The 288,358-nt window shown below is 43.8% G+C and overlaps 3 protein-coding genes and 1 long non-coding RNA gene across 11 annotated transcripts in view; 3 read left to right on the forward strand and 1 right to left on the reverse strand.

The window, feature by feature from the left end:
- The first annotated feature begins 33,903 nt into the window (after positions 1 to 33,903).
- Positions 33,904 to 125,184, forward strand: GCC2 (GRIP and coiled-coil domain containing 2). The gene is made up of 23 exons (XM_073664813.1): positions 33,904 to 34,005; positions 38,223 to 38,279; positions 39,476 to 39,560; positions 46,684 to 46,751; positions 52,762 to 52,866; positions 63,291 to 65,957; positions 75,023 to 75,089; positions 84,210 to 84,310; positions 85,748 to 85,846; positions 86,078 to 86,197; positions 89,343 to 89,507; positions 90,089 to 90,193; positions 91,796 to 91,958; positions 93,372 to 93,472; positions 93,565 to 93,642; positions 94,068 to 94,205; positions 106,133 to 106,254; positions 107,043 to 107,219; positions 110,238 to 110,455; positions 112,093 to 112,287; positions 114,224 to 114,369; positions 114,811 to 115,012; positions 120,787 to 125,184. Exons 1-23 carry the CDS (start codon positions 34,000 to 34,002, stop codon positions 120,855 to 120,857), a joined length of 5,256 nt encoding a protein of 1,751 aa, XP_073520914.1. The 5' UTR covers positions 33,904 to 33,999; the 3' UTR covers positions 120,858 to 125,184.
- Positions 105,485 to 194,463, reverse strand: LOC141211432 (uncharacterized). Its single transcript, XR_012281412.1, has 5 exons — positions 194,342 to 194,463; positions 177,974 to 178,042; positions 114,627 to 114,701; positions 110,892 to 110,951; positions 105,485 to 105,572 (listed from the first exon to the last, which is right to left on the reverse strand). It is a non-coding gene; the product is annotated as an uncharacterized lncRNA (long non-coding RNA).
- On the forward strand, positions 154,183 to 231,861 carry LIMS1 (LIM zinc finger domain containing 1). Of its 7 annotated transcripts, none has more exons than XM_073664820.1 (11): positions 154,183 to 154,369; positions 189,963 to 190,054; positions 205,690 to 205,849; positions 220,867 to 220,933; positions 221,882 to 222,002; positions 223,125 to 223,274; positions 225,440 to 225,590; positions 226,408 to 226,500; positions 226,750 to 226,798; positions 227,682 to 227,757; positions 228,128 to 228,284. In XM_073664820.1, the coding sequence occupies exons 3-11, from the start codon at positions 205,694 to 205,696 to the stop codon at positions 228,267 to 228,269; spliced, it is 1,005 nt and encodes a 334-aa protein (XP_073520921.1). In that variant the 5' UTR covers positions 154,183 to 154,369; positions 189,963 to 190,054; positions 205,690 to 205,693; the 3' UTR covers positions 228,270 to 228,284. The 7 variants fall into 7 exon arrangements, with proteins under 7 accessions (XP_073520921.1, XP_073520919.1, XP_073520918.1 ...); XM_073664818.1 differs by lacking the exon at positions 189,963 to 190,054 and adding an exon at positions 163,140 to 163,257 and having other exon boundaries at positions 154,237 to 154,369; XM_073664817.1 differs by lacking the exon at positions 189,963 to 190,054 and having other exon boundaries at positions 154,239 to 154,369.
- A 21,400-nt stretch (positions 231,862 to 253,261) lies between these two features.
- LOC141211443 (E3 SUMO-protein ligase RanBP2-like) overlaps positions 253,262 to 288,358 on the forward strand; it is an 82,935-nt gene continuing 47,838 nt past the window's right edge. For both annotated transcript variants that reach the window (XM_073664822.1, XM_073664823.1), the window contains exons 1-20: positions 253,262 to 253,461; positions 259,140 to 259,207; positions 261,192 to 261,303; positions 261,430 to 261,582; positions 263,981 to 264,208; positions 264,521 to 264,660; positions 265,438 to 265,630; positions 265,716 to 265,797; positions 266,949 to 267,158; positions 267,328 to 267,509; positions 267,805 to 267,980; positions 268,072 to 268,195; positions 270,151 to 270,312; positions 270,398 to 270,535; positions 271,522 to 271,668; positions 272,826 to 273,008; positions 273,149 to 273,232; positions 274,789 to 274,924; positions 275,932 to 276,026; positions 285,816 to 288,358. The exon at positions 285,816 to 288,358 is cut by the window's right edge and continues 1,967 nt beyond it. In XM_073664822.1, coding sequence (XP_073520923.1) covers positions 253,390 to 253,461; positions 259,140 to 259,207; positions 261,192 to 261,303; positions 261,430 to 261,582; positions 263,981 to 264,208; positions 264,521 to 264,660; positions 265,438 to 265,630; positions 265,716 to 265,797; positions 266,949 to 267,158; positions 267,328 to 267,509; positions 267,805 to 267,980; positions 268,072 to 268,195; positions 270,151 to 270,312; positions 270,398 to 270,535; positions 271,522 to 271,668; positions 272,826 to 273,008; positions 273,149 to 273,232; positions 274,789 to 274,924; positions 275,932 to 276,026; positions 285,816 to 288,358 — 5,228 coding nt within the window. In that variant the 5' untranslated portion in view covers positions 253,262 to 253,389. The remainder of the gene's footprint in view (positions 253,462 to 259,139; positions 259,208 to 261,191; positions 261,304 to 261,429; positions 261,583 to 263,980; positions 264,209 to 264,520; positions 264,661 to 265,437; positions 265,631 to 265,715; positions 265,798 to 266,948; positions 267,159 to 267,327; positions 267,510 to 267,804; positions 267,981 to 268,071; positions 268,196 to 270,150; positions 270,313 to 270,397; positions 270,536 to 271,521; positions 271,669 to 272,825; positions 273,009 to 273,148; positions 273,233 to 274,788; positions 274,925 to 275,931; positions 276,027 to 285,815) is intronic.

A 288,358-nucleotide genomic window follows, 5' to 3' on the forward strand; every position in this document is an offset into this window, starting at 1 on the left:
TTTTCTCAGATGTGGAGAGGGAAAAAAAAGGTTTCTCCACCTTCTCTCCATTCTGTCAGCCTGTGAATTTCAGACCGCACTCGGATGTCATCTGAGTGCGGTCCAATTTTTTCACAGACCTATAGACTTGAATTGCCGATTTTGATCCAAACACTGGGATCAAAATCGGACTTGTCTCCGTTTTTTTTCCGCGGACCACTAGAACCGAGGAAAAAATCTGACATTTGCACAGCTCCATAGAATATCATAGGTACGAGTGCTATCCGTCAAAACCACGGATAGCATTCAGATGAGAAAATTGGTCGTGTGCACGAGCCCTTATGTGGAGTGGATCTGTGGGGGACTGGGTCCTGAGAAATCCACTGATTGGAGAAACTTTTTTTCTTCCCTCTCTACCGCCGAGAAAAACTGATGCCACTCTGATTAAACTTTGATCAAAGTCTGACCAGAGTATGCAACTCTATTATATACATATATATATATATATATATATATATATATATATATGTCATGTTTTGCGGACTATAAGATGCACCGGACCATAAGACGCACCCCAAATTTTGGGGTGGAAAATAGGAGAAAAAAAAAAGAAAATAAAATGGTGGTGCACCTTATAGTCTATTTTAACGATAGCTTACCGACAGGGCGGCGGCGGTGGAGAGGGGTCACAGGTGACAGGGTTGCTGATTCAGGAAGCCCATGGCAGCGGCAGTAGTGGGGCTGCGGGCCATGGGGTCTCATAAGATGTCAGCACCAGTGGGCGGAGTCCCCTTTCCCATGGATTTCCCTTAAGTGGGCTTTGGGAAAATGGCTGCCGGAGGCGGTGCATGCGCAGATTAAAATTTCAGAAGACGAGAAATCGTCTCCTGAGATCTCAATCTGTGCATGTGCCACCTCTGGCAGCCATTTTGCCAAAGCCCACTGCAGGGAAATCCATGGGAAAGGGGACTCCGCTCACCAGCCCCGACATCTTATGAGAGCCCATGAGCCATCGTCTCACTCATGCCGCAGCCATGTGCTTCCTGAAGCAGCGACCCTGCCTCCTGTGACCGCGCTCCACCACCGCCACCCCCCCCAGTAAGCTACCTTCGGATTATAAGAAGCACCACCATTTTCCTCCCAAACTTGGAGGAAAAAAAGTGCATCTTATAATCCAAAAAATACGGTATGCCGGGCAGCAGCAGGGGGCAGCTTTGTGTATGGGCAAGTGTCAAGTTTGTGCCCTTAACTCCGGCCTTGCATAGATGTTTAGAATGTGTATTGTATATTAGATTGTAAGCTCCTAGGACAGGGTGTACATTATTCTGCATGCCCTCAGGAGCAGTCTGTATATTGTATATTAGATTGTAAGCTTCTAGGACAGGGTGTGAATTATTCTGTATGCCCTCAGGAGCAGTCTGTATATTATATATTAGATTGTAAGCTCCTAGGACAGGGTGTACATTATTCTGCATGCCCTCAGGAGCAGTCTGTATATTGTATATATTAGATTGTAAGCTCCTAGGACAGGGTGTACATTATTCTGCATGCCTTCAGGAGCAGTCTGTATATTGTATATATTAGATTGTAAGCTCCTAGGACAGGGTGTACATTATTCTGCATGCCCTCAGGAGCAGCCTATATATTTTATATTAGATTGTAAGCTCCTAGGACAGGGTGTACATTATTCTGCATGCCCTCAGGAGCAGTCTGTATATTTTATATTAGATTGTAAGCTCCTAGGACAGGGTGTACATTATTCTGCATGCCCTCAGGAGCAGTCTGTATATTTTATATTAGATTGTAAGCTCCTAGGACAGGGTGTGCATTATTCTGCATGCCCTCAGGAGCAGCCTGTATACTGTATATTAGATTGTAAGCTCCTAGGACAGGGTGTACATTATTCTACATGCCCTCAGGAGCAGTCAGCATATTGTATATTAGATTGTAAGCTCCTAGGACAGGGTGCACATTATTCTGCACGCCCTCAGGAGCAGTCTGTATACTGTATATTAGATTGTAAGCTCCTAGGACAGGGTGTACATTATTCTGCATGCCCTCAGGAGCAGTCTGTGTATTATATATTAGATTGTAAACTCCTAGGACAGGGTGTACATTATTCTGCATGCCCTCAGGGGCAGTCTGTATATTATATATTAGATTGTAAGCTCATAGGACAGGGTGTGCATTATTCTGTATGCCCTCAGGAGCAGTCTGTATATTGTATATATTAGATTGTAAGCTCCTAGGACAGGGTGTACATTATTCTGCATGCCCTCAGGAGCAGTCTGTATATTATATATTAGATTGTAAACTCCTAGGACAGGGTGTACATTATTCTGCATGCCCTCAGGAGCAGTCTGTATATTGTATATATTAGATTGTAAGCTCCTAGGACAGGGTGTACATTATTCTGCATGCCCTCAGAAGCAGTCTGTATATTTTATATTAGATTGTAAGCTCCTAGGACAGGGTGTACATTATTCTGCATGCCCTCAGGAGCAGCCTGTATATTATATATTAGATTGTAAGCTCCTAGGACAGGGTGTACATTATTCTGCATGCCTTCAGGAGCAGTCTGTGTATTATATATTAGATTGTAAACTCCTAGGACAGGGTGTACATTATTCTGCATGCCCTCAGGAGCAGCCTGTATATTGTATATTAGATTGTAAGCTCCTAGGACAGGGTGTACATTATTCTGCATGCCCTCAGGAGCAGCCTGTATATTGTATATTAGATTGTAAGCTCCTAGGGCAGGGTGTGCATTATTCTGCATGCCCTCAGGAGCAGCCTGTATATTGTATATTAGATTGTAAGCTCCTAGGACAGGGTGTGTATTATTCTGCATGCCCTCAGGAGCAATCAGTATATTGTATATTAGACTGTAAGCTCCTAGGACAGGGTGTACATTATTCTGCATGCCCTCAGGAGCAGTCAGCATATTGTATATTAGACTGTAAGCTCCTAGGACAGGGTGTACATTATTCTGCATGCCCTCAGGAGCAGTCTGTATATTATATATTAGATTGTAAGCTCCTAGGACAGGGTGTACATTATTCTGCATGCCCTCAGGAGCAGTCTGTATATTATATATTAGATTGTAAGCTCCTACGACAGGGTGTGTATTATTCTGCATGCCCTCAGGAGCAGTCTGTATATTGTATATTAGATTGTAAGCTCCTAGGACAGGATGTACATTATTCTGCATGCCCTCAGGAGCAGTCTGTATATTATATATTAGATTGTAAGCTCCTAGGACAGGGTGTACATTATTCTGCATGCCCTCAGGAGCAGTCTGTATATTTTATATTAGATTGTAAGCTCCTAGGACAGGGTGTACATTATTCTACATGCCCTCAGGAGCAGTCAGCATATTGTATATTAAATTGTAAGCTCCTAGGACAGGGTGCACATTATTCTGCACGCCCTCAGGAGCAGTCTTTATACTGTATATTAGATTGTAAGCTCCTAGGACAGGGTGTACATTATTCTGCATGCCCTCAGGAGCAGTCTGTGTATTATATATTAGATTGTAAACTCCTAGGACAGGGTGTACATTATTCTGCATGCCCTCAGGGGCAGTCTGTATATTATATATTAGATTGTAAGCTCCTAGGACAGGGTGTGCATTATTCTGTATGCCCTCAGGAGCAGTCTGTATTTTGTATATATTAGATTGTAAGCTCCTAGGACAGGGTGTACATTATTCTGCATGCCCTCAGGAGCAGTCTGTATATTATATATTAGATTGTAAACTCCTAGGACAGGGTGTACATTATTCTGCATGCCCTCAGGAGCAGTCTGTATATTGTATATATTAGATTGTAAGCTCCTAGGACAGGGTGTACATTATTCTGCATGCCCTCAGGAGCAGTCTGTATATTTTATATTAGATTGTAAGCTCCTAGGACAGGGTGTACATTATTCTGCATGCCCTCAGGAGCAGCCTGTATATTATATATTAGATTGTAAGCTCCTAGGACAGGGCGTACATTATTCTGCATGCCCTCAGGAGCAGCCTGTATATTGTATATTAGATTGTAAGCTCCTAGGGCAGGGTGTGCATTATTCTGCATGCCCTCAGGAGCAGCCTGTATATTGTATATTAGATTGTAAGCTCCTAGGACAGGGTGTGTATTATTCTGCATGCCCTCAGGAGCAGTTAGTATATTGTATATTAGACTGTAAGCTCCTAGGACAGGGTGTACATTATTCTGCATGCCCTCAGGAGCAGTCAGCATATTGTATATTAGACTGTAAGCTCCTAGGACAGGGTGTACATTATTCTGCATGCCCTCAGGAGCAGTCTGTATATTATATATTAGATTCTAAGCTCCTAGGACAGGGTGTACATTATTCTGCATGCCCTCAGGAGCAGTCTGTATATTATATATTAGATTGTAAGCTCCTACGACAGGGTGTGTATTATTCTGCATGCCCTCAGGAGCAGTCTGTATATTGTGTATTAGATTGTAAGCTCCTAGGACAGGGTGTACATTATTCTGCATGCCCTCAGGAGCAGTCTGTATATTATATATTAGCTTGTAAGCTCCTAGGACAGGGTGTACATTATTCTGCATGCCCTCAGGAGCAGTCTGTATATTTTATATTAGATTGTAAGCTCCTAGGACAGGGTGTACATTATTCTGCATGCCCTCAGGAGCAGTCTGTATATTATATATTAGATTGTAAACTCCTAGGACAGGGTGTACATTATTCTGCATGCCCTCAGGAGCAGCCTGTATATTATATATTAGATTGTAAACTCCTAGGACAGGGTGTACATTATTCTGCATGCCCTCAGGAGCAGTCTGTATATTATATATTAGATTGTAAACTCCTAGGACAGGGTGTACATTATTCTGCATGCCCTCAGGAGCAGTCTGTATATTATATATTAGATTGTAAACTCCTAGGACAGGGTGTACATTATTCTGCATGCCTTCAGGAGCAGTCTGTATATTGTATATTAGATTGTAAGCTCCTAGGACAGGGTGTACATTATTCTGCATGCCTTCAGGAGCAGTCTGTATATTGTATATTAGATTGTAAACTCCTAGGACAGGGTGTACATTATTCTGCATGCCCTCAGGAGCAGCCTGTATACTGTATATTAGATTGTAAGCTCCTAGGACAGGGTGTACATTATTCTGTATGCCCTCAGGAGCAGTCTGTATATTGTATATTAGATTGTAAGCTCCTGGGAGCAGGGTGTGTATTATTCTGCATGCCCTCAGGAGCAGTCTGTATATTGTATATTAGATTGTAAGCTCCTAGGACAGGGTGTGCATTATTCTGTATGCCCTCAGGAGCAGTCTGTATATTATATATTAGATTGTAAGCTCCTAGGACAGGGTGTACATTTTTCTGCATGCCCTCAGGAGCAGCCTGTATATTATATATTAGATTGTAAGCTCCTAGGACAGGGTGTACATTATTCTGCATGCCCTCAGGAGCAGCCTGTATATTATATATTAGATTGTAATCTCCTCTTCAGCAGGGTGTATTTGTCTTTTCCTTCCCAGGGTCGGCTCTCCTGAGCTTATAATACATGTAGACATACAGCAATATGCAGCAGGACAGACGTGATCCACGGAAATATCCGATCGCCACCACTGGGGTCAGGAAGGAATTTTTTCCCCCCTGAGGCAGAACTCTCCGGGGGGTTTCTTCGCCTTCCTCTGGATCTTTGGGTCCAGTGGCTCTCAGCCGGTCCTCAATGACCACAGCTAGTTCTGTGGTCTCTATGGGGCCTGACCTGAGAGTCATTGTGATCATGGTTTAATTTCTTAAAGGGCCAGTAATATTTTTATTACAATGTTGCTTATTGCTATTCCAATAAACTGTAAAAAAAGAAAATAAAAGTGTCATGTGAGTTTTTTTGTCTTGACTTTTTTTTGCACAGTTACAATGATTGATGAGAGTGATCATTACTACCCTCAATATACTCCACAAGTTGAACCAGTGATTATGGGGGGTAACATATACAGAAAGCAAACCACATATAACTCCACTAGTGATGAGCGAGTGTGCTGGTTTAAAGGGTTAAACAAACACGCTCGCTCATCACTAATTTCCACCCATTGTGGTATCATAATATCAACTCCTGTCCCAAGTTACATTACAAGTGTTATGGGGACTATCTGTGATGGGAGAAGGGCACTAAAATAATGTATGTCATGCATAACAAACTACCTGATAGAAGACTGAAGACCGGGACAGAGAGCTGCCGAATACAAGAGACACAAGCAGTGTCTGACTGTGGTGCCAGGGGCCCCCCACTATCCAACTCTAGAGCCCCACTTCTCAACTACATGCAAATGTGACATTATCCACAATCACAAATTTATATAACAATGAACTGGGTAGATTGGTAAATGAATAAGATGCTGCCTTTGTCTGTACATAGTGATTCAAGTCTATTGTGCCAAGTATTGCTCATATAATAGGGTGGAGGGCCACCGGAAGATTCTCATGTTCTCCTGTGGGCCAGTCCAAGCCTGGCTTTATCATTACATCTCACACACTGAAAAACCTGATCTAAGATATGGTGGGGACGTATTAGTCTTTCCTTTGAGTGCCTGCTTATGATTGGTCAGTGTCATACAGGGAGAAGAAGTACACGCCCCCAGTGAAAACTATCTGATAATATCCACTTGATAATATCCACCCAAACTGAAGTCGTCACCTTATCTAAAAGGTGTAAGTCATCTGTGCTCTACTCCCAGCATTTTCTAATCAAGCAGGAGGTTAGACCAGGATATCAAAGTTGTCTGACATTATACATGTCACACACACACTGAGTATCCCAGTTTAAGCTATGGTGGTAGCATGTTCTTTTTCTGTTGTGTGTTGCTGTCTGCTGTCATTTGGTAATGTCACATAGGGAAAATATGTGCCCCCAGTGAAAATTATCTGATAACACCATAGACTTTACAAAAATTAACTCATTAAGGGGCAAATACTTTGATAATATCTCTACAATAGAGAGGCTGAATTAAAATAGAAAAAAACTTTTATTCCGCTCTGCAGACACAATTACATTGTGTGTCCAGATCAACGTGAAAAATTTGGTGAAAGGTCCTCTTTAAATAGCCCTTCTAATAGCATTTATGGCAGAGCCAAGAGCTGAAAATGGAGGTGTCAAAACTATGTCTGACCAATCCAACGAAAGTGCTGAAACAAGAAATGCTGGACCTGGGATCTGACCCTTTGAACGGCTGTCTGTTCCTGGAAAGATACTGGTGAAGAAAAAAAAGGTAGCCCAGTATCCTAGGACCGGACTTACAGCATTGGACAGATGAATGGTAACAACGTCCAGAAAAATTATTTGATAGTTTATATAATTTAGACATGTTGTCTCTCTGATGGGTTATCACGGTAAAAGGTGATTTTTCCGGAGCTCTAGTGATTGGACAAATCATGTTTGTAAAGGGGGCTGGCTGATCGTTCATATGAATATCTAGGGTTGGCAACTTGTCTTTCTATGCATTCTATGCTAGTATTCCAACTCTGGTAGTATAAAAGCTGTAGGGCACACATGTCAAACGCTGACCAGTGGGCCACAAGGAGGATTTATTTGGCCCTTGAGACCAGAATCACGACCTCAATGTTGGGCCATTATTCTGTATGGAGTACTATGTTGGGTCCATTATTCTGTATGGAGGACTATGTGGGGTCCATTATTCTGTATGGAGGACTATGTGGGGCACATTATACTGTATGGAGGACTATGTGGGGCCCATTATTCTGTATGGAGGACTATGTGGGGCCCATTATACTGTATGGAGGACTATGTGGGGCCCATTATACTGTATGGAGGACTATGTGGGGCCCATTATTCTGTATGGAGGACTATGTGGTGCCCATTATACTGTATGGAGGACTATGTGGGGCCCATTATACTGTATGGAGGACATTGTGGGGCCCATTTTACTATATACTGGTTGGTCCGCCACTTTGTCCAAGTTTTTAATTTTGGTCCTCTGTGTGTTTGAGTTTGACATCCCTGCTGTAGGGACAAAAGCGCACAAGACCATCAGGTGATACCCTTTTAGCTACATAGGAAAGTAAAAGGAAGGTGCTCACCTGAGCAGGTTGTGTGCAGGCACAACTCCTATGAGCACCTGAAAATATCGGCTGCTGCAGCCTCGTGGCTGGGAAATGATCTCCTCCGGGATAGTTGACAAATTTGGACGATAACACGTTATCAGGCTGCGCTGCTGTAATAAAGGATCCTCATGACCAAGATGAGTTGAACGTTTTTTATTTCCGCAACGCGTTTCAAAGCTGGATTGCAAGGCAATTGTTTTTTTCACTTGAAAAAGATGCTAGTCTAGTGTTGAAACGCGTTCTACTCATCTTGGTCCTAAGGAGCCTTTATTACAGCAGCGCAGCATGATGTCGTGTTATTTACCAAATTGGTCCAGTATTCTAGCTCTAGCACTCCCACGAACAGCTGATTAAAACCCCTTTCCGACCTGGTCAGTAATAGTACGCACCAGGTAGGGAAGGCCGGTTCAGCGGGGGCTCCGGCGGTGAGCCCGCACTGAACCGAGCACATGTCAGCTGATTCTTACAGCTGACATGTGCCCGCAACAGCCGCGGGTGGAATCGCGATCCACCCACAGCGGCATTTAACTCGTGCTTCCGGGAAACGCGTCCTAAGCCCCGCCCATCGGTTACCCCGTCACGTGATCGCGGGTCACCAATGGGTGGGCATGACAACCCATGGTCTGCAGCAGACGCCTGTGGTTGTTGTCATGTCTCAATTGCTATGAGCGCCACCTAGTGGTCAGCGCTCATAGCAAGTGAGCATTTCTCCTGCATACAAGCGATCTGCTCATCGCTTGTATGCAGTAGAAGCAATCAGATAACTGCTGCTTCTAGTCTCCTATGGAGACTATAGAAGCAAGCAGAAAGTGGAAAAAATTCTATGAGCGCCACCTAGTGGTCAGCGCTCATAGCAAGTGAGCATTTCTCCTGCATACAAGCGATCTGCTCATCGCTTGTATGCAGTAGAAGCAATCAGATAACTGCTGCTTCTAGTCTCCTACGGAGACTATAGAAGCAAGCAGAAAGTGTAAAAAAATTGTTTTAAATATATAAAAAAAAATAAAAAAATATATAAAAGTTTAAATCACCCCCCTTTCGCCCCATTCAAAATAAAATATATATATAAAAAAAACAACACATACACATATTTGGTATCGTCACGTTCAGAATCGCCTGATCTATCAATATAAAAAAAGAGTTAATCCGATCAGTAAACGACGTAACAATTAAAAAATTACGTTTTTTTGGTCGCTGCAACATTGCAATAAAATGCAATAACGGGCGATCAAAACATCGGATCTACCCCAAAATGGTATTAATAAAAACGTCAGCCCGGCACGCAAAAAATAAGCCCTCACCCGGCCCCAGATCCAGAAAAATGGAGACGCTACAGGTCTCGGAAAATGGCGTCTTTTTTTTTTTTTTTTTAGCAAACTTTGGATTTTTTTTCACCACTTAAATACAAAAGAACCTATACATGTTGGGTGTCTAAGAACTCGTAATGACCTGGAGAATAATGATGGCAGGTCAGTTGTAGCAATCAGTGAATGTGGTAAAAAAAGGACCCAAAAAACAACACTGGAATTGCATTTTTTTAGCAGTTTCACCGCACTTGGAATTTTTTTCCTGTTTTCCAGCACACGATATGGTAAAACCAGTGATGGCGTTTAAAAGTACAACTCGTCCCGCAAAAAATAAGCCCTCACACGGCCATATTGAACGAAAATTAAAAAAGTTCTGGCTCTGGGAAGAAGGGGAGCAAAAAATGAAAACACAAAAACAGAAAGACCCAAGGTCGTTAAGGGGTTAAAGAGACCGTGGCACAGCAGAAGTGCCAGACCTCTGTACAATGTGTAAATTGTACTCCAAGCTTTCTCTCATACAACCAGATGATCAGTAGGGGGGACAAGAATCACAATGGGCTTCCCTATTGTTATACAAGGTGCAACAGAGTAAAAAAAAAATTATATGTGAGTATACCCCATGTAATTGTATTGGTAATAATAACATTAATGTTCATGCACACAGCATTTCCATTTGCATAAATCCCTTACAGTGACACATAGAACAAATAATTGAGTGTGTATTATGGATCACCATGGTGGCCCCTTCTTTGTGTGGGTTTCCTCCTACTCTCCAAAAAACATACTGAAAATGAACTTATATTGTGAGCCCTAATGGGGACGGTGATGTTGATGTCTGAATAGGCACGTTTGAGGCACCATTTTCTCCCTTTAAAAGCAATGAATAAGCTTCTAAATAAAATTGGAAGCACACAGAAGTACAACAGGAGTCCATAAATTACTAAAGGCACCGTGTTATTGATCTGCATCCTACAGACAGATATGTAATATATCTATGTGCATGTGGGCTCATGTTTTCTTAGAATTGTCATAACGTATTGCTACAAGATCTAACCTTCAATCTATTGCAACCATGAAAGTCCAATCTCATTTGTTTGCAAGCATTTTACTGACAGCCAACAGAATGTATTACTCACACTGCCACCTACTGTTCCTAAGAAGTAAATCACTAGAGCACGTGCACACAATGCATGCTTAGCTATTCCATTAATACTAGCAATAACGCAAGATTTATTATATTATTGAGAACCATGCAACTTGTTTCCTGGCTTTGTAGTAATGCGGCATTTCTAGAAGCATAATACTATATAAAAATGTTTGCTCAGCAACACCCACCATGAGATTTATGTGGTTGATTTAAGACCATATGCACATGGTCATTATTTGGTCAGTATTTTACCTCAGTATTTGTCAAAATCAGGAGTGGAACAATCAGAGGAAAAGTATAATAGAAACACGTCACCACTTCTGTATTTATCACCCACTCCTGGTTACAAATACTGAGGTAAAATACTGACCAAATACTGAGCGTGTGAACATGGTCTAATGCAGGTGAGAAATCTGCAAATAGTGCATACGCTCAAAGGATGAAAGGATAATGTGCTTTGTAAGTCTTCCCTCGTCAGACTGCAAATTCAAAGTGAATTTTTCTACAAAACTGTGGCAGAAATCCAAAATCCGGCAATATTTCAGGATCGGGATTAAAGTCATGATAATTCAATTGGGCTCATTCTCTGCTTTACTACGTGGAATAAGTGACAAGAATAAAAATGCTGTGGGTTCTAAAATCTGATGTGTGTTCATTATTTAGCATTATTTTTTTTCCCAGCAGCTACGTTCCCATGATGAGTATTTGATAAATCAGATTTTTGCAGCGTTTCTGCACCCATTAGGTAAATTAGGTTACTTCCATCTTTACATTACAATTTTTAGTGCGTTTTTTTTCCCCTTTCATGTCATGTTTTAAATAAAGCTGGTTTGTTTTTGATACTTCCTGTAATTTAGCTTTGATAAAACTTTATTGATAAAGTCATGCGCAGATTACATGCATTTTTAATGCATATATATATACACTAAAAAGCTTATGTGTTTTTTATCTGCAGATTTTTCTCACATTCAAGTGTATGGGGAAAATTCCCACAGAAAAAATATATTTAGTGCAAGAGAAATTGACATGTTGCGGATTTCAAACACGCACAGAAGGTCAGTTTTTGGTGTGGTTTTTTTCTATAAATCCCACCCACTTTCTGGAATTATAATACACTACGGTTTTTGCACAGCGTAAATGCGCAGCATCATAAATGCACCAAATATGCATCGTGGGAACTTAGCCTAAAGATGCCCACACACAACTATTCTTCCCAAGCCCCCATATTTATTTTCCTCAACATCTGATGGATGAACTTTGACTGAACACAGATGGTCGACAGCTCCCAATAAAATCTGTGAGCTCAGCTGATGTTAGCCTAATGGTATATGGAGGTGACATTAAAAAAAATCATAGTGTGCTCCCATCCGGTGCCACATACAGACATACAAAAATAATTAAAGGGTTATTCAGGACTCTATTCATTTTTACTACGGGCCTAAGAACTAACAGGCAAGTGGTTGCTATCTACCCGCCTGTTCTGCCCGGCGCAGATCTCTGCTGGCTTCTGCTGCTGTCACATCGACAGAGCAGCAACTTCTCTTCCGCTCTGGTCTGTTGACGGGGTGTGACTGCTGATGTCATGCTGATTGACAGCCGGCTCCCTGCAGCTAACAGCAGTAAGCAAATCAGCATCACGTTGGCAGTCACGCCCCATCGACAGAGCAACCCAGAAGAGGAAGAGTTGCCCTGTTGATGTGGAGGAGCTAAATCTCCGGCAGCAGCGATCACTGAGCTCCGAGCAGTCGCCGGGAAGAACAGGTAGGTAGTTAGTAGCTACCTGACTGTTAGTGTTTGTCTCATAGTTAAAAAAATGATATAGTCATGAATAACACCTTTAATAAATACATTACATAAGGATACTCACATATTATTTAAGATACAAATGTATAATTTAAGATAATATATTATTATTGCGAATTGCTATTTTATGCTAATCACGGTCTGTTTTATCTTCATTTTTTCCATATAAAGCTGTTTAACAGATGCTAAGGATCCACATTGCCCACTGGAGCATCATCTGGCTGCAATTTCACGTCTAATGAATGTATACATGTGCAACCACCATCTGGTGCTACTGAATCTAAGAAGTTACAAAGCTCAAAGCAATACATATTTAGATGACTGCTACATTTGTGATGGTTTTGCTAAGAAACTTGATTACCAGTCCTACCAGTCCTATAAAACCATGAACTATGTACAACACTTAGGGCTCAATTTATCCAGCAGTTTACGCCAGTTTGTATGCCAGCTCTGCCAACTTTATAAGCTTTATATAAGCGGATTTCATCAGATCTTTGTGGAAAGGAGGGCATGATCTTACAAAGCCCATCAGATTCATCAAACTCTACACCAAAAAGACGGGAGTAGATTTCTTATGTTCAGTCACTCCAGCAGAAAGACCTGCCAAACTCATTAGAAGGCACAGGCATCTTTATGAATTTGGTGCATGTTACAGGGCACCCGGTCAAAACTGGCGTTCAAAACGTCTAGGGGGAAATTTCTGTGGAGATAAGTTGTGGACAGGAGAAACTTATATGGTGGTCTTTGTAGGGTGGATTGAAAAGGGAAAGTGAAAAAAACATAATCATAGTTGTCACTGGATTCAAAGCATGATTATACTGTGCAGAGTGTAAGAGTAGCACTGGTATGTGACCACTATGGTCCCCAAATGGTGATATGCTTAACACTGTATATTGGTCTTTGTTGGAATTATATATGGCCTTGGTGTGGCGGTTTTATTTGGCCCTTGCATAGTGTTATTTTTTCTTAAATGTATGACTGAATTATTGTCAGTTATACTAACAAATATTCATTATATTTTATCTAGGGCAAATTACTTAAAGGGAACCTGTCACCTAAAAAAAACTGCAGCTATTGGGCTAATCTGCAGTTTAAGGCTATGTGCCCACGTTGCATAAATGAAGCAGAAAATTTCTGCTTCATTTCTGCAAGTCCTCTCCCGGAAAAACGCATGCGGAATTCCGCACGTGTTTATCGCGCATTTTTCGCGCGTTTATCACGCGTTTTCCACATGCGGAATTGCCTTGCGTTTTTTATGCATTGGACAAAGGCAATTCTGCTTGCGGAAACGCAAAATTAATTGACATGCTGCGGATTTTTGAACGCAGCATAAACGCTGCGGAAAAATCCGCAGCATGTGCATAGAACTTGCGGAATCCCATTGGGGACCATGGGGTGCGGGTTACCAAGCGTTTTACAAGCGTTTCCGCTGCGGAAATTCCGCATCAAAAACGCTTGAAAAACGCTACGTGGGCACACAGCCTAAAGGGGTTGTCCACTACTGGAACAACCCCTTCTAATACCCCCTGCTTGGCCCTGATATAAAAAAAGAAGCTTATACTGATCTCCAATGCCGGCACCGTTCCCGCGGTGTAGGCACTCACCCTCCCCGGGACTCTCGTGGTGTTGTGACACATAATGCCGGCGCCCAATCAGCACTGGCATCACTGTCCCCGACTCCTGTTGAATTGAACATGAAGAGGAAGTCAGAGATCAGCTGCAGCCCAGGCTTCTTCATGTTCAATTTAACAGGAGACAAGGACAGTGACACCAGCGCTGATTGGGCGCCAGTGTCACATGTCACAGCACGAGAGTCCCGGGGAGAGTGAGTGTTGACACCGCTGGGACGGCGCCGGCACGGGAGGTAAGTATAAGTTTTTTTATTTTGTCGGGGCCAAACAGGAGCTATGAGAAGGGGTTGTCCTAGTAGTGGACAACACCTTTAATAGCGTTCTGAACCTGCAAGGTGCCCGCACTTAGAGCTCCGCTGCAAGGAGACAATTTTATTCACCCCAGCAGCGTTCGGCATTCAGTTATGTGGATGGCGCCGACGCGGTTTCAGTCACCGCTTTGTGTATAGAGAGTGGCTGCTATAGCCACGCCCACCCAGCACTGACTGACAGCCGGCTCAGCATTAGTCGTTTTCATTTTCATTTTATAAATCAATAGAACACGTGAAAATAAAAAACTTTGTAACCTATCTTGTCAGCTTTTTTTTTTTTCTCCTCCAAGACTTATTCTCAAAATTCTCAATTCCCAGGTAAAATATGTATTCAATGAAGGCAGATTTTTACATTACTGAGTAAGCAGATATTTTTTTATAAGATTTTATGTAGCAGAGGAGGAGGGACGAGCTCTGCCTCTAGCTCCTACCTTCTCATCTCTCCCTTGCAAATAGAATCTTACCAGCAGTAACTGCCATCTCCTATCTCAGTGATGTAACAATCTGTCTTCACTGAATACAGATTTTACCCAGGAATTGAGAATGTTGAGAATGAATGATCAGAAAGAAGCCGATCTCTCTGAAAAGATATATTGCAAAGTTTCTTAATTTCATGTGTTCTATTGATTTATACAATAAAAATAAGAACGGTTATTGAGGGTGCAGCTGAAACATCCATGTCTTCAGTTTCCAGGCCCCACAGTACAGATTTTCTTTATGAAGTAATATCCAGGAACAGTTTACTACGGATTTAGTTTATCTAAGGAAGTTGTACATAGTCCATGTTCACAGACCATGCTCAGATTGGGAGACTTGTCCTGAGTTTCAGGTCTCTTGAAAAGAGATAATGTCTCATAGGCATACATGAAGCAGGTAGCTCAGGTCGGAAAACCCGTCAGTCAGTACAGGTCTTCTGATATGACAATTTTTTAGCAAAAAGGTTATGTGATGCACATTAGCACGTTACGGACCGGGTGATTTTTCATTTTTGCGCTTTCGTTTTTTACATCTCCTTTCTCCAAGAGACATAACTTTTTATACTTCACCCACATAGCCATATGGGGCTTTTTTTTGCGGTATGAGTTGTACTTTTGAATGGCACGATTCAACCATTCATATTAACATATAATATCCTGGAAAAGGGTAAAACAAATTCCAAGTAAGGTGAAAATGCAAAAAAAACGCAATTCCGCATTTATTTTTTGGGTTTTGGGCATTCATTGTGCAGTAAAAATGACCTGGAAATATGATTCTCGCTGTCAGTATGATTACATCAATACCAGACTTGCACAGTTTTTTTTTATTTAAGTGGTAATAAAAATCTGAAATTCATTAAAAAAAAATTATCTTTTGTCACCATTTTCCGTTTTCATTTTGTGGTTGACAGAGCTGTGTGAGGGTTTGTTTTCTGCATGGCAACCTCATGTTTTTATTGATATTATTTTGGGGTGGATATGACGTTTAGGTCACTACTCAGCTCCATTCATTCTCTGCCCATGGACTTACATGTCGTTAAGGGGTCTCTGATCTAACTGCAAAAAAAAGGATAGCACATGTACCAAAAAAACCTAATGTGTTCAAGAGCCATTATGTACACATTACAGTATTCTGTCATCAGCAAATCTTTTGAGAGTGGTTGGAGGGGGGAGAAAACATGCTTTTGTAAATGTGATCCTGATTTTTCAACTACGTAGCAATGTTCATGACATTTCTGTACTAAAGAGCCGTGCTAGTGCCAATGAGCCTATAGTCTTCCTTGAAAGAAACTCTGTGTATATCATACAACCCCTTTAACTATCTGCATGTAAAGGCCATGTCCACCACTCCAAAGGCCATGTCCTCCACTCCAAAGGCCATGTCCACCTTTTACAACCATTTGTTTAAATTACATTAAAAAAATGGAGGGTGCAGTTATCATATATAGTTAAAATGTGCTATGGTAAATGGACACTTAATCTAACCCTTCTAGAGATCCTCAAACAGGTTTTTTTATTTTATTTTTTACAAATTTATTTTACTCCCTTATATAGCACCACCATACACTTGTATTGAGCCGAGGTCACGCCCCGACCAGTGACGTGGACGGCCAATGGGCGTGTCCGATCAGAGTGCGCGGCCTCGTCTTCATACAAGTGTATGGAGTGAGGCTGAGCCCACTGGCCGGGGATATGTACAACTCATACATACCCTCCGTTCCCGGGTCTGAAACCGGCAAATCACCACAGCGCACAGTGTATGGAGAGCGAAGCCGTGCCCACAGGCCGGGGGTATATATTTAATTAAAGGGGTTGTTCACTATTCTTTCAACTCGTTCTGAATCTCCGTGTTTCCAGTTAGTAAAATAATAACACTTATACTCACCTCAGGTGCCGGCGACAATGGTGTTGGCATTGGCTCTCATGGGGATCATGCGGCATTGTTATGGCATGCCATCCGTACAGCCAATCAGCACTAACCTTTGGACAAATCAAGTCATCTGGAGGAAGTGAGAGAGCAGCCGCATTTCTCCCTTCCTCTGGATGTCAATTACGTCCGTAGGAGGTAAGAGTAAAGCCAGGGCTCGTGTGACATAACAATGTCATGCGATCACTGTGAGAGCCAGTGCCAACACTGCTGGAATGCAGTCGACATCGGAGGTGAGTTTGAGTGTTATTATTTTACAGGGGGAGAGCATAGGGATTCTGAAGGGGTTGTCAGAATAGTTGGCAACCCTTTAGTTTATGCCAGATTTTGGTTTAAACTGTGCTGCTAAACTAATAAAAGTGTTGGCATGTAGCAGTCTCCTGGTAAAATTTGGTGAGCAAAGGTAAAAGTGAGGGTGTCTCTAAAGTTGGAAGTATGTTAGGCTAGATTTATTATGTGGAATATGAATTAAAAGCACATCCAGGGACTATGCATCTTGGATGACTAGTCGTACGCAGGTCCCCAAAAGGTTTTCCCCTCCATGCTACAGTTGACTGACAGGTCTCTCTCTACGTGTGTGTCTGGGGAGAAACCTGTTAGTGTAGGGAGGATTAGTGAGAAAAAGCTGCCGGGGACCTCCCTCGGACTAGTCATTCGAGATGCATAGTTCAGGGACTGCTTTTCAAAATATGTATTCTCTGAAATGTAGCTGACAGGTCTCCTTTAGACTGGTACAAAGTTGCCAGTTTTAGTAAATGTGGACCAATATGTCTACCACATGGCACAATTAACGGACAGTGCCTTTTTTCAACAGGAAAATTTGTGATACCTGTGAAAGGAAAAAATTTAATTAATTAAAACATGTAAAAAGTATTATAGTTATTATAATTTGTCACTTCTAGAAAGGATATATTATGTGTTCACACTACCTATGTGATGGGCAAGTACAGATGAATAATACACCAACAACACCATCTGGAAAAGCAAGAAAAAAAATGTACTTTGTAAAGTCATTTTTTAAGCCCCAGTAATATCAGCATTCACACTAGATGGACATGAAAGGTAATTCATGTCGGAGCAATATTGTGCCTGTTTTCATTATGATTTATGGATCTGTCCCCGCATTTATTCCAGCGCTCTCATACTCAATGCTGCCATTTATAACCAGTTTCCGTAGGCTTTACAAAAACACATGTAAGCACTTAATCTTAGTATCTGTCTTGTTTTCTGCTACATAAACTAGAATAAAACTGTCTAGACGGAAGTTCACAAGATCCCACATTTACAATGCTATTTTTTATTATTTAAGAACAGTGTAAATGTCTTACAGTTGCATTTATGGGGTTTTGGAGATGGTGTAACACACAATAGGGCAGATTAATCAATGTGTCGCGGCTATAGAACATTTACATGGCTTGGGCAGACAGGTATGCCCTCCACTATATCACCAATTTATATATCATATATAAAGATATGTTACATTGCAATTATTTTTACTCTCATTTACTTGTATCATCTATTCCAGTCTATAGCAACCAATACTACATTACAGAGTGTAATCTCAGAGCTCGGCAATTATAGAATGAACTGTAAATTGTACTTGTTTGGCTCATTCACTGTGTTAATTTAGACCCATGCAGTATTTTCCATCTGATTATCTGCTTCTGGCACTATGTAATTATCTTATTACGAGAAGCCCAGATGGAAACCAGGCCAGTAAACCAACTATCTTCTAACAATTTGTATGCATCAGATGAGAAAATGGAATCACTACATCATGTCAGGCGACATTCCTGAGATACATCATCGGCTGTCAGCTTTCTTTCGCAATCAGGTATATGAAGCAGTTGATATGTTTTATGATACTCCTCCAAGATCTCTGGCCACGTTCTTTTAACCCCTTCACCTCCAGCCTGTTTTCACCTTCCTGACCAAGCCAAATTTTTTTAATTCTGACCAGTGTCACTTTATGTGGTAATAACTCTGGAACGCTTAAACAGATCCCAGAGATTTTGAGTCTGTTTTCTTCATGACATCTTGTACTTTATGTTAGTGGTAAATCTAGGTCGATTTTTTTTGCATTTATTTGTGAAAATATTGGAATTTTGGGTGAAAATTTTGAAAGTTACAGAATTTTCAAACTTGTAATTTTTATGCCCTTAAACCAGGGAGTTATATCACACAATATAGTTAATAAAGAACATTTTTCACATGTCTATGTAACATCACCATCATTTCTGAAACATAATTTGTTTTGTTAGAAAGTTAGATAGGTTAAAAGTTGATCAGCAATTTCTTGCTTTTCCAACAAAATGTTTTAGGGACCACATCACATTTGAAGTGGCTTTGAGGGCCTATATTAAAGAAAATACCCAAAACTGACACCATTCTAAAAACTGCACCCCTCAAAGTGCTTGAAACCACATTCAATAAGTTTATTAACACTTCAGGTGTTTCACAGGAATAAATTCAATTTGGAAGGAAAAATTAAAATGTTACTATTTGCCGTAAAAATGTTGGCTTTGGCCCAAATTTTTCATTTTCACAAGGGTACTAGGAAAAAATGAACTGTACAATTTGTTGTGCAATTTCTCCTGAGTACGTTGAAACCCCATATGTGGTGGAAAACTACTGTTTGGGCGCATGGCAGGGTTCGGAAGGGAAGGAGCAACGTTTGACTTTTGGAGTGCAAAATTGGCTGGAACAGATTGCGGATGCCATGTCACGTTTGCAGAGCCCCTGATGTGCCTAATCATTGGAAAACACCCACAAGTAACCCCATTTTGAAAACTACACCCGTCAAGGAACTTTTCTAAAGGTGTGGTGAGCACCATGAACCCACTTGTGCTTCACAGAATTTAATAAAGTTGAGCTGTGAAAATGAAAAAAAAAAAAATTTCCCTCAAAAATGTTTATTAACACTTCAGGTGTTTGAAAGGAATTAATGCAATTTGGAAGGAAAAATTAAAATGTTACTATTTTTGGTGGTTTTGCCACAAATCTTTCAGTTTACAAGGGTACCAGGAGAAAATGGACCATACAATTTGTTGTGCAATTTCTCTATGGTACGCCGATACCCCATATGTGGTGGAAAACTACTGTTTAGGTGCACGGCAGGGCTCTCAACTGAATTCTGGAGCTCAATTTTGCCTGGAATAGTTTGCAGATGCCATGTCACATTTGAAGAGCCCCTGACATGCCAAAACAACAGAAACTTCCACAAGTGACCCCATTTGGAAAACTATACCTCTTGAGTAACTCATCTAGGGATGTAGTGAGCATTTTTTACCTTCAGGTGATTCACACAATTGTACAACATTAGGCTGAGTAAATTGAAAATTACCATTTTTTCCACTAAAATGTTGTTTTGGCCCCAAGTTTTTAATTTTCAAAAGGGATAATAGTAAAAAATAAACCATACAATTTTTTATGTAATTTCTACTGAGTACCCCATATGTGGTTGAAAAATACTTTTGAGACACAGTGCTGAGCTCAGAAGGGAAGAAGCGCCATATTGGAGTTCAGATTTTGCTGAAGTAGTTTGAGGGTGCCATGTCACATTGGCAGAGCCCCTGAGGTGCCAGAACAGCAGAACTCCTTCATAAGTTACCCCATTTTACAAACTACACCCCTCAATGAACTCATCTAGGGATGCAGTGATCATATTGACACCACGAGTGTATCACAGAATTTTAGACCATTCGGCAGTGAAGAAAAAATAATTTTTTTACCACAAAAATTTTGTCTTAGCCCCAGATTTTACATTTGCACAAGGGAAAATGGATAAAGATATCACGAAAATTTGTCACACAATTTCTGATAAACATGGAAATACCCTATATGTGGCTGTAATGTACTGCTTAGCCACACGGCGAGACTCGGGAGGGACGGAACGATATTTGCCTCCTGGAGCGCAGATTTTCCTAGAATAGTTTGCAGACTCCATATACAAAGCCCCTAAGTGCTAGAAGAGCAGAATACCTCCAGTTTTAAACTATAATTATACCCCTTTTTTTATCTACAGGTGTAGTGATGATTTGACTCCATGTGTGTTTTCCAGAAACAAGCAGCGTAAAAATTGCAAATCTGCTATTGTAGTGCCCCTATATTGCAGTGTCCAGTACGTTGCAGTGTCCAGTACGTTGTAGTGCCCAGTACTTTGCGGTGCCCAGTACATTGTAGTTTATGCCCAGATCGTGTTTCTGGAGACACATGCCTGTAAATTAAGCAGGCTCTCAACGCTACAGAAATGTCAAATATGTGGACGGCTACATGTGGTTTAGGCACAGTGTGAGGCTCAGGAGAGAGGGGCATTTGGATTTGAGAGTGCAGAATTTGCTTAATTTCATTTGGGCGGAGTAATATTGCTTTTCCAGAGCCTTTGTACTACCAGTAACGTAGAAGCCTCCTATATTTCCGTTAACAGATGAAGGACCTGAGTGGGGACTTGCTTTTTTTGTGGATTGAGTTGAAGCTTTTATTGGGAACATTTTACATAACATTTTGGAATACGTTTATCCTGTGCTCTACGCTGAGCACTTACATTGGGGTTTCGATCTAAATCTCTGAATGACCTGATTCAGATGAAAACCCTGAGGGATCCATTCACTATAATGTGGCAGCAGAGTTACTCTGGACTCTGTCTGGCCTCTATTTAGCGTTGTCCTTCTTTTTAGAAGTGCACAAAACTGTGGTTGACTGCACTTTTATGCATCCTTAAAATGACAGTAATATGAATAAAGAGAAAATTATTTGTTAGTACATTTAAGTCCAGTTCAGAATATTTTTTTTTTCATAGCCAGTGTTCAAGAGTTTTTCACTCGAAACGCGTATGGTATATTTTATACACACCACCCCATAATATATGCTTTGTCGTCTGAGATGTCCATTTTTTGTCTTTTCTACAAGTTTTTAAAAGGATTTGCCAATAAAGATCGTTGAATTTTAATTAATTGCCCGGTGTGTTGAGCTGGATCCATCTTCACTTCCTCATCCTTAAAAAGATGCCTCCATCTGCCTCATTATAGGGAATCTTCCGCTGGGGTTCCTTCTTAATCACATATTTCAGAGATTGACACATGAACCCCGGTGTAAGCGCTCAGCGTAGAGTGCAGGATAAATGTGAGCCGAGCCTTACTGCGATCTTTGGGAGGCAGAAAGAACAAATAAATAATAGTTCAGGAATTGATTTTAGTTATTTTCTACACTGTTCCTTGTGTGGTATAAATGATAAGACGACTTTATTCTTCGGGTTGGTGAGATTACAGCGATACCAGATTTATATTATTTTTTTATGTTTAGCTGCTATCACACACTAAAAGATGCTTTTTATTTGCAAATTTTGAGAGCTATAATTTTTCTATATTTCTGCCCACAGAGTCATGTGAGAGCTTGTTTTCTGTGACGCGAGTTGACGATTTTATTGGTACCATTTTTGGGCACACAACATTTTTTGATTACTTTCTATTCTGATTTTTGGAAGGCAGAATGAACAAAAATCAGCAATTCAGGCATTGTTTTTTTTTTTTATGTCGTTCCGCGTGTGGTAAAAATTGATAAGGCGACTTTATTCTTACCACATTAATGTAATTTTTTATGTTTTGGCGCTTTTTAAAACTATTTTATAAAAAAAATAATTATTTTTGCATTGCTGTATTCTGAGAGCTTTAACTTTTTTATTCCTCCGCTGATGTTGCTCTATGATGGCTTGTTTTTTTGAGGCACAAGATGAAGTTTTCAGCTATACCATCTTCTCCACCATTACGGAAGATCAACTTTCCTCTTTACTCTCCAAATCACACCTCACCACCTGTGAACTTGACCCAATCCCGTCCCTCCTCATCCTAAACCTTACCACTATCTTCATCCCAACCCTAGCCCACCTCTTTAACCTGTCACTAACAACTGGTGTCTTCCCCTCATGCTTCAAACATGCCTCAATCACACCCATCCTCAAAAAGCCCGGCCTTTACCCATCCTCTCTGACTAGCTATCGCCCCATATCACTTCTCCCCTATGCCTCAAAACTACTGGAACAACACATCCATTCTGAACTGTCCTCCCACCTCTCCTCCTGCTCCCTCTTCGACCTCCTACAATCTGGTTTCCGACCGCACCATTCTACTGAAACTGCACTGACTAAAGTCTCCAACGACCTACTAACCGCCAAATCTAAGCGACACTACTCCGTCCTCCTCCTCCTAGACCTGTCATCTGCCTTCGACACAGTGGACCATTCCCTCTTACTACAAACTCTCTCATCTCTCGGCATCACAGACTTAGCCCTATCCTGGATCTCCTCATACCTAACAGACAGGACATTCAGTGTCTCCCACTCACGCACCACCTCCTCATCTCGCCCCCTATCTGTCGGTGTCCCCCAAGGTTCAGTCCTAGGACCTCTGCTCTTCTCCATCTACACCTTAGGCCTGGGACAGCTCATAGAGTCTCATGGCTTTCATTATCACCTCTATGCTGATGACACACAGATCTACCTCTCTGGACCCGATATCTCCTCCCTACTAACCAAAATCCCACAATGTCTGTCCGCTATTTCATCCTTCTTCTCTGCTAGATTTCTAAAACTTAACATGGACAAAACAGAATTCATCATCTTTCCGCCATCTCATTCAACCCCCCCAACTGACCTATCTATCAATGTCAATGGCTGTCCACTCTCCCCAGTCCCTCAAGCTCGCTGCCTTGGAGTAACCCTGGACTGTGATCTCTCCTTCAAACCACATATCCAAGCCCTTTCCACTTCCTGCCGACTCCAACTCAAAATATCTCCCGGATCCGCACATTCCTCAACCATGAATCTGCAAAAACACTAGTGCACGCCCTCATCATCTCCCGCCTCGACTACTGCAACCTCCTGCTCTGTGGCCTCCCTTCTACCACTCTTGCACCCCTCCAATCTATCCTAAACTCTGCTGCTCGACTAATCCACCTGTCCCCCTGCCTCTCCTCTCTGTCAATCTCTTCACTGGCTCCCCATTCCTCAGAGAATCCAGTTCAAAACCCTAACCATGGCATACAAAGCCATTCACAACCTGTCTCCTCCATATATCTCTGACCTAGTCTCCCGTTACATACCCGCACGCAACCTCAGATCCTCACAAGATCTCCTTCTCTACTCCCCTCTTATCTCCTCCTCCCACAATTGTATACAAGATTTCTCCCGTGCTTCCCCCCTACTCTGGAACGCTCTACCCCAACACATCAGACTCTCGTCGACCGTGGAAACCTTCAAAAGGAGCCTGAAGACCCACCTCTTCCGACAAGCCTACAACCTGCAGTAACCACCGCTGCATGACCAGCTCTACCCTCACCTAATGTATCCTCACCCATCCCTTGTAGATTGCGAGCCTTCGCGGGCAGGGTCCTCGCTCCTCCTGTACCAGTCGCTGTCACATTGTGTTCAAGATTATTGTACTTGTTTTTGCTATGTATACCCCTTTTCACATGTAAAGTGCCATGGAATAAATGGCGCTATAATAATAAATAATAATAATAATACCATTTTTATTTACATTCGACTTTTTGAACGCGTTTTATTCCACTTTTTGTTTCGAAGTAGCATGAAAAAGTATAGTTTTTTGCCTCGTTTTTTATTAATTTTTTTACACTGTTCACTGAAAGAGTTAACTAGTGGGATAGATTTATAGGTAGGGTCATTCTGGACACAGTGATACCAAATATGTGTACTTTCATTGTTCATATTTTTTTTACATAAAAATACGTATTTATGGGTATACTTTTTTACTTAGTACCTCTATGGGACCTTAACTTTTATCACTCTGATTGCTGGTATAATTCATTGCAATGCATCAGCATTTCAATGCTTTATACCTGTCAGTGCTGCACTGATAGAAGTCTCTTAGACCATGCTCTGAGCATGGTATAACAGACTTTTCCGAAGTTGGGTGACCCGGGGGTCATCCTGACGGGTCTTGGCAATCATGTAATCCAAGTTCCCGGCGGCGATCACGCGGGCACCGCTCCTGGCTGTGAGTGGCGGGTCTCGGCAATCATGTAATCCAAGTTCCCGGTGGCGATCACGCGGGCACCGCTCCTGGCTGTGAGGGGCGGGTCTCGGCAATCATGTAATCCAAGTTCCTGGCGGCGATCACAAGGTCACCGCTCCTGGCTGTGAGGGGCGGGTCTCGGCAATCATGTAATCCAAGTTCCCGGTGGCGATCACGCGGGCACCGCTACTGGCTGTAAGAGGCGGGTATCGGCAATCATGTAATCCAAGTTCCCGGTGGCGATCACGCGGGCACCGCTACTGGCTGTAAGAGGCGGGTATCGGCAATCATGTAATCCAAGTTCCCGGCGACGATCACGCAGGTACCGCTCCTGTACCCGCACGCTGTCCATGCCGTACCCATACGTCAAGGATCGGGAACCCCTTCCCTTCTATGATGTATGGGTACGTCAAATGTAGTGAACGGGTTAAAGGAATCTGTCACCAGGTTTTTGCCCTCTAATTTGAGAGCAGCATACTGTAGAGACAGAGACCCTGATCCAACTATGTATCATTTACTGGGCTGCATAGTGTAGTTTTCATAATATTACTATTTTATCAGCAAGAGATCATCACTAGATGACTACTTGGCCGGCTGTCAGGTAATCCAACCACAGCCCAATCAATGATTGGCAGCTTTCCGCTTATGCACAGAGTACACAGAAAGCTGCCAATCAGTGGTGTGGACGGGGTTATACAGAGCTCAGCATTCAGAGAACTGGTGGATCTGCAGCATGTGAAACAGTTTTTAATAAAAGCATCCAATAAAGTCTTTCATTGTAGAATCAGGGTCTCTGTCCCTACTTCAGGCTGCTCTCAGATGAGGTAGAAAAACCTGGTGACAAATTCCCATTATTCATTTGAGCCTTAGGATGCAGTTAATAGTGTAGAAGTAAAAATGAAAAAAATAAAAATAGACAGGCTCCTAGTCTTTACGAAGTCCCTAGCCTGCAACCTAGTCAATCTTATAAATAATACAACTGTCATGTAGACTCTGTGTGAAGTAGCCAGGCAGATCTGAATCGGGCTCCTACGGACAGGCTTATGGCTGAAGCAGTCTGAATAAGGATGGTTGTAAGGAGTATTGGACTGGGGTGGCAATGACCCACCAGTAACATTTACTCTGAGAGCCCACTGTTCAGCTACATGCATATATTACATTACCCTCTTTCACACATATACCTATGCTTCTATAAAATAATAAACTAGGTAGCTTGTTGAATGAATGATGAGATGCTGCTTTTGTCTGTACATAGTGTAAATGTATTGGGCCAAGTACTGCTCATGTTGGGGAGTAAGCGGTTTACTACTGCACCGGGGCCCACCAGGGAATTCTCCTGTTTTCCTGTGGGCCAGTCTGACCCTGGTCGGAAGTTTGAATCAATACTGGGAAGACACAAACAGAAGCCGAATCGTCAGGCAGTAAGGCTGTGTGCCCACAATGCGGATTTAATGCATTTCCGCTGCGGAAACGCATTAAAATCGCTTGTTAATAGGTCTCCCATATTTCCCAATGATAATCTACATCTGCTGTGCACATGTTGCGGAAATTTCCGCTGTGGATTATCATTGCGGAAAAATCCGCAGCACTACCATTAATTGTGCAGAATCGCAGCGAAATCGCCGCCATTGACTTGCATTGGACCGCATAATATCTGCAAGACTACATGTGCACATGCGGATATTATGCGATTCAATGCGCGTATGGTACCCGAGTCTGGAGAAGAGGAGACTCTACTCCAGATCCAGGTACCATAGTACCTGTAAGCAAAAAAAGAATTAAAATAAAAAATAACCTTATACTCACCTTCTGATGGCCCCTGCTCTGCTCCCGGCGTCGTTGCTGGCGCCGTAGTGGGTACCAGTAATGTAAAAGGACCTTCCATGATGTCAGCGGTCATGTGACAGGTCATGCGACCGCTGCCGTCACCCGCCACGGAACCAGCAGTGATGCCAGGAGCAGACCGAGGCCGCCGGAAAGGTGAGTATAGGGTTATATTTTTTTTTATGTTCTAATTCTTTTTTTTTTTAACATTATGTTGGTCACACAATATAAATCCATGCCGGTTGCATGGATTTATATTGTGTGACCAACTTTCAAGCACTTTTCCAAGTGATGCGAAAATCGCGTGCTAAAAACGCTTCACATCCGCTTGTCCCTGGCAGAAAAAACGCATGTACAATCCGCATGCATTTTTTCTGCCAGGGAGATGCAGAAATGCTTAGGAAAAATTTGGAGCATTTCTGCATCGTGGGCACATAGCCTAAAGGAGTCTATATACGGCCCTGGTCAAGGAATCACATAAAATGGACTGAGGTAATCATGCTAGAAAACAAAGGAAATCAGGAAACAAAGCTTATAACTGGCAACCAGTGGTGAAAATCAGATTAAATAGTGTAAGCCCCACCCAGACTCATATAAAGGAGCAACTAGGTAACAAGTTAGAAGTAACCCTCAAGCTCCCAGTCTGGCAGGCACCACTAGTACTAGAAAAACCCGATCTACTGCACTTTTGCTCAGCGGCTCCCACAACACAGGCATAGCACAGAGTCAGAAGCAGGAACAGAGGTTGTGGACGCAAAAAGAGCACGGGAGACCTTATCCTGATGATCCATACATGATTCATTACATGATTCATGTCCAAATGCTTCTAATTGCATTGAAATTGAAATATCAAGAACAACAGTCCATAAGGCTGTGGGAGGACAAGATGGATCACCAGTGTAAAATTGAGGAGCTGAGAAGACAACACAATAAAATTGAAGATAAGACTTGTCTTGGGGAAGTGAGCATTAACAAACAGGAAAATGTATTATTTGTTATATTTGGTGAATAAAAAGGTATTCTGTGTCAAAACTGAAATGGTGGTTCTCCTTTATGGGACTTGTATTGCTAAGAAAAAATATTTTTAAAACAGCTCAGAATTAAAAAAATAAAAACAAATAAAACCGTATACTCGTGTCACTGTTTTCCGCTGCTTCGCCCCGTCAGTTCCTACTTCCTGCTGCAGTGATGACTTCCAGGCACAGGGGCACATGGCCACTGTTGTAGTCACGCTTTACATCGAGTGATTGGCTACAGCAGTCAGATGATGAATATGTTTTTTATTTTTGCACACTATGGTGAGATGTTGTAAAATAATTTTTGTTGGCTGGTCATCCCAAGTACTTAGATGAATACACTGGTGTGATAATTGTAGCACATGCTAAAAATTAAATTTCTTAGTGCATGATACATTTAATTATAAGACAAAGGTTAAATGACTGCTGGTAAGGAACAGATTATGTATGCAGCACAGGAGGCACTGCAAAATTAATTTGAGGTTGGCTTTAAATTAGCAAGAAATTATAAGAATGAAATATGTGCTCTTAGCAATAACACTGTAAAATCTATTTTCTTAAAGCCTGGTCTGCTTGATTCACTGTGGCTTTACTGCTGAGTGTACATTGCTTTATTTCCGCACTATTAGATGCCTACCAGGCTTTATACACGAACGGCAGGGATTGTGCACCAGTCTTATTTATTAGAATAGTAAATATGCACTATACCTGCGGGCCAGCATGTTCAAGACCTGGTAGCCACCTGTCAACACAACGTCATCAGCGCTTCTCAGGGGCACCAACCTTGTAATTTGCCTAACATAGAACAGTGCAAGCCATAGCCACCAAGTAGAGGCGTTTCCATGGTTTATTGCTAGGATATAATCAGTGGGGGTATTGTCTTTGAGACTCCCACCAATCCAGAGAATGAGGGGGAAGCAGCAGTGGTATAATGCTGTGTTCTATTTACTATTCTTCTGCACAGACTCGGGTGAACTATAACACAGCACCATTGAAGCAAATGGGACCAGCTACAAATCTCTGCACAGCTGGGAGTGTTACTGTGCAGGAAAAAAATGTCGAAGGGGTCACAGGTGCTAAATTAGAGCCGTGGTTCCTTAATTCGCAGGATGGATGGGATAAGAGGTCAGATGCCCACATATAATATAATGGTATATTCCTTGACATCTGCCATGTCTTCATAAAATGAAGAAAACAGGAACAAACAAAATATCCAGATCGGATACGTTACATAATGATGCAAACAGGAGATAAAAGACCCATTGATTATTATGGGATACATTTAGGGAAAGGCCAATCTGCTAAACACCTCTTTCTCTACAGTAATTATACAAGAAAATCCCATGACAGATTACATGATCATGGATACATTCTCAAGTAAATGTCAACTGCTTAACCCAGCAGGAAGTACGGCACTGCCTTAAAATCACTAAACAAATTCCTGGGCCCCGATGGCATGCACCCCTGAGTACTGCAGGAACTGAGTATCATAATCATCATTAGGTCTAATATTCAAGGATTCCATAATAACAGGGTCTGAACCCCGGTACTATTCAAGGAGACAAAATCTGAGCCTGCAAATTATAGGCCGGTAAGTTTAACCTCCATTGTGCGTAAAATCCTTGGCAGTTTTCTAAGAAATGCTATTCTGGAGAATCAATAAGAATAACCTCATGACCCAAATTAATCTGTTCGGCTTCGGTGAGGAGCTAAGTTCCAAACTGGACCAGAATAATGCGATGGATGCTGTCTATATGGACTTTTCAAAGGCGTTTGATACAGTGCCACATAAAAGGTTCGTACATAAAATTAGAGAACTGGGACTAGGGAAAATATGTGTAATTGGGTTATCAACTGGCTCAGCGATAGGAAACAGAGGGTGGCTATTAATGGGAAACACACAGATTGGGTCATAGTTAACAGTGGGGTACTACAGGGGTCAGTATTGAGCCCTCTTCTTTTTAACATTTATTAATGACCTTAGGAGGGCATAAAGAAAAGAATTTTGATATTTACAGTTGATACTAAACTCTGCAAGGTAATCAATACAGAGAAGGATAATAATAATATTATTGAGTGATTTAAATAATCAAGAGGACTGGGATGAGAAATGAAAACTGAAGTTTAACCTCATTACAATCATGGATGTATGAGTACGTCAAAGGTGGTATCCTTGATCTGATCAGCTGACATGTGCCCCTAACAGCCGCGGGTGGAATCACTATCCACTCACGGCGTTTAACATGTTAAATGCTGCTGTCAATTTCTGACAGCGGCATTTAACATCGCCACGCCGGAAGCCCGTGTCACATGACCAAGGGTCACCAATGGGTTGGCATGACAACCCGGGGTCAGCAGGAGGCCCATGTGGTTGTCATTGCCGGGATGCTATGAGCACTGAACAGCAGTCAGCGCTCATAGCAAGTGAGCATTTTAAAGCCCTGCTGTGTGTAGCACAGACGATCAAATAAACACAGCTTCTAGTCTCTCATGGAGACTATTGAAACAGGAAAAGAGTAAAAAAAAAAAATGTTTTCAAAAACATTTAAAATATATAAAAGTTCAAATCCCCCCCCCCCTTTCACCCCATCCAAAATAAAATAAAAATTAAATATACACAAATTTTGTATCGCCGCGTTCAGAATCGGCTGATCTATCAATATATAAAAAGAATTAATCAGATCGGTAAACGGCATAACAAGAAAAAAAATCAAAATGCCAGAATTATGGGTCTTTTTGGTTGCCGTAACATTGCAATAAAATGCAATAACAGGCGATTAAAACATTGTACCTATCCCAAAATGGTATCAATAAAAAAGTTAGCTCGGCGTACAAAAAATAAGCCCTCATCCTGCCCCAGATCCCGCTACGGGTCTCGGAAAATGGTGCCATTTTTTATTTTATTTTGCACACTCTGGATTTTTTTTTCACACTTTGGATTTTTTTTTCACCACTTGAAAAACAACCTATACATGTTTGGTGTCTTCAAACTCGTAATGACCTGGATAATCATAGTGGCAGGTCAGTTTTAGCATTTAGTGAACATGGTACAAAAAAAAAAAAAAAAATTGTGGAATTGCACTTTTTTTTGCAATTTCACTGCACTTTGATTTCTTTCCCGTTTTCCAGTACATGATATGGTAAAGCCAATGGTGGTGTTCCAACGTACAACTCGTCCCGCAAAAAACAAGCCCTCACATGGCCATATTGACAGAAAAATAAAAAAGTTATGGCTCTGGGAAAAAGGGGAGCAAAAAACAAAAACGCAAAACAGGAAAAACCCAAGGTCGCGAAGAGGTTAATGTAGATAAATGTAAGGTCATGCTCTTGGACAGAGGAAATTAAACGTCTAATTATATGCCAAATGGTGAAACATTGGGTAAAACTGTCACTGAAAAAGACTTGGGCGTATGGGTAAATGGCAAACTAAACTATAGTAACCAGAGCCAGGCAGCTGCTGCCAAGGCAAATAAAATAATAGGATGCAATAAAAGAGGCATAGATGCTCATGACAAGCACATAGTTTTGCCTCTGTACAAGTTACTAGTGCGACCACACTTAGAATACTGTGTACAATTTTGGGCTCCAGTGCGTAAGAAAGACAAAGTTGAACTAGAGCGGGTGCAGAGAAGAGCGACCAAGGTTTTTAACCCCTTCCCGATATGGCCATTTCCTTTTTTTCCTCCCCTTCTACCAAGAGCCATAACTTTTTCATTTTTCTGTCCACTTAGACATATGAGGGATTTTTTTTTGCGGGACGAGTTGTTAGCACAAAGAGCAAAAAATTCCAAGTGTGGTGAAATTGCGAAAGAAAATTCTTACATTGATTTTTTGTGAAAAAAAAAAATTGGCGTTCATTGTGTGTTAAAAATGACCTGGCATTATGATTCTCCTCATTAATATGATTATGGAGATACCACACTTGTCCAGTTTTTTTTATTATTTTGCAGTGAAAAAAAATGTGAAATTTGAAAAAAAAAAGTCTATGATTTTTTTGTTGTAACTTTCAGAGACCAGGACCGCTTTCATTTTTCGGTCAATAGAGATGTGTGAGGGCTTATTTTTTGCAGAGGCAAGAGAATGCTTTTGATTCCGTTTTGGGATAGATGTGACATTTTGATAGCGTCCTACAATATTTTTTTACAGAATGCAACTAATAAAACACAATTTTGGCATTTTTTTATTTTTTTTCTGTTTACGGTGTTTACTGATCAGGTTAGTTATTTTTATATTTTGATAGAACTGACTTTTCTGGGCATGGTGATAAGACATACAGTGGCTTGCAAAAGTATTCACCCCCTTGGCATTTTTCGTGTTTTGTTGCCTCACAACCTGGATTTTCACTTTTTTTTTTGAGGATTTGCATCAGTTCATGTAAAGAACATGCCTACAGCTGTGAACATTTGGTCTTCTTTTTAACGTGAAGCAAACAGCAAATAGGACAAAATAACTGAAAACTTCAGTGTGCAGAACTATTCACCCCCTAAAGTAAGTACTTTACTACTATGGAACTCTGTGCCACATGACGTTGTAATGGTTGATTCCCTATAAAGGTACAAGGAGGGCCTGGATAACTTTCTTGAAAAATTCTATATTACAGGCTATGGGCACTAGATTCAGTAATGGGATTCAAGGAACTAGTCTGTATGTGGAGGCGAGAAGGAATTTTTCACCTAATATGGGGCGATTATCTGCCACAAGTGAATTTTGCCATCTTCTGTAGTAACATATTGGGTTGATCACGATGGACTTATGTCTACTTTCAAGCTTAAAAACTACAAAACCTTAGTTTATAACTCTGGCAGATTGAAACACGCATAGGCCGAAAAGTCAACCCTGTTTAGAGTTGTGAGTCCCAGTGGATAAGAGAATGATGAACTGGAATAACAGCAAGATGTGCACAGAGGAGAATATCTGCACAGATGGGTTGCCAGGTTCGAAAGATAGCGCGTAGTGATCCATTCTGTACTGCAAGTGTAATTGGATGTCACATACAAAGTATAAGGTGTCAAAGTGACTACACAATTCGAAAGTGTATGACATTGGGCTACAAGCCAGATGCCCAGTTGTAGGTTCTATTGACCTCATTTCACCACTCTCAAAAGCGATCATGGTGCTGAGCACTACGGTAAAGGAGGCTGGAATAGAGGTCTATCCTCTTGAGCGACGAGATAGCCGGAGATTGGTCTGCAGATCATGTGACAACACCATGTATAGGCCTTTATGAGGGATTGTCATACCAGTCCTTCTCCCAGGATTACGGTGTGACATGGCATAGAGTACAGTAGCCAGACTAGTCTTCATTTGAGGTACACTAACAGCTCAGTATTACATTTGATCCTAGCAGCAGTAGTAGGACCATTTCTCCAAAGCGTCTCAGGAGACGTTATTCAGCATAACACCAGGTCACGTTATTTGTGCTACTGTGAGCAGTTTGTGTGGCCTAAACGTGCTACTGTGGCCTGCAGGGTCTCCGGATGTGTCACCCATTGAACATATCTGGGACGTCATTGTTCAGCAATTTCAATGGCAGCTGGCAGCAGTAGATTTTGAGGATTCATGTGCCAAACTGCATTCAGAGTAGAACATTCTCATCTCAATTCTAGCATGCCAAGCGTGTAAGTGGCGGTACATCTGCACATGGCGCTCTGACTTGCTGCACTATCAATCAAGGTGTTTTGACAATGTTGTTTCCATTTTCCTCATCTGCACCTCACTGATATGTCTGTCCATCATTTCCAGAACTCCATGACTTTTCCTTCTTGGTGCTGCAATTTCAATGTTGAGGACTATACACAGCTACACATAGCAGAACCCAGGCGGACCCTGTAATAATCCGGGGGACCCTCCACTTACTGTAACATCACTTACAGAAATGATGTGTTTTGGCCATAAATTCTGTTTGTTCCTAAAATCCAACATCAAACAGATGTGAATGGAGCCTTGTTCCTTTACGATGTTTTGGGGGCATCTGGTACAGGTGATAAATGTAGGATCGCTCGGGGTCCGCCGCTCATATGACCTACCCCATATGGATGACCTACCCCATGTATGAAAGGGGTAGGTCACCCACAAGCTCCTATAAGCCCTAGGTTGGTAGAGGCAATGTGGGCACAAGGTCCCTGTCAGCTTTTAGTACATGAAGGCGGCCATGTGAGTAGGTTTCATTGAAGTGCTTGGAGATTTTACCGCACTGCAGGGCTCACAGCAATGTGAACACACACAGCGCCACATCACCCTGCACACAATCACCCAGTCATCCCTGGGTCCGAGCTGGGAAAGAACCTGCTCTGCCTAGTCACGTGCTGCCACACCGCACAATCCAGCACAGCACAGCCCCCGACTCCTCCCCGTCATGTGACTGATCACATGACCCTGACGTCGGCAAAGGTCCTTCTACCAGCTAGGATCTGGCGTCGGAACTACAGTTGCGGAAATGGAGGTGAGAATGTCGGGGGGCTGAGCTGTTACCTCAGACGGAGGAGCCGTGTGGTGGGCCCGTACCGAGCAGAATTATCCCAGGACACCACCGCTGTATATGTGATCGTGTCTCAGGGGTACACAGCACTCATCCCCCTGCCCTGCTGTATCTAAGCTCATCATGTGTGATACAGCCTCATGGATCCATCACTGTCATAGACAGTATGATGGCAACACGGTACAATTCCCCACAGACAGTAGGATGTCCCCACGGTACAATCCCCCACATACAGTATGATGTCCCCACGGTACAATCCCCCACATACAGTATGATGGCCCCACGGTACAATCCCCCACATACAGTATGATGGCCCCACGGTACAATCCCCCACAGACAGTAGGCTGTTCCCACGGTACCATCCCCCACAGACAGTAGGCTGTTCCCACGGTACAATCCCCCACAGACAGTAGGCTGTTCCCACGGTACCATCCCCCACAGACAGTAGGCTGTCCCCACGGTACCATCCCCCACAGACAGTAGGCTGTCCCCACGGTACCATCCCCCACAGACAGTAGGCTGTTCCCACGGTACAATCCCCCACAGACAGTAGGCTGTTCCCACGGTACAATCCCCCACAGACAGTAGGCTGTTCCCACGGTACCATCCCCCACAGACAGTAGGCTGTCCCCACGGTACCATCCCCCACAGACAGTAGGCTGTCCCCACGGTACCATCCCCCACAGACAGTAGGCTGTCCCCACGGTACCATCCCCCACAGACAGTAGGCTGTCCCCACGGTACAATCCCCCACAGACAGTAGGCTGTCCCCACGGTACAATCCCCCACAGACAGTAGGCTGTCCCCACGGTACAATCCCCCACAGACAGTAGGCTGTCCCCACGGTACAATCCCCCACAGACAGTAGGCTGTCCCCACGGTACAATCCCCCACAGACAGTAGGCTGTCCCCACGGTACCATCCCCCACAGACAGTAGGCTGTCCCCACGATACCATCCCCCACAGACAGTAGGCTGTCCCCACGATACCATCCCCCACAGACAGTAGGCTGTCCCCACGATACCATCCCCCACAGACAGTAGGATGTCCCCACGGTACCATCCCCCACGGTACCATCCCCCACAGACAGTACGATGTCCCCACGGTACCATCCCCCACAGACAGTACGATGTCCCCACGGTACCATCCCCCACAGACAGTAGGATGTCCCCACTGTACCATCCCCCACAGACAGTAGGATGTCCCCACGGTACCATCCCCCACAGACAGTAGGATGTCCCCACTGTACCATCCCCCACAGACAGTAGGATGTCCCCACGGTACCATCCCCCACAGACAGTAGGATGTCCCCACGGTACCATCCCCCACAGACAGTAGGATGTCCCCACGGTACCATCCCCCACAGACAGTAGGATGTCCCCACGGTACCATCCCCCACAGACAGTAGGATGTCCCCACGGTACCATCCCCCACAGACAGTAGGATGGCCCCACGGTACCATCCCCCACAGACAGTAGGATGGCCCCACGGTACCATCCCCCACAGACAGTAGGATGGCCCCACGGTACCATCCCCCACAGACAGTAGGATGGCCCCACGGTACCATCCCCCACAGACAGTAGGATGGCCCCACGGTACCATCCCCCACAGACAGTAGGATGGCCCCACGGTACCATCCCCCACAGACAGTAGGATGGCCCCACGGTACCATCCCCCACAGACAGTAGGATGGCCCCACGGTACCATCCCCCACAGACAGTAGGATGGCCCCACGGTACCATCCCCCACAGACAGTAGGATGGCCCCACGGTACCATCCCCCACAGACAGTAGGATGGCCCCACGGTACCATCCCCCACAGACAGTAGGATGGCCCCACGGTACCATCCCCCACAGACAGTAGGATGGCCCCACGGTACCATCCCCCACAGACAGTAGGATGGCCCCACGGTACCATCCCCCACAGACAGTAGGATGGCCCCACGGTACCATCCCCCACAGACAGTAGGATGGCCCCACGGTACCATCCCCCACAGACAGTAGGATGGCCCCACGGTACCATCCCCCACAGACAGTAGGATGGCCCCACGGTACCATCCCCCACAGACAGTAGGATGGCCCCACGGTACCATCCCCCACAGACAGTAGGATGGCCCCACGGTACCATCCCCCACAGACAGTAGGATGGCCCCACGGTACCATCCCCCACAGACAGTAGGATGGCCCCACGGTACCATCCCCCACAGACAGTAGGATGGCCCCACGGTACCATCCCCCACAGACAGTAGGATGGCCCCACGGTACAATCCCCCACAGACAGTAGGATGGCCCAACGGTACAACCCCCAACATACAGTAGGTTGCCGCCATGGTAGAGTTCCCTCACTCAGTATGATGTCCCAAATGGTACAAAGTACGTCTTGAGTGTGTCATTAATTGTATACGAGTCCCCATACTATATGGTGGCCATGTGTGATCTGCACTATGAATTGGGCATCCTCTGAGTCTAACTGACTGGAGGCATGGATCTGTTTTTTAACACAGATGTGTGTATAGATCAATGAAATTCTATGGGTCAATATCCAAGAAAAAGGACAGCACTAGTACAGGACATGTCACACTGATGAGTGAATGCAGCTTAATGATCAAGTTCTTGAGAAACCAATACAAGATCTACTGCCTTGTAATGATAGTGACATTTATTTAGAGGTTGTCCAATTTAAGTAAAAAGTAGCAATACTGCTATGTAAGTAAATAATGGAGCACCATTCCATTCTTATGGCGCCATTCTGCTTTTCCACGTCTTCTCCTTCTTGACAATACATAGTGAGGTTTGGTAACTAGACAAGGGAGTTTACAGTTGAAACCAAGCAAAAGCAGCGCTGTGGGCAAAGAGTACTTGTAGTAGTAGTATTATTAGAGAGCTTGTATTAAAGGGAGTCTGTAATCACAGAATGACTGTTCAAACCAAGTATAGACATTCTTGGTTTAAGATAGGATGCTGAATAAGATGCTATGTCCTACATGCCCATATACTGTAGATGGATTAAGAGGGTTGATCCTACTGACAGATTTCCTTTAAAGGGACTGTCAGCACAGAATGACTGTTCAAGAATGGTGGAGATAGATGGGAAAACAAGCATGTAGGAAGGTGTATATAAATGATTTTCTCCGCCATGATGGACTAAGTGCCTGGACTTGGTTTGAACAGCCATTCTGTGCTGACAGTCCCCTTTAAAGTGTTTTGTTTGTAAAGCACGACTCCAGTGTTTTTTTTTTTTTTTGTTTGTTTTTTTCATTTTTGGAGAGGTACTACTAATGTATGTTTCCTGTCCCTAGTCCAATACTTACCTGCCGCCATCTTCATCTTTTTATCAGTGCTACTCCATTCGGACTTCAGCAGTTTGTGACCTGCCAGATTGCTATAGTGTTTGCAGGAGCGATCCTGAGGTCACTGTAAATGGAAGTCTAGGACAGCCTCGTTCTTGCTCTCATAGACTCACATTGAAAGCTTGTGATCACTATCTCTGACTTCCGTTCAGTCAGAAGTTGAGATCAAAAGATGGTGGCACGGAACTGGAGCAGCACTGGGAAGAGCTGAAGATGGAGGGTGGTGAGAATACTATTAGGCGCAGGGATCTTACATTAGTAGCATCACTCCAGCACTGAAATAAAAAATCCGCTGGAGTGGTGCTTTAAAGAGAAACTACCTTTAACCTTTTTTCCTGTCATTATATTTGTTTGCGGCTTCTTTCCCACTGTGCCTGACAGATTGTACATACTATGATGGGACACCCCCTGTACTGCCCTAAGGGCTGCCCCCGCCTGTATTCTATCCTAGGAATGCACCTGTGATTTCACTGATAGTCATCCTGAACAGGTTGTCCCAGCTCCTATAATGCAGGGAGGCACGTCAGATTACTGTACAGTGTCTGGTGCAAGATGACACTTCCCATAATGGAGATCACCAGAACAAGTCATGTAGATCCGTTGAACCAGTAAGGATTGCTGGTAGATTGCCCGCAGAACTGTGAATGCTGCTCCGAGTTATTATACAGGCTACATTTGAATAGTAAGCAGATATTATTAGACGAATGTAGATATGTGTAGAGCACGATGGGAACTGTCATAATCATCAATGACAACAATGTCAGGCAGGAAGGCGATTTTATAATGTCGTGTTATATCCTTAGTGATCTGTACTGTGGTTACTTTCCTGTAGGACACTGGTCAGGATGGCTTCTCATCACCAGCCACCCCTGGAGCAGGGAAGTCCAAGGTGAATACGTTTATATGAGTTTTCAATGTGTACAGACGGGGTGACTGACTGCTCCTGGAATGTGTGACCTTCATATTGTGCTAAAATTGACTCTGACTCGCGTTCTTACTTCCTGTAAGAAGATGTTTGGACTAGATGTTACACCCAGTTCATTACCTCGCAGTTGATAACTTTTACTGAGAATGCCAAGGTTCTTCTCTAGGAATTAAAAGCTGAGCAGGCAAATACTGTTCTAAGGAATGGGTTTGGGAAGAGGGAGGCATGGGGCTATTAGAGAGATGGGAACCATGCAGGCCTGGTGGATGAGGAAGAGATAGTTTACAACTTGGTTTAAGAGTAATTGTTTCCTAACCACTTAAATGGGCTCTCCAGGATTGCAAAGCTGTTGCCCTATCCTTAGGATAGACTAGCAATATTAGATGGCTGGGGATCATCTCCATTGATGGATAGACTGTCAGGGTTGTAGTCACAATAAGCCATTTTAGGGTCCATTTAGATGTGCTAACTTCATCCACTATAGTCTTAATAGACTATATATGATGATCAGCTCTCGGTTGCTTGCCTGGTTTCACAGGCTGATGAATACTGATGGGACCAGAGCCATTGTTCTGTCCCATGCAGCATCGTGTCAATAGCAGCACATTCCCTCTTTACGCCAATAATAATGATTTTTATTTGGGATAAATGATCCAGTCACCCGATGAATATGCATTTTTCTCATTCATCAGTGACCGCCGATAATTGAGAACAAGCCTTCTTAGATAAGATTGTCGAGTTATTTAAACTAAACGTTTGCTTGTCTAAAAAGTGCCAAAATTAAAAGATGCAAGAAGAGAAAGGAGTGGTCACATAATGGAGACACAGATTCATTGCTGTCCAATGTATCTGTTTTGTAGTGAGCTATGCATCAAGGAAGAAATAAAGTTCCCAGTAAATAACTGAAAGCGCATCTTACAAAACAATAGGAATTGATACAGAAGTATATTGGAAAGCCATAAGACCTATTAGTACACAGAGAATACAATAAGCTTTGTTTGCAGAAGCCGTAAAAACAGATAAATCATGTTTGCTCAGGTCACTATACAATGCGGAAACCTTTTCAGATGGCAGTAAGTATGTCATCATGTTTTCTTATTTGCACTTTCCATTGTCAGAGATATCTTTTACATCTTCACTGCCTACATAATGTTTTATAGCTGGACACTCTGCCTAAAGAAGACCTCATCAAATTTGCTAAGAAGCAGATGATGCTTATTCAGAAAGTAAAATCAAGATGTGCAGGTATGGATTTGACATGTTATGCAATATTACATTCTAAGGCTATGTGCCCACGTTGCATTTATGAAGCAGAAAATTTCTGCTGCATAAATGCAAGTCCTCTCCCGGAAAAACGCATGCGGAATTCCGCACGCGTTTATCGCGCGTTTTTCACATGCGGAATTGCCTTGCGTTTTTTATGCATTGAACAAAGGCAATTCTGCTTGCGGAAACGCAAAATTAAATGACATGCTGCGGATTTTTGAACGCAGCATAAACGCTGCGGAAAAATCCGCAGCATGTGCATAGAACTTGCGGAATCCCATTGGGGACCATGGGGTGCGTGTTACCAAGCGTTTTTCAAGCGTTTACGCTGCGGAAATTCCGCATCAAAAACGCTTGAAAAATGCTACGTGGGCACACAGCCTTAGTTGTGTGCGCCCTGGTCCTGATAGTCAGTTAATGGATGCGCAACTCCTTTTGGACCATTAGACAAATAAAAGGCCTGGGAAGTGGACAGAAACAGAAGGGTAAACGTAGCTTTATTAAAAGTGTAATAGGTCAGAAATCAGACTTTTAAGTTGTATTTAAATGATGTCGCAACTGCCAAGTGTTCATCCCAAGTAGGTAAGTGATGTCCTTAGAAGACCATACATAAATACGCCTGCTTGTTCTTGAGTAACCGCTCAGTGGTCTTCTAGTTTTTTAGTGCTATGATGACCTAGAATGCTGGTTTGTGTATGCATGATTCTGTGCACTGTGCATAGTAAAATAGTCCCAGATCCCTGAAGTCAGCCTTTTAGGACCAGCCAGTTTTGAACCTTTAGAATAAGGTATTGCTGTATATAGCACAGACGATTCCAGGTTCAAGCCCCCCTTAGGGCCGGGATGTCAAACTCAAACACACAAAGGGCCAAAATGAAAAACTTTGACAAAGTCGTGGGCCAACCAGTATACAGTTTATGGGTCCCACATAGTCCTCCATACAGAATAATGGGCCCCACATAGTCCTCCGCATAGAATAATGGGCCCCACATAGTCCTCCGCATAGAATAATGGGCCCCACATAGTCCTCCGCATAGAATAATGGGCCCCACATAGTCCTCCGCATAGAATAATGGGCCCCACATAGTCCTCCGCATAGAATAATGGGCCCCACATAGTCCTCCGCATAGAATAATGGGCCCCACATAGTCCTCCGCATAGAATAATGGGCCCCACATAATCCTCCAAACAGAATAATGGGCCCCACATAGACCTCCAAACAGAATAATGGGCCCCACATAGTCCTCCATACAGTATAATGGGCCCCACATAGTCCTCCACACAGAATAATGGGCCCCACATAGTCCTCCACACAGAACAATGGGCCTCACATAGTCCTCCACACAGAATAATGGACCCCACCTAGTCCTCCACACAGAATAATGGACCCAACCTAGTCCTCCACACAGAATAATGAGCCCTACCTAGTCCTCCACACAGAATAATGGGCCCCACCTAGTCCTCCACACAGAATAATGGGCCCCACCTAGTCCTCCACACAGAATAATGGGCCCCACATAGTCCTCCACACAGAATAATGGGCCCACCAAGGGGTGGTGGCTCTGGTGTCGGGGGCCAAATAAAACCACCCTGTGGGCCAGATTTAGCCCATGGGTCAGAGTTCGACACATATGCTTTAGGGAATGCAGTAGGAAGTGAAAAAAATGCTTAAAAAATTATATATTAAGTTCAAATCACCCACCATTAAAAAATGAAGAAATATAAAAAATATACATCTGGTCATGTTACATTTGTAAGAATATGATCTGTCAAAATACAAAATTAATTAACTCGATCAGTAAATCACATAATGAGAAGGAAAAAAATGTAAATTCCACAATTACATTTTTTGGTCACTGCAGAAGTGATCGAAACATAATTTCTACTCTAAAATGATATCAATAAAAATGTCGTTGCAGGGTGCAATAAACTTGCTCTCATACATAATTTTGGAAATTAGACCCCTCAGGGAACTTATCTAGATGTGTGGTGAGCACGTTTAACCCCCAGGTTCTTCACAGAAGTTTATAACATGGAGCCGTGAAAATAAAAAAAACTAACCTTTTCCACAAAAATGATGTTTTAGCCCCAAATTTTTTATTTTCACAAGGGTAAGAGGAGAAAATGGACCCCAAAAACTTTTGTGCAATTTCTCCTGAGTACGCCGATACCCCATATGTGGGAAAATTACAGTGTTTGGGCGCACGGCAGAGTTTAGAAGGGAAGGAGCACTGTGTGACTTTTTGAACGAAAAATTGGCTGGAATCAAGAGCGGACGCCATGTCGCGTTTAGAGAGCCCCTGATGCGCCTAAATAGTGGAAACCCCCCCCCCCACAAGTGACCCCATTTTGGAAACTAGACCCCTCAAGGATTTTATCAAGGGGTATAAGTGAACATTTTGAACCCAGAGGTACGACACAGAAATTGATAACATTAAGTCATCATATTGAATAAGGTGTCATTAGTCTTGAGCGCAAGTGCTCGCTACTTGAGTTTGCATTGGATACTCGGGTATGCACCATGTGACGTGCTCGAGTCCCCACCCCGCATGTTTCATGGTTGTTAGACACCCAAAAAAAACATGCAGGGATCGCTCGTGCATGGCAGGCAATCCCCGCAAGTTTTTTTTTGGCCGCAAAGCATATGGGGCGGAAACTCGAGCATGTCACTTGAGCACCCGCAATACTCAGTGCATACCCGAGCACCCGATGCAAACTCAAGTAGCGAACACTTGCGCTCAACACTAGTCGTCATATCGTCATCATTTTTTTTTCTTTACTTTTGAAAAAATCCCAACCCTAGAGTTTATTTTTTACGCCTTTTCTCGTGCAGTATAAGTGATTAGACGACTTTATTCTCAGAGCTGTGGAGTCGGAGCCCATTTTGGTGGAGTCGGTATAAAATGGACCGACTCCAACCCCTAAAATATATAATAAATTGGGTACAGTAGTTCAATGCAGTTTGTGGGGAATATTTTTTCATAAGAATTTGGGAAAGTTATGAAATGTCCTATTCCTGATCTAAGGGTCTAGACTATTAGCTGAGATGAATCTGTGCTACAGTAAATTTATCACTTAAACATGAGCCATGTATGAGGGAGTCGGAGTTGGAGTCCGTGACATGGAAATTGAGGAGTCGGAGGTTTGGCTTACCGACTCCACAGCCCTGTTTATTCTTCGGGTCAGTGCGATTACAGTGATGACAGATTCATATCGGGTTTTTATGATTGACAGCTGTCACACACTAAAAGACACCTTTGTTTTGCAAAGACTAGTTTTTGCATCGCCATATTTTAAGAGCCATAACTTTTCCATATTTCGGCCAACAGTCATATGACTGCTTGTTTTTTTGCGGGACAAGTTGACGTTTTTATTGGTACCATTTTCGTGCACGTGACATTTTTTGATCGCTTTCTATTTAGATTTTTGGGACGCAGAATAAACAAAAACCAACAATTCAGGAATTTTTTTATTTTTATTTTTTTTATGCTGTTCCACGTGTGGTAAAATTGATAAGGCAACTTTATTCTTCGGGTCAGTACGTTTACAGCGGTACCACATTTATATTGGTTTTTTTTATGTTTTGGCGCTTTTACACAATAAAAACTATTTTGTAGAAAAAAATTATTTTTTGCATCGCTTTATTCTGAGAGCTATAACTTTTTTATTTTTCAGAATAATATTTATTCATGGGTACAATATATTTTTATTTTGGGGGGGATTATTTTTTTCAGATTTTTGGGACTTTCACTTTTTGCAGTCTGATCGGCTGTGTAGCATAGAGATGCAGGAACATCTCTATGCTATCCTGGCTGTCAGAGCTGCACAGGTAGAAGATACTTTGATCGCGCACTGCTCATGACCAAAGTAACTTCCTGCTGTCTGGGGACCTGGTTGTTGTCGTGACGACATCGGGTCACCATGACAACCACCGGGACCTGGCAGAGACAGCGCGGGACGCCGGAGAGGAGGTAAGTAGCGGCGACTACTTTTCCTTGCTCCAGGAATGCTGCGATCGACTTCGATCACAGTCTTTCGGGGGTTAATGTGCTGGGAGTGGTGCAGTACCGCTCCTAGCACATAGCACCAGGTGTCAGCTGTGACAATCAGCTGACACCCGGTGGCGATCGCGCCCGCACAACCTGTGTGCGGGCGCAATCGCCAGGGCGTATTAATACATATCTGGTCCAATAGACCCAAGGCACAGATACGTATTAATACGCCCCATGTCAGAAAGGGGTTAAATAAAAAAAACAACTATGTATGTTTGGTATGTCCATAGCCATATTGACCTTGAGAGTCATATTGCCACTTCATTTTTGTCATATAGTGAACATGGTAAATAAAAAACCCTGAAAAAACTATTGTGGAAATGTGTTTATTTCACTGCACTAGAAATGTTTTCCCCGCATTACAGTACATCATGTCATAAGATGAATGGTGTCATTCAAAAGTACAACTCGTCTTGCAAAAAATAAGCCCTCACATGGCTATGTGTACTGAAAAATAAAAAAGTTATGGCTCTTGGAAGAAGAAGAGGAATAAATGAAAATGCAAAGACATATAATAGCCATGTTGGGAAGGGGTGTAAAGAAAACAGCTCTTTTTGTGTTGCTATATTCTAAACGTCATAACGTTTTTTATTTTGCCATCAACAAGGCAGTGTGGGGGCTTTTCCTTTGCCGGATGAGCTGTTATTTTAACTTAATATGGCATTTGCCATTTTTTGGGGGAGGGAGAATGAACAAAACAGCAGCAATTACATTGTTTATACAGTTGGGAAAAAAACAAATATGAAAGGAAAAAGGGGGTTATATGTATAATCCAGTTCTCTCCAGGAGAGCTAATCTTTTCCTCCTGATCCCAGTTGTCGATCCACTAAACCAAACTTTCAGAAAAGAACTTTACATATTTACATAAATATTTGTTATTTTCTTCTAAAAAATAGTTTAAAAAAAGGCTTAGATTCTATCAGCAGTTCCCATTGTGACCAGCTCCTGAGGTCGATTTTATTCACGGCTTATTAATCCTTATGGTAAAGAAGCCTTGTCTTCTCTGGAGTTTGACCTTTTCTTTCTCCAGTCAGAGGGAATACCCCCTTATTTTCTAGGGTGGTTTTACATGAAACAGATTTTGACCATATTTTTGTATTGTACATCATTTCTATTTATTCAATTTTGTTTGTTTTTTTATTTTAGCTTCTTTGTTCCGTATAATGACATTTGAAAGTTTAGACTTCCCTAAATTACAGAATGCTTGCCCTTCTCGATCACCCACAAGTCCTGTTTCTGCACTCACCTAGTCATCAGTGGTCTCGGGTTCCTGGTCCTGTGCTTGAGCACGGGAAGCCGAGACCAGGTGAGGGCTGGAGCGGGACTTGTGGGTGATCAAAAAAGGTGAGCATCACTACTCATTTTAGAACAGTCTAAGACATTTAACAAAAATGACTGATTCCCTGAAATACCCCATCTAGCCTTATTCTTGCAGGGTAAGGCTTCCATACATGGCTGACCTGTCAGTCTGTGAGGCCTCCAGCTGATATAGTAACTAATAAAGGTGAGCAAACTGTAAAGTCCGGGGCTCACCTAATGCCCAGTGCTTAACTCCAAGCACGGACTTTTCCCCGGAAGTCCATTTTAGTTTTCAGAGTTTGGATGTGGAGAGAGAGACTAGTTGGGGTGCTCAGCTTCCGCTGGCTGCCACCTAGCCCTTACTACGACCATTTTACAGCACCCAAGTTCTGGTCCCCATTGACTTTTATGGACTCTGGTAGGGTTCTGGTACCCAAACCGAACTTTAGACTAAAGTTTGATTGAACGTGAACATCCATAGGTCATCCCTAGTAACTAATTTAGTGCTCAACTAATTGTCAGTGTATCCTTCTAACAGCTAGAGATTGTCCAATGCAAACAAGTTAGGTCATAATAATTTTAAAAATCTACTATATAATGGGATTATCCCGTCTGTCTGTCCGCCCAGGAAATCCCGCGTCGCTGATTGGTCCGGCCATGGCCAGTTAGCGACGCGGGATTTCAGAACAAGATGGCGGCCGTTAGCGGCTCATCTGCCGCACGGAGGTCAGCGGCGATGCAGCCGGGAGATGACCGGCGCAAACCGGTCATCTCCCGGATGCTCGCAGCAGAAGTACCCCGACCGGCGGCCTAGGCGGCGCCGCTCCCCGGTCCTCCCTTCACACTTGCCGTCGGGAGATCAGCGGCCCTAGCCGCTGATCTCCCGATGGTAGCCGCATGGAGGTCAGCGGTGATGCACCCGGGAGATGACCGGCGCTAGCCGGTCATCTCCCGGCTGCTCGCAGCGGAAGTACCCCCACAGACAGCGTCGCTCCCTGATCCTCACTAACACGGTTCGCTGATTAGTCGCGGCCGCCGGCCGCGACCAATCAGCGATATTGGAGCGAAATTTAAAACACCGCTGTCCTGAATTTAAAGTAGTGCACAACCCATTTAAACACTGCTTCGCTGATTAGTCACGCCCGGTCGGCTGCTTACATATTCTAGAATACCCGATGCGTTAGAATAGGGCCACCATCTAGTGATCTTATATTAGGCTGCATGCATTTTTTTTTTTTTTCATTTTTTGCTGCAACTGTGAGAAAAAAATGCACAATTTTCCGTCATGTTTGAAAATTGCTGCAAAAACGTTGCTGTTTTACTGCAGAAAAAACACTAAGGCTGCAATGTGTAAACGCATCCTAAATGTGTACTTATTCGGTGTTTCATCCTCACCAATTCCTTGAGCATTATTGGCTCGGTATAGATGGCTGCACACCTGCAATCACATTTCACTATGATGAATAAGGTGTGAGAAAACCATTCTAAAGTCTTGCTCAGCCCTCCGTGATGCACAGACAGGTGGGGGTCTCCTGACCTGAACTTCACAGCTTCATAGGCACATATGAGGTGGTTGCGCTCTGGTCAGGGCACCCGCGGTCAGTCAATGCAGTGTTTCGCAGATGTTTGACATCACCATAATTGTGCCAATTCACTAATTATGAACCATGAAATGTTGAATATATCGTTGTACCCGTTATATTAGTATTTTCTTGTCCTTATTTGTTATTGTCGTTGTTTCTAATTTGCAGATTTAGAGAAAGAAGTGGAAGAATTAAAATCACAACCATTGACAGGTGGAGCAGATGATGTTGTCCAGGTATATTTTATGGCAGGGGTCTCAAACTCGGCTGGGTATATGGGCCGCACATGGAAAAAATTTGAATTTGGGGGGCCGCATTCTTTGTTCAATGTGACATTTTTAGTGATACCATTTTTTTATATACACCTTTTGAACATTTTTGCCGTGTTTTTATAGCTTGGGTCGTTATGGATGTGGCGATAATAAACGTGCACTTTTTTGTGTTTACTTTAGTTTACATATAAAACAGCATTTTTAGTGCCCAATATTTTTTCATGCTTTATTTTATTTTTTATTTTTTTTACAATTTTATTTCCCCCAATTGGCCACATACAGTAATATTGTCTTACAATTAGCATCATATAGTAATAATGGAAAACATCTTGTAGTAATGTTCCCCATCCAAGTCCCCATCTTGTACTAATGTGCCCCATCCAGGTCCCCATCCTGTGGCTATGTGCCCCATCCAGGTCCCCATCTTGTGGCTATGTGCCCCATCCAGGTCCCCATCTTGTGGCTATGTGCCCCATCCAGGTCCCCATCTTGTGGCTATGTGCCCCATCCAGGTCCCCTCTTGTGGCTATTAGCCCCATCCAGGTCCACATCTTGTGGCTATGTGCCCCATCCAGGTCCCCTCTTGTGGCTATGTGCCCCATCCAGGTCCCCATCTTGTGGCTATGTGCCCCATCCAGGTCCCCATCTTGTGGCTATGTGCCCCATCCAGGTCCCCATCTTGTGGCTATGTGCCCCATCCAGGTCCCCATCTTGTGGCTCTGTGCCCCATCCAGGTCCCCATCTTGTGGCTATGTGCCCCATCCAGGTCCCCATCTTGTGGCTATGTGCCCCATCCAGGTCCCCATGTTGTGGCTCTGGTCCCCATCTTGTGGCTCTGTGCCCCATCCAGATCCCCATCTTGTGGCTATGTGTCCCATCCAGGTCCCCTCTTGTGGCTATGTGCCCCATCCAGATCCCCATCTTGTGGCTATGTGCCCCATCCAGATCCCCATCTTGTGGCTATGTGCCCCATCCAGGTCCCTATCCTGTGGCTATGTGCCCCATCCAGGTCCCTATCCTGTGGCTATGTGCCCCATCCAGGTCCCCATCTTGTGGCTATGTGCCCCATCCAGGTCCCCATCTTGTGGCTATGTGCCCCATCCAGGTCCCCATCTTGTGGCTATGTGCCCCATCCAGGTCCCCATCTTGTGGCTATGTGCCCCATCCAGGTCCCCATCTTGTGGCTATGTGCCCCATCCAGGTCCCCATCTTGTGGCTATGTGCCCCATCCAGGTCCCCATCTTGTGGCTATGTGCCCCATCCAGGTCCCCTCTTGTGGCTATTAGCCCCATCCAGGTCCACATCTTGTGGCTATGTGCCCCATCCAGGTCCCCTCTTGTGGCTATGTGCCCCATCCAGGTCCCCATCTTGTGGCTATGTGCCCCATCCAGGTCCCCATGTTGTGGCTCTGGTCCCCATCTTGTGGCTCTGTGCCCCATCCAGGTCCCCATCTTGTGGCTATGTGCCCCATCCAGGTCCCCATCTTGTGGCTATGTGCCCCATCCAGGTCCCCATCTTGTGGCTATGTGCCCCATCCAGGTCCCCATCTTGTGGCTCTGGTCCCCATCTTGTGGCTATGTGCCCCATCCAGGTCCCCTCTTGTGGCTATGTGCCCCATCCAGATCCCCATCCTGTGGCTATGTGCCCCATCCAGGTCCCCATCCTGTGGCTATGTGCCCCATCCAGGTCCCCTCTTGTGGCTATGTGCCCCCTGTGCTGTTCTTCACACACATAAAATAGAAAAAAAAGATGATTCTCACCTGTCCTCCGTTCCCTCGGCGTCCTTCCTGCAGATGTGGCCCGCAGGCACCACAGGCACAGACCCCTTGACGATCCCGACCTGGTCCAGGAGGAGCCGCCGACAGCAGCGCTGCATTGCCGCACAGAGACAGTCTCCCAGCACAGCATTTTCAATGTCAGCCGCCGGCCAATCAGAGGCCAGCAGCTGACATCTGCATATGGCAATGACGTCATACTCGCTGCGCCGACACGCAGATATCAGCTGCTGGCCTCTGATTGGCCAGTGGCTGGCATTGGAAATGCTGTGCTGGGAGACTGTCTCTGCGCGGCAATGCAGCGCTGCTGTCGGCGGCTCCTCCTGGACCTGGTCAGGATCATCAAGGGGTCTGTGCCTGCGGGCCGCATAAAGCAGCCTCAGGGGCCGCATGCGGCCCGCGGGCCGCGTGTTTGAGACCCCTGTTTTATGGTATACGCCATGTCACATTTTAAGAGCCCCTGACATGCCAAAACAGAAGAAAAGTGTCCCCATTTTGTGACCCCATTTTGGAAACTGCACCTCTTGAGGAATTCATCTAGTGGTGTAGTAAGCATTTTCAACCCTTAGGCGATTCAAAGAATTGTATAACATTGAGCTGAGTAAATGGAAAATTACCATTTTTTTCCATTAAAATGTTGCTTTGGCCCCAAGTTTTTTAATTTTCAAAAGGTGTAATAGGAGAAAATGAACATTACGATTTGTTATGCAATTTCTTCTGAGTATGCCAATACCCCATATGCGGTCAAAAACTACTTTTGAGACACAGTGCAAAGCTCAGAACGGAAGAAGCGCTATAAAGAGATTCAGATTTTGCTGGAATGGTTTGAGGGTGCCATGTCACATTGACAGAGCCCCTAAGGTGCCAGAACAGCAGAACCCCCCCCCCCCCCCATAAGTGACATCACTTTACAAACTACACCTCTCAATGCCTCTCAATGAATTCATCTAGGAGTGCAGTGAGCCATGTTGACACCACATGTGCCACACAGAATTTTATTCCAATGGGCGGTGAAGAGAGAATAATTAAATTTTTACCACTAAAATGTTTAATTTTATAAGGGCTAATAGGAAAAAATGGACCTCACAGTTTGTTGTGCAGTTTCTCCTGAGTGCGCCAATACCCTACATGTAATCGGGAACTACTTTTGAGGCACAGTGTACAGTCCAGAAGGGAAGGTGGGCCATATTGTAGTGCAGATTTTAGCTGTTGTGGTTTGTGGGTGCTATGACCCAATGGAAGTGCCACTGAGGTGCCACAACAGAAGAACCCCCTCATAACTGACCCCATTTTATAAGCTACACCCCTTAATGAATTCATCTAGGGGTGCAGTGATCATATTGCCACTACGGGTGTGTCACAGAATTTTATGCCATTGAGCAGTGAAAAAAAATAATTACCTTATGTTTCGGACTATAAGACTCACCTAGATTTTAGAGGATGAAAATAGAAAAAAAATTGAAGCAAAAAGTGTGGTCACGATGCACTGTTATGGGGGATGGGGTCTGCTGCTGACACTGTTGTAGGGGTAATGTCCCCCAATTCTGTACTAATATCCCCCATCCTGGTATATATGACCCCCCCCCTTCCAGTTATACATGGCTCCCCTCACCCTCTTCCTGGTATGCATGGCACCCCTCATCCTGGTATGCATGGCACCCCCATCCCGTTGCACCCAAAAAAATAAAGGATTCTACTCCCCTTCCTTCCCTCTGCTCCAGCGTTGAGTCCTGCTCTGCTGCCAGCAGCTGATCTCACAGTGTGAGCAGCGCATGGCATCACTACCATGCGCCCTCACACTTTGAGATGAGCTGCCAGAATAGTCACTGCTCCTATGGGTGGGGGGAGTAGTGACTTCATTCTCCTTAATAGCTGGCGCACAGTGTAGCCTCAGCCGCCGGCTCCTGCAGCGGCTGGGCTATCGCCTGTGCCCACTATTAAAGAGCATGAATATTCACTTCTCCCCATTCCCATGGGAGTGGGCAGTAGTGAATATTCATGCTCTTTAATAGTGGGCACATGTGGCCGCCGAGCCTCTGCAGGAGCCGGCGGCTACTGCTAACACTGTGTGCCCGCTATTAAGGAGAATGAATATTCAGTGCTCCACTCGCCCACAAACTTGTGGATGCTAAATGTGGTTTAGGCACACTGGTACTCAGAAGGAAGGGGGGCATTTGGATTTGAGAACCCAGAATTCGATTACTTTCCTTTGGGGAGGTGAGGAGCAATAGCGCTTTTCCACAGCTTGTGTACTACCATTAATGTGGAAGCCCCCTATATTTCCGCTAACAGATGATGGACCTGAGTGCTTTTTTTGTGGATTGAGTTGAAGCTTTTATTGGGACCAATTTACGTAACATTTTAGATCACTTTTCTCCGGCTCTCTACGCTGAGCACTTACATCGGAGTTTCCATCTAAACCTCCGAATGACGTGATTCAGATACAAACCCTGACCTGTCCATTCACTATAATGAGGCAGCAGAGTTACTCTGGACTTCGTCTAGCCTCTGTTTAGCGTCATCCTTCTTTTCAAAAGTGCACAAAACTGTGGCCGATGGCACTTTTATGCACGCCTAAAAAGATGGAAACTGCCAAATCCTAGTACAGACTGTGTCCACAGTGCCGCCATCATCTTCATTATAGGGAACATTCCATTGAGGTTTCCGTCTGAATCACGTATTTCAGAGATTTACACGGAAGCCCCGTAGCAAGTGCTCAGTGCAGAGCGCAGGATAAATGTGCTCCGAGCTTTACGGCGATCTTTGGGAGGCAGAATAAACAAATCAACAGCAGGTCAAGAATTTGTTTTATTTATTTTTTAAGCCGTTCCTCTTGCGGTATAAGTGATTAGACGACTTTATTCTTCAAGTTGGTACGATTACAGCGATACCAGATTTATATCAATTTCATTTTTTTTTGCAAAAGAAAGTTTTTGTATCACCATGTTTTGAGAGCTATAATTTTTCTGTATTTCTGCCAATAGTCATGTGAGGGCATGTTTTTTGGGGAACGAGTTGACTTTTTTATTGGTACAATTTTCAGGCACATTACATTTTTTTGATCGCTTTCTATTCTGTTTTTTGGGAGACAGAATGAACAAAAACCAGCAATTCAGGAATTTTTTTCAGGGGATCTTTTTATGCCTTATGATCAAAGTGATAAGGCAGCTTTATTGTTCAGGTCAGTACGATTACAACAATACCACATTTATATAATTTTTTTTTATGTTTTGCCGCTTTTACACAATAAAAAGTGGAATATTTGTTTTTTTTTACGGAGTTCACTAAAGGGGTTAAATAGCATGACAGTTTTATACGTTGGGTCGTTCTGGAAGCGGTTATACAAAATATGTTTTTTTTCAATTATTCCTATTTATTGTTTTTTTTTTTTTTTTTTTACTTAGTCCCTCTTTGGGACTTTAACTTTTAGTACTCTGATCGCTGGTATAATGCATTGCAATGCACCAGCATAGCAATGCATTATACCTGCCAGCGCTGCACTGACAGAAGCCTCTTAGACCATGAACATGGTCTAACAGGCTTGCTGTAGCTGCCTATCCCAGCTTTCTAAATGCTGCGTTGGGTTAAATGTCTCAGGACGGTTCGTGCACCGCTCTTGGCTATAACTAAGGCCACGGCCCCACTATCAGTATTTGGTCAGTATTTTTTCTCTGGAGTGGGAGCCAAAACCAGGAGTGGGTGATAAATGTAGAATTGGTGACTTGTTTCTAGTATACCTTTTCTCTGATTGTTCCTCACCTGGTTTTGGCTTACAAATACTGCGGAAAAATACTTATAGTGGGGCCATGGCCTTACGCTGAGCTCCTGATGGCGATTGTGCGGCACAGATCCTGTATCCGCATGATCACCATGACGTAAATTTACGTCATTTTGTGGGAATCTCTTCCCGACCATGACGTAAACTTAAGTCAAATGTCGTGAAGAGGTTAAACTAGAGTTTTAGAGGTAATGAGAGTGATAGATTTTTTTTTTTTTTAAAGCTAATACTTTGCTATTATTTATGTACTGAACCTTGTTTGTGAACTATGACCATTTTAAGTGTGATTCTCACCATGAGATTATTTCAATGCATGTCACCATTGCCATGGTGGAACCTTGAAAAAACATTCCCACATAAAGTATATGACACCATTACGCAGTGAATAGAATCCATTACGCATTTATTTTACTTCTTCTAGGCTCTAACTGATAGATTGGATGCTGTTCTTCTGGAAAAAGCAGAGACTCATCAACAGTTGGTTTCTATGAAAAAAGAATTGGCTAAAACAAAAGAAGAATTTGAGGTAATAAGAAAGCCTATCCATAAAGGTGTTGTCACCACAGCATATGTCCTGATAATACCTACAGTATTAGAGCCTAACATACTGTATGAGCTAGAGCAGAGCCTATGTGATGGCCTCAGGGCAATTTTGCTTTTGCATCGTGGCCTACTCCTTGGACTTGTCACTCTTCTACTATTATTGAGTGGACACATGCAGTTTCCCCATGTGGTATAGAAGCCAGTTTCAGGTCACTTAATTTTGAAATTGGGTTGTCCATTTTGGAAAACCCCTTTAAAGGGTTTTAACTTGAACCAAAAACTTCTGTATGGTATTAGTAAAGTTCATGAAACAACCCCAATTCTAAAAAAGTTGACACTCTGTAAAATGTAAAGAAAACAAGAATACAATGATTTGTAAATCTAATATAGCTGTATTTTCTTCATAACACAACACAGAACACAGATCAGAAGGTGAAAGTTAGACATTTTTCTATTTTATTTGGCAAAAAATAACTCATTTAGAATTTGAAAAATGTTGGGACAGGGCCATGTCTACCATTGTGTAGTATCACTTCTTCTTACAACTGTCTGTAAACGTCTGGGAAGTGAGGAGACAATTGCTGTAGTTTTGTGAAAGGAATGTTGTCCCATTCTTGTCTGATGTAGGATTCCAGCTGCTCCACAGTCCTCGGTCGTCTTTGACAGATTTTTCATTTCATAATGTTTTTTACCAAACTACCAAATGTTTTCTATTAGTGAAAGGTCTGGACTGCAGACGGCCAGTCCAACAACCAAACACTTCTGTGAATCCATGCTGTTGCGCTGGATACAGTATCTGGTCTAACATTGTCTTACTGAAATATGCAAGGCCTTCCCTGAAATAGACATTGACTGGATGGGAGCAGGGGTTGTTGTAAAACCTCTCTATAATGCTCAGCATTGATGGTGCCTTTCAAGATGTGTAAGCTGCCCATGCCATAGGCTCTAATGCAACCACGTACCATCAGAGATGCAGGGTTTTAGATACGCAATTCTCGAATATATTAAAATGTTAACCCCGCAATAATAGGGCTACAGGAGACATCTCTAACAAATGAATCTATTACTTTATTACATGCATAACCCATCCAGGACCTACTGTATTATTTTCACTCTAAATATTCTATGGAAAAATCTCACACTTTTAATGCAGTATTGTCATGGTCTATGTTCCTCCTCCATCTTCATACTTGCAGCATGGGCAGATATTCCCCTGGTGGTTTTGGGAGATTTTAGTAAGATCTGCAATCCTCACAGAGATAGGTTTACTGGGGGAGATGACAATCTGTCCCCGTTTGGGGCCTTATCAGATAGGTGGGACTATCTGACATCTAGAGGGAAAGTTCCCAAATTCAAGGTCTTTTCTTGTGCCTCATCCACATACCAAGAATTCCTTATCAAGAATTGATCTGGTCTTATACAATGCTCATATGACTCCTTTAGTCATCAAAATTGAGTATCTCCCAGATCTTTTATCAGACCATTCTCCTCTCATTCATATGACGAAGGGCAGCTACGCGCCAGAAATGCGTCAGATGTATTTATGGAGTATGAGCAATATATGTTGTTTGTTTAATCAAGATGGAATAAAATTAGTTAATTTTACACACAGAATTGGGACGTGCAGTTTTCTCTACCTTTGTCATTCAGACCACTCTCCTCTCTGGCTTCAGGGTCAAATGGCCTCGTTAAGACTTGGATATTTGAAAGGCTGGAAACGTAACCCATTCTGGATTAAGATTATCAATTGTCCTAATATTAGAGAGAGGCTTTTGGAACTTTTTAATAGTAATTTGGGCTTGGTCACTATTAATGTAGTTTGGGATGCCATGAAAGTTTTTTTGAGAGGAGTATTGGTCAGTGAAATTAAGTTGGTAAAAGACCATTCACAAAAAACTAGATAATAAAATCTGGGAAATTGAAAAAACAACTACTAATTTAGAAAAACAACTAGGCGCTTTTCAATTGGAACAAGCTGACAATAAATGTATGTTTTTAAAACAACTGTTTTATGAGGAGGGAGAAACTACTGGAGACTTACTGGTTAAACTGGCCCAAGCCTAGAGAGAGAATGCCCCTATACATCAGCTTAGAGGAGCGGGGGGAGGATCAGTCCTCAGACTCCCAAAATTCTACTGCCTTTGCACAGTTTCTGTGCCAGTTTTTCTTTGTCATGGGCAGAGTACTCATACTCAGAATTAATGTAATACTAGGCTAGTATTGGCCTCCCAACTTTGGGTGAGGGGAAATAGAGATCTTTTGGAATTGCCAGTTTCTCTGGAGGAGATTCATTGGGCGATGGGGGGGAATGCCAAATGACAAAGCCCTTGAGTCCGACGACCTCCCAGTAGAGATTTTTTTAAAATATTTCAGGGGGAACTGCTGTCTCATTACCTGGAAACGATTAATAATGCGTCTGTTGTGGGTGTATTACCCAGGACACTATATGAGACTATAATAGTTGTACTGCCTAAAGATGGAAAAGATAAGGAATTGCCAGACTCTTAGACCCATTTCACTACTGACGTCTGATGTTAAGATACTTGCCAAGATGCTCGCAAACTGGCTGAGTTCTGTTATAACGTCAGTAATTCACCTTGATTAGGCTGGCTTCATGCCTTCCAAATCAACTGCTATTAATCTGCAAGCAGCACAGTCCGATCCCTTTCCCTAGATGCCACAAAGGCATAGTGTATAGATAGTGTATTGTGGAAATATACACTGCTCAAAAAAAATAAAGGGAACACTTAAACAACAGAATATAACTCCAAGTAAATCAAACGTCTGTGAAATCAAACTGTCCACTTAGGAAGCACCACTGATTGACAATCAATTTTGCATGCTGCTGTGCAAATGGAATAGACAATAGATGGAAATTATTGGCAATTATCAAGACACCCTCAATAAAGGAGTGGTTCTGCAGGTGGGGACCACAGACCACATCTCAGTACCAATGCTTTCTGGCTGATGTTTTGGTCACTTTTGAATGTTGGTTGTGCTTTCACAATCGTGGTAGCATGAGATGGACTCTACAGCCCACAGAAGTTGCTCAGGTAGTGCAGCTCATCCAGGATGGCACAGCAATGCGAGCTGGGGCAAGAAGGTTTGCTGTGTCTGTCAGCGTAATGTCCAGAGGCTGGAGGCACTACCAGAAGACAGGCCAGTACACCAGGAGACGTGGAGGGGGCCGTAGGAGGGCAACAACCCAGCAGCAGGACCGCTACCTCCTCCTTTGTGCGAGGAGGAACAGGAGGAACACTGCCAGAGCCCTGCAAAATGACCTCCAGCAGGCCACAAATGTGCATGTGTCTGCACAAACGGTTAGAAACCTTTTCCATGAGTGTGTTATAACGGCCCGACGACCCGACCACAGATGGGGGTTGTGCTCACAGCCCAACACCGTGCAGGACGCTTGGCATTTGCCATAGAACACCAGGATTGGCAAAGTCGCCACTTGCGCCCTGTGCTCTTTACAGTTGAAAGCAGGTTCACACTGAGCACATGTGACAGACATGACAGAGTCTGGAGATGCTGTGGAGAGCGATCTGCTGCCTGCAACATCCTTCAGCATGACCGGTTTGGCAGTGGGTCAGTAATGGTGTGGGGTGGCATTTCTTTGGAGGGCTGCACAGCCCTCCTTGTGCTCGCCAGAGGTAGCCTGACTGCCATTAGGTAATAAGATGAGATCCTCAGACCCCTTGTGAGACCATATGCTAGTGCAGTTGGCCCTGGGTTCCTCCTAATGCAGGACAATGCCAGACCTCATGTGGCTGGAGTGTGTCAGCAGTTCCTGCAAGATGAAGGCATTGAAGCTATGGACTGGCCCGCCCGTTCCTCAGACCTGAATCCGATTGAGCACATCTGGGACATCATGTCTCGCTCCATCCACCAATGTTACGTTGCACCACAGACTTTCCAGGAGTTGGCTGTTAGATCCCTCCTGTTTGTTTTTTCTATCTTGTGGTTTGCGGTCACGTGACCATCTGCCTTTATATTCCAGCTCCGCCCTTCTGGCTGTGCAGGACTTCAGTGTTATATGCCTGTCTCTCTAGCCAGGTGCTTCTGTGCCTTTCTCTGTCAAGTTCGCTTGGTCCTCTGGGACCTCTAGTACTTTTTGTCAGTTTGTCTTTTTGTGTTCTGCAACAACTTCTGTTTAGAAGGTGTCCCATTTTTGTCCCAGTCCTTAGTTCTTTTAGGGACCCCTCCCTTAATTCTATAGGTCTTCGTTCAGACTAGCCGAGGACTAAGGCAGGTCTGTTCACTAGGAAGAGGCAGCCCGCTACATCGTAGGGATTCAGCTTAGTCTTACTGTAGGGACAGCTTTCCCCTATCTTTCCTTAGTAGATGTTGCAGATCATAACAGTAAGTCCATCCCAAAAAAACTAAAAGGAAAGAAATTCGGGGATCAGTATGGTTTCCTTCCAGGATTTGGCTCAATGCCTGCAGGGATTGTGTCTGGAGGTGGCCGATCTTCAGCAACACGTGAGTAGCTGTTCTGGAGCGCATTTTGTCGAACCCAAGGTAGGACTGCCTGATGTTTTTTATGGTAAACAGCAAGATTTTTTTTCCTTTAAAAATGCTTGTTTGTTATATTTTCGTTTGAGACCAAGGTCCTCTGGGAATGAATCACAGCTCATTGGTTTTATGTCACTTGTGCGCAATGAACCACAGGGGTGAGCCTTTTCTCTCCAGCCTAATGATCCATGTTTAAGGTCTGTTAAAGAATTTTTTTCTGCTATGGGGCTATTATATGACGATCCTGATCAAATCTCATCGGCTGAATCAGAACTTAGACGTTTGAATCAGGGGTCAGATGATGTTGAAAATTATTGCACACACTTCAGGAGATGGGCTTCAGAAGTTAAGTGGAATGATCCGGCGCTGAGATGTTTATTTCTTGCTGGTCTGAGTGAAAGGGTTAAGGATTTGCTAATTGCATTGCCTGCACCTGAGACTCTGCAGGAAGCTATGCAGTTAGCTGTTCGTATTGACAGGAGACTGAGGTGCAGGCTCAATGAGGTAAAGACTCCTGTAATGTCAGGTCCCAGTCCCCAGATAATCTGCTCTGACGGCGGGGAACCGATGGAGGTTGGGGGGGGTGTCACTCCGCTCTCAGGAAAGAGACCGGAGATTCGCCGAGGGATAGTGTCTTTATTGTGGTAAAGCTGACCATTTGATTAACTATTGTGAGCGTCGTTTAAGTAAAGAAAAAAAAAAGGTCAGTTACGCCCGTATAGCCTGTTTACGCTCTGCAGGAGTATTTCTTTCTGGGAGTACTACTCTGCAGGGAGATTTGATTGAATTTCAGGTATTTGTGGATTGTGGTTCAACACTTAATGTGTAATAAAGGGTTTTTGGAAAACCTTAAATTGAAATCCAAACCTTTGTCATCACCTATTTCTGTGATTGCAATTGATAACACTCCTTTGAGACTGCTGCATTTCCGCTCACTATCAATGGAGTTCACCAAGAAATTTTGGACTTGGTTGTTTTGGATAATTTGCCCTCTCCAGTTGTTCTAGGATTGCCTTGGTTAAGACTGCGCAATCCTTTATTGGACTGGTCTACTAATGTGATTAAGTCTTGGAGTCCGAAGTTCTATGATAAATGTTGTAATGGTCGCATTGCGGCTGTGGAAAAAGGGGAATTACCGGTACCTATTCAAGATTTTTGGAGGGTTTTTTCGGAGGAGGAGTCGCAAGTTTTACCTCCTCATAGGGATTATGATTGCGCCATTGAGTTTGTTCCGGGAGCTACTCTTCCCAAAAGTCGCTTGTTTAATCTGACTATCCCTGAAAGAAAGGCCTTGGAGGAGTACATACAGACTAGCCTGGCTGCTGGTCACATTAGACCTTCTAAGTCGCTTGTGGCAGTTGGATTCTTCTTTGTTAAAAAATAGGACGACGGTTTACGTCCATGTCTGGATTTTCGTGAAATTAATAAGATTACCGTATGCAATTCCTACCCATTACCGTTAATTCCTGACTTGTTTAACTAGTTAGTGGGAGCCAAGTGGATCTCCAAAATTGATCTCCGGGGGGCATACAATTTGTTACATGTGAAGGAGGGTGATGAATGGAAAACTGCTTTTAACACTCCGGTAGGTCATTTTGAGAATCTGGTGATGCCTTTTGGTCTTACCAATGCACCTGCATTTTTTCAGAACCTTATTAATGACATCCTGAGACCTTTGATTGGTAAGAATGTGGTTGTGTATTTGGATGACATTTTGATTTATTCACCAGATCTAGAGTCCCATTGGCAGAGTGTACGTGAAGTTTTGCAGTTATGGAGTGATAATTCACTCTTTGCTAAGCTAGAGAAATGTGAGTTTGCTGTGCAGAAAATTAGTTTTTTGGGCTACATTGTCTCCAGCGAGGGCTTTGAGATGGACCCTGTGAAGGTTCAGGCTGTGCAGGAATGGCCTAGGCCTATTGGTTTGAAATCTATACAGAGGTTTTTGGGTTTTGCCAATTATTACAGGAAATTCATTAAGAATTTTTCTATAATTGTTAAACCTCTAACCGATCTCACCAGGGAAAGGTGCGACTACGGCCCAGTGGACTACTGAGGCCGTTGAAGCGTTTAAGTATCTCAAAGAGAGGTTCAGTTCTGCCACTATCCTTATGCAGTCTGATGAGACCAAGCCTTTTTTGGTCGAGGTCGATGCTTCATCGGTGGGGGTCGGAGCAGTTTTGTCTCAGGAGAACAAGGATGGAGTACATCCTTGTGCCTTTTCGAAAAAAAATTCGGAAACCGAACTGAATTATGATGTTGGAAATCGGGAGTTGCTGGCTATTAAACTTGCGTTTGAACATTGGCGTCATTTTTTGGAAGGCGCTAGATTTCCTATTCTGGTTTTCACAGATCATAAGAATTTGATCTATCTGGATGCTGCCAAGCGCTTGAATGCCCGTCAAGCTAGGTGGGCACTTTTTTTTTCTCGGTTTCATTTTTCTGTTACCTATATCCCTGGTACTAAGAATGTTATGCTTCATCTCGCAGCTTCTCTCCTACGGTCGGTGCCGTGGAGGAGGAGAGCATTTTACAGAAAGGAGTTGTGGTGGCGGCATTGGACTCCGTTTTGGAGAATGGGATTCTGAAAGCTCAAGATGATGCTCCATCTAACACTCCCCATGGGAGGTTGTTCGTGCCTAGAGCCTTTAGGAGAGATTTGTTTGTGGAATGTCATGAGTCTCGGTTGGCAGGTCATCCTGGAATTTCGGAAACAAAGAGACTTATCAGTCGCAGTTTTTGGTGGCCTGGATGGCAGAAGGAAGTCATCAAGTGGGTGCGTCAGTGTACTGTGTGTGCTAGGTCAAAGGCTTCACATACTCCTGCTGCGGGGTTGCTTTGCCCTCTGGAGGTTCCTAGTGCGCCTTGGACGCATCTCACTATGGATTTTATTACTGATCTTCCTGTGTCCGAGGGTTTTACGGTCATCTGGGTGGTCGTGGACCGTTTTAGTAAGATGTGTCATTTGGTTCCATTCATTAAGTTGCCCTGCGCCAAGACTCTCGCTAAGGTGTTTGTTAAGGAGATTGTCAAGCTCCATGGCGTTCCCACGGATATTGTTTCTGATAGAGGACCTCAGTTTGTGGCTCGCTTTTGGCGTGCTTTTTGTGACCGGTTGAGAGTCCATTTGTCATTTTCGTCTGGTTATCATCCTGAGTCTAATGGACAGACTGAAAGAAAGAACCAGGATGTTGAACAGTTTTTGCGTTGTTTTGTGGTGGACAATCAAGAGGTGCGGTCAGAATTTCTGCCTCTCGCAGAATTTGCTCTTAACAATCATACATCCTCCTCTGCTGGGTGTTCTCCTTTTTTTTGTTGTACTGGGAGACATCCGTCTTTTGGCTCGTTCTCCAAATTGGGGTTGGCGGTGCCGGAGGAGGAGAATTTTTCCTTTGATTTGGAGAGCGTTTGGACTAATGTACGTTGTAACCTTCAAGAGGCTAACAAAAACTGCAAGAAGTATTTTGACAGGAAACGTAAAGAGGTTTTTCTTTACTGTGGGTGACATGGTTTGGTTGTCCTCGAAGAACCTGCGGTTGAGGATTCCCTCTAAAAAACTGGGTCCTAAGTTTGTGGGTCCATTTAAAGTGCTTCAGGTTATTAACCCATCTGCTGTTAGGTTGGATGTCCCTACTTCCTGGAAGATTAATCCTGTGTTTCATGTTTCCTTGTTGAAAAAGGCTGACGTATCTGATAGGGACGCCACTGTCACAGTTCCTCCTGTTGTGGAAGACGGCGAATATGAAATTTCTCATATTTTGAATTCTAGATGGCAGAGAGGGAGATTACAGTATCTTGTCTCCTGGAAGGGTTTCGGTCCCGAAGACAACTCCTGGGTAAGGACGGATGATGTCTCTGCTCCTAGGCTTGTTAAAGCTTTCCACAAGAGGTTTCCGGATAGGCCTGGGCCTGGAGGATCTGGAGGATCCTCATAAAAGAGGGGGTACTGTTAGAACCCTCCTGTTTGTTTTTTCTATCTTGTGGTTTGCGGTCACTTGACCATCTGCCTTTATATTCCAGCTCCGTCCTTCTGGCTGTGCTGGACTTCAGTGTTATATGCCTGTCTCTCTAGCCAGGTGCTTCTGTGCCTTTCTCTGTCAAGTTCGCTTGGTCCTTCTGGGACCTCTAGTACTATTTGTCAGTTTGTCTTTTTGTGTTCTGCAACAACTTCTGTTTAGGAGGTGTCCCATTTTTGTCCCAGTCCTTAGTTCTTTTAGGGACCCCTCCCTTAATTCTATAGGTCTTCGTTCAGACTAGCCAAGGACTAAGGCGGGTCTGTTCACAAGGAACAGGCAGCCCGCTACATCGTAGGGATTCAGCTTAGTCTTACTGTAGGGACAGCTTTCCCCTATCTTTCCTTAGTACATGTTGCAGATCATAATATTGGCGGATGCTTTAGTCCAGGTCTTGGAGAAGATCCCACTGGAGACTATCCGCAACCTCATCAGGAGCATGCCCAGGCGTTGTAGGGAGGTCATACAGGCACGTGGCGGCCACACACAATACTGAGCCTCATTTTGACTAGTTTTAAGGACATTACATCAAAGTTGGATCAGCCTGTAGTGTGTTTTTCCACTTTAATTTTGGGGGTGACTCCAAATCCAGGCCTCCATTGGTTAATAAATTTGATTTCCATTGATGATTTTTGTGTGATTTTGTTGTCAGCACATTCAACTTTGTACAGAAGAAAGTATTCAATAAGAATATTTCATTCATTCAGATCTAGGATGTGTTATGTGAGTGTTCCCTTTATTTTTTTGAGCAGGGTATATGGGCAGTGTTATAGGGAATGGGATTCAGGCCTAATTTCATCAAATGGGTAATGCTGCTATATAAAGCCCGACTTCTAGAATAAGAGCTAACTATGATATCATGGAGAGTCTTGAGCTCGTTAGGGGGACAAGATGAGGCTGCTCACTATCTCCATTACTTTTTGCTCTTTCAATAGAACCCCTAGCCTGTATTATTAGAAACTATCCAGGTATTAAGGGCTTTAACTATGTAGGTACATTTAACTATGTAGGTAAAGAATAGCAGATTGCCCTGCATGCATATGATTTGTTGCTATTTGTTATTTATTATATCTTTCTTTCAATTATAATGAAAACCATTAAAAGGCTTGGGGGTCTTCTCTGCCTTAACTATTAACTGGTTGAAGTGAGCTCTGCTTCCCCTGGATAATAATGACTAGACTAGACGAAACCTTGGCAATTAAAAAAAAACAAACAAAATGTTCTTTTCTCACCTTTACCGGGTGTAGCACGGAGTTTCCTCCGCTGCTGCCAGTGTCTGTTATTGTCTGCAGTGCTGATGTTGCACCAACAGTGCTGCAGCCAATAACTGAGTTCAGCGACTAATGCAGTGAACTTGGGCAGAGCCACTGCGCTTAGTTATAGGCTGCAGCACTGTAGACACCGGGAGCAGCGGCAGAGACTCCACGCTGGACTCGGGGAGTGTAAGTAATGCACAGTTTGTTTTACAATAAACTGCAGCTGAGGAATAGGTATTTTCTGTAATCGGAAAACCTCTTTTATAAATGTGATACAACGACAATCTTGATGCAGACAGTCTGTTTAATGTTCTTTTTCCAGGCTTATTCTCAACCTACAAATAAAATGTACACTTGGCCTGAGTGTGCATGTTTATAGGGGATTTAAGGGAGTGGCTTTTCAGAAAGTGTTTGGCCTGATTTAGTTTTATTACAGACTAGAGACCTCAAGCTTTCTCAGTGTTTCAATTCCACTTCTTTTCCAGCTCTGCAATTCTTCACATGTTGTGTGATATTATCTGATAATTATTTTAGTAAACATGTTAGGAAACATTTTTTTTCCAAAGCAAAAAATAAGTTTACTATGATGATCTATTAACGATATGTTAAATATGTTTTTATAGAATACTGCCAAGAAAGCGAGTGAACTACAACATCTGGAGCATTCCAACAATACTCTCCTAGGAGAAATAGAAGCATTAAAAAGTGACTTGTCACAGTCCCAAATCAATCACAAGGAAGATGTAGATACTTTAAAGAAAGAACTACAAGATGCCCTTATGAAACAGAAGGAGTTTACCGAAAGACTGAGCCAACAAGACGAACATGTAACAAAGTTAGAGAAAGAGCTCCAACGTATACATCAGGACTATGAAGAAAGGATATCTCATTTGCAGAAAGACCTAGATTCTCTTACAGAAGAGAAGGATAATGGAGTGGCTAAACTTAAAGATGCCCAAGCCGCTTCGCAACAGTACTTTAGTGAGATCCAAGATCTTCATGCAAAAATCTTAGACTTACAAGCTTTGCACAAAGAAGAAGTATCAAACTTAATACATGAGCTTGAGTCTTCCACCCATGAATCTGAGAAAGAGAAAAGTACATTGCAAGAAATAATTAATCAAAATCAGGAAAGAGAAAAAATGCTAGAGGAGGACAATAAATCAAAGCAAAATAATAGTGATGTATTCGAAGAGCAAAATATCACATCTGAATGTGAAGATAATGAAGTCCAGAAGCTAAAATCTGTAGTCAAAGAATTGGAGTCTCAACAAAGTCTCATGCATGATGAACTCACTTACACAAACAATCTAAAGATCAGTCTGGAGAGGGAAGTTCAGCACTTAAAGAGTGAATATTTCCATGAGCGCGAAGAATTAGAGTTTAAGATAAATGAGCTTCAGCTTGCTATAGAGGAGTATCATAGTCTAATAGAGAAATTGAAGACTGAGCTTGAGTGCACGAAGATGGACTATAGACAGCTCTCCCAGCAAAAAGCCATTGATATCAAGGGCATGAGAGATCAGCACAAGAAAGAAATGTATGAGCTGAAACAGGCAATAGTCTCACGGTATGAAGATGAAAAATTGTCTTTTGTCCAAGAAATTCAAATTTTAAAGGAGCAGTGTGAAAAACTTCATCAAGAAAAGGAGGAGGCAGTCAACAGCTATGAGAACTTGCGGGAAACATTTGTCAGCCTTCAGGCAGAACTTCAGGATTCTGCTGGTAAGATCAGTCGAGAGTTTGAGACTATGAAGAACCAGCAGGCCACAGATGTCCATGAGCTTCAGCAGAAACTGAGAGCTGCTTACAAGGACAAAAATGACCTTCTTGAAACTGTTAATCAGCTCCAGGGTAAAGTTGATGCGCTGGCATCAAAGGAAAGTGAGTGTGAAGAACTGCAAGTCAAGATCACCAAGTTACACCAGAATAATGAAGAACATATAGCATCTCTGCTTCAGAAAGAGGAGCTCGTGAAAGAGCTTCAGCTTAAAGTAAATGAAAATGGCCATCAAAATGCTGAAATATCTGTTCTTCATGAAGAGATCCGAAAACTGCAAGAAATGTACAAGAGCGAGCAAGTCGCTGTGGAAGCAATGCAGCGAGATGCTGACAGTCAGTCTGTGCTTAATGCACAACTCAAGAAAACTGTCGAAGAACTGACCGAAAAACTCCAAGAATCTGTGCCGCCATCCCATCAAAGTGACACTGAAGATCCTCACCTCCAAATTACTTTGTGGCAGCAAAGAAATGAAGAGATCACAGCTAATTTACATGACAAAGAGAAAATATTGAAAGATCTCCAACTGAAAATAGAGGAGACAACCAAGCAAAATACTGAGATAACTTCTAACATGGAGCATGCGAGCAAAGAGCTTCTTGACCTTCAGAAAATGTTGAAGAGTGAGCAGATGAAGACTTTGGGCTACCAGCAAGAAGCAGAAAGTCATGTTAAATCTATTGCACATTTGGAGCAAAAGGTTGAGGAATTGACACAGAAATTGAGCACTACTGAGCATAGTTTAGAAGAGATGAAAAATCTGCAGCTGCAAATAGACAGCTTGCATCTTGACAAACAAAAGACAGAGACAGACACTAGAAGGTGGCAAGATGAAGTATCGCAACTCCATGAAGAGAAGAATGTTCTTTCTAAAGACTTTGATAGACTTATATCTGAACACGGTCGCTGTCTCTCTTCCATTGAAGAGCTAGGTGATTTAAGAAAGAAGGTACAACTAATATCGGAGGAGAAGGATGAAGTAACCAGGCTTCTTACAAGTAAAGATATGCATATAGAAACATTTCAACAACAGCTTTGTATTCTTCAGGACATACTGACCATTGAGTGCACAGATCAAGATTTCATGGCACTGCTTGAAAATATTAATAAAGCCGTTCTCAAACTAAAGGAAGAAAAGGAAAATCTAATCTCGCAGGAAAAGGAGACATCTGCTCAACTTGAGAGGCTCCACGACGAATATGAAATGCAGTGCTCAGATCTGAGAGCCTTGTTAAGTGACTACTCTAAAGAAAAGGTACTATTGAAAGAAGAGCTGGAGGAGACGCTGAGAGACAAAGAAGCACTCCAAGGAGATCTGCTAGACATGAAGCATACGCTTGAAAAATCAAAACTGGATAATCACGACTTGCTTTCTTGTATAGAAAGTCTAACCACAGATCTGAATGCTATACAAAAGGAAAAGCATGCTGATGTAGCGTCTAGTGAACAAGTGCAAGAGGATTTAATGGTAAAACACAAGGAGGGTGTGGAAGACATTCCTGATGGTGAGGTAAGGCAGATGAGACTGTGCTTCATATATTCTCCATGTAAGAATTTTATGTGATTATTATTAGAGGGGGTTGTTTTTGGCCCAAACCATATACTCAACACTTCAGAAGTCATCTTCCATTGTGATTATGTCTGTGCAGCATCTACATTACTGCTATAACTATTTTATTTGCCTCAATAATAGTTGATGAAAAACAGACAAAAGTAAGCTCTTGGTGATTTATTGTTTTGAGAGTTAAGAAGCCAATAAATGAACGTTCATGGTTTCTAGTGTATATTTGAGGCTTCCTAATTAGGCCATGTTCATACGTGGTGGAATATCGATTAATTTTTGGTGCAAATTCCTCACTGCCAATGTACGGCTATATACTCTACAGTATACAGTGGGGATAATAAGTATTTGATACACTGCCTATTTTGCAAGTTTTCCCTCCTACAAAGAATGGAGAGGTCTGTGATTTTTATCGTAGGTACACTTCAACTGTGAGAGAATCTAAAAAAACTCCAGAAAATCACATTGTATGAGTTTTACGTAATTAATTTGCATTTTATTGCATGAAATAAGTATTTGATACAATAGAAAAACAGAACCTAATATTTGGTACAGAAACCTTTGTTTCAATTACGGAGGTCTGACGTTTCCTGTAGTTCTTGTTCAAGTTTGCACACAATACAGCAGGGTTTTGGCCGATTCCTCCATATAGATCTTCTCCAGATCTTTCAGGTTTCGGGGCAGTTGTTGGGCAACATTGAGTTTCAGCTCCCTCCAAAGATTTTCTATTGGGTTCAGGTCTGGAGACTGGCTAGGCCTCTCCAGGACCTTGAAATGCTTCTTACGGAGCCACTTCTTAGTTGCCCTGGCTGTGTGTTTCGGGTCATTGTCATGCTGGAAGACCCAGCCACAACCCATCTTCAATGCTCTTACTAAGGGAAGGAGGTTGTTGGCCAAAATCTCGCAATACAGGACCCCATCAATCCTCCCTTCAATATGGTGCAGTTGTCCTCTCCCCCTTGCAGAAAAGCACCTCCAAAGTATGATGTTTCCGCCACCCATACTTCACGGTTGGTATGGTGTTCTTGGGGTTGTACTCCTCCTTCTTCTTCCCCCAAACACGGCGAGTGGAGTTGATACCAAAAAGTTCTATTTTGGTCTCATCTGACCACATGACCTTCTCCCATGCCTCCTCTGGATCATCAAGATGGTTATTGGTGAACTTCAAACGGGCCTGGACATGTGCTGGCGTGAGGACAGGGACCTTGCGTGCCCTGCAGGGGTTTAATCCATCAGGGCGTAGTGTTTTACTATCGTTAATGTTGGAGACTGTGGTCCCAGCTTTTTTCATATCATTGACCAGGTCCTACCGTGTAGTTCTGGGCTGATTCCTGACCTTTCTCGGAATTATCCTTACCCCATGAGGCAAGATCTTGCAGACCAAGGAAGATTGACAGTCATCTTGTGTTTTTTCTATTTTCTAATAATTGTGCCAACAGTTGTTGCCTTCTCACCAAGCTGCTTGGCTATTGTCCTGTAGCCCATCCCAGCCTTGTGCAGGTCTACAATTTTGTCCCCGGTGTCCTTAGACAGCTCTTTGGTCTTGGCCATGGTGGAGAGGATGGAGTGTGATTGAGTGTGTGGACAGGTGTCTTTTATACAGGGAACGAGTTCAAACAGGTGCAATTAATACAGGTAATGAGTGCAGAGTAGGAGGGCTTCTTAAAGAAAAACTAACAGGTCTGTGAGAGCCAGAATTCTTGCTGGTTGGTAGGTGATCAAATACTTATTTAATTCACTAAAATGCAATTTAATTATTTAAAAATCATACAATGTGTTTTTTTTTTGGGGGGGGGGGGGGTTTGGATTTTTTTTAGATTCTGTCTCTCACAGTTGAAGCGTATCTACGATAAAAATGACAGATCTCTCCATTCTTTGTAGGTGGGAAAACTTGCAAAATTGGCAGTGTATCAAGTACTTATTTTACCCACTGTATGTGGATGGGGCTTTTAAAACCCTCACCACATAGGGCAAAAAAATCTGCGAAAGTTCATAAACTAACAGCAGGCGATCAGCACTTGTTTCTGGGCAGAAATCAGCCCATGTTAATTGACTTTTACCATACCATATGTAATTCACGTGGGCCAACAATAAGACAGTTGTGTCTCCGTACAGTGACTCTTTCTGCAGCACATCCCTTATGTACACAAGGCAGTGTCTTCCTGATGAATTTTAGAGATGTGCATACTGATTTACAGGACCCTTGTCCAGCGGCCAAGTTAGTAGTCTGTGGAACCTGCTGGAATTGCTGACGCCTCTTTTGATTTGTAGGCCCACCATAATTTCATCATTGCGGCATGTTGCATGTATGAAGTTGTGCTCGGCGTACTAGCCAGAACTGGTGTCGGGGATGTCACCAGGTAGGAGGAAGTTTGCAGGGCTCCCAACCGGTGTCCGCTGGACCGTGGGTCCTGCAAATTGATACGCTAAAATGATTTTCACATCAGCATGCACAATCCAATCAGTGTTTTTTCTCATTGATTGGCTGTTGTGCGGCATGTTTACACTGACTGATAATCAGAAATGAGCATTCTTATGTAATGCTTGTTGTAATGTAAATCAGTATATAGTACTTTCCACACTGCAGCATGCTTATTATTTTCTGGAAAAGCTGCAGATGTTCACTATGGATTTTATATTTTGTAAAGAAGAGGAAAAAATATATGCTAAAATCTGAAATACCGTATATTCCGGCGTATAAGATGACTTTTGAAGACTGAAAAATCTTCTGTCTAGACTGGGGTCGTCTTATACGCCGGTAATGTTTTTGAACTTTCAGAAATTGACATGCGGGGATACTCTGGGGGTGTTAATAAGCTGCCGTGGCCGTATCCCTGCCATGTGGGAGTTAATATAAGGTGGAGGGTGTTAAAATACGGCGGCGGTAGGTCCAGACAGTCAGCGCTTCTGTGCTGAAACTGACACATCGCTGCGCTGTGTCTTCTCAGGCCTGGGACACAGCGCAGCGTATTCCCAGCAGCGGAGACAGACAGAACCTAGCGAACTTTTCTGACACATCGCAGTGTCTTCCCAGCTCCGGACACAGCGCAGGGCTTCTGTGCCGACAGCTTTCACTTGTCACAGAAGCGCTGCGCTGTGTCCGGAGCTGGGAAGTTCGCATCGCTTCTGTGACAAGTAGTGTTGAGCATTCCGATACCGCGAATATCGGCCTATACCCGATATTACAGTATCGGAATTCCGATACTTAATTCCGATACTTTTACAATATCGAATACCGGAATCGGAAGTTCCCATAATGCCTGCGCTCTGCAGTGTCTCTGAAGGATGACAAGCTGGATGGCAGAGCTCAGCTGAGATCCAGCTTGTCATCAGAATGCCATCCCAGCGTGGGAGAATTCTCCTGATTGTTTAAAAGCCGGCGGGCGGTAAAAAGCCCCCGGCTTTTAAACAATCACACAGCCCCATACTGCTTCCCCGCAGCCTCCCACCCCGATCCTCCGTTCCCCTCGCCATCTCCCATCCCGATCGTAAGTTAGGACCGGGCGGGGAGTGCAGCACAAAGGAGCGGGGAGCGAAGGACCCGGGCGGGGAAGCCGGCAGTGAAAAGACTTCACCGCCGGCTTTCCCGTTCTGTGCTGGGCTTTCCCGCCGGTTATTTCAACTGAACAGCTGAGGTATCAGGTGATGCCGATCAGCTGTTCATTTGAAGTCGCCGCGGTGCCCTCAGAGGGTTCATGTGAGTTCATGCTTGACTGCATTGCATGAACTCACATGAACTTTCCCACGGTCTCACAGGTCAGCCTCACCTCCCAGACCCGTCATGATTGGTGTGTGCGGGTGTCTGTGCGTGTGTCTGCGAGTGTGTGTGGGGTGTCTGTGCGATGTCTGCGGGTGTGTGCGGTGTCTGTGAGATGTCTGCGAGTGTGTGCGGGTGTGCGCGGTGTCTGTGCGATGTGTCTGTGCGATGTGTGCGGGTGTGCACGGTGTCTGTGCGATGTCTGGGGGTGTGTGCGGTGTCTGTGCGATGTGTGCGGGTGTGTGCGTGCAGGCAGACATAGGCCGATGTGACACTACTACTCCCATCGGCCTATGTCTGTCCCCCGTCCACTCCTGCCAGCAGGATCAGCTCGATGGGAGCAGTAGTTCCCATCAGCCTGATCCTGCTATATAAATTGCCCTACTGTGTCCCCAATAAATTTTAAATACATGTCATTGGTGGCCAGTGGTTACCTACAATAAATTAGTTCATACATTACCTGTCCCCGCCGATCGCCACCTAAAATAAAGTAAAAAATAAAAAACTACACCTATACTCACCTAGACACCTAATTCCCCGAAGCCATCGATCTCCTGTAATAAAATATAAAATAATAAACCACAACCTTATCCTTACCCCTCCGTAGCAGTCCACGAGTGTCCCACGAAGATCTCCAGTTCAGAGCAGCCACATAGAATGTGACCGCTCTGAACCGCTGCCGCCGCTAGAATGACGGGGCCGTAAAGCAGCCCCGTCATTGCATAAGCGGGTTCGCCGGAGTTCAGGCAGCGCTGCTCCGGTTAGCTGCTTTACGGCCCTGCTGTATCGTGAGAAATTCCCACGGTACAGCAGTGCCGTAAAGGAGGTCTCCGGAGCTGCGCTGACTGAATGCACTCCGGTGACCTCAGTCAGGGGCTCACGCTGCCGGGAGCGGACGTGTTCCCGGCAGCGTGAGCTTACAGCAGCCATGCACAGCTGTCACCATCTCCAGATGTGACAGCTGTGCATGGGAGATCAGCGCAGGAACGTGGACAGGTAACTATTTTTTTTTTAGTAAACTAAGAATTAAATAAAATGGTGTGGTTTATTTCAAATAAATTATTTTTTTCTTGGTGTAGTGTGTGTTTTTTCTTTTTAACACTTTGTAGGTTAGTAATGGGGGTGTCTTATAGATACCCATCATTACTAACCTGGGCTTCATGGCAGCTGGCGCTGACATCAACCCCAGCCCTATTACCCCCTGCCACCGCACCAGGGCAGCGTGGAAGAGCGAGGCTAAGTGCCAGAATTGGCGCATCCTATGGATGCGCCATTTCTGGGGCGGCTGACGGCTGGTGTTTCTAGCCTGGGAGGGGGCCAATATTCATGGCACCCTTCCTGGGCTATTAATATCAGCCCCCAGCTGTCTGCCTAGCCTTTGCTAGCTATTAAAATAGGGGGGACCCCACGTCATTTTTTTGGGGGGGTCCCCCATTTTAATAGCTAGTAAAGGCTAGGTATTCAGCTGGGGGCTGATATTAGTAGCCTGGGAAGCTCCGTGGGTATTACCCCCTTCCCAGACTTCAAACATCTGCCCCAGCTGTCTGCTTAACCTCCGCTAGAGACTAAAATTAAGGGGAACCCCACGCCAATTTTTTTTTAAAATAAATCCTTTATTTTAACACTAAATGACAAGTACAGTAATCAACACTGTCACTGTACTTCAAATATATGTGACTGACATGTTTCTATCTCTCTAATCTATGTGTGAAGCTCTATTCTGTCTGTTATAAATTGTCGGGTACAGATGCTGAATTGCCGGCCGGCTTTTTTAAAGAGACGGTGCATGAAAACACTATTATTTTTTTAAATAAATCCTTTACACTAAATGACAAGTACAGTAATCAACACTGTCACTGTACTTCATATATATGTGACTGACATATTTCTATCTATCTAATCTATGTGTGAAGCTCTATTCTTTCTGTTGTAAATTGTCGGGTACCGGTGTATGCCGCTGATGAAAATGGATGATAGTAATGTTGTTGTTGTATGCCTTATGTTTATGAGTGACAGTTTTCCTGCTATATACCTGCATGTCATAAGAATTTAAATTAAAAAAGGACCATGTTAAATTCAAATCTGTTTTTTTTTTAATTTTTACCGGTGTTTGGTATGCGTTGGAAAAGGGGTAGTCTTATACGGTGAATATATCCTAAACTCTATATTTTAACAGGAAAGTAGGGGGGTCGTCTTATACACCAGGTCGTCTTATACGCCGGAATATACGGTATATGCCACATCTCACTTGTGCACATTGTCATCAGTACTTTTAGCTGCATTGGAAATTACCAGAGTTTTTTTTACAGTATCCCTCTTCATGGGATGGGAAAGGATAGTAAATTATGCTTTTTATATAGTGGAAGAAAAGGTAGGCAAACATACAAGCCCAGAGTATGCCCATAGCATGATACAGATGCATGGGGGCCTGTGGATGCTTTGAAAGTATAATTTAGCAAGTAATGTCAACATATAGCTCTCATAGCTGCAAACATGAGATGTGAACTTAGCGGTAATCACAGCTTCTATGCGAGATCCTGTAAAAAAAAAAAAAAAAAAAAAAAATCACATTCCTCTATATAAAATGCAGATGCACCCAGTAGTGTACGGGTGCTGTTATATGGATCTGTAATATGGCTGTGCGCACTGTGCATGGGTCCAGTGGATGTTTCTCACGCACCAAAGGCCAATCTGTGCAGGCTCGGATTGACACCCCCAGAAGGTCCAAATCAGATTCAAAATCCAGAGAAATCCAAGTCACCAAAAAAATTCTCAGGGATAAAAAAAATAACTTTTATTCTGTCTTTAAAAGCAGATGGCAGTGCATATGTCTACTGCATCTGAGAGCAGCATGAAGTAGGGGCAGAGACCCTGATTCCAATTATGTATCACTTACTGGGCTGCTTGCTATATTTTCTATAAAATCAGGTGGAGATTAGATAGCAAGCAGCCAAGGAAGTGACATAGCTGGAATCAGAGTTTCTGTGTCAACATTATGCTGCTCTCAAAATAGGTGGCAAAACAAATTGTGTTGCACTATTAGGGCTCTGTCACATGTCAGTGTGTCCGGTACGTGTGGTGACAGTTTCCACACATACTGGAGACACTGACACACGTAGACTCATTCAAATCTATGGGTCTGTGCACATGTCAGTGCGTTTCCACGGGCCATGTGTCTGTGTGCTCCACACGCTGATATGTCCATCTTTTACACGCTGCACGGTCCGGAATATGTCTCACGCTGAACACACACGGATGACATCTGTGTGTCATCGTGTTACACGTACCGGCGCCTAGGAATTAATGTACAGTTAGCGCTGTTCCCAAGCGCCGGGTGCTGAACGCTGCCCTCAATATTATCCTTTGCTCGCGCTGTGATCAGCACGAGCAAGGGACAATGTTGGGAGTAGTAGTCTGCTCCCGCAGTGTCCATGTGTAAAAATAAGAATAAAATAATAAAATCCTTATACTCACCTGTCTGGAGATGTCCTCCGCTGTAATCCATGCGACCGCTGACACCGAGGAGCAGGGGAGAATGAGCTGCTCCAGTGAGCGGGTCCCTGCACTAAGCGGAGCTCACTGAGTGATAGGACACTGCTCCTGAGCTCAGCGCTGCTCCACTCGCTGGAGCGGCTCACTCTTTCCGACTCTTCGGTGTCAGCAGTCAGAGGATTACAGCGGGGGACGCTTAGGACAAGTGGGTATAAGGATTTTATTATTTTATTCTTCTTTTTACACACGGACACTGCGGGAGCAGAATACTACTCCCAACATTGTCCCTTGCTAGTCCTGATCACAGCGTGAGCAAGGGAAAATGATGAGGGCAACATTCAGCATCCGGCGCTTGGGAACAGTGCTAACTGTACTGCTGATTCCCAAACGCCGATACGTGTGCTCCTGATGCAGCACATGTGTGCTACACAGGTGCATAGGGACACTGATATCTCCGGTACGGGTTTTTCCGGTACCAGGAATATCCGGACGTGTGAAACCGGCCTTAGTTTGTGTATTATCAGGGCATTGAGGGGGTATTCACATTTTCACACTTCCTGTTTCACCCTTTCAGCTTGTCAGCAAAGCTGCAGTTTTATTTATTTTCAACTGCTTACGGTATATTGTGCCAGCATGTTCGACTGCGCTGTACAGAGATGGTCGTCCATTCCATCAGTTTTTGTCTCCGTTCTAATTTCCCTATACGAGACCCACACAGATTGGGGTCAGTTTTATAGGAGATCAGTTCATTTCTAAGTATGTTTTGGAGCAGAATTTTATATAGCTGATGACAAGAGTTAGGGCTCATTCAGATGTCCGCGTATGTCAGGATGATCACGGGCCGCAGTGCACATACTGTCTGCTGTCCTCCTGCCCCGAGCGTGACTGCCTCATACATATATATGAAGCTGTTATGCTCTGGTCAGGAGACCCACAGCCAATCCTGAGATCCATGGATGTCCGCATGAGCTCTGGGTCTCCTAATGCAATTTAGCTAGTTAGGCCACAGCCCCACTATCAGTATGTTGTCAGTATTCGGTCAGTATTTTGGGAGCCAAAACCAGGTGAGGAACAATCAGAGAAAAGGTAGAATAGAAACAAGTCACCAATTCTGCATTTATCACCCACCCATGGTTTTGGCTCCCACTCCTGAGAAAAAATACTGACCGAATACTGATAGTGGGGCCGTGGCCTTAGATGCATTTCTGTGAAACTGCTTCAAATCTCCAAGGAAAAAATAAGCAGCATTTGCATGAGATTGCAGAAATCCCATTCACTTTCCTGGTACTGTAAAATGCTTCATTTTTTTAGGCCAAAATGCCACATCTGAATATTCCCTTATGCGTTCTGCAGCAGCCCTCTGTACAGGAGGGGAACTTTAATATTTGTTGATTTGTTCTGAAAGGTTAACATCGCAGACATAAATTAATTTTCTGGTGCTGAAGACAAGCTGTTCTCTTCTATTGCCATGTACAGCATAAAAAACGAGAGTACAGTGTTTGTACAATTATAACTTTCATCATCGCTGGCACCGCCAGTTATTTCAAGGGTAAATTCATGGCCACTTACTGGAATGTGAATACTTAATGCATTTTCCTCTATTAAAAGCTTGAGATGTAATGTTTTCTGCAAGCTTTAAAGTGTAAGCGGTAATGGGTCTTCAGGTTTTAAGGATTGAAAAACAGAAACGTTACTTTCAGTGTAACACCTGTCTATCTCTTAAAATCTATTAAAAATTATTATTTTTTTCATATTCTCTCTTTAGGGTTTACTTTCTAAGTCATTGGATCTTGAACAGAAATCTCTTCTAGCAGATCTTCAAACTAAAATAGGTACAGAAATGCATTTGGTGATATTTCCTTCACATGTACAAGTGTTAGTCTTCATTTATGTGTCTGTAGTGCTAACATAAAATTGAAATTGCATATGATATCTTTACTTTACACATACATGGGAAAAAAAAATAGTGTGTGTCCTACCAGGATTTGTCAAGGTCACATACCAAGTGTAAGGCGGCGGTGTTCACACCATGCAGTAACTGAGGCAGTGACCCAAAACAAGTCCAACATAAACAGCTTTTATTCAGCAACTCACGGGTAAACAGAAAGTCCTCCGGTTCGCAGCCGGGTTGACATGAGTCCATAAACAACGGTTGCCGGGGACAACGGCCGCGCCGGGCCGCTCAGAGCCTGACAGGTGCAGAGCCTTCCTAGGCAGTGGTTCAGCCACACACAGTCCTGCTGAGCTTTCCTGCTGTGCTCCTAGCAGGTTGCAACATAGAACAACACTAATAGTTAGTGCAAGAGCCACTGGAAAACCCGGGTTGGAGGGAGGAGGCCGCCCCACTGCCTCCTGTGACCTCCTCCAAGAAATGAAGGCCCTGCCGGGTTTTACTTAATCTGCCTTAGCCAGGTAGTCTGACCAGGTCATTGCTCACCTTCATTACTGCATTGCAGCCGCAGCTGTGTGTGTGACTGCAATGCACTCCAATGGATTTAATAGGTCTCTGTACACATTCTGGGGGATATATAACGTCCCTCGTATACGATTCCGGTCACTGCCTCACATATCCCCCCCCCCCCTCTGTTCAAACTTGTGGGGTTGAACATTTGCCACCATACAGGGTGCCCGGGACAGGGCATCCGCGTTTGCTTGCAACTTCCCAGGGCGATGTTCTACAGAGAAACTGAAATTTTGCAGATACAGGAACCACCTGGTGACTCGCGCATTCCTCTCCTTGGCATTCCTCATCCATACCAAGGGTGAGTGGTCCGTCACCAAGCGGAACTGACGCCCGAGTAAATAATAACGTAGTGATTCCAAGGCCCACTTAATAGCCAAACACTCCTTCTCTACCACGCTATAGTTTTTCTCTGCCGGGACAAGTTTTCTACTCAAGTAGGTGACCGGGTGCTCTTCACCATTCACTTTTTGTGACAATACCGCCCCTAGGCCTACCTCCGAGGCATCTGTCTGTACAATGAAGGTTTCACTGAAGTTGGGGCTGATGAGGACCGGCTGTCCACACAGGGCCAACTTCATGGACTTGAAAAGCTTCTTCTGCCTGAGGGTTCCACCGAACCATTACCGATTTTTTTTTTTCCCTTCAAGAGATCGGTCAGGGCCGCCGTTCGCCCAGCAAAATTAGGTATAAACCGGCGGTAATAGCCAAGGATGCCAAGGAACGCCCTCACCTGTTTTGTACTTGACGGTTTAGGCCAGTTTTTTATAGCCTCAACTTTATTGATTTGGGGCTTGATAGCTCCTCGGCCTATCACATACCCCAAATATCGGGCTTCCTCTAGCCCTATCGCACATTTTTTGGGGTTTGCCGTTAACCCTGCGGCTCTGAGAGAATCCAGCACTGCCTGTACCTGTGATAGGTGCGTATGCCAGTTGGTGCTAAAGATGATAATATCATCTAGATACGCGGACGCGTACTCCTGATGAGGCTTGAGCACTATGTCCATCAACCTCTGAAATGCAGCCGGGGCCTCATGTAACCCAAAAGGTAAGACCACATATTGGTATAGACCCTCTGGAGTTACGAAGGCGGTCTTTTCCTTCGCCGAATCTGTGAGAGGTACCTGCCAGTAACCCTTGGTGAGATCGAGCGTGGTAAAGTACTGGGCCTGCCCCAGTCTCTCAATCAGCTCGTCCACCCGGGGCATTGGATAAAGGTCGAACTTTGACACTTCATTCAATTTCCGGAAATCATTACAGAAGCGTAATGATCCGTCTGGTTTTGGAATCAGTACGATGGGGCTAGCCCACTCAATCCGTGATTCCTCTATGACGCCTAACTGAAGCATTTGTTTTACCTCAGCCGTGATGGCTTGCCTCCGGGCCTCGGGTACCCGGTACGGTCTTATTCGTACCCGTACCCCAGGTTCGGTGACAATGTCATGTTGGATAACCGTAGTCCTACCTGGTAGCTCTGAGAACACGTCGGTATTGTGCTGCACCAGCGAGCGAGCCTCCCGTCGCTGCTGTTTAGTGAGGGCATCACTTATCCTGACCTCCCCCTCGGATGCTTCCCTGGCCGAAGGTGGAGAATTCCCTGGTGTTATGCCCGGGGTGACGTCTGTAACTAAACACTCTCGATCTTCCCAAGGCTTTAGCAGGTTTACATGGTAAAGCTGCTCAGGTTTCCTCCTTCCGGGCTGATACACCCGGTAATTTACCTCCCCCACTTTTTCTCGAATCTCATATGGTCCTTGCCACTTGGCCATGAACTTACTCTCGGCTGTGGGTACCAGTACTAACACCCGATCACCCTTGTTAAAAGTTCTGACTCTGGCTCTTTTATTATATGTGCGCCTCTGAGCTGCCTGGGCATCTAACAGATGCTCTTTCACGATGGGCATGACCGCCGCGATCCGGTCCTGCATACTAGCCACGTGTTCAATTATACTCCTATGCGGAGTTGGCTCTTGTTCACATGTCTCTTTGGCTACGTCCAACAGACCCCCTAGGGTGTCTGCCGTACAATAACTCAAAGGGAGAGAACCCTGTGGAAGCCTGGGGTACCTCACGGACGGCGAACATCAAATAGGGTAACAACATGTCCCAATCCCTTCCATCCTTAGAAACCACCTTTTTTAACATGGACTTGAGGGTTTTATTGAACCGTTCTACTAGCCCGTCGGTTTGAGGGTGGTACACCGAGGTGCGCAATTGTTTAATTTTTAGCAATTTGCATAGGTCCCTTGTCACTTTGGACATAAAGGGGGTCCCCTGATCTGTCAGGATCTCCTTGGGTAGTCCAAGGCGACAGAACATGGCAAACAGCTCCCGTGCAATCAGTTTTGCCGAGGTGTGGCGTAGTGGTATAGCTTCCGGGTACCGAGTGGCATAGTCGACGACTACCAGTATATGTTGGTGTCCACGGGCGGATTTTACAATGGGTCCAACCAAATCCATTGCAATCCGTTCAAAAGGCACCTCTATCACTGGCAGAGGTACCAATGGGCTACGGAAGCTTGCAGTGGGTGAGGTCAACTGACATTCGGGGCAGGATTCGCAATACCTATTGACTTCCGCGTAAACCCCAGGCCAAAAGAACCGCTGTAAGATATGGTCTAGCGTCTTTTTCACCCCTAAGTGTCCACCCAGCAGGTGTGAGTGTGCCATATCCATAATTTCTCGACGGTACGACTGAGGTGCCACTAATTGTTCTACAACCTCGTCCCTGATCTTATCTGTCCTGTAGAGTAACTCACCGTTGATTACCATGCATGGAAATACAGTATCTGCACCGGGCTGTTGAACTACGCCATTTATCTCTAATACCCTTTCCCGCGCCTGAGTCAGGGTGGGATCCCGTAGCTGAGCTGTCCCAAACGTGCCCTGGGACACTTTCAGCTCGGGGATCGATGGGGTCTCCTCGACCTCTCCTGCCAACACCTCTAAGGGAAACCTATCGGGGTCACACTCTGTCCCTAGGTTGGACACCCCTACGGCAGGTTAGTCGGGTACAGTGTCTGCAATACATTTTACCGGGGGAGAGTGGATTTTGTTTTTCCACAGAGTCCAGAACAGGGGCAAGTCTCTCCCCAACACAGTCCCATAGGGAAGAGTTTTTACCACTCCCACCACATGTTTTATGTCTCCACATGGCGTGGACAAGACTACCTCCTCAGTTGGGTACTCTCGGAGGTCCCCATGGATACACACAACCCTGACGGGTCGTCCACCGGGGTTGTCTCTTGCCACCAGCGACCTATGTACCAGAGTCACGAGGCTCCCTGAGTCCAGGAGAGCCTCCGTGGGGTACCTATTAACCAGTACCTGACATATTTGGAGTTCATTGTCCCGGGGTTCGGGGCTCGCTGTGCAGACTGTCTGGGCGTACATTGAGACACGGCGGCTATATCCGCAGTCCATGGGTTCCGTAGTCAGGGGACAATTAGCAATCACATGTCCCGGCCCCTGACACCGCCAGCACCTAAGAGTGGTGGTACTGTTAGGTCTTATGACAGTTTGGGAGGGAATCGGTCTCTTGCCACTCTCACTCCGGGGTTCCCCTTCAGCACCGGTACGGTGCTGACTGTCCCCAGCAGAGGGACGCGACCCCTTTCCCGATTCCTGGGTTGGCAGGGATCGACGTGACAACCGAGAGGGGGTGGAGTCTTGAATGAAATCCTGAGTAGCGCTCTACCAAACTGACCACCTGGTTGAGGGTGCCGGGGTCCCCTTTCCCCACCCAACGTTGGATAGCGACTGGCAGAGTCCTCACCAGCCGGTCAACCACCACCCTCTCCACTATCTGGGCTGGGGACAAAGTCTCAGGTTGGAGCCACCGTTTTACCAGCTGCAGGAGGTCATAAGCCTGAAACCGGGCAGGTCGGGTCTCCACATAGGCCCACGAAAGCACACGCTGAGCCCTCACGTATGTATTGACCCCCAGCCGGGCAAGGATCTCACCTTTGAGCCTCTGGTAGTCCCGGGCGTCCTCCCGACTGAGGTCGAAACAGGCCTTCTGGGCATCGCCAACCAAAAACGGCGCCACCACTTCCGCCCACTGGTCGGCTGGTAGGTTTTCCTGCTCTGCTGTGCGTTCGTAGATGGTAAGGAAGGCTTCCACGTCGTCCTCCGGTCCCATCTTCCTCAACGCTGAGCGAACCTTGTCCCGGACCTCTCGACGTTCCAGTGCTGGTGCCGTCGGCGTCTCCCGCAGAGCTGTGAGCTGCTGCATGATCAGCTCATTGGTTTGCTGTTGCTGCCACTACGTATGGACCAATTGCCTTAATAGCTCCTCCATTTTATCCACAGGTTTAAGCTGAAAGGTGGCCGGCCGGATTGTGGCCATGCAGCTGCCGGTGGGGGTATGCCTTAGTCACAATGCCCGCATTCTCCACCATATGTAAGGCGGCGGTGTTCACACCATGCAGTAACTGAGGCAGTGACCCAAAACAAGTCCAACATAAACAGCTTTTATTCAGCAACTCACGGGTAAACAGAAAGTCCTCCGGTTCGCAGCCGGGTTGACATGAGTCCATAAACAACGGTTGCCGGGGACAACGGCCGCGCCGGGCCGCTCAGAGCCTGACAGGTGCAGAGCCTTCCTAGGCAGTGGTTCAGCCACACACAGTCCTGCTGAGCTTTCCTGCTGTGCTCCTAGCAGGTTGCAACATAGAACAACACTAATAGTTAGTGCAAGAGCCACTGGAAAACCCGGGTTGGAGGGAGGAGGCCGCCCCACTGCCTCCTGTGACCTCCTCCAAGAAATGAAGGCCCTGCCGGGTTTTACTTAATCTGCCTTAGCCAGGTAGTCTGACCAGGTCATTGCTCACCTTCATTACTGCATTGCAGCCGCAGCTGTGTGTGTGACTGCAATGCACTCCAATGGATATAATAGGTCTCTGTACACATTCTGGGGGATATATAACATCCCTCGTATACGATCCCGGTCACTGCCTCACACAAGTTAGAGGTGTAGTATAAAACCTTATATCTATTCCTGAATCAAAAATCCTCATAGAATCCCTGCAAAGCACAACACGTTAAATTCTTGCTTAAAGGGGCTGTCCGGTCCAAATCGATAAGTCACACAGAGTGACTGCAGACTTATGAATCCCCAATGAACGCACTGAGCGCTCTGGGGATTCGCCAGTTTCTGACCCGGGACCGGAGGATATGTATGAGTTATACATACTCCCAGCCAGTGGGTGCGACCTCGCTCCATTCACTTTTATGGAGCTGAGGACGCACCCCATCTAGTGACCTAGCCATCTAGTGTGCGCGGCCTCACTACATACAATTGTATGGAGAACACTGACTGGGGGTATATACACTGCTCAAAAAAATAAAGGGAACACTCAAATAACACATCCTAGATCTGAATGAATGAAATATTCTCATTGAATACTTTGTTCTGTACAAAGTTGAATGTGCTGACAACAAAATCACACAAAAATCATCCATGGAAATCAAATTTATTAACCAATGGAGGCCTGGATTTGGAGTCACCCCCAAAATTAAAGTGGAAAAACACACTACAGGCTGATCCAACTTTGATGTAATGTCCTTAAAACAAGTCAAAATGAGTCTCAGTATTGTGTGTGGCCTCCACGTGCCAGTATGACCTCCCTACAACGCCTGGGCATGCTCCTGATGAGGTTGCGGATGGTCTCTTGTGGGATCTCCTCCCAGACCTGGACTAAAGCATCCGCCAACTCCTGGACAGTCTGTGGTGCAACGTGACGTTGGTGGATGGAGCGAGACATGATGTCCCAGATGTGCTCATTGGGATTCAGGTCTGGGGAACGGACGGGCCAGTCCATAGCTTCAGTGCCTTCATCTTGCAGGAACTGCTGACACACTCCAGCCACATGAGGTCTGGCATTGTCCTGCATTAGGAGGAACCCAGGGCCAACCGCACCAGCATATGGTCTCACAAGGGGTCTGAGGATCTCATCTCGGTACCTAATGACAGTCAGGCTACCTCTGGAGAGCACATGGAGGGCTGTGCGGCCCTCCAAAGAAATGCCACCCCACACCATTACTGACCCACTGCCAAACCGGTCGTGCTGAAGGATATTGCAGGCAGCATATAGCTCTCCACGGCGTTTCCAGACTCTGTCATGTCTGTCACTTGTGCTCAGTATGAACCTGCTTTCATCTGTGAAGAGCACAGGGCGCCAGTGGCGACTTTGCCACTCCTGGTGTTTTGTGGCAAATGCATAGCGTCCTGCACGGTGTTGGGCTGTGAGCACAACCCCCATCTGTGAACGTCGGGCCCTCATACTTCCCTCATGGAGTCAGTTTCTAACCGTTTGTGCAGACACACGCACATTTGTGGCAGAGGTAGCAGTCCTGCGGCTGGGTTGTTGCCCTCCTACGGCCCCCTCCACGTCTCCTGGTGTACTGGCCTGTCTCCTGGTAGCGCCTCCAGCCTCTGGACACTACGCTGACAGACACAGCAAACCTTCTTCCCACAGCTCGCATTGATGTGCCATCCTAGATGAGCTGCACTACCTGAGCAACTTCTGTGGGTTGTAGAGTCCGTCTCATGCTACCACGAATGTGAAAGCACAACCTATATTCAAAAGTGACCAAAACATCAGCCAGAAAGCATTGGTACTGAGATGTGGTCTGTGGTCTCCACCTGCAGAACCACTCCTTTATTGAGGGTGTCTTGATAATTGCCAATAATTTCCATCTATTGTCTATTCCATTTGCACAACAGCATGTGAAATTGATTGTCAATCAGTGTTGATTCCTAAGTGGACAGTTTGATTTCACAGAAGTTTGATTTACTTGGAGTTATATTCTGTTGTTTAAGTGTTCCCTTTATTTTTTTGAGCAGTGTATAACTCATACATACCCTCCGGTCCCGGGTCTGAAACCGGCAAATCCCCGTAGTGCACAGTGCGTGCACTGGGGGGATTGATAAGTCTATAGTTACACAGAGTGACCGCAGACTTATCGGTTTTGACCAGACAACCCCTTTAACTGCTCCATTTTTGGTTAGATCTCACTATTCAGATCTTTGTGTCCTGTCTAAAAACGCTATTTACATGCAGATATAGGGTTAATGTGAAGCAACATAGGGTTAAAAACATGCCTGTTTGGCTCATTGTAAGCAAGAATACGGAGAAAATGAAGTTATATTCTCTCTACAGCTGCTCTCTTCCAGTCATCGGGGCGGGCTGTAAAAGTCACCGCGCACTGTACAGTGAGTGTGACTGTAATTTCTTCCAGGTACTTTGACAGCCAGATCTGCGCACACACTCTGGTGAGTCAGCTGTCAATCAAAGTACCGGCCAGTGATCATGGCCATGCTCACTGTTTTAGTGAGCGGTGATTGTAACCGCTCCCTGTGGCGCCCCCAATAACTGGAAACAAGCAGCTGCAGAGGGAATATACGTTCATATTCTCCCTGTTACCGCTCTTCAAGTAGGGCAGGAAGGCATGATTTTAAAGAGGTGGTCTGAAGTCCAAAGTAATTTTCCTCCTTAATCCATATCTATTTAATGCCACAACCTAAACTATTTCCCAATATGCTTTAATTAAAAAATCCCTATCCTACCCTAACTACACTATCTAGCTGGGTTTTTTTTTTTTTTTTTTTAATACTTTCTTTTTTGCTGATGCTTTGTTTGAGAATCCCAGTGCATGCAGAATCACCACTGCAGCCCCTGCCCCCTCCCTGAAACAAAGCATCATCAGTGACACTCTTTTCAGGGGCTGGACTAGTCCCTGCTCGATGTGCACAGTGACAGCGCTCTCTCTGTTGTCGGCTCAAATCAGTATTAACGAGCCGGCAACAGAGTGGTGTCAGAATACCCAGCGTACAGAGACCAGCGCTGCCCCTGCAAGTGACGTCACATTGCTTTGGGACTAGCCCAGCCCTGAAACGAGCGTCATTGATGATGCTTCGTTTCAGGCAGGGGGCAGGGGTTCCAGCAGTGACTGCAGCCTCTGTTCCTTGGTGACGCTTCATTTGAGTATCCGAGTGTGAAAAGAAATGGCAGGGAATAACTGAGGAATTGCTGGGAAATGTAATTGTAGGGGAGAATTTTCTGTTCACCATTCGATAAAGAAAAATTTTGTGTAAAGTTTTATTCTGGTAGGGTCTGTCCTCTACCTTATAATGGGAACATTGATTGCCTGCAATGAGGAGCACCTCTAAGGTTATTTGTTTTAAACAACCTCATGTTATTAAAACTGTGCTAGACATTGTAGAGTCATTGTGATGGCCAATACCCTTTTTGTGTAGCCTGTATAGTTGGGCTGCTTTTAGCTGTAATTTTTCAGTGCCCATTATTTGTTCCCATCCACTTAGTATTTCAGTATGGTATGCATTATACAGGTGTTGAGATGAGTTGGTGCTTTCACTTTTCGTTGACAATTTCTCCACTTGTTGTTCGTGTGAAACCACTATTATTTGGGACATTTAACAAATTTACCAAAAGAAAGATTTTTGTCTTTATTTACTTGAATTCTAGAAAATCTGGAGCGAGAAGCAAAAGAAAAAGATGAGAAGAGTAATAAGATTAAAGCAGTCGCTGTAAAAGCAAAGAAGGAGCTGGATGCTAATAGAAAAGAGGTAAAGGATCCTTTAATGTTGTTATTTACCCAAATAATGGGTGACTCCCTAACTTTTTGCTCTTTAGGATAATGGCCTGCTGCTAATTCAAGTAACACTATGCTTATGTGTAATTAATAATGTATATTTCATTATTTATTCTGGGCCGATTCATTAAGAGTGGGCGCTTTCAGGATTATTTGGCGCCAGCAGCAAGCGGTCATTTGACCGGAAGTATGCAAATTGCATATTTCCAGTCACATTCCGACTAGACTGTGTCTGGCCTCACTTAGTACATTTGCAGGCCGCATACAGTCTAGTCGGCACGTGACCGCATCTATGGAAATCACATATTAGTGGTCATACCTTCTCCTTTCCCGGCCCAGCAGAGTCCTCACAGCACTCAGTGCACATAATGAATAATCGCATAATGAATTAGGTGCATCTTACAAGTGCCATGTGTGTCTGCCAGAGATATTCTCCAGTTAGGGACTGGAATACATTTCTGGCACAATTGGCATAATTATTGATTAATTAGGCAGGCACATTTAGCATGGCCCATACTGTCCATTTTGTCGAAGCAGACCAGGACTAGTGTGAAAATGCCAAAAGGCTCAACATTTTTGTTGAACTTCTGAGTTGCGCTGAAATTTTGCAGCATTCGAAGGTTTTTTATACTAGAATCCTGGTGTAAACACCTCCATGATTCGGGTCCTTGGTTTTGAGCTGGGTCGCATCCTTGCGCCCTCTTCATGCTGGTGGCCCAAATTCTTTCACTATCCGTGGCTCCAAGGGTTGCTCATATGATAATTCCGAGCTTGCCCGGATGAGATCATCTACATAGTCTATTCAGCTGCTGTTTTACTTGTTTTTAGATGTAATGTTTTTATATTCTGATATTAGTTTGTTCTAAAAGTATGATTTTACAAATAAAGATAATCAATTCCTAGTAAGCAAATCAATCCATTGTATGGCATCATGCTATATCAGCAGCTCCCTGACAAAAATTGTAATAGTGGATGTGTCCAATTGGTTCATCTACCACCCACTCGCACAACTGAGCATGGGTCTGAGTGACAGAGCCAGCCAAGAGAAGGGCAGATGTCACAGTAGTGTCTTCATTTCTTGTGGGCATGTGGCAAGATAGTGGAAGAAAAAAATAGAAAATCCAGCAACCATAAAATTCATTAAAACATCACAATTATTTGTAGATTAAAACATGAAAAGGTAAAATGTATAAAACATGTTCGTGCAACGGTCGACGCGTTTCGAGCTACACTAGCTCTTAATCATGTGGCAAGATAGTGTCATACTCCAATCACAAGATCAGATGCTGTATTTTTATTCAATACCTTGATAATGTCGTATTGATAGAAATTGGACAGTGCAATATAAACGTTCTTCTTCAGAAGGTCTATATGAACTCCAGTCTCATTTTCTATGCTGATTTCCATTAAGGTCCAGTCCATAAAAGAAGAGTTAGAGCGAGTAAGAGCAGAAAAGCAGCAACTGACGGCGTCCATGAAGGATGTTGTACAAGGTGCAGAAAGCTATCAGGTATAATATATATTAGTATCGTTCGTTCACATTCATAGGATATAAACACGTGATGATGTAGAAGAAGCCGTGTGGTCTGCATATTCCACTGTTACCAGCTATCTCTACTTTTATCAGGCCATAAGAGGACAAGCTGGCTCATGCGATAATGTCTCCTCAATAGCATTTCATGTGTGTTGGTAACCTGAAATTGCTTTTGTGACTGTTAATGTTGCTCTTCTGTTCTTGTAGAATCTATTGGTAGAGTATGACAAACAAGTGGAGCTGCTGGAATTGGAGAAGGAGAAGGTGAAATCCACAGAGCAGCATGTAGAAGAGCTTTCCCGTCAGCTGAGAACGGCCACTGCAGAGGTGAAGCCGTCACTAATGATCATAGTTCAGCGCTCTACCGTCACTGCTCACTGCAGCCTGCTGCACTATTGATGCCTGAAAGGCTTTTCACAAACCGCACCATATCGCTGCAGTTTATTGCGCAGCTTTGTATGAACAAGCCGAAAGTGGATTACAAATTAATAGGAAATCTAGTAAGGACTTACTCTTCCTCTTGCTGGATCCACCAAGGCTTTAATTAAAAAAAACACAGTACCATGCATTTTTGCAAAAACTCTGTGTTTTAACACATAGTAACCTACCAAAAAGGCCAAAGACACTTAAGCTGTGGTGCTTATACCTTACCCTAATCTGCGGTTGAAGGCCGCTTACTGCCCATGTCTCATATAGGATGTAAGATGGAACGGGCAGAAAAATGTGATTTAGGCATGTGATACCATTTCTTCAGCTACCCCTGGCTGCATCTACTTCCACACCCGTGCTTTATAGTTATATATAGTATAATCATATGCATATAATCGGCTATAATTCAGCGGTTGCAGTCATGAACAGCTGAGGAAGCTGTCACATTGGTAAATCTTGTGACCCTTTCTATCTATTAATGCAGAGGCTGCAGGTTTCTAATTTTTACCTAAAGCCCATCCATGGGTAGCAACAGGCCTTAAATTTCAGAGCTTGGGGTAAGTTACTTTGTAAAGACAATCCTAGTTGTATGTGCCATAACTTAAAGAGAACTAGTCAGCTATCCTGGCAGGAGTAGATTTCATTATTTGGAGCTTGGACAGCCCAAAAGATGCACCAAATTTTGGGGATGGAAGCATATAAGCCGCCAGTCCTGATAAATTTCTCTCTGTCTCCCATAAATTTGATTAAAACAACTGTCCTTGTGCTCAGTAATGATCTTATTAAAATGAATATCCCAGAGCATTAGCTTGATAAGAAAATGCATGCAGAGAGATTAATATTTCACATACGGACATCTTCTGACTGTGCTGATAGACTGCAATAAGTTGGAAGCTATCCAGCCATGCAGACCTGAGGACAGGACAGCCTGATCTTGTGTCATTTGGCAGGCCATACGTGGCTGAGCTTCGGGTTCAGCAGCAGAAGTGGCTCCTCATCTTAACAATTACAAAGGATAAAAGGAGCCAAATATGTGAGAAGACTACAGTATTGTGGAGAAGGAGACTGAGACTATGTTCCATGTATCCAGATTTTAGAAAAATGGTCATTTTGACATTTTTTTTTTACTCTAGTAATTGTGTAGTGGAATATATTCCAACCACAGACAGCTGCATGCACGTGACATTGGTACGCCAGGTATTCCTGCACTCACCACATTTGGAGGTAGACCTATATTGTTACTCGTTGTCAGAAATTCCTGCTTAATACTGGAGGTGGAGAAGGATGACGACTAGCGATGAGCACAAGGGCTCGTTACTTCAGTTTGCCTAGGGTGCTCGGGTATGCTCAGAGTAGAGCGGGTGCTCGAGTGTGATACTTGTGCTCATCACTGATGACTACTATTCCTTAGTGCTGTGCCTTATTGCATCATCCGCTAACACTGAACCCGGATGTCCATGTCATCAGAATATACACTGCAATCCTTGCTTTGTGCCTGATATGCAGATTGTAGGCTGTCCTATACTGTCATATACAATAATTGATAGCCCGTGACAGAATCCAGGGGCAACTAGTGAAAACTAAAATTTGAGCATGGTTCTACTACTACTTGCTATGACGAATTTGCAGCTTTAATATAAGCTCTGATCCTTCCATTCAGTATCAATAACTCATGCATGTTATAGTATTAGCACGTCATGTGGTAATATAGCTGTTAGTACAGTTTTGTAATATCTCGATCTATAGTGCTTCATATTTTCTTTAGTTATTGTGCTTGAGCAGATTTACCAGTTGCCATTATACCATATTTTGCGGATTATAAAATGCACCAGTTTATAAGACCCACCCCAAATTTTGGGGAGGAGAATAAGAAAAAAATGTTTTTTCATAAACTGGTGCATGTTATAATCTGCTTACCTGGGGGCCGAGGAGTTGGTGGAGCGGGGTTAGGTGGCAGGGTCGAGGCAGGACGGGGTGTTCGGAGGCAGGAGTCGGGAGATGGCTGTGGGCCCCATGCTTGTAGTAGGAGGTGTTCGGTGGTGCAGGGGCTCCGCCAACATTTTGTAAAAGCCGGTGCCCCGCACTTTCCTTACTTTCTAATGCGGTGGGCTCCAGGAAAATGGCCGCCAGAGGCGACGCATGCACAATTGAGATGTCCAGAGCCAAGATCTCAATCTGAGTATAGGCCGGCTCCAGCGGCCATTTTCCTGGAGTTAACCGCATAGACTAGTATGGAAGGTGCGGGGCACCAGCTTTTACAAAATGTCGGCGGAGCCCCTGCACCACCGAACACCTCCTACTACAAGCATGGGGCCCGCAGCCATCTCCCGACTCCTGCCTCAGGCAGAAGTTCTGGCAGCAGTGACCCTGGGAACCCCTCTCCACCAACGCCGATTAAGCTCCACTACAGTTCGGATTATAAGACGCACTCCCATTTTTCCTCCAAATTTGGGGGGAAAAAAGTGCTTTTTATAATCTGAAAAATACGATACTTATTTTTAAAGGATTATTATCTTTAAGATAGAGGATACCTACCTGATTGCTGGGGTCTGACTGCTGTTACCTCCTGCAATCCGTAGAGTGGGTCTTTAGGGCCCCAAGAATTAGGTCTTGCAGCCCCATCCTGAATAGAGCGGAGGTGCTCATGCTCGGCGTCCTTTCATTCCTTGTCTATGGCACTGCTGAGTACGGCCCTCCGCTAGTCCCATAGACAATAAATAGAGCTTTCAACCACACATATGCATTTCTGCTCCATTCAGGACATGGCTGTTGAGCACTAATCCTGGGGTTCTAAAACCCCAATCATGTGAACCAGTAGGACCCCAAAGATCAGCAGGTTATCCCCTTATCCTTTTTTTGTGACTAACCCTATAACTTATGTTATTGAAATGTTTGTTAGACAAACGATTCCCAAAAAGTAGCATTACAATTTTGCGAATGTATTAACTATTAACATAGACCCCATGTACAGTATATGTAGATTAAATAAGTTGGCAGAAAAATGTACATGAGAACATTAAACCAATGGCATATTGTATTTCAGCAAGAAAAGAGGAACTCTATCCATGAAGACCTAGTCACCCGCTTGGAAACTGTACAGTCCAACAACAAGTTACTGGAAGCACAGATACTGGATACTCAGAAAGCCAAGGCCACATTAGAGAGAGATTTAGAAGCTGAAAGGTTAATAAAAGAACAGAAAGTAAAGGTAAATGCTATGCATAGAAGGGTGGCGATGACTTAATCAATTAAATTCTCATTGGCGCATATATGTATGAATAGTTACATGGAGATGCCACTACGACATGAGAAAATAACCGCAGCATGCTGTGAGTGGCCCTGATATTCGGATCATGTGCACCCATACAAGTCTATGGGTACTAGTGAAACATTGGATTACACTCGGATGACATTCGAGTGCAGTCTGACATCCGTGTACACAGACAATGGAGAAATTAAGTTGTCCATCTTCTCCGCACCTGTGATATGATTGTCTCATCAGAGAGGATCGGCGCCCACTCAGATGACACTCAGTGTAATCTCTGACAGAGTTTGAGCCAAGTGTTATTAGCATAATCGGTCCTATTCTCTCATATGAGAGAATATACGCCAGTGTGAGCGAGTCCTTAGTAATATGTTTCGAGGAGGTATAACAAGGGAATAGCACGATGCAGGGTTCAGGATCATGCTCCAGAATTAATATTTGCTAATATCGGCATGTCTGGAGACTAGATTGCTCATCATTGATTATACAGTGATGCTTAGGAATATTTTTCTCTTTATTTTCAGGATCAAAACTGTGCCCTAAAACAGATTGAGGAGCTTCAAGCGCTGCTACAGAAAGAAAGAAAGCTGCTTCAGAAAGTCACACAAGACTTTGAACTTGTCAAAAAGGTAAGTCTGACGGTAGAGTAGTTTATTGTATAGTACTTCTTGCACTGCGTTCACCTTTGAGCTCCATTTCCCAGTTTTACGTTATCTCTAACAAGTGTAATACATTACTAGTTTTATACTTACCTGCAGTAAGAGCTGCTGTATTTGGCGGGAGAACCTTTCCTATATTGACTCACTGTACATCACATAAAGTGCAAAAATTTGGAAAAAAATATCCTCCCCAATACCAATTCAATATATGCACTCAACTGTCTTAAAATCCGCAGAGAAAACTTGTCAGCTTCAGCAAGTGAATATGAAAATAGAAAAAGTGCTGCCGAATTTATATAAAATAATAAGAATCCTTTATTTAATTTTCATTGATGCATTTCGACTATCAAAACGGTCTTAGTCAAATCCATATATATTTTGATATGACTAAGACTGTTTAGTGGTCGAAACTCCTCATTTGTGACCACTTTTCCCTGACGTACATATGGAATTTTAATGAAGATTAAATAAATGCTTCATATTATTTTATAAAAATCCAGCAGCACTGTTTCTATTAACCATACATCACATGATGTAAAGGAGACACTGCACAAAATGCAATTCCATAGCCCAGGCTATTTCCTGATATTGAGCCAGCTAGGTGATGAGTGAATTTTGAGCAGAAAATAACAATTGTGGGTGTAGAAGTGAAAATGTGATCCTCATTTAAACCCCTGGCTCATTATTAAAGGGGCTTTCCCATGAACAATGTACATTTTAATCAATAGATCTTGGCATAATAAGTTCCAAAAAAAATCTTCCTGTGCTGAGATAATCCTATAAATGTGCCCCTGCTGTGTACTGTGTAATGGCTGTGTCTGACCGTACAGGAACATGGTCTGATCATACCACAGCTCCTGGGAAGGGGAGGGAGGAAAACAGTATACAGACATTACATCAGGAGATCACAGATGATTCTTTCTGTGATATAAAACATATTTAAAAACAGGCAGAGAAATATTTGATCTTACAGAAAGAATCAGTTGTGATCCCGTGCTGTCCTGTCTGTATACTCTTTTGTGTCCTCCCCCGCCCAGGAGCTGTGGTATGATCAGACCATGTTCCTGTACGGTCAGACACATCCATTACACACTACACAGCAGGGGCACATTTATAAGATTATCTCAGCACAGGAACATTTTTTAACACATCCAATTTTGTTAATTATTATTATCTTAGATCTATTGATTAATATGTACCTTGTTCATGGGAAATCCCATTTAAGGGATTGTTCACATTACTTGGGAAAAACTCCTGGCATATATCTCCAGCTGAGGGCTGCAACATATCTCATTTTCTAGGCATGTAAGCTGTGCAGTTTATGTTTTTTTCCATGAAAAGGATTCCTGCATAGTTAGCTTTTAGGCTTTTATATATGGTTAAGAGAAAAAAAGGTATAGTGACCCATAGGAAGCTAAGAAACACTCTTTTTTATACACTTGGCCTATATGTCAAGAATTAGTATAGGACCAAAACGTCATGTTATTAGGTGCTAGACTTTTACTATTATAGGGAATATTTCTAGTTCTTTAAAAAGCTATGTCTTAACTTTATGGTCACTGCTTCATTCAGGATGCACAGAAGAGCACACTGATGGACATGGAAATAGCAGATTATGAACGCTTGGTGAAGGAGCTCAACCAAAAGATTACTAACAAGAGCAGCCAGCTGGAGGACTTGGAGCAGGAGGTCCGTGTGCAGGCGCAGAAACAGGAAATTCTACAAGAAGAAATATGTAAGAAGCTTATTCTTCATATTCTGTATAGACTGGCGGACACATTTCTCCACTGTTTACATTAGACATCATCCCATCCTGTTATGACAAGCCATTCCTCCGTACTCTTATAGCTACCCACTGGCCTTCAGATACTGCTGATTGCATGTGGGCTAATGGTTCTGCACAAAGTCCTCTGTATTGTTTGCTGATTGATTGAAAGCCCATTTAAGCATTTTTTTCTATTCTAATTTGATGTATTTTGCCCTATAGCATTTAATCACGGGCCCACAATTTTTTGCTTACTATATGTATTGTGGCCTCTCTTCCTTTTTTTTTTTTTTTTTTTCGTTTTTAAATAAACATGCATGCCTTGACTGGTTAAGCATGCATGCTTACTTCAATGGGGCACTGTTTAGGATACAACCTGCTCGGCACTTCTTTTCTTCCTGATGGTTTAGCATGATAGCTATGGCCATATATTCTACATCCACTTTAAAACATTTTGTGTATATGGTCGCCTAAGCAATCATCCATTCCCCAGAGCAGATGGGCAAAAGCATTTGCCTGAATTTAGCACATCATGGCCATACTCTAGGCTTCACCAGAACTAATCACCTGTCCAAAGGGTAAGTGACAACTTACTGATTGATGGGGTTCTGACTGCTGAAATTCCAACGATTTTGAGTACTGGCTATGGGCTATGAAATGCCTGTCTGAATATAGCGATGGCCGGGCATGCATTCCACCAGTCCTGTCATTCCTTATGGGACTGCCAGAGTTAGCTGAGCACGTCACTACCAAAGAAAATAAGTAGAGTGGTGGTGTGCACGCTAAGCTTCTGCTCTATTAATGCAAAACTCTGCTGAGGCTTGTTCTCTGGATCGGTGGGGGTTCCAGCAATCAGACCCCAAATGCTCAGTTAGTCATGATTAAGGGTGTGCTTACACCTGACATGTATAGATGCCAGTGCTACATCAGCGCTAATCTATTTGCCATCATATTATCCATTGTCCTTTGTATGAACTTTGCTTAAATGAAGAAGAATCTGTTCATAGAGCTGGATTTCCTTCCTTACTACTTATAACAATGTGACTCGAGCCCCGGGAGAGCGAGTGCCGACACCGCTGGAACGGCGCCCACACCGGAGGTGAGTATGCAGTAAGTGTTGGTATTTTACTGGGGGCAGTCATGCTGATTGAGCAGGAGCTGTTTGAGCCCCTTTTAAAAATAAGCTTTATAGCAATAACTAACAATTGAAAACCAATGGTGATTACTTATACGAAGACCCATGAATATTTACTTTGCATCTTATTAAAATGTGAGTAGTGTGTAAATTTTAATGTGCGTTGGAAAGACAATTTATTGCTGCTGTTTTTCTTTCTTTAACAATAAAATATAAAACTTATCTTCTGTATTTTTTTTTTCCCCTAGCATCACTGCAGGCAACCTTGGAACAGCAGGAGGAACGCAGTACAAAGATGAAGCAACTGCTGGTAAAGACGAAAAAGGAGCTTGCCGATTCGAAGCAGGCTGTGAGTACAGAGTGATGTCCATACGATATAGATGACTGGGTTCTGGGATATTTACCTTATTAGCGATACATATATTATCCTGTATGCTCCAGGAATCGGATCTTTTGATACTTCAAGCATCACTAAAAGGGGAATTGGAGGCAAGCCAGCAACATGTGGAAGCTTATAAGGTAACATTTTAACCTGGCTATGAATTTTTGCTTTTCCTGTAAGATGATCTTTGGGCTTGTTACATATGATTTGTATCATTGCAAATAAAATAGTACCGTTTCAGTGTCTACCTAATAGTAAATGGACACTCATGCTTGAAGAGAGAGCTTTCCTGAAAAATTACTAGAAAATGTGATAGTGTGTGCCAGTTTAACTCCCCTTTTCTATACAATAAACTGTGACTATTTAAGGGGTTGATCCCAACACTTAAAGCTACCACAAGCTTTAACACGGAACTGCCTAATTTATAAATAGGTGCGCAACTCTTAATAAATGAGGCGCTTACAAAGATCGGTGTATAAAATGTTGGTCTTATTAAATTTCCTCTGTGTTCTATGATGCCACTTAATGTCCTTTCTTCAGATGATTTACATTCTCTACTTAGATTCAAGTAGCAGAACTGACATCGGAGAAGCACAAAGTGCAGGAGCAGCTTAGAGCGTTAACCGAGCAGCACCACCGAGCAGCCAACACGTACCATCAAAAGCTGCTAGCTCTCCAAGAGGAGTGCACCGCTGCAAAGGTACCAGCTACACCCCCTGCATATTGTATTCTAGACACGTGTGATATTGTAAAGTTCCAATAATCTGGCATGGTTACAACTACTTGGGGGCCCCATGCACATTTAAATGAAAGTCGGCCAAACCTGCCAACCATCTGATGTATATTGGTGCCTCCCGGCTATTCAAATGAAGCCCCAATTTTTTGTCTTTAGTGGAGAATAAACCATTAAGGTTTTTGACAGTGGTTTTCTCACCTCTGAGTATTGAAAGCATATGAATGCTAAGCCATGCCGAGCATCCATATGTATGTGGGAGTCACAAGACATAGTTGTCTAACAAAAAAAAATCAGGTAAATTTTCCAAAGTGCTGCTCCACAAAGAGTTGGACAGTGAATGAGCACCGAGGTGATGGGTGACAGATCACTGGAGTGTGAGTGATGGAAAATGTGGGGGAAGGGGGATACAGCTAGTTTTTGCTCCTTCTTGAAGGCTGTTGATTGTTATCTGTCACCCAACCGCTGCATTACAGATTGTACTAAATGTAATGTTACATGAGTGGATCCACTCTAAGGTATCCAATTTACCCTCAGGGCTTTAGCGTTATATACTGATGCATGTATAGTGCCAACATATTCCATAGCATCTTACAGAGATCTCAGTCTAATTTTCCTACTTTTGGTTTTATAGAAAGCAAGTTATAGGGAATCTGTCACAAGGTTTTTGCTGCCTCATCTGAGAGCAACATAATGTAGGAAAATAAACCCTGATTCCAGAGATGTATCACTTAGTTTACTGGGTGCAGCAGTTGTGACACAATCAGAGTTTTTAGATGTAGAATGCAGTGGAGCTCAGAAAGCTAACCCGCCCACACCAGGCTCTCGGTATACATTGTATAGTGACAGTACAGTGCTAATCAGTGCTGGGGGCAAGGTTGGACCACTTGGCACACGGGAGCTAGTCTGGCAGTGATGATCTCCAGCTGATAAAACATTGTATTGAAACAACAGCACACAGCCTAATAAGTGACACATCACTGAAATCATTGTCTCAGACCCTACCTCCTGCTGCCCTCAGATTAAATAACAAAATCCTGCTGACAGATTCCATCTAAAGGAGATGTCTAACTTGTGTGAGCTGCTGATTTGTTTCCATTGAGCTTTGTGTACACATTCTCCTTCTTTCTCGAAAGCTCTTCTTGTGGACCAACACCAGTATCTTTTAGGGTCGAAGTTCTCAGATTGAATACTCTCAATATATTACCAAATGTGAGTTTATTCAACCGTGTTCAGAAGTTTTGGATTGTAAGGGAATGTAAAATGAGATTCCTGTCAGGCGGATGGGAGCCACTCATTTATTTTTGGCTTTCACTGGATCTTATATTGGCTGTATAGTGATTAAAATATTTGCTTTCTTAATAAAAAAAAAGATAAAATCTTTAAAGAGAATATGTCACCAAGTTTTTGCTACACCATGTGAGTAGCAGCATGATGTAGAGGCAGAGATCCTGATTCCAGTGATGCATCACTTACTGAGCTGCTTGCTGCAGTTTTGATATAATCATTGTTTTCTCTGCTGTAGATGTACTAGATCTTCGAATACTGAGCTCTGTATAACCCCTCTCACACCAATGATTGGCAGATTTCTGTGTACACCATGCATAGGCAGAAAGCAGCCAATCAGTGGTGGGGTTATGAAGTTACACAGAGCTCATGAATGTGGAGGACTTCATTACCACAGGTTTACTGGTCCTCTAGTGACTATTCCTTGCTGATAAAACTTGATTGTTAAAACTACAGCATGCAGCCCAGTAAGTGACACATCTCTGGAATCAGTGTCTGTCTCTACATTATGCTGTTTTCAGATTAGGTGGCAAAAACTTGGTGACAGATTTCTTTAACGTAGTTTTAAACAGAGTAATGGAGAATAATGACTTGATTTAAGTAGAAAAGCTGTATCCTTGTCCTGTTCCTTTACAGTCTTTTTTACCTCATTGTATGTAAGAAAAAAAAAAAAAAACCTTGCATTATGAAACCCCCTGTATGTCAAGCTCAGTGTAGCCTTCCTGTTTATCACAAAGGGTTAGAGTATGTGCCTACGATCAGGAGCCGCTGCGGGTTTGGCGCTGCGTATTTATGCTTCGTTAAACCCGCAGCGGCCAGCTGTTACAGCATATTGGATACGATTTGTAGAAATCCCATATCCACTATGAGTCTTTGTGCACCTGCAGATCACCCTCGGAAACTGACATGCGGCGCGTCTTTCAGGACCGCAGCATGTCAATTTCTCTTGCGGGTCTCCATGCGGGCTTTCTCCATAGACTAACATCTATGAGGAAAGTCTGAATGTGAAAAAACAAACAAAAAAACAACACACCGCTCATTTACATAATGAGGGCGGAAGCCACACGGCTATACCGTAGCGTCGGGGCCGCAGACTGTTCCTGACCGTGGGCACATACCCTTAAAGGGAACCCGTCATCAGGTTTTCCCTGAATAAACTACCTCCACCACCTTTAAGTGGCAGGTGCTCGTGCTTTGGGGCGGCCTGTGGGGGGACGCTCTATCTGGTGCTCTGCTTACATATTCATCTGTATGCTCTTATCTTACCTAGCCCCGCAGTACTAGATGCATTATGTAAAATAGGAGGCAGGTCAGTGAAGGATCAGTGACCCATCATAAGAGCATACAGATGAATATGTAAGCAGAGCACCAGATAGAGCGCCCCCCACAGGCCGCCCCGGAGCACGAGCATATCATTATCTCCAAACTGAAAGTAAAGATTACACAAGAACCACTGGACTGATTTAATCAACCAAGGTATCATATTAATCAGTGTAATGTCGCCCACCTGACAGTGTATGTAGATTACTGAGCACAATCCTGCTGACAGGTGCGCTTTAACTGTCAAAGGGTGATTATCCACTTGAGCTGGCAAGAGAGACTTATATATGGTAGAAGTTAAACCCTTTGTATGACCTGTAGAAGCAATGGTATCTATTAGGGGATGATGTTGTATGGTAAGATCTATCAGACCCGATTGAGCTGAGAGAGCATGTCGGATATGTAGGTGTTGGTAAAAAGTGTTACGCGATAAATTGAATTCTTCTTGGAGCTGTTGAAAACTTTTAAGGACAGAGTTTGTAAATTATTGTTCTATCGCCCAGATCCCTGTTTGCTCCCAATCAGAAAAAGCCTTTAACTTTGATACTTCACCCAAATTGGGATTACGCCATAGCGGTGTGTATTTGGTGAATCCTTTAATATCCATAAGTTTTTTTCCCCTGTCCCACACTTTATACACTAACACCAATGTGGGAGTAAGAGGGTTCCCTCCGGGAGTAATCCCAGACTCAAGAAGACTCAGAGGCGAGGCCCATCTCACATTCTGTAAAGGAAGAACCCCTGACTTGCCCATGTCATCTCTACTTCCCCATCCATGGAGGTGTTGTAATTGGAATGCAATAAAATACAGCCATGGATCAGCAATCCAACACATAAAGCATAAATCTCTAAATGAAGTGACTAGAGACACACTTTTAAATGTAGAATACCACCAAACACAAACATGGGTGCATGTAATCTCCTAAAATACTAAGTTTATTAATATAAAAAGATAAAAACAGGAATGTTGTACACAGAGTAACCACAGTGGAGGACCACATATCAATATACTAACACCATTATATGTAAAATGGCTGTTAATGTATAAACACTGCAATATATCCTTATTTGTATTCTTATATGTAGGACTTTATAGTCCATAAACCCTTAATTGTACAACATAAGTCAAGAAGACAGTAGACACTTACATATCTGAGCAATGTAGTATGTGGTCCTGGCGCCCCAGCATGCGTTTCACCCTTGCTTCGTCAGGGGGCGTATCATCCTTATTATGTTGGAGAGTTTGTAGTTGTATTCGAGCATGCTGTTTATACCATATTAATTTCCTGAACATGGTTTGTACTTTACGAGATATTGGGTGGAGGAAGCCAACAAGGAGCACATATAACAATTATGGCATGAGGATCATCTTGATAAGATTTCCTCTAACTATAACTGGTAGCGGGAGTCTGGACCATACATCTATATAAATTATAAATTTATCTAACAAAGGGTCTACGTTCAATGTGACATATTCTTTAGGCTTAGCACTGACCGTTATTCCTAAGTATTTAAACTTGTCTACAATTTGTAACTGAGATTGTTCCACTATTGGAGAATGGGGCAGAGGATCTACTACCATCAGGACAGATCTATTCCAATTAACTGATAAACCTGACAACCTTCTGAAGTCTGTTATGATTGACATTATTGGACTGATTGAAGATGTTACATTATCTATAAAAAGCAGCATATCATCTGCATAGAGACTCACTCGCTCCTCTGTTTCTCCACAGCTAAACCTAGTAATATCTCTTGACAAGCCAAGGGTTCAATGGCCAAAGCAAAAAGGAAGGGCGACAACGGGCAGCCCTGTCTAGTGCCCTCTGTAATTTAAAAGTCTCAGCGAGTTGGCCATTCACTCGGAGTTTAGCAACTGGGGAATGATATAAGAGTCGGGTTAAAGCAGTGTAGTAAGGACCAAAGCCCATCTTTTTCAAAACTGTCCCCAGCTAATTCCATTCTACACTGTCAAATACTTTGGCAGCGTCCAAGGACATAACCGCCCTTGTGCCATCTCCCTTTCTGCTCATTTGGAGGTTGAGGAATAGACGTCTCAGAATTATAGCGGTAGATGCATTAGGCATAAACCCAGATTATCCTCATGTTCTACTTCTCTAAGAACTTTAATCAATCTATTGGCTAAAGCCTTAGCAAGTAGTTTAAGATCCACTGGGAGTAGAGATTGGCCTATATGAGTCAAGTTTTGCCATATCTTTCCCGGGCTTTAGTATTAAAACTATTATGTCTTAATTCATAGAATCTGGTAGGGAGCCCCTTTCTAGTGCCCATCTAAGAGCTCTGGCAACAATACCCTGTCCGTGCTTCAACTATAGTTGTCAGTAGGTGGCCTCACTCTCTATAAAGTAGTTTTGCTTAACAAACAGTTGTTTCTGAGAAGCTAATGATAGCAAATGATCAGTCAATATTTCCTGTGCATTTTCCCATTCTATTCTACTTGTCACGGACATATCTGCCACATAAAGTGACTCCTTTTCCCAAACATTTTGTTGCAATTTTTGGGTTAACTTCTTTGTTTTGGATTTTATCTTATTGATCTCCCCTGTGCATATTCCCCGTACATATGCTTTCATAGCATCCCATATAAATCTTGTAGATGACAACGCATCATTAAAACGAAAATACTCCAAAATTCTAGAGCTTAGAGTAGGGCCAATTAGCTGCGGCCAAAAAAGGTTTGAGGCGCCATGTATATCCTCCCGGAGACCTCACAACTGCAGTTGTACCCGTGTAGGCGAGTGGTCAGAGACGCTCCTTGACAGATACCTCACCGATTTAATATAGGGTATGATTGATTCAGAGCTAATCGCTAGGCCTATTCTTGACAAAGAATGCTGGGAGGCTTAATAACAGGAATATTGTCTAACATTGGGGTGCCGTATTCTACATAGGTCCACCATGCCTACCTCCTTTAGCAGATAATGTAGAGATGTATATTGAGCATTTTGAGAAATATTTCTCATATGAAATGTATCCCAGAGAGGGTGGAGGTAGGTGTTAAAATCTCCTACTATAAGAACCAGTGTCTCTGGAAGGGAATTCATAAAAGAAATAATCCTTTTAAGGATTTCCGCTGAGTAAGGGATGGAATATACAAAGCTACTATAATAAAGTTAATATTGTATCTGGTAGAAGCAAGACATATAAATCTTCCATCGCTATCTATTTTAGAGGAGGAATAGATAATTGGAATTGATCTATGCGCTAAAATGCTTACTCCCCGTGCACGAGTAGAAAAAACTAAATGGTACTCTGGACCCACACACGACCTCCTTAGAAATCGGAGTCTCTCACGGGTCATATGAGTTTCGGAAAGACAAATAATACCAGGCTGAAATTGTTGGATCCAAGAGAACACAGCACATCTCTTGACCAATTCCCCCAAGCCCCTGACATTCCAGGCTATCACATTAATTATATGCACCATATTAAGTAGTACGTCATTTTAGAGCAGGATGAATCCTATCAGAAAAAAATAATCCCTAAAACATAATTTTTCCCCTTTTTGAATTGCTTATCTCTTATATTTTCTTGAATAGTATAGGAAAACCTCTCTGGAAGATTCCCCTTCATATAACCATCCAAACAAGAATATTGGCACATTCCTCTTAACTTAAGAGAATTAGGGCTAATTACCAACCTGACTGCCCTTAAAAGAATAGTTTGTATGTACAGTAACGCAGGTACATATACAATCATAACTCAGCATTTCCCACTCATAGTGGAGTAGCGGAATAGAATCCGCCATTAGCAAAGCAAGCATAGTATAGGCACTTTTTCATAGAATCATAGAATGTTAGAGTTGGAAGGACCTCCAGGGTCATTGTGTCCAACCCACTGCTCAATGCAGGATTCACTAAACCATCTCTGACAGATGTCTGTCCAGCCTCTGTTTGAAGACATCATAAGATTCATAAGACTTCATAAGATTTTCATAATGGTATATGAAAACTACTTGGAGAAAACCGCCTCTTAGAGAAGTCTCTCATCCAGCTCCATTTCGCAAAGATCTCTCATTGACATCCAACAAACCATGATATACCTTTAAGTCCTCTTGATCAGCACTCCAGCAACCTTTTTATAAGTGCTCGGTTTATTCAGCGCTGGAGGATTATAAAAGGTATTTACTTAGATATGCGGAGAGCTGGGCATTTATGAACAGGTTGCTGCACTGCTGTTCAAGACATCTTAAAGGTGATGGATGTAGGTGATACAAGGAAAACATGGTGAAAGGTTCTCTTTAAAGATAGAAGTTGAAATAAATTCCCAAAATCTTGGCGACTAGGAATTTCATTAGCATTGATTTTTTTTTTTCTGAAATGTAATTACGTTTTCTTGTGCAGTATACCATAAACATTCTTCTAAATGTAATTATGTCGACTTGTGCAGTATGCCATAGGAATTCTGGAAAGTAATTGTACTGGGATGCAGCACTGTGCCACGCTGCGCTCATACACTGTATGTAATAGCTAGGTGGGAGATGGAGTAATAAATAATAAAATAATTTTATTTCTATAGTGCCAACATATTCCGCAGCGCTTTACAATTAAGCAGGTTCATGTACAGATTATAAAGAGAACACATAACACATAATTGAACATTTACAGGAGGTGTGAAGTTCCTGCTCGCAAGCTTACAATCTATAAGGAAGTAGGGGGGACACAATAGGTAGAAAGTGCTTGTTATGTATGGTCCAGCCATCGTTATAATAAATAGGGTATTCACATAATGCTGATTGATCTGTCAGTATCTGTCTAAGTGCAGTTACCGTGTGCTGTTGGGTGCATAGAGGATGTAGAGACGGATGAATAATGGGGGCCAGATTCTGAGGAAAATTTAGAAAGAGGGAAGCGGGGAAAGTTAGGTTAGTGAATTGAGGTGATAGGTCTGTCGAAAGAGATGTGTTTTTAAAGCATGTTTAAAAACATGGGACTAGGAATTAGTCTGATTGTCTGGGGTAGTGCATTCCAGAAAACCAGCGCAGCACAAGAGGAATCTTGAAGACTGAAATGGGAGGTTCGGATTATGGAGGATGTTAGTGTTAGATCATTTGCGTAGCGGAGAAGACGGTAGGGTGATGAACAGAGGTGAGGGAGGAGATATAAGGTGGTGCAGAACTGTGGAGAGCTTTGTGTGTGAGAGAAGTTTGTATTGTATTCTGTAGCAAATGGGCAACGAGTGCAATGACTGGTGCAGGGTGGCGGCATCAGATAAGCGGCAGGACAGAAATAAGACTATGGCTGCTGCCTTCAGGACTGATTGGAGAGAAGAAAGTTTGGTAAGACGGAGACCGATCAGTACAGAGTTGCAGTAGTCCAGACGAAAATGAATAAGCACAACAGCTGAATTTTTGCAGTTTCAAAGGTGAGAAAAGGTCGGATTCTGGAGATGTTTTTAAGATGCAGGTAACATAAGCTAGTGATTGGATATAGGGAATAAAGGAAAGTTCTGTTTCAAATATGACCCAAAGACAGTGAGCATGCCCCTTGGGAGTTATGGTTGAACCACCCAAGGTAATTGCAATGTCGATTACAAGTCGGCTATTAAAGGGAGGAAACACGAGAAGTTCAGTTTTGGAGACATTCAGTTTCAGATAGAGGGAGGACATGATGTTAGAGACAGCGGACTCTGATGGTTGGACCAATAGGGGCAGTGTTTACACAGAAAAAGGAGGGAGCCTAGGACTGAGCCTTGAGGAACCCCCATAGTAAGGGGAAGATTAGAGGAGTAAGAGCCAGCAAAAGATACAGTGTAGAAGCAGTCAGGTAGGTAGGAGGAAAACCAAGAGAGAATGGTGTCCTTGAGGCCAATAGTGCGGAGCATAGTGAGGAGGAGCTGGTGATCCACAGTGTTGAATGCTGCAGAGAGATCCAGGAGAATCAGCAAGGAGTAGTGACCAGTAGATTTCGCTGTTAGATCATTAGAGACTTTGGTGAGGGCAGTTTCAGAATGTGAAGAGCGAAAACCAGATTATAATGGGTGTAGAAGAGCATTACCTGAGAGATAGTGGATTATATGAGCGTGGACGAAGCATTCCAGTAATTTGGAAAGGATGGGAAGATGAGAGACAAGTCTGTAGTTAGTATTGCAGTTCTGGTTGAGGGATGTTAAAGGGGTAATGACGGCGTGTTTGAAGGAAGAGGGAACGATACTGGAAGAAAGAGAGAGGTTAAATATTTTAGTTAGGCAGGTAGTGACAACTGAGGAGAGAGACTGAAGATGTGAGGGAATAGGGTTACTGGCACAGGTTGTAGGGCGAGAAGAAGCAAGGAGCCTGGTAACTTTTTGTGTGACGGGTTCAAAGGTGGAAAATGAACTTGAGGTGCGTAACCTAGTGAATCCAGGCTGTGATGGGATTGTGCAAAAACCTCCTGATGGATATGGTTGATTTTCTCTAGAAAATAACTTGCCAGATCATCAGCACTGAGGTTAGTGATGGGGGGCCTGTACTTTAGGGCTCAGGACAGAGTTTTGGATTGTCTGCTAGTGATGTGATGAGGGTGGTGAAGTAGACTTGTTTGGCCAGATGGAGAGCAGAATTATACGTTTTGAGCAAGAACTTGTAGTGGATGAAGTCTTCTGTAAGGGGGGTTTATGGAAAAGGAAGCTTTATAATTTTATAGTGATACCATCTGCAACTCAATTCACATGCAGCAGATTTGTTGCTTGAATTTATGCGACTGAGAATCAGTTCTACAAATCTGTATGGCAGTAGTGATGGATTTCTGTAAGCCACATACTAATGAATGGGACAGTCGCAGACATTTCTGCTACAATCTATGGCGTGTGAATTCACATTAATACTTCTTATAGCTGAGAGGTGAATACACTATTGTATGAATTAAAGGGCTCCCTACAAGATGACTGTTATTGAAGGATCTAGATCCTCTGGTATTGTGTTGTTTTTTCCTGAGGTCCGCTGGATTGTCCAGTCCTACCTCACATACAGCACATATAATTGGAAGCCTTCTTTCTTGCTGGCTCTCAGCCTGGCGAGCTGAATGCAGAGAGTTGTGCTGGCGGTTTCCCACTGCTCACATCTGTTACCCGTTGACCTTGTGCTTCCTGCTGTACATTGCTTTGTTTGAACCACTGACACTTCCTGTCTTCCACTCCTCCATGTAAGAATGTGAACTGTTTCCAAGACGCTGAGTTTATCTAGTGTGTGATGTCAAATACTTTTGTGTCAAAAAGACAAAACTATTGTAGGAGTCATACCTTTATTGGCTTGCCACAATTAATGTTTCCTTGCAAGCTTTCTGATCACAGGAGTCCCTTCATCAGGTGGGCTTAAAGTGCACCTGTCAGCAGGATTGGTCTCAGTAAACCACATACACTGCCAGGTGGGCGACATTACACTGATTATAATGATACCTTGGTTGATGAAATCCGTCCTGTGGTTCTTGTGGAATCTTTACTTTCAGTTTGGAGATAATGATATGTTCATGCTCTGGGGCAGCCTGTGGGGGGGGGGTGGGGGGGGCTCTATCTGGTGCTTTCAAAGTGAAAGTAAGGCTAAGTGCCCACGATGCAGAAACGCTGCATATTTTTTACATTTCGCCCTGGCAGGAAAAATGCATGCGGATTTTACATGCGTTTTTCCCACCAGGTAGAAGCGTTTGTCAAGCATTTCTGCATGCGGGTTATCAAGCGCTTTTCCAAGCGATTTTAGCATCACTTGGAAAAGTGCTTGACAACTTGTTCACGCTATATAAATCCATGCAACCGGCATGGATTTATAGTAGTGTGACCAAGTTAGTTAAAAAAAAGAATAAGAATGGTAAAAAATAAAGATTATACTCACCTTCCGATGTCCTCCTGGTGTTTTCTCTGCCACGTCCGGTCTCTTGTACTGCTCGCGGTGGTGTGAAGGACCTGCGGTGACGTCATTGGGTCACGTCATGGCAGGTCCTTCACAACACCGCGACCCATAGAGCAGACCCGACGGAGCGGAGAAAACACTGAGAGGACATCGGAAGCTGAGTATAAGCTTTTATTTTTTATTTTAAAATCTTTTTTAACAAGTACTATGGTACCTGGGTCTGCAGGAGAGTCTCATCTTCTCCAAACCCGGGTACCATCCGCAAATAGAAACGCATAATATCCGTGTGTACAAATGTACTGACACGGATATTATGCGTTTCAATGCAAGTCAATGGCGGCAATTACGCTGCGTGTCCGCAAAATTAATGGACATGCTGGGTATTTTTCCGCAATGATAATCCGCAGCAGAAATTTCCGCAGCATGTGCACAGCACATGCAGATTATCATTGGGGACCATGGGGCATGTATTACCAAGCGTTTTTTAAAGCGTTTTCGCTGTGGAAATTCCACGGCAAAAACGCTTGAAAAATGCATAGTGGGCACGCAGCCAAAGGATTACTCTAGAACCACAGGATGGATTTCATCAACCAAGGTATCATATTAATCAGTGTAATGTCGCCCACCAGAAAGTGTATGTGGTTTACTGAGCACAATCCTGCTGACAGGTGCGCTTTAAATATAAAGGACAAAGAGAACAGTACAACATTTATCAGATATCACAACAAGACAATGTACGTGGGGTGATATATTATTGAGAAAAGGCAAAATATCACTTGTAGAATACATTTTATTTGCACTAAAGTATTTAACATCACATAGATTTTTCTGAATAAGGCTCTGTTCACATCTGCATTGGTGATTTGCGTTGTTTTGCTTGGGTCCTAGGAACAGAATAATAAAAATAATGGATGTGTCGGATCTCTGACAAGACTAATACCAATGATGCCCAACAGAACTCACTGACTATAATGGTGACTGCCGGGTTTCTGTGATTATTAGCCATATACACCTTTTTTACTGTATTTATCTGATCTCTATTGTACGCCACTAACTTTTTTGCAGTTTTAAAACCATAGGCGCTTACGGCATCAATATATATTATACAGTGTCCCTAAAGTCTGAACACATGAGACACACAGGCAAAAATACATATTTTCAAGAAATTCAATTTATTATCATTTTATTCAGTTGGAATATTAAATAACTTCTTCAATATGATTTCCATAATTTGCGATGCAAAAATTGATGCATTCTGCAAAATTCTATTATAGTTAATTAAATTAATTAAAATGATAATTGCAAAGGTGGAGATTTGTGGTTTTGTGGAAATCATGGCTGTAGAGGTTGGGGTTGGGCATGCTTTCAGTTAGGTTAGTTAAATGGCGGAAAGTCAGGATTCAGGAAGTATTAAGGCATTTATTCCCATTCCTTTATGTTCCAGGCTGAACAAGCCGCAGTTACTGACGAATTTGAAAGCTACAAAGTCCGTGTCCATAATGTGTTAAAGCAACAGAAGAATAAATCTGCATCCCAAGCTGAACAAGAGGCCTTCCAAAATGAGAGGTAACCTCAAGTCATGAATCAAAGTGCAATATCCTTTTACATTTTCGAGGCTGTTTAGTCCAAAACTAAGATTTTAGATATTTGCTGAATTAACAAAAATGGTTTGTACTCCTTCCATTCATCCACGCCATGGGCTAGAAGCTTCGAGTAAATAGAAAGGTTACCAGAAACTGAGTCTCTGCTCAGTATATAAAAGTACAAAAAAGTGGTCCGATTATATGGACCCTGTGTGTTATTAACCAGCACATTAGCTATAACAAGACATGAGTTGGAGAGAATTCTTGGCCTTTAAAGTGTATTCTCAAGTTTGGAAGCTATCCTCTATCCACAGGATACGAGATAGACCCCCAACAATCAAGAATTTGACTGCTGGGACCCTCACTGATCTCAAGAACGGAACGGGGGCTCTAAAGAGCCCCATATGAATGGAGTGTTGGATGATAACGTGCACTGTTCGCTTTCTATGGGACCGCCGGAGATAGCCAAGCACTACCCTAAGAATGAATGGAGCTGGAGTGCACATGATCAAGCACTGCTCCCAGACATATGGGACCCCCAAGATCAGGGAGTTACATTCTACCTCATGGAGAATACCCTTTTAAGGAATCTTTAAATAGGAATGACTCTCCCATGTGCCATATAAAATTTAAAGGATATTAAACTAAAATTACCTTCAAAAAAAGTTACAAACGGCTACTAATGAAGCAAAGATGCAGGTTAGCATGATCTTAATTATTACTAGGATTAGGACCATTCACACATTTTAACCCTTTGCTTTCTTTCTACAGAGAGCACTTGCAATCAATACTGGATCAAGTGAAAACCAAGCTCCTAGAAACCCAGCACAGTTTACAGATGAACACGGCGGAGCTGCAAGCCCTGCAGACAGAGCATGACCTGCTACTGGAGAGACATAATAAGATGCTGCAGGAGACGGTAACGAAGGAGGCCGAGCTGAGGGAAAAGTGAGTCACTGGTGTACAAGCCTGAAACTGAAATGTCTGCTGCTGTCACTTGTGATTACTGCTTCTTTATTAGCCTTCATAATTCTATTGAAATATTCCTCCTGAAATGAGGAGGAAAGTATTGAGGGCACATTCACACATCAGGATTTCTCATCTGTGAGCACACGGACCAATGGAACTATTCATGCATCCATATTCTCTGGATCTGTATGTCCTTTTTACTCAGTGTCCTATTCTGAGCCTTCTTTGCATATTAGAATCGGCCATTTAAGTGTTTGAGAATCTATTAACAATGGATGAGGAATGGAAGCCATCTAGTTGTATTTAATGGATCCATTGCAATGTGACAATGAAGGGAAAAAAAAGGGCCAGAGAACTTACCTCCTACAGGGTTGTTGCTTTTTTTGGGTGGATGAGCAAAAAAAGCAGATGCAAAATAAAAACAGATGAAAGAACAAACTGATGTGTAAATGTGTGTTCACAACATGTCTTGAGTCTTGCGTCAGAAATGTACATTGGAAGTGACAGGTTGGCACATGTTCACCGTTGACTACATTGTGGCCTACTGTCTGTGAAATCGGTGACTAGAAGGACACTCTTTTTGCTCCAAAGGGGTGAAAAGTGGCTTTTAGATATGCTTAGCTTATATCCATTAGACACGTTCACAAATTGGTGTGGACATAGTCTAAGGCTTATTGTTTCTAGCCTCCGTGTATTCTGCACGGTTGTGTTTGTTGTGCAGGGCTCTTCTGACACTGTTTATATGGGAGAATCTGCTAGCATTGTTATCGGGGGATGCTGTGGCTGTTGGGGGCTCTGACCAGTATTTGTAGCCAGGAATTTAAAGGAACCTGTCAGCTGATACATGCTGCCCCAAACATGTGCAGCATGTATCAGCCTCTGGGTGTACGATCACAGTCGTGTATGCTTGTGTTTCAGAGAGAAACATACTTTTAATAGCCGCTGTGGACTGAGCCACACGGATGACTAGTTGTACAAGCGGGTCCGTGGCATCTTCTCCCCGCCTGCTTACATACACGTAAGCAGAGGCTTGTCAGTCATTGTCAGCGGGTGGGAGAAGCCACCAGGCGCCTGCTTGAACGACTAGTCAATTGCAGAGCTCTGTCCCCGGCGGCTATTAAAAGTATGTTTTTCTCTGAGACAAACATACGTGGCTGCGATCGTACAGCCAGTCACTGATACATGCTGTCCATGGTTTGGGCAGCATGTATTGGCTAAGAAGTTCCCTTTAAATAGAGAAGACATCACTGTACCACTATAAATCTCCCTAAAAAATATTCTTTAAAGACGTATACTATAGTATAGGGAGAGACATTTCAGTAAAGTTGAGCAGGTGGGGAGAAGTCTGCAGATACATGCCTCTTGGGCTAGTCACTTCGTCCCTGTTCACACTTTCAAGCATATTTTACTCTGAAACACTGCAGATTTTCAAAGTAAAGCATAGATGTCTAGAATGCAGAAGACAATCTTTGATTCTTGCTGCCAAGGCTTGGGCAGCATGGATAAGCAGACAGGTTCGCTATGAAGTTCAACCTACAGCAACATATTCAGAAACATTTTTTCAAAATCCTAAGCTGATAAAATCTGTAATACATACAGATCATGGAAGGAGTTGTCCACTTTCAGAAAGGTGGTCTCCAAACTCTCTAAAATAACAAAGTCAGCAGGTACTCGCCTTCCCTAAGTCCAGCGCCGGCTCTCCACTGCTGCTCCGGTCTCGGTGTTTTGGCTGTAGCGGTGATGTCACGTCAACAGCCCATCTCACCGCTCTAGCAAATCAATGAGCTCAATGGCTCGGCTCATGCACTGAGCTCAGTGACCCGTACCGTCAACCACGGCACAGCCGCTGAGCTCAGTGGATAGCTGGAGTGGTGACGTGCGCTGTTGGAGTGATAACACTGTTACAGCCAAAACGCTAGGGTCCACTTTACTGAAAGGGGTTGTCACAAGTTATCAACTATCAACAGGATACCTCATAACTTATTTGATCAGCGGAGTCCTGACTGCTGGGACCTGCACCGACCACCAGAACGGGGAACTTTTATCCCCTGTTAGAATATGGTGACAGTGCACATGCTCCACCGCTGCTCTAATCCTTCCCTATAGGGTTGCCGAGTGCTGCGCTTTCCTTTTTCCATGAGCCCCATAGAAAATTCATGGAGCGGCAGTCTGGCATCTGACCTGCTCTATTAATTTTTTTAAGTGGATAAAAAAAGTTCCCCATTCTGTCAATTGAGGATGTTCCTAGCCGGCAGATACTCACCGATCAGTTATCACCTATCTTGTGTGGGTAGGTGATAAATTCACCAGAGAATCGCTCTAAAAGGTGTATATACACGTCCTGAGACTTCTTTGAGCAAATATTTCAAAAAGCCATTATTCTGTTTTAAATAAAAATGATAGGGTGTTAAGTTGGCGTGCACTCTGTCTCAAGTCGAGGTGCAGATGCAATGGGCTTGTAAGCCCAAGTTAATGCAATAAAGTTACTTCATCACACTCTCATAATTGTGATGAAGTGTAATTTATTTATACAGCATAAATTAATCAAACCAGAGATGGATGGCGACAATATATTGAGACTTTTTGGCCTGAGATAGCCTTATTCAATCCAGTCGCTATTGCTGCTGGTTGATATATATGTGTAAACGATTTAGGCTGTGCTTTCAAGAAAAAAGGGACCCCTGTGGAGGTCAACTCTTTGCAATCCAGGTGGTACTGGCTTAGGTAATTTTATAGAAACCGGTATCAAGCCGGTAGCAGGGCTGGGCTGGCAGTGGTGAACAGCGGCGCTGGCCTCGCCTAGCTTCTGAGAGGGAAGGCTTTATGCTGTATAAATAAATTACTTCATTGCACTCTCATAATTGTGATAAAGTAACTTTATTGCATTAAATAAAAATGATAGTTGCAGCTTTGGTGTATATGACCCTTTGCAGCTTTTAGGCTTTATCTTTTCCTGAGATCGACAGACATTTCTCTTATGTGCCGTTTATTTTCCAGGCTGTGCACATTACAGTCAGAAAACATGGTCCTAAAGACTGAGCAAACTCAAGTGGTCAGTCAGCTGAGTGCCCAAAATGAGGCACAGCGGAACACTTTCAGGGACCAAGTGAGACATTTGCAAGATGATCATAGGAAGACTGTGGAGACTCTGCAGCAGCAGCTATCTAAAGTGGAAACACAACTTTTCCAAGTTAAGAGCGAGGTTCCTATAACAGGTAAGTTTTGAATCTTCATGATCTTTCATCTATAATGTCGCGTTGATACTAGGTAGAAGGGAACTCGTCAACTAATTCCTGCAGCCTGAACAACAAGGAGCATCAATCCGAGCCCCCTTATTGCACAGCCAGGTATGTTTTACTCTGAAACTCTGCAGTATTTCATAGAGAACATTATTTTTGAAAGCTACTAGAATGACTGGCCCAAGAGGCTGATTCCCAATGGATTCTTCAGCTTCACCCAGACTGAGAGGTCGCTCCTTATCCTGTCAGTCAGGGGAGCTGAGCAGGGAGAAGTTGCCAAGGATATACCTCTGTGACCACTCATTCTGGTCCCCAGACCACCTTTACAAAGTATGCCGTATTTGAAACACTGCAACATTTCCAAGTGAAACATACACAGCTGTAATATGTATGTAACAACTGGAGCTTTTACCTTGTCAGCAAAGTGTTGAAAGTGATTATCCTTGTAATAACATGTGTACTCAGCTGGGACCTGTGTGAGAGACAAATGTGAATAAACACATGTTTGTAGAGGTACAGATTAGCAAGGTTCACGTGTGTGTGCAGAATATCACAGAAATTTGCTTATAAAACGTTGCTCTTTTTATCAGACCAGGCAGTTACTTTTATCAGACCTTGTTCTTTTTGGAGTCTGTCATCTTACAATTCTGAAAAGCAATAATGCATATAAATTTCATAGAGTACTTGGTAACACCATTTTTGATTAAAAAAAAAAAGCGTAAACGCCATCCCACCAGCGTTAAGGTGTACCCAAATTGGGATGGTCCATGCTCTAGTATTAAAACCTTACCACGTGTCAAAGTGACATCAATGTGAATAAGGGTCGAGCAGGATCGGGTCTGAATATGGATACCCAGCAATGGGAAGCTATATAAACGCAATGTCCAGCTCAAGGGAAGGGAGGCCATACCCTTACCGGCACTAGGTGCAGAAACCTGAAACTTAACCGAAAAAAATTAATTGGAGTATAAGTTGGTATGCATGCAAAATATAGGAGCATGTTCACACTGGCCATTAAACAGACACAACCTAAGATAGAAACAAAATGAACATTGCTATAAGTAAAAGCAATAGTGAATATAAATAACATAGGCCCTTCACATTGACATCACTTTGATGCATATGAAGGTTTTAATACTAGAGGTTAGGACTATCCCAATTTGGGTACACCTTGACGCTAATTGAATGGCTTTTACCCTTTTTTTGATCAAAACCGGTGTTCACTATGTTATTTATATGCACTATTGCTTTTACTTATTTACTTACAGCGGGGTATATGTTCATTCTGTTTCTATCTTAGCTTTTGTCTGTTTAATGGCCAATGAGAACACGCTCCTATATTTTGCATGCATACCAACTCATACTCCAGTTAATTTTTTTCAGTTAAATCTTACAATTCTGTGCTGATCTGCTAGAATATATGGATTATCGGATGCCAAATTAATATGTAACAGAGCTGCAGTTTCAGTTTTTGGGTTGTTTTTTTTATAATTTTTCTAAAAATCCAGAGGATTGGTGTTGGAAGGAAGCTGCATTTCTCTGCTGTGTGTTTCCTAGTTTCTTTGTTATTAGTTATGCATTCCTCCATTTATTCCTCGTTTTCTTTTTTTAAGGTCCCACAGGCTCCCAGCAGCCTCTAAGAAGCACACGGGAAAGACGACCAGCTGATCTTCATATCCTGGACTTATACTCCATTGCCAGAGAGGAAGGCGAAGGAATGGAAACCATGGATAATGAATCTGTGTCCTCTGCCAGCACCTACGTAGCTACATTTGAACAGCTCCTCAACTCTTCCGAGTCAAAAACTGGTAAACCTTGTATTTCTATTCAGAAGATTATACCAGTAAACAGACATGATGGGTATATTGATCACAGGATCAGACTACTAAATCTGAACAAATATGGCATATAAAAATGAAATGACAGATCAATATCTCAACACAGACACAAAACAGATGCTAAAGAATAGCAGGAAGCCTGACATTGCCTGTAATAGCATTCATACTTGATAATTGCCAATATGTGCATGATAAATAGGAAACATGTGAGTGCAGGTACTTAGTAGTCATGAAATAAGACACTCGTATAAAGCAAATGCAAACAGTCGGCATCTTGTTCTGTGGATTTCAGTCTGCAAACAAAGGTGTGTTACTTCAGCAATCAACACACTGATAGTATTTCTTTACCTCTTATCATTTTCCAGAAAACTTGCCACTAGTAATTGTGAGTCAGGCTGTTTGCTATAGTACTGCCAACATGGTACCTGTACAGTAGTCCTTATTCATTTCAAGACCAGGTCATTTTCCCCATTCGTAGCCAGGCACATTTTTAATTTTTTTTTTTCCGTACATGCAGTTTTAGGAGCTGTGAAATAATTTTTAGTCGTTTTTTCCTTTTTTTCATACATGTGATCTAATTTTTATGTGGGCGCTTCCTCTTCTGGACCCAGCCGCCATGCGATCGCTGGGTGTGGTGAGTGAGCAGGAGCTGCTGGATCCTAGGAGACCCAAACAGCTCTGCTATGCAGCTAGAAGACTGAACTTCTCCTGTAACTGTGGCTAATATACCAGCCCCAGTTACAGGGGAAATCAAATATCTAAGAAGGAAAAAAAAGGATTTTTAAATGTTAAAAACCTCTGTGGGGAGCATTTCATGACCTTATGTGAAATAAATGGATAAAAGGCAGGAAAAATGAAAAAAGACCACTGCCAATCCAAATCTGTTACTGCCCCTGTCCCCGTAGGAAAAAAAAAGTGTTTGATATAGAAAAATAATTGTAATGGAAATGAGAGCAAAATTTTAAATGTATTTCATGTCCTTTTTGGTTATGGTGGTTTTTGTATTTTTTTTCTGATATTGGTGGGGAAATAAGTGCCTGTTTTCACTATTTTTTGTTTCATGTTTATTTACACATTTCCTTTATTTTCTTATAGATATCATCCAAAAACGTAAGAGTATAAAAAAGATGGATGTTGTCAGTGTTATTAAATATTAGTTTATTTCCCATAAAATGGCAATTTTGAAACATACTTTCCTAATAATTGTTGTTGCCTTGTTATTACTCTTGGAAACCTATGAATAAATGTACAACTGGGTGTTCCCATACCTTGTCAGAGGGGTGGGACATTGTCAGCACTGACTGGACACCCTCCGACTGTCTGGGGATGCGTCCACTACTGGTAACACCTGCTAGTCAATTTATTTAGGAATTTCTAGGAGGAACAACAGAGGAACAGCACGATGCAAAGTTCTAAGAAAATGTGCTCCAAATTGTTATGTTTTGGGAATACAATTATTTATTAACTCTGACACTTCTGGAAACCTGTCAGGCTTTAAAGGACTGCAGCTCTTTTTCTCTTGGTATCAGTGCAGGTTCCTAAACCTCATGTTCATCATATGTTTGTTCCTTTCAGAGTCTCTGAGCAGAATATATTGGCTATTTTTATACAGAATTGCTCCTGTTGAAAATTATAATACTACCTGCAGTGCCATTCTAATGACATTTTTCTATATTAGTTCAGAACTTTTATGAGTTAATCACTTTTATCTTTCTCAGGGAATATTACTACTGTTATTTGAGGAATCTTTTCACTGCATTTTTGAAACATTTGATTTAGCCTTGGAAACCCAAGAAATGGCTGCATTACTCTGAGTAGTGATGAGCACTGTCGACTCCGAAATTTCTAGATATTTCACTGATTATGCTTTTTTTTATTCTTTGCTTTTTAATTGTGCCTCTTTTAGCTGCAGACATTTCTCAGTGGCTGCCAGAACTTTCGAAGGAAGAATTAACCGAGAAGCTCAACACAACATCAAAGAGTGTTGACCATCTAAGTGGTCTTCTGCATGAGACAGAGGCAACCAACGCCATGCTTATGGAGCAAATAACAGTAAGTCTCTACTGAGCTATTAGAACAATATTTGCTGCACTCTCTAATTATTTAGCATTAGATATTAATGCTGCTCAACACATCATAGTTAGCGGATGCTAGTGTGCTAATACTAATAAGAAAAGTCCATTATTTACAGCACACCTAACTAGCCCGGGCAAAGGGCTACTGTGGAGGACTTGGTTTGGCCAGGTCACCCAATTATGTGAATGGATGCCATGTGGCATCAGCTGGAACGTGTGGCTACTGTATCTTACCTTGCCTTGCTATACACCTCACAGCTGATGGCATCTGAGCTGCTAGCCGAAGACCAGATCATTGCCGGGCATCTCCTATTGAAAAGGAGCTTGTTTAGTTGGGGGTCATGTAATGTAAATGACATACATCATACTTTTCCTATTCCTATTTTACATTTTGTGTGGCCACATTTTCTTGTCTCAGCTCCTCAAGAATGAAATCCGCCGTCTAGAAAGGAACCAGGAAAGAGAAAAGTCTGTAGCGAATTTGGAATATCTCAAAAATGTCCTGCTGCAATTCATCTTTCTCAAGGCGGGCAGTGAAAGACAGCGACTGCTTCCAGTTATTGATACCATGTTGCAACTAAGTCCTGAAGAGAAAGGAAAACTGTTTGCCATTGCTCAAGGTGAGACTGTGTGATTACAATGATGCATTGCATGAGTGGTTTAGAAAACATGAAGACCAAGGAAGATTTAATAAGTGTTGGAGGATGCATGCATAAAATTGTGCTCGTCTGTAAGGAATTAAAGGGAACCTGTCACCTGAAAGACGCTATTAACCTGCAGGTCAATAGCATTGTGAACTTGCACGTGATGGCACTTAGACCCCCGCTGCCAGGAGGAAATTAACTTTTTATTCAGTCTCCCATGACAGCACCACGTGAGAGAGAGGATCCGCCCATCAAGGACAGGAAACCTACAGGTTAAAAAGGGCGGCCCTCTCTTCCCGCCTCAGTTTAGGTTTCCTGACCATGATGGGAGACCTCGCAGGTTTACCTGCAGAAGTTGGACTCCTGTCCCAGAGAGGGCCACAGCAGGTGGTTGGAGCCGGTCCGTCCCGGTCCTCTGGAGACGCCACGGTAGGGCTCAGTGGGGCGCCTCCGTGAGCGTTGCGGCGGGCGCGACATCGCCTCACGGGGCGGTAGATGTCCGCCAGGTGTGGGGCCGCTAGCGGGCTTCCTCCCCTCGCTACAAATCACAGGAGATCCAGGTCGCGCCGGCGGGGCACGTGACAGGCGCGACCTAGTGACGTGACTTCCGGTGCGCCGGGCAGGAAATCCCCGTGACGTCACCGGAAGGGGCCGGAGCCCTGGGATTTGAATTTTGCGCGTGAGCAGCTGAACGCCGGGTGATTAAAGGACCTGGCGGTGAGGAGCCCACCTGGGGTGATGAACCCACCTGGCCACCTGGGGAGGAAGACCAAGGAGCAGGTAACGCCCTCCTGGAAAAAAAAAAAAAAAAAAAAAAAAGAGACAAACACCCACACATGGTACCGGTATGGCCAGTATATAAAGGGTCTGGTAACATACAGAGGTGCTTCTCAGCCCATTATTACAGTGTAAGTTATGGGAGATTCACAAGAGCTGTCACCTAGGCAACAACATCTGCTGCAGGAGCAGCCCTCTGGGGAGCCCTCACAACTAGTGGCGCAGCGTCATTCCCGGCTAGGGTCTGGTCGTTCAGCTAGAAGAGCTGCCACTAAGAGCAGGAAGGACGGTCCGGTGCGGCGTGGTTCCAGTGGCTTACTTGGTTAATGTGCCAGTCTTGTAAACATATGTTCATGAGTTCCCATGCACGGAGAGGCAGCGAGAAGAACTTCCCTCCCGTTCGATGATATGGGTGCATTGAGAGACCCCCTAGACAGACGGGCTGATACTTTCTTGAAAGGGGCATGGGAGACAGCTGCGGGCGCACTGAGGCCAACAGTAGCAGCCACCTGTACGTCCAGAGCCCTGATGGTTTGGCTTGAACAGCTAGACAGTCAGTTGAAGAATGGGACTTCTAGGAAAGACATTATTTCTTCCCTTCCACTGGTTCAGGGGGCGGCAGCTTTTCTTACTGATGCATCTGTGGACTCAGTAAGGTTGGCAGCAAAATCAGCAGCACTGTCAAATGCGGCTCGGCGAGCCTTGTGGATTAAATGTTGGCCAGGGGATTTACAGACCATGGATGACTTATTGGAGAAAGCTCGGGACCGTAAGAAGGGGTTTCCATCAGTACCTCTACCCTCCTTTAAGAGATCGTTCCGGAAGAGGAAATTTTTCTGGAAAAGATATTTCAGGGAGCAAGACAAGTCTGACGAAAGGGGTCGAAAAGGTAGAGGTCTACTCTTTGGTCCTTCTCCAAAAATTGAGCAGAAGCCAGGGGATACACAATCAGCCCAGGTGGGAGGGAGATTGTCATTTTTTGTCCCAGCCTGGGAACAGATTTCTCATAGTAATTGGATTTTAAGCCTGATTAAGTATGGTCTTAAATTTCAATTTAAAGCATTGCCTCACAAAAGATTCATGGTTGTTCCCTCCAGTTCTTCCCCAGAACGCCAGGCTGCCCTCGTTTCGGAAATACAAGCCCTAATAAGAAAGCACGTCCTGATTGAGGTTCCGGAGGCGGAAAAGGGTCTCTGTTTCTACTCCCCGCTCTTCTTGGTTCCGAAACCGGATGGAAGTTTCAGGACAATCATAAATCTGAAATCCCTGAATAATTTCCTTTAAAATACATACCTTTAAAATGGAGTCTTTAAAATCCGTAATAAAGTTACTTTTTCGCCACTGCTATATGGTAGTGCTCGATCTCAAAGATGCGTATTACCATATCCCAATTCATAGTGACTATCAGAAATACTTGAGGCTGGCCATTGAAATTGACGGGGTGGTTAAACACTTTCAATACACTGCACTCCCCTTTGGTTTAGCTATAGCCCCGCGAGTTTTTACTAAAGTAATGGCGGAAGTTATGGCCCATGTAAGAGAAAGGGACATTCTAATTATCCCTTACCTGGATGATCTCCTGATAGTGGGGAACTCGTTTGTTCAGTGCGAGACCCACCTGCGGGAGGCCATGTCGGTCTTAAAGAGCTTGGGGTGGCTTCTAAATTTGGAAAAGTCTAGACTCTCCACTCAAGGTACTACAATATCTGGGGGTCATATTAGATTTTAGGAAACAGCTATGTTATCTTCCAGAAGAAAAAATTGATAGAATCCGGGGGTTGGTAGCACAGTGTATACGTAAACTTTCTATGTCACTCCGTAAGGCCATGTCACTATTGGGAACCTTCACCTCCACTTTTCCCGCGGTTCGTTGGTCACAATTACATTCAAGAGCTTTTCAGTGGGATGTGTTGTACAATAACGCAGCTTTAGGGGGGCATCTAGACCGTGAGTTTACGCTAGGTCCTCGTGCCATACGGTCCCTTCGTTGGTGGTTATGACAAGACAATCTTGCTAAAGGGGTTCCCTGGGAATGTAGTCCAACTGCAGTCTTGTCCACTGATGCAAGTGCTACAGGTTGGGGAGCTCACTTTGAAGGGAAATTAGTGCAGGGAACCTGGTCAAGCAGTGAGCGACAGTTGTCATCAAATGCTAAGGAGCTTCTGGCGGTGCAGCATGCGTTCAACGAGTTCCTTATATATTTACAGGGCCAGCATGTCCGTATACTCTCGGACAATCAAGTCACGGTAGCTTACATAAACCACCAAGGGGGAACCCGCTCAAGAAACTTGATGAGGGTAGCGAACACACTTTTGCTGAAAGCCGAAGATCATTGTCCCTCTCTTTCGGCTACTCATCTTAAAGGGAAGGAAAACATCACAGTGGATTTCCTCAGCCGTACTTCTGTAAAAGAGGGAGAGTGGTCCCTAAATACGCAAATATTCTCCAGAATCGTAGAAACGTGGGGCCTTCCGACTGTGGACTTATTCGCAACAAGGGCCAATCGGAAAGTGGAAAATTTTTATTCCTTAGACCCCAGAGAAGGACCCCTGGCAGTGGACGCCTTCATGGTTCCCTGGAGATTTCCTCTGGCATATGCCTTCCCTCCCATAATCCTGCTCCCAGCAGTGATAAGAAAGATCAGGGCAGACCGGGCCAGAGTGATACTCATATGCCCCTTTTGGCCCAAAAGACCGTGGTTCCCTTGTCTCCGGAAGATGTCCATATCAGATCCCTGGGTTTTTCCGAAGATTTCGGACCTCCTCACTCAGGGGCCACTTTCCCATCCTCCAGCCCCGAGTCTACATTTGACGGCGTGGAATTTGAGAGGGTGTTATTGACCAACAAAGGATTCCCCGCCAATGTAGTGAATACTCTCCTGGCTAGCAGAAAACCTGTTACCACCCGTATTTATGCCAGGACCTGGAGAAAGTTTCTGTCCTTTGCAGAAGTTAAGGTGGAGGAGGGGCTCCCTATTGGGAAAATTCTGGAATTTCTGCAGCGGGGCTTAGAATTGGGTCTCACTACCAGTACCTTGAAAGTACAGGTGTCGGCGTTGGGAGCTTTATTTTCTTCCAATATTGCAGATAACTATTGGATAGCCCGTTTTATAAAAGCTTCCTTTAGGTGTAGACCCATTACCAAAGTAAAGATGTCTCCCTGGGATTTGAATTTTGTCTTAGATGCCTTGACCAGTCCTCCTTTTGAGCCACTAGATTTAGTCTCCCCCAAAATTATTTGCCTAAAGACGGTCCTGTAAGTAGCCCTAACTTCAGCCAGGAGAGTCAGTGACCTACAGGCCCTTTCAATATGCCCTCCATTTACGCAAATTCTGGACGATAGGATTATATTAAAACCTGATCCAGCCTTTCTTCCTAAGGTGGCCACTCGATTCCTTAGAACCCAGGAGATAGTTCTCCCGACTTTTTGCTTCCCGCCCAAAAATCAAAAGGAGGAGAGGCTTCACACTTTAGACGTTAGGAGGTGCGTACTAAAGTACTTAGAGGTATCACGTGGCTTTAGAAAGGATAAGTCCCTATTTATATGCTATCAGGGGGCTAGAAAGGGTTGTAAGGCCTCAAAGGCTACAATCGCTAGATGGATCAGGGAGGCCATTTCCCTCGCATACTCCTCAGGGGATAAAGAGATACCGGAGGGATTAAGGGCGCATTCTACCAGAGCGGTATCAACCTCCTGGGCGGAGAAGACGGGGCTTTCCATTGAGGAAATTTGTAAGGCTGCCACTTGGTCTTCTCCCTCTACTTTCTATAGGCACTATAGATTGGATCTGGGTGGCTCTGCAGATCTCCCTTTCGGGAGAAGGGTGCTTCAAGCTGTGGTCCCTCCCTAATTTCCTTCGTCTCTGTAATTCTCTCACGTGGTGCTGTCATGGGAGACCGAATAAAGCCTTAGTTACTTACCGGTAACGGGATTTTTCGGAGCCCATGACAGCACCCGTATATTCCCTCCCTTCACTGGTGTTGTGCACTCCCGTAGAGTTGATTTCTTTTTGTGCACCCTTGCAGGAAATTGATGAAAAGTAATGTACTTAATGTGATTATGTTTTGTTATAACTAACCTTGGCGGTACTCTCATGCTCTGTTAACTAAACTGAGGCGGGAAGAGAGGGCCGCCCTTTTTAACCTGTAGGTTTCCTGTCCTTGATGGGCGGATCCTCTCTCACGTGGTGCTGTCATGGGCTCCGAAAAATCCCGTTACCGGTAAGTAACTAAGGCTATCCCCCCCCCGGCAGCGTTTGGTTTCAAGGGGCGGCGTCGGTACAGGTTCATTCACCACTCTGTTCATGGAGAGTGCCTGCTGTGACCGCCACCTCCGCACTGACTGACAGCCAGCCCTAATGCTGAGTCTGCTGTCAGTCATTGCTAGGGACGTGGTTACAGCCACTTCTCTCCTTTCACAGAGTAGTGACTGAACCCGTGCCGGTTCTATGGGGCAGCTCAGATCTTTATTTATTTATTTTTCAAGACGATTTGGCATGAGAAAACAATCGCAGCATGCTGCGAGACTCAACTCCTATGCAAAAAAAAAATCGGACTGCACTCTGATGTCATCCCAGTGCAGAGCGATTACCGCGGACTCAGGCAATGGAGGAGATGGAGAAATTACTTTCTCCGTCTGCTCTGCACCTGTGCTGTGATTCTGTCATGTGAAAGAATCGGAGCACAGAGCACTGACACTCAGATCAATCTCTGATAGAGTTTGATCCCAGAGTTTTTGCATAATCTGCCCCGATTCTCTCCTATGAGAGAATCCACGCCAGTGTGACCCCGGCCTAACTGTTAGAAAAGCACCAGTTGCATCTGACGCACACCCTGCCCTCTAGTTCTTGGAGCCTTTCCTAAAGCAAATTTCTTAAACATGTTTTAGGCTTCTATCATTATTATCACCAGGCACAAACACGCAGGGGCTCTATATTTAACAGTAATGTTTTATGCCTCTTTCTTGCTCTTTAGGGGAAGAAGAGTCTGCTGCACGGCCAGCTGGATGGGCCTCCTACCTCCACAGCTGGTCAGGGCTCCGGTAGTTCAAGGTCATTGATGGATGGCTACGAACTTTCCAGATTTGCACTGTTTACTCCTCCTTATTTCTAAGATTTTGTGTGATTCTATTGATTGTGAAACTGGAATCTAAATGTCTATTTAAACTTACCAAAAGGAAAAAAAAAACTCTGAGTGCCTATTCAACTATTATCAATCCAATCTGCACAGCACACTTTCTTACTGTCGTTTACTGTATTACTTTACTGTTTACTTTAATTTATATGGTGTTTTAATATTTTCTCCAGGATGTTTTTTTTTTATTCCATTGCCATGGCAAAAAAGTATGTACAAAATAATTTCCATTGAAGGTTATTTAAATTTTTCTAAAGTAAGAAGGACTTTGCTATATATTCTATGACATTATATGTTATACTACGTATTCCGATGTGAACCAAAGAATGTATATGAATCTAAATGGAGCAGAAGTATGTTTTTTATATAGTGATCTAATGAAAGGGGGTTGACCTTAGAAATAAATGGAGGATGGATCACTATATTGTGTCAAATGACTGCAGTTTAGATCCCTTATTCTTGGGGAGGATCTTGGCAACATTTTGTAGTTTTGGTTTAGAAAATGAAGAAAACAGTCTAGGAATTTTCTCCTAAACACGCTTTCTGTGTCGGTCTGTGAATCAGTTAATCTCTTGTGTTATAAGCTTTGATAATGCAGATTGTCTAGTATGAATGTACATTTAGGGTGGGACCAGAAGGTACGGCTGAATGCACAGTGCCAAAATACGCCTACCCGCAGTGGCCAGTACCTACACAGTTCACCAGTAAAATCCTATCGCCATTGGCTCCACGGGTGGGCGGAGTTCTGACTACGTCTGGCCAGCTCTCCGTATGCTGTCACCCTAAGTGTTGGTACAAAGTCGTCCATCAACAGACGTCTTTTACTGACCAGCTATTCTGATTACTTAAGGGGTTACTTAGGAAGCCAGTAAAGCTCCTTCTATTCACATGGGGCATATAGAGTAACTTCTGCCTGTGTGCATGTCACTGAGCAAGTGGCTGTACTCTTGGGAGAAAAGGTAGCCTTACACTTTGGAAGCTCTTGCTTGGCTACCTTTTACGGTACATCCATACAGCAATAAGTGTATTTGCAGATAGAAGTCGTCCCAAAACGCACCTGGGCAGATCTACCTTTTCAGCCCTTTTACAACAGTCTATATCTATATACTGCAATAAATGAGGATATATTGGCTGCTAAATGCTTAAAAAGTAACCATTGTTTTTATTTCATAAATCGTGCATTTTCATGTACATGTGAAAATAGGCAACTTTGTAATATATCTTATCAGAGAAATCTGCTTTGTTTTTTGCCAGATCATTTAAATTCTCAGTTCAGTGAAGACAGATTATTACATTACTGAGATGGCAGTTGGTGCTCATAAAGTTCTATGTATAGAGAACAGGGAAGGAGGAGGAACTCTGCCTCTAGCTCCTCCCTCCTCCTCACCACTTCCCTTGTCATAGGAGGTGACAATTGCTTCTGATAAGATCCTATCTCGGTAATGTAAAAGTCTGTATTCGCTGAAGACTGATTTTACCTGTGAATTGGGAATTTTAATAATGACTGATCAGTTGAGGTGGAGAACAAAGCCAATTATTTCTCCGATAAGATATATTACAAAATTGCTACTTTTCATGTGCACTAGTGATTAACGAAATAAAAATTAAAACACCGGTTTCTCTATACATTAGGGTATTCCTCTTTATAAAACTGTAATACGTTATAAAAACTTCTAATCAAAGGGCAGAGTATACAGCTACTAGCAGGGCAGCACCAGAAAGTGCAGTGTTATACACCTCTGTCTTTTTACATGTGAAATTGAATGCATATAGCTGCTAAAGAGGAAGACGGGATCATTCGCTTGGGTGACCTGAAGTCACTCCTGCAAAGCTCTCATTCATTTGGTAACTTGATGCGGAGTTTCAATATATTATATAATTCTATATATTATTCTGTATTCTCATTATGACTTGTTCCACGCTGAGATAGTTTTTTTTTTTTTGCCATTAATAAAAAATTAGGAACGTCACAGCCAATGTAGCAGTAGAAGTATGGTTTACATTTTTGTACAGATCCACGCCTATGTAAAGTAATAAAAACCCATTTCCAGAATTTTCTGTCATGTTCTATGTTAATAAGGAAGTCGGACTGAGTCAAAGGTCGCTGCAGCTCTACAGGATACGTAAATGTAGGTAGGGAGATCTGTTTTTATTGGGAAGCTTTTGAATTCGATTATCCAGTCTATGTATGTTGGACTACTTAGTATGTGACTATATATTGCTTTCAGAAAGGTTTATACTTGGTTAATAATACTTTGTCAAATCACATATACAGGCATGCTGATATTGCTCTTTATGGTATGTTCACACTGAGTTTTCTTGTTTGTTTTAGAATATTAAAGTTGATCCACACCAAAATCCACATTAGAAACGGCTTCAAATCTGCTTTGAATACTTTCCTATTTTATGTATATTGCATGCATATATTTCATTAGAAAACCATCTTTGCTGTTCATAGGAAAGTTTTTCTTCACAATGATTTGAAAACCCTAAATTATTGACAAAGTGAAGTAAAAAAAACTGCAAAAAATGTGGAAAGGTTTCGAACGCTATATTCACACTCAAATTTTTGTAGCGTGTTTTTTTTTTTTCATTTTTCAAAACCTGTTTTTTTGGCAGTAAATACACTGCGTTCAAAACACTTGTTTTTCGGCTTCTTCAGTGCTTTAGGCTGTGTGCCCATTATACGTTTTTTAAGCGTTTCCGCAGTGGCAATTCCGCTGCAGAGGAAGAAGGCCGGCCATGTTCCCCAATGATAATCCGCATGTGCTGTGCACACGCTGTGGAAATTTCCGCTGCGGATTATCATTGCGGAAAAATCCGCAGCACTACCAATTATTTTGCGGAAGCGCTGCGTTTTCGCCGCCATTGACCTGCATTGGAACGCATGGAATCCGCATCACTGTACATGTACATGCGGATTCCATGCGTTTCAATGTGCAGATGGTACCCGGGTGTGGAGGACAGGAGACTCTCATCCGGACCCGGGTACCATAGAAACTGTAAAAAAAAGAATAAAATAAACATTATACTTACCTTCTGATGGCCCCCGGTGTGCTCGTCTCTGCTTGCCGGCAGATCGCGGTAGACTAAAGGACCTGCGCTGATGTCATTTAGTCATGTGACGGGTCACGCGACCGCTGACATCGGCAGGTCCTTAAATCTACTGCAAGCTGCCGACAAGCACACTGGGGGCCATTAGAAGGTAAATATATTTTTATTTTTTACCATTCTTTTACGGCCACACTATATAAATCCATGCCGTTTGCATGGATTTATATAGTGTGACCAAGTTGTCAAGCACTTTCCAGGTGATGCTAAAATCGCTTGGAAAGCGCTTGACAACCCGCATGCGGAAATGCAAGTGAAGAACGTTTCACATCCGCTTGTCCCTGGCAGGAAAACGCATGTATAATCCGCATGTACAAATGTACAATCCGCATGTACGATCCGCATGCGTTTTTTTCTGCCAGGGGAGATGCAGAAACGCTCAGGAAAAAATCCAGAGCATTTCTGCATCGTGGGCACATAGCCTAATTGACATGTTTTTTTGCTACTTTTTTGGGTGCAGATACAGTGTGTTTTGTCTGCAATACATGTTTAGTAACGTTGGTTTTATTAACCAAAAACACTTTGAAATGCTGCAAAAAAAATGCTACTGTGTTCTTTTGCAGCGTTTTTTCAGTTTTTCGTTGCTTAAAAACCCTGAAAGAACTGATAATCTGCAGTTCTCAAATTCAATCAGGAAAAAAAACAAGCATGTGCATGAGATTTCTGAAATCTCCGGTTTTGCTGGAACTAAAAAAACAGCTTTAATTTGCATAAAGAAAGCTACAAAACAAAATCCAGCAAAAACGCATTGTGTGAACGGAGCTTAAGACCTCTTCAAAACTGCTTCAAGAAATCAAGAAATGCATCAGAAAAAAACATCTTTTAAGTCGATTCCGTCTCCAAACAACTCCATGTGAATATACCCTTACTCGATATAGCAGATTTTTTATAGACTGGAGTTCAGAATGTAACCCAAATTGTGTTGGCAGAATGGAAATATTGTACGCATGCTATAGAATAGTTTACTAGTGATTTTTATTTTATTTTTGTTTCTCCATTTCTCTGATTGTTGCCCCATTTGCACAGATTTCTAAAATGCCTGGCTAAGAAAAGTCTATGAACTGTGAATAAAACCTACAATTCCTGCACACTTATATCTCTTCTAATAAAGACATTTTGATTTTTGAACATGTTCTCATTCTCTTTTATTAGGTTATGGAATGAATATTCCACGTGACTATAATTTTTATAATTTTTTATAAATTATTAACTTTTCCTTGGGAGTTCTGTGGAAGACGTTGGAGTGTCTTAGGCTAGTATCATTAATTTATTAGATATAGCACAAAACTATCAGGAGTTAAGAGAACCTGTGACCAGTATTTTATAACCCAAACTAATGACTTGTATGTAACGTGCTTTAATGCTGAGTAAATCCTTCCTGTGCTTGGGACATTGCACTTGTAGTTCTCCTGCCCTCTTTCCCTATTCCCCGCCTGCTGCCTGCCTCAGACTGACAGGTCACTGAAACAGGAGTGATCTAGAAACAGGAGGCAGGCAACAGGCAGGGAGAACTACAAGTACAATGTCCCACCCGCTGCACTTACCACTCATTAGTATACAAGTTTACTATGGATTTCTCTAAAACAGCAAAATGGATTTTTACAATCCCGGGAAGGATTTACTCAGCATTAAAGGCCCATTACATACATGTCCTTAGTTTGGGGTATAACACCCTGATGACAGGTTCTCCTTAAGTATCAATGTACTTGACCTGCTTTGAGCCTAGGCTACATTAAAAATGACATTAAAAATCAGATTGCATTTGTACCAGTTTAGTCCTATGCTTGTGTTCTCAATGGAGTTGTTTTTCCTGCTCCAATCTGACGGAAAAAAAACGTAGCATACTGCGATTGCATGTGGAATTCGGATCGCATGCACCCATATAAGCCTATGGGTGCGTGTGAAACATCGCATTGCACTCGGATATCACACGAGTGCAGTGCGATTCCCACAGATGCTGGCAACAGAGGAGATGGAGAAATTAATTTCTACGTCTCCTCCGCAGCTGTGCTGTGAGGATCAGAGCACTGACACTTGGCTCACGCTCGCAGCAGAGCAGGAGCCGAGTGTCATTAGCATTTATGGTAGTACATTTAATAAGATAATAGTAATTACATAACTAGTATCATAATTTGGTTTGATCCAGGGTTCTAGGACTGATCGCCTTTTACCGGGGTCAAGAGGGAATTTTTCCCCGCAATGCAAATTGTCTGAATGTGTCCTAGGGTTTTTGCCTTCTTCTGGATCAACAAATTTAGGCATAGGGATTTTAGTAATACCATTACTGGAATCACAAGAGTAATACAAAATATAAAACTAATTAAAAAATTATGAACGGGTTAATTTTTAATTGTACTAGTGTAGCAATAATAAAAATGGTTAATATTACATTTATGAGGCCAAGTCCCAGTAAGTTAGTATGTTAGTGTAGTGTTAGTGTAGGGAGTACAATTGGGGGAGAAAGGTAGAACTGGATGGACCTAGGTCTTTATTCAACCTACATTACTATGATGTGATTCACTACTGTGTCTCCGGCCTTACAATGCTGTCCTGCCACCTTACTGAAAGTGTGGCTACTGAGAGAAAATGGACTTTATTCCTCCAGGGAGCTGCGGGCTTTTCAGTCATAGAGGTGTGTTTGGAGCAGCTACAGTCATTGCTAACAGCATTGTGAGTAGCGGCTGTAGGCACTCCCCAGCACTTTGAGTGACAGCTCATTCTGCACACACCACAAATGCGCTGCAGAGCTAGCGGTCAGTCAGAGTGCCATGGAGCCGCTCACTGAGTGGTGTCGGCCGCCTCTCTGTGCTTTCCTGTATGACTAAAAAGCTCGGAAATACGTTTTTCTCCCGGTAGCCACGCTTTTAGTAAGACGGCCTTGCAGCATTGTGACCCTAGACATTAAAGTTTTTGTGCTCATTTAAAGTGGTATTTTCAGCATGGGTTGTTATAGTGTACCATCAGACTATGCCATAAGTTACTTATCTGTTAGGGCTCATTCGGATGGCTGCATGTTTCATGAACGAGAAAAACAGTCCTAGTTTTATCTTTGATTTTGTTCAGAGTTTCATCAGTTTTATCCGATTATATTCTCTGATGAGAAACAAACAAAAAAAAGTTTCACCACACTATCTAGCTGTCCGTGAAAAATGGACAGCACTCGGATGGTATCAGAGTACTGTCCAATTTTTTTTTTATCATGATACCATAGACTTGCATTGCTGAATTTGATCTGTCACTTAGATCAATATCCGACAAATCTCTGCGATTTTGCGCAGACCACAAAAAGAAAATTGGACATGTAAACAGCCCCATAGACTATGATAGGTATGAGTGCTATCCGTGAAAAAAAAAAAAACAGAACTCTTATTTAAAAAAGATGTCTGAATGAGCCCTTAAGGTCTGACCTCATAAAATATCTGGAGAACATGGGTCTAGGATGAGAAAACAACTTTACATTCAAGTGTTAGGACTGGATTACCTGCTAGGTAAGCTATGCTTACTACAATCAAGTAACATTTTAGGTAGAATTGGAAAGTCTCCACTCCAGCTTGGAGAGGTGTGGTTCTTCTAAAAAGCTGCTATTACATTGAAAGTGTATGATCAAGTTACTGGCATCTAAACGCTGATTCTCACAGTCCACACAAGTAGCACTATCGTCTTTGTTAGCTTTTATCGCTTCATATCAAACCAGTTTGCTAGTTACTGAGGTCAAAGTCTGATTCCTGCACCCTCCTAATCAAAAGGTAACTTTCTACTTGGAAGAGATCCCAATATAGTTACACTAGAAACTCCCAGTTATTTAATGGAGCATAAAATGTTGGTCACAATGACACTGGTGTAATGTTCAGGATATGTCCAGCTGTACAATACATCAGATAGGACAGTGCAGAACTTATCGGTACTCTCTAGGTAAGACTGTAGAAATCTTGACCAGGCAGACTGAAGATGTACGGGATTTAGCACAGTAAGGCTATGTGCCCACGATGCAGAAATGCTCCGGATTTTTCCCTGAGCGTTTCTGCATCTCCCTGGCAGAAAAAACGCATGCGGATTGTACATGCGGATTGTACATGCGGATTGTACATGCGGATTGTACATGTGTTTTCCTGCCAGGGACAAGTGGGAGTGAAGCGTTCTTCACTTGCATTTCCGCATGCGGGTTGACAAGCGCTTTCCAAGCGATTAGTATCACTTGGAAAGTGCTTGTGACAACTAGGTCACACTATATAAATCCATGCAAACGGCATGAATTTATATAGTGTGACCGAGAGAGTGGTTAAAAATAAATATATACTTACCCTCCGATGGCCCCCGGTGTCCCGTTCACTCCGTTCTCCCTTGCCGGCAGCGTTGGATTGAAAGACCTGCCGACGTCAGCGTCGCGTGACCCGTCACATGACTCTGACGTCAGCGCAGGTCCTTCAATCCACTGCAAAGTGCCGGGAAGCAAGGAGGAGCGAGCCGCGGGCCGCCGGAAGGTAAATATACATTTATTTTTTATTTTCTTTTTTTACAGATTTTTAATGGTACCTGGGTGTGGATGAGACTCTCCTCTCCTCCACACCCGGGTACCATCCGCACATTAGAACGCACCAATTACTCAAGTACAGATGCAGTGATGCGTAATCCATGCGTTCCAATGCAAGTCAATGGCGGCGAAAACGCAGCATTTCCGCAAAATAATTGGTAGTGCTGCGTTTTTTTCCGCAATGATAATCCGCAGCGGAAATTTCCACAGCATGTGCACAGCACATGCAGATTATCATTGGGGAACATGGCAGGCCTTCTACCATGCGTTTTTAATGCGTTTCCGCAGCTGCAAAAACGCTGCAGAAACGCATTAAAAACGCATCGTGGGCACACAGCCTAAGGGAGCATTTACCAATCACAATGCACAGTGTTAAACAACTGACGACCGGCGCCATGTTTGTAGGTTGTTCTATTTACACCGGCCGATCCTGCATCAGATGTGCGTTGAACGATCTGTAACCCATTGTTCAGAGCACACAGCCTCCAAACTCCTGTCGCTTACTTAATTTTTTGAACTTATTCAGTAGTCCTCCTCAGCCACCGACACAGATGGACATGCATTAGAACTTCTCTTCACCCGCCTCTGCTCCCTTTCTAATCTCACAGCCTCACTTCTCCCCCTATCTGACCACCATGTACTCAATTTCTCATCCCTGTCCTCTTCACCTGTCACCCATGTCCAGCAACTAGCTCACTCCCGCAGTTACCTCGCACGTCTAGACACTCAAACTCTCTGACTCTATTCTACCACTGGCATCCATATCTTTACTCCACGACACAGACAGTGCCACTGCTTTCTGCAATGCCACTTTCGCATCAGCTATTGACGTGGTCGCCCCTCTCATGTATGGCAGAGTGCGACTAATCAATAGACAACCCTGACACTAACTTCACTAAAAAGCTTTGGCAAATCAGCCATCACCTCTGCTAAACAGGCTTACTTCACAAACCTCGTATCTTCCTTACACTACAGCTCCAAACAGTTGTTCAACTCTTTTAACTCCCTCCTCCACCCATCACTGCCCTCTCCGACCTCACTCTTCTCTCCAAGAACTTTGCCACACACTTCAAAAGTAAGATCAACCAAACAAGGCAAATCTTTATTGTTCGACCACCACAACCCCTTTGACTAATGCCCTTGCCCCATAACCTCCCTCTCCTATATCACTGAAAGAGAGCTTACTAATCTACTCTCCAAATCACACCTCACCACTTGTGCACTTTACCCCATCCCACCTCCTCCCCAACATCAACATCACTCTTATCCCATCCCTAGCCCATCTCGTCAACCTATCACTAACTTCTGGTACCTTCCCTTCTGCTTTCAAACATGCCACAATCACGCCTATCCTCAAAAAGCCATCCCTCAACTCGATCTCTATGTCCAGCTATCGCCCCATATCCCTGCTTCCATTCGCTTTCAAACTCCTTGAGCAGCATGTTCACACTGAACTTTCCTCCCACCTCTCATCTAACTCGCTCTTCGACAACCTACAATCTGGCTTCTGTCTCCACAATATCACTGAAACTGCCCTGACCAAAATTACTAACAGCTTACTTACAGCTAAAGCTAACAGACAATTTTCTATACTCATCCTTCTAGTCCTGTCCTCTGCCTTTGACACAGTTGACCACTGCCTCCTACTATAGATGCTTTCTTTCTTTGGTGTCAAAGACCTTGCCCCATCCTACATCACCTCATACCTTTCCATCGCACATTTAGCATCTCCCACTCCCACACAACCTTCACATTTCACCCTCCCTGTTGGAGTCCCTCAAGGCTCTGTCCTAGGACCCCTACTCTTCTCCATCTATACCTATGGCCTGGGATAACTCATAAAGTCCCATGGCTTCCAGTACAACCTATGGGATCCTTTCTTTCTTTGGTGTCAAAGACCTTGCCCCATCCTACATCACCTCATACCTTTCCATCGCACATTTAGCATCTCCCACTCCCACACTACCTCCACATTTCACCCTCCCTGTTGGAGTCTCTCAAGGCTCTGTCCTAGGACCCCTACTCTTCTCCATCTATACCTATGGCCTGGGATAACTCATAAAGTCCCATGGCTTCCAGTACAACCTATGGGATCCTTTCTTTCTTTCTTTGGTGTCAAAGACCTTGCCCCATCCTACATCACCTCATACCTTTCCATCGCACATTTAGCATCTCCCACTCCCACACTACCTCCACATTTCACCCTCCCTGTTGGAGTCTCTCAAGGCTCTGTCCTAGGACCCCTACTCTTCTCCATCTATACCTATGGCCTGGGATAACTCATAAAGTCCCATGGCTTCCAGTACAACCTATGGGATCCTTTCTTTCTTTCTTTGGTGTCAAAGACCTTGCCCCATCCTACATCACCTCATACCTTTCCATCGCACATTTAGCATCTCCCACTCCCACACTACCTCCACATTTCACCCTCCCTGTTGGAGTCTCTCAAGGCTCTGTCCTAGGACCCCTACTCTTCTCCATCTATACCTATGGCCTGGGATAACTCAAAGTCCCATGGCTTCCAGTACAACCTATATGCTGATGACATTCAGATCTACTTCTCAGGCCCAGACGTTACCTCCCTGCTGTCCAGAATCCCAGAGTGTCTATCATCCATATCCTACTCCTCCCGCTTCCTCAAGCTCAATGTGGACATAACTGAACACATTATCTTTCCTCCATCTCACATATCTTCACTACCTGATCTATCTATTACAATAAATGACATCACATTTTCTCCTGTACCGGAAATCCGCTGCCTTGGAGTAACCCTTGACTCTCTCGCCACCTCCTGTCTCCTCCTGCTAAAAAATATTTCCTCACGCATCAATCCCCTAAAATGCTTGTGCATGCCCTCATCATCTCCCGCCTTGACTACAACATCCTCCTCTCTGGCCTACCTGCTAACACTCTAGCACCTCTGCAGTCCGTCCTTAACTCTGCTGCACGACTAGCCCAGCTCTCTCCTCAACACTCTTCTGCCTCTCCACTTTGCAAATCCCATCATTGGCTCCCAATTCCCCAGCATATCCAGTTCAAACTATCAGCACTGACCTATAAAGCCATCCATAACCTGTCTGCCATACATTTCCAAACTAATCTCCCGATATTTTCCCTCACGAAATCTCCGGTCCTCCCCGGACCTCCTTCTCTCCTCCACACTTATTCGTTCCTCACCCAATCTCCCGAATATCCCCCATCCTCTGGAATTCTTTACCCCAACACATCCAATTATCCACCACATTCGGATCCTTCAGATGGAACCTGAAAACCCATCTCTTCAAGAAAGCTTACAGCCTGCAATGACCATGCTGCCTTCTCACCACCACCAGAGCTGCTGCAACCCCACAACTTACTATTTCCTTCCCCATCATCCTGCAAGGGCAGAGTCCTCTTCCCTCTGTACCAGTCTATCAGTGTTAGTTTGTTAACTGTAAGTGATATCTGTATTTTGTTTGTAACCCCTTTCTCATGTATAGCACCATGGAACCAATGATGCTATATATACACTGCTCAAAAAAAATAAAGGGAACACTTAAACAACAGAATGTAACTCCAAGTAAATCAAACTTCTGTGAAATCAAACTGTCCACTTAGGAAGCAACACTGATTGACAATCAATTTCACATGCTGTTGTGCAAATGGAATAGACAATAGATGGAAATTATTGGCAATTATCAAGACACACTCAATAAAGGAGTGTTTCTGCAGGTGGGGACCACATCTCAGTACCAATGCTTTCTGGCTCATGTTTTGGTCACTTTTGAATGTTGGTTGTGCTTTTACACTCGTGGTAGCATGAGACGGACTCTACAACCCACAGAAGTTGCTCAGGTAGTGCAGCTCATCCAGGATGGCACATCAATGCAAGCTGTGGCAAGGTTTGCTGTGTCTGTCAGTGTAGTGTCCAGAGGCTGGAGGCGCTACCAGGAGACGTGGATGGGGCCGTAGGAGGGCAACAACCCAGCAGCAGGACCGCTACCACCGCCTTTGTGCAAGGAGGAACAGGAGGAGCACTGCCAGAGCCCTGCAAAATGACCTCCAGCAGGCCACAAATGTGCATGTGTCTGCACAAACGGTTAGACTCCATGAGGGTGGTATGAGGGCCCGATGTCCACAGATGGGGGTTGTGCTCACAGCCCAACACCGTGCAGGGCGCTTGGCATTAGCCACAGAACACCAGGATTGGCAAAGTCGCCACTGGCGCCCTGTGCTCTTCACAGATGAAAGCAGGTTCACACTGAGCACATGTAACAGACGTGACAGGGTCTGGAGACGCCGTGGAGAGCGATCTGCTGCCTGCAACATCCTTCAGCATGACCGGTTTGGCAGGGGGTCAGTAATGGTGTGGGGTGGCATTTCTTTGGAGGGCCGCACAGCCCTCCATGTGCTCGCCAGAGGTAGCCTGACTGCCATTAGGTACCGAGATGAGATCCTCAGACCCCTTGTGAGACCATATGCTGGTGCGGTTGGCCCTGGGTTCCTCCTAATGCAGGACAATGCCAGACCTCATGTGGCTGGAGTGTGTCAGCAGTTCCTGCAAGATGAAGGCATTGAAGCTATGGATTGGCCCGCCCGTTCCCCATTGAGCACATCTGGGATATCATGTCTCGCTCCATCCACCAACGTCACGTTGCACCACAAAATGTCCAGGAGTTGACGGATGCTTTAGTCCAGGTCTGGGAGGAGATCCCACAGGAGACCATCCGCAACATCATCAGGAGCATGCCCAGGCATTGTGGGGAGGCCATACCGGCACGTGGAGGCCACACACAATACTGAGCCTCATTTTGACTAGTTTTAAGGACATTACATCAAAGTTGGATCAGCCTGTAGTGTGTTTTTCCACTTTAATTTTGGGGGTGACTCCAAATCCAGGCCTCCATTGGTTAATAAATTTGATTTCCATTGATGATTTTTGTGTGAATTTGATGTCAGCACATTCAACTTTGTACAGAACAAAGTATTCAATGAGAATATTTCATTCATTCAGATCTAGGATGTGTTATTTGAGTGTTCCCTTTATTTTTTTTGAGCAGTGTATATATAAATAATTATTATTACATTTTGATCAGTAATTCTGCCTCATATAGTTCACCAATTATGCAGAAACTAAGTTTGGGGTACTTTAGTGTGCTTTTCATGGTCTGAGGTCTAAGGGGTAACGTTTCTCCTTATGGAGAGTGACACACCAGCTCTGGCATGTCAAGGTAAGGAGGCTTATTTGCCATGCAATGCTCCTCTGGGAAATTTAATATGCAAATTGCCTCTTCGGAGAAAAAGAGGACTTGTACTCTATACAGCATTTATTATCTATCCACAGGATAAGTGATAAAAGTTGCTGTAGATGCCCTCATCTTTGAGGAGCAGAAAACTTGGGATTTTACTACATCTTAGGACACAGATGACAGCATAAATCAGATTTTAAATTGGATTCCAATACTCGGACTGGCTGACGGGTCTCCTGACCCGAGCGTGACAGTTTTTTAGAAATATATGGAAGGTGTCACACTCGGGTCGGGAGATCTACCGGCCAGTCTGTGCATTTTGGCCTGATCTCGGTCCAATGTGTACGGTCTTCTGACTGCACCCTTATCCACACTCTACGGATTGATATGTCAATGTATACTGTGGATTGCATCCTTTGCAATGCAAAGACTGAAATGTGTGGCAAATCCACAGCATTCGCACAATTAAGCAATTTTCATATTCAGCTCCCAGTGAAACAGGGTTTAGTTTACGTAGAAATTCAACATGCTTGGTCTGTCCATGAAAAAAAAAGACAGCACCCGGACCAATGTTATTCAGTGGGGCAGGGCAGATGATTATTATTATTATGATGAAGAATTCTTTTCACTGACCGACTTTGCATATGAAAACAAATCGTATCATGCACTAATTTCTTCTGTAACTAGGATGAGACTCACCCACTGAAGTCTATGGGTGTGTAAAACAAAAACTGGATACCATATAGAGCCATATTACAGCATCCGATTTTTACGGAAACATTGCAATTCTGTAACATAAATTGTACATGGTCCTGTAAATTATTAATAGTTGATGCTGTGAAATCAAACAGCGTACGAATGACAAGTGAGAAAAAAAGTGGATGAAAAAGTGTGAACCTACCCTTTCTGTTACTAAATTCTATAGCTGCAATCAAAATTATTCAACCCCCATTGCAAACTAAGTTTATTAGCAAATTTTACAAACTTTCTGCAGTTTGAAATAAACCAGTCATGCAAGAACAAATGTACAAATCTCAACATGACTAATATAACAAGAGGTTGCTCCAAATTCAACACAAAAATGACACTTAGTGAACTGCAGGCCATTTCCCTGAATGAATGGACAAAGCTTCCTCGGGAATGCTGCCAGATGCTGGCGTCTGGCTATGTAGCACATTTCCAGCAGCCAAAGGGTGCTATACTAAATTGTAAAGATTAGTGATGAGCGAGTATGTTCTGTTAACCCTTTCGGCGAGGGTGCTCGCCGAGTATCTTCAGCGTGCTCGGCCGTTATGTTTTAGTCACTCCATGCGCATGATTTGAGACTGTTCGATAGCTTTAATACGTGTGAGGAATGCCTAAGAAACAGACATTCCTCACATGTATTAAAGCTGTCAAACAGTCGCAAATCATGCGCACGGCGTGACTCAAACATAACACCCGAGCATGCTGGAGATAATAGGAAAACACCTGAGCATGCTCGTAAATCTCGAGTAATGAGCATGCTCGCTCATCACTAGTAAAGATGCTTTTAATGAAGGGGTGGAATAATTCTGAGACTGCAGTAGTCAGTAAAAGTGGCATCTTATATTGAATGTGGAGAAACCATGTGTTATATTAGTTGTGTTGAGCTTTGTAAATTGTTCTTGTTTAATTTTGCTACTAATCCTAATTTACAATGGAGGTTGAATAATTTTGATTTCAACTATATGCTTAGATTAAATGGTGAATAAGTAAGCAGCTAGCAGACTAGTCAGTGTATCGTCCGAGTGAAGAACTAATAAATTTGTCAATTACTATATTCCATGGGTATGGTTTGTAATACATTTTAAGGGCTCGTGCACACTACTGTAAATCCCAGTTATATAAACCCAGCCTCCTCTAACCTTGTGCTAAAAAGCAGCAGGCATGGGTTTTTCTAAGCAGCTGTCTAGCACTCTGAAAATGGTGGAGGCCCACAAAGCAGGAGACGGCTATAAGAAGATAGCAAAGCGTTTTCAAGATGACCTTTACTCACTTCGAAATGTAATTAAGAAAAGGCAGTTAAGAGGAACAGTGGAGGTCAAGATAAGGTCTGGAAGACCAAGCAAAATTTCACTGAGAGCTGAAGTATGCAAAAGAATATCTAAACAAGCCTGATGCATTTTGGAAACAAGTCCTGTGGACAAATGCTGTTAAAATAGAACTCTTCGGTCACAATGATCAAAGTTATGTGTGCAGAAAAAAGGGCACAGAATTTCAGGAAAAGAACATCTCACCAACAATTAAGCATGGGGGTGGATCAATCATGCTTTGGGGTGGTGTTGCAGCAAATGGCAAGGGAGAACATTTCATGGGTAGAGGGAAGAATCTCACAATACTGGAAGAATTTTCCAAGGAAAAATGAATGAAAATTCCTCAAACAAGAATTCAAAGACTCTTGGCTGGCTACAAAAAGCATTTACAAGCTGTGATACTTTCAAAAGGGGGTGCTACTAGCTACTAACCATGCAAGGTACCCAAACTTTTGCATCGGCCTATTTTCTTTTTTGTAATTTTTAAAATGTAAAAAATGAAAATATATATATTTTTGACTAAAATACAAAAGACATGTGTCATCTTTAACTTTAGGCCTTTTAGAGATCATTTCATCATCAACTTACTTAATTGTTCACAATATCAGTAATTTAGACCAAGGGTGCCCAAACTGTTACATGCTACTTTAGCTATTAGTGATGAACGAGTATGCTCGTTTAACCCTTTAAGCGAGCGCGCTCGTGTACTCGCCGAGTAGTTTCGGCGTGCTCAGCATTTCAGTAACAGCCGCGGCGGTCGCATTTGTTTGACAGGCTATCCCAGCATGTGTCACAACTGTCTAACAGATGCGACACATGCAGCCGCGACTGCAGCTACTAAAATGCCAAGCACACCGAAACTACTCGGCGAGTACCCGAGCGTGCTCGATTAAAGGGTTAAACGAGCATGCTCAATCATCACTAGTAGCTATGCGAGTCTGGATTAAAGGGAATCGTCAGTAGAATCAACCCTCCTAAGCAGTCTATATGGGCATGTAGGTCATAGGAAACTGACTAAAATGATACCTTGATATCTGCGATCTGATGTCTTATTCCAAAGAAATCCATGTTTTTCTTCAATGTAAATAATCTGTTAAATCTATTTATTAAAAAAAAAAAAAACACTATAAAACAACATGTTTCAGAGTTTGATCAACTCCTTCAGGTATACCTGGAGAAGGAGTTGATCCAACTCGAGACGTGTTGTTTTATAGTTTGTTTTTTTTTAAGAAATCCGATCCTCCACACCTGGTCCACCTTTCCTCATTGGCAGCACCCAGACATCACCGCCACAACTTTCCTCCGGTACCTTGATTCTCCTCTCCACCCACTGGGTGTGAGGGCAGCAGCTGGAGGAGCAGCCTCCTATCATTTGGTTTTAAACCTCCATCTGAGCTGTGCCGTACACAACTCATCCAGGTGAGCGACATACATCCTGCCACCCTCGCTGCAGTATTACACAGGGAGCGCTCCTTCTTTCACTTTTGTTTCTTTCAAATGGATTTGTCACAGGATTTTTCAATACAGAATCCATACATTATTAAATAAATATGAAAATGTTGAATATGTATGACAGGAAAAATTGCATAATCCTTAAATTTAATCTCATTCTTTACCCACATATACTGATTGACTCAGTGTCCCTCTTCACTCCTGCTGCAGAGATCTCACACTGCTCAGTATAAACTGCAGCTGTCAGGCTGGGTGGGCAAAGAATCACTACACTTGGACTCATAAGCTCAGCCATTCTATAATTGGACACAAAAAATTCTCATCCTAATATCAGGATTATGCTGCCATTCTGGCATGGATTTTCAAAGTAAGCACAACAATCCCATCAGGTCTATACAATTTGCATTGTGAAATCTGATAACAGATTTGCTTTAACTGGTATGAGAAATGTTCATATTCACCATGAGCCTAACTAAGCACTAATGTTACTTGGTCATAAACTTAAAAAAAATATATATAAAATTGCAAGCACGCATCGGAAGACACATTCTATGCATCTTTCTCATAATGCCTTAGGAATAAACCTGACTACCATTACTTCTCAGAGAAACATGCTTTTTGCATTTGTATAATAAAATTAAGCTTCTGAACCCCTATTTGTGGTGAACTCCTAAAAAAAAATCCAGAAATCTAAGCTGAGTCACAAACTACTTGGAGGACACCATCCTCGGGTGCAGTCTCCTTGGCAGGAGCTGTCAGACACTTAATCATATCTTTTTAGAGAACTGTTGCCTTTTTTCTATCCATGTAAAGATTTCAGAGCTAGAATATTTCTCCCATCAAAGGAGATCTATTTTTTTTTAATTTCATGGGCTTGATGTAGATAATAAACATACAGGTATATAAAATCATGTGGACCTGCTGTCTTCACTTTGGTTTATGTATCAGCACAGCGCTAAGACTACACTTATTTCCTTTCCATGTGTTTCCCTACTTGTCTATAACCTGTTTTCTATGCTCTCCATAAAACTTTAGATACTTTCTCCCCTCTCCAATGCAGATCTGTGTACAAATCCCGCCATCCTGCTATATCTAAGGGCTCTTTCACACGTCAGTGTCTCTGGTAGGAGTGGTGACAGTTTCCACACGTACCAGAGACACTGACACACGCAGACCTATTCAAATCTATGGCTCTGTGCACATCTCACTGTTTTCACAGACCGTGTGTCTGTGTGCTCCACACGGAGACAAGTCCGTTTTTTTGCGGATCCACGGTTCGCAAAACGTACTACATGGATGACATCCGTTTGTCACGTACCAGCGCCTGGGAATCAGTGGTACAGTTAGCACTGTCCCCAAGAGCTGGGTGCTGAACGCAGCCCTCATCATGGTTCCTGCAGACGCTGCGATCAGCGGCAGCGCCGGCAGGAACCATGATGAGAGCAGCGTTCAGCACCCGGTGCTTGGGAACAGTGCTAACTAGCGCTAATTCCCAGGCGCCGTCCGTGTGATCCTCATGCGGCACATGTGTGCCACACGGGACACGGATATCTCTGGTACCAGAGATATGAGGACATGTGAAACTGGCCTAACAGAGTAGTGAGGAGAGAGCTGAGAGCAGCGAGACCAGAAACTGTGATTGATTTGTATCGTTTTTCTAATAGCTCAGCTGCATAAAGAACTTATGTAAACCACGCAGCAACAAAATGGTAGAAAGCTTTTAATGAGGATTATTTAGAAACTTGCTTAACTTGGCATTTAGGAAGCAAAAAATAATAATTCTATTGCAAAATTGTACATAGCCATGAAATGGATTTCCTGGGATCAAAATATTGATGGAGTCTCATTAAGATATCATTAATATTAGATCATTGGGGTTCTTACTTCTGGCAGCCCACCCCAATGAGCTTGTTTAAAGGGACCCTGTTATTACAGAATGAAAGGCCAATCATTTAAGTTCACGTTCCCGCCTGGTTGTTTTCCCCTGTATATCCACCCTTCTCTGGCTCTATAAGCTGTCAGTCAAAGAAAGGAAGGGAGGAGATCGAGGGAAAATGATTGGCCCCCACCATGATGCACAGAGGGCCTGTACTTGGATTGAATAGTCATCGTGTTGCCAGAGTCGCTTTACAGGTGAGGTGTTTTGGAGGTGCGAGGGGCTCCATACCATATGGTATGGTGTACATGTGGTTAAAACAATGTACTCCTCACATCTAAAGCACATGACCGCTGCATCAAATCGCTGAGCTCAGAGGGTAATAGTACAAGATGCCCTGAGATTGGCTCAGAGACATGCGCTGTAGACATGAGGGTAATAGTACAAGATGCCCTGAGATTGGCTCAGAGACATGCGCTGTAGACATGAGGGTAATAGTACAAGATGCCCTGAGATTGGCTCAGAGACATGCGCTGTAGACATGAGGGTAATAGTACAAGATGCCCTGAGATTGGCCCAGAGACATGTGCTGTAGACATGAGGGTAATAGTACAAGATGCCCTGAGATTGGCCCAGAGACATGTGCTGTAGACATGAGGGTAATAGTACAAGATGCCCTGAGATTGGCTCAGAGACATGCGCTGTAGACATGAGGGTAATAGTACAAGATGCCCTGAGATTGGCTCAGAGACATGTGCTGTAGACATGAGGGTAATAGTACAAGATGCCCTGAGATTGGCTCAGAGACATGTGCTGTAGACATGAGGGTAATAGTACAAGATGCCCTGAGATTGGCCCAGAGACATGCGCTGTAGACATGAGGGTAATAGTACAAGATGCCCTGAGATTGGCTCAGAGACATGTGCTGTAGACATGAGGGTAATAGTACAAGATGCCCTGAGATTGGCCCAGAGACATGCGCTGTAGACATGAGGGTAATAGTACAAGATGCCCTGAGATTGGCCCAGAGACATGCGCTGTAGACATGAGGGTAATAGTACAAGATGCCCTGAGATTGGCCCAGAGACATGTGCTGTAGACATGAGGGTAATAGTACAAGATGCCCTGAGATTGGCTCAGAGACATGCGCTGTAGACATGAGGGTAATAGTACAAGATGCCCTGAGATTGGCCCAGAGACATGCGCTGTAGACATGAGGGTAATAGTACAAGATGCCCTGAGATTGGCCCAGAGACATGCGCTGTAGACATGAGGGTAATAGTACAAGATGCCCTGAGATTGGCTCAGAGACATGCGCTGTAGACATGAGGGTAATAGTACAAGATGCCCTGAGATTGGCTCAGAGACATGTGCTGTAGACATGAGGGTAATAGTACAAGATGCCCTGAGATTGGCTCAGAGACATGTGCTGTAGACATGAGGGTAATAGTACAAGATGCCCTGAGATTGGCTCAGAGACATGCGCTGTAGACATGAGGGTAATAATACAAGATGCCCTGAGATTGGCTCAGAGACATGTGCTGTAGACATGAGGGTAATAGTATAAGATGCCCTGAGATTGGCCCAGAGACATGTGCTGTAGACATGAGGGTAATAGTACAAGATGCCCTGAGATTGGCTCAGAGACATGTGCTGTAGACATGAGGGTAATAGTACAAGATGCCCTGAGATTGGCCTAGAGACATGTGCTGTAGACATGAGGGTAATAGTACAAGATGCCCTGAGATTGGCTCAGAGACATGTGCTGTAGACATGAGGGTAATAGTACAAGATGCCCTGAGATTGGCTCAGAGACATGTGCTGTAGACATGAGGGTAATAGTACAAGATGCCCTGAGATTGGCCCAGAGACATGTGCTGTAGACATGAGGGTAATAGTACAAGATGCCCTGAGATTGGCCCAGAGACATGTGCTGTAGACATGAGGGTAATAGTACAAGATGCCCTGAGATTGGCCCAGAGACATGTGCTGTAGACATGAGGGTAATAGTACAAGATGCCCTGAGATTGGCCCAGAGACATGCGCTGTAGACATGAGGGTAATAGTACAAGATGCCCTGAGATTGGCTCAGAGACATGCGCTGTAGACATGAGGGTAATAGTACAAGATGCCCTGAGATTGGCTCAGAGACATGCGCTGTAGACATGAGGGTAATAGTACAAGATGCCCTGAGATTGGCCCAGAGACATGCGCTGTAGACATGAGGGTAATAGTACAAGATGCCCTGAGATTGGCCCAGAGACATGCGCTGTAGACATGAGGGTAATAGTACAAGATGCCCTGAGATTGGCTCAGAGACATGCGCTGTAGACATGAGGGTAATAGTACAAGATGCCCTGAGATTGGCCCAGAGACATGTGCTGTAGACATGAGGGTAATAGTACAAGATGCCCTGAGATTGGCCCAGAGACATGCGCTGTAGACATGAGGGTAATAGTACAAGATGCCCTGAGATTGGCTCAGAGACATGCGCTGTAGACATGAGGGTAATAGTACAAGATGCCCTGATATTGGCTCAGAGACATGTGCTGTAGACATGAGGGTAATAGTACAAGATGCCCTGAGATTGGCCCAGAGACATGCGCTGTAGACATGAGGGTAATAGTACAAGATGCCCTGAGATTGGCCCAGAGACATGCGCTGTAGACATGAGGGTAATAGTACAAGATGCCCTGAGATTGGCCCAGAGACATGCGCTGTAGACATGAGGGTAATAGTACAAGATGCCCTGAGATTGGCCCAGAGACATGCGCTGTAGACATGAGGGTAATAGTACAAGATGCCCTGAGATTGGCCCAGAGACATGTGCTGTAGACATGAGGGTAATAATACAAGATGCCCTGAGATTGGCTCAGAGACATGCGCTGTAGACATGAGGGTAATAGTACAAGATGCCCTGAGATTGGCCCAGAGACATGTGCTGTAGACATGAGGGTAATAGTACAAGATGCCCTGAGATTGGCCCAGAGACATGCGCTGTAGACATGAGGGTAATAGTACAAGATGCCCTGAGATTGGCTCAGAGACATGCGCTGTAGACATGAGGGTAATAGTACAAGATGCCCTGAGATTGGCCCAGAGACATGTGCTGTAGACATGAGGGTAATAGTACAAGATGCCCTGAGATTGGCTCAGAGACATGTGCTGTAGACATGAGGGTAATAGTACAAGATGCCCTGAGATTGGCTCAGAGACATGCGCTGTAGACATGAGGGTAATAGTATAAGATGCCCTGAGATTGGCCCAGAGACATGTGCTGTAGACATGAGGGTAATAGTACAAGATGCCCTGAGATTGGCTCAGAGACATGTGCTGTAGACATGAGGGTAATAGTACAAGATGCCCTGAGATTGGCTCAGAGACATGTGCTGTAGACATGAGGGTAATAGTACAAGATGCCCTGAGATTGGCCCAGAGACATGTGCTGTAGACATGAGGGTAATAGTACAAGATGCCCTGAGATTGGCTCAGAGACATGTGCTGTAGACATGAGGGTAATAGTACAAGATGCCCTGAGATTGGCTCAGAGACATGTGCTGTAGACATGAGGGTAATAGTACAAGATGCCCTGAGATTGGCCCAGAGACATGTGCTGTAGACATGAGGGTAATAGTACAAGATGCCCTGAGATTGGCCCAGAGACATGTGCTGTAGACATGAGGGTAATAGTACAAGATGCCCTGAGATTGGCCCAGAGACATGCGCTGTAGACATGAGGGTAATAGTACAAGATGCCCTGAGATTGGCTCAGAGACATGCGCTGTAGACATGAGGGTAATAGTACAAGATGCCCTGAGATTGGCTCAGAGACATGCGCTGTAGACATGAGGGTAATAGTACAAGATGCCCTGAGATTGGCCCAGAGACATGCGCTGTAGACATGAGGGTAATAGTACAAGATGCCCTGAGATTGGCTCAGAGACATGTGCTGTAGACATGAGGGTAATAGTACAAGATGCCCTGAGATTGGCCCAGAGACATGTGCTGTAGACATGAGGGTAATAGTACAAGATGCCCTGAGATTGGCCCAGAGACATGTGCTGTAGACATGAGGGTAATAGTACAAGATGCCCTGAGATTGGCTCAGAGACATGCGCTGTAGACATGAGGGTAATAGTACAAGATGCCCTGATATTGGCTCAGAGACATGTGCTGTAGACATGAGGGTAATAGTACAAGATGCCCTGAGATTGGCCCAGAGACATGCGCTGTAGACATGAGGGTAATAGTACAAGATGCCCTGAGATTGGCCCAGAGACATGCGCTGTAGACATGAGGGTAATAGTACAAGATGCCCTGAGATTGGCCCAGAGACATGCGCTGTAGACATGAGGGTAATAGTACAAGATGCCCTGAGATTGGCCCAGAGACATGCGCTGTAGACATGAGGGTAATAGTACAAGATGCCCTGAGATTGGCCCAGAGACATGTGCTGTAGACATGAGGGTAATAATACAAGATGCCCTGAGATTGGCTCAGAGACATGCGCTGTAGACATGAGGGTAATAGTACAAGATGCCCTGAGATTGGCCCAGAGACATGTGCTGTAGACATGAGGGTAATAGTACAAGATGCCCTGAGATTGGCCCAGAGACATGCGCTGTAGACATGAGGGTAATAGTACAAGATGCCCTGAGATTGGCCCAGAGACATGCGCTGTAGACATGAGGGTAATAGTACAAGATGCCCTGAGATTGGCCCAGAGACATGTGCTGTAGACATGAGGGTAATAGTACAAGATGCCCTGAGATTGGCCCAGAGACATGTGCTGTAGACATGAGGGTAATAATACAAGATGCCCTGAGATTGGCTCAGAGACATGCGCTGTAGACATGAGGGAAATAGTACAAGATGCCCTGAGATTGGCCCAGAGACATGCGCTGTAGACATGAGGGTAATAGTACAAGATGCCCTGAGATTGGCCCAGAGACATGTGCTGTAGACATGAGGGTAATAGTACAAGATGCCCTGAGATTGGCCCAGAGACATGTGCTGTAGACATGAGGGTAATAATACAAGATGCCCTGAGATTGGCTCAGAGACATGTGCTGTAGACATGAGGGTAATAGTACAAGATGCCCTGAGATTGGCCCAGAGACATGCGCTGTAGACATGAGGGTAATAGTACAAGATGCCCTGAGATTGGCTCAGAGACATGTGCTGTAGACATGAGGGTAATAGTACAAGATGCCCTGAGATTGGCTCAGAGACATGCGCTGTAGACATGAGGGTAATAGTACAAGATGCCCTGAGATTGGCCCAGAGACATGCGCTGTAGACATGAGGGTAATAGTACAAGATGCCCTGAGATTGGCCCAGAGACATGTGCTGTAGACATGAGGGTAATAGTACAAGATGCCCTGAGATTGGCCCAGAGACATGTGCTGTAGACATGAGGGTAATAGTACAAGATGCCCTGAGATTGGCTCAGAGACATGTGCTGTAGACATGAGGGTAATAGTACAAGATGCCCTGAGATTGGCTCAGAGACATGTGCTGTAGACATGAGGGTAATAGTACAAGATGCCCTGAGATTGGCCCAGAGACATGTGCTGTAGACATGAGGGTAATAGTACAAGATGCCCTGAGATTGTCTCAGAGACATGCGCTGTAGACATGAGGGTAATAGTACAAGATGCCCTGAGATTGGCCCAGAGACATGCGCTGTAGACATGAGGGTAATAATACAAGATGCCCTGAGATTGGCCCAGAGACATGTGCTGTAGACATGAGGGTAATAGTACAAGATGCCCTGAGATTGTCTCAGAGACATGTGCTGTAGACATGAGGGTAATAGTACAAGATGCCCTGAGATTGGCTCAGAGACATGTGCTGTAGACATGAGGGTAATAGTACAAGATGCCCTGAGATTGGCCCAGAGACATGTGCTGTAGACATGAGGGTAATAGTACAAGATGCCCTGAGATTGGCCCAGAGACATGTGCTGTAGACATGAGGGTAATAGTACAAGATGCCCTGAGATTGGCCCAGAGACATGCGCTGTAGACATGAGGGTAATAGTACAAGATGCCCTGAGATTGGCTCAGAGACATGCGCTGTAGACATGAGGGTAATAGTACAAGATGCCCTGAGATTGGCTCAGAGACATGTGCTGTAGACATGAGGGTAATAGTACAAGATGCCCTGAGATTGGCTCAGAGACATGCGCTGTAGACATGAGGGTAATAGTACAAGATGCCCTGAGATTGGCTCAGAGACATGCGCTGTAGACATGAGGGTAATAGTACAAGATGCCCTGAGATTGGCCCAGAGACATGCGCTGTAGACATGAGGGTAATAGTACAAGATGCCCTGAGATTGGCTCAGAGACATGTGCTGTAGACATGAGGGTAATAGTACAAGATGCCCTGAGATTGGCCCAGAGACATGTGCTGTAGACATGAGGGTAATAGTACAAGATGCCCTGAGATTGGCTCAGAGACATGTGCTGTAGACATGAGGGTAATAGTACAAGATGCCCTGAGATTGGCTCAGAGACATGTGCTGTAGACATGAGGGTAATAGTACAAGATGCCCTGAGATTGGCCCAGAGACATGCGCTGTAGACATGAGGGTAATAGTACAAGATGCCCTGAGATTGGCCCAGAGACATGCGCTGTAGACATGAGGGTAATAGTACAAGATGCCCTGAGATTGGCCCAGAGACATGCGCTGTAGACATGAGGGTAATAGTACAAGATGCCCTGAGATTGGCTCAGAGACATGTGCTGTAGACATGAGGGTAATAGTACAAGATGCCCTGAGATTGGCTCAGAGACATGTGCTGTAGACATGAGGGTAATAGTACAAGATGCCCTGAGATTGGCTCAGAGACATGTGCTGTAGACATGAGGGTAATAGTACAAGATGCCCTGAGATTGGCTCAGAGACATGCGCTGTAGACATGAGGGTAATAGTACAAGATGCCCTGAGATTGGCCCAGAGACATGTGCTGTAGACATGAGGGTAATAGTACAAGATGCCCTGAGATTGGCCCAGAGACATGCGCTGTAGACATGAGGGTAATAGTACAAGATGCCCTGAGATTGGCCCAGAGACATGTGCTGTAGACATGAGGGTAATAGTACAAGATGCCCTGAGATTGGCCCAGAGACATGTGCTGTAGACATGAGGGTAATAGTACAAGATGCCCTGAGATTGGCTCAGAGACATGTGCTGTAGACATGAGGGTAATAGTACAAGATGCCCTGAGATTGGCCCAGAGACATGCGCTGTAGACATGAGGGTAATAGTACAAGATGCCCTGAGATTGGCCCAGAGACATGCGCTGTAGACATGAGGGTAATAGTACAAGATGCCCTGAGATTGGCTCAGAGACATGTGCTGTAGACATGAGGGTAATAGTACAAGATGCCCTGAGATTGGCCCAGAGACATGTGCTGTAGACATGAGGGTAATAGTACAAGATGCCCTGAGATTGGCCCAGAGACATGCGCTGTAGACATGAGGGTAATAGTACAAGATGCCCTGAGATTGGCTCAGAGACATGCGCTGTAGACATGAGGGTAATAGTACAAGATGCCCTGAGATTGGCTCAGAGACATGCGCTGTAGACATGAGGGTAATAGTACAAGATGCCCTGAGATTGGCCCAGAGACATGCGCTGTAGACATGAGGGTAATAGTACAAGATGCCCTGAGATTGGCCCAGAGACATGTGCTGTAGACATGAGGGTAATAGTACAAGATGCCCTGAGATTGGCCCAGAGACATGCGCTGTAGACATGAGGGTAATAGTACAAGATGCCCTGAGATTGGCCCAGAGACATGCGCTGTAGACATGAGGGTAATAGTACAAGATGCCCTGAGATTGGCCCAGAGACATGCGCTGTAGACATGAGGGTAATAGTACAAGATGCCCTGAGATTGGCCCAGAGACATGCGCTGTAGACATGAGGGTAATAGTACAAGATGCCCTGAGATTGGCCCAGAGACATGCGCTGTAGACATGAGGGTAATAGTACAAGATGCCCTGAGATTGGCCCAGAGACATGCGCTGTAGACATGAGGGTAATAGTACAAGATGCCCTGAGATTGGCCCAGAGACATGTGCTGTAGACATGAGGGTAATAGTACAAGATGCCCTGAGATTGGCCCAGAGACATGTGCTGTAGACATGAGGGTAATAGTACAAGATGCCCTGAGATTGGCTCAGAGACATGTGCTGTAGACATGAGGGTAATAGTACAAGATGCCCTGAGATTGGCCCAGAGACATGTGCTGTAGACATGAGGGTAATAGTACAAGATGCCCTGAGATTGGCTCAGAGACATGCGCTGTAGACATGAGGGTAATAGTACAAGATGCCCTGAGATTGGCCCAGAGACATGCGCTGTAGACATGAGGGTAATAGTACAAGATGCCCTGAGATTGGCTCAGAGACATGCGCTGTAGACATGAGGGTAATAGTACAAGATGCCCTGAGATTGGCTCAGAGACATGCGCTGTAGACATGAGGGTAATAGTACAAGATGCCCTGAGATTGGCCCAGAGACATGCGCTGTAGACATGAGGGTAATAGTACAAGATGCCCTGAGATTGGCTCAGAGACATGTGCTGTAGACATGAGGGTAATAGTACAAGATGCCCTGAGATTGGCCCAGAGACATGTGCTGTAGACATGAGGGTAATAGTACAAGATGCCCTGAGATTGGCTCAGAGACATGTGCTGTAGACATGAGGGTAATAGTACAAGATGCCCTGAGATTGGCTCAGAGACATGTGCTGTAGACATGAGGGTAATAGTACAAGATGCCCTGAGATTGGCCCAGAGACATGCGCTGTAGACATGAGGGTAATAGTACAAGATGCCCTGAGATTGGCCCAGAGACATGCGCTGTAGACATGAGGGTAATAGTACAAGATGCCCTGAGATTGGCTCAGAGACATGTGCTGTAGACATGAGGGTAATAGTACAAGATGCCCTGAGATTGGCTCAGAGACATGTGCTGTAGACATGAGGGTAATAGTACAAGATGCCCTGAGATTGGCCCAGAGACATGCGCTGTAGACATGAGGGTAATAGTACAAGATGCCCTGAGATTGGCCCAGAGACATGCGCTGTAGACATGAGGGTAATAGTACAAGATGCCCTGAGATTGGCCCAGAGACATGCGCTGTAGACATGAGGGTAATAGTACAAGATGCCCTGAGATTGGCCCAGAGACATGCGCTGTAGACATGAGGGTAATAGTACAAGATGCCCTGAGATTGGCCCAGAGACATGCGCTGTAGACATGAGGGTAATAGTACAAGATGCCCTGAGATTGGCCCAGAGACATGCGCTGTAGACATGAGGGTAATAGTACAAGATGCCCTGAGATTGGCCCAGAGACATGTGCTGTAGACATGAGGGTAATAGTACAAGATGCCCTGAGATTGGCCCAGAGACATGCGCTGTAGACATGAGGGTAATAGTACAAGATGCCCTGAGATTGGCCCAGAGACATGTGCTGTAGACATGAGGGTAATAGTACAAGATGCCCTGAGATTGGCCCAGAGACATGCGCTGTAGACATGAGGGTAATAGTACAAGATGCCCTGAGATTGGCCCAGAGACATGTGCTGTAGACATGAGGGTAATAGTACAAGATGCCCTGAGATTGGCTCAGAGACATGTGCTGTAGACATGAGGGTAATAGTACAAGATGCCCTGAGATTGGCCCAGAGACATGTGCTGTAGACATGAGGGTAATAGTACAAGATGCCCTGAGATTGGCTCAGAGACATGCGCTGTAGACATGAGGGTAATAGTACAAGATGCCCTGAGATTGGCCCAGAGACATGCGCTGTAGACATGAGGGTAATAGTACAAGATGCCCTGAGATTGGCTCAGAGACATGCGCTGTAGACATGAGGGTAATAGTACAAGATGCCCTGAGATTGGCTCAGAGACATGCGCTGTAGACATGAGGGTAATAGTACAAGATGCCCTGAGATTGGCCCAGAGACATGCGCTGTAGACATGAGGGTAATAGTACAAGATGCCCTGAGATTGGCTCAGAGACATGTGCTGTAGACATGAGGGTAATAGTACAAGATGCCCTGAGATTGGCCCAGAGACATGTGCTGTAGACATGAGGGTAATAGTACAAGATGCCCTGAGATTGGCTCAGAGACATGTGCTGTAGACATGAGGGTAATAGTACAAGATGCCCTGAGATTGGCTCAGAGACATGTGCTGTAGACATGAGGGTAATAGTACAAGATGCCCTGAGATTGGCCCAGAGACATGCGCTGTAGACATGAGGGTAATAGTACAAGATGCCCTGAGATTGGCCCAGAGACATGCGCTGTAGACATGAGGGTAATAGTACAAGATGCCCTGAGATTGGCTCAGAGACATGTGCTGTAGACATGAGGGTAATAGTACAAGATGCCCTGAGATTGGCTCAGAGACATGTGCTGTAGACATGAGGGTAATAGTACAAGATGCCCTGAGATTGGCTCAGAGACATGTGCTGTAGACATGAGGGTAATAGTACAAGATGCCCTGAGATTGGCCCAGAGACATGTGCTGTAGACATGAGGGTAATAGTACAAGATGCCCTGAGATTGGCCCAGAGACATGTGCTGTAGACATGAGGGTAATAGTACAAGATGCCCTGAGATTGGCTCAGAGACATGTGCTGTAGACATGAGGGTAATAGTACAAGATGCCCTGAGATTGGCTCAGAGACATGCGCTGTAGACATGAGGTCACTGCAGTATGTGTGAGCCAAAACCAGGAGTGGAACAATCAGAGGAAAAGTATAATAGAAACACGTCACCACTTCTGTATTTATCACCCACTCCTGGTTTTATCTTACAAATACTGATGGAAAATATTGACCAAATACTGAGCATGTGAATGTGGCCTCAAGCCGATTTTGTTCATTTATTCCAGATCAAGCCTTGGCGAGGTTCAACCCTTTTAAGTCCAAAGATTTCGCTGTCAGTCTCCATAGGTTTTGAACCTTTCCAAGCCTTCAGTAACATATGGAAGTATATTCATGGTCTTTGTTAACTTCCATAACTAAACAGGAACAGATTCCAGCCGCGGGAAGGAGGAGAGCCTTTCCTTTGGGAGGGTGAAGGACCTCATTCAGCTTCCTGGAGCAGATAGAAAATAGGCGACCATTACATCTTGTTATGGTCAGGATCCTTTTCTGTTACAGGAAAAAGGTGAAATAATCCCACAGACAACGTAGAAGTAGGAATATTGGGTATTTAGAAAAAATGGATAAAAAAAAAAAAAACGCTGGACAGATTATAAAATGTCACGGACATTAATGATGGAAAGGAAGTGGATCACACACTGACCGGAAACAGATGTCAATTAGTATTTTATAACTAATCCACCATTACTATATGAGGCGCACAGATGCCCATGTAAGCACCGCCTAGGGGAACAGGCATCTAAACAGTGCTGTAAATAAAGGGCTATTCTGGAGGTTTAAGAACTGGAAAAGATATAAATTAAAAAGATGTTCTACCTCCAGCATCCCACTTTGCTGGGGACAGTTCACAACAGCGGCATTGCAGTGCAGTTAGCCCAAACTGTGCGCTCTCATGCTGCTAGTAGCCCAGCAAGCAGCAATGCACCTCAAGCTGGTTGTAAAGCATAGAGCCTGCTAGCAGTTCACGTTCCTTGCCCAGGTAACAGCCAGGCTTAAACTGCCTAGGTGGCTGGCAGTGCCGCCATCAGGGCATTACTGGTGTATGGGGCCCAGAGAGCAGAAGCATTGAAGGAGGGCTCAGACTGGGTGAGACACTGCGCAGCCTGTGCTGAGGCAAAAAGCTGAGCTACTCTATAAATGGCCTGGCAGAGTGTGGCACGCTGGGGCCCGGGGCCCCAGTCACTCACAGCCACAGCTGCTTACATAGAATAGCTGCAACAGAGGGGGCCATCAGAGACTGCTGGCCCCACCCTGTTTCTAAACTGTGGCACATTATATGTAGGAGGTGAGGGCCCAAAAGTTATGGACCTCCCATTCCCCCCTCTCACAGGACAGGTGACAACTAAGGATCCACTCTGCCCAAGGCTTGATTTGGAATAAATGAACAAAATCGGCTTGAGGCCACATTCACAAGCTCAGTATTTGGTCAGTATTTTCCATCAGTATTTGTAAGTCAAAACCAGGAGTGTGTGATAAATACAGAAGTGGTGACATGTTTCTATTATACTTTTCCTCTGATTGTGGGATCCCAGCGGTCAGACCAGCACCATCTATAATTAATCACCTGTCCTGAGGGTAACCTGTTGTCACCATCGGACCCCTCTAATACTCCTAGTCACCGTCACCAGGGGACCCCTCTAATACCCCTCGTCACCAGGGGACCCCTCTAATACTCCTCGTCACCAGGGGACCCCTCTAATACCCCTCGTTACCAGGGGACCCCTCTAATACTCCTCGTTACCATCACCAGGGGACCCCTCTAATACTCCTCGTCACCAGGGGACCCCTCTAATACCCCTCATTACCAGGGGACCCCTCTAATACTCCTCGTTACCATCACCAGGGGACCCCTCTAATACTCCTCGTCACCAGGGGACCCCTCTAATACTCCTCGTCACCGTCACCAGGGGATCCCTCTAATACTCCTAGTCACCGTCACCAGGGGACCCCTCTAATACTCCTCGTTACCATCACCAGGGGACCCCTCTAATACTCCTCGTCACCGTCACCAGGGGACCCCTCTAATACTCCTAGTCACCGTCACCAGGGGACCCCTCTAATACTCCTAGTCACCGTCACCAGGGGACCCCTCTAATACTCCTAGTCACCGTCACCAGGGGACCCCTCTAATACTCCTCGTCACCAGGGGACCCCTCTAATACTCCTCGTCACCAGGGGACCCCTCTAATACTCCTCGTCACCGGGGGACCCCTCTAATACTCCTCGTCACCGGGGGACCCCTCTAATACTCCTCGTCACCGTCACCAGGGGACCCCTCTAATACTCCTCGTCACCAGGGGACCCCTCTAATACTCCTCGTCACCGTCACCAGGGGACCCCTCTAATACTCCTCGTCACCGTCACCAGGGGACCCCTCTAATACTCCTCGTTACCAGGGGACCCCTCTAATACTCCTCGTTACCATCACCAGGGGACCCCTCATACTCCTCATCACCATCACCAGGGGCCCCTCTAATACTCCTCGTTAACATCACCAGGGGACCCCTCTAATACTCCTCGTTACCATCACCAGGGGCCCCTCTAATACTCCTCGTTAACATCACCAGGGGACCCCTCTAATACTCCTCATTACCGTCACCAGAGGACCCCTCTAATACTCCTCGTCACCGTCATCAGGGGACCCCTCTAATACTCGTCACCAGGGGACCCCTCTAATACTCCTCGTCACCGTCACCAGGGGACCCCTCTAATACTCCTCGTCACCGTCACCAGGGGACCCCTCTAATACTCCTCGTCACCGTCACCAGGGGACCCCTCTAATACTCCTCGTCACCGTCACCAGGGGACCCCTCTAATACTCGTCACCAGGGGACCCCTCTAATACTCCTCGTCACCAGGGGACCCCTCTAATACTCCTCGTCACCAGGGGACCCCTCTAATACTCCTCGTCACCAGGGGACCCCTCTAATACTCCTCGTCACCAGGGGACCCCTCTAATACTCCTCGTCACCAGGGGACCCCTCTAATACTCCTCGTCACCAGGGGACCCCTCTAATACTCCTCGTCACCAGGGGACCCCTCTAACACTCCTCGTCACCAGGGGACCCCTCTAACACTCCTCGTTACCAGGGGACCCCTCTAATACTCCTCGTTACCAGGGGACCCCTCTAATACTCCTCGTTACCAGGGGACCCCTCTAATACTCCTCGTTACCATCACCAGGGGACCCCTCTAATACTCCTCGTTACCAAGGGACCCCTCTAATACTCCTCGTTACCAGGGGACCCCTCTAATACTCCTCGTTACCAGGGGACCCCTCTAATACTCCTCGTTACCAGGGGACCCCTCTAATACTCCTCGTTACCAGGGGACCCCTCTAATACTCCTCGTTACCAGGGGACCCCTCTAATACTCCTCGTTATCAGGGGACCCCTCTAATACTCCTCGTTACCAGGGGACCCCTCTAATACTCCTCGTTACCAGGGGACCCCTCTAATACTCCTCGTTACCAGGGGACCCCTCTAATACTCCTCGTTACCAGGGGACCCCTCTAATACTCCTCGTTACCAGGGGACCCCTCTAATACTCCTCGTTACCAGGGGACCCCTCTAATACTCCTCGTTACCAGGGGACCCCTCTAATACTCCTCGTTACCAGGGGACCCCTCTAATACTCCTCGTTACCATCACCAGGGGACCCCTCTAATACTCCTCGTTACCATCACCAGGGGACCCCTCTAATACTCCTCGTTACCATCACCAGGGGACCCCTCTAATACTCCTCGTCACCATCACCAGGGGACCCCTCTAATACTCCTCGTTACCATCACCAGGGGACCCCTCTAATACTCCTCGTTACCATCACCAGGGGACCCCTCTAATACTCCTCGTTACCATCACCAGGGGACCCCTCTAATACTCCTCGTTACGCTACCCTGCTCTAGGGCATCAGTCAATAGTCTCGTCTAATGCTGTGTCCGGCGCCTGATAACGGCGATGCCGGCAGCTGTGGAGCTTGCAGACCTCTGTGCTGTCAGGGAGCTCCCTACAGAGAGGCGCCGTTTCTCCGCCGCCAGTTCCCAGCACGTAGCCGGTGACACAGAGGCACAGCGCTGTGTATGAGGAGTCGGATGAGCTAATGGCGCGGAAATGCCTTAAATGACATCACCGCTGCAGGCTGGAAACCATCACCCGGGGTTAGTGGGCGTGGCCGTCCGGAGTACCCGGATATAGTAAGAGGCCTGTAGTGATAATAACCTGTGGAGTAAAACAGGGGGCGTGGCCTTCATCCTGCCGTTACCATGGCGACCCCTCCTCCGCGGGTGATTGGCAGCCCATAGTGGGCGGAGGTGAGTCAGAGCCGGGCGTGGAGCCGCCTGCAGTGGGAGGAGGGAGTGCGCGCTCCCGGGACTCTGCACATCCCGCCCATCTCCGAGGCGCTCTCCGTACCCCATATTCTTCACGGGACCGACCGAGGGGCCCTCATGTTGGCCGTCGTGGGGATGACGAACAGGTAAGGTGCTGGGGCAGTGCTACGCCGGCGTGTGCTATGTTAGAGAGTGGCTAGCTGCTCGGGAGATCATGTGGGCGCCCCGGGGCTCATGTGACCCTGTACTGCCGGACTTTGTATGGGGTGATGACAGCAGTGCTGTGTTCCTCTGTGCTGCTGGGGCACGGCTGGCATCTGTCAGGGCCCCACATCCTCCAGCAGTAGAGCAGCCCTGCGTGAGGCACGCTGTTAGGGGGCACTTCTGCCCTGATACCAACATGTATGAGCTGATAGGTTGGGAAGTTCTGTGCCCATAGGGTGCCAGCTGCAGTGCTCTCCTCCTGGCATCACTTACATTACACTGAAGTAACAGGCTGGCACCACACCCAGGTGCCCTGGCACAGTGTGGGGACATGCCTGGCATGTGGCTGGTGTAGCTGCCCCCACAGATCAATCCCAGCAGATGTGGTCCTTGCAAGGACTGTAGTGATCAGTAACCTACAGAATGTGTGGAATGTCCTGGATTCCTGGCAATGGTTACACCATATGTCTGATGGCATTTGAGGGCGGCATGTGTTCTGCCTCTGGCTGATCTCTTCAGTGACCCCCTGCAGCCCGCTCATCTGCTCTTGGGATATGCTGGACGACCCCTTGAAGAGTTTGTGCTGAGCGTTATTGCTGATCGGCTGGCAGAACCGGAAAGAATAGAGAGGGCATTGCTGATCACAGGGGGCTGGCAAGCAGATCTAAAGCTGGCCCATTCATTTCACCATCCCAGAAAACAAGCCCATTAGCACAGATTGTACAGGAATGTTCAAGGAGGAATCTGGGATTATGGATTTAATCTGAATACATTATTATATGAATTGCCATATTAAGTGGAGGATGTCAAATTTGTATGGGGAAGTCTTTTACAGCTTTTATTATTGCATCACAAGACGCCTTTGTTCTCATTTTTTTTCCATACATTTTTGAGACATTTCAATAGGAGACAATGAAAGCTGCATTGTAAATTCGGACCGGGTTCATTCCTGGTCCTTACAGATTAGATTGGTGTCCGGCCACCAGTTTGCTGTCCCCTATAGAAAATCCCAGGGTGTTAGTCCCTGCTGCTTAGCTGCAGTGTCCGCTCTCCTGAGCTGTCTGTTTTAGTAACACTTGTGGATGATCTTATCCTATACATGTACATGGTGCCGTTCCTCTGTTATTCCTCCTAGAAGTTTATGAATAAATTGACATCTGGGTGTTGCCAGTTGAGGCATGTCACTACTCACACACTGTCCAATCAGAGCTGAGAAGGCAAACGCCCATAAGATAAGAGGAATGAGAACACCCGGTTGTCTATTTATACATTTCTATGAGGTATAACAGAGGAACAACAAAACGCCGAAAAATGTTGCTCCAGCATTGTTTATTCATTTATGGGGATACGAGAATTAACTTGTCAAGAGCGTTAACAGGAGGTTTTCTTTATAGGGTAGGTCCACTTTAAACAATCCTGATGTCACACTGATCCCCAGAACTAATCTGTTTTTTACCCCTTCTAGTTAAGATGCTACATAAAAGAGATAATCGATCCCACTGATAATCTGATGTGCGAGATTAGGGCGCCTGCACCGAGGGTGCGCGCGGCATTAGGGCGTGTCCACCAATGAATGCAAGTAACGTTGTAGCTTTGGGGTAATGTGTTTTTGGCACTTCTAGATTTTCTACTTAAAATCATTTAAAGGAGTTGTCCACTACTTTCACATTGATGCCCTATCCGCAATGTATGATCTGCCGGGGTCCCGCACGCGGCACCCTCGCCAATCAGCTGCTATCGGTGCCAACGGCCGGAAGTCCTTACCTGCTGTGCTTGGCTTTTAAGTTGTAGTGACTGGCGCTTTTTACTGCCCATCCACCTCCTATTAAATTGAATGGGAGGCGGATGTGCAGTACCCCGGATGTGTCGGACTGCCAAGGGCCGTTTGGATATTTATACCATCCTTAGGGGGCCGTACAAATTGTGCACTAATCCACCCACAAAGTATGTCCTGACGCTCGCACTGGTGACAAGACATAATCTTTCATTGCACACGCCTCAGGGTTCAGTGGTGAAAACTTCATGTGCATGGCCACAGAGCAAGAAGAAATGAATGGGCTGGCGGCTGTCAAAATACTGGGTCCCATGTACTGCGGTCCCCGAAAATCTGCCCAGGGGCTGATTAAAGGTCATTGAGGACCTGAAGTTCCCCACCCCTGCTGTAGCTGATTTATCAGTGTATTTACATCCTGTGCCGCTGGCCAGGGATTCAGAGTTCTTCATTTTGCATGTTTTCACCCCTGTTATATTGAAAGGTAGAAAATTTACAGATTTTGAGTAAGCAAAATGTGAGTAATTAAGACATAACTTTATTAGGTAAATCATTAAAATAATAGTATAATATCTAAAAAACACACTTAAAATATTACCGATAAAACAAAAGGCAATAAAGCTAGTCCTACTATGCTATTGGAACACACAGTATTCCAGCAAGGTAACAAAGTCGTGGAAAAGACAGTGGTCAATTCCACTCTTATCACACCGCAGCCGGCACCGAGACGAACCCAACATCGGTCAGGCCCCCAATAAACACTCAAGGCAACTGTGTTGATATCTGACAATAAATAAGAACTCTCTCGCCCAATTCGATGCATCCAAGGGAAAGTTCACCATAGAGCGAATCAGTCCTGTCCACACCAGTCCGGATTCACAGCGCGATTCTAAGAAAACCCTAACAGGCCCTTGGTCATGATGAGCTTGCCCTGGTTTCCCATAACTGCTGCCCTGACAAGGCCAGCGCACATCTGGCCCTATAATGTCCCCGTGCACCTCCCAACGTGTTTCTTCCAGATGGATTCTTCAGGGGAGAAATTGGCACAGTCTATACAAAACTGATATCATGGCACAGTGTTCTGATGGTGAACCTGGCTATAAACTGGTATATCGGGAGGCGCATATTATAATATTTGATTAGTGAGTGGGGAGAGCTCGTCATTTTAGGATCAGTACCTTGGTATCCCTGTCTTGCTTATTCAGTATACAATTTACGGCAGTAATTCACATCTACAGAACCCGTCAATTTCTACTACTGGTAAAATCTTATTCACAATGTTGGTACTGTAATAGGCAGTGGATTTTCCACCCAGTGCACAGACCCTAAGGATTTTGTGTGCATAACGCACAGCATATTGACCAATGTTGGCCTAGGTACATGTGCACATGAGCGATCATCCACATGGTCCGGCTACATTGCAGACAAGCTCATTTAATGTTGATGGCCTTTACTTAGGATAGGTCATCAATGTCTGATCAGTGGGAGTGCGACACCCTGCACCCCTGCCGATCAGCTGTTCCCGATGCAGGACTGAGCTGCACAGCTCCATCAACGGTATAGTGGTCACAGTTGGTTACTGCACATCTGCTCCATATTCAAATCAATCGAGGGTGTATGTGCAGTACTCGGCCCGCAGCCACTATTCCATCGATGGAGCTGTGTAGCTCCGTAACTGAGCAGTTCTGGCCACTCAATGGCAGGGGTACCAGGTGTCCCACTCCCTCCAATCAGACACTGACATCCTATGGATAGGTCATCAATGTTAAAGTCCTGGACAACCCCTTTAAAAGAAGCCTGTCATTGTAAATGCAGTGAGATCTGCGGGCAGGGTGTTCTAGAACAGGAGGAGCTGAGCAGATTGATGTATAGTTTTGTGGGAAAAGACTCTGTATTTTCTGCGTTTAATTCATTTAAATCTTGATCTATGTTTAAGAGCCAGTTAGACTCGAAACACAAAAGTACTTTCTATGCCCATGCTATTATTTTAATGGGGTCTCAATAAAGAATTTTTGCAGTTAATTTGCTGTGCTTTTCAGTCAAGTGGGCTTTACTGATCAGTAACTGACAGCCTTACTTGTATAAGTGTGCACACAGAGATAACTGTCAGTCACTGATGGGACTGCCCACTGGACTCCTAAGCCAAGGCTGAGCTTTCAATGAATGAAACCCAGGTTATACTGAATCTTTTCCCACAAAGCCATACAGTGCTGTATGTTAAAGTGCTCAGCGCCTCATGCTGTATAGCTTTATAAGGGTATGTTCATATGCAACTTTTCTTTTGTTTGTTTTTCACCTGCATGACCAACTTAGGGTGTGGGGTTTTTTTTTTTATTGTTGTTGTTTTTTTTTTTTTTTTTTTTTAAACCCATCTTGATCCAAATGTTGGAAAACTGAAGTAAAAAAAAAAAAAGCTGAAAGTAGTAACATGCAGCGTTAATAAATAAATAAACATGCACCATAAGTCAAAACACACACCCCACACACACATACAACTCATTCATTTTGCTATTACTGCTTAGTTTTTCCGCACATCAAAACCACTACATGTGTACAAGCCCTAATATATTGCATTAGGCTGGATTGCAATGTGACATTTAAAGGGAATCTGTCACCTCATTTGACCTATCTAAACTATTAATATGGGCATACAGGTTATAGGCTGCTGAAAAAAGTGCTACCTGTATGCCTCATATCAGATGCCTTATTGTGGATAAATCGCCTTTTATCACTTTATATAAATGCCCTCTTTTTCAGCAATCTATAACCTGTATGCTTATACTAATAGTTTAGATAGGTCAAATGTGGTGACAGATTCCCTTTAAGGCTCGGGCGCTCAGCGTCTTTGGCCTCTGCAGTCAACAAAAAATTAGCAACATTCGAAACAGTTGTATGTATGGCAGAATTCTGGCGAAAATGGTTTGATGCATTGTGGCCATAGTTTCTGTCCATGTTGGGGATGGGGTGGTTGTTAGTAATTTATTGTGGCCATATGTTACTTTAAAATCTAGAGTGCACATAGTTTTGTTTTGTTTTCTTCAAAAAACGGTGCTTGAGAGTTCTTTATCTTGTGCTTTCCCGTGTAGTATTTGAAAACCGGCCGTGAAATAACGCCATTAGAAATGCTTATTTAAAAAGCGCTGTTAGAAATGCGTGACATTTCTTACAAGTAGCTATGAAGGATGTGAAGACGACATCTGTATTGTCCTGATGGGAGCGGCAGGGTCTTGTAGGATCAGCCCCTCCTGATATCCTTCATAGTACCTTATAGATGCAGCCGCTTTCCTTTCAGTGTGGGATAACATTTTAGAGCAAGCTTTTTCTTGTCAAGCAGTGCCCAAGATAAAGTGCTGGCACAATGAAGCAGAGCGACAGCTCATTAGCTGTAATAGATGACTCCTTACAGCAGATGTTCTCAGGGAGTGTTTCATTGACTCCGGTCCAATGTTAAAATGGCTTGGCGTGGGTTCCTCCAGCGTGAGCCTTTCCAGGAGCAAAATACTTACTGTAGATGGAAATGGCTTTCTAGCACAGTATCTGCATATGCTGTGTTTTTTTTTATTTATTTTGCGCGAATGGCAATATTTTTTTTCATTATAATTTTGCAGCATTTTCAGCAGACTTAAAAGTTATATTTTAATATATAATTTCAAAACCATAGTATAGTGGGAAACACACACTAAAAACACATATAATAGATAAAGCCCTTATCCCTGTATAGGAGGAGTGACAACAATGGTTATCTGATTTCAAGGCAAAGAATATCAGTTTCTCAGATTACCTCACCTAGCCAACATCAAGCTCCTGTTTAGAGAAAATATTATATATACATGAGGTGAGGAAAGAAAAAAGGAACAATCTCACCGGTCCCGTGAACTGGGTCGTCCCATCCGTAGCTCCTCAGGTTGCCTGGATGGTGCTCAATAGCTGACCCTGTCAGACCCTCTTTCACTGGCTGACCCTAGGACCCCAATACTCCTGCCCTTACAAGGGCAGCCCACAGCTGACCCTCAGTTGTTAGTCAGCCCTAAGATGACCCTAAGTAGTGCCTCGCGATGTGTTTCCTCAACATCGGGTGATTCATCAGGGGATTGGCACAAGCAAACTCAATGATGTAGGGTATAGCACCCCTCCATCAGGGTATCACAAAGGCAATGACATTACACAGCTGGGTCATATTCCTTATATATATCCATCTGAGGCCAATCCTTCAGGATTGGTTAAACACATGCCATGTGTGTGATTATAAGCCCCTGCCCCCATATCAGACAGAGCACCAAATCAAAGTGAACATAGGCCAATCAAAGCATCTAATAAACGCCCCCTAAATTCAAAAGTAAATAAACTATCCTGCCCAATCCGTGTGTCCTGGAGCCGGTAAGTGTTCAATGCTCCACTTGATTGCCAAAGTTACAGCGGTAAGGTATTATTTCCTGGATCTTGGACCGCACATGCGCTCCACGCATGTCGTTTCCGGCGGACGCGCCCCCATCTGACGTCTCTTCCGTAGCTGTGGACACAGACGTCACATCCGGTATGCGTCACCTAATTCAATACTGAAAGCGGCGATCGTCGTTTCCGGTACTGTGGAGCGCAGCGCTGCGTTCCAGACATATAATTGAATGCAGAATCAGCATTATACAGTACTGGTATCTGGGACGCAGAAAGCCACACTCCACGCATAGCAGTATAGGTACCATTATTTAATAAATGTACACAAAGCCTAATAAGTACATCTTAGCACCCCATGATTTAAGAGCAGCTGATCCAGTGGGACCTTAACAATGCTCTACTTCTTTGAAAAGATTAATAGCATCATCAACACTGCAAGTCTCCACGTATAGCTGTAATACACCCTATGATATTGGATCCCAAACCCAATCATAACACTGATATTCAAGCTCATGATGTATATAGTGTCCATTGTGCATGATATAGCAATAAAGCAGACCGTGTGTAGTATTGTCATAGGATAAGGAAGGGGGTGATGGGTGAGATAAGAAGGACCATAATCCCTTTATTAGGGGGGAGGGTTTTTTTTATGTTCACTATATACACAATATAGCGTATCATTAGAGGAGTGGTATTTAGGCAAGTATTTGGAAGACAAGGAGAGGGCCTAGAGCCCATAACTTTTTACAGAAAAATAAGACCTCATATAAAGACAGGTGGTCATAGTTTTACACAAAGCATCCAAATGTCAACTGTTCATTGAGGCCATGAGGGGATACTGTTTTAAGCCGAAATATCCATTTTGCCTCCTTTTGTAAGATTAGACAATCCCAATCGCCGCCCCTCTGAGGTCTAGGGACCTTTTCAATGCCCATGAACTTGATCACGTTTTTGTCTCCCCCTTGGACTTCATTAACATGTCTTGCAATTGGGGTTTCTCTTTTATGCTCTGTCACTCAGGTGCACACGTATCCTCCGTCTGAGCTCCCGTTTGGTCTTGCCGATGTATTCAAGACCACATTGGCAGGTGCCCTTATAGATAACCCCCTGCGTACGACAGTTGATGAAGTCCAACACCATATTTTTTTTCATAAGAATTTGGGAAAGTTATGAAATGTCCTATAAATGTCTGTCCTATTCCTGATCTAAGGGTCTAGACTTTTAGCGGAGATGAATTTGTGCTACAGTAAATTTATCACTTAAACATGAGTCATGTATGAGGGAGTCGGAGTTGGTGTCATGGAAATTGAGGAGTCGGAGGTTTGGCTTACCCACTCCACAGCCCTGTCACTCACTATGATACCCCGTTCATGACCCCCGTAGAGTATTATGACCCCACACAGTATGATTGCCCCACAAACCTTACACAAAGTATGATGCCCCACAGCAACCCATACAGTAAGATTGTCACTACAGCTTCCCATACAGTATGGTATCCACCACAGCCCCAATGTATAGTATGAGAGGTACCACAGAACCCCACACAGTATGTCCACCACAGGCCCCTATATAAAGTGTGATGTCCTCCAAAGTCCCCCGTACAGTATGAGGATCCCACAACCCCCATACAGTATGATGTCGTCCCCCATAACCATCCCATGCAGTATTATGGTCACCACAGCCCCCAACATTGTATAATGTTCCCCATATAGTATATAGGGGGCTGTTGGAGGGACCATCATACTATATGGGGGATGTGAGGTGGACAATCATCGTATATGGGGGGCTGTTGGGGGTACCATCATAATATAAAGGGGCTATGACGTGTACCATCGTAATATATAAGGAGCTATGGGTATACCATCATACTATATGGGGAGGGTGTTGGTGGGATCATCATAACATGGGTCTCTGAACAGTATATTGTATAGTATGGTGGTCCACACCATCGTCCGCAGCGTCTGTATTGTCTTCTATCCATTCTCACTGTAGATGCTGGCGGCGCGATGCAGTGATGTCATTGCTACGCCGACGTCCCCTCCTTGTTGCTGGCCTCCGGCAGGTTGCAGACAGAAGGGACACCCGCAGCTTGCTGGGGTAAGTGACGGAGCCAGCGACTTTATGCTCCATCACAACTGTACAACAGTATGAACATCTTGTGGATGCAGATTCTGATAACAATGTAGCAGACGGTGGCCACAAACCAGACAGGCCCTTCTGGCACTTGCCAGATGGCCAGTCCGGCCCTGGCTTGAAGTATACAGAGCAGCCCCGGCACTGACTGACAACCGGTCCCAATGTAGAGCGAGTGTCAGTCAGGGCCGGGAGCGCGATTACAGCCGCCGCTCTGTATTCTCTGAGCAGTGACTAAACCAGCACTGACACCGCCCCAGTGACTGAAACCGAATGTTGCCGTGGAGAATAAAGTTAATTTTTCTCCCCGAACAGTTTGGCTAAGTGCAGGTGCCGGGTAGGTTGGTAACGCTATTAATCTGCAGATTAACCCCATACCTGCAGGTTAATAATGTTTTTTCTGGTTACCTTTTAAGGCTCATTCAGACGTCCGTGCAAACAGATCTGAGCTAGGACCAAAATGTCGGACTGACCACAGCTCTCCTGACCCAAGCATGTCAGACTCCTAGAAATATAAGAAGCGGTCATGCTCAGGTAAGGAGACCCATGGCCACTCTGTGTTGTGCATGAACGTCTGCATGAGCTCTTATGCTTCACTCAGTGTATTTGTAGTGGTTTTTAATATAAATTTAGGTTAAATTCCCAAGATAAGTTTTGGTGAGTTTTTGACTCGCTTGACAGTTTCTCTGTACAAAAACGTAGCGTCTTACAGTTCCAGCAAAGTGGATAGCATGTATAGAAATCTCATGGCCAGCCTCTGTGCTTTTTTTTTTTTTTTATTGCTTTTTTTTTTTGTCCTTATGCAGCTTTAACTGACCTGCTGTGCATGTTTGAAAAAGATGCATTAAATGCGGAAACACACTAAAAACGCATGTAATCTGCAGGTGAATGTTTCTATAAAGTTTTGTCAAAGCCAAATACCAGGATGGATCAAAAGCAAAGCAACTTTATTTAAAACCTGACTTACCAAAAAGAGACACAAACTGCAGCATCAAAAATGCAATTAAAACTCTTGTAAAAAAAAAAAAAAAAAAAAAAAAAAAAATCACTGAATTAAATCAGAGGAATTGTTAAAGGGAAAGCCCTTTCACTTCTTTTTTATGCCTTATTAGGGCTTGTTCACACTTTGCATTTTCAAACATTTTTTTTCTGCTCATTTTTGCCACAGAAAGTGTTTGAGTACCAACAAAGTGAACGCTGCTTATTTTTTCCTTGCATTTTTGAAGCCGTCTTACGTATTTTGAGCAGCGTTTTTCCTCTCAAGAGACACATTTCTGCACCAAAAATATGAGTAAAATATGTAATTTGTGGATATACTGTTAAGCCTTTCTGCAGCATTTTTTTCTGCAACCAAAACTTGCTCTCTTGGCAGTAAAAACGTTGCATTTCTGCTTTTTTTTTTTTTTTTTTTGGTGAGGATTACATATGAGATTTGTTACGGTACACGTATAATAATCTTTGCTTTATTCACCAAAAACGCAGCAGAACCTGTTTGAAGCGTTGTTTTTGCAGTTTCTCTTTGCTTTTCTATGGGTGAAAAGTATGCAGCAGAAAGCACTGAAATACTGCAGATTTCAAGAACGCTGGGGTCCTGGGTACAAATCCCACCAAGGACAACATCTGCAAGGAGTTTGTATGTTCTCCCCGTGTTTGCGTGGGTTTCCTCCGGTTTCCTCCCACACTCCAAAGACATACTGATAGGGAATCTAGATTGTGAGCCCCGATGGGGACAATTACGATAATGTCTGTAAAGCGCTTTGGAATTAATGGCTCTATAAAAGTGAGTAAAATAAATGAAATTTCTGACATCTCTGAGCTTTTGCTGATTCTCTAAAAAGCATGCTTCTCTTCTGCAGGAAAAAAACGGAGCAAAAAAAAAAACGCTGTAAAAAGGCTGCTTGTGATAGCTTTAGGTTAAGTGCACACATAGCATTTTTGATGCGTTTTCGTGGCGTTTTTTCCGCTCGAAAACGCCATGTAATTGGTCTGGCAGCTATTGCAATGGTAATCCTGACGTGCTGTGGACATGGTGCAGAAATTTCCGCTCAGGATTACCATTGCGTTTTAAAATGCAGCATGTCCTTTCTATGCAGCGTTTCCGCAGCATTTCCCACCCATTGACTTTAATTGAACCACAGCAAATCCGCAGGTATAATATTTATACCTACGGATTTGCTGCGGTTCAATTAAAGTCAATGGGCTGCATAAATGCTGCGAGTGGTACCCAGGTCGGCTGGGGAGGACTACTTCTCCCCTCATCCGACCGCCGCTCCCGCTGATAACAGCGAGAGCGGCAAGGCTGAGGGGAGTAGTAGTCTCCTCAGCCGAGCCGGGACTGCGCACTGTGTTAAAAATAAAAAAAAGGACTATCCTCACCTGTCCGGCGCCCCTTGGTGTCCTCCTGGTCATCACGATGTCTTCAGCCTGGTGGCCGGCAGTACAGTGCCGGGAGCGCGCTCGCTCCCTCCCAGCAGTGTATATCGCTGCTCTGCCAGCTGAAGATCAGCTGAGAGCTCATGTGACCTCGCCTTACGGCACCGGTGCTGCGTGGGAACATTCTCAAGAATGTTCCCACCGGTACTGATGCTGAGGTCACCAAGGCTGATCAGCTAATGAACCCCAGTGACCTCACTCTTGCAGCAGCAATGTATACTGACAGGAGGGATTTTACACCCCTGTCTTCTACAGCAGTGACATCTGTGATTGCCGATGTCACTGCTGTTGAAGTGACCTGCATCACCGAAGGACAAACCAATGGAATACGTCGTGATGGTGGACAGGTGATGGATATGATTGGTTTTTTTTGTTGTTTTTTTTTTCAGGAGACGAAGGCTTTGGGGACTGAGCGTATAAAACAAAAATTATTAAAACCATGTGTATTTTTATTTAATCAAAATACTTTATTCTGGCTATGTTCTTTATTGAAAAAGCGTTGTAAACTTTACTACGCGGTTAGTAATGGGGGAGTCTCATAGACGCCCCCATTACTAACCTGAGCTTCACGTCAGCCACCAATACAAGGCTGATGTGAACCCCAACCCCATTACCCCACTCGCCACCTCTACAGGGCAGTGGGAAGAGCAGAGGCTAAGCACCAGATTTGGCGCATCTTATGGATGCGCCATTTCTGGGACTGCTGAGGGGTGAAATTATTAGCCGCGGAGGGGGCTACTATCCTTGGCCCCTTCCCTGGCTATTAATATCAGCCCGCAGCTGTCTGTTTAGCCTTTTCTGGTTCGATTTTATAGGGGGACCCTACGTCCATTTTTTTTCTGGGCTCCCCCTGTAATCTAGCCAGTAAAGGCTAAACAAATAGCTGTGGGCTGATATTAATAGCCAGGGAACATTGTTGGCTAATGGCCTTTTCCCTGGATACTAATATCAGCTCCTAGCGGTCCGCTTTCCCTCTGCTGGTTATAAAAATGACGCGGGAGCCCACGCCATTTTTTTTTTATTATTTTAGGCTCTGTGTCCGCGATCCGGACGTAGCAGCGCTTTGGACGCATGTTTTTGCAATTGAACGCAGGTAAATCTGCATTCATTACTTTCTAGTGGCCAAATTTCTGTTGCGGAGACTAGCGACTCTGTAAGAGAATTTGGCATACTGCGGTTCTGAAGGATGCGCCACATGTCAGTGTCCACGGGTGATTCGCAGCCTCTGATGCACGCATAGTGGACATGGGATTTCTAGAAATCCCAACCACTATGCTGTAACATCTGGATGCTGTGGGTTTGATGCTGTATATACACGCTGCGTCAAACCTGCTGCGGCTCCTGATCATGGCCACGTACCCAAACTCACCCCTAGTATGTCAATTTCTGTAGCGGACACGCTAGTCTCCACTGCAGATTTTGACCGATTTTAAGTGTTGGTACATGTGAATCCACCACATCTAATTCTGCACTTTTGTTGTTATTATAACACCGCGTTTTGGACGCAGCAAAAATACACTGCGTCCAAAGCGCTACTTGTTGCTGATAGGGGGGACGGAGCGGCTAACGAAACAGCTGTGAGCTATTAATAATAGCTAGGGACCATGTTTGCCTAATGGCACCTTCCAACGCTAAAAATAGCAGCTCACAGCTGCCCCAGAAATTACATGAATGTGAATGCTAATGAAGATTGGGTGAATGGGATTAGCTGACACCTAGCTCTTTTGTTTGGTGATGACAAGGTGTCAATCAGACCCTTTCATTACCAAACAATTAAAGTAAAGAGTTAAATAAGCACACAGACACAGAGTAAACACTTTATTTGAAACACCACAGACATTCTTAAATTAACCAATATACTCAACCTAGTTCTGACTGTAATCCCAAGGGTTAAAGCAATGCCCCACGTTCCTTTTCAAATAACTTTATTTAGCTCCAAAAAGCATTCATTGATGTACAAAAAAACGCGTCAAAGATTGCGGCAAAACGTGAGTTTTTTCCAAAGCGTTTTTCCTGCCAAGGAGATGCAGAAACGCTGCAGAAATTTCTGCTTCAAATCCTGAACGTGCGCACATAGCCTTACTGTTCTGTACAAAACACGAACCCAATATAGAAAAGTGCAAGATCTAACTGTCTCAAGTGCTGATGGTAACTGTGAAGATTCTCATCTGCCAGGTCTGACTTGCTTGTTTTTCTGCTTGCATTGCATGTCTTTGGAGAACTCCCCCCTCCTCAGAGTATGGAGAGAATTCCGGTAATTAGCGGAGAGCAATTTCTGAGTAGTACTGTGCCGCTGTTTTATGCTCTTTTTTTTTTTTTTTTTTTTTTTTTTTTTTTTTTTTTCCAAGGGCGTCCAGAGGTTTTAGGAACAAAAATATATATATTTGTTCCTAAAATACATACATGCATACATACGTATTTTAGAAGTTCAATAAAAAGATGAAAGAAATGACTTAACCTGAATTATTAATCAGCAAATTGGAGCTTGGACTGAGGTGCAGTTAATGTGCTGATGGTGGTGAACTTTTGTCCAATTGCAAAGTATTTGTAAGGCCTCGTTCACACTTTTGGTATTTGGTCAGTATTTTACATCAGTATTTGTAAGATAAAACCAGGAGTGGTTCCATCAGAGGAAAAGTATAATAGAAACACGTCACCACTTCTGTATTTATCACCCACTCCTGGATTTGGCTTACAAACACTGATGTAAAATACTGACCAAATACTGAGCGTGTGAACGTGGCCTAAGGCTGCATTCACATGCTGCGTTAGTCCTCCTTCAGACCTCCTTGAGTTTTATCATATGTAAAAACACGGACCGTTGTTCACCAGTGTTTGGTCACCGTGTCAGGTTTTCCCATCAGTGCTTCATGCGTGATTTTCATGTATGGGAAGATGAATGACACAGCTTCTCCTACCCATTGCAGTTGTAATCACATGGACTATACAGATGCCATCATTGTGCTGTCCATGATTTTCACGGGCTCCTAGACTTGTATGGATGAATTTGATCAAAAACAGAAATGTCACAGATTTTTTGCAGACCACTTAGACATGTAAACAGCCCCATAGACTATAATGGGAACACATGTGACCCAAGGGAATCTGAGACCTTATTCAGCTTTTTTATGGCATTAGAATGGCTGTAGCCAAACATTAAGCCTGTGTGCACACAATGAGTTTAGACGTTGCGTACTTTCACTGCATAAACTGACCTGCGGTGTGTGTTTCACATCTGCAACATGACAATTTCTCTTGTGGGTACTCAGAAATTTATGAGCCGATTTTCCTCATAGACTTGTATTAGATGTGAAAAATCTGCAGTTAAAAAACGCATGTGCATTTTATTGCGTTTCCACACCAGAAAGCATCAGAAACGCATGTAGTCCACACAAGTTTTGTCACAGCCAAATACCAGGAAGTATCAAAAACAAAGCAGCTTTATTTAAAATATGACATATTAAGGCTGTGTGCCCACTATGCGTTTTTTTAAGCGTTTCCGCAGTGGCAAAAACGCTGCATAAACACTTAAAAAACGCTTGGTAGAAGGCCTGCCATGTTCCCCAATGATAATCCGCATGTGCTGTGCACATGCTGCAGAAATTTCCGCTTGCGGAAGTGCTGCGTTTTCACCGCCACTGACTTGCATTGGAACGCATGGATTCCGCATCACTGTATATGTAGATGCACATTCCATGCATTTCAATGTGCGGATGGTACCCGGGTGTGGAGGACAGAAGACTCTCCTCTGGACCCGGGTACCATAGGACCTGTAAAAAAAAAGAATAAAATAAAAAATAAATATCATGTTTACCTTCTGACTACCCCCGCAGGGCTTGTCCTTCCTTGCCGGCAGCTCGCGGTGGACTGAAGGACCTGTGCTGACGTCATTTAGTCATGTGACGGCAGGTCCTTAAGTGTAGTGTACCGCGATCTGCCGGCAAGCCAGGACGGAGCGAATAAAGACTGCGGGGGCCATCGGGAAGGTAAGTATAGATTTATTTTTTTATTTTTTACCATTCTTTTACAGTCACACTATATAAATCCATGCCGGTTGCATGGATTTATATAGTGTGACCAAGTTGACAAGCACTTTCCAAGTGATGCTAAAATCTCTTGGAAAGCGCTTGACAACCCGCATGCGGAAATGCATATGAAGAACGCTTCACATCCGCATGTCCCTGGCAGGAAAACGCATGTACAATCCGCATGCGTTTTTTTCTGCCAGGGAGATGCAGAAACGCTCAGGAAAAAATCTGGAGCATTTCTGCATCGTGGGCACATAGCCTAAAAAGAGGCGAAAAACTGCAAGTAACCTAATTTACTTAGTAGGCGCAGGAATTCTGCAACATGCAACACTCCCTCATTATGGGAATTCAGCCTAAAGTCTACATAAACACAGTTGGGGCCTGTGCACATTTTACAGATTCGTTGCTTTTTTTTTCTGCTCAAATTGTCAGAAAACCTGAAGGGTTTCCTGATGCCAGCATAGCGAGTGAGAATCCTGAAGTCTCATGCACACGTTGCTGATCTGTGTCTTGCAGATTTGGTGCCAAAATAATCTGCAGCATGTCAATTCTCTGTGTGTTTTTTGCCAACGGTTTTCACCATTGACTTCACTCAAATCAGTCAAAAATGCAGAGCATAAACGTACGTTTTTGTAGCTGCGTTTTTCCTGCTAAGAGATGCAGAAATTTCTGCATCCATTTACTCAACGTGTGCACATAGCCTTAGCGTTTTTACAGCAGATTTCACCCACACTAAGGGTATGTGCACACGTCAAGTATTCGGTGCAGAAATTTCTGCACCATTTCTGCATTTCATGGCAGGAAAAACGCAGCGGCAAAAACACATGTTTTTGCTGTGTACTTTACTTGTGGTTTTGGTGCAGCTTTTTCCCCACTCATTAGTATGGGTGAAATCTGCAGCAAAATGCTGAAAGAATTGACATCCTGCAGATTTATATCTGCACCAAATCTGCAAGTCACAAATGAGACTTCAGGAATCTCATTCACTTTGCTGGAATCATGAAACCCTTCAGGTTTGTGACAAATCTGCACTGAAAAAGACCGCAGCAAAAATGCAACGTGTGCACACAGCCTAATGAGGGGGGGGATCTGCACCAAAAAAGCGCTTATTTTACGCTGTATTTTTCCTGCCAGGAGATGGACAGTGCTGTTTCTTATAAAATGCCGCTAAATATGTGTGCATAGGAAAATACTCTAAAAAAACTTCTGAAAAAGAAAAAAGGTAGAGCTTTCAATATCTATATGAGTAAATGGTGAAGGTGGTGGGAAGGCGGCACCCCGCGGTCAGCTACGCTGATCCATGTCACATAGTATTTGGTGCAGACAGTAGGACCATAAAACGTGATGCTGAGAGGTCTGTTCTGGATTATTTCTGTGGTAGTGCCACATATCCACATTCTTCTGCTGACTGCATAATAAAGCTGCCAACAAAAGCTTGGGTTAAGCTAAAATACTTGGCAGTGAGTCATCCAGCCAGACACATTGTACATCCAGACATCAGCACTGATGGGTTTAGAAAAGGGCACAAATGGCAGAATTACTGTTTTACATTCTGGTCTTGATGACTCCGCTGTCAACGTGGCAATCGAATTGTGTAAGTATAAGTAGTAGGGGCTGCTTCACATGGTTAAATCCTCCTCCGTACATGGGGCAGGGTTTTCCAGAAAAGCAGCACCACTAATGTGTTTATAATGTAGGAGAGGGCACGGCACTTTTATTTTGTTGGAGCGCAAGTAGGGTCCCAACCCTTATGAAACAGGTAATGAAGAACTTGGCACTCGTAGTCAAGAAAATGTCAATCCGAATTACTGGTATATTCTTACAGGCAATGCATAATGTTTCGCTCACATTAACCTTCATCACGTGTGCTATCTATATGCGCCATTCACGCAGCAGGTTGCCGCTTTACATAGCGCTTACTCACTACCAGGATTTCCATTCTTTCTATGAACTAATGCACACCTGATAAAGGTCAATGTGTGCGAAACATTATGCATCGCTTGTGGGAATATACTTAGTTACTAGTGTTGAGCGAGTATGTTCTGTCCGAGTATGCTCGGGCCGAGCTCCGAGTATTTACAGATGCTCGGTGATATGGTTGAATCGCTCTCGTGTGCATGATTTGCAACTGTTTGACAGCTTTATTACATGTGAGGAATGTGTAAGAAATAGACATTCCTCACATGTAATAAAACTGTCAAACAGTCGCAAATCATGGGGAGCGATTCAAACATATCACCGAGCAGCTATAAATACTCAGAGCTCGGCCTGAGCATACTCGCCAAAAGGGTTAATAGAACATACTCGCTCAACACTATTAGTTACCAATAAATCGTATTGACACTCTTTTTTTTTTTTTTACTACGAGTGCCAAGTTCTTCATTACCAATGTAATTTTTAATGTCCACACAGGTTCTCAAACCAAACTTCGGGATTACAGTCAAAATTGTGCTGCCAATTAACAAGCTATTGTACAACCCTGCTTCTGGGTACAAGCAGACAGCCAATCGTGTATTCCTACATTCACAACATTATGTGGACGGGTTGTCTGAGACAGACGTATTGATGGCCTATCTGTAGGCTAAGTCATCAATATCCGATCAGTAGGACGCCCACCCCAATCAGCTGGGATCTGCTCTGGCATTGCTGGTTATAAATGACATGGGTAAGAGCATAGGAGCTATGCAAATTGTTTAGTGGCCACTGCTGGGTACTGCACCTTTTATCTTCTCACTTGAATGGGACTGCCTTATGTACAGGGCTGCTGTTTTCTGCCCCATGTATTGCTTATATCCGGCACACCCCGAGCAGATAACAGCTGCTCAGCAGGGGTGCCTGGTGTTAGACCCCAAACAATCTGATATTTATGACATCTTCTACAAATAGGTTATCAATATGTAAAGAGGCTGCCCTAAAGTAGGTATCAGTGGTTTGTTACTCAGACCTATTGAGTTTAATAGAGCTGAGCTGCGATACCATCTACAGCCTATAGACAGGTGTAGCGCTGTTTTAGGAAGAGACCCCTGTAAATTCCTTAGTGTGTTAAGGATTACAACTTCACACACTGGGAACATGCTTTAAATGAGTGGAGTTGCCAGCCACCCATAAATTCACATACAGTTAGCAAAAAGCTGTTTTTTTTTGTTCTTTTTCAACTTTTTCATCCCATCCATGTGTCCAGCAGAAAAACTTACTGTCCGTGGCTGACAGAGCCAGTACTTGGGAGAAGCTAAACACAGCAGCTTTTACTATTTAATCAGAGCAGACGTCTGCTCTGATAGAATATCAAAGAGCTGCAGCTAACCAGTGGCCACTGATTTGGCTGCAGCGGTCAAGTGACACAACAGTGTCAGGTGGCCTGTTGGGAACTGTAGCGCCTACATCACTGAAACTGTGGTGCTGCAGGAAGTGAGTATGCACTGTTTTTATTTTTTAAGGCACTGACTACATTGTTAAATAGATCTCCTATACTTGATGGAGCTGATATTCTTACTTTGAAAATCCCTGCTGAAGTGGCTCTGTAAGAGTATGCACTCAGAAAATGCTAAAAAGAGGGAACATATTTTTTTTCTATGTAAAAACGACATGCTGATCGTATACGTTCAGGCTTTGAGGGTCTTTTAACCACGTCAGGTTTCAAAAGACGCCAAGCGACTGAAAGAAGTGACCTGTCCATTCTGCAGACGCTCCATACTTACAATTCATTGGGATGTCCAGAAGATGCCCAGGTGTATTTTTGAGCAGTTTTCCAATGTCTTTACTTCAGAAACCATATGCTGTTTCTTCATTGTTGAATGGAGAAAAAAACTACTGGAAAACAGTAGTAAAAAAGCAGTGGAAAAGCGCTAAAAAACCCCCGATGACGTAGGAAACGACTAAAAAGAAACAAAAAAGACGCTCCAGAATAGACCCCTCCGACATGTCCTGAAACTGTTTATGCTTGAAATATTCATCGGGTTTGTTCGCCTCAAAAAAAAGATTGTGTGCTCATATACTAAGGCTGCCTTCTAATGTCTGTGTGGGGCCGGTCAGTCTTCTCCCAACAAGAGCTTACAGCCTTCGAGTCTGGTAATTGTGAAACGCATGTGAATAGGGCTTAATCCTGATATTAACATGCCCGTTTTTATTATTATTCCTTATAAATGTTCAAACAGGATTACACTGCCATCCTGACAAAGGTTTTCAGCGTAAGTACACCACTCTCATCAGGTCTGTTTAAGTATACTGTTTAGATTCACTTTAATTGAGTGTAAGTGGCTTCTGAGCGTACTGCTGCCTGCAGTGTGGATGTACGTATTACGGCTCGTCAGCATTGTAACCTCTCTGTACATATGTACTTGTTTTCGGAAGCTGTGGCCGGGCTTTGTTCTCCACATGATGATTGCTGACCTTCTGGTTTTATCTAGACTGGGATCACATCTTTATAGAAGGAGAGAAACTAATGCACATGCAACCATTTTGTCTTTTTATATTTGACGCATGAAGATTTTGAATGCATTTTTGAACCAGGAGAGGATCCTAAAGGAATAGGAAGCATATAGGAAAGTTGTATTCTTTGACCCGGGAATAGGAATTAACACTGCTCCAGAGCTGCCCTGTGTAAAGAGGGTCCTATCTCTATCGACAGGCAAAAGCTTATTCCCAGATTTGCTAATTCTCCCCTATCCATCTAATAGGGGAGCGGAGGTATGCATGTGTGAGCTCCACTCCATTCATTGTCTATGGGACTGCTAGAAATGGCCTACTCTATAAGACCATGTGCACATGTTCAGTATTTGGTCAGTATTTTACATCAGTATTTGTGAGCCAAAGCCAGGAGAGGAACAATCAGAGGAAAAGTATAATAGAAACACGTCACCACTTCTGTATTTATCACCCTCTCCTGATTTTGGCTTACAAATACTGATGTAAAATACTGACCAAATACTGAAGGTGTACATGTGGCCTAAAGAGGACTTCTCACTGTATTTTTATATTAAACAGATTCCCTCCTGTTTTTCTTTTTCTTCTGTGCTCCAAAGTTATGATCGCCAATAATCTTGGTGTATATATTCCCTTCAAGCAACTGCGCGCACACCACAAGACTTCTCTATGGCTTGCTTTGCCAGAATCCGAGGAGAAAAAGCAAATGTTCCCCAGAGAAGACCTGCGGTATACCCCGAGTTGGTTGAAGCGAATGTGTGACCATGATTACCAGGTGGCATAACTTGGTGCAGCGGCTATTGGAGGAGTACAGTGTAAGGCCTCCTTTATATAAAACACATATGTGAATAACAGGCACTTGTGTCATCAGTGTTTTTCCGGTATGGATAAAGAAAGGAATAAATGACTGCTTCTCCTATACTTTGTGATGTTAAGCTCAGACTGTACTGATGCCATCCGTGTGCTGTACGTGTTTTTCACGGACCCATAGACTTGTGTTGGCCCTTATCATCCGTGCTGCTGGAAAAAACTGACATGTTCATAGCACCATTGGTTATAATGGGTACGATTGGGAACAGTGAAAATAAAACAGATCCCACATGTACTGGAAACACTGACGTGTGAAGGGGGCCTGAAGAGGATTTTTCACTGGATTTTATTTAAAGGGTTATTCCCAGAATTCTGAGTTTTCTTCTTTCTATATAGGGTAGGTTATTTCTGGCAGTCCAGTAGACCATGAAAGGAGCAGAGATCAAGCTCCCCTATTATATGGATAAGGTATAATTTACAGTTCTGGGAATAACCCATGTATAGGCTAGGTTCACACGAGCGTATACAAATCGTTCATCCAGAAAACTCGCAGGATTTTTTTCTCGCTTGTCATCTGTGTACATTCGTTTTTTTGCAGCAGCTATTAATCATTTACAGGACCATTTCCAGCTTCCTATTTTACAGAATTGCAATGTATCCATAAAAAACTGATGCTGTACTGTGGCTCCATATGACATCAGATTTTTTTTTTGCTTACTCAGACTTGATGAATCTAGAAATGAGTAAATTCTACAATTAATTTCACATGCAGATCTGGTCAGTGAAAAAAAATCCCTCATCTGCGCTGCCCCATTGAATACCATTGGTCTAGTTTCTAGAGACTCGCCCTTTCAAGTCTATGGGTGCACAAAAAATGGGATGCCATACGGAGCCACAGTATAGAATCTGTTTATTATGGATACATTGCAATTCTGTAACAAAGGAAGCTGTAAATGATAATGGCTTACTGTAAAAAACAGATTGTATACGAATGACAAGTGAGAAAAAAATGTCCATGCTTTCCAGACGAAACTCTGAATCTACCTTCATAGTGAGTTACTGATAAACAGAAGTAAGACCCTCTTTACACTGGACAGTTCTGAAGCAATTTTCTATATTTTTTTATTGTCCGGATTGTCACGGGATCCAAATATGAGAATAGAACTTTCCTATATGTTTTCTATTGCTTTAGGATCCACTCCTGGTTTTGATTACAGAAAACTCATTCACAATCTTCATCAAATGTTAAATCAATGACGCCAATTGGACTAGCATTTACTTTGCATAGGTAGAGTGCCCTCTAGTGGTCGTATTATAACATTCAGCATACACTGGATGATGATCAGCTCACAGTCAAAATTTCCAGTGAGTATTATCCACACAAAATGTGATACTGATTTTTGATTTACTCTCCATTTTAAGGAAGCTATGAAGAGTGACCGTAAGGAACACATTGCCTTGTCTCTAGACTTCTAATCCCATACAGAATTCTACTACATTAAGTCCACACTGTAAAGGCCGATGTACACATTCCTTAGAAACTTGTAAAACTGTAGGGGCCCAGTTGGCATTCAATTTGCAGCTGGTTATAATTTGCAAAAAAATGCTGCAATGGAGTAACCAGAACTTGTGATGTTCCACCCCACCAACAAATGACCCTTTGTGTGGATTTCATAATGCTTGTGGTTGTTTTACTTCACATTTTCTTGGAATAGTTTTGAGCTGTAACAGTTGTTAATTCTTCTTCATTCACATAGCCTGCGGGGCATTTCTATTGTACCTTGTAAAGCAGAGAGGATAATAAACTCATAATAAGGGGCGGGCGTTTACAGTGAAGGCGGCCCACCCTTCTCTTCCCTGCTAGGCTTTTGAGGGAGAGTTGGGACGCCCCCATACACATTGCGGGGAGCTCCTCTCACTTCTGCATTAAAAAGTGCTGTTAAAGTAGAATTTCTAGATGCCTGCCATGTATCAGCAGGTCTTGTGCATGGCCACAGAAAAAGTTCACCCGTCCTATTTATTAGTAGCGATGAGCAAATCAATTCGCAGGATGCTGGTCCAGCAGCCACATCGGTGTTCTGTGGACAGGAATACTGTGAACTGACGCCTTCCTCTTGGCATCCCCAGCCCCTCTTTTGATCAGCCGGCCTGGTATCACACTTCCCAGATTACGTGGTGCCAGGCCAGACAGTCAAGAGGAGAGAGTATGTCAGCAGGTAGAGGGGGTTTGTAGGGTTTCATCCGGTGGCCACTGGATTGGGGTCCTGCTAATTTATTTGCTCAACTCTATTAATTAGGATAAGATGCATGCTCGATGACTGAGTCCTGGCAAGCAGACATAGGTGCAATGTCAGCAGTGCTTCTTGTCTCTTAATGCGGAAGTGAGCGATGCTGGATGGCTCCTAATAAGGGCTTATTCAGACGTCTGAGATCGGACCACAATGCACGGACTGGCCATTGCTCTGCTGACCCGAGCATGACGGCCTCATAGAAATACATGGAGCTGTCACACTTGAGTCGGGAGACTTGAGGCCAGTCCGTGCATTAGCGCTCCGTGCTCAGACCAGTTTGCACCAAACCAAATTTGGACAAATAGTCGCACAATCTACACAAGGTTTCCAGGGAATAGACTAGGTGTATGAATATGAATATACTGTTCATATTCCCACCTGAAAATCTGCATAGCCATCCACATGTGGCAACATTTCTGCAGCTTGTGGCGGTGGATTTGTTGTGCAGATTCCGCACCCCAAATCTACCACAATTTACAAGTTAGTAGAATTCTGAAAACCTCATCCACATCTATCAGAAAAATTCTGCAGAGAAATATGGGCATACTGTGGAAAGCTTGTAGATGTGACGCCATCATTGTATAGGGCAAAATGTGAGACCAATCTGCGCCTGTAACACTTGCTGATCTTGCTGCGTATTTGGGGCAAGGATACTGAACATTGTTCGTTCTGCAGCATGCCTGAATTCACCTTAGGTGTTTAAAGCTAATCGTAAATGGGATTCATTCAAACTAAACTTCAGCAAAAGGATTTTGTGGGGCAAGGAAGAGGCTGCATCAGTAGTCCGTGGCCACCGGACCAGAGTCCTGAGAATTCCCTTCTCTGCTGGGAATGATTAGTAGTCCATGTGCTATGCAATCCTTGTGGAATGATGCAGGCAAGACGAAGCATTGGGATTCCAGCAGGGAAGAGGACGTTCTCAGGGTTCGGACCCGGCGGCCACTGCCTACTACTATGGCCGCTGGGCCACGGTGGTGCGAATCTTGTAAAACCCTTTCTGGACAGGTTACGGATTCTGCAGCTGCAGTGTGAGAACCCAGCCTAACCTACGCAATTTTTCATCATTTATTTCTCACACTTGTAACATTCTCCTATTACATTTTGCTTTTCTCTTTAATGGTTTTCTCTATTATTTTTTTGCCTTGAAAATTCCTATCATGTAGTGGTTTACATGAAGTGTCAGATCTCCAGCTTCCTTCTTTGCCAGAAGTGGCTGAGTATAAGATTTCCTTTTAAGGGTACTGAAACATGCAGAGTTGTTCTTACCATGACGGACACATCGCTCCTCGTCCTGTAGGGGGCAGCACTGCCTCAGTAAAAGCATACTATCAGCGTCTGTATGGGAGGAATAGAGAAGGCAAAACACTAGTAATAGTGTAATAATATACACTGAAATACAATGAGAAATATATATATTATTCTGATGTGAAATAAAAACAAGACCGTACCAGTGTGGAGTATTTAAACATTCTGTTGTCCATGCTTTATACCTGTCCTAAATGCATGTGTATGTTTGTGAGAAAAAAATGGGACTTTGCATCATGGATGTATTGTCCCAAGGAAGCCCTTATCTTAGGGGTAAACTGGAGCAAGCCACCCATACACATTCAGGCTAATGTTGGCCGAACTGTCAAATATAGATAGGTCTGTGTCTGTGTGTGGGAGCTCTGGACAATTCATTGTTGGGGAAAATATCGATCCACCATGTCTGAATTCTGACTGCTGGATGTATTCTGTCCCAGAGATAAGCCATCGCCAGACATGTCTGATACTGCTCCCTCATAGAGATCACAGCTCTTGGATGCCATCGGGTGAACCATCTTTCACAAACAGCCATCTAATGTGTATGGTAGGCTTACGACCTCGAAGAGGGCATCCAATGGAGGTATGAAACAATTTTTTTCTAATTTATGATAGTCCTGCCAAAAAAAGCTTTTTTTTCTACTTTTGTGCAGTTTTTAAATATATTTTGTGTGTTAGGACATGTTCACACTTACTTTTCTTGAGCAGTTTAAAAACCACATGATTTCAAGTAGAAGCCTCTTCAGGAAACTCTCCAGTTTTGGAGGTGTTTTTATTTTCCTGTAGTGTTTTTGCAGCCTTTTAATTGGACAGCATGTAGTTTGTGGAGGTTTCTTTCAAAATCCTCTACAAAGAAGGGACGTGCACTTTATTTTTTTTCACCAGGAGTTTTTCAAGTCCTCATATACACAAAAAAAAAGTGTATTTTGCATAGAAATGATTTGGAAGAGTTTTCCAAGAATTTTTGAAGCTGTATTTGAGAAGGATTTTAGAAATGATCTGCCTAAAATAAAAATCAGTGTGAACATACCCTAAGAATATTCACACACCATCTTTATCAGGTGGATTCCTCATAGAATCCGCCTAAAAAAAGCGCTGAAAAAAAATTAACATAGTACACGGCAATGTCAAAAGTACATTACTGTGCACATGTTCCATCTTGTGTCACTTCTTGTAACCTCCTCAGGTTCTGAAAACCTTTGAAGCTTTTAGAAGAAGAGACAAGTTGATTCTTCGGTTCTTCGGGCGGCTTCTGCTAAGAGCCCCTCCGCCACTATTGTGGAAAGTACAATGAGAAGATGCCTATGGCAGAGCCACTGCAAAAGTCAACTGTAAAGCTGCCAGCGGAGCTGATTCTGGAAAAAGACCGGCAACTTTTTCCTGAAGCAGCTCTGCCTTGAAAAATTCAGCCGAAAAAAGGCATCATGGGCACCTTCCCTAACAGCTGAGGTTTGTTTTTTATTGGAGTTTTTGGAGCCGAATTGATTATAATTTCTCCAAAATGCTCTTTAAAAAATGGAGTTTCTGCTCCAAAAAGACTTGGGGCCCAATTAATCAAAGCTTTTACACAAGAATTCTGCTGTAAAAATCTTTGAAAAGTTGCAAAGTTTTGGCACAACTCGAACTTTCCCTAAAATTCTGCAACTTTTGGCGTTTACCATTTTCACCCATCTCTGAGAAAGTGGTCAGAGCTGGGGCGGGGGCATGACAACTGCTGCTTGTTGAATTCATAATGAGCGGTGGTGTTTGCTATGCTACAAATTTTACTCCAGTCCCCGACTGGAGTAAGACTAGTCATAAAGTGCACATGGAGGTGCACGCTACTTCTCCAATGGTCCTGATTCATGAAGGGGCATGTGCCTCTTCATTAATCAGGAGCGCCTGACTCCAGCACATCCCCTCATCATAACTGGCAAGAACATTCTACAGATCTGGCTGGAGTCCATACTAGTCCGCCCTTTTTCCAGCATTGCTAGAGATGACTGACAAGTTTTTTGCGTATAGAGACACCTGTCAATCACAGCGATGGTAAGAGGCAGGCAGAGGTTCTAGACAGATCTGTAAAAGAATATTTTCTCTGAAACGCCGGAGCGTTTCATAGAGAGATCTACCTGGCTGCAGCTGTATTAAAAGACTGAACATCTGCGCTGCATTGTAAAAACGACTTGCTGGTCGTATGTTCAGTCTTTTGAGCTTTTTTTAGATTAAGGTTTCCAAAGACGTGAAGGGCTTAAAAAAGAGGTGAGCTGACCGTTCTTCAGGCGGCTTGGACGCTGCTCACTATTTTATGCAAACAAGTTTAAAAAAGAAAAAGGCCAAAGAAAGAATGAAAAGACAGGTAAAAAAGCCACCGGTGTTTTACTGAAGTGTCTGCTACTTGAAAAGCTGGGCATTAGTTTTAAAGATATAGTGTGCACATACTCATTGAATAAGCTTCCTATTAATTTCAATGGAAAAAGGCCTATGGTGCTGTTTTTACCATGTAGAGAACAATAAGCAACTTGTAATTCTTGGTGCGATTCTACTTGAAAAAAACGCTTCATATTTTCTGTGGATCTCTCGGGCAGAAACACTCTTTGAACATAGCTTTAGATTTAACGAGGCACTCCCATCTCCAAGATCCTATCCCAAGAAGTAGTAGTTGTAATAATAGTAATAATAATCATATTAACAAATACCTCCAATTAGAAATGTAGTATAGTTCTTCTGATTTGCTATGTCTTACCATATGCAGGGCATTGCAGTAGCTTGGGTATCCATGGTTACGGCCACTTGTATAGTGAGTTAGTTGCTAGCGGTCGTAACCATGGTTACTTAAGCTACTGCAATGCCCTGCATATGGTAAGACATAGCGAATCAGAAGAACTATACTACATTTCTAATAGGAGGTATTTGCTAATATTATTATTATTACACCTACTACATATTGGGATATGATCTTCAAGATGGGAATACCCCTTTAAGCCCGCCATACACATTAGCTGGCTGCGGGCAGCTGTATAGGCCAGCTCTCCCAGGAGAAAAAGTGATCAGCACTCTGAAATCGGACATGCCCTATAAACATTTCCCCAAACAATCAGAAATGCAGGGCTCCCATACACATTAGACTGTCGCAGGTTGGACAGTCAGCACTGTCTGTCTATTTTTCCTTAGCCTTTCTGGAGGACATTATACACCTCTCCAGTGCACTTCCAGCCTGATTTGCTTATGCTTTCTATACAAGGTTTCTTGTGACTGGCACATCCGCTCTCTACAAGAATGGTATAATTAAGGGCCTATGAAGTCATTTTATAATTACGGTTTAATTTGTGCAAGCCACTTGTGAGAATGGTCCTGAAAGGCCTGGCAGTGATGGGGTTAATGAGGGCTGCCTGCTCCCAATGCTCTTCACTGTGTATAGCTGTTACTGAGTAATGAGCCCCTCTTGGTGATTGCCCTGTGCACTGATCAGCATTGCATGGTAAACTAGTAAATTCGGATGTTTTATGACCTTCTGTAAATGTGCACAGGAGGAAGCACGGCCCAGGAAACACATGTATGTGCCAATAGCTGCTAAGTAAATGTATACTTTGGAAGCTGTGCTCATAGTCGCTGCCTTGAATGGAGGAAGAGTATGAGAGTGTCAGTCTCACCATTACTGTACTCTGAAGGTATGTGTCTATGGGAAAAGTTGTCTGATCCTTGTGGATTTACAAAATGAGCTGTGAAACAGTCTTATTAAATACTAGTAAGTAGAAGAGGAAGTGACCTGCAGTGGATGGCTAGTAGTCAGCCATGTTTATTTGCCACTGTTAGCACTTATAGGTACCAGCCAGAGAACCCAGGATCCGTGATGTATGGTCTCCGATTGCTTATTAGTGGTTAGATTACATTATTGATGGCATACAATCCATACTATGCTCTGATCATATGTTTCTTCTCCAGTTCTGACCTGTTCTCCCTCCGCAGGTACGGCAGCCATACACCTGGGTGAAATATCGGCTGATATCTGCCGGCTTCACCAGGGTTGGCTGCCAGGCTGATCTGTATGAGAATTGGGGGAAGGATCAGTCATATTCCAGTTATCATTTTTTACATACACGGTACTGTTCTTGTGCTGCTGCTACTTTTGATGATCACTGAGGGTCACTGTGGCTGTACCCCACTTATTAGTTTTTGTAGATGACCTATCATTCCTGAAGAATGGTAACATGTATAAAACTGGCATGCTATTTCTCCTTAGTGGTAGTACTAGGAACGTTTCCAAAGAGCTCCTTTAACAAAATAAAGCAGAAATAAAACCAAATAAATAGTGCCTGGGGGGTCCATGTGCCCTATTGCCAAATCAACCTCCCGTATTCTCAATAGTACGTGGCCGGAGTACATCCTTTGTTACAGACTGCACTGACATTGTAGTGAGGGGGGACCGTTTTAGCTAACCAGTAACCATTTATTTTGAAAAGGCAGTGGGACTAGCCGAATATCTAATGTGTATATCAGCCTCTAGGAGAGAGTGTATGTGTGGTGTCACAAATGGGTATTTTAGATATATGGTCACCCTTTAGGGGCTATGTATACTCCCCTCTCTAGAAAGGGTACAGCCAACAACAGTAAAAAAAAGGTTGCTGTTTTTTTTTTTTTTTGTTTGTTTTTCCATATTTTGCCTTTTTTATTCCATGGGTGAAATTCACAGGAAACAATTGGCATTGTGCAGATTGAGAAATCCTCAATGCCTGTCGATTCATACCCTGAATGAGATTTTCAAAATCTCATTCACCTCGCTGCTGCTTTATTCCACTGCCGAATTATTTTTTTTTTATCAGCAAATTCACAACGCCACAACGTGTGCACAAGCTCAGTTGTAATCATTCATTTATGTTGAAGGGAACCTGTCCTGTCTGATAACGCTATTAATCTGCAGATTAATAGCGTTATGTTGGTGCCCAGCTCAAGTACTGAAAGTGCGGCACTTGGGAGAAAATGCACTTTATTTCTCTTGGTAGCCCTCGTATATCAGTCATGCAGGTATTCCTGGAGCAATTACAGTCACTGCTCACTGTACTGAGCGTTGTAGCTGTACTCACAGCCCACAACTGACTGACAGCCGGCTCTGCACTAATGCACTGCTGAACTGATACTTCCCCGCAGTGCAATGTTAACATGAAATGAATAAAAGCAATTCATCCATTGTTTCATCGGGTTCATTATATGGTAAAAATAACCTAGTAACATGATTCTCCAGTTAAGTATGATGATGGCTATACCAAACTTATAAATCAGAAGCTTGTAAACAAAAAACAAAAGTTGGGCTATTTCCTGCTCTACATAGCATGCATCTGTTGTCAATTCTGATGCATGCTCGGTATGCACTCCCTGCTCTATATTCCTTTGAATGCGCAGTGACAGTGCGCCCCATTACCGGGTCTAATGAAGTGATGAGTGGGCAAGAGAGTGCACTGTCATTTCACATTGAAAAGGAGGGAAAGCATAGACATGCCATCCCCAGAAACAGGCTGTATAAAGCCAGAGCTGTCGGTACCAAGAAAACAAGTAGGTGAGAAGGTGCACGTAACGGTTTGGTCACACCAAGGATGCATTGAGCACCTGTACATCGTTTTAACAGTCATTCTGTGTTGACGGACTCCCTTTAAGACTAAACTCAAGTTTTAAGGGGAATCTGTCACCAGGTTTTTGCCACCTAATCTGAGAGCAGCATAATGTAGAGACAGGGTACTGGGTCATTAGGTGAAAGGTTGGGAGCCTTGGTAGATCATTATCTTCAACCTTTAGTCCACAATCTACCAGGGTATATTAGAGACACCAAAGCTGTAGTTTCTACTTTTGATAATTTTGAATGGAAGTCTTCATACAAATGGTTAATTTGTGATGTGGTTGGTTTATATCCATCCATACCACATAATGTTGCTATTGAATGCCTTTCATATTTAAAAAACAAAAACCTAGCATATACCCAACATGTATTCCGACTTTTCACATTTCAGCGGTTTCATTTTTTACTTTCACACAATTATTTTTCCTTTGATAAAATGACAGAAACAGGGTGTGAGCGTGAAGGCTAAATTTTCCTCTTCTCTAGCAAACATTATTATGGAGATCTGGGAAGAGAAATTGTTACCAATATTATATGGTCGTTTCATAGACGACCCACTATTGATATGGACTGACACATCTTTAAAAGTACTTTCCTTTTTTGCTTCAATTCCAATCCATATAATCTCAAATGTAGTATTTTTTTTTTTATCCTAATGAAAGTATTTTTTGGGGGATATTTCACGAATTGGTAACCTTTCTTCTAAAAGCGTCAATGTAGTACCTTTTATAAAACCCACTACTTCCTTTTGTATACTCAAAGCACAATCCTTCCATCCCCCACATAGAATTTAAATATATTCGGGTGAGAATTAGTACGCGCTCTGTTAATGAAAGCCGTGCAGTTGAGTGAGCGATGCTGGGATGTGTTGTGCGGTGAAGCTCCGGCCACAGCCCTGTCACTCAGGGAGACTGGGTCCCGCCTCGGTGATGCCGGGTCAGAATTTTGACATGACCTCACCGGACATCAGAGGCAGCTGCAGCCGGGGGTCACGTGACGGGGATGAGCGAGCAGCGATAGCGCCGCTCACAGGCACATTTGGAAACGCAAGGTATTTGAAGAAAGCCTTATTTCCAGGGTTTAAATCGATCTGCTCACTACACATTCTAGAGGTCGAGCTAAAAAATATTGTTCCAAGAACAGAAAAAATCTTCTCATTAATACTACCCAATATTGCAAAAATAAAGTAGAGAATTTTGCTATGGCTTTTTCTACTCAATTCAGTCCATAATCTAACGAAATATAATAGATATAATATTTTTCTATCTATATAATGAGTTTCACTTTTTGTATTGAAGAACTGAAATTAACGTTTTGATATTCTAATTTAGTGAGATGCAACTGTATGTGCCTTCACATAGCCTCCCATGCACAGCATGAGCCCCCACATAGCCTAATATATACATACAAACCTCGCATACGCACAAAAAAAAAAAACCATATACGGTACTCGCCTCGCTCTCTGCCTCTGCTCTCTCCTTTTGCACTGACTCTCCGCTGTGCACAGCTGACGCGATGAAATTATGTCATCACGTCTGCTGTCTCACACGCTCATTGGTGGAAAATGGGGCCGGCAGCCCCGTCCTCCACCAATCTATTCACTGCTCTGCATCTCGAGGATATGGACAGCGGGCGCAGGCATGGTGAAGCCCATGGGCCACTGTTTCAGCCCTTCGGCTTTCTCGGTCCTGGGCCGGACTGGAATAGCCAGAAGATTGGATGTTCCCAGATCTGACATAGAATATCATATCATCTTCTGTACATCACCTGTTTACACAGAACAATGTGCTGCTGAGAATGATTAAGCTTACTTAAAAATAATCATTCTACCTAATGTACAAGGATGATTGGCAGCCTGTTTGGACAGGCCAGTAATTGAGAAATGAGCTCTCCCCATGATTAACTAGCGCACTACTGCCAGAGGCTACACCAGGTCCATGGTGCACATTACAACAGGCTCTTTCAGTACTGCAGTGACCGAATACTTACTACTATTACCCTGCAGGGCAAAAATGTCACATTTTCTAGGAATTCATTCTGAGAAATGAAGACGAGTCAGCCACAGAGCACAGACTTGTATTCATGGTTAATTCTCACATGCTCATTAAAGTGAGCGATTACCATGAAATGCATCACCCCAAACACTATCGGGGCCGGGTCATATGATATCTGATCACCAAGCAATACTGACAATGGCAGGAAACCTGTCATCCCTCTGATTAATGGTCACCAAAACAGAAGCATTTTTATGAAAACAAAATACTATACAAAAAAAAGTAATAAACTTTTGATGTTTCCTAACTTTAAAATATTCCATTATTTTTTCAGTCTCCAAAGCAGAGTGAATATTCTAATTAGCCGTGAACATGTTACCAGTGCTTTGTTACCGCCTTTCTCCTCTCTTGGGTTCTGATCACATCTGCATTGGAGGCAAATTGCCATACAGAATTTGTAAAAAAAAAAAAAAAAAAAAAAGTTTAAAAGTGCAGCGTTATTTTATCCAGCAAAATGGACAACTTATTACATTCCATCTTAATGCAGTCGGACCTGTTGGTGTCAGTCATATCACTGATCTTCCCCTCTGGTTTTTGGCTTGTATTATGAAACATAAAAGCAGATGTGAACAAAGCTTTAGTGGTCAGTGGCCAAAAGCTGATTCACACAACGGTTTGGTTGCGGTAAGCAGCTAAGACAGTTCTTCTTTCAATCAGCTCTGTTTTTTAAACCACTAAAAAGTTGCACTGTGATTGGTTGGATCCTAAAGGCAACAAAGACATTTATTTTTTTTCTCTTAGGGTATGTGCACACATTGAGTATTTGCAGCAGATGTTCTGCACCAAAAACCAGAATGTTGGCAGGAAAAACAATGCATAAAGTACATGCGGTTTTCACATAGTTAAAAATAATTCGCATGAGATTTCAGAAATATCTGAAAAACACTTGGAGGGGGGGTGGGGGAGTGGGAAAAGAGCAGTGTGTGAACAAGCCCTTAGGCTTGTCCCCTAGTAGGACGTCTAGAGGAGGATGACCAATTCTGATTGGAAGTTCTCCTTTAATCTGAAGGTTCATCATTTAAAGGGAACCTGCCACCAGTTTTGTCACATGACAAATAAAACTATGACCTTATTCAGGGCCATTGCTGCATTTCATAAATGCCTACATAACCCCCTGTAAACACCCCAAAAATCTTTTTAAGTTCTTCTGCGCTGTATGGAAATCGGGTCGGTCCGGTCCGATGGGCGAGGTTTCAGGCCCCTCCATTAATGATGAGCGAACGTGCTTGGTTAACCCTTTAACCGAGCACACTTGGGTCCTAACCAAGTATCTACTGCGTGATCAAACTGTGTTCGAGTCGCCACGACTACATGTCTTGTGGCTGTTAGATGGCTGTGACACATGCATTGATTGCCTCTTTGTTAGGCTGCTCCCCATTCTCAATCTTTTTAATTGACTTGGATGATGCCTCGCGATGATTCCTCGCGTCATCCACATTGCCTGGCGAAATTTTGCCTGACTTCCCCTACCGTGGGCACATGCGCACTTATGTTTTCAGCTGTGCCCGCAGTAGGACAAAGCATAGTGCGCAGGCACGAACCGTGATTTCTGTGCGCAGGCGCGTTATTTAGCACAGCGGTATGGATGATGTGAGGCGTCATCTACGTCAATTAAATAAGGAGGATGGCGAGCAGCATCCGGGAGGAGGGATGGAGAGGCCCGAAACCTCGCCCATCAGACCGGACCAACCCGATTACCATACAGCGCGGGAGAACTTAAAAAGGTTTTGGAAGGGTTTACAGGGGGTTAAATAAGTATTAATGGGATGCAGCACAGCCACTGAATAAGGCCATACTTTTAGTTGTTATGTGACAGGGCATTCCACAGTCTGACTGCTCTAAAACAAGAGATAGTAATGCTGACACTATATCAGCTTTTAAAAAGGGCTGGATGATTTACTCACAACAAATAGCTTTGTGGGTTATAGATAATCTAGCGATAGAGAGTGTACAACTGGTGGAGAAAGGCTGAACTTGATGGACCTACGTTTTTTCAACCTATGTAACTATTTTTTTGTTGAAAGAACATTCCCAGAAAGATTTTTCATTCATCGCCCAGTTCCATTTAACATGTATGGGCAGGTTGAATGATCATAGCTGGCAATATGTATCGGCATTACTAATGTTCAACCAACAACATACTTTAAAGGGAACCTGCCTGGAGATTCATGCTGCTGGAGCCACAGGCAGCATGGATCAGACACTGGCTGCATTATTGCAGCTGTGTACGTTTTAAACTGATGCTTCCGCTGGTTTGGGACTATGTGTCCTGGATGACTAGTCCGCTACAGGACCCAGCAGCTTCTCTCCGCTGCTTAAGACTTATTTTTTTTTCTGTGTGTTAGTAGAGGGAGACGAGACCTGTTGCTCTGGAGAGCTGGTGTGGAGAATCTGCATAGTCCCCGGCCACCATTTCAAAATAGATAGATTTTTTACACGTGCCAGGCTGCAATAATGCAGTGTCTGATTCATGCTGCTAGCAGCTTGGATCCTTTAAAGGGAATCAGGCAGAACACTCCACCCCCCCAAACGATTTCTATGGTCATGTTGCGCTGTAAAATATGTCATCCACACCTTTACTGATGCAACATGTTGCTCCGTGTCTGAAATATTGTTGCTTTAATTCATATACAAATGAGGCTTAAGTGCTATGGGAGTGTCAAAGCATTTCTCAAGCATCTGCCTCTATTCCAAGCCAAGATATTTTCCTCTGCTTGACTGACAGCTCACCCACTGTGCAGTGCCAGTAAGCTGTCATTCAAGCAGAGGATGTGGAGCGGAGTGGGGAATAGAGCAGGGAGGTATGGGCTTGGGAAGTGGTTTGACACTTAAAGGTGTTGTACGATCTTCTAATGAAAGTCTTCTGAATCCTTATAGTGTGCCAACTTCAAGCTGTTAAGATTCTCCGGTGTTTCCGGCGAGAGCAGGTATTCACGTGAACACATGTATGGGATTTGCATACTTCCAGTCACATTCCAACTAGACCTGCTCAGCTTTGATAAACAGTGGTGAATTGATCGAGGCACGTGACAGCATGTATGCAAATCACATACTTGTGGTCATAAAACTGCCCGCTTTCATTGTCAACAGCGGAGAATCCTGAAAAAGTGCGCTGCACATGGTGAGAGAATTGAGACATCTTTAGTCACAGAGTGACTGCTGACTTTAATCAGAAGACTGGACAACCCCTTTTAAAGGGAACTGATCATGTAAAATAACGCTATTAACTTGCAGATATGGAGTTAATCTGCAGGTTAATAGTATTCTGACACCGTGCGGTGCCGACGCTGAAAGACCCGCTGCTGGTAGAAAATTAACTTTATTCCCCCCGGACAGGCTCGGCTTCCATTCATGGGGGTGGTGTCGGCACGGGTTCAGTCACCGCTCAGTGTATAGATGGCGGCTGTAACCGTGCCCCTGTCACTGACTGACAGCAGCTCAGCATTCGGACTGGCTCTTAGTCAGTGCTGGGGGGGCCCACTTACAGATGGCTATAATGTCTGGTGATGGAGATCTCCCTTTCTTTATCTGTCTGCGTATTACTATGGCAATCCGTCTGATGAAGGTCTAGTTGTGTAGGCTGAAACGTCACATCTCATACATAATTAGAATGATTTATTGAAAAAAAAAATGTACTGAGACTTCTTAATTAATTTTGAATTTTAGTGCATCTTCTGAATTTATTCCCTACTTCATAAGATTTTATGCTTTACAACCTAGTAACCTGCAAGACCCACAAGGCCTAAACCATGTGATTTTGCGAGGAAATGGCGAGGCACGTGTTTCTGACTGTCAGCCTTGTAGTGTGTGTAGGAGGTCTGAGTACTTCTCTGTAGATGACGTGTCGCCATAGTGCGGTACAGAAGTTGTGACAGGGCATTACAGCAATGATGTGTTCTGGAGTCACTATAGGGATGGATTACTGTCAGCCCTTGTGTTCCTACATTGTCCTCTCATGCATACAGCTGGCATTATGTTGTGTGGGTGACCGTCCACTTAGCACAATAATGACACTGTGTGCACAGAGGACAAAAGAGGAGCCAGCGAGGCCGCCCCCAGCAGCCTCCCGAATAGCATGCTGTGGACCATCCCATAGGTGTGTAGGTGATAAGGGGAGCACCGGCCTGTTGTAGGGTGTGTGCTTGTGAGAAACAGGAAGCTGCTGCTGGTGCTTCTGGCATAGACTCCTCCGCCTGTAGTACTGCAGGTGTGCAGCCCTCTGTCTCTGCAGGCTACACTCAAGTTGACTTTTTTTTTCTGTACTTACATTTTTGTGTTCTGAAAAAAAAAAAAAATGAGTGTATTACAGCTGAAAGCACTGACACAGTCAGACCTGTACAGGAGGAGAAAGGAGCGTCCTGACAGCGTGGGGCTTAATGGATTCCATGGAGATAAGCTGAGGTGAGTCCTAGGGGATTCCACTCCCCGTTACTTTTAGGAACTTGTTTGCTGCAGGTATTTAAAGTCCTGTCTAGAGGTAACCGATTGACCTAGGTGGTATGGGGTAAGTGGACTAGCTAGTAATGTACACTACCCATAGCGTTGTAGGGGTTAATCACTGCTCCTTTCTGTCATCTGTATGTAGGCACACACAGGTGAAATGTCCGGCATGGAGGTGTTAGTATGAGGCTAAGAATGTGGCTCTGACCACAGGGCTGCGTCTTGTCCTGGCCTTTATCTGCACCCTTATCCTGGAGCATGTCGGGTCCTGCTCTGCTCCACACTGGCTGCCAGTGCTGACTGAAGGGGCTTTAGGGAAAGAATGCGGTAGAACTACTTCTGACCTCCCATGGGCTGATCCCAGGAGCTGGAATGCTTTTCAGCATGACTGCATGCCTGCCGTTATGGGGGCCGCTAGTCGTGTGCTAATGCCTGATATCGTGAGGGGTTTCATTACAGCTCATATGGTATTTTACTTGCGATCTAACATTGTCCCTTTAGGACATACATGGTTTAGGTGCATGCGACAACCTCCTTTAAATATTCATGGTGATTATTTCTCTTTTAAACCACTTTTTTTCACTTTTTTCCTTAGTTTTAGTCCATTGTACAAGTAACGTCATGCGAATTAGTGGTAATGTAGTGTTTATTGGGTATAGTCAACTGAAACATATGTTCTTTGTCCGTGGGTGGTTGCCAAGGTGCGTGTGTCCTCAACGCCAATCTAAACCTTGTCATCTGATCCATGCTGCTACTGACGCACATCTACCCTTCTCCTTGTGGACATTTTACATGGGCTTATACGAATGTTCTGGCTTTCTCATTCAGCGTCAGAAAATTATGATGAAGTTGAAAAACAAATACATAAAGATGCCACTTTGTATGAAACGGTTTAAAATGAGAAGTGTAAACTCCCGATGTGCCCAGTGTAATAGTATTGGACTCTTCTCACATACTGCTTTTGCACAGTTTACTTGGGCATGTGCTCTAGGAAATCTGATGTGTAAACAGGACTCATGCAAGGACCTTTTTCACATACATATTAGTCTGTGGTAAGCCAGCAGCTACATGCTGAAGGTAACCTGCATTATGACGCCATGTTGAACAGTGTATTGTACTATTCTGTCAGGTTTCTGTTAAACAAGTCCATAGGGCTCCATTCACCCAATAAAGGGCAATGAGGGACCTTTCATTGGATTTTTTAATTTAAACAGACTCCTCCAATTGCTTCTGTTCCACCGACTCTGCAAGTTTTTCTTTTTCTTCTGAGCCCTTCTATGCCAATATTATGCCCTCCTAGTAATAAAGAAGTACATTTTTCCTTCAGCCAATTGGGCGTATACTAAAAAACTTCTGTGAGTGTTGCTGTTTTGATTGGCCAGCCTCTGATGAGAAAAGGCAAATGGCCACAGAGAAGTTCTGTGATATACGCCCAGTTGGCTGAAAGGAAAATTTGCACCACTATTACCAGGGAACTTAACTTTGGGACAGTGAAAAAAGAAAAACTGCCGCAGAATCTGTTGAAATTAAAAAAAAAAAAAAAAATCTTTAAATGTGCTCTTTTTCACCTCGATTAGATTCCTATGAATTTGTTTAACAGAAGTGAACCAGGCACTTCACCATGGAGTCACAATGCCGTGTGCCTTCTGGCTTACGTTCCAGAAAAAAAAAGATTTTTAACTTTAGGCAAAGTTAGGGAAGTTTTTTTTTCATTTTAACCTGTATTTTAATTTTTTTTTAAGCTAAAATAGCTAAAAATATCTATACACAATTTTGTTTTGTTTTTACAAAAGGGATTTGATTTTAGAGAATTTCTTAAAACATAATGACCACCAGGATATGCCATCACAAAGCAGCTTTGGCGACAGCCACAGACATTCAGTGATTTGGAGCGTACTGGCTTCATCTTCATCTGTACGCTGCTCATGTGCTGGGTGCCACCAAAGGTGTCATGTCATGATGCACCCCTGACAGAGGGACCAGTCCGTGTGACTAATTTTAAGGTAATGCATGAAAACAAAACTTGTACAGGGCGATGGTTAGACAGTCGGCTGCACTTTAAACCGATATTGACACTTTACAGTTGTAAAGGGTTTGCCAGTTATATCAAACTTTGCACAAAAAGCAAATGCACAACCTCAAATCAAAATTGCCTAATTTCCCCTAATTTACTCAGAGCACTGATCCTGTAAAAAGTGACTCACAATCTGTTTCCTGATCCTAGTTATACCCTATTATGGCCCTCACTGCCCACAATCGGGTTAACACTTGATTTAAAAGGTTATACTCAGTAGTAAGGAAGAAAATATACTATAGCCTGCTAGATGAGGCACTAATGTACACTTGCTCTACAACAATGATCATAGTATGCGATGTATCTGTCACAAAGTACCCTGTGTATACCATCTGATGTCTGTGCAAGTACTGTAGTATACCACATACAGTACACAGGATATTGTGTGGTCTGTAGTCACAGTATTATATATACATCATAGGACATCTGATGTTCTGTAGTCAATCGCGTATTATCCTGTATTTAATATGGGAATCCGGGTGCAGGATTCTGTATGGTCAGGGCTGCCGTTGTTCTGCTGGGTTCAGTGAGAGTTATTGCAGCAGCTTGAACTTTTACACAGGTTAGGTCCCGCAGATGGCGATTTAAACGTGCACTGACCATGTAACACAATCTGCATGAAAGATCAAGCTGCTGCAATAACTCTCCCTGAGCCTCATCAGAGCAGCGGTGACCATTACACAGAATCCTGCACTGGATTGATTCAGAGATTAACCACGTCCTATCCTACAAGTAGAAGCATTTTCTTTGCTCTGTCCTGAGCCAACAAGACTGCTACATCACATAGATCTTCCACAATCACCTCCCTATCTGTCCCACAGCAGCAATGTTCTTTGCCCAGGCCTCCTCCACACATTGTTGCTGCTTCTACAGGACTCCAATAGTGGCTACGCATGAGTTATTATCAATTTTAGAATTCTTGCAAAAAGAATCCTTCTGAAGAGACAGGGCAAATTAATTGAATTGCTTTGATTACTCGATAAAGTGTGGTATAATATATATATTTTTTGTATTTTATTTTTTCACAATGGGAGCCAGTGGGGGTGGTGCTCCACTATACGTCTTCATTGTGGCATAAGTCTGAGCCTTGTGTAAGAGGTATATAATGGGAAGTCTCTTTTAAAATATACTGATGATGGAAGGCCCAGGTGAAATATGTGCAGATCTCACATAGTCTAAAAACCTGACCGACTAGTTATAATAAGTTGTGAAATGGCTGAAAAAGGATCCACCATGGATGTTGTAGGAATACTACCAATAATACCAGTATGATGGATCTATACTGAGCCTTGCAATATGTAAATCTGGTTGAGAAACAGGATATTGAGTAGGCTGTGTGTCCGTGATTCATCAGTGACATGCGGTGAGGTGACTGCTTTCATTGATGGCAGTTGACAGAATGACTATCATTACTGGATCCTCGGGCTCAGAATACTCAGTACAGGAGCTCATATCACTAGTGGTTTATCTACTTGAAGCTTATTTCATTGTTTTCTTGTTCACAGTAGCTGGTTGGTATATTAAAAACAAACCAGGAATCACGAAGAACAGGTTGAACTGCAGTGTAAAGCAAGAGGGTGGGGGAAGCAAGTTATAATGAGTTATGTAGTTTTAGTGGTGGCACCAATTGTAAGTTTACAATGGACATAACCAAATGTGCATGTTAAATAGAGAGGGCTGGCAGTGACTGATTATATGTACAATTTATTAGTGGAAGAACAGCCCCATTCTGTTAGTATCAGATACAAGCACATCCTTTCCATATGTCCCGTAGTAGATGTATGGGAAGTGCGTACCCGACTCATGAATTTTTAGTGTATCCATATTTGACCTTGATATGTAGTTAAGAGTTGTCATTAGCCTGTACCATTCTCCTGCATTTGTCATAGTAGGATCCAGACCCTCACACTTTCTCCAGTGCAGGAACGCAGAGAATTTGATTCATGTAGATTTTAGGTAAAAAAGCAAAATCTACAAGATGGAGCTATGCTAGTCTTTTTGGAGGCTTCAGCACACTGATCTGTTGTCCCACTTGGACGATGGTGGCCAAAATCTTTGTGGACGTCAGCCTATAAAATACGGTAGCTTGTGTGTAGGAATGACAGTAATGTTTCCATTAATACTACAAAGGATAGTTAGTATAGTCATTTGTAATTCTGTGTCATCATGCCTACCTGCAGTGTTGGCATCTATACCATCTCCAGGTACAAAGTCACCGAGACAGACACTGGATGTGTAGCGCTGTGAATAGCATTACACGTGCTGCAGGGGTTTACCAGTTTAACTTTCCTTCTTTATTTGTAGCCCCAGGGTGTCAGTATGTGAAGCATGCCGTCTCCTCCTCCACACGCCCTACTGCACATCAGCTATTTTTTCCATGACATGTAGTCAGTGACTGTAGCATTAGTGGATTGTTTTTTAGCATACATGTAAACATTTGAGCTTTATTGTGTTACACTTTTATAATGGGCTGAATATAGAGGCAAATGACCAGGATCAAGCCCAAGGCTCAACAGCCCAGCTACTAGCAAAGGGGTTTGTACTGGGGGGCAGTTGCCTTCCAAAAAGCTATCAGTTCCCATCTTCTAGAGCTTCAGTGGGGGTCCATTATGTACTGGGAAATATTAGTCTATATACAGTGGGGAAAAAAAGTATTTAGTCAGCCACCAATTGTGCAAGTTCTCCCACTTAAAAAGATGAGCGAGGCCTGTAATTGACATCATAGGTAGACCTCAACTATGAGAGACACAATGAGAAAACAAATCCTGAAAATCACAGTCTGATTTGGAAAGAAATTTTTTTCAAATTTTGGTGGAAAATAAGTATTTGGTCAATTACAAAAGTTCATCTCAATACTTTGTTATATATCCTTTGTTGGCAATGACAGAGGTCAAACGTTTTCTGTAAGTCTTCACAAGGTTGGCACACACTGTTGCTGGTATGTTGGCCCATTCCTCCATGCAGATCTCCTCTAGAGCAGTGATGTTTTGGGGCTGTCGCTGGGCAACACGGACTTTCAACTCCCTCCAAAGGTTTTCTATAGGGTTTAGATCTGGAGACTGGCTAGGCCACTCCAGGACCTTGAAATGCTTCTTATGAAGCCACTCCTTCGTTGCTCTGGCGGTGTGCTTGGGATCATTGTCATGCTGAAAGACCCAGCCACGTTTCATCTTCAATGCCTTGCTGATGGAAGGAGGTTTGCACTTAAAATCTCATGATACATGGGCCCCATTCATTCTTTCATGTACACGTATCAGTCGTCCTGGTCCCTTGGCAGAGAAGCAGCCCCAAAGCATGATGTTGCCACCCCCATGCTTCACAGTAGGTATGGTGTTCTTTGGATGCAACTCTGCATTCTTTCTCCTCCAAACACGACGAGTTGTGTTTGTACCAAACAGTTCTACTACTATGGTTTCATCTGATCATATGACATTCTCCCAATACTCTTCTGGATCATCTAAATGCCCTCTAGCAAACTTCAGACGGGCCCGGACATGTAATGGCTTAAGCAGGGGACACATCTGGCACTGCAGGATCTGAGTCCCTGGCGGCGTAGTGTGTTACTGATGGTAGCCTTTGTAATGTTGGTCCCAGCTCTCTGCAGGTCATTCACTAGGCCCCCCCTGTGTGGTTCTGGGATTTTTGCTCACTGTTCTTGAGATGATTTTGACCACACGGGGTGAGATCTTGTGTGGAGCCCCAGATCAAGGGAGATTATCAGTGGTCTTGTATGTCTTCTATTTTCTAATTATTGCTTCCACAGTTGACTTCTTCACACGAAGCTGCTTGCTTATTGCCGATTCAGTCTTCCCAGCCTTGTGCAGGGCTGCAATTTTGTTTCTGGTGTCCTTTGACAGCTCTTTGGTCTTCACCATAGTGGAGTTTGGAGTGTGACTGTTTGAGGTTGCGGACAGGTGTCTTTTATACTGATAACAAGTTCAAATAGTTGCCAGTACTACAGGTAATGAGTGGAGGACAGTGGAGCCTCTTAAAGAGAAGTTACAGGTCTGTGAGAGCCAGAAATCTTGCTTGCTTGTAATTGACCAAATACTTATTTTCCACCAAAATTTAAAAAAAAATTCTTTCCAAATCAGACTGTGATTTTCAGGATTTGTTTTCTCATTTTGTCTCTCATAGTAGAGGTCAACCTATGATGTCAATTACAGGCCTCGCTCATCTTTTTAAGTGGGAGAACTTGCACAATTGGTGGCTGACTAAATACACTGCTCAAAAAAATAAAGTGAACAGCCAAATAACACATCCTAGATCTGAATGAATGAAATATTCTCATTGAATACTTTGTTCTGTACAAAGTTGAATGTGCTGACAACAAAATCACACAAAAGTCATCAATGGAAATCAAATTATTAACCAATTGAGGCCTGGATTTGGAGTCACCCCCAAAATTAAAGTGGAAAAACACACTACAGGCTGATCCAACTTTGATGTAATGTCCTTAAAACAAGTCAAAATGAGGCTTAGTATTGTGTGTGGCCTCCACGTGCCTGTATGACCTCCCTACAATGCCTGGGCATGCTCCTGATGAGATTGCGGATGGTCTCCTGTGGGATCTCCTCCCAGACCTGGACTAAAGCATCCGCCAACTCCTGGACAGTCTGTGGTGCAACATGACGTTGGTAGATGGAGCGAGACATGATGTCCCAGATGTGCTCAATGGGATTCAGGTCTGGGGAACGGGCGGGCCAGTCCATAGCTTCAATGCCTTCATCTTGCAGGAACTGCTGACACACTCCAGCCGCATGAGGTCTGGCATTGTCCTGCATTAGGAGGAACCGAGGGCCAACCGCACCAGCATATGGTCTCACAAGGAGTCTGAGGATCTCATCTTGGTACCTACTGGCAGTCAGCACATGGAGGGCTGTGCGGCCCTCCAAAGAAATGCCACCCCACACCATTACTGACCCACTGCCAAACCAGTCATGCTGAAGGATGTTGCAGGCAGCAGATCGCTCTCCACGGCGTCTCCAGATTGTCACATGTGCTCAGTGTGAACCTGCTCTCATCCGTGAAGAGCACAGGGTGCCAACGTGGAATCTGTCAATATTGGTGTTCTCTGTCAAGTGCCAATCACCCTGCACAGTGTTGGGCTGTGAGCACAACCCCCATCTGTGGACGTCGGGCCCTCATACCACCCTCATGGAGTCGGTTTCTAACCGTTTGTGCAGACACGTACACATTTGTGGCCTGCTGGAGGTCATTTTGCAGGGCTCTGGCAGTGCTTCTCCTGTTCCTCCTTGCACAAAGGCGAAGGTAGTTGTCCTGCTGCTGGGTTGTTGCCCTCCTACGGCCCCCTCCTGGTGTACTGGCCTGTCTCCTGGTAGCGCCTCCAGCCTCTTGACACTACGCTGACAGACACAGCAAACCTTCTTGCCCCAGCTTGCATTGATGTGCCATCCTGGATGAGCTGCACTACCTGAGCAACTTCTGTGGGTTGTAGAGTCCGTCTCATGTTACCACGATTGTGAAAGCACAACCAACATTCAAAAGTGACCAAAATATCAGCCAGAAAGCATTGGTACTGAGATGTGGTCTGTGGTCCCCACCTGCAGAACCACTCCTTTATTGAGGGTGTCTTGATAATTGCCAATAATTTCCATCTATTGTCTATTCCATTTGCACAACAGCATGTGAAATTGATTGTCAATCAGTGTTGCTTCCTAAGTGGACAGTTTGATTTCACAGAAGTTTGATTTACTTGGAGTTATATTCTGTTGTTTAAGTGTTCCCTTTATTTTGAGCAGTGTACTTTTTTCCCCACTATATGCCTGTTGCCCAATGTGATTGAAGATAAACAGCAAAGATCCGCTTATTTGTGCAGAGTTTTCACATTAAATTCTGTGCCAAAATCCTCATAAAAATCACCCACAAACCTCCTCCAACTGGTTTCAAAACTAAATTCACGTTGCAGTTCATACAACTATCGTTTTACCAACACATGCATGAGAACCATATAAGCCAGTGACTGTTTTTTTTTTTTATCCAATGCAGGCAGCCATACACTGATTAGCTCCATTGAATTGGACGCACAACTTTTAAAACTGAAAATTTTTGGCTGAAATCCAAGAGTCGGCCTTGGATGTCTCCTGCATGTTCCACTGAGGAGCTACAGTAAAAATATGTTGACCGCGCATAGCCTCCAGCTCAGAGGTGTAGCTAGGGGTTAGGTTCAGTGGGGGGGGGGTGAAACATCTGAGTGGGACCTTAACCATGTAACCCTGCTTACAACTATGGTGGCGCACCCTAATAGTGGATGTTGGAGAACCTCAACAGATAACCGTGCTGTTACGAAAATAAATCTTTATACAATGATCAAAACTGATATTACCGCCATATGGTGACCATATATTGGTAGATCCCAGTTCCGCAGAACATATAAGAGATTACAGTACAGTTACATATGGTGACTTACAGTTGATGTTCTTTCCGGTGGAGTCATTCACTTTTCCCATGACAGACTGCATAAATAGTGTGAACAGGGCCTTAAAGCGCCCCGACATATGATGTTGCAGGAAATAAGAATCCAGCATGTCCGATTTCAGACTTCCTATCCTATTCTGGTGTAAACCTTATTTTTGGTCTAAGTGCTTTTGGGAAAGAAAAACTGAACTCGCACAGACAGCACTAGGAGTAATGTTGTTCAATTGGACTATTCAGATGAGTGTTTTTCACGTGGATCTAGTGTCTGTGTGAAAGAAATCGCAGCATGTACTAGTTTCTTCTGTATTCAGATGAGGCGCTTTTTTGATCAAAAACAGTGTTTGCTAAGAACCCTATGTTATTTAAATGGACTTTTGCTTTTTACTTATTTAGTTACAGCAGGGTTTATGCTCATTTTGTTTCTTGTAGGTTTTGTGAGGTAGTTTGCAAAAAAAAATGGGCAAAAACCTGATATTGATACCCCAAAAAGACTTGCTGCAGTAATTGCAGTGAAAAGTGATCCTACAAAGTAGTGACTCCGGGGGGACTGAATACCATGTATCATTTCCTTTACACTTCACAAATACTTGCTACTTTGTGTTGTTATATCACCTAAAATCCCAATAAAATAATTTAAGTTTGTAGGTGTAAAGTGGAAAAGTTCATGGGGTATGAATACTTTTTGAAGGCACTGTATATGATGAGGCGCTTGTTTGTATACTTCTCAGAATAGCGGTTCCTACCCGCCTCCCCAATTCCCCTTTTTCTATAAAGGTCGGGCCTGGAAGTGAGCCATGTGTGCAGTCATTTCTATATTAAGCACTGCAGCCCAATGCCAGAGAGCCTGGCTGTGAAACAGAACCCGGCCCTATAAGGAGGTCAGGCATGTAAGAGGATTTCCAGTGGAGGGTGTCAGTCTAGTATAGCTTCTGTTTTCCTTCTACATGTCATATAGTAATAACACTATTATAACTGGCCGCATCTGTTAACCCTGGTAAGCTCACGTGAACCAAATATTTTGCAGTTAGGGGCAGTCGGGACCCGTCAGGTTTCCAAGAAAAGTTAGGCAGGGTGCACATGTTCAGGATTTGCTACTGATTTGTATTGTAAATCTACAGCAGTATACACTACCATACAAGTGAATGGGATTTTCAAAACGTTTGCGTGTAGCGTAAAGAAATGTACGCAACTGTCAGTGTGCCGCAGAAATTCTGATCTGCAGTATGCTCATTCCTGTGCGGACTTTCAATGCACATTACCATCTGTACAGTGCTTTGTAATGGAGTAGGATGAAATCTGTGACCTAACTAGATACAAAATCCATTTAATAGCTTGTTTAGACAGGCTGACCACATTGCCATGCATAGAATATCGTGGTTCTCGGCAGCATATGTCCACTTTACACAGGATGATGTGCTGTCGAGAACCATGGTATTTCAGCAAGCTTAGAAGTCATTTCACCTGACGAACAGGCATTTTGTTAGTTCGTTCAGTAATGATTATCGACGTGCAGATGATACGGATTTGATGGCTAATTCGCAGCAAAATTTAATTGCGACGTGAACATGGACGGAAGGGTTTTCCCTTTACAGCAACGGGTGACTGATCACTGATGGTTTGCTACAACATGGCAGTCGCTTTTCTGTTCAAGCATTGATTTTCCAAATTAGACTTTTGAATACTTTCTCATTGATCGTGTAGACCATGTTGTTTCTGATAAGTGCCTCTGCCATGATAGGTAGGTGTAGTGGCAGGCCTGTTGCTTTACTTCCATGATTGTACACTCTGTGAAGATGACAGTGCTATTATTGGAGTTTCAGAGAGAACAGGTGGCTAGACAGTAATTAGAGAAGGACCGATGTAGGAATTTTTGCTAATTGTTAACTGGGAGACAGTTATGAACTGGTTAACCGTGATGGCATTACTGTAAGTAGTATGAGCTGATGGTATACTCCAGCTAATGTTAGTCGCAGTTTCTACAGGCTCTACAATGTCTCTGTAGGAGCACCATTAACCATTGTGAGCTATGCCGATACTGTTGGGCTTCCCACCCTGTGGATGTACTGGAATTTTTAACAGCCGTGGCAGCTGAATCCCACCTATCAGTAGTGACGTGCTTTCCACTCACAGCCTTAGTAGGAATCTGTGCTGTGGAATGTGGGCCGCGCTGTAATGTATCTCCCATGAGTCAGACTGACACTGCCTGGAGTACAGTCTGGAACACTTGTGTCCAGCCGCCCTCTACAATCTGAGATCTTCAAACATTTCTGATTTTTGGAAACCTTTCTGGGAGTAAAATGATGGAAGTTCAGTCCAGGATGCACCCTGACATTCCTGAGAATGGAGAATTGCCTCCTGTGGAGGTCACCAACAATTTTGCACCCGAGGAGAGTGGGGGAGAAGATGAAAAACCAGTGTCAAACCTGCAGAGGAGACGGAGCGATGTCAAAGTGTACAAAGAAATCTGTGACTTCTACGCCAGATTGTAAGTGGAGATGGCGCTTTCCCTGGCTTGTCATCTAATTTTACTTTATCTGCCATGGTGTCTGGAAAATGATGGCATGGAAATGGGAGATCGTCAGGTCCTACCTGTATGGTTGGGGCGATAATCTGTGTATTTATAGGGAAAAATAAGCTGGTCAGGGTAACAGTTTGGACTTTTGGGATGGCAAATGAATTTTAGGAATAGAGTTTTTCCATACATATGGTTGAAAGATGTTCTTGCCATTTGTCTATGGCTCTGCTTGTAATTTGATGCATAATCGTATGTTCATAATTTTAGCGTAGCCTGCCATTCTGTTCTATACAGCCAAAAAATATATACTGATGTATACTGGCCCAACAGAGATCAGAAGGTCACTCTTGGCCTCTGCGGAGATGCTAGAGCCCTCTGGATAATTTTGGTGTATACAACAGTAGCTGTTTCCAACTTATACATCAAATTTCGGGTCATCACATGATGTACGAAGACTTGCTTGGTATATGGCCTAGTGTCCCTATAAATACACTGAAATACAAGAGCGTACTTACGTAGGTCTTTTTTCAACCTATGTAACTATGTCCATCAAGTTCAACCTTCCTCCCCCAATTGTACATTTTGTCACTAAATTAACTACAACCCACAATGTTATGTGTATTGAGGAAATCATCCAGCCCTTTTTTGAAAGCTGTTAGTGTCTGCCATTATTACCTCTTGCGGTAGAGCAGTCACACTATGGAACACCTCAACAGTAAAGAACCCTTTCCTATTTAGCTGCCGGAATCACCTTTCTTCCACCCTTAATGAGTGCCCCCTGTTCCTTTGTATGGTCTTTGGAAGGAATAAGTGTTGTGCCAGTCCTTTGTATTGACCACACATATATTTATACATGTAAGGGCTCTTTCACACGTCAACGTGTCCGGTACAGGTGGTGACAGTTTGCACACGTACTGGAGACAATGACACACGCAGACTCATTCAAATCTATGGGTCTGCGCACATCTCAGTGTGTTTCCACGGACCGTGTCCATGTGCTCTACACGCTGACATGTCCGTTATTTTGCGGATGCACAGTCGACAAAAGTATCTCACGCTGAACACACACGGATGACATCCGTGTGTCTTTAGTGTGACACGGACTGGCGCCTGGGAATCAGCTCTGCAATTAGCGCTATTCCCAAGCGCCGGTTGCTGACCGCTGCCCTCATCATGGTTCCCTGCTGTCGCTGTGATCAGCACCAGCAGGGACAATGATGAGGGTAGTAGTAGTCTGCTCCCGCAGTGTCCACCTGTAAAAATAAGATTAAAATAATAAAATCCTTATACTCACCTATTCAGAGATATCCCCCGCTGTAATCCATGCGACCTATCAGCAGAGGAGCCGGAGAGAGTGAGCCGCTGCAGCGAGCGGCACCAGAGCTGCTCTCAGGAGCGGTGTCCTGTCACTCACTGAGCGCAGCTCCGGAGCCGCTCGCTGCTGCAGGAGTCATTCTCCCCGGTTCCTCTGATGATAGGTTGCATGGATTACAGCGGGGGATATCTCCAAACAGGTGAGTATAAGGATTTTATTATTTCAATCTTATTTTTACAGGTGGACACTGCGGGAGCAGACTACCACTACCCTCATTATTGTCGCAGCGCTGGCAGGGAACCATGATGAGGGCAGCGTTCAGCACCCTGCGCTTGGGAACAGTGCTAACTGTAGCGCTGATTTCCAGGCGCCGATCCGTGTGATCCTGAAACGGCACACGGTTGCCACATGTGGGACACACACGGATATCTCCGGTACCGGTTTTTACACTACCAGAACTATACGGACGTGTGAAACCGGCCTAAATGAGATCTCCTCTGCGGCGTCTTTTTTTTTCTAAGCTAAACAAGCTTAACTTTTCCAACCTCTCTTCAAATGAGAGACCTTCCATCCCAGGTAATAATCTAGTTGCCCACCTTTGAACTGACTGTAACTTCTGAATATCTTAAACAAAATGTAGAGCCCAAAACTGGATCCCATATTCTAGATGTGGCCTTACTTGTGATTTATAGAGGGGTAACAATACATAGGGATTAATGGATTTTATCTCTTTTTATACACCCTAAAATCTTGTTTGCTTATGCGGCTGCTGCTTGACATTGAGTACTGCTGCTCAGCTTACTTATAACCAGCATACCCAAGTCCTTCTCTTTTGTAGTCCCGAGTATTCTCCCATTTAATGTGTATTCTGCATTAGGATTAATAGGTGCATTACTCTACATTTATCTACATTAATCCTCATCTGCCAAGTGTTTGCCCATTCAGTCTTCTTATCCAGATCGTTCTGCAATATCGTAATGTCAAGATCAGATTTTAACCCTAGAACGCATGACCATAAAAATCTACTTTTTCACATACCTGGGGCCTTTTAGGCCCATGTGCAAATAACATGGAATAACTCAAACAAAAATGACAAACCACTATATACCTGAGGAATACCTAGAGTTTCAAAATTCTACTAAAGTAATCTTGGAGAAAATAGAAAACAATTAACAGGGCAGGCAGGCCTGCGAGGCCCCAGGTGTGCGTTCTAGGGTTAATATCCTACATAGTTTGGTGTCATCAGCAAAGGCTGACCCTTTACTCTCAATCCCATCCGCAAGGTCATTAATAAAGCGGTTAAAAAGAATCGGTCCTAGCACAGATCCCTGCGGCCCCCACTGCTGACTATATCCCATATAGAGAACGTACCATTTATGACGACTGTTTCCTGTCATTTAACCAGTTCCTTCCTTATCTTCATATAGTTTCCCCCAGTCCCTGCTTTTGTTGTTTCAGTATAAGGCTATGTTCACACATCATGGTTTTTTCAGCGGTTTTTGATGCATGTTTTTTATGCAAATTTTCAGCTGCGTTTCACAGTACCAGCAAAGTCTATGAGATTCCAGAAATCTCATGCACACATCATGGTTTCTTTTTGTTCAGGATTTTGTGCTTTGCATGTTTTTTTTGCAAAATAGAACAGGTCTCTTCTTTCAGTGTTTTTTCACTCATTGGAAGTAATGGGTGATGGAAAAAACGCACTAAAAACACAGGTGTCAGGTTTTTCAGTGTGTTTTTTTTTTTTTTGTGTGTGTGTCAAAACCAGAATGAAAATTTTCTTTTTTCACTGAACTTTATGTACATGCATAAAAGAAACAAAAGAACAGTGAAAAAAATTCTGAAAAAACGCACCAAAAAAGCAAGAAAAATCCTGAACAAACCTCCTGGCAAGAAATCTGGTTTTGCTGCTGAAAAAAACGCTGAAAAAAACATGTGTGAACATAGCCTTAGGTTGTTATGTGGTACAGTATCAAATGCCTTTGCAAAGTCCAAATAAATCACATCAGCCGCATTACCAACATCTTCTATTCTCCACACTATCTCTTCTGTCAATCTCCTGGCTTACCTTTCTGCCAGGAACCAATAATGGGTTGTTCATAAGCAGTTGATGTTTAACCTGTCACCAGGTCAGAAGTGGCCAATTTTAGCTCTTGTTTCATTCCCGCTGCTCCCCTGAGTATTCCATTTGTTGCTTATTTTTGGGTTTTTTAAATTCCGCCATATACTTCCAGAGATGTGGGCCTTTTTATTTAGTCCTAAATTTTGTGATCTTTATCAAGATGGCATTGCTCACAGGACTTTCTGGGGAGTGTCTTTAGGCTACTTTGCATTATTACCCTGTGAGCTCTTCCTTCTCTGTAAAGATCATAAAAAGATAGACAAAATAGTACCAGATAAAAAGGCCTATATCTCTGGAATATAGCAGATTAAAAAAAAAAAAAAAAAACTTCTCACTCTTGGTCAGGGGAGCAGTGGGAATAAAATAAGTGCCACAACTGGGCTGCTCCCCTGAGTATTTATTTATTTTATTTTTTGTATTTTTTTTAATCCACCATACCGTTGTAGAGATATGCCAATGGGGTGTAGCTCACAGAGAAGTTATGCAGAGCTGCCTGAAGACACGTCTCCAGAGAATCCTGTGAATGGTGATGACTATAAAAATGATCACTAAACACAAAAGCCCATATCTCTGGAACTGTATGACGGACTTAAAATACACGGGAACAACAGGAGTAAAATAAGAGCAAGAACTGGCCACTTTTGACCTGATAACAGGCCCCCTTTAAAGGGGGCCAAAGCTAAGACGTGACCACCTGCACATACAATTAGCTTGCCATCTTGTAAGCAAATACAGTGTTAGCCATGGTGGTTGGAAAACTTCCACCGTGATGGCCTCAGATCAGAATTCCATAAAAAGGGTTTCCTGTTTCAGTGGTTTTCAGAATCTCCAAGCAAAGTGCCTCTAATCCACAAAATGACATTGGTTCCCACAGGGCTATGATGTATATGGCCAGTGTAAGCAGGACATTCGTCACCATAGTTCTGTGTATGGCCGGTGTAAGCAGGACATTCGTCACCATAGTTCTGTGTATGGCCGGTGTAAGCAGGACATTCGTCACCATAGTTCTGTGTATGGCCGGTGTAAGCAGGACATTCGTCACCATAGTTCTGTGTATGGCCGGTGTAATATACATGTATAGGGCACAGTTAACATCTGATAACAAAGGTCTTGCCCTTTTCATCTCTTCCAGCAACATGGCGAATGCTCTGGCGAATGCGATGTGTGAGCGCTGCAGGTCTGGCTTTGCCCCTGCAGAGAAGATTGTGAACAGTAATGGAGAACTGTACCATGAGCAGTGCTTCGTGTGCGCACAGTGCTTCCAGCAGTTTCCGGAGGGGCTGTTCTATGAGGTAATAGTTGGATTTTTATACTCTTATTACCACTTATATCAAGCGGGCTGCCACGCCATTTTTGTGGATGTAGAATCTTGTTAGGATCAATGATCCGAGCACAGATGTGGCGTGAAGAACAAGTTTGCTAAGGATCAGGCTGCCCACTTCTAGACTGAGAATAGTAGGTGATCCGCACAGCGCCATGCCTTAATGAGAATCTGTCACCCCCTGGCACTTATCTGACCTCTAATATGGGCATACAAGTGATAGAAATATAAATCTATACCTACCTGTATGCCTCATATTAGAGGTCTTGTTGCTGTGAAATGTCTTTTTATTCATGCAAGTTTCTGATGTGTTCTAGTCCTGAGGACTGGAAGAAATCCCTGCCTCCTGTGTGAATTACAATGTTTCCCCCCTCCCCTGCATGTCACAGTGCCCTGTGATGTGCAGTTGCAGCAGCCAAATCCAGGCACACTGACATGCATTTCTTTCAGTCCCCGGGCCTACAAGCATCAGAAACTTGATTGAATAAAAATACATTTCACAACAAGACCTCTAATATGAGGCATACAGGTGGGTATAGATTTACATTTCTATCACCTGTATGCCCATATTAGAGGTCAGATAAGTGTCAGGGGGTGACAGATTCCCTTTAATGTGCCATTTCTCTGTTGTCTTTTCATGTAGCGCATTAAATTGCAATACATAATCTTCACTGTGAATATATTTCACAAATATATGGTTGATCTTGGTTCAGGAAGGAAAGCTGCATTCACAGATAAGGGGATATTTCAGAATCATGAACGTGTCCTGTGCCCCTCCCCGCAGGCTGATTCCACTGCTGCTATGTACCATAATGTGTTTGTTAGGAGTTTTGGCCATATTTGGTGCCTTAGTTATCTGAGACATACATAGCTGACGATGCTTGATATTCTTTTATTGTAAATCTGTTGAAAATCCCAATCATCACTTTGAAGTTTTCTACTCTGTTGGTATCGCCATATTGCCGGGTGCTTCCTCTTCAGTACCTGGGCACTGGCAGGGCAGGAAGTTACATATAATGTTAGCATTTTCCCCTCTGAGCCTAAGTAGAGATCTGCTAACAGGCAAAGGTCTTTTTTCTTCTGGTTAAAAATAAGTTGTTCACCTTAGTTCTTTAAAAAAATTGAAAAGCACCCAGTATGATCAAAAATCCTACGCTGCTCGTCTTTCAGTGCTGCCAGGGTTCCCCGACGCTCCGTTTTCTCTTCTGGCTGAAACTGCTGCAGCCAGGAAATCTACGCAGAGGGGAACGCAGAGAACAGGGCATTGCTGCAAGAGGAGTAGCAAGGGATCATTAAGGTGATAATGCCTTCTTTTCTTATTTTTTTTTAGCATGCTGGACGGTTATAATGTGTAGACAACCCCTTTAATCATTTTAGATGGCCGCATATAATTCTACATGTCCTTTGTATTAGCTGCTGCCTGGTTGGTGCGTGTCCTCAGTAGCTCATTCTTGTAAAGAAGGGACTGTCTGTGGTTCGATAACCCCTGTTAGCCAGAACTTCAGAATTCCCTTTCCTAAGTGAGGCTAACTGGGCTTAGATTATATATAACTGCTGCCTTTTTTCACTGGTTAAGTTACTCGTAGTTTCTTTGTTGAGGGAGGGCAGCAATGACCCCTCACGGTTGACCAAGTGAGTGTCAAATTATTATGTTAGGTTGATTGCAATCAGGGAACCAGACGGAGACAGAGCTCTGTATGGGAGGATTCGGAGAATCTCTAATCCCGTTTATTTTACTTAGCATTATATATTGTTTTGAGTATATCAATAGCCAATCATCTACAGCCTTACTACAGGCTAAAACCAATGTTAGTACAATTATTACGGAAACACACATATGGTCATACGGAAAGTTACAAGGTTATACATCCCGGCTCAGACTAGTTAGATAACAGGAGCAGTGTATTTCATAGAATGTTTTTGAGAGAAAAGGTTCTTGTGAGAAAATTGCATGTGAAGCAGGAGAAAAGAATAAAAGAATGTATGCTATGCAAGGAGTAATAATAACATGATTTTAAAAGCAAGCAATCAAAAATGAAGTAACTATAAAAGTAACTAAAGCATGAATATCGATATGTCCTTTACATTTCCCCCCTAAAAATTATGTTATTATCAACAATAGAGGTGCTTTCCCAGGGTCATGGTTTGAGCCTGAGGGACATTGGTCTTCACTCAATTAGTGCCCTTGTTACCAATTGAGGCCATCGCGGCATGTCCATCCCCCTTTGTCCGTTAATATAATCATAAAGCTCTGATCTGCAGACGTGAGGTTGGTCGGGGCGTGCGGGTGAAGGTCATCATTCCCTTGCCGTCCAGGTCCTCAATGCTGGTTACATCTGGGAGGTCCGTGTATAGTAGCACTGGATGTTGGTTGACAGCGTTCTCCTTGCTCTCTGATGACTGGCAGGTTTTCCTCATGCAATTTGGGATACAAAAAAAGACTAGTTTTAGTAAGACATACATTAACAAGATGCAAGCAGCAATATGCAACACTCCTTGTAATATTCCAATAATCCATCCACCAATCCCTTTAAACTAATTAGCAGGATTTAAAAAGGAAAATGTATCAGACCACCAACTGTCTTTGGTCAATTCGTTATGTTTGTTATATTCTTCCCTGAGTTTGCTAATGTCTTCCATTTTAGTCTTTAACCGTATGGTAGAATCGGGGTCAATATAGTGACAACATGCTGGGCCTATAACCTGACACATCCCTCCTTGAGCTGCTGTCAAATATTCCAGCACTAAAGTATGTTGATTGGCTGCTATAATAAGTTGATTCTGCACCGCAACGGTAGTATTAATTACTTCCAATACACTCCAAATCTGGTTATCTAAGTAGTCAGTGACTTCCACTAATTTGTCCCACATTTGTGTTACCATAGGGTAGAGGAAGACGGTACTGGCTATCTTATTGGGTATACTCATTTGTTTCCTTTAAGGGCAAGAAATTGTAGGTGTCTACTGGTGGCAGTAAGATTCCCTTGCCACCAGGGGAGATCCACCCACCCAACTACTGGTATACCTACAGTGGTGTTCCATAATCTATTAAACTTAGTAGCATTATTAGCAAGGGCGTCGCTACAATTGGGCCAGTTTAGTATTTCTTCCAGAGTGACTGTGACTGTCAGAAAAGGCATACTAGCGGCTGAAACTGGTGAGTGAGTACATGTCCAACAGTCACTGATCTGGTTGTTCTCTAATTGACTCAATTCTTGTACCAAAATCTAGTGGTGAGTAATGAACTTGTTATTAAAAGGGTCAGTACTATGTTGTAGGCTATTCCGGGTATTGACTAGTTTAACCACGCATGTTATCATAAAACATCTCAGGATGGTTGACGTTTTCAGTGTGAAGCATGGATCCATGTTGACTTCACTTCAAGTTTTACTGCTGTTGGGGCACTTGGTATGGACTGTCAAACAATGGTTCTAGTCCATGTTTCCGAACATGCTTCTTCACATACACATAATCTCCGGGCTTGAGGGTATGACAACCTTCTGCATCAGCTGGATCTGGAATAGAAGATGATACTAACGCATGGGTGTTAGTTAGTGCTTTGGCAAGCTGAATCACATACTGTACAACATAATCCGTTTCTTCTGATAATTGTTGTGGGGTAAATCGAGCTATAGCTGGTTGCGACCCAAATAGTATCTCATAGGGTGACAATTTGTTTCCCTATGGGGGTGGTACGTATGTGATATACTGCAATGGGAAGGAGCTCAAGCCACTGGGCCGTAGTCTCCTGCATCATTTTGATCAATTGCCTTTTCAGTGTGCCATTCAATCTCTCCACCTTGCCGCTTGACTGTGGATGATCAGGAGTATGCAGCGCCACTGTTGATCCGATCATGGTAAGTATTTCTTGATATACGCATGAGGAAAAGGCTGGTCCCTGATCACTTTCGATAACTTCTGGGACTCTGTACCGGCAAACAACTTCAGAGACCAGCTTTTTGGCGGTAGTCTTGGCAGTCATGTTTGGAACGGCGAATGCTTCTGGCCAGCTGGAAAACATATCCACTACCACTAAGCAGTATTCATATCGTCCTGCTTTAGGGAGAGTCATATGATCAACTTGCAATCGTTGGAACGGATACTCTGGTTTAGCAAGATGTTTTGTCGGTACATCCTGTAATCCCCTGGGTTGCTGGTTTGGCATATTGTGCAACCTTTGTTTTGTGCGCTCAACACAGTGGAAATTCCTGGGGCCCAATAAAGTTTCTGTACCAGTAGCAAAGCTTGGTTTTTCCCTCGATGCATCGGTCCATGGGCCCAGGCTGCAACGGCAGGATATAGGAGTCGAGGCAAACAATATAGTTGTTCCTTTTTCCATAGCCCATCTATCAATTTAGCACCTGCTTCCTTCCATGATTGGCGTTCCTCTTTAGAGACTTTCTGCTGTGTGGAGCGTAGCTTTGTGATGGGAGGGACCGGTTGATGATTTTCTGCAGGTTGATCCTGGGTTTGCACATAATTTAGCTGTTTGGTTTGCTGTCGCGTAACAGCCATGGACATGGATGTCGGAAGAAGAGCTGCTTGTTTAGCATGGAGATCAGCAAGTGCATTACCTCTTGCTTCAGGGGCATCTTGTCGGGTATGAGCTTTTACCTTTACAACAGCCAACTGTCTTGGTAATTGTACCGCTTCCATCAATTGTCTGACTCTTTCAGCATTTTTCACAGGAGAACCTGCAGTCGTGACAAAGCCTCTCCTTGCCCAGATCTCCCCAAAGTCATGTGCAATCCCGAAGGCGTATCTTGAGTCGGTAAATATATTCGCACGTTTTCCTTCGGCCTGTTGACAAGCAGCAATCAGAGCTTTGAGCTCTGCTGACATACTGGGAAGCAAGGCAGCAGCCTCTACCAATGTATCTTCAGTTGTGACAGCATATCCAGTATGAAACCTGCCAAAGATATCAGCATATCTGGATCCATCCGTATATAACGTAAGTTCTGGGTCATCCAAGGGTACTTCCCCCACTAAAACAAGTGGAGTTGACTCCGCAGTAATTTGTTCCAGACAATCATGTGGTGGAGCCTCTTTCCCCTCTCCTTCAGGTGCTGGTAGCAGGGTGGCTGGGTTGATGGTGGTGCACCGGTGTAATTTCACATTTTCTGGCAAGATCAACGTACACTGCAGCCGCAAGTGTCTCTGTGTGGACAGATGTTTAGGTTGCTGTAAAGCCAAAACAGCCGCAATATCGTGTGGAGCATAAATGTGAGTCTCATGTCCAAGGATAATGTCCGCCGTTTTTTCAAGTAACTGCTGTGTGGCGTGAACCGCTCTTAGACAGCTGGGGGAGGCCCTGGCTACCGGGTCCAGACGCGCTGAGTAATAACCGACCGGGCGCTGCTTTGTACAGTGTCTCTGTGTGAGTACCCCAGCTGCATGCCCTCCAGTCTCGGAGACATACAAATGGAAAGGTTGAGCATAATCCGGGTTTCCAAGGGCAGGGGCTGTCATTATCCTTGATTTTAAATGCTCAAAGGCTTGTTGTAGCAGTTTTTGGTGGTCCTTGTTGTTTACATCAGCCAGAGTGTCTTCTTTTAATGCATCATATAGGGGTTGCATCAGACGTGAGGCGTCTGGGATCCTTTGTCTGCAATATGTACATAGTCCGAGGAACCGTTGCAGCTCTATGGGATCTTTTGGGAATTGTTGTAGGTAGATAGCCGTCTTTCTTTCTTCTGTGAGATGTCTGGCACCCTGAGTAAGGCAGTGGCCTAAGAAAACCACTTGACCAAGGCAAAGCTGAAGTTTTGAGGCTGGGACTCGACAATTCAGTTTTGCTAGATGCTTGAGGAGGCTAACACTGGCCCTGATGGACATTTGCTCCGTGGGGTCACACAAAAGAAGATCATCCACGTATTGTAAAAGTACTACCTCAGAGTTGTCCAACTGCCACGGCAGCAGACAGCTAGACATGTTCTTTGCAAACTGATTAGGGCTATTCTGTGCTCCCTGCGGCATCACCGTCCAAGTCAGTTGCCTGCCCTGATATGTAAATGCAAACAGAAACTGACAGTCTTTATGTAGTGGAATGCTGAAAAAGGCGTTTGCTAAATCAATTACTGTAAACAAGGCTGCGGTAGATGGTATTTGTGAGAGAAGTGTATGTGGGTTAGGCACCACAGGAGTTTCCAAGACTGTCGCTGCATTTACTGCCCTCAAATCCTGCACCAATCGATAAGCGGGTGGCTGCCCCGGTTGGGATTTTTTCCTTACGGGAAACAACGGCGTATTGCACGGGGAGACACAGGGGATTTGTGCCCCTTTCTCTATCAAGGTCTGAATTTGCTGGTGTAGACCTTGTTCTTGTGCATGTGTGAGCGGGTACTGGCAAACCTTAGGAAAGGGCGTGCCGGGCTTGAGATACACCTGTACTGGTTCTACCGGCTATCTCCCAATGTCGTCTGGGCCTTGTGACCTCAGATGAGAAGGGATTTCCTCTGTGTATGGAGCTAACCTGAGATCTTTTGGGAGATTTCCATTCGTATCTGGTATGTTAATCATAACCGTGGGTAGCGCCCGTAAGTTTCAGACCTCTGTGTGCATCAGAGTTTGGATCCTTTAAAGTAAGGATCATCTGACCATTGTCCTGGTATTGAATTCGGGATCGGAATTTAGACAAGAGATCTGCTCCTAAAAGATTTACTGGGCAGGTCGGGGATATGACAAATTGTGCCATTACTTCCGGAAATGGGCCAATCTTAATAGGTTTGGTGAGAGTGTGTTTGTTAGGTCTGCCATCTACACCGATCAATATTAGATTGTCGTTAGAAAATTGGACTGGGAGACCCTGGGGCAGTTCAGTGGATTTTAAAATGGAGTTGGCCGCCCCAGTGTCTACCATGAACTTCACCGGTTTCCCTCCTACCAGGAGAACTACAGATGAACAGAGCCCGGGGGTGGTTACGGGCATCACGATGGCAGACTCTGGTTGGCCTCCATTTCAGAATGGACGGTCTTGGGGGACATTTTCTCGTGAGTCTCGTGGGCCGGGCGTCCTATTTCTAGATAGGGGGCTTGGGTGGTGCACTGGCTAGCAGGGGTGTGACAGTCCCTTTGGATGTGTCCTGACCGGCCACACCTCCAACACTGAAGACCGGAATTCACTACTGGTCTTTTCCCGGGATACATTACTCGCTGATCAAGTACCGCCATGGGGTAATAGTGGGGCTGTAAGGGAGGATACTGTGTTGCGGGTACTGCGGGTGCCGCAAGTGCTACTGCAGCAGGCTTGGATTTAGGCTTAACCGCAGAAGCGGTCCGGGCGACCCTTTTCTGGAACTTTTTGCTACCTTTAGGGCATCTCCTGGGGTGGCTGACTCAACATCTGGTCGTACAGTCAATATCTCATCCTTGATCTCAGTCCGTAACCCCTGGATAAAGGCGGATACTAACAGCTGGCAATGAGTTTTAGTATGTAAGGAGAACTCAAGGTCCTTATAGACCTGCATAAGGCGCCCATAAAACTTCTCAGCTGACTCCCCCTTCTCTTGAGTGACATCTGTGAGGTAGTAGATTGATCAGCCAACTTATCCTGAGCCCATATTTTAAGGGCTTGACAGAAGTCAACCCCACTCTCATACGTATTGGCGTCTAATGCTCTATTATATGGGATAGCAGCCTCTACCATGGGATAATATCCTTCACCGGCTTTTACACGGAGCAGGTGTAAAAGATCTTGCCTTGTTGTTGAATATATCTCTCTATTTGCGGCCATACCCCTGTAAAAAGCCATGGGGGAATGTTCGGGAGACGGTTACACAGAGTGTCCGTCTGTTCTGGGGTAAACGGGGTATATTTGGGTGGGCTGGTATTCTGGTCCTCTTCCTCCATTTCCTACATCTTTTATGAGAGTGGGTCGAGGTGGGGGGAAATCAGCATGAGTACTGATTGTTGGGAGATCTTGGCGGTAGGGGAACACCGAGGGAGACCAGATATCGGGTTTGATTAGTTGAGTGGCATAATCAACGAGATCCCTGTCGATGGCCAAGAGTCTTATCTCTCTCAATTTAGTTGGATGCGTGGCGATGTATTGCTTTATAGCCCCGACTATTTTTTTGGCTGCGTCTTGTTTTGGATATCCAAAAATACCTGTGGAAATAAATGGCAGGGCTAGGGTTGGGACCGCATGAAGCTGGGATGCGTATGCTATGGTGTTTTGAATTGTTTCTGTAAGCAGGTGGTGTGACCTGGGTACATCCAGGGGATCATATTTTGGTCCCACCGCATGTATAACATACTGACATGATAGCTGTCCCGCTCTTGTAGCCATCACCTATCGATCTCTTAACGGACCGTGGTCACGGATGTGATCGTTGGATGCAGTTTGTATTGTAGGTCCCCCAATACGACATATTTCTGCAGCTAGCGCCCCCCTCCCCCCCCCAACTTGCTGTTGCGGTATACTCCCCATTCCTATTCTCAATATAGTGGAAAATTCCGAAGGACCATTCAGTAAAAAAGACTCCACCTCCTGGTACTCGTGTCCATGTTCTATTTCCCCAGTTCGGGAGAGGGTGAATAGGGTAGAGTTCGGAGGACCTTGGGTCTCTCCGAATGGAGTGTGGACCATGGCGGGAGCAGGTGGGGGCAATGGTTTATAATACCCTCACGTAACCTCCGGTCCTCCCAAGACCTCCTTCTTTAATCTACACTTATTCGTTCCTCACCCAATCGCCTCCAAGATTTCTCCTGAATATCCCCCGTCCTATGGAATTCTGTGCCTCAACACGTCCGATTATCCACCACACCTGGATCCTTCAGACGGAACCTGAAAACCCATCTCTTCAAACAAGCTTACAGCGTGCCATGACCTTTCTTACTGCCACCTCAACAACCCCGGAGCTACTGCAACCCCTCAACCTACTGTCTCCTTCCCTGTTCCTGTAGACTGTAAGCCCGCAAGGGCTGGATCCTCTTCCCTCTGTACCGTTCTATCATTGTTAGTTTGTTTACTGTAAGTGATATCTGTATTTGTTATCTAACCCCTCCTTATGTACAGCACCATGGAATCAATGGCACTATATAAATAATAATAATAATAATACGCGCCTTCAGCATTAAGTAATGGGAAGGTTGGTGCTACAACACTGGGTCTGCGTGCTCCACAATTACAACACATCTCGCATCATCACTTTGAAGTTTTCTACTCTGTTGGTATCGCCATATTGCCGGGTGCTTCCTCTTCAGTACCTGGGCACTGGCAGGGCAGGAAGTTACATATAATGTTAGCATTTTCCCCTCTGAGCCTAAGTAGAGATCTGATAACAGGCAAAGGTCTTTTTTCTTCTGGTTAAAAATAAGTTGTTCACCTTAGTTCTTTAAAAAAAATTAAAAAGCACCCAGTATGATCAAAAATCCTACGCTGCTCGTCTTTCAGTGCTGCCAGGGTTCCCCGACGCTCCGTTTTCTCTTCTGGCTGAAACTGCTGCAGCCAGGAAATCTACGCAGAGGGGAACGCAGAGAACAGGGCATTGCTGCAAGAGGAGTAGCAAGGGATCATTAAGGTGATAATGCCTTCTTTACTTATTTTTTTTTAGCATGCTGGACGGTTATAATGTGTAGACAACCCCTTTAATCATTTTAGATGGCCGCATATAATTCTACATGTCCTTTGTATTAGCTGCTGCCTGGTTGGTGCGTGTCCTCAGTAGCTCATTCTTGTAAAGAAGGGACTGTCTGTGGTTCGATAACCCCTGTTAGCCAGAACTTCAGAATTCCCTTTCCTAAGTGAGGCTAACTGGGCTTAGATTATATATAACTGCTGCCTTTTTTCACTGGTTAAGTTACTCGTAGTTTCTTTATATGATCAAAATATCAGCTCTCCAGCTATTCTGCAGTCTGAGCCACCAAGAGGTTATAGGCTGTAGTTCTAATGATTGCAGGCACCCTGTGGACATTGTGGTTAAAGGGGTTTACCCAGTGGCGTACCGCCAATGGCGGCAGACCACGCCACTGCTATGGGGCCCGTGGCCGGAGGGGGTCCGTGAGGGCCCCAAGCAGCGTGGAGACGAGGAGGGTAGGTGAATAGGAGGTTGCGGCGGCAGAGAAGCGGGTTGCGGCAGTGGAGGAGCGGGGCACACGCTGTAGCCGCTGCTGCAGCTATCCGTGTGCCCGCTGCTAAAGGAACATGAATATTCCCTCTTCTCCACTCCCATGGGCGTGGAGAACACGGAATATTCATTCGCTTTAGTAGCGGCCACGGAGGAGCGCTGAGCCCCGGCTCCTGCTGTTAGTGCAGAGGAGTGAATGTGCCGGCAGCAGCAGCTCACCTCGGCTTCTGAGAGCGCGCGCTGCTCAGATGCCAACATGAGCTGCAGCAGACAGGACGCAGCGCTGGAGCAGAGGTGAGGAAGGAAGGTGAGTATAAGTGTTTATTGTTTTATGTGTGCAGTGATTGGGGGGATGAGGAAGCCACACATACCAGGATACTTGGATTAAGGAGGCCACACATACCAGGAATGGGGGATTAAGGAGGCCACACATACCAGGATACTTGGATTAAGGAGGCCACACATACCAGGAATGGGGGATTGAGGAGGCCACACATACCAGGATACTTGGATTAAGGAGGCCACACATACCAGGAATGGGGGATTGAGGAGGCCACACATACCAGGATACTTGGATTAAGGAGGCCACACATACCAGGAATGGGGGATTAAGGAGGCCACACATACCAGGATACTTGGATTAAGGAGGCCACACATGCCAGGAATGGGGGATTAAGGAGGCCACACATACCAGGATACTTGGATTGAGGAGGCCACACATACCAGGATACTTGGATTAAGGAGGCAACACATACCAGGGATGGGGGCTTGAGGAGGCCACACATACCAGGAATGGGGGATTGAGGAGGCCACATAGACCAGGATTTGGGGATTGAGGAGGCCACATAGACCAGGATTTGGGGCTTGAGGAGGCCACACATACCAGGAATGGGGGATTGAGGAGGCCACACATACCAGGAATGGGGGATTGAGGAGGCCACATAGACCAGGATTTGGGGATTGAGGAGGCCACATAGACCAGGATTTGGGGATTGAGGAGGCCACACATACCAGGATTTGGGGATTGAGGAGGCCACACATACCAGGATTTGGGGATTGAGGAGGCCAAACATACCAGGATTTGGGGATTGAGGAGGCGACACGTACCAGGATTTGGGGATTGAGGAGGCGACACGTACCAAGATTTGGGGATTGAGGAGGCCTCACGTACCAGGATTGGGGGATTGAGGAGGCCGCACATACCAGGATTGTGGGATTGAGGGGGCCACACATACCAGGGATTGGGGGATTGAGGAGGCTACACATACCAGGGTTTGTGGGGGCCACACATACCAGGGATTGTGGGATTGAGGGGCCACACCTACGAGGATGGGGAAATTTACCAGTAGCTGCTGCATTTCCCACCCTAGGCTTATACTCAAGTCAATAGGTTTTCCCATTTTTATGTGGTAAAATTAGGGGCCTCGGCTTATATTCGGGTCGGCTTATTTAAAATATACGGTATTTTAAAATCAGTGAGTACGTGGTGCCCATAATACTGCAAGACTGTGGCGTTCATTATACTATACTGAGGCTGCATCTTACCCTATGGGGTGTGTAATATACTGTATGGAGGACTATGGGGAGTGCATTATATTCTTATGGGGGGCGCATTATACTATATGGAGGATTATGGGGGCGCATTATACTATATGGAAGATTATTGGTGGTGCATTATACTATATGGAAGGCTATGTGGGGCCATTATAATATTTTGAGGGCTATGTGGGGGGCCATTATACTGTATGAAAGCAATTATACAGTGTGAAGGTTTGTGTGGGGTCCATTATACTGTTTGGAGGGCTGTGTGGGGGCCATTATACTGTTTGGAGGGCTGTGTGGGGGCCATGAGAGTGTATGGAGGGCTCTGTGGGTTCACAGTTGGGGGATTATACTGTGTTAGGGTCACCATACTTTGCCGTGGGAGTTGAAGTGGGGTACAATAGGGTCATTATACTGTGCATGTGGAGGAATGCACCATAGGGGTATCATACTGTTTGGGGGGCACTTTTGTTGGCATCATACTTTATGGGGGCAATGAAGGAGAAATCTACGACTTCAGAAGGAGGTAAATTACTATGTAAAGGCTGGAAAGTTATGAGATCTGCTCTTCTGTGACACAGACAAATATTTATTTTTTGTAGGGGGGGAGGGGGCCCAATTAGAGCTTCTGCTATGGGGCCCCATGACTTCTATGTACGCCCTGGGTTTACCCATAATTAAGAGTTACCCCTTATCCATCATTATGGGACAACTTACGGATTGAAGTAGGTACAACCATTAGGATTCCCAGAAAAGACCTCTAACAAAGCCCCATCTGAATGGAGCGGAGGTCAAGCACCATTGCGCCATTCCATGTCTATGGGACTGCTGGAAAAAGCCACGAACAGCGCTTTCATAGAACAGGTAATAGAGTGGAGGTGCACATGCTCATCATCACTCCGTTCAGAGCCTCATTGTCAGGATCTCTGGGGGTCCCATCGGTCAGACCAAGGATCAGGAAGTCAGAAGTGGACAACGTTCTCACATGAATTTACAAAGGTTTCTGGAGGGTGGCTTGTCCATAAAAAATGTCACACTAATAAAATATTGGAAATCCTTTTGTCACAAATTACGCCAGATTTCTCACTCAGGGTGGTGCCCGTGTTACATTTTAGTTGTTCTTTTTGTCGTATCACCATTTACAGTTAAGGATCATACGTTCTCACAGTATTAGGGAATCTGAGCATCAGCCACAATTATGTAATAAAGGAATACACCAGGATAAGCTGTGTTATGACTAGTGCAGTGCCTTAAGGCTTATGTGCCTAACTCTGGCCCGGGGGCCAAATCTGACCCACCGGGTCGTTTTATTTGGCCCGGGGGCCAAATCTGACCCACCGGGTCGTTTTATTTGGCCCGGGGGCCAAATCTGACCCACCGGGTCGTTTTATTTGGCCCGGGGGCCAAATCTGACCCACCGGGTCGTTTTATTTGGCCCGGGGGCCAAATCTGACCCACCGGGTCGTTTTATTTGGCCCGGGGGCCAAATCTGACCCACCGGGTCGTTTTATTTGGCCCGGGGGCCAAATCTGACCCACCGGGTCGTTTTATTTGGCCCGGGGGCCAAATCTGACCCACCGGGTCGTTTTATTTGGCCCGGGGGCCAAATCTGACCCACCGGGTCGTTTTATTTGGCCCGGGGGCCAAATCTGACCCACCGGGTCGTTTTATTTGGCCCGCGACGCCAGAACCACCACCCCTATGTGGGGCCCATTATTTTGTATGAAGGACTATGTGGGGCCCATTATTTTGTATGGAGGACTATGTGGGGCCCATTATTTTGTATGGAGGACTGTGTGGGGCCCATTATTTTGTATGGAGGACTATGTGGGGCCCATTATTTTGTATGGAGGACTGTGTGGGGCCCATTATTTTGTATGGAGGACTATGTGGGGCCCATTATTTTGTATGGAGGACTATGTGGGGCCCATTATTTTGTATGGAGGACTATGTGGGGCCCATTATACTGTATGGAGGACTATGTGGGGCCCATTATACTGTATGGAGGACTATGTGGGGCCCATTATTCTGTATGGAGGACTATGTGGGGTCCATTATTCTGTATGGAGGACTATGTGGGGCCCATTATACTGTATGGAGGACTATGTGGGGCCCATTATTCTGTATACTGGTTTGGCTGCGACTTTGTCCACGTTTTTCATTTTGGCAGTCTGTGTGTTTGAGTTTGACATCCCTGCCAAGGGGAGAAACATTGCTTATGTCTTTGGTGTTCTTTTCATTTTGGGGTAATATAGTGCCCTCTTCAGGTGCACCATTAGGAATAATGTATCACTTTGTCCTGTAGTGTTCCCTTTAAGAAACATCTTTTCAGACATGAGGAATCTTCTTCTCCTTTGGAGATCCAAGCAGTGATGTTTGGTGCAGCGAGTGGCCAGATTTGTGATGTTTTGCTCTGTACAGTGGGCTGAGAGGTCAGGCATCGGTGTGTCCTGTTGCCAACAGTACAGATGTTTCCTGCACAAAGGCAAGCAAATGTAAAGTGCTCGGAAATAGAGCCTGGGATATCATCAACTGGATTCTGAAAAAATCCTAGATTAAAATGTCATAAAATGCTCCACTATCTGCATTCTTATCTTACTCGGTCTATGGTAACAGACTGTTCTGTGACATAGTACACTGTGTGATACGGGGGCACTGCCTGCCAGCCCTGATGTATTATCGCTGGGTCTCACTGAATATTCTTCATCAGTGACGTAAATGGGTATAATTTGTCCACAATAAAGAATGACTGACTGTAAATAATCAAATCCTCGACAGACCTGTGGTTATAAAATGGTTATTGTCAGTGCACTTACAGAAATAGGAGAAACCACCCCCCATCTGAGCTTACAATCTAAGGGCTCATTCAGACTCGTCTATAATCTGTCCATGTGCTGTCCGTATACAAAACAGGTAGAGAACTGACAGCACACTGACCAATGTGAGTCAATGTTAGTTCACATGAACGATGGTCTGCATGTGAAGAATCCCAGCAAGCGCTACTGTAGATCAGACTCTCCTATTGTAGGTGGGTGCAAAACACAGATGAAATATCACCCCTATGTCATCTTTTTCACCGATCCAGTATAATTAACATGAGAAACTGTATTTAGCCTTTTTAATATTTATTAAATTGTTCATGTAAAAATTGCTGCCATATGAGAATGCGGATAAAACATTGTTTTTTTTCTGGATGAAAAATGGATAATTTTGCACACTCTTATGTGATCCCAGCCTAATGCTAGACTTGTGATGTACCCTTGATGTATGTATGTGTATAGTGACTTATGACTATGACATCTGTATGTGTATAGTGACTTATGACTATGACATCTGTATGTGTATAGTGACTTATGACTATGACCTCATCTGATTTCAGTTTGAAGGACGGAAGTATTGTGAACATGATTTCCAGATGCTCTTCGCCCCATGTTGCCATGAGTGCGGTAAGCCCATTGTATTAGTTTCCTTGTTAGCCCGCGTTATTTGGACACAGGACTTGCTGTGCGGAATATTTGAGAACATTTTATATACGTTTTGCCCTTATGATCCCAGGAGGTGGTTGCTCTTTACATTGGGTAATGTAGATCAGAACATGCTAGCTGGAATAAACAGCTTCTGATCGTCTACTTATTAATGTGTATAGAACTAGAGGTCTCACAGATATCGTAGGGTGGTCTATCACATCCCTGAAATGAAAAGGGCTCTTCACCTAAAGAGTTAATGACTGAGTGTGCAGGGTTGTATGTGCACCTCTAGCATGAGACCAGGGTCTAGTTCCTCTACTAGAAAAAAAAACAAAAAACTTCATTACAGACATGGTGATCAACACATTTTGGGTGTTAGTGTGAATTTGGCCTATCAGTATTTGGTGCGTTTTTTACCTCCGTATTTGTAAGCCACAATCAGGAGAGGGTGATAAATATAGAAGAGGTGATGTGTTTCTATTATACTTTTCCTCTGATTGTTCCTCTCCTGATTTTGGCTCACAAATACTGAGGTAAAATACTGACCAAATACTGAACATGTGCACGTGGCCTTATACTGGTATTGCTAAGCCATATTGTCATGATTTCTACTGTGGTGAAAAATTAGAAAATTTCGTCCTCAAAACTAGGCTTTATGCATCCACTTTAGTGGAAAAAAAATAAAAGTACAGACTGCTGAAATGTGAACAAAAAAATATTGTTAGGTCATTCCGGCTGTTTCAGGCCTGGTCATTTAGAGGGTTAAGTGAAGAGGCCATATCACATGCAGCTGGTGAGCGATGTTCATTTTTTGCCCTAGATAGGCGCTTGTATGTATTTGTATATCTCACTTTTGCTGGGTTTGATTGTGCTTTTATTACCTCGCCCGTGCTCTTATTGATGTTTCTGCTTTTCGTCCATCTGCAGGTGAATTCATCATTGGCCGTGTTATCAAGGCTATGAATAATAGCTGGCATCCTGAGTGCTTCCGCTGTGATATCTGCCAGCAAGTCCTGGCAGACATTGGCTTTGTCAAGAATGCTGGCAGGTGAGTGACTGTGCCAGGCTGATCAGGTGGTGTTTCTCTATGGCAGGCTCCAGTGTGTGATCTGGGTGTGACGTACACCATGAAATTAGGGCCAGGTTTATCCTCGGATACCGTTCATGCCATTGTCTGATCTCGGATACAGCGGAGGGGTAGATCGTAATCCCATTACTGTTACCAGACAGTGGGGTGCCTGGGCACTGTGATGTGTACTTTACTAATGTGTTACATTCTTAAATAAAAAGATTAAGAACAAACATACTGTACTTTTCAACTGACGTTTGGTACTTTGCTAGCACCAATTAAAAGGGTGTGAGGGGCTGTCACTTTTCACAATTTAGTTCCATATGTAAAGAGTTTTTTGGGACTTTGAGATCAATGACGTGTCCTTGGGATGAGTCGTCAATATCAGATTGGTAGGCCTCTTTATTGTTACCAGACACGGCTCTCTACTTTTAGTAGTGGCAGTGCCTTATATTGCAGCTTAGTCCCTTTCAGTTGAATGGAAGAGAGCTGCAAAGCTAGCCATAGCCACTACTACAAATACAGAGCCTTGCCTGGTAACAATAAAGAGGCTGCAGAGCTCTCCAGAGTGCCATACCCTGAGTATTGAGTGTGTGCTCCCCATCTTCCCCACTGGTTATGATATTGATGCCTCATTGATTCACCTGAAGAACTTTCTACCAATGGAGGGGATTGAATTGAGACGAGCGTACTAATCTGAAAATGTGGGACATTTCTGTTACTGACACATTCCGACTAGGAGAATGCTGTTGATTGCATTACACACATGTTTAGGGAGTCCTGATGGTGTCACAAGGTGCCCCCATACAATTCAAGCTAGCCCATAATCTAGGACTCAAGAAGGGGCTTGTACACGACGTCCACCATCCAGCTCTGTGTCGCAATTTTCTGTCTCCTAGCAAACACTCCTGACACGTTCACTGTCTGTCTGTCTGTCTGTCTGTCTGTCTGTCTGTCTGTCTGTCTGTCTGTCTGTCTGTCTGTCTGTCTGTCTGTCTGTCTGTCTGTCCTCGCACCCGCCAGGTGAAGTGACCATTAATTGCCGCTTGCATGAACTTGAAATGTGTTTTTTGCTTTGTTTTTTACTTTTTGTTTTTTTAGACACCTGTGTCGTCCTTGCCACAACCGCGAGAAAGCCAGGGGCTTGGGGAAATACATCTGCCAAAAATGCCACGCCATTATTGATGAGCAGCCACTAATATTCAAGAATGACCCTTACCATCCAGATCACTTCAACTGTGCCAACTGCGGGTATGATTCAATATGTCCGCACAGTTTCTGTTGCTCTTAAGTGTAGCTTTTCCATCTTATCTGCTCTACTACAACTTGTATGTATATACAGTACAGACCAAAAGTTTGGACACACCTTCTCCTTTAAAGATTTTTCTGTATTTTCTTGACTATGAAAATTGTACATTCACATTGACTGCATCAAAACTATGAATTAACACATGTGGAATTATATACTTAACAAAAAAGTGTGAAACAACTGAAAATATGTCTTATATTCTAGGTTCTTCAAAGTAGCCACCTTTTGCTTTGATGACTGCTTTGCCACATGTGTTAATTCATAGTTTTGATGCCTTCAGTGTGAATGTACAATTTTCATAGTCATGAACATACAGAAAAATTTTTAAATGAGAAGGTGTGTCCAAACTTTTGGTATGTGTGTGTATATATATATATATATATATATATATATATATATATATATATATATATATATATATATATATATATATATATATATATATATATATATATATATATATATATATATATATATATATATATATATATATATATATATATATATATATATATATATATATATATATATATATATATATATATATATATATATATATATACATATATACATACATACATACATACATGCATGCATGCATGCATGCATGCATACATGCATGCATGCATACATACATACATACATACATACACACATACACACATACACACATACATACATACATACATACACACATACACACACACACACGAGGGTCGTCAGTCAATAAGTAATGCCTCTTATTTTTTTTTCTCCTTTCAATTGGCAAGAAATTCAAATGCAATTACATAGGTTGAAAACCACAACATTAACGATTAATTTTTCACTTTTCAATATAATCTCCATCCATTTCCACAGTCTTGGTCCACCGTTTAACAAGGGCATGTATTCCAGCATGGTAAAAAGCATTCTTGGGACCCACCGTGCACAAACTTTTCTGTATCCCAGTTGTCCAATAATTTTCATCACACTGCCTTTACTGAGGCAGATAATGCCACACAATTCATCTGCAGTCACCCGGCGGTCACCACGAATGATGTCATCGACTCGCTGAATGTTGCTTGGAGTCACTGCGGTTACTGGCCTGCCACTCCACATTTTGTCAGCCAACGGTGATGGCCCTTCAGCTGTGTTACAGCGATGAACCCATCGTCTAACAGTACTGACATCCACTGTTGCATCACCGTACACATTTTTCAGTCTCTCATGAATTCGAATGGGTGTTTCACCTTCTGCATGCAAGAATTCAATCACAGAACGTTGTCTAATACGAACATCGATGTCAGCCATTTTGCAAACGGATACAGTCCTGCCACCTGTTGGTGCAGGAAGTTGCAATTGCTGTGGATTGGAGAAGAAGGTTTGAGGAATTGTGCCAAATTCAAATATTTAACGAGAAAAAAAATAGGAGGCATTACTTATTGACTGATATATATATCAGTTACCACCTCCTATAGTAATATATAATAAGAAAACAGACCAGCACATCCTGAGTGTGAACAGCTGCTAGCTGCAGAAGCTGCACAATATGTATAAAAAGAGGTTGAAGCTGCCTTCTGCCTGACCTTGCACTCCTCCCATTTAACCAGCAGGTGATGTATATTCTATTCTACCAGCCCATTAAATTGTAGGTGTTTTAGCCCAGAAGTGACATGTTTTTTCCAGAGTTGTAGGCTTGTAGCCCAAAAGTGGCATGTAGGCAGAGTAGTACCCATCAGACGGGAGGTCACCTTGCAGCGGTTGATGGGCACACAAGAATTGGCCAATTTATGCGCTAAGAACCTCCATTTTTTGCAAGTAAAGCTTACTGAGTAATAACACCGGTAAGATCAAATGTTTTTATTGTCTTTATGTATCTTGGCCATAATGGAGTGCTGCTGCGCTTTCTTTTTATATGTATATATTGTGCAGTTTCTGCAGCTAGCACCTGTTCACACTTAGGATGTGTTGGTCAGTTTTCTTATTACATATATATCTATATACATATATATTCTACTCTGAGGTTGTCTCATCATAGACCTGATTCCCGATCTAAGTGTTGATTGACGTTATCATCATTGTTAATAGAGAAATGTGCTTCAGTGTATATGTATCTGACTATTCTTAGAAAGGAGCTCACAGCTGATGCTCGGGAACTGAAAGGAGAACTGTACTGCCTGCCGTGCCATGACAAGATGGGAGTCCCGATCTGTGGAGCCTGCAGGAGACCAATTGAAGGCCGAGTGGTGAACGCTATGGGAAAGCAATGGCACGTGGAGGTAAAGACTGAGTTAATTCAAAGATGACAAAGCAGAATATGCAATCCATAATTCTTTTGGGGGGTTTTGTTGCTTGGCCTTCATTGTGCTGTTAAATGACCTGGCAACGCAATTTTCAAGGTCGGTACAATTTATTTTGATCTCAAATATGTAAAGAATTTTTTTGTTTGTTTTTATTCAAGTAATTGTAAAAGAAATAATTGGTGTGTGTCATCATTTTCAGTAACTAACTTTTTTTTTTTATACTTCTGTTGATAAAGCTGTGTGAGGGCTTGTTCTGTGTTTTTTGTGCACTTTATTGGCGCTAATGTGCCATTTGGTGCGGTATACATATGTATATGTACGGTATTTTCAATTTCAATGTATTACAGTTTTTGTTTTAAATGAATCCCCTTAGAGAACTTTGAAGCTGTGATCTCTTGATCACCTCATGCAATACACTGCTGTAGTGTTGCAGTGTATTGTGAAATGAATAATCTCCAATGGAGCCAAGTCATAGGATGGTATTCAGAAGAGATTTTCAGATGGCAGACATTAGGGCCTTTGGAAAGACCCCAGCTGCTATGCCAGCTGATTGGCACCCCGCGATTGCGTTGATGGCTGGCATCTTGAAAACTTTTATATGCTATGGTGACACTTGACTGTGGCATTACGAGGTTAAGCGGATGCGGTTGGTGCTAGTTTTTTCGGGTGCCAGCTATGTGACAGAGCCAAGCCCGCTCTATACAGTCATGGCACTCGGCCGCTGTAATGTATAGATTACATGTCCTGGTTATTGGAGCTAGGTTTTAACTTCCATTTTCTTTTGTTTCTACAGCACTTTGTATGTGCGAAGTGTGAGAAGCCATTTTTGGGCCATCGTCACTATGAGAGAAAGGGTCTGGCTTACTGCGAGACTCACTACAACCAGGTCAGTGACGACGCATCCTTGTGTGGTTTGTTTGTTTTTTGCATTCTGCTGACTATATTCTGGGCTGCCGCTAACTTAGGATGCTTTCTACTAAATCTCTTAATGATTTCTTTAGTGGCTATCTGATAATTTCTTGTAAATGCTCCCCAGGTTAGACATCAGGCTACTTTCTTCACTAAAGTATTACACACTATATTTTACTTGCTGAAAAATGAATATTCTAATTAACATTTGGCTTTATCTCTTCAGCTTTTTGGAGATGTTTGCTTCCACTGCAACCGTGTCATTGAAGGTGATGGTAAGTGTGGGGAAAAGTAAATGTTTGAGATTAATGAATTTTTTATTTATTTTTTAACTTGTTTTATTAAAAGATACTTCATAATAAACATTACCAACATACAGTAAAAAAAATCAGATCATATTAACATCTGTAAAATGAAACATCTTTTACAGTAATGCAGATATTATAACGTAGAGTCAACAAAAGATAATTGCGATTAATTAGGAGATATATAGACATAATGCAACAACTCCACCTACAGTGGGATTCATAAGGACATATTCATAACACCGGGTGCACCCTCAAATAGTGTAGAAATGTCATTTTAGTATCTAACTTAAAGGGAACCTGTCACTCGATTCATGCTGCCCAAACTGTGGGTAGAACGAGTCAGAGAATGGCTCCACAATTGCAGCCAGGTATGGTTTTTTGTTTTTATTTTTATTTTTTTATATATATGTTTCAGAGAAAACCTAGTTTGAAAATCTGATTGGGAGCTATAGGGAGAGACCAGATTAGCCCAGTGCAGGCCCTGACTGCTTCTCCCGCTCTGCTGCTGGTAACGGACAGGTCATCCTATGTACATAAATGAGAGATCTGTCAATCAACTATAGCGGGGTGAGGGCCTGCGTAGGACTAGTCAGTATACTTCCTATAGGCCCCGGCCTGCTCTTAACACTATGCCGGAGCATTTCATACCTGGCTGTGATTTGGCCAGCTTGAAGTCAGTGACAGGTTACCTTTAATATGTTAGCAGGGCATTGACTATAATGCTGCCACCTGCTGGCTAGCTTATATAATGCACATTATCCATAGAGTGCATTGCCTGCTTGTGTTGAGAAAGATTGAGAGGCCCTGTATAGAGCGAATCCTCTCTAACCATCCTCTGTTTTTTCCACAGTCGTGTCTGCCCTGAACAAGGCCTGGTGTGTGAACTGTTTTGCTTGTTCCACCTGTAACACAAAGTTAACTCTCAAGTAAGTAATTCGTGGAACTTTTGAAAATAAAAAATTTGACAAATTGAATGTCCTACAAAGGTGAACATCACGACATCCTTTATTTAATGGCATGTAAGTCTCCTTATGCCCAACTGGCACTCTACACAATGTTTTATAGCATTTTATAAACCCTTACCAGGGGTCTCTAGGCGTGCTCTGCCCCCTGCTGGACTCTAGTGGAATACATTCTGGCACTGTCCTTTCTGTAACTGTTTTTCCTAATAAGGATCTCCTGATTGCACAGATGTTTCTTGTATCTATCAGTGTCCTCAGCTCTTTGGTCTCTTCTTTTGCTGCTTCTTATTCTTTCTTTCATCTTCTCTTCTTTCTTTCCCCATTACTCACTAAGGCATAAGTTTGTAGAAATAGATTTAAAGCCCACTTGCAAGCCCTGTTATGACAAGATGCCAGATGAATTTAAACGTCGGCTTTCCAAGTTATCAAAAGACGCTAAAGATAAAGACAAAAAGAAAAAAGGCTCCTGTCTGTGATTGCTCTTTCTTCTTTCCTTGTCACATGGGTTAGTGGCCTGCCTGTGTGTAACTGTCACTAATCTATGGTGTGACGCACTTACCTAGTCAATCGATGAACAAAATGCTACTTTTTTTTCTACTTATGTGGAATGTATTCTGTTTCTTTATAAGTTCTGAGTGAACCGCAAGTACACTTGTCTCTACTTTTACCTTACAGCACTATTATCAATGATCAAATAAGTCTCTAAAATGCACAAAAATAATAAAAATTAAGTTGGTTCTAATTTCTCCAAAAGCGCTCTGTTGTGCCTCACACAAGTTTCTATAGAAAAAAACATAAGAAGTTAGGCTTTCATGGAGAATCAGTCTGTAAATGAAGATGGTGATCTCAGATGCTACCACTTCACAAGCTTAAAGAAGCACTCCTCCCATCAAAATTGTTATCCTCTTAATATATTGCAATCATCATATTATATAGCACTGTGTACTTACAATTGCTCATTTTGTCTTTCTACACAATTAATTCTTCTCTTTTCCATTAGGTCTGTGACATCATGTGATTAAAAACGGACTACCTGAATCCTTCTAATCTCTAGGTAGAAACAGGAGGTCAATTTTCCCTGTATGACTCATGAGTCAGTACAAAAGTTAATGGGTGGGGGGCAGCTGGGTCAGGAAGAGGGGAATGGTAAATGCAGGGAAAAGATGCTTCCTGTTTCTATAAAGAGCAGAGAAAAGAGGAATTAACTGGGTAGAAGGGCAAGATGAGCAATTATAAGTACACAGTGCTATATAATATGATGACTGCAATATATTAAGAGGATAAAACGTTGATTGTAGTGATTCTTTAAAGAGTAACCGTCGTTTTATTGTTATTTCACACATGAAAATAAGCAAATTTGTCATTTAACTCATCAGAGAAATCTGCTTCTTTCTTCTCCTGAACAGATTTTTAATTCTCAATTCATGGGTAATATGTGTATTCAGTGAAGACAGATTTTTTACATTACTTATCTAGGAGATGGGAGCTGCTCCTGATCAGATTTTATATGGACAGGAGGAGCTTTGCTTCTAGCGCCTTCCTCTTACTATCTCTCCTCTACAAAGAATCCTCTACAAAGAATCTTATGAGTGGTAATGTAAAAAAATCTGTCTTCACTGAATACAGATTTTACCTGTGAGTTGAGAATGACTGATCAATCCAGGAGGAGAAAGATCTATCTATCTTATTTCCAATAAGATAAATTACAAATTTGCTTCACTTCACGCATACTATTGATTTGTGAAATAAAAGTTAAAACACTGGATACTCTTTAAAGGAATTCTCCGCTTTGGAAAATGCCTGTCCCCCAGCTGCAGTTTGTATAAAAAAAAAACCAAGCCAAACTGTGCTTTACTTTCTGTCCCCAAGTGCAGCGCTGAATCTGCGCGGTTGCTCCTTGTGTCTTTTATGTCTGCAGTACTTGTGTCACGTTGGCAGAACGGCAACCAATCAGCGGCTCAGCAGCTCTGACTCGGTTGATGACATAAGCCGCTGAGCTCAGTTATCGGCTGCAGTGCGGATGATGTGATGTCAGTGCTGCAAACAATAACAAAAACTAGGAGCAATGGAGGAGACTTGGCGCATGACCTGGAGAGGGGGAGTAAAGCTCTTTTTTTTTTTTTTTTTTTTTTTTTTTTTTTGCAGCAGAAGGGGATGTGAAGGGATTTTCCAAAACCAGATAATCCCTTTAATGAGTAAGGGTGCTTTTGGTGAAAAGGTCACACTCCACTCCTGGGTCAGGAAGGCAGTATACATCCTGGTTTTGAGAGACTATGCAACCAAATGCGAAAAAAGCGAAATTGTTGCTAAAACGTGACAATTCCAGTAGTACTTTACCATTTACAATGGTCTTCAGTGTTGAGAATGGTGTCACTCTATGCACTGGTACTAGAAGCATATTGTGTTCCTCCTGCCGTCACCTTAGTGCACAGCTGTAGGCTGTCTATCCTGCATAATACTCATGGGGAATAGATGTAGTCAGAGGGTTGTGTAGCTGCTGCAGAAAACAAAACAATCTAGCCATTCACATGAGCATGTGGCCGAGGCCAAATTTCTAATCCATGATGACATTTGTGAACAGACTGCATTGGATGTAGCAAAAAATAGTGTTAGCATGTTGGTAGTATGTATGTCTGTGGTTATTCAGAAGCTTGCTCATTTCTAGGCATGCACTTTAACCTTGTGGTAAATTTGTGTAGTTCTCATAACTCACATATTACTAGAGATGAATGGGTTCAGTCTAATCCCTTTAACTTTAAAAGTGTTGTCCACTACTCTGACAACCCTTTGTCAATCACTATGTTTCCCCCATATAAAATAGTAACAGCTATAATCCCCTCCAGTGCAGGCATCATTCCAGGGTGTGTGTACTGGTTTCCCGGGGCTTGCATAACATTGGCCGCAAAGCTCACGTGACACAATCAGCAGCCGCTTCACTCTCCCCTACTTCGGACAGATCGGACATTTAGAGGAAGGCAGTTGTTGCTGCTCTCTTATTTCCCCCGAATGTCTCTCTGATTTTAGGAGAGCCGGTGCCAACCCGCTGGAATGGCGCCTGCACCAGAGGTGAGTATAGATGTTATTATTTTATAAGGGGTAAACCTAGTGATTGAGAAGGGCTTATCCAAGTGGGGAACAACCCCTTTTAAATACAAGTCATTGAATTTACATTCTAATCATATTTTTCATGGGTGACGGCTTGAAAGCTCATTATTTTCACTGGTATTGTCCAGCTATGCTGTAATCCTGGGATCTGTTTCTCCATGACCAGTTAAATATATCCTATTGGCCCCTGTAAAAGCAAGAATAGGGGCCATATTTGTTGTCACTCAGCTTTTCAAGAACAAGGTATGACTAAGAGATGACAACACTTTTGCCTGTGTTTGGGGAGAATGGCTTCTCAGGGGTTGGATGTTGCCTTGATTTATTTTGTAACCTTTTCTGATCACATTGTTTGTTTTATTTTTTATTTTTAAAGGAACAAGTTTGTGGAATTTGACATGAAGCCAGTCTGTAAGAAATGCTATGAGAAGTTCCCTCTGGAGTTGAAGAAACGGCTCAAAAAGCTCTCGGAAACCTTAGCAAGAAAATAATCCTTTCCTGTGTGGGATAGAAGAGTCTGCCGCGTGCAGCATGCTAGTCCAGCATTGATCATACCTTCTACTTGACTTTGTTCTATTCACTGAGGCTGTTACCTGCACTAACATTCACGGCAATATTTATCTGCATGATTATTGTATTAAACTACAATGCACAGGCTATTTATTCCTTCACCTCATTAATACCTTCTTGCCTTGCTGCACTAAACGGCAGCAGTGTCATTTATGTATTGCTACGTACTTTGTTTCATGCCGCCATATGTAGAACAGTATTACTCCACTAAAACACTGTATATGTGACTGAAAAGCTCTTAAAGTACATATGCGTTTGTGCATAGAGAAAGAACTGACCATAGGCTACTTAGCGTCATGTGACCCCAGGATACGTCTGAACTAGTGTTGAGCGAGTATGTTCTGTTAACCCTTTTGGCGAGTATGCTCGGGCCGAGCTCTGAGTATTTATAGCTGCTCGGTGATATGGTTGAATCGCTCTCGTGTGCATGATTTGCGACTGTTTGACAGCTTTATTACATGTGAGGAATGCCTATTTCTTACACATTCCTCACATGTAATAAAGCTGTCAAACAGTCGCAAATCATGCACACGAGAGCGATTCAACCATATCACCGAGCAGCTATAAATACTCAGAGCTCGGCCCGAGCATACTCGCCAAAAGGGTTAACAGAACATACTCGCTCATCACTAGTCTGAACCTTTAGGGTTCGTTTTACACAGAGTTGTTTTCTAGGCATTTTTGGAACAGAAACTCTTCCAAAACCACGAGTTTTTATTGTAGAGTTTTACTCCAAAAACCACCTGAAATAAACGAAGTGTGAACAGAGACTTCTAGCAAATAGGCAACACAAGTTTTGTTAAGGGTGTGTGCACACGTTAAGCATTTGCAGCAGATTTTTCTAGATCAGAAACAAGAGTGTTTGCAGAAAAAAGCGCTGCAGAAAAAAGCACTGCATAAAATCTGCATGTGTTTGGTGCATTTTCAATTGCGGGGTTTGTTATCCATTCATTTGAATGGGTGAAAGACGATAGAAGAATTGACATGCTGCAGATTTGAAAAAAAAAACGTTTTGATGGTTCAAATCCGCAAGGAAAAAATAAGCAGCATATGTATGAGACTTCAGAAATCTCATTCACTTTGCTGGTACTGTTTTTGTTTTTTTTCCCCACTGCAAAAATTCAGCATGTGAACAAGCCCTAACAGACGCCATGTTCTACACTACAGTTCATAGTATCATCTCTCATATTTGTACTCCGAGACATGTATGGCATCTCAAGAGTATAACGAAAAAAAGAAGACTTCCTGAAATGGTCTGTAGACTTCTACCTATCGTGCTCCTATAGGGGGGCTTGATGTCTGACTGCATTTTGGACTTGTCTTGCACAACCAATGCATAACTAGTGCCTTTACCCATGTGTGGTAGACAGCCAACCCATCTCTACTCACAGTGTAATATCATAAAGGGAATCATGGAATGTAACTTTAGCAGAGCATTGAGCATTACTTGAATTTCACTTGTGCTCTGCAGTCTGTATGTCATTCATTGCTTTATAGTGTTTATTTTGTGCCTTAACCCTTCATTTCTTCCTATCATTATACTGTATTTGTAGTCACTATGCTATTTGAACATATATAGCAAATTTGAGCTTTTGATGAATTATACTATGCAGTAAACCCGGTGCTGTTCATTCCCTGGCAGCATGCTTTTATCTTGAATATGTGAAGTATTTTTATCAACATACTTATTGTGATGTAGCCCTGACTTTCTATGTAATGCCTAATCTATCCTTTAAGATAATTCCTTCACCTTTTTAAAAAACCTTGTGTCACCGTTCTCCAAGATGTTAATCTCTTGTGGAGGAACAGCTAAGTCCTTTATAGAAGATCTTGTCTCCTTTTATATTGAGAGTAAAGTTTGTCGCAGAAATTTAGGTTTATAATAACCAGCTTGATGGTAATAAAGAAAAGTATCGATCACATAAAGATATTTATCTTGCCCTTATAAAATTATTTAAAAAAAAAATAAAAAAAATGGTTCTTGTGCTACATTACCTGAATATTTTTATAAATCCATTAATAAAATCCATACACTTATAGTAAGATTGTGTTGCTGAGCTTTTTTTTCCTGCCACTACCGCTGCATCGCCTGGATCTAACCAATATTATGGAGTTGTCATTAGGCCCATTGTCACCCATAAAATCCAGCCCCTAGCCATGCAGTCTGTCTTAACAAACATTTTGTGAGAGTCGGTCTAAAAAGCTCATTGAATTCTAATCTGGGGTTGTAATAGGATATAAAAAGCAGTTCATTAAATTCCCCCCCCCCCCCTGAATATTCTACAGTCAACTAAATGGTATTATTGAAAAATGGAAGTGATTAGAAGCCACAGCAACTCCTCCACAAAGTGACAGACCATGGAAAGTTTCATAGAGGGGTGACCAAGTGCAGAGACACCAATGCTCTACTGAATCAATAACTGCAGAGTTAGAATACGCCTCTGGTATTAACATCAGTACAAAACCGGGAGATTCATGGCATGGCTTTCAATGGATGAGCAACTAACTATATGCAAGTCTTTCATCACCAAGCACAATGCCAAGTGTCTAGAGTGGTGGGAAACATACTTTCACTCAGTTTAGAGAATGTTTCCTCTCTGACTGCATTGTGCCAACTATGAAGTTGGGTGGAGGAGGGATAATTGTATGGGGTTATTTTTGAAGGTTTGATTTTAGGCCCCTTAGTTCCAGTGAAGGGAAATCTTAAAGCTTCAGGATAAGACGCTTTGAACAATTGTATGCTTCAAACTTTGTAGGGGTAGTTTGGGGAAGGACATTTTCTATTCCAGTATACAAAGCAAGGTCTATATGGTTGGGTGAGTCTGGTGTGGAAGAACATGACTGGCCCTTACAGAGGCCTGACCTAACCCTATTAATACCTTTTTGGTATGAACTAGATATGAGATTGTGAACCAAGTTCTCTCATCCAACATACGTTTTTGACCTCACAATAGACCTACTAGATGAATGGGTAAAAATTTCCACAATCACAATCCAAAATCTTGTAGAAAGCCTTCCAGGAAGAGTAGAAGTTGTTAAAGCTGCAAATTGGTGACCAGCTCCATATTAATGCCTATGGATTGAGAATAAAATATCATAAACGCTCCTGTATTTTTTTTCCCAATCCTTGTGTTTTGCAGGCGGATAAGTCACTTACTGTAGAATGTGGCATTGTCTTACTGCTCTCTCAACATATAGAACACATGACTGCTTGGACTATCCAACCATTTATGTGTATGGGGAGATGGAAGAAATGGCTGTTGGCCAAAAAAGTGTTTGCCTGACAGGTATATAATATGTGTGCCTTAAAGGGAACCAAGTACAGGCTCTCGGTGCATCATGGAAGGGCCAAACCTTTTAAATACACCTTACCACCTGCTTGATTTCCCTCTATTTCTGCCCTTCTCTGGCTCTATGAAGCCAGAGCTGTCGATTTAAAGAAGGAGGAAAGATGGAGATAGAGGGAAAACAAGCAGGTGCAAAGGTGTAATATAAATGATTGGTCCCACCATAATGCACCGAGCGCCTGTACTTGGTTTGAACAGTCATTCTGTGCTGTCAGTCTGTATCAGGGCATTGGCCGACTGATGGTTGGGAGAGATGTTGATTTCGAAATGCCAATCACATTGTTCTCCCTGAGAGAACCAGCCGGCCAACGTGTCAGTCAGCAGCTTTCTCATAAAGACACTGGAGAACTTGGCCGAACAATCAGCTGAAGCATCATTTGGTCGACAGCCAGCAAGTGTGTATGGCTAGCTGAAAGCACCACACCAGGGTTTTTTTTTTTTGCAGCGCTGGAGTGGTGCTTCTAATCTAATCTAAGGTCCCTGACCCTAGTATTATACTTACCAGCCGCTGTCTTCACTTTTTATCTGTACCAATCAAGACGGTCTCCATGCAGTTTGTGACTTGTTGGATCCCTCCATTGCTTGGTGCAGCGAGCCGGAGGTCTCTTTCAATTCAAGTCTATGACGGCATCGTTCTGGCTCTCACAGACTTACATTGAAACCTTGTGACCATTATTTCTGACTTCGGGTAAGGCACAAGGTGAGGTCACAAGATGGCACCGTGAGATCGGAGAGGCACCAGGAAGAACTGCAGATGGTAGGTGGGGAGTTTAATATTAAGTGCAGGGACCTTACAGTAGTAGCACCACTCCAGCACTGAAATAAAAATAACAAAAGCACCACTCCAGCGTTTTTTTTAACTGCCAAAGGTGGAAGGAGACCGTTTTGTCCCAGATTTTACCCCAACCAGCACAGATTAGCTACGGGATCCATGGAAGAAAGAGATCTGATTTTTTTTTTTTTTTTTTTTTAATATATATATATCTAAATACGATTGTGCCTTTAAAGAATGCAAATCGCCAGAAATGTCTTTGTGAAGGCCCTGAACCAGTGTAAAATGCATGGAGAACTCTGCTTGTGTGTTTCAATATTCCATGTATCCGCCAGCAGCCATCTTGTTCTGCTCCCCCATACACAGGAGCGCTCAATTGGCCGAGTGCTCCGGTGTTCGTTAGTATAGCCGTCGCCACACATTTGGGAGCGGCTTATCTATGGGACACAAAGAGATTGACAGCCCGAAATCTGATATGAATGATTGTTGTCTCCCCTGACAATCAGCTGTCCAAGTCCCCCATACATAGTAGAGCGTTGGCCAACAATTGTCTGAAGTGTCTGACTTAACTCTATAGCAATAAGTACATTCACACAGTATACTCAGTTGTTCTGTTATCCAGCAACTACTTGCCTGTTTGATCATCAGGTCAGTAAATGTAGTAGCGTGTACAAGTTTGTCATTTGCTATGGGCAACAGTATTGGGACACCTACAGCAACTTTTATGACATCACATCCAAAATCCATAGGCATTAAAATGGAGTTGTACCTGCCCTGATCTTCTGGGAATGCTTTCTAAAAAATTGTGGAGTGTGTTTGAGGGAATATTTGCCCATTCATCCAGGTTATTTGTGAAATCAGACACAGACATTATGTACAGTAGTGTTCAAAATAATAGTAGTCCAATATAACTAACCAGATTAATCACTGTTTTTGGTATAAATTATATTGCCACATGTCACACAATTTACCAGTTGGTGCAGTAGATTCTAAGAAAACCAAGACTCAGCATTCATGATCTGCATGTTTTTGAGTCTGTGTATTTGAATAATCAATTGAAAGGGGGTGTGTTCAAAATAACAGCAGTGTGGAGTTCAATTAGTGATGTCAATCATTCTGTGAAGAACCAGGTGAAGGGCGAAGACAGCACATGTTGTACATGCATTTCTCCTTGAAAGCCTGAGAAATATGGGTCGTTTGAGACATTGTTCAGAAGAACAGCGTAATTTGATTGGAGAGGGTAAAACTTATAAAGAAGAGCAGACAATGATAGGCTGTTCAGTTAAAATGATCTCCAATGCTTTAAAATGGAAAGAAAAACCAGAGAGACGTGGAAGAAAAAGGAAGACTACCATTTTAATGAATCAAAGAATAGCCAGAATGGCAAATGCTCAGCCAATGATCAGCTCCAGGATGATCAAAGACAGTCTGAAGTTACCTGTGAGTTCTGTGACAGTTAGAAGATGCCTGTGTGAAGCTAATCTCTTAGCAAGAAGTCCCCGCAAAGTCCCACTGTTAAAAAAAGACATGTACTGAAGCGGATATAATTTGCCAAAGAACACATCAACTGGCCTAAAGAGAAATGGAGAAACATTTTGTGGACTGATGAAAGTAAAATTGTTCTTTTTGGGTCCAAGGACAGTTAGACGACCCCCAAACTCTGCATTCAAGCCATAGTACACCCTGAAGACCGTGAAGCATGGTGGTACAAGCATCATGATATGAGCATGTTTCTCTATACTTAGAGGTCATGTTGCCTTACGCTGAAGAGGATATGCCCTTGAAATGGGGGTTTCAACAAGACAACGACCCTAAACACACCAGTAAACGAGCAAAATCTTGGTTCCAGCCCAACAAAATTGAGGTTATGGAGTAGCTAGCCCAATCCCCGGACCTTAATCCGATAGAAAACTTGTGTGGTGACATCAAAAATTCAGTTTCTGAGGAAAAGCTAACAAATGCCAAAAATTTGTGGGATGTAGTCAAAGCATCCTGGGCTGGAATAACAGTTGACAGGTGCCAGAAGTTGGTTGACTCTATGCAACATAGTTGTGAAGCAGTTCTAAAAAAAACTGGGTATACAACTAAATATTAGGATAGTGATTCACAGGAATGCTAAATTCTCAAAAAAGAGTACATATTGTGAGTGAGTCTGTAAAGTCAAATGCAGACACTGCTATTTTTTAGAACAGCCCAATGTTAATTTTTTGTTCTTTTCTCTAAAGTAGTTAAAAATTATATACATTTCTCCATGTTTTGAATTAGAAAACAGTGTGCAATGTTCCCAATGCATGGAAATAAAAACTAGTATAAAGATTTTGTGCTTAAAGGGAACCTGTCATGTCCTAGCTGCTATCTACACTGCCCCCATTGCTTTGTTAGGGATGCAATGCGCACCACTAACAAGCTTTTTTTCATTAAAATAAGTGGTGTTATAATGATTTTATAACCTTTTATATACTTTGGCCTACCTGCTCGTTTTCAGTCATAGGGTTGTGATTCTCATATTCAGTCATGGGCTGCGCCGCATTCAGTCACTGCTGGTGCCGCCCACGTATTTGAATATTGCTCCCGGCAAGCGCTATTATTGTGGGGCGCATGCACATTTTAACATGCCTGGCTGCTGGTCCTGACTCCCGCGCCCACACAATGAGTCTGTGTGGGTACCAGCTTCACTGCGCATGCGCTATGTTACCGCGCATGCGCAGTGAGGCTGTGTAGTTCGCAGCTTCACTGCGCTATGACCCTCTGTTCCCCATGCGTGCGCAGTGAGGCTGTGTGGTTACCAGCTTTACTGCGCACATGCTATGACCTGTGGCTCCCCGCGCGTGCGCAGTGAAGCTGGTAACCACACAGCCTCACTGCGCACACGTGGGAAAGAGGTTCATAGCACATGCGCAGTGAAGCTGGTAACCACACAGCCTCACTGCGCAGGTGGGGGACCAGCAGCCGAACATGTACAAATGTGCATGCGCCCCACAATAATAGCGCTTGCCGAGAGCAATATTCAAATACGTTGGCGGCGCCAGCAGTGACTGAATGCTGCATGCACCCATGACTGAATATGAGAATCACACCCCTATGACTGAAAACGAGCAGGTAGGACAAAGTATATAAAAGGAGGCAGTGTAGATAGTAGCTAGGACATAACTGGTTCCCTTTAACTCATGTTTTTGAACACACTGCTATTATTTTGAACACTACTGTATGATAGGGCCTCGCTCACCATCTCCATTCTTGTTCACCCAACTATGCTTTTATGGACCTTGCTTTGTGCACTGGGGCACAGTGATGTTGGAGAGAAATGGCCCTTCACCAAACTGTTCACAAAAAGTCAGAAGCATACTATTGTCCAAAATATCTTGTTTTACTAAGGCTAAGAGGTCTTAGCCAACCCTATAAACCAACCCCATAGCATTATCCTTACTCCACCAAACTTTGCAGTTTGTACAATGCAGTCAGGTATAAAAGTCTCCTGGCATTCGCCACAGTCCATGGCACACGTTTCCACTGCTCCAAAGTCCTGTAGCGTAGTAGTATTATATACCACTCCATCCGACACTTGGCATTTTGCTTGGTGATGCAGCCACACCCCCATCGCAACCAATGACATGGAGCTCCTGGTACAGTTTTTGTGCTGATGTTTATGCCATAGCTGGTTTGGAACTCCACAGTAATTGAGTCAGCAGAGGTTTGGCAACTTTATGCACTATGTGCCCCGGCACTTGGCGAGCCCGTTCTGTTACCTTACATGATTTCCACTTTGTGACCAAGATGCTGTGGTTCCTCAAAGTTAATTCAACTCACAGTTTATTGAGGAATACATAGGAGGGAGGAAATTTCACAAACTGGCTAGGTGCAATGAGGGCATCCTTTAATAGTATCAATGTTGAATTCAGTGAGCACTTAAGAATGACCCATTTTTTCACAAATGTTTGTTAAGGAAGACAACATGGCTAGGGATTTTATACACCTGTGACAATAAGACTGAATTAAAAACCTTCATTTATTGGCTAGGAGGTGTGTTCCTATACATTTTTCTATATAGTGTACAAGAGATGGTGACTATACTGTATATTTTATACTTGGAGGAAGTTGCAATTAGATTTTAGCGTAATGCATATCACATAGTTGGGGCACACATACAGTATACTCTACTATGAATATTTGGCTTCATGCACAAGACCGTATTATAGCTTTATACCATCTCAGACCAGGATAGGGCACCTAAATGTTTCTATGGAGCCCTACTGCACCTCTGCAATACCTCGACGGTGCAAAAAACTTGCCTGATTTGCTAGAAACCAGAGGTCGCCCCAGGTTCAGAGGGGCGCCCCCACAGCTACCGCCGTCTTAAACTATACAGTTAAAATCTACAGTGGAGTAGGGAGACACAATCTCCCACCATTACTGCTTTCCATTCTGAAGACCGCAGGTCAATTTAGGCCTGCAGCCTACAGAAAGGCAGGGAAAGGCATGGTCGAGTCTGGAGGGGGCGGAGCGGCATGATGACATCAGTTGTGGCTGAAAGAAGTTGTGGTATCGACCTAGACCAGATGGAAAGGTGAATGACTCCATCAGAAAGAACGTCAACTGTAAGTCACTATAAATAACTGTACTGTAATCTCTTATGCGTTATGTGTTCTGCAGTACTGGTATCTACCACTATATCGTAACCATATAGCAGTAATATCATTCTTAATGTTTATATAGAGATTTTCATTAACAGCCTAGTCATCTGCTGAGAATCCCCTATACCTATGATTAGGCTGCATCACTGTAGTTGTAATCAGGGTTACCTGGTTAGAGATACACTCAGATGTTTCGTCCACCACCCCGAGCTGAACCCCCTAGCTACGCCTCTATTTTATTTTGATCGAGCAAGAAAAGGTCCAATGTTTCAACCAATAACGGTCTTTAGTAAAACAGACGAGCCAGCAGAATTATCAAAGGATATCATATGGTCAATTGTATGGAGGTATAGATAATACAAGTATACTTTTATGCAATGGACTACATGATATCCTTTGATAATTTTGCTGGCTCGTTTGTTCTAATCTGATTTATGCCTATTATGTCCTTGATAAAGACCGTCATTGGTCGAAACTTTGGACCATTTCTTGCCAAATCAAATAAAATGTTCACTTATTGCTTCAAGATCTTCGTTCTCTATCATCATTTTGGTGCTGAGGTTTATTAGCCTGCTTACAGGTCAGAGCTATAATAAAAGTATCATTACAATAAGATGGGTTTACACAGATTTTCAGTTAAAATATGGGGAACATTGGGAAGGACTTTTCTGGTGTGTACATGATACAATGTACGAGGTGCCCGGAAAGAGTTTATATTGGAGAAACTATGCAAAAGCTGCAAACGAGAATGAATTTATACAGACACACAATTTAAAAATGAACTGGACACACCTGTGGGAAAACATTTCTCTGGCTCGGGACACCGTATGACAGATCTAAAAGTTTTAATACTAAAAGGCCATTTAGAGGACGACAGAGAGAGAAAAATTTGGGAATTCAAATTGATAAGGATGTTCAATTCCTTGACAACAGGACTCAATCTAACACCTGGATTTATGACTCACTACATGGATTCAATTCACACCTCCACCAGATGGTCTCCAGATAATTAAACATTCTCACAGACTTGCCATTTGCAACTAAAAACCCTAAATTTGATCTCTTTGACTTATCATTAGGAGGCATCACCCCTTATACCTCATGAACAAATGTCTTGCTGTAACATCTCTTAAATGTTGTGCCTTTTGTCTTATCAATTCATTTGTAATATTGCCTTAAGAGGGAGCCTCTGTGCTCTGAAAGCTTGCATATTTTTTTTTAGCAATTTGGATAAGGCATGAAGTTGGTTTAAAAGAAAACAGCTTGATCTTGTGAACAATGTTATCTGTTAATATGCAACGTTACATATCAGATGCCTTCTATGTATCTCTATTGTTTAAAGACCTAAAGAACAAAGATTAAAAATAAATACATATTTTGAAAAGCCACTCGGGGACTGGCTTTTCACCACCCTGCTCAAGATGACTGACAGGCGTTTTCCTACTGTAGGTAGGTACATAGCGAGACACCTGTCAGTCAAAGGAAATAGGATGGGTTAAAGCAGCCTTGTACCTGCTTTGGACTAGGCGGTCATGACACATAGTGCTGGGCCAGCTTTTCAAAGTATGTTTTCTCTTAGATGCTGCAGCGTTTCAGAGTAAAACAAACTAGGCTGCAATCATGCAGCTAGGCTCTGATTCATGCTGCCCATGGTTCAGGCAGAATTAGTCTTATGACAGGTTCCCTTTAATAATGCATTTCAGGAATTACCTTTTTCACAGTAAGGCCAGAATCACACATCCCTTTGTCAAGGTCTGAGTTCATACCGCCATGCACAGACTACCGGGGAAGGTCTCCTGACCTGAACTTGGTAGCATCATATATGCCTATGAGGCTGTTGAGTTAAGAGTTGAGACCCACCGGTCTGTGAATCACAGTCTGTATTCGAACTGTGACACAAAGATGTGCGAATGTGGCCTTAGAGGACAAATATGGAGCACAAACATCAGTGTAAATATTTTTACAATAAAATAAGTGGCAGTTAGGAAATATGCAAAAGATTAAGCAAAACCACAAAGAATATGCAACATATAAAACAGAGATGCGCAACGTCTGGCTGACTATGCCATTCTGAGAATCCCCCAACCATACAGATACAAAAATACTTATCTAACAGAGAATATAATCATGGGGTTACCTCTGATGTGGCGTCAGATCGGGGGACCCAGTTTGTTTCCAAGTTCTGAAAGGCATTCTGTTCTCGACTGGGGTGCAGCTGTCCTTTTCCTCTGCCTTCCACCCTCAGTCAAATGGTCAGACTGAGCATGTCAATCAGAACTTGGAGACCAACTTCAGCTGTTTCGTCTCCAAAAGTCAGGAGGAATGCACATCCTACTTAACGCTGGCAGAATTTTCCATTAATAATCATCTGCAAGAATCCACTGGCAGGTCACCGTTCTTCGGTGTATACGGTTATTACCCACAGTTTCGTACCTTTAGTGGGGGAGGAGCTTCAGGAGTTCCTGAGGAGGAGCTTTTTGCTTTATCGCTCTCCTCGGTATGGCAGGGTGTTCTGAGTAATTTAACAATCATGGAAGACAGGTATAAACATATTGCTGACGGAAAACGCTTGTCAGGTCCGGACCTGAATGTGAATGACTTTGTGTGTTTGACTACCAGGAATATAAGATCGAAAGTTCCTTCTTGAAAGCTGGGACCTAGGTTTATTGGTCCCTATAAAATAATCGCCGTTATTAACCCAGCAGCGTTTCGTCTTGAACTTCCTCAGGCCCTTAAGGTCCACAATGTGTTCCACAGGTCCATACTCAAAAAGTATGTGGAACCTTGAGCCCTCACCTCTACTACTGCCCCCAGTAATGGTTGATGGTAATCTGGAGATCCAGATTTCGAGGATTGTAGATTCTCGTCTCCAATGTCGTTCTCTGCAATACTTGGTCCAGAGGAGAGGATGTGGGTTTCAGCGTCAGAGGTGAATGCTCCCAGATTGGTTCGCTCACTCCACACCTCTTTTCCTGAGAAACCTGGTCCTGAGTGTCTGGAGGCCACTCGCAGAGGGGGGTACTGTCACGGGTGTATCAGAGGTGACAGACAGTCGCCCTGCAGTTGGTTGTAGGAGATCTCTACGTTTGGCATTACAGACATCTTCTTAGATGAGAGGCTGTCTCTAGGACCTAGCGGCTACCTTCCTCTGGTAATTAGCTCCCTGGCCTGGGTGTATATACTGTATACCTGGTGTGTCTGAGAGGGAGGTGCCGGCTATATTTATTTCTACTTGTGAAGGCTTAGCAAGAGCAGTACTTCGTCCTCTCTGGAGCTTGAGGCCGAGTTCGCATTTGTCAGGAGTCGTCTAAAGCTAAGCAATCTCCCCGTTTGTCTACCCTTGTTGTCTATAGAGTTTAGTGGAGATCGACTAGTGCTCATCTCCTCCCATCCCTAGCCTTAGCCATACACCAGGGAAAGACAAGGCAAGGCACGCGTACGGCGATTGCTGAGGAGGCAATATAGGGACAGTAGTTGAGACAGAGTGACACTAGACCAGTCTAGGAGGTCTCCACTTTCCCCTTTCCCTAGTGTCTGGGCTCCCTTTCCCTCTTCCCTCTGTGTTGCACTAAGTCTTTCCCACACCTGGCGTGATAGACGCTGACATAATCTCGGACACAAACCTTGCTTCCTATGAGGCTTCATGTCCCTTCTCCAGCAGCTATCACATCGCATGTTCTAGCAGAGCCAATCTTGGGACTATCACCGCGTATAAAAGATGAGGGTAGGGGTAGGAGGTCATAGTGCACAGTTATTCCACATGGGGATAGAAAAAGGCCTAAATCTGATTATAGTGTACTACTGCAGGGCTGAAGCAAATTGAAAAAGGGAATACTAATGTGACATAAAATGGCGACATTGAATCACGGAAAAAGCTTTTGCGTGTTGGAATTAGCAAGAAAGGGGTCCAAAGTACAATGAAATTTTCAAAATAAGTTTGGTAAATGTGCTTTGCTTAACCCCTTAAGGACTGAGCCATTTTGTAGGTTAATGACCAGGCCTCATTTTTTACATCTGACCAGTGTAATTTTATGAGGTAATAACTCTGGAACACTTCAATGATTGATTTTGAGACTGTTTTTTGTGACATATTGTACTTCATGATAGTGGTACAAATTCTTTGATATGACTTGCGTTTACTTGTGAAAAAATTGGAAATTTAGCAAAAATTTAGAAAATTTCACAATTTTCAAACTTTGAATTTTTATGCCCTTAAATCAGAGAGATATGTCACACAAAATAGTTAATACATAACATTTCCCGCATTTTGTTTTACATCAGCGCAATTTTTGAAACATAATTTCTTTAAGGACCACATCACATTTGAAGTGACTTTGAGGGACCTATATGACAGAAAATACCCAAAAGTGACACCATTCTAAAAACTGCACCCCTCAAGGTGCTCAAAACCACATTTAAGAAGTTTATTATCCCTTCAGGTGCCTCATAGGAACTGAAGCAAAGTGGAAGAAAAAAATTAAGATTTAACTTTTTTCACGAAAATTTAACTTAAGAATGAATTTTTTTATTTTCACAAGGGTAGCAGGAGAAAATGGACCCCAATATTTGTTCAGCAATTTTTCCTGAGTATGCCAATACCACATATGTGGGGGAAAACCACTGTTTGAGTGCACGGCGGGACTCAGAAGGGAAGGAGCACCGTTTGACTTTTTGAACACAAAATTGTTTGAAATAGAGGACACTATGTTGCGTTTGGAGGGCCCCTTATGTGCCTAAATAGTGGAACCCTCCCCCCCACAAGTGACACTATTTTGGAAACTATACCCCCCAATGAACTTATCTAGATGTGTGGTGAGCATCTTGAACCCCCAGATACTTCACAGAAGTTTATAACATAGAGCCGGGAAAATAAAAAATCACATTTTTTCCAAAAAATTTTTTTTTAGCCCCAACGTTTCACAAAGGTAACAGGAGAAATGGACCCCAAAATTTGTTGTGTCATTTCTCCTGAGAGTGCCAATACCCCATGTGTGGGGGACATCTACATTGGAGGCACAGTACAAAGCTCAGAAGTGAAGAAGCGCCATATTGGGAGTTCAGATTTTACTGAACTGGTTTGCGGGTGCCATGTCACATTAGCAGAGTCCTTGAGGTGCTAGAACAGCATATAGCCCCATAAGAGACCCCATTTTACAAACTACACCTCAATTAATTCATCTAGGGGTGCAGTGATCATATTGACACCACGGGTGGGTCACAGAATTTTATACCATTGGGCAGTGAAGAAAAAATAATTACATTTTTACCACAAAAATGTTGTTTTAGCCCCAGATTTTATATTTTCACATTGGAAAATGGGTAAAAAATGGCACCAAAATTTGTCACAATTTCTGCTGAACGTGGCGAGACTCAGGAGGGACAGAGCGCTATTTGACTCCTGGTGTGCAGATTTTCCTAGAATAGTTTGCGAACTCCATATACAGAGCCCCTAAGTGCAAGAAGAGCAGAATCCCCCCTCAAGTGACCCCATCTTGGAAATTATACCCTTGCCAAACATGTGGACGCTAAATGTGGTTTAGGCACACTGGGGCTCAGGAGAGAGGGGACATTTGGATTTGGGAGCACAGAATTCGCTGAATTTCTTTTGGTGGGCAAGGAGCCATTTCACTTTTCCAGAGCCTTTATGCTACCAGTAACGTGGAAGCCCCTATATTTCTGTTAACAGATGACGGACCGAAGTGGGGACTTGCTTTTTTTGTGGATTGTTTTGAAACTTTTGTTAGGAACGTTTTACATAACATTTTGGATCACATTTATCCTGCGCTCTACACTGAGCACTTATATCAGGGTTTCCGTCTAAATCTCTGAGTGACGTGATTCAGATGAATTCCCCGAAGGATCCAATCACTATAATGGGGCAGCAGAGTTACTCTGGACTCCGTCTGGCCTCTGTTCAGCGGTGTCCATCTTTTCAGAGGTGCACAAAACTGTGGCCGATGGCACTTTTATGCACGCCTAAAAAGACGGACACCGCTGGATCACAAGTCAGACGGCATCCACAGTGCCTCCCTCTACCTCATTATAGGGAATCTTCTGCCATTGGTTGCGTCTGAATCACATATTTCAGAGATTTAGACGGAAACCTGGTGTAAGTGCTCTGCGCAGAATGCAGGATAAATGTGAGCTGAGCCTTATAGCGATCTTTGGGAGGCAGAATGAACAAATCAACAGCAGCTGAAGAAATGCTTTTATTTATTTTTTACACCGTTCTTTGTGTGGTATAAGTGATTAGACGACTTTATTCTTCGGGTTGGTGTGATTACAGCTATACCACATTTATATCGAGTTTTTATGTTTGGCTGCTGTCACACACTAAAAGACACTTTTTATTGGCATCGCCATATTTTGAGAGCTACAATTTTTCCATATTTCTGCCAACATTGTCATGAGGGCTTGTTTTTTTGCGGGATGAGTTGACGTTTTTATTGATATCATTTTTGGGCACATGACATTTTTGATCGCTTTCTATTCCGACTTTTGGGGAGATAGAATAAACAAAAACCAGCAATTCAGGTTTTTTTTTTTTATGCCGTTCCGCGTGTGGAAAATTGATCGGGCAGCTTTATTCTTCGGGTCAGTACGATCACAGCGATACCACATTCATATTGTTTTTTTATGTTTTGACGCTTTTACACAATAAAAACTTTTTCAGAAAAAATAATTTTTTTTGCATCACTTTTATTCTGAGAGCTATAACTTTTTTTAGTTTTTGGCTGATGAACCTGTATGGCGGCTTGTTTTTTTGATGGACAAGATGACATTTTCAGCGATACCATTTTTATTTATATTCATATTTTTGATCGTGTTTTATTCCACTTTTTTTCCAGCGGTATGATGATAAAGCAACCTTTTTTTTTACGGCATTCACTGAAGAGGTTAACTAGTGTGAGAATTTTATAAACTGGGTTGTTCTGTCATGATGACCCGGGTCAACATGGCAACAATCAGGCCCCCACAATGACGTCGCGGGGGCGCCGATCTGAAGGAAGAGGGAACTCACGTCCCTCTGCCTGCCTCCAGAATGTTGCGATCGAGCTCAATCGCAGCATTTAGGGGGTTAATAATCAGGCGCGGTGCTGGCACGGCTCCTGGGTGTTAGTGCAGGAGCCCAGTCACTGGCAGCACTGAGCTCCTGCTCTGATGGGGCAGGAGGAGCTGATATTTCAGCATCTCCTGCGTGATCATATTGAGATTGGTCAGTTTGATGCTGTATATGTTGCAATGTCTGAATGAGCAGCATACAGCAATGACGGACTATATCATGCAGCAAACTGGAGCGTCAGTTACTTTGAGATCTGACAATGGTAGCTGATGAGGGACATGTGTCTCCTACTGTAGCCCCTTAAAGACTCAGCAAAATTTGTCAGTAGGGACAAGTGTTCAATCAACGTTGTTACCTTCTCATATTTATCCTTGTAGTATGAACATAAAAAATGGCTATTTTATATTTCAAATCCATATTGAAAAAAAAAATAGGAACCAGACATGTCAGCATTTGTAGGTATCCTACCTCAGTAGACTAGGGGTCATTAGTCCAGACATACTAAAACATAGCTTTAGGTTAAGTTTGCTAACAGTCTGAGGTTTAATCTTTATTACTGAAGGGAATTAGCCTTTTGTATACGCCATGAGAGATCCGATGTAGAACCAGACACAGACGATTGCACAATATTGTAAATAAGACTACTGGCATATGGCTTAAGATGGAGAAGCTTATTGTAGTACCAAAAATATAAGTGGCTATCTGAAACCCATTATGATGTATCCAACCTTTAATCAATATTCTGATTATATATTCTGTGTTAAGGTATACTTTATCTGTGAACGTATCACACTGATACATAGCTTCTTAACACAATATACTGTCTGGGAAGAAAACCTTGTTCTGATTTATAACCCGGTGTAGGATTTACTCTTATTATGGGTAAACATTATGACAGAAGTAGAATGGTCCGTGAACAGGTCTTGTCCGGCATTGCTTATCTGTGATAGCTGGCCACTGTCACGGGATTGGAATGTTGGACAACAACCTATGAACTTTCATGCTTACGTAATATTAGGTTGGGTAAGCCTTTTTCTAAAATATAAAAGCTGTTGAAGAATTCAGTTATGGCAGAAGCATTGTGGACCTGTGAAGAGGACGCTCTTCACAGAGTAGGACCTAGTACGCATTCTCTGCCCATTGCTGAACGCTTCTCCAGCTGAAGTTTCCGGACAGATGATGTACATGCTACTAGGGAAATCTTTTTCTTCTTCTATCTAATAGTAAGTATGTAACCTTTATAAGTATTTAACCTTTGTAACCTTTAATCTACAAAAGTGTACGCAATATCATACTATTCCTTTGATTCTGTATTTTATCTTTCAAATTAACTGTTATAAATAAAATTGCGCTATATTACAAGTGGTTGCCTTCTTTAAAGCCGTATCCGAACCTTATTGCTAAAAACTTGGCAATACAAGCCTGGAAAAAAATATTAATTGAAATGTAAGAGGAAGAACAGTAACTTGAACATGTTAATCTCCACCCTGTGTCTGATGGTCACCCTTAGGCCACGGCCCCAGTATCAGTACTTTGTCAGTATTCGGTCAGTATTTTTTCTCAAGAGTGGGAAACAAAGCCAGGAGTGGGTGATAAATGCAGAATTAGTGACTTGTTTATGCTATACCTTTTCTCTGATTGTTCCTCACCTGGTTTTGGCTCTCACTCCTGAGAAAAAATACTGATCGAATACTGGCCAAATACTGATAGTGGGGCCGTGGCCTTAAGGTCAATGTTACATGCTGCAGGATTTGGAGGAGGAGCAGTAGGTGCATGTGGAGGGCACATAGTGTTGACACAGGCAGGTGATGAGGCTGACAAAGTAAAAATGACAAAGATAATGCTGGCCATGACAAACATCGCAGTGGGGTGATGAAAGTGAACCAAAATTGGGCCCTCATTCATGCTGGCGAGCATGGCAAACTGTATGCTGGAATGCTTGTGGGTTAACAGGCTGTATTGTTACCATCAAGCAAAGGGTTCATTTGGGGATAGCCATGCTTTTAGACCCTTGCTAGAAAAGCAAAATGGAGGAATTTTTATGTTATCTGAAAGGGTGTCCAAATTGATCCTATGGACTTCAGAGTCAACAGATTGGGCCAGTTGCAAGAACTATCTCTCCTTGCTATGGGCATAGTGTTATGTCCAGCCTCCAGTGTCATACCAGTGAGAGTATTCAGTGCAGCCGGTGACTTTTTCACACAAAAACAGACCAGGTTATCCGCCCTAAAGCGTAGAAAATCTTACATTTGTCACAATTAATCAGGCATGAATCAGTGCCGAACTTCATCCCACTATAGCTGATTCCACCGATTAACTTGGCCATACCATCTGCCTGTTCAGTGCCTGTCTTCTACACCATTGTGCTGCTGCCACTGTCCCACACTCAGAGGGGCATTTACACCCTATCCATCATGTCATCTATACTGTAGTACTGCTGGCCCTACACTGCCAGACATCTCCTCACCTGACCAATCCTAATTCTCTACCATGATGCTCCTGACACAGCAACACATCACCTGGTTACCCATTGTATTTTATAGTGTTAAACTGTGGGGGGGTGCTGTTGCTGGCTCTACACTGCCAAACATCTCCTTGCTTGCTGCTTCATATTTTTTGACCATGCAGTTTATGCTGCCGCCACTGCACAGCCACACATCTCCTGGGTGCCCACTGTGTTTTATATTGCTAGATAGTACTGATGCTTAGAAATCTACTTTCGACGTTACAAAAACATAAAATGGCTCCCAAAATTGGGCTAATTTTTTAATGCTTGTTGACAAGCTATTTCTTCTTCACTTTGAAAGCAGATAGCCCGTTCCTGCTCCCCAAACAAGGGATCATTTTTGGACCGTTTAATAAAAAGTTTTTGTAAATGCTTAATGATTTTGAGTATAGCAAATCTGTTGCGGATCCCAAAATACGGATACTTTTTTCACCTTTAGGCTATGTTCATACATATTGGGTTTTTCAGCGTTTTTTGCTGCAGATTTTTATGCAAATTTTCAGCTGCATTTTGCAATACCAGCAAAGTCTATGAGAAACTAGAATTCTCTGTTCACACATCATGGGTTCCTTTTGTTGTGTATTTTGTGCCTTGTTTGGGTTTTTGGAAAATAGAGCATGTCACTTTTTTCAGCGTTTGTTTCTGCATTTTTTCACCCATAGGAGGTAACGGGTGGTGAAAAAAATGCTGAAAAATATTTGCAACAGCGTTTTTGATGGCAAAGTAGAATGGGGTTCTTTTGTTTTTACACAGAACTTTATGTACATGCATAAATAGAGACAGAAGGATAGTTAAAAAAAACCCTGAAAAAACGCAGCAAAAAGTGCCTTTTTGACGCAGCTGATTTCCTGGCAGAGATTAGGCTTTGCTGCAGATTTGTAACGCTGAAAAACCCAACATGTGTGCACATAGCCGTAGTTGAGAAGCCATTACTTCTTCACATTCAAAACAGGACACCTGTTTTTGCTTCATAAATAAAGGGATAATTTTGGACAGTTTATGTAAAAGCTATTGTTTCTTAATTTTGCAAAGAACAAAGCTCTTGAGACTCCTTATCCCCCTGTGTAAAAAAGCCATGGCTTCTTCCGTTTGAACGATCGACATATAAACACTACCAAGGCAGGCAACTGCCCCCAAAAAGGGATAGTTTTTGGACTGTTTCTACAATTTAAGTAGCCTAAAAAGTCCAAAATCGCAGTGTGTTGTTAAATAGGCTCTTGGTTATCACTGGTTACTATCCGTTTCCCCATAGACAGATAGGTTGAAGTCACTTGGACATTAGTAAGGCTGTGTTTGCATGAAAAAGCTAAAAAGGAGTTCACTAGTCCTGAGAAACCTCAGAGTGTCATACACAATTTTTTTGGACAATGAGAGGTTTTTCAGTATTGCGATTCATGGTTACCAGCCATTTTGCAGTCTATCAGATGGGGGGAGGTTTCATAGGAGGAACTGAAGCTCTTACAGGGTCTTTGCTATGTAAGCACTGCAATGAAGCTGGCAGAATCCACAGATTAGACCTGTTTAGTTCTCCTGCGCTCCTCTGATGCAGCAGAATGTTGACTCATATACCAGCAACAGAGTGCAAAATTCAAACTAACAGCACAACCATGCAGCCACCACTGGCAAGCAGGGAGGCAGAGGAATGGTAAATAATCAATTTAAGTTACAGTGCATTGTTAGATGTTAATTTTGTGTCGATTTTTTATGGAAAAGTGGTGTGTGCCATTTCATTTTTTTGCCTTTGGCAACAACATAAATTGTATTTCAATTAATTTGTGATTATGCTTCTGTGGCATAGGGCTAAGTCCACACTCTCATCAAGGCCTCTTTTAGAAGACTCAGTAGCAAGTGCCGTAATTTCTGCCAGAAGAAAAAGGCATAATTTTTGCAAGATGGCAGCTTCCCAGACAGACATTATCATAGTGAAAGTGTTTTTTTACGACACTATTTGTATCTGTCAAAGATCGGATGTGTTCCTTTGCGTTTCTTAGAACAGAAAAAAAACAGAGTACCAAAAGCTAGTCTGAACCTAGCCTGTTCGTTTAGTCTGAGGGTAGTTGAGATGGTACACCTTTCCCTGACAGCAAGGAGGCAGCACATAAACAGTCCATTTTGCCTTCCAGTTTGGGAAGAGGTGCAGAAGTCAAAAGTTGTCCATGCAGTATAGCAGTAGGCACATTATAGAAGATAGTTTTCAGTATTCCAGCTGCATCAGAAAAATTGGAATATGTTTTTGAATTTTTTACCAGTTCATTAGAAACAGTGTAGTGGGCACCTGTATAACAGCATTGTGCATGAGCTCCAAGCCTCCAGGAAAACAAGTGGGCAGATCAGATGTCTGGGGAGTCAGGATCCCCCCACACACATTACATGGTCACCTGTGTGAGCGGATATCCATCCTATGTGTAGGCAGCCTTTACATGTGTTCACATTGATCCCTCGGGATCAATAAAGGGTATCGTATACATGTACCGTTTTTTTTTCTATTTGTATAAAACCAGAGAGGTATAATAAGTTTTCTGGGCATCCTAGACATGGAATATGTGCAGATTACAGAGGAATGAGCCAATATAAACAGGTGTATACTCAATTCCTTGAAATTGTTACATTTGTGTACATAGGACATGTGTTATTTCACCTCGAATCTGTACATATTTAATTCTCAACCACAAGGAATACAATCTAGATTGTTTTTATTGGATGTGTTCGTTTCCCTGTAATCTGTACATAGTCACCCCCCCTATCACGCACAGGGAATATAATATACATCTGTTTCTATGGGATGTGTGCTTTCCTTTATTCTCTACACATACTCCATGTTTATAAATGGCTAGGATCCCCAGGAACCTATTATACACATCTCTTTATTTTTGGATTCATGCGATATCCTGGTCACTTTTTATTTATACCTTCTATATATCCCTTAATAAAACAAAGACATTCTGTTAGGGAATGTCCAATGGGGACAGTGATGATAATGTCTGTAAGGCGCTGTGGAATTAATGGCGCTATATAGGTAAAATAAATAATGAACACGCTGCATTGTCTAAAAAAAATTGCAGGAGGGTCAAAAACCACACAGAAAAAATACTCACCACGCACATGACATTTTAAAAATCTAATTTTGCTGCAACTGTAAAACATGGCGTTTATTATGTAGAAAAAAAATGCACCATGTGAACATACCCTTGAGTGTTTGAGGAACAGGGGTCACTGAACTGTGGGGCTCCTGAGGAACAGACAAGCAGCCCTGGCCACTATGTACACGGCACTACCCGTTCTTGGGGGTGCGAGGCTTTAGTGGAGGCCACGTACAGCGAATGCTGTATCTAGTGTGCTGCCGCCACACTCGCAGCTCCTCTCTCTGCCCTAGGAATCACGTGATAGCATGGAGCTCTCGCGGGAGAGAACGCGTTCTGGCGGTGACGTCACGACGCTCGGCACGTATTATCAGTTTCTTTTCCATGGCTACCTTGGAACTAAAAGGAAATGACTCTGAATGACGTCACTTCCGCTTAGCCGCCAGTTGTGCGTGAGCGCCATCCGGGAAGTTTTCTCCGCTGTGTGAGGCTCGTAAGGGCCGTGAGTGGAGGCGCACCGTGAAGATGAGGCGCAGCAAGCCAGAGATCCAGAAATACATCGACAGCGTCCAGAGCGCCGCGTCTTCTCCCCGGGAGGTGAGCCCCTCCTCAACGCGCACGCAGCCGGCATCCTGCCCTCCGGAACTGCATGGTGCCGGCCCCGTCATGTCTTCTCCTGCATTGTACGACGTGACCGGTGGAGATGGCCACTCACCCTATAGTCTATGTGGTGGCCCGTATCACGGCTCAGTATTGAGTGTGGGGGTCCTGGATGTGTGACACCCCCCCCCCCCCCCTCTGGTATAGAGACAGCGATGGGCCATGTGGGGTTTCTAAGGGTTGTCTGATAGTAGGAGATGTGATGTATGAGTCTGCCCTCGCCTCGTAAGCACCGCTGCAGCAGCATCCGCAGAGAGCGGCGACCGGCTGCGGCGGCGTCCGCAGAGAGCGGCGACCGGCTGCGGCGGCGTCCGCAGAGAGCGGCGACCGGCTGCGGCGGCGTCCGCAGAGAGCGGCGACCGGCTGCGGCGGCGTCCGCAGAGAGCGGCGACCGGCTGCGGCGGCGTCCGCAGAGAGCGGCGACCGGCTGCGGCGGCGTCCGCAGAGAGCGGCGACCGGCTGCGGCGGCGACCGCAGAGAGCGGCGACCGGCTGCGGCGGCGACCGCAGAGAGCGGCGACCGGCTGCGGCGGCGTCCGCAGAGAGCGGCGACTGGCTGCGGCGGCGACCGTAGGGAACCATGTCGCAGATCAATGCAACAAACATGTAAACTGCTCTGATTTGCGGTAACACCACGTCTCATCAGCTTTGTTCCTATGTTTTTGTTGGCTGTAATGTGTCTCCATGGTTACAGATTATAAACAAAGTCTCTGAAATCTGATCCCTACAGTCATATTACATTCCAGCTCTCCCCTACTTCTTGATATACTTTCATGGGTTACGGAAAGTGGGCAGATGCAATCACTGAAGGATCAGGTTACACTTAGTTTGTTTTTAAGCTGTAACAATGTAGACAGGTCGCTGTAAACACAAAACAGGATATTTCTTCCATCAGTACATACAGTTGCATCTCACTAAATTAGAATATCATCAAAAAGTTAATTTATTCAGTTCTTCAATACAAAAGTGAAAATCATATATTATATAGTCATTACAGAGTGATCTATTTCACGTGTTTATTTTTGTTAATGATGATTATGGCTTACAGCCAATGAAAACACAAAAGTCATTATCTCAGTAAATTAAAATAATTAACAAAAACACATGCAAAGGCTTCCTAAGTGTTTAAAAGGATCCCTTAGTCTGTTTCAGTAGGCTCCACAATCATGGGGAAGACTGCTGACTTGACAGATGTCCAGAAGGCAGTCATTGACACACTCCACAAGGTCCCAGAGTCTGGAGGAAGAGTGGAGAGGCCACAATCCAAGCTGCTTGAGGTCTAGTGTGAAGTTTCCACAATCAGTGTTGGTTTGGGAGCCATGTCATCTGCTGGTGTAGGTCCTCTGTGTTTTATCAAGACCAAAGTCAACGCAGCCGTCTACCAGGAAATTTTAGAGCATTTCATGCTTCCCTCTGCTGACAAGCTTTTTGGAGATGGAAATTTCATTCTCCAGCAGGACTTGGCACCTGTCCACACTGCTAAAAGGACCAATACCTGGTTTAAAAACAACAGTATCACTGTACTTGATTGGCCAGCAAACTCGCCTGACCTTAACCTCATAGAGAATCTATGGAGTATTGTCAAGAGGAAGTTGAGACACCAGATCCAACAATGCAGACGAGCTGAAGGCAGCTATCAATAATAGAAGAATAGAATAATAATGGGAGGTCAGTTTTAGCATTCAGTGAACGTGGTAAAAAAAAATAATAATAAAAAAAAACCCTGTGGTATTGCACTTTTTTTGCAATTTCACCGCACTTGGATTTTTTTTTCCCGATTTCCCGTACACGATATGGTAAAACCAGTAATGTCATTCAAAAGTACAACTCGTCCGACAAAAAATAAGCCCTCACACGGCCATATTGACCAAAAAGATAAAAACGCTATGCCTCTGGGAACAAGGGGAGCAAAAAACGAAAATGCAAAAACGGAAAAGCCCAGGGTTGCGAAAGGGTTAACAGAAATAAACACTTGAAATAGATCACTGTTTGTAATGACTCTATATAATATGAGTTTCACTTTTTGTATTGAAGAACTGAAATTAACTTTTTGATGATATTCTAATTTAGTGAGATGCACCCGTATCTGTATGTCTGTTCTCTAGTTCTTGTTTGATGCTTTTATCTGGGGATTGTGTTACCCAACATAACTATATAGAAAATGATATTATTGATGGTGCAGAGGAGACACATTGGCTTTGTGATTCTGAGCATGAGGGATTTGTTCCAACACAGATGGTTAGTGGCAATTCCCCATGCAGCGCTGGATCAGCCATATCACTGACCATGAATGTGCACATAGGATCCCTAGTGTTCTATTGATGTAGTGATCCCTCCAATCAAATCTTCGCTGTAGCCTCCTGTTGCCTCTGTGTGTGGACAGTAGTGATCGCCTTTCCCTATATTCAGTTAGGTCGGTTTCACCCATCATTTTTTTTGGCACTTGTGCTATCCATTGTTTTTATGAATAGATCACAGTCCCATTCCATTCCTTTTTTTTTTTTTTTTTGCAGACCAATTCCTCAACTCCCCCCCCCCCCCCCCCCCCCAAAAAAAAAGAAATGCCCAACTTTGATCCATGTTTTACAGATCAAATTAACCAATGCAAATCAATGGCACTGTGGGGAGAAGGATAGCACCTGAGTGTCAGCAGTGTTGTGTCAGTATTTTACTTTTTAATGGGAAGGTGAAGCTAAGATTTTTTTCTGTACATGAATAATAGATGTAACCAGGATTGGAAAAACTGACACATGGTCAAAAATGTGTCCAGCACACTGAAAAGAAACACAACCATTGTTCACATACGAGTTAAAAAAATTGATGTATGATCAGTGTATAGATTTTACCAAGACTGATTCCTAGAATTGATTCTGGAGACATTTTCTAGTCTCCTCACATTGATTGATTACCTGGTGATATTATTGAAAGCTAATATGACTAGTAATAAAGGAGGAAATAGTCACACATTTATTATTGTGGCAAGCACAGTTTTCATTCTCTACATGATCCTCTACTGACCACTATTCCCTTGGCGGGAACTTGCATTGAAGAGGTTGTCCGCTACTAGGCCAACCCCTTCTCATTTGAATGTTTGCCCCCATGAAAATATAAACTCCTATACTCGCCTTCTGTGCTTGCGCCATTTAAGGGGCGCCAGCCCTGATTGGGCGCAGGACTCGCATGTCTTAACCCTTAAAGCCAGTATATGCTCATCCAGATCCGCTCTTCTGTGCAGGGCTACTCATAAGTCATCATCTGGAGACCTGCTCTTCATAGCTTTTTAGTGGACCTGGTTCTAATGCACCAATCTGGCAGACAACCACGATCCACACATCATGGGCCTGCGAGTCACAGGTTGGGGACCCTTGCTCTAGAGCAAAGGGATTTTTAATTCTATAGCTGATTTCTCATTGCCTGCATTACCGACCTCCTCTCTCTATCAGAGGTGGCCAGTTTCGTAGCCAAGGAACGCAAATTGGAAGGTCTTTACTTTAGAGCTTAAAAGTGCTCCTCTGAAGCTGGCCGATCGACAGCCCTGTGCTCCTATAATGCTGCAGGCGAAAAGCTTGTAATATGGGAGAGCACACAGTTCAACCCAGAGGTGTGACGATACCGCTGGTCAGAAATGTCAGTCTTCAGGCGTGCACTGTCACCAGCAAGCAGGAAGATGAGCTCCTGGGGAGTGGTGCCCTCCAGAAAACGGAAGAGGACAAAACGCTTCTAACTCAATCATTTACTGGGCTCCTTGTTTAATTGAAGTCAAAAGATGTACTCATACATACCAATTTTAATGCAGTTTTTATCAAAAAGGGACCCAGTTAATCAATATAGAAAGTCTACACTCCCCTGATAAAATGCCAGATTTTTGTAATGTAAAAAAGTAATACCAAGACAAATTATTTCAGAAATTTGGATGTTTGATATTTTTCTTTAAAAAAAAAAACTCTTCCGTCTCACCACCTTACACCACAGGCCAGACATATGAAAAATGTAGGAGATTGTTGTCACTTGTTAAAACCATTACCCACTGAAAAATTTCCTGCAGCTCCTTTAATGCTGCTGTAGTTCTCTTGGCAGCTTCCTGGACCAATTTTCCTCTTGTCCTATAATCAAGTTTTGAGGGCAGACCAGTACAAAAGTAATGTCACTTTTGTACCAAATTTAAGCCAATTCTTGAAGACTCTCTCCAATGTTCCATGATATATCTAATTTCTTGATGATTATTATTTTTTTTTTTTGTACCCTTCTCCGGGCTGATAACTTTGAACATTGAGATCCCTTTGCTGTGTTGTAAACTGTTTACAGATCATGGCTTTTGCTGTAAAATGTAACTAAGAAAATGTAAGAAATTCTACTAGAACAACTAAATATAATTTGGAGGTAAGTTAGAATCACTTTAAATGGTGGTCGCTGTGTGCTGACTAATATCATGAGTTTAAAGAGTAATTGTTTTTATTTCATAAATCAATAGAATGTGAAAATAAGCAACTTTGTAACAAAATTTCAGACATTCTTCTTCTTTTTTTCCCTCTCTCAATTCACTGGTAATATCTGTTCAGTGAAGATAGGAGATGACCATTGGTGCTTCACTGAATACAGATTTTACCTCGGAGAAAGCAGCAGATTTATCTGCTATGATATATAGGGCTATGTGCACCATTGGGTCTATCCTGGAGAAAATTCTGCAAATACTCAGTGTTGGCAGGAAAATCGCTGCATAAAATAAATGCTTTTGACATGCTTTTACTCGTGTGGTGCCCACTTGTTTGGATTGATGAGACTCGCTGAAAGAATTGATACTCTGCAGATTTGAAAAAAAATCTTTGGTTCAAATCCACAAGGAAAACATAAGAAGCATGTGCATGGTATTTCTGAAATGTCACTGTAAAGCACTGTGTGGTTTTTATTACGGCAAAAAAACAGTGTGTGAACAAGCCCTTATACAATTTCTTATTTTAATTTTTGCTTCATAAATCTACAGTGCATGTGAAAATAACGTTTACCCTTTATGTGTGTTTATTTTAACGGGTGTGTAGACTTTTTATATCCACTGTTGATAGTTATATAGTGTGTGTCCCCTCTCTCTGCTATAATGTTAAAGGGATTGCCTACCTTCTGGGACTTTTTTTTTTAAATTCATTTGGGGCCAAAAATCATTTTATTGCAGTTGGGTTTCATTAAAATGTAACAGTATTAACCTTCGACAACCACTGTGTAATTCTGTCTATTGATGGCTGCAGAAGAAGTTAAAAACTCCCTGTGACACTGTCCTATTGAGGTGACTGATGGATTCTCAGTTAACTCTGTATTTTTCTGAGTTCTCAGTTGATTTATGACCACAGACCATATTAAAGTTGAATGTGCAGCCTAGCAGAGAACCTGTAAAAGCCATATGATGCAAACATTTTTGATGAAGCCCAAGTACAAAAATGATTTTTAGCCCCAAATACATCCCTTTAATTAAATACATTTGTCCCTGTAGTTGTTCAACCCCTTTAAGGTTGAACCTGCACTATTAATACTTTTTTATTGTGGCCGGCTACAGCAAGGGCAAAGCTCTGTGAGTAGGCAATCGCTAAACATTTTTCAACTGTGCTTTGTTTTTTTTTCCCTTAGAAATCAATGAAAGGCTTTCTCATTGCCAAGTTATACTATGAAGCTAAAGAATATGACCTTGCTAAGAGGTAAATCTTCTTAATTTAATATATATTCCCATCATATACTTGTGTAGTAATGACTGATTTAAAATATTCAGAGTAATTGATACAACTTAATAAAATGAGCTAATTTTAAGGGGTTGTCCGACAGTTGCTGGATGTAGACGTTTTGGGCTCAATTCACCATTCGTGTATTAAGTCGCTTTTTCTTTTTTTGACTTGTAGTTTTCACTGATGTTTTTTGTGCCAAATTCAGCAAAATGGCACACGCGACTTCTGAATTTTAGCAAAGCCCAAAATTGTCTTTTTTTTTTTTTTAAACCTTTAACCAGTTTTGCAACCGTTTAGTTCAAAAAGTTGGTTGTTTTGCAAAATGTAAAAAAAATGCAACTTTTAAACAGTTATATGTAAAATCACTACTGGTGGGGGGGTGGAGCAGGAGTAGAGCTTTTGAAAAAGTCACATTTGACCAATCAGTCTAAAACATCTGGGAAAGCCACATAAGTTTTCTCACAAAGTAATTAAATAGATCTTGGAATAATAATAATTTCCACAATTGGATGTATTTACTTAAAATGGCTGTGTCTGACCGTACAAGGACATGGTCTGATCATACCACATCTCCTGGGCAGGGGGGGAAGCAAAAGAGTATACAGACATTACAGCATGGGATCACACCTGATTCTATCTGTGAGGTAAAATGTTAAAAACAGGCAGGGAAATGTTTTACCTCACAGAAAGAATCAGCTGCGATCTTGTGCTGTAATGTCTGTATACTATTTTGCTTCCACCCCTGCCCAGGAGATGCGGTATGAACAGACTATGTTCCAGTATGGTCAGACACAAACAGTACACATCAGGGGCACATTTCTAAGATTATCTCAGCACTGGAACATTTTTTTTAACATGTCCAATTGTGCAGCTTAGTTTTATTCGAAGATGTATTGACTACCATGTATTTTGTTTGTGAAACAACCCCTTTAACTCCTTCACATGTGATGTACAGTTGCGTCATATGGCGTGCCTCTGCCTTTGATGCGGGCTCGGATCTATCAAAATGTAAAATAAATTGAATCTGATTAGTAAACGGCGAAACGAGAAAAACAATCGAAACACCTGAATTACTCTTTTTTTAGCCACCATAACATTGCAGTGGCGTGGCGATCAAAACATTATATCTAACCCAAAATGCTTTCAGTGAAAACAGCAGCTCAGGGTGCAAAAAATAAGCTCTCACAGTCCCACATCCCAAAAATGGCGACAAAAGTAAGAAACTATTTATTTTTACAAATTTCCAAATATATTTTAATTTATTAAATAAAAAAACTATACATGTTTGGTACCTGAGTGATCGTACTAACTTGGAGAATCATATTGCCAGGTCCATTTTACCATATTGTGAACATGGTAATTAAAAAACTCAAACAGTTGTAAAATTACACTTTTTTTTTTTTTTTTTTTTCAATTTCAACACACTTGGAATTTTTTCCCTGCTTTCCGGTGCATCACATGATAAATTGAATGGTGTCATTCAAAAGTGCGACTCGTCCTACAAAAAAAATGTGAACGGGAGGGAAAAAAAGGAAAACGGAAAATAGCCCAGTCATGAAGGGGTTAATGTAGAAATCAGATAACTAAACACAACTTGACCAATGTTGCAAATCGTATGATGAGTTTGTCACAAGTCACAAATTGACTTATGAATGTGAGCTGTTCTGCAGTACCCGGCAGCTGCCGCGACAGACTGAATGGAGCTGCATATTGCTGCTCTGTTCGAAGTGTTCAGATCCCCAGGCTTCTGGAGCTTATAACCACTGATTGGTGCTGGGTTTTGGACCCCACAGATCTGACATTGATGACCTGTCGTGCTGGTAGGTCATCAACTGGATGTGATCGGCAACCCCTTTATTCTTTCTTTGATTTTTGGCTTTGTGGGAGAAAAAATGTTTTAGGTTTTGTTTTTGTTTTTTTTTTCAATTATAACTATAATAAAGTGAAACCTATTTTTCAGATGTGTATCATCGTACATTAATGTCCAGGAAAGGGATCCAAAAGCTCACCGCTTCCTTGGACATCTATATGAAATTGAAGGGAACGTGGAGAAATCTGTTGGCTGCTACAAGGTGATCTGGTGCTCTCTGTGCTGGGCACGTTACTATGCAGCACCTCTTAGAGATTTATTGTTTATTGCAATTACAAATCACTGACATAAAAAGAAAATATTTAATGATTTCCATTTTTTTTTCTAGCGATCATTGGAATTGAATCCCACTCAGAAGGATCTTGTCCTTAAGATTGCAGAATTAATATGCACTATCAATGTCACAGATGGCAGAGCAGAATACTGGGTGGAAAAAGCAGCCAAGTTGTTTCCAGGAAATCCTGTTATCTACAGACTAAAAGTGAGCAGTATTTTTACTACCATCTGGTATAACGCCAGTTCATTGGATGCTTGGTTGTCAGAAACTGCAGCATTTTTGCTGCCAATTCGGCAAAACTGCAGCAAAAACAAAACCAAAGCTGCATGTAGCCTGTGCCTTATAGTCCCTCCAACCTGAACTTCATTTAGAGCATTGTTTTTACCAGACCAGTGTGGAGCAAGGGTGTGATGCATGCTTGCTTTTCGTGCATTTTATTTTTTTTTGCCAAAGCCAAAATTGGATTTAACAAAAATAAGTGAATGTAAGAAGCACTCTGTCCCTTATTTCTCCGCTTTTTGAACCACCTATGATTTTTTGCCTTCAAAATCGGCTTTAAAATAAACTGAACAAAGCCTATAATTGCACCTGAATGGTGACATCAATCAGCTCTAAGGCTTAGTGCCCACGATGCAGAAATGAAGCAGAAATTTTCCTGAGCATTTCTGCATCTCCTTGGCAGAAAAACGCATGCGTTTTTGACGCGTATTTGCCATGCGTTTTTCCAATGCATTGTATAGGCAAGTACGCATGCAGAAACACACAAGAATTGGTCATGTCCGTATTTTTTCTGCAGTAAAATCTGCTCAGAAAAAATATGGACCATGTGCACAGAACTTGCAGAATGTCATAGAAAGTCATGGGATAAGGTATGCAATGCGTGTCTGGACCGTTTACACGCTGCAAATACGCACCAAAAACGCATCGTGGGCACACAGCCTAACACTACTGGGATCATTGTTGCAGATTTTATTTGCTAACATAATTTTGTTAAAAAACAGATGATGGGGCAAGTTTATTACGCTGTGTACTAATGGCGTAAACTTACACTAAACAGAACAATGGCTCCTGCTTGATGATAAACTTAGTGCCTCTTTAGACAGGGTCTAAGATTACATCATCTATTAGTTGGCTTACTTTGGTTAAGTTACACAAAGTGGTGAGCCAATATTGTCGCAATATTCTCGGAAAGAATTTTCAGTCAAAATGACCAGAATCAAGACCACTTGACGGATTCCAATTATAAACCAATGCAATCTGTCTGGCTCCATCATTGACCATCTGGCAATAGATCCAGAACATGCTTTGTCATCCATTCTAAACTGAGCAAAACTAACTTGGATGGACCCAAAGTAATTGAGTCATCAGTGCACTCATGAAATTCTTTAACACCTTCCTGACATACGTCATATGCGGGCTCGCAAGTCGAGATTGTATGTTTCCCGGCAGATGATGACTGTGATATTCAGCCATCATCTGCCTATAAGAGCTGTTAACCTGTTAAATGCTGCTGTCAATCTCTGACAACTGCATTTAATGTGTGCCGGCCGGAGGGAGCATCAGTCTATGCGCCTATCCGGCGCACCTGTGACGTGATCTCGAGGTGCCGATGGGTTGCAATGACAGCTTGGGGTCTGCTGAAGAACTTTTGCAAAAATGAGAGGAAAAAATCGTCTGGTAGGGAAGGGGTTAAAGGGACTTAGTTTACTTAGGAGCTCCTGACGCTTGTCAATTTGGACCTGATGCATGGTTGCTCCGCTGGTCTGAATTATGCACTTACATGCTGCTAGCAGAGGCAACTTTCCCTCTGCAGCATTGGAGGAGCACAGTGGCAGTGAAGCTTGTCGGATCCGGCGATCATAACCGCTTCAGAGCAGTGCTTACAAGCTTTGATACAAACAGCTTGCATGACAGCTCTCTTTCCTTGGACAGACCAACCACCTTTGATGAACTGCTGCAGTAGCCTGTAACCTAAACAATGTACAGTAAACTGTAAAATTGAAAATGCCTTTGTTCTTGAAAACAAAGTATTTTTAATATGATAATTTGCAAAATTGCTTCTTTTTACAAGCACTTAACAATGTTACCCATTTAGTAAGATATGCGAGACCCCTTTTAAAGTATTTCTTGGTCACCCCTCTCCTTGGTCAGCCCTCATCTGGAATATTGTGTTCAGTTCTGGGCACCACATGTTAACAAAGACATCGAAAAACTGGAGCAAATTCAGAGAAGAGCTACCAGGATGGTGAGTGGACTGCAAACTATGTCCTACGAGGAACGGTTAAATGATCTGGGGGATGTTTAGCTTGCAAAAGAGAACACTAAGACTTAATAACTGTCTACAAATATCTGTAGGGATGTCACAGTGTAGAGGGATCATCTTTATTCTCATTTGCACATGGAAACACGAGAAGCAATGGAATGAAACTGAAAGGGAGAAGATACATATTAGATATTAGGAAGAACTTTTTGACGGATGGTTTAGTAAATCCTGCATTGAACACTATGACCCTGGAAGTCCCTTCCAACTCTACCATTCTGTGTGTATATGTAATATATATAATAATTTTTTTATCTATGTTAATTTTGTTTTCCTTCTTAGGAGCAGCTGCTAAACTCACAAGGTGAAGCTGGTTGGAATCGCTTGTTCGATTTAATCCAGTCTGAGCTGTTTGCAAGACCTGATGATGTTTGTGTGAATATCAGACTAGTGGAGTTATTCCGGTCCAATAAGCGACTAGATGAAGCTGTGATCCATTGTCTCAAGCCAGAGAGAAGAGCACTACGCAGCCATTTAGAGTGGTGCTCCTGTGTGGTACAGGTTTTAAAGGTTAGCTGATTATTATTATATAATTAATAAATATATATATATATATATATATATATATATATATATATATATATATATATATATATATATATATATATATATATATATATATATATATATATATATATATATATATATATTTTTTTTTTTTTATTAATCTGCTTACTGAAGGTGTTATCCCTCTCATTTAAAGAAAGGTAATATACATTGTGAATCCTGAGTCTAGTGGCCTTAAAAATACTTTTGTTTTGCAGCAATTTTTGATTTTTTACATTATGATGTCTTAACTCTTCATTTTGCTCTACGTTTCAGGAGTACCTATCTACATATCCATCCTCCGATAAAAACAACTGGAGAATATTTAACAAAGAGCTGTTACTTGCACATTCAGATGTCGTCTTTCTAACACTGTCTACTAGGGATGTGGCAGAAAGCAGGCTGGCGCTTAAAAAGTAGGTTCTCTCTGGTATAGCTAGTTAACTATCTTGTTTCCTTACTTTCTCTTCCACTGTGCGAGTTTTAAATGACCTGACCGCTGCCGCCAATCAGTTTGAGGTAGAAGAGATAGTGGGGGGGGGGGGGGGTATAGCTTTCTCTACCAACTCGGACAGAATGTACTTGCTGTAGCTGATGGACTGCAGCATTCACATTTAAAGAGGTGTGTAGAAATGTTGGAACAGTTTTTTTTTTTTTTTTTTTTTTTTTTAAGGACAACCAAAGGCCATTTGTAAAAATATAAAGTATAATCTATAGTAAATATATAGTAGTGGGCAACTTCTTTTTAATTAGAGGGCCTTTGAAAAATGTCATAAGGAGCCTTATTGGTGCTTCTTTGGTAACCTTTTTTATTGGTTTGGATAATTCCCTCAGCCTTAGTAATGCTGAACTCTAGTGGGCAAAAGATTCTGTCGTTGGCACGCTTATCTCTGCACTAGTATTTTTATTTATCACAAAATCAAACTGCATAAAAGTAATTTAAATATGTTTTTACTATTGACATACATTTTATTTGTGCTGCTAATGGAAAAAGTGCATTATACTTCTTAAAGGAAATGCCTCTGCTTTGGATGTGTCGCATGCTAATACAGAAGTACAGAGGCAGCAGAGAACACTTAAGTGCAGTATGTGTTTTTCATGTGTTACACAGAATGGGTGCTTCTGTGTATTAAAAAGAGATATGTAATGTATAAATTATTATTGAACACAGATTATTTTTTTTTCCTTTCTAGTTTTGATCAAGCCCTCCTTTCAATAAAACCCTATGCGAATGGCACTGACGACCTCTCGGTGACGTTTTCTGAAATGCGTGGCCATTACTACCTGCATGCTGGAACTCAATTACTAAAAATGGCTCAACACAGTGAAGTTCAGTGGAAAGCCCTGTTAGATCCCGCTGCTCTATGCTATCTTCTTGCTTTCCAGGTATGTGCATAGATGCTTCATTAATATATGCTATCCCTTTCCTTTTTTGTTAATCAGACATTTATGAATCTTTTCCTGCGTTCAGGTACCATGGAATAAGCAGATAAATGGAGTTGAAGACTCGTATATTCTTGAAGGTTTAGCCTGCGACCGTCAGAGTCAATCAGGTATTTCATTCTTCACAGTAATAATGGAAAGTATTGTGTAACTTTTGCATTTCATTTGCAAGGTATCTAATTTGACTGCTAGAGGTGTCATTTGTCAGCTCATAACTGCCGGTGCTGGTGGATGTAAATACTATCTCAATACTCAGGGTCCACGGTGGTGAGAAGATATTGTATGTTTGTTGTGACTTTTTCCTAGTTTTGGGCAGGTTCTTAAAGTGAATCTGTCAGAAACTTTAACTTCCTTCCCCCAAGTTATTTACAATTGTGTAGCCCTTTAAAAGCATTGCTTTAGATTTAACATTTGAAGGTTTTGACTGGACGTGCACTGGGGTGTGATGGTGCTTTTCTAGCTTCTCAGCCTCCCCCTGTGTTTCCTGCCTAGCTATACCCACCCCTGTCTGACAGGTTGTATATTCTGGTACACTGCCACTGACCTGTCAATCAGCCAGGGGTGGGTGCTGACACATAGGAAATATAGCTCAAGGCTAAGAAGCTAGAAGTGTATAGTCACTCCCCAATGCACTTCCAGACACGGCTTCATAATGTGAACTCTCGCTGATTCAGCAGTCCCTTAGGGTCATAATGCTTGGAGGAGGTAAAAGTTTGCCAGGTTCCCTTGAATGGCTTATAGGAAATATCACTGCAAATGAATCTTGGGGAAGATTTATGCAAATGAAGAAACGACAGCCAATGAAATGCTACGTTGTATATTTCAGACGCCATAATTGTAACCTAATTGCTTCCCATGAGCAATCACTATGCATTTCTTGTACATCAGTTTTATTAAATCTTCCCTACTGCTTTGCACCAAGTGTCTGTCATTTCTACTCAAATAATCCACGTAAAATGTCAGAATTCATGAGTGCGTTATCTCAAAAATATTCTAACCTCTTAAACCCAGCCTGAAACCTATGCATTGCAATGGACTATGTTGGCTGTTCTCTACAGAGGAATCAAGTAATAATGTATAACTCACCATATAGATTTTCTGTGATGGGAGTCCATATGACACATGCTTCTTTATGCTTATATATGATACGTTGGATGCGCTGGTATATGTTGCATGCACCAGTATTCTGTGCACCCTTCTGAACAGCAGCTCTGCAATTATTGATGTGGTTTGTTGTGTTTTTTTCTCACTATCTTTACAGGACACTTGCTACTGACTTTAAGCCGTGACCACGAAAACTTCCTCACAAATATAATTGAATCGTTTGCTAATAAAAGTGGTCAAGGTATTTTGCTGAAATTCCTGTATGAAGACGATTTGTCAATGGACAGCTCATTTCTCGGCACTGATGACATTGGAAACGTCTACTGTCAGTCGCCAGACTTAAATGATCTGCGACGATATGACCATGGTAAGTTATCTCCTCCTTATATACAGTAAGAAGATTCCCTGACTTGGTGATATTAATGTTATTCCTGCTTGACATGTTCCAAGCATCACTACTGCGTTTTTTTTACATTCAATTCCAGTTGTGTTAATTTATCATGGCCAGCTAACGGTGTTTGTTCCTTTTGTTTTAGGCGCGGTCCGAGTGCACAATGGTAGTTTACAGCATCTAACCTGGCTTGGACTTCAGTGGCACTATATGGCCACTTTACCCACCTTTCAGAAGTGGCTTAAACAACTTTTTCCTCGGTTGCCTCAAGAAACGTCAAGGCTTGAATCAAATAACGCAGAATCTATTTCCATTCTAGATCTTGAGGTATATTGAAGAATTTGGATGTATTTTTGTTATTAATCATAAGCACTTTTACCTTATGGCTTATATCCTATAGTTTTTACACAAGTAAATCTGGTTTCATGGTTAACAAATATAATTTTCCAGATTAGTGTGTATTCTAAATGAAAAAGCATGTGTCTTTCATGTTTCTAAAGACTTGCCACATTGGATCTGTATGGTTTCTTGGCCTTGTATAGTGCTTGATTTTCTGCTTTTCTTACGATGTGGTTTACTAGTATGGCTGCTTATAATTGAGTGCTTTCTTTCTGGATTGCAGGTATTTTTGTTGGCAGTTGTGTACACTAGTCACCTTCAACTACAAAGTAATTGTAATACTTTAAATGACCGTCACCGACCTCGTTGCCTACCATTGCCAATCTGCAAGCAGCTATTTACAGACAAGCAGCGCTCCTGGTGGGATGCAGTCTATGGCCTCACTCATAAGATGGCTCAGTAAGTTGTAGCAGTAGATTTAAGTGGAAGCTATTATGCCTCCAGCATTTTGGAGAATTATTTAACTAGCAATGCTGTTACTTGAATTTAGGCCTGGGACTGCAGCAAAGTTGCGCCTTGTGATACAACATGAACTTAACACTCTGCGAGCCCTGGAGAAACATGGTCTGCAACCTGCCATTCTCATCCATTGGGCAAGAAGTCTTAGCACTACAGTAAGTGTGCTTATTTTTGTAAAGCTCACCTTTATACCTACTTTATCCATGACATCAGGCAGTCCTTTAGTGTATTAGACACTTTTTGTGGATCAATGAGCCCTGACCTTGTAAAGCATCCTCTTACCTGAGGTCTGACAATGGACATTAGTACTGTTATTTGACTGTGTCCAATGACACTTCTACGCTGAGTTCAACCCTTTGCTCTTCCCGAATTAGTGATACCAGAGGTGTCTGGCAGCTGCTTATCGACCTCTTTCTACTAAAATGACGTGTGCTTTTGTAGAGTTGAAGAAGCAGCCTAATGGAGCAGCTGTCAGTGTCGGCAGTACACTTTAGATTAGGAGTGCACCGCCAAGGTCCCACATGCAGCCTGCAGTGCCATTCTTTGCTGCCCCAAACCATCTGGTCGCAGAAATGCTGGTCCGTGTCTGGTGGTTCCTGACTTGTATATTGTTTGCCAAGTAAAGAGGAGTGGTGTGTACTGTAGAGTTTGAAGAGCCGCTGTGAAAGAAGCGGAGGTAAAGCATTCACACACCCGCTCCATTCATTCTCAATGGTACCGCAGGAGAAGACAGAGGGCTGCCCTCAGCTGGTCTCTGCCATTCCCACTAAGAATGAATAGAGCAGAGGTACATGTGCTTAACATCCGCTCCTTACATGGGATCAGTGGGCGTCCCAGCAGTTGGACCCTAATGATCAGAAAGTTATCCCGTATCTTACAGATAGAGAATAACTTCTGAACTTGGTACAACCCTCTTTCCGACATATGTCTAGTTCCCTTCTTTCATGCAAGCTCAGGAGCTGAGCTTCCATCATTGCCGGTAGACATCTGCCTCTAACATTATCCCAAAAATACGGAATCAACAGTCAAATTTTTTTGAAAATATACAAAGATCATACATTAAAATAGACAAATGTTAATACAAAAGTCAATGCTCAGACTCAGGTGTTAAAGGACAAATCATTACATAAGGTATCCAGGGTGGGAAGAAAAATGAGCCGGGAAAAAAGCCCTCAATCATAGACAAGTGCCAACGCCAAATAGTACTATCATCACAGCAATATATCCTATCTAGGGTCTTGTCACTATATTAAACTAGTGTTATGCCTCCACAATTTATATATGACATTCTTATAATTTGATATGTGCCACCTGCCCCCAGGTAATAAAATGTCCTAATCTCTGCATGTATGTTTAACCTTTACCTTCCCTTCTGCATCCAATTGGTATGTTCATGCCTGTATAGTTTCTCCTGTACAGAAGAGGACATGAGTTAACCCCTTACACTCGCTTGCTTCTGTGGTTGGTACTCAACTCAATAAACTACAATAACAATTATTCATGACCCTTTTTGTGACCCCATAGCCAGCCTGACCAGTCTACAAGTGTGGTGGAATAATAATAATTTTTATAGCGCCAACATATTCCATAGCACTTTACAATTTTAGGGGGGATCATTCATATGGAAGGTTCACATGTATAGAATACAAGGAAAGCCGCAGGGAGATCTGCACCAGGCTGTGCAGACTTTGATATATGGATTTTTTGTGGCTTATTTCCATGCAGAAATAAGCCAAAAAGTTGACAACCGACATCCCTGCCCACTGCTTAGCTTTGCCAACAATCAGCTGGTGCCCATATATATATTGGAGGGCTGGCTGAACCCGTCACTCCATTAGTCTAATATGTATGAGGGCTTTAGGCATGTTGGACTTTAACATGCCTGTCCCCTTACTGTAGAAGGTAAGTCATCACCAGACATGTCTGCCAGCAGTATTTTCCCTTTTGAAAACACGTCAGCCATACAGACTTATTTTGTCAGCCGTTATGTAATCGCTATCCTTTGTAAAATGTGAATTATTTTCATGCTCCCCAGGGTAAGCCCAGGGAATAATTTACAATATAGCTACTTCACGATGCTTTTCTCCCCACAATTTTTCTCTCTCTGCAGGGTAGTAATTTAAATTCGTTTTATGACCAAAGGGATTACATGTTCCGCTGCGTTCACTATTGGAAGAAAGTATTGCCTCTGCTGGACCTGGTCAAGCAGAAGAAGAGCATTCCTGAGCCAGTCGACCCAATGTTCAAACATTTCCACAGCAAAGACATAAAGGTAGTGGCATGTCCTACTCTGATCAGTAGAGTAGGAAAAAGGATCATTGTTCAGTAAATAATTCAAAACTCCTTTTCCTTTGCAGCTCTTTGAGGTTAGAGATTTAGAAGATGAAGCTGGCGTTTCATTTGCAAAAATCGATGTCATTGAAGGAAAAATTGATGATGCTGTGCTGGCCCTGGAAGCCATTAAAAGTGTTGATTCCTATTGGAATCTTGCTGGGGTATGTATATGCAAACATATTGCTTCTTCATTGTTTTACATTTTGCTGTAAGATGTCATCTAAACCATTGATTAAATTTTTTAAGAATACTTCTTTTACACCAGTTTCTAATATAAAAATATGCATTTAGTAGGCACCTGAAATTGAATTTTTACTATTTCTTAGCCCATGTAATTGTAATCCCCGGGAAGGATGAGGGGTGAGGAGCTGTGCCCACACCACATGCTGTGGTTGTTTGCTTTTTATTACAGCTGAAACTTTACTGCAATAGTCAGGATTGGAAAGAACTCTGAACCTGCTGGTTTAACCTCTCAGATGATGTGGGCAATAGAATAGTGCTATTTAAGTGTTTAGACAGAGGTAGGGTCTAACTGACTGTCTTGGGTTTGTTTGTTTTTTTACGAAGAGTCATAATACACCACTGTATAAAAATAATGTCTACGATTACATTCTACATTCACATGAGGAAAATGCTCTATACCAGGCCTGGGTGAAGTGTGGCTCGCGGGCCACATGTGGCCCATTGACTAATATAGTATGGCCCAGGACAACCAGAGGGCCTGATAGTGGTGTCCCGTACCATGCATCCGCCCCCACCTGGCATCTCACGCTGTCCTTGGGATAATGTTGGAACAGGGAGCTGTCAGCTCTCTTCTACCATTGAGCCTGTGCATCTGAGAACATAGCAGATGTGCACAGGGCAGACTGGAGCCGCTGGGGAATGGGGTTAGGAGAGTAGATTTAGATTTTTTTTTAATTGACAATACATTTTGGGGACATAATACTGCGTGGGGCGCTTTGTGGAGACATACTGTACAAGGTGACTTCATACTGTGGGGACGTCTTATTGTGTAAGGGGGTTGTGTGGGGACATAATGCTGTGTGAGAACATGCTACGTGGGGGGGGCATCTTTAGTGACATACTGTGTGGGGACATCATACCATATGTGGGGGCATAAAGGATTTTTTTTTTCTTGCTTTCATAGATTTATCAGCGTAAAGGAGAGGATTTGGAGAATGAGATTCCACCCACAGAGGAGCAGGAGGAATATCTAAATTGCATGCAGAAATGTAAATCCTATCTGCTTAAGATTCTCGATGAACTCTCTAGAGATCCCTCACTGACTGCAAAGGTAATTCTACCTCCTCTTTACCTGATCTGCTCTTTCTTTATGTAACCTAATGTTCTGTCGTGTTTTGTCAGGGTGCTCTTGATGTGTAACCTAGAGCTGCCAAATCCCTTACATTTATGTAAATGGTTATGCTTTTCAAGACATTGCATCACACCCTAAAGAGGACCTTTCACCAAATATTTCATGTTGAACTGAACGCTCCATGCAATAGTGGATGCAGAGTGGAATAAAACTTTTTTTATTTTGCCTCTTTGTTATAGATATTATTAGCAATCAAAGTATTTGGCACATAATGAGTTAACTTTAGTTAAAGAGGTTGTCCACTACTTTTTCATTGATGACCTATTTTTAAGATAGTTCGTCAATGTCTGATTGGTCTGGGTCCAACACTCGTCACCCCCTGCTGATCAGTTGATCTCTGTTGCGGCAGCCGCTGGCCGAAACTACTCCATTACGGAGCTGCTCCATCTTCTGGTAGTGACCTCGGCAGGTTACTGCACATCTGCCTTCTATTCAAATCAATATATGAGTTGCTATCTGATAGCACCTGATCAGTAAACTACATAAAAAGAAAAAAATCTAAAGTACAGAATTGCTGTTTAACAGCCGACACTGTTCTGTCAAAAAATGCAATAAGAAGTGACCCCAAATGGTATCAGCTCACAGCGCAAAAAACAAGTCCTCTTACAGCTCAATTGATGCAAAAATGAAAATTTTACAGCTCTCAGGAAATGTTGACACAAGCAAATAATTTTTTTTTATACAAATTTTGAAAATTTTTATTCACAACGCAGAATAAAAACATTCAAGTTTGGGATCTGTAATTAATTGTATTGACTTGAAGAATCATTTTGCCTTGTAATTTTTATAGCACTTAAAAACAAAACCCAAAAAACGATTGCAGAAGTCATATGTTTCTGTAATTCCGCAGTACTTGGATTTTTTTCCAGTTTTCCAGTACATTGAATGGTGATTTCAAAACTACAACTTGTCCCGGAAAAAAATTAGAACTCATATGGCTATGAAAAATAATGAAAAAATTATGGCTCTTGGAAGAGAGGGAAGAAATGGGATACATTCAATTATAGTTAAGTTTCAGTAAAGATCAAATCAGTCAAAGCAAATGTTTTTTGTTTTTTTTTCTGTGTTTGGCCCAGCTTGCGGTACCTGTTGAATCAGTTGAAGAGATGCTGGATGAAGTGAAGAAAAATCTTGGTGAAGTTCAAGAAGTTCAGAGCCCAAACTTCAGAGACATCCAGTCCTTCATGTCTGCCTCGGGAATAAAGCATTCTACTCCATCTCCTACTAAGTTCTCCGTGTCTCCAAGCAAAGCACAAAAGGTGATCATTTTAATACAACAGTATCGTAAGGGCTGGTGTTGCCATGTTTTTGATGTTATATATAAAGTCATTTTCACTAAATGTGAAGGTGGACACATTCCAGCTATTATCTTACAATTCTGCTGTTCCTTGACTTGCAGTCTTTGTCAAAAACACCACCACCCTGGGCTGAAGATCAAAAATCCCTTATTGAAAAACTTGTGCAACAAGTTGAAGCCTTGAAGGTACAGTATTGTCAGAATGTAAACTTTGTGGAGTAGTGACATTGCTTTAGTATAAAGCGGAACCTTATCCTTAGTCACTTAAGCTGTTGTGACAACCCATTGACGCCTCTCGATCATGTCATGGGTGTGCCGATGGGAGCGTGGAATGACGCCATCCTCATCCCGTGCGTGTTAAATGCCGCTGTCAGAGATTGACAGCGGGATTTAACATTTTAACAGCCGTGGGCACAGCTCCTCTCCACCCGCAGCTGTTAGAAGCACATGATGGCTGATTAAATAAGCAATCATATGCTGGGAAAGATGTGCTCTCAGCGTGTGATTCGGATCAATTCAAATTTTTAGGTTTCATTTTAAAAAAATATATATTTTAAAATTTTAGCTTTACTTTAGTCCCCTTAGACTTGAAGCTGTGTTCTTTTGATCCCTTGTGCTATTTAGAGTTATACTCTGGTATTGCTGTATATAGTAAGTCATAGTCTCCTGTGACATGCAGCCACAGGCAGAGTCTCAAACGAGTAATAGCATGACAGGCTGGGTCCTTCAGCTGTCATGACAACCTATTGGCTCCCAGGGGGGAGTACAGTGTGTCATTGAGCACCGGAACGAAGGCCCGGGCCAGATAGCGGTGCTTATATGCCGCTGCCAGCCATTGACAGAGGCATGTAAAAGTTTAACTGCAGTGATTGGCAGCAGTAGTATATCCAGAATCTGCCCTGTGGGGAGCGGGCTTTGCTCCTGAGCCCATTCAAAACACCCTATATGTATATATCCATCATGGATAGTTAAAGGGATAAAGGGGTTTTCCTGACCAGGGAATCTAATATGGAAAATGTAACAGTGTACACACTGTTAGGATTCTGCTTTGTTTGCCAATTCCACATTACCAGTCTCATGCTATTTGCATACTTGCAGTCACATGCTGAGAGAACCTGAAGAGCAAGACTGTTAACATGTGAACTCAGATATGCAAAATGCATGTGAGAGTTTGAGAGAACCCCTGGAACAGTGAAGCAGGGCGGAAGCCTAAGTGTGTACTTTTCACACTCTTAGGATTTCCCATATTGAGACTCAGCCTATGTTTAAACCTGGCTCTGAAAACTTCTTTAATGCATGTTTAATGATTTGATGCCTTCCAGATATATTTACGGTATATTTTATGGGCTGCCTTGTGCTTTAGCTTTACTAATCCTTTAAGTGTTGCTCCAGTTATAGCCAACACTGTAATTGTTTTTCTTAATCACTAGTATTAGTGATTTTATCCTTTTAGTCTTTGCCATCTCCTAAATTTCTGTCTCCAGTGTTGCCCACTTTATATTCTACAGTGCAGGACACTGAAACCTAAATGACAGCACATACTTGGTCCATGTTGTCCTGCAGGCAAAATAGCTAATACAAGTAGCTCACAAAAAAAGATTGCGCTCCTACACTACAATTTTTTTCTGCTGCCACCTTTGCTTTATCCTACAACATGCATACATAAAGACAATCTAACATTTGGCTAGCAGTAAAACACTGTATAGCCTAATAAATATAAGTTTCTACTCTTACATTTACAGAAAGAAGTCCATGAGTTAAGAATGAATAGTTCAAACAGCAATGTAACACACCAGCGCTGGGCAGCTGAAGGGTATGGTGCTGATACAGCTACTGATGGCTACCATTTAGCTCAGAGTTATTACGATCCATTGACAGGTGAGGGTTTTTTTTCCCTTTTATTTTCCACTGTAAGTTTTTCAGATGTAACTTTTTTGTGGTGTAGATATTTAAAAAAAATTCTAATTATTACCGTTGTAATGAAAACTCTTCTGCTTAAATTGCAGCCAGCAAGCGGCAAGTGTTAAAAATGCTTATTTTATTACAACAAGTCTGTTGTTTTTTTTTTAGTGCTAGACTGAATTTGCATTATTAACAAGTGTCTTTAAGAGTATCTTCTACCTGGGTAGAAGCCAAGGTTCATACAAGGATGCTCCCACCCTGATGTGCGTTTTAGCATTTGCCTTTGCCACCCTCTACGCTTTGGAGGGACAAACACATGCTAACATGCTGCCTTATGGTTTAAATACAAGGGTTTTCACTATGCTGCTGAATTTTATGTTATCCTTAGAAATTTCATAATCTTTTTATCCGCATTGATAATCCTCTCTTAACCATAAGCGTATTCTGCGATACCTTGGATTTATTATATTTGTTATATTGTTTTTTTACATGTGACACACTTGGATTAGCGCCCCTTTTTTCTGGTTGTTTCCCTTCCCTATGTGCGCCTATATCTTGATCTAATAAAGCTTGACATATTTTACTACTATTTTGGCCTTTTGTCAGTTTCTCTTTTGATTTCCCATGTTTTCATCACCAATGGGTCATTATATAGTCCGGTTCACACGTATGAGGGTATATACATATTTATATACACCTTTACTTCTCCTTTAATGAGATTCCATTGACATTATTTATGCATGTGTATCATTGAATTCATTTTTTGAGCTTTCCTCAGCATATTTGTTGCAGAGTTTTCAGCTCTGCCCTATTAATCTGAATGAAGTGTGCAGAAACAATCCTATTCACATGTGTAATACTGTTTTTCAGCAGATGTTTGTGCAGTAAATCTGCTGTATTTATAAAAAGAGATTCTATTCTTAATTGGCTTTGTATATAATGAAATCATTGACCATTTTTTCATATGTTTCTTTTTTTATTAGTTTCTACAACAGCGCATCCTAGTTACTATGCTCCGTCACCGGCTTATAATCCTCAACAACTTCTCAGACCAGTGGCAAATGTTACACCAACCAAGGTATTGATTAATATTGCTCAATGAAAGAAAAAGTCTGCTTTGTAATGCACAAGCAGCTGGTTTTCCATAGATTTCTTTTTCTGAGCCGAGCCTGCTTGTATTTGAGGATGAATAGTTGTTGGCATGAGCTAGTATTGGGCCAACAGCTCTCTAAGGTGTTTTTCCAGCTTTTAGTACAGCGCACATATTAGGTCTTGGCCCTGTGTTCCATTTTAAACCAATGTTGGCCTTATTTGGGGCGCTATGCATTTCAATGGGACCCTCTGGACTGTATGCCATTACATTAACATATGTCTCAGTATTCTGTCAGTGGTATACATAAGAAAATCTTCATCTATAATGCTGATGAAGGGCTCAGATGCCGTCTCCAAAGGGCCAAATTGACTATTCACTTCCCTGACACATCTGTCAATCAGTTTGTGAGCTCATGTTGTTTGCTTATCATACCTTGACCTAAACACTGATAGTTGCAGAAGGAATAATGAAAGTTAGAAATTGGAGAGGTGGCACTGAACAGTGTTACACCATGTGAGTATAGCAATGATTTAAGCAGTGCGTTCCTAAGGCTGGGGTCACATACAACTCAACTCCCTGGTGCATCTGCGCTTCCTAAATATTTCAGCGGTTTTTCACTGCATCCACAGAAATTAATTGCTAATGGCTTGCCTATTTTTAATGGCCACATGGTTTGGCAGAAACCATGCAGCCATTTTCAATAGGCTAGCAATTAATTTCCAATGATGCAGTGGCAAGCTGATGTGACATTTGGGAAGTGGTGTCTCGGCCGACACAGCTGGGGCACATTCTACACGTGTGCTGAGGTCTATATCGGACTCCAAATGAAAGCTCACTTTTCAGATCACTTCTGTCTTAATATTCTGATGATCTGTGGGTGGCATGATGCCCTCCCCCATCAATCAACTGATTGAAGGAGATTTTGGGAGTCTAACCTCCACCTTTTGTTATTCCTTTTCCAAATGCATGAATAAAAATGCTATGTTTCTACAGTCTTATGTTGGCCATACACATTAAAAAGCTCTCAGATTGTACGACCGATAGCTGTCTCTCCCATACACAGGAAGACACGACAAGAGATACCATATGATGTCTGTGAGGTGTAGGCGATTGAATTACATTCGCCGTACCCATAATCTTTCTAGGAACAGTTAGTAGGGCCTCCATACATATTAGAAATCAGCTTTTTTTGTTCAACTTTTTTCTGATGTGTGTCGGGGGTTAAATGTGTGTAGAGGGAACACCGTACTAATAAGGGTAAGGCTGCGTTCACACATTGCGTATTTTCGCGCGCTTTTTGAAAATACGCAATGTGATTTGTGTCTGCCAGCAAAGTGAATGGGAAATTCACTTTGCCGTTCAGACACTGTGTAATTTTACGCAGCGGGAAAGCGCAGCTGCGTAAAGAATTGGCATGTCAATTCTTTACGCAACTGCGTCCAGTGCTTTCTCTCTATTGTGCCCATTATAAGCGATGGAATTACGCAGCGGTGTTCACACACTGCGTAATTCCATCGCTTTTAACGGCGCAGGATGGATACTCGCCTACCCGATGTCAGGGTAGAGGCGTCCGGTCCGCTCCAATCCCGCACCTCCAGCATCTGCCGGTGAGCCGATCAGCTGTTAGCTAACCGGCTTCCGGTCAGCTGATTACAAGCCGGTCACGTGACAGTCAGCTGATCGCTTCACGTCAGATGCTGCAAGCGCGGGACCGGAGCAGACGCGTCTCTCATCCATCGTGTAGGTGAGTATACACACACACACACACACACACACACACACACACACACACACACACACACACACACACACACACACACACACACACACACACACACACACACACACACACACACACACACACGGGACACACACACGGGACACACACACACACACAGGGGGACACACACACACAGGGGGGACACACACACACACACACACAGGGGACACACACACACACACACACACACACACAGGGGGGGGGACGGACACACACACACACAGGGGGGGGGACGGACACACACACACAGGGGGGGGGGCGGACACACACACACACACAGGGGGGGGGACGGACACACACACACACACAGGGGGGGGGACGGACACACACACACACACAGGGGGGACACACACACACACACAGGGGGGACACACACACACACAGGGGGGACACACACACACACACAGGGGGGACACACACACACACACAGGGGGGACACACACACACACACAGGGGGGACACACACACACACACAGGGGGGACACACACACACACAGGGGACACACACACACACACACACAGGAGGGGGGACACACACACACACAGGAGGGGGGACACACACACAGGAGGGGGGACACACACACACAGGGGGGACACACACAGGGGACACACACACACACACACACAGGGGACACACACACACAGGGGGGACACACACACACACACACACACACACACACACACGGGGGACACACACACACACACAGGGGGGACACACACACACACACAGGGGGGACGGACACACACACACACACAGGGGGGGGGACACACACAGGGGGGGGACACACACAGGGGGGACGGACACACACACACACACAGGGGGGACACACACACACACACACAGGGGGGGACACACACACACACACACACACACAGGGGACACACACACACAGGGGGGACACACACACACACACACACAGGGGACGGACACACACACACACACAGTGGGGACGGACACACACACACACACAGTGGGGACGGACACACACACACAGTGGGGACGGACACACACACAGGGGACACACACACAGGGGACACACACACACACAGGGGACACACACACACAGGGGACACACACACACACAGGGGGGACACACACACACACACAGGGGGGACACACACACACACACAGGGGGGACACACACACACACACACACACAGGGGGGATGGACACACACACACACAGGGGACACACACACACACAGGGGACACACACACACACAGGGGACACACACACACAGGGGGGACGGACACACACACACACACACAGGGGGGACACACACACACAGGGGGGACGGACACACACACACACACACACACACACACAGGGGGGACGGACACACACACACACACGGGGGACACACACACACACGGGGGACACACACACACACACACACAGGGGGGACGGACACACACAGGGGGGACACACACACACACAGGGGGGACACACACACACACACACACACACAGGGGACACACACACACACACACAGGGGGGACACACACACAGGGGGGACACACACACACACACAGGGGGGACACACACACACACACACAGGGGGGACACACACACAGGGGGGACACACACACACACACACACAGGGGGGACACACACACAGGGGACACACACACACAGGGGACACACACACACAGGGGACACACACACACAGGGGACACACACACAGGGGACACACACACACGGGACACACACACACGGGACACACACACACGGGACACACACACACACACGGGACACACACACACGGGGGGACACACACACACACACACACACACGGGGGGACACACACACACACGGGGGACGGACACACACACAGGGGACACACACACACACGGGGGACACACACACACAGGGGACACACACGGGACACACACACACACGGGGGACACACACACACACGGGGGACACACACACACACACAGGGGGGACACACACACACACACACGGGGGACACACACACACACACAGGGGGGACACACACACACGGGGGACACACACACACACACAGGGGGGACACACACACACAGGGGGGACACACACACACAGGGGGGACACACACACACAGGGGGGACACACACACACACACGGGGGACACACACGGGACACACACAGGGGGGACACACACACACACACACGGGGCACACACACACAGGGGGGACACACACGGGACACACACAGGGGGGACACACACACACACACAGGGGGGACACACACACACAGGGGGGACACACACACAGGGGGACACACACACACACACACACACACAGGGGGGACACACACACACACACACAGGGGGGACACACACACAGGGGGGGACACACACACACACACAGGAGGGACACACACACACAGGGGGGACACACACACACAGGGGGGGACACACACACACACGGGGGACACACACACACACGGGGGACACACACACACACACACGGGGGACACACACACACACAGGGGGGACACACACACACACAGGGGGGACACACACACACAGGGGGGACACACACACACAGGGGGGACACACACACACGGGGGACACACACACACACGGGGGACACACACACAGGGGGGACACACACACACAGGGGGGACACACACACACACAGGGGGGACACACACACACACAGGGGGGACACACACACACACAGGGGGGACACACACACACACAGGGGGGACACACACACACACAGGGGGGACACACACACACACACAGGGGGGACACACACACACAGGGGACACACACAGGGGACACACACACACAGGGGGGACACACACACACACGGGGGACACACACACACACGGGGGACACACACACACACGGGGGACACACACACACACGGGGGACACACACACGGGACACACACACACAGGGGGGACACACACACACAGGGGGGGACACACACACACAGGGGGGGACACACACACACAGGGGGGGACACACACACACGGGGGACACACACGGGGGACACACACGGGGGACACACATACACACACACACGGGGGACACACACACACGGGGGACACACACGGGGGACACACATACACACACACACGGGGGACACACACACACGGGGGACACACACACACACACGGGGGACACACACACACACACGGGGGACACACACACACACACGGGGGACACACACACACACAGGGGGGACACACACACACAGGGGACACACACACACACACACGGGGGACACACACACACACGGGGGACACACACACACACGGGGGACACACACACACACGGGGGACACACACACAGGGGGGACACACACACGGGACACACACACACACGGGGGACACACACACAGGGGGGACACACACACACAGGGGGGGACACACACACACAGGGGGGGACACACACACAGGGGGGACACACACACAGGGGGGACACACACACACAGGGGGGGACACACACACACAGGGGGGGACACACACACGGGGGACACACACACACACACACGGGGGACACACACACACAGGGGGGGACACACACACACACACAGGGGGGGACACACACACACGGGGGACACACACGGGGGACACACATACACACATACACACACACACGGGGGACACACACACACGGGGGACACACACACGGGGGACACACACACGGGGGACACACACACACGGGGGACACACACACACACACACGGGGGACACACACACACACACACGGGGGACACACACACACACACACGGGGGACACACACACACACACGGGGGGGACACACACACACACACGGGGGACACACACACACACGGGGGGGACACACACACACACACGGGGGGGACACACACACACGGGGGGGACACACACACACACGGGGGGGACACACACACACACGGGGGACACACACACACACACACGGGGGACACACACACACACACGGGGGACACACACACACACACGGGGGACACACACACACACACACGGGGGACACACACACACACGGGGGACACACACACACACACGGGGGACACACACACACGGGGGACACACACACACGGGGGACACACACACACGGGGGACACACACACGGGGGACACACACACACACACACACGGGGGACACACACACACACGGGGGACACACACACACACAGGGGGACACACACACACACACGGGGGACACACACACACACACGGGGGACACACACACACACACGGGGGACACACACACACACACGGGGGACACACACACACACACGGGGGACACACACACACACACGGGGGACACACACACACACACGGGGGACACACACACACACACGGGGGACACACACACACACGGGGGACACACACACACACGGGGGACACACACACACACGGGGGACACACACACACACACACGGGGGACACACACACACACGGGGGACACACACACACACGGGGGGACACACACACACGGGGGACACACACACACACGGGGGACACACACACACACGGGGGGACACACACACACGGGGACACACACACACACACGGGGGGACACACACACACGGGGACACACATACACACACAGGGGGACACACACGGGGACACACACACACACAGGGGACACACACACACACAGGGGGGACACACACACACGGGACACACACACACACACACACACGGGGGACACACACACACGGGACACACACACACACACGGGACACACACACACACACAGGGGGGACACACACACACACACAGGGGGGGACACGGACACACACACACGGGGGACACACACACACGGGGACACACACACACAAGGGGACACACACACACACGGGGGACACACACACACACACACACGGGGGGGACACACACGGGGGGGACACACACACACACACGGGGGGGACACACACACACACACGGGGGGGACACACACACACACGGGGGGGACACACACACACACACGGGGGAGACACACACACACGGGGGGGACACACACACACGGGGGACACACACACACACACGGGGGACACACACACACACGGGGGACACACACACACACACACGGGACACACACACACACACACACACGGGGGACACACACACACACACACACACACACACACGGGGGACACACACACACACACGGGGGACACACACACACACACGGGGGACACACACACACACACGGGGGACACACACACACGGGGGACACACACACACACGGGGGACACACACACACACACACACACACACACACACACACACGGGGGACACACACACACGGGGGACACACACACACAGGGGGACACACACACACACACACGGGGACACACACACACACACACGGGGGACACACACACACAGGGGGACACACACACAGGGGGACACACACACACAGGGGGACACACACACACACACACACAGGGGGACACACACAGGGGGACACACACACACACGCAGGGGGACACACACACACACACAGGGGGACACAGACACACACGCAGGGGGACACACACACACACACAGGGGGACACAGACACACACGCAGGGGGACACACACACACACGGGGGACACACACACACACGGGACACACACACACACACGGGACACACACACACACACGGGACACACACACACACACGGGACACACACACACACACGGGGGACACACACACACACACACGGGGGACACACACACACAGGGGGACACACACACAGGGGGACACACACACACAGGGGGACACACACACACACACAGGGGGACACACACACAGGGGGACACACACACACAGGGGGACACACACACACACACAGGGGGACACACACAGGGGGACACACACACACACGCAGGGGGACACACACACACACACAGGGGGACACAGACACACACGCAGGGGGACACACACACACACACGGGGGACACACACACACACGGGGGACACACACACACACGGGACACACACACACACACGGGACACACACACACACACGGGACACACACACACACACGGGGGACACACACACACACACACACGGGGGACACACACACACACACGGGGGACACACACACACACACACACACACGGGGGACACACACACACACGGGACACACACACACACACGGGGGACACACACACACACACGGGGGACACACACACACACGGGGGACACACACACACACACACACACACGGGGGACACACACACACACGGGACACACACACACAGGGGGACACACACACACACACACACGGGGGACACACACACACAGGGGGACACACACACAGGGGGACACACACACACAGGGGGACACACACACACACACAGGGGGACACACACAGGGGGACACACACACACACGCAGGGGGACACACACACACACACAGGGGGACACAGACACACACGCAGGGGGACACACACACACACACGGGGGACACACACACACACGGGGGACACACACACACACGGGACACACACACACACACGGGACACACACACACACACGGGACACACACACACACACGGGGGACACACACACACACACACACGGGGGACACACACACACACACGGGGGACACACACACACACACACACACACACACGGGGGACACACACACACACGGGACACACACACACACACGGGGGACACACACACACACACGGGGGACACACACACACACGGGGGACACACACACACACACACACACACGGGGGACACACACACACACGGGACACACACACACAGGGGGACACACACACACACGGGGGACACACACACACAGGGGGACACACACACAGGGGGACACACACACACAGGGGGACACACACACACACACACAGGGGGACACACACACACACACACGGGGGACACACACACACACGCAGGGGGACACACACACACACACAGGGGGACACAGACACACACGCAGGGGGACACACACACACACAGGGGGACACAGACACACACGCAGGGGGACACACACACACACGGGGGACACACACACACACGGGACACACACACACACACGGGACACACACACACACGGGACACACACACACACACGGGACACACACACACACACGGGGGACACACACACACACACACACGGGACACACACACACACGGGGGACACACACACACACACGGGACACACACACACACACGGGGGACACACACACAGGGGGACACACACACACAGGGGGACACACACACACACACACAGGGGGACACACACAGGGGGACACACACACACACGCAGGGGGACACACACACACACACAGGGGGACACAGACACACACGCAGGGGGACACACACACACACGGGGGACACACACACACACGGGGGACACACACACACACGGGGGACACACACACACACGGGGGACACACACACACACGGGACACACACACACACACGGGGGACACACACACACACACGGGGGACACACACACACACGGGGGACACACACACACACACACACACACACACGGGGGACACACACACACACACGGGGGACACACACACACACACGGGGGACACACACACACACACGGGGGACACATAGACACACAGACACGGGGGACACACACACACACGGGGGACACATAGACACACAGACACGGGGGACACACAGACACATACATTTCACATGTCACCCTTCATGTTTCACACTGCGTTTTTTGCGGCTCTTTTTTACGCAGTGTGTGAATGGAGGTGCTTTTTTTACCTGCGTAAAAAAAACGCAGGTAAAAAAAAAGCTGAAAAAAAATACGCAATGTGTGAACGCAGCCTAATAGTAACTTAGCAGTTTATATCTACTGTACATTCCCAGATGGAATAACGGAGAAATTGCACAATGCAGAGGTTTTATAAAAACTCTTATCGCGTTGATGCATTTGATTTTTAACCTTGGTAGATAGAAGAATTTCAGTTTTAGCCCATTAATAACTAGTGAATTGAGTGGTTAATAATCAGTTTTCTTTTTATGCCATATATTATAACAGCATTTTTGTTTTTCCTACAGACATCTGTGTATCCAGTTAATCGAATAACATCGCAGCAACACATGTATGCCATGCATACGCCACCAGTACAGAGTACAGCAATGGTTGGACCTGCGTTACGTTTCGAATCTCCTTCAACTAATATTTTGTCTCCTCAACCTGATGACTATTACAACTACAGTTTACCTCCAAACACTGCAAATCCCCCACTACCTGAGCCCGGCTATTTCACAAAACCTGCTTTTGGATCCCAGCAAAGCAAATCTGAGGCCTCAAAGATAGAGTTTGGAAAGAATAGCTTTGTTCAGGCAATTCCGAATGAAGGTTCAAAACCCCCTCAGTTTACTGCACCGCTGCAATCCACTCCATCGTCTACTTTTAAGTTTAATTCAAACTTTAAGTCCAATGATGGAGACTTTACATTTTCTGCCAATCAAGCTGGGTCACCATCAAGTGCTGGGAATGAATGTCTTTTAAAACTTCTAACTGCAGATAAGACCATTCCTGACCAGGGAACACCATCATTTGAAAATGCCACCGATTCGAGAAATATGTTCAGATTTGGCGAGAAAAGCTTTGTTAACAATTTCAGTGATGGCACAATTCAGAATCAGGATAAAAGCAGTACAGTGTTTGGGCAAGGGGATAATGTATTTAACTTCCAAATCTCTGGAATGAAAGGCTTCATGCCTCCAACTTTTGATGTGCCATCAAAGGAAGAGCTCAACCAAAGCCATGAGTCTGAAGCTGCCAGTGATCGTGTAGCTGAAGAGGATGGGCCCCATTTTGAACCTGTGGTGCCGTTACCAGAGAAGATTGAAGTAAAAACTGGAGAAGAGGAAGAAGAGGAAATGTTCTGTAATAGAGCAAAACTTTTCCGTTTTGATGCAGACTCAAAAGAATGGAAAGAGAGAGGTTTAGGAAATGTGAAAATTTTAAAACACAAGGTATCTGGCAAGGTACGGCTGCTGATGAGAAGAGAACAGATTTTGAAGATTTGTGCAAACCATTACATAAATTCTGATATGAAACTAAACCCACTCCCTGCATCTGATAAATCGTATGTATGGCATGCTTATGATTATGCTGATGAGATGCCAAAGTCAGAGCAGCTTGCGATTCGTTTTAAGACTGTGGAGGAGGCCACACGTTTCAAAACTAAATTTGAAGAAGCCCAGAAACTGCTCCAGGCTACAGAAGACAGTTCTGATAACCATACTGTGCCCAGAAAAGACGCATTGAATGCAGATTTAAAGCCCAAGCCTGTTTCCCTAGATAAGCAGTTCGGGTTTAAACCAGGAGAATGGCAGTGTGATACCTGCCTTGTAAAAAATATTAATCTCAATGTTACATGTGTTTCTTGCCAAGCCCCCAATCCAAACAGCAAAAGCACAAGAGAAATTACTACTAGAGACATTAAACCTACAAACACCGGCGCTATTTCTGGAAGCATACTAGCATCTGCTTTCTCATTTACCAAGGACACTTTAAATAGCAAACCCTCTTTAAGTGAGCAAAATACAAAGTGCAGAGAACAGTGGATATGTAGTAAGTGCTCGACAAAGAATAACATGGCTAACAAGCAATGCATCAAGTGTCACCCTTCAAGTCCAAATGATGGAAAAACATCCTTGCCATTCACACCAAAAGCTCCTGGCACAGGCACGCAGGGTGGGTCGTTTGGCCCTGCATTCATGAAAAAAGCTGGACAATGGCATTGTGATGAGTGTCTGGTGCTGAATGAGCCTTCTGAAGCAAAATGTGTTGCATGCACAGCTCCAAATTCATCCAGCAGCTTGCAAACCTCAGCACAGTCTGCTTCATCTTTCAAGTTTGTCACCACTGAAACAGGTCCACTAAAGGATTTTGGGTCTCGTTTTGCAAAGACTGAAGGACAGTGGGATTGTGATACGTCTATTGTGCGCAATGAAGCAAGTGCTTCAAAATGTGTCTGTTGTCAAACCCCAAAACCAACATCTTCAGGCAATGCAGCAGCGCTTCCAATTCAACCATCCAGCTTCAGTTTTAGCAAGACCCAAAATGGTAGTCTGGAAGCAAAGTTTCAGAAAAAGGAAGGACAGTGGGACTGTTCAGTGTGTCTCATTAGAAATGACGGTTCAGCAATAGAGTGTGCTGCCTGCAAAGCACACAATCCCAATGCAAAAAGTGTTACAACATCAGAGGCAAAGTCAGGATTTACATTTGGTCTAAAAGCGAGTTCGGAGTCATGTGGCCCACCGTCAACGGGGTTTAAGTGCAATTTCCCAGGAAAAGATTTCACGTTTGGCACAAGTGATGATAAAACTTCCATTAGTTTTAAAGCACCAAGTACCGGTGAAGAAACAAAATCTGGGGGTTTCAGCTTTACAATGCCGTTTAACCCTGGTTCTTTTAAGTTTGGTATTACAGATTCAAATGCGAAAGATGAGGAAGGGAAAGAAGCATCTACTGATGCAACAGGTACTTTGGCAGATGACAAACTGGTTTCAGCATCATCTGATACTAGATTGAAATCTGAAGAAGGCAAACAAAGTGGTGAGATAGTATTTGGTCACACTGCTAG

Source organism: Phyllobates terribilis, unplaced genomic scaffold, assembly GCF_046119375.1.
Source record: "Phyllobates terribilis strain yellow unplaced genomic scaffold, ASM4611937v1 Scaffold_2__4_contigs__length_985480577, whole genome shotgun sequence".
NCBI classification, from domain to species: domain Eukaryota; kingdom Metazoa; phylum Chordata; class Amphibia; order Anura; family Dendrobatidae; genus Phyllobates; species Phyllobates terribilis.

What these genes read in the sequence shown, in the direction of transcription:
- GCC2 (XM_073664813.1), top strand. An exon ending in TGAGAACGGCCACTGCAGAG is followed by an intron (nt 86,198 to 89,342) that starts GTGAAGCCGTCA and finishes ATTGTATTTCAG; the next exon opens with CAAGAAAAGAGGAACTCTAT. An exon ending in TAAAAGAACAGAAAGTAAAG is followed by an intron (nt 89,508 to 90,088) that starts GTAAATGCTATG and finishes CTTTATTTTCAG; the next exon opens with GATCAAAACTGTGCCCTAAA.
- LIMS1 (XM_073664814.1), top strand. Translation starts at nt 200,903, where the DNA reads ATGATGGAAGTTCAGTCCAGGATGCACCCTGACATTCCTGAGAATGGA. An exon ending in GCGAGACTCACTACAACCAG is followed by an intron (nt 226,501 to 226,749) that starts GTCAGTGACGAC and finishes TTATCTCTTCAG; the next exon opens with CTTTTTGGAGATGTTTGCTT. An exon ending in AACACAAAGTTAACTCTCAA is followed by an intron (nt 227,758 to 228,127) that starts GTAAGTAATTCG and finishes TTACTCACTAAG; the next exon opens with GCATAAGTTTGTAGAAATAG.